General features: G+C 40.0%; 6 protein-coding genes and 2 long non-coding RNA genes across 10 annotated transcripts in view; 3 read left to right on the top strand and 5 right to left on the bottom strand.

Moving 5' to 3' along the window:
- Positions 1-41,018, bottom strand: part of tab2 (TGF-beta activated kinase 1 (MAP3K7) binding protein 2) — a 51,530-nt gene extending 10,512 nt beyond the window's left edge. Inside the window, exons 1-3 of one of the 2 annotated variants that reach the window (XM_059356247.1) lie at positions 40,721-41,018; positions 5,579-5,766; positions 2,811-4,488 (exon numbers count right to left, since the gene is read on the bottom strand). In XM_059356247.1, the coding sequence (XP_059212230.1) occupies positions 2,811-4,488; positions 5,579-5,680 (1,780 nt within the window). In that variant the 5' untranslated portion in view covers positions 5,681-5,766; positions 40,721-41,018. Of the gene's footprint in view, positions 1-2,810; positions 4,489-5,578; positions 5,770-40,720 lie in introns of both variants that reach the window. The other variant, XM_059356246.1, reaches the window with a different exon arrangement.
- Positions 41,019-57,787: 16,769 nt separating this feature from the next.
- Positions 57,788-127,730, bottom strand: cdk19 (cyclin dependent kinase 19). The gene is made up of 13 exons (XM_059356489.1): positions 127,567-127,730; positions 121,851-121,926; positions 92,549-92,659; positions 91,066-91,206; positions 82,018-82,075; positions 80,592-80,723; positions 79,517-79,660; positions 78,181-78,250; positions 77,997-78,069; positions 76,096-76,193; positions 75,873-75,951; positions 71,916-72,158; positions 57,788-60,108 (listed from the first exon to the last, which is right to left on the bottom strand). Exons 1-13 carry the CDS (start codon positions 127,692-127,694, stop codon positions 59,983-59,985), a joined length of 1,479 nt encoding a protein of 492 aa, XP_059212472.1. The 5' UTR covers positions 127,695-127,730; the 3' UTR covers positions 57,788-59,982.
- A 2,576-nt stretch (positions 127,731-130,306) lies between these two features.
- amd1 (adenosylmethionine decarboxylase 1) lies at positions 130,307-153,061 on the top strand. 2 transcript variants are annotated; one of them, XM_059356490.1, is made up of 9 exons: positions 130,307-130,637; positions 141,431-141,517; positions 143,171-143,297; positions 144,881-144,983; positions 146,460-146,502; positions 147,504-147,648; positions 147,740-147,832; positions 148,915-149,070; positions 150,183-153,061. In XM_059356490.1, the coding sequence occupies exons 1-9, from the start codon at positions 130,525-130,527 to the stop codon at positions 150,324-150,326; spliced, it is 1,011 nt and encodes a 336-aa protein (XP_059212473.1). In that variant the 5' UTR covers positions 130,307-130,524; the 3' UTR covers positions 150,327-153,061. The 2 variants fall into 2 exon arrangements, with proteins under 2 accessions (XP_059212473.1, XP_059212474.1); XM_059356491.1 differs by lacking the exon at positions 146,460-146,502 and having other exon boundaries at positions 130,308-130,637; positions 144,881-144,896; positions 147,575-147,648.
- A 3,347-nt stretch (positions 153,062-156,408) lies between these two features.
- On the top strand, positions 156,409-163,804 carry rpf2 (ribosome production factor 2 homolog). The gene is made up of 10 exons (XM_059356493.1): positions 156,409-156,523; positions 157,897-158,029; positions 159,025-159,062; positions 159,261-159,300; positions 159,390-159,471; positions 160,739-160,815; positions 161,340-161,439; positions 161,553-161,655; positions 162,628-162,772; positions 163,449-163,804. The coding sequence occupies exons 1-10, from the start codon at positions 156,501-156,503 to the stop codon at positions 163,644-163,646; spliced, it is 939 nt and encodes a 312-aa protein (XP_059212476.1). The 5' UTR covers positions 156,409-156,500; the 3' UTR covers positions 163,647-163,804.
- Positions 163,805-167,880: 4,076 nt separating this feature from the next.
- On the top strand, positions 167,881-226,140 carry slc16a10 (solute carrier family 16 member 10). The gene is made up of 6 exons (XM_059356488.1): positions 167,881-168,340; positions 198,580-198,724; positions 205,590-206,019; positions 215,098-215,241; positions 218,240-218,468; positions 221,939-226,140. Exons 1-6 carry the CDS (start codon positions 167,983-167,985, stop codon positions 222,166-222,168), a joined length of 1,536 nt encoding a protein of 511 aa, XP_059212471.1. The 5' UTR covers positions 167,881-167,982; the 3' UTR covers positions 222,169-226,140.
- A 16,623-nt stretch (positions 226,141-242,763) lies between these two features.
- Positions 242,764-244,744, bottom strand: LOC131991171 (uncharacterized). The gene is made up of 4 exons (XR_009396106.1): positions 244,438-244,744; positions 244,116-244,198; positions 243,350-243,420; positions 242,764-242,850 (listed from the first exon to the last, which is right to left on the bottom strand). It is a non-coding gene; the product is annotated as an uncharacterized LOC131991171 (long non-coding RNA).
- Positions 244,745-271,617: 26,873 nt separating this feature from the next.
- LOC131991167 (trace amine-associated receptor 13c-like) lies at positions 271,618-272,933 on the bottom strand. The gene is made up of 2 exons (XM_059356492.1): positions 272,761-272,933; positions 271,618-272,434 (listed from the first exon to the last, which is right to left on the bottom strand). The coding sequence occupies exons 1-2, from the start codon at positions 272,931-272,933 to the stop codon at positions 271,618-271,620; spliced, it is 990 nt and encodes a 329-aa protein (XP_059212475.1).
- Positions 272,934-284,789: 11,856 nt separating this feature from the next.
- Positions 284,790-286,233, bottom strand: LOC131991170 (uncharacterized). Its single transcript, XR_009396105.1, has 3 exons — positions 286,137-286,233; positions 285,371-285,441; positions 284,790-284,877 (listed from the first exon to the last, which is right to left on the bottom strand). It is a non-coding gene; the product is annotated as an uncharacterized LOC131991170 (long non-coding RNA).
- Between the last annotated feature and the right edge of the window lie 2,125 nt (positions 286,234-288,358).

Genomic DNA, 288,358 nt, shown 5'->3' on the forward strand with positions numbered 1-288,358 from the left:
CTAGTCACCATGCAGCAGCCAGCTGTGAAGCCCCTCTTGGTGCTAGTCACCATGCAGCAGCCAGCTGTGAAGCCCCTCTTGGTGCTAGTCACCATGCAGCAGCCAGCTGTGAAGCCCCTCTCAGTGCTAGTCACCATGCAGCAGCCAGCTGTGAAGCCCCTCATGGTGCTAGTCACCATGCAGCAGCCAGCTGTGAAGCCCCTCTTGGTGCTAGTCACCATGCAGCAGCCAGCTGTGAAGCCCCTCTTGGTGCTAGTCACCATGCAGCAGCCAGCTGTGAAGCCCCTCTTGGTGCTAGTCACCATGCAGCAGCCAGCTGTGAAGCCCCTCTCAGTGCTAGTCACCATGCAGCAGCCAGCTGTGAAGCCCCTCTTGGTGCTAGTCACCATGCAGCAGCCAGCTGTGAAGCCCCTCTCAGTGCTAGTCACCATGCAGCAGCCAGCTGTGAAGCCCCTCATGGTGCTAGTCACCATGCAGCAGCCAGCTGTGAAGCCCCTCATGGTGCTAGTCACCATGCAGCAGCCAGCTGTGAAGCCCCTCTCAGTGCTAGTCACCATGCAGCAGCCAGCTGTGAAGCCCCTCTTGGTGCTAGTCACCATGCAGCAGCCAGCTGTGAAGCCCCTCTCAGTGCTAGTCACCATGCAGCAGCCAGCTGTGAAGCCCCTCTGGTGCTAGTCACCATGCAGCAGCCAGCTGTGAAGCCCCTCTTGGTGCTAGTCACCATGCAGCAGCCAGCTGTGAAGCCCCTCTTGGTGCTAGTCACCATGCAGCAGCCAGCTGTGAAGCCCCTCTCAGTGCTAGTCACCATGCAGCAGCCAGCTGTGAAGCCCCTCTTGGTGCTAGTCACCATGCAGCAGCCAGCTGTGAAGCCCCTCTTGGTGCTAGTCACCATGCAGCAGCCAGCTGTGAAGCCCCTCTGGTGCTAGTCACCATGCAGCAGCCAGCTGTGAAGCCCCTCTCAGTGCTAGTCACCATGCAGCAGCCAGCTGTGAAGCCCCTCATGGTGCTAGTCACCATGCAGCAGCCAGCTGGGAAGCCCCTCTGGTGCTAGTCACCATGCAGCAGCCAGCTGTGAAGCCCCTCTTGGTGCTAGTCACCATGCAGCAGCCAGCTGTGAAGCCCCTCTCAGTGCTAGTCACCATGCAGCAGCCAGCTGTGAAGCCCCTCTGGTGCTAGTCACCATGCAGCAGCCAGCTGTGAAGCCCCTCTTGGTGCTAGTCACCATGCAGCAGCCAGCTGTGAAGCCCCTCTCAGTGCTAGTCACCATGCAGCAGCCAGCTGTGAAGCCCCTCTTGGTGCTAGTCACCATGCAGCAGCCAGTGACTCACACGTTATACAGTCAAAAGCCCAAAAAAGGAAACAGCGCAGCGCTCTGACACATTTGACTCACACTACAGAATCCAGCAGATCAGATCAGGGTCGTCAGAGCAAACAGCGTTTAGTGAGGAAGACTCTCGAGTCATCACAATGAGAGTCACCTTTATCTAGTGTAGAGTCTAGAGTCTTTTATCTACTCATGGAGACGACAGAGTCGTGTTTCTACACCGACTAACATTAATGACAGCAAGGATACACACTCTGGCTCAGAAACAGATTACAGTCAATGTTATGGAAAGAGACGTTTTAAATCACAGTATACTTTACAGTAAAATGACTTTCTTGGCAGGAAGCGATGGAAAAAGCATTTAGACTCAGTGCTGTTAGCAAGAAACCTGCAGAGTAGATCCCTCATAGTTCAGATGGTCTAAAAACTCTTTCTGCCTCGTCACTGAGCACTAAACAACCAATAAACTGAAGCAAACAGCTCAACAAGACATCAGAGTTCACAATGGAAACCACTTCTGGACGTTTCTGTCTGTTTGTTCCCAGTTGATGTGAGACAACAGCTTTAAAAAACGGGTCAACAATGCTTTGCAATGATAACTACAATAAATATTGTATAAAGAGTTTTAAAGGGTTTGTAATGAGTTTATTTATAAGAAACTATTGATTATGAACTAATAGAAACTTAAACCTCTCCGGGATATTTTTTTAAGTATATTCCTCTGTCAAATTTCTTATCTATATTTCAAAAGACTCTTCTCTATTCTACTATAGGAAGAACATATTGCTGGAGTGGATGGACTGTAAACCCCGACAATAATTATATTATTATTATTATAGCTGGATGGCATAAAGTTATTTTGATATGTTACCCATGGAATATTTAACATATCGGTCCAGATGTGACTGAAGCTTTCTATAGAATCTGGTCCATTCCTGACTGATACTGGTACCAGACTAACTGCTGGACCATCAGTGAGATAATAAGATGCTTCTGTGTAATAATATATAATAATAATAATAATATATTGTCTCTAGTGGGACTCCCCCACTTCTCTCCATGTATCATATATGATCTCTCTTTTTTAATGTATGCATGTTATGGCCTCCTCCCTGTGGTTCTTGTTGTTATGGTTGTTTTTGTCTAAGAAAGCTCTGTTTGTTCGTTTTTGGGGCTGTCTGTGCTGCTTTGAGTAATGTATTATTATTATTATTATATTATTATTAATGTGGCTATTCATAATGACATGCTGTATATATAATAATAGAATAATAATAATAATATTAGACTGTATATATGCGAAGGAGCAGAAACTGTACAGCTTTATTTTTTTTTAATACATGACATAACCTTCCATCCATGTTTCTCCAGCCGATTGCTTTATATTTGTATTTATTTTTCTGTTGTTGTTTTTGTTATATGAAAAGCTCAATAAAGATGAAACATAGTTTCTTATAGTAAATAGTATTCTTAGAGCTTTGCTCACCTTGAGTGTACGCTGCGTCGTCGGAGCCCATGCTGAGCCTGCGCGGCTCGCTGGGCCTCTCGCGTAGCGGGGACAGCGGGTCCGAGAGGTGGAGCGGGTCCGGCTCCACGAAGTGGTGCTCCGACGGGAGGCTGAGGAGGTTGTTGGGCTCAAACGTAGGGGACACGACTCCAGGGGACACAGCTGGAGGCTTGTTGGGGGACACGGTGATTTTAAAAGTGTACTTGGTGTTGGGCTGAGTCACCACCACGCGGGGGGAGGAAGTCGTGCCTCCTCCTCCTAAGGAGGCGCGGGACTTAGGAGGGTGGTGGTGGATGTAGGCGGGGCCCATGCTCACCTGGCCCCCCATGTTCCTGGCCCCCGAGGGCCCCTGCAGGGGAGGGTTGGCTGAGATGTAGACTGTGGGAGGGTTCCTGCCACCACTGTCGTCACCGGAGGCGTTGGCAGAAATGTAAAACTTGGGTTGGGAGCGGGAGCCGGCCGGCACCACCGCCTCCTCGCAGGAGGTGCTAGCAGCAGAAGGCGGGCTGGGGGAGATGTAAACAGTGGGCTGGCTGCGGCTCAGACCGGGGCCTCCGATGGAGAGAGGGGTGGTGGGAACAGTAGCCACCCCGGTGGAAGAGGAGGAGGAGGAAGGGCAGGAGGAGGAGGTGGAGGAGGAGCGCGGCCCGCTGCTCGTACGCAGGAGGGCGGTCGTGGTTGTGGAGTTGCTCCTCTGAGGAGATTCAAGTTTGATCTCGATCTGATTCTTCCGGGGGCCCGTGGAGATGTTCTGGATGTTGTACTGGCTGATGGTAGACAGGGAGGTGGGCATGACGGAGGAGGTGGAGGAGGAGGAGCAGGAGGAGACGCCAGAGGAGGAGGCCTGGCTCCCAGTGGGGAGGATGGAGGGCGCCTGGGGGTTGGTGGGGGAGCTGATGGGCATGTAGACGTGGGAGGTCTGGTGGCCCTGGGCCTGGTGCTGTGAGGTATGTGAGGAGGCGTGCTGAGGGCCGGACCAGGAGCCGGACAGGGAGGAGGGGTGGGAGATCTGGTAGATCTGCTGCTGGGGCTGGGAGGTGGGGCTGTACTGGGCCCGGCCCCCCTGCTGCTGGTTCTGCCGGCTGGTACCAGACTGGCTGACGTAGGGCCGGATGTAGATGGAGTTGCCCTGGGGGCTGCCGAGGCCCGACTGGGGCCCGCCGTGGATGTGCAGGGACGTGGGCGTGTTGCGCCCCGTCTGGATGTTGGGCGCCAGCGTCACGGTGATGGGGTTGAAGCGCGGCGCCGGCTGGCCCATGCTGGACCCTTTGACCCCCAGCGGGTACAGGCCCAGGTGCTGGGGGGGCTGCGGTTTGCGTGTGGGCTCCATCACACCGAACACATTGATGCTGGAGGGCCCCTGCACCGGGGCCGACTGGGGCTCCTGCTGGAAGAAGTCAGGGTTGGGGGCCTGGCTGGTCTGGAGGGGCCCGTCGCTCAGGCTGTGGGCCAGAGTCCGGCTGCCGTTCATTCTCAGGCCGTCCCGAACCGGGGACACATGCACATTGTGAGACTGCAGGCCCAGGTTCAGCTGGGTCATGTGATTGTGGAGCCTGAAGCTGTCGTCAGTAAAGCTGAGGTTTCCTTCTTCACTGTACAGGTAACCCGGACTCACCTGGGACAGGTATTCACAGCAGGCGTCGAGATTATTGTTGTTCTGAGGAGAAGAGAGACAGGAGATAAACTTACTCTTCAATATCAATCAATTAAGTCACATGACAAACCTGAACATGTTAATGTTGCGATTAAAGATTGTGACCATGATAATAATATTCTATTAACTATGTGATGGTTTCTAAACACGCTCCTAATTATTTATCAACTAAAAAAGGTGTGTCTAAAAACAAGATAAAAACACTAAATCTAGTTAAAACTAGCAAACCCACTCTAGAAACTAATTAAAACTAACTGAATTTGAAAAGAAAAAATCACAACGAAATTAAAACTAAAACTAATGAAAAATCAAAAACCATTATAACCTTGTTAAGTCTCCTCTTTACAGACAGACCTATTTTATGCTAACATCATGCAGTTTGAAGCAAAAAACAAACAAACCCACATTTGTTCTCATGCATTAAACAACTAAATGTGTTATTTGCGCCTATTGTATTTAAATATTTCTACATAATTGGATCAAATAACCCAATCTTATTTATGTGTGATCATATTTGTCCCCATAATATCCTTAATAGTCATTGTATTGAGACCTCTAGGATAATCAGCATCGTGTAACTTTACAGCCACAAAGTTCAGACCTCCAGCATTCAGAGGATGATGCTTGGTGTGTCTAAAAAAACAAGATAAAAACAGTAAATCTGAGGGAAATGATCTTGCTGCATGGACAGATAATTTACCTTGACAAGATTTATTAAATTAAAATCTAATAAAGTTAAATCTCGAAATAAGCATGTTGAACTAACTAAAGTATTTTTTTTTATCTTGGTAAGAACCAAATAATCATCAGGTCACTCTGCTCGGGCCAGTTCATCACTGCTGGCAGCTTTAATTTATCTGGTTTTAAGAGTTAATTTCTTATTATAAGTGTTCAACATGCTTATTTCTAGATTTAATAATCTTAATTTAAGACATCTTGTCAAGGTAAATTATCTGTCCATGCAGCAAGATCATTTCCCTCAGATTTACTGTTTGATCTGGTTTTTAGACAATCCTTTTTTGCAGTGTGGCTATTATTGATGCATATCATTCAGACACACGATGGCAGAAACCAGATGTTTGTGGTGTCCCACCTGCAGAACACACTGGGAGACAACACCTTCTGGGACTTCAGGGAACTTCTGGCGCAGGTCATGCAAAACCTGAGTGTCAATCTGGTGGCTTCCCTGGGCCATTCGTATGTTGCCGGGTCAGGACTGCTGGTTCTGTTCAGCGCTCTGCGGCGTCAGTCTCGGCAGCTCACCGCCTTCATCTTAAACATCTTCTACAGTCAGACAGAAGAAAAGAGAAAACAGCTGATGAGAACGTGCTTTCAACAGAAACAACACAAACAGAATCCGTCTTTCTCTCATCACACTCAGAAGGGAGTCTGCATAGAGTCCTATGAGCTGGAGAAGGATGGGTTCTGTCGTTATTCAATAAAACAGTCAGCGTGTCCAAGTAGAAAGAGCCAACGCGGTCTATGCAAGTCAACTCATCAAGACATTCATCAGACGTTTGAGGTTGTCGTTTCATTATGCAGCCTGGGAGCTTCCAGATATAAACTTCACAGCTCGTCAATGAGAATAGATGGCATTCATTTCAGGAGGCAGCAGAGGAAACCACCTCCGAGTGAAAAAAACTGATCTTAACATCAACATTCACTTATTAAAAGAAGGGAGGCGGACAGTAGACCGGTCTGGAGGAAAATCTTTTCATAAAGATCTGTTGAGCTCAAAGTAAAGCAGCTCTGCAGAACAGTTGATTCCTGAGAATCTCTGCTTTATTTCTGATACGCTGCACAAAAACAAGCTGCAGGGCTATAAACCGTCTCACACGTTTCTCCTAAATGGCAAACTGCAAACTTCCTGCACACACTGAGCAACTCACTAATAGATCTGGAGTTCAAGTCAGTACACAATGAGGCGATCTGTGTTTTCCTCAGTGCTCTGGATCCACAGAGCCAGGACAGATTACTGCTTTATGTTGCTGCAGCTTCTGAACAAACACTGCTGCTGCACATATAATAGTTAGAATAGTTGTTGGATGTTTCATTAGTTTTAATTTTGTTGTGAATTTTTGTTTTCAGATTCAGTTAGTTTTAATGAGTTTTTAGAGTGAGTCTGCTAATTTTTGTTTAGTTTTTATTTTCTGAAAATGCTTAGTTTAGTTTTCATTAGTTTCACTGTTTGCTATGTTTTGGGTGTGAGATTCAAAGATGTCATAATAAATTTGTAGTGTTTCATCCCAGTCTCAGTAAACATATTAACATGTGTTCCTGCATGTTCACTAACCAGCAGATATTTAGTTGGAGCTAAAGAAATATATTTCATATCAACCAGAAAGCATTATGAAGTGTTTCCCTACATGTATTCTGCAGCCGCTGCAAAAAAATGTGATTTGTAATCTGATGGTTGAATTGAAGACTTTCACAGTGAAAGCACAACATCCAAAGTTTACAGAGTTTTGTGCCGGCGACACTTTTACCATAATAACTGATAATAACTGAGCGGTTTACACTATCGGGAAAATGTTTTCTGAAAACTGAGAAGTTGCTCTTTACAGCCAACATGGTTCATTACGGTAATTTCTCCCTGAAGCCCACAAAGCAGGAATACATTTTAAAAAGTTGACAAAGACGAAAACTAAGGACATTTTCACTATAATTTTAGTTTTTTTAATTTCAACCACACAATACAGTTTCAGTTAATTATGAATTTTTAAAAAACAATATTTTTATTTTTTATTTCAGTAAACGAAAATGTTTTTTCAATTCTAGTTTTCGTAATTTCGTTAATTTTCGTTAACTAAATAATAACCTTGCTGCACACTAGGAAAAGACTTAAATTAGGCCAGAAATGGAAACATTCAAAGCGACTTTAATTATATTAATTATACCAAACTGCTCGATTGAACTATACAAATTCCACAGTAGTTCAACAGAATAAGAAAGCAGAAAAACAATGAGAAAACATTTCCCTTTTCTAGTTCTACAAAAATTCCTGTTATGTGTTTTTTCAAAGCAAGAAGGAGAATTAGACGACATTAGTTTTAGAGGTGTACCTAATAAACTGGCAGAGGGAATGTATGTTTGGTGTAATGGTAGCTGGTGAGAAGAACGAGAGGCTGGTAGGTGTTCAGCCAGTTTCCTCTCCACATTCTACACACAAGCTGTACTTACACCTGGGACGTTGCCAAGGCAACCGCACGGTTTTACTACCAGCCACTGTGCAGCTTCACTGCAGCAGCCAAGCCTTGCTCAACACACAAAGGTTTTAAAACAGCTAGTTCATGGGTTTAATCTGGCATAGCCACATTACCCTGTTCCCATAAAGGACTAGAGATTCAGACAGAAGGTGACACTGAACAGGACGTCATGAGAACTTGAAGTGTACGTGCATGACAGCCATGTTTTGTGTTCTCCCACACTTTTCTTCTAACCGCACGCTTTCGAAACATCTTCCTGTGGGAGGATCAGATCTGCCATTCAAAACATTGTGACACATGAAGCACACCCTGTTCTGGTGAGGAGTGATCAATGCAGAGTGATACAGAGTCGAGAAGCAACAGAGAAGCATTGACAACCATTAAACACATCAGAGAAAGTGAACTTTGAAGACTGACACAACCCAAAACATTATTTACACTTTACACTTATTTAATGATGAGGAAAAGTCAAGAGAGTTCTTCAGATCTCACTCTCCTCATTCCTCTCATTTCTGAGCAGCTGTGCTTCACTCTTATCTCAGCTATGAGGATGTGTAATGCCATAACTGAAAAGTTGTAAATTGGTTTTGTAAACGTCTGTATATATAAGATAACAGAGGGCCATTTGGCTACCGTCAACCGTAGGAGCCTATCAGAGAGATGGAGGCTTCTGATTGGACGGAGCTTAACCCTTTGATGCACAACCTTATATCTTTGCAATAAATTAATTTCATCATTCAGGATTCCAGGTTTTCCTCAAATATCTTGCTTTGATCATCATACATCCTAATTTTTAGTTTTCATTTCTTACTTTTTGATTAAAAACCCTTTTTTGATCACTACGCTCCTAATGCACAAGGTGATTTCTGACCCATGTTGGTCATTAGAAGGTGTTTATATGTTGTCACCAATTCAAAACCTGACAAAAAAGACACAAATATTAACGATCCTATTTTGTTAAATTGGTGTTTTTCCAATGGAAATTATTATTTGGTGGCTCTAATAAGTCTCAAATGTTAAAATATATGATTTTGTAATGTAATCTGGTGGTTCTAACAACTCTTTTAAAGTTAAACCTTCAAAATAAGACAAACATAGTTACACATATACTCACATTGTTCATTTAGTGGATCACTTTTTGTATCACTACTCTTCTAATGCACAAGGTTAACTTACTGTTAGTGTGTGTTACCAAAGTTGTCAGCTAGTTTTTGTATCATAAGAAATCTGTAACACAGTGGAAGCTACTCTCATCTAGAAAAAGCAATGTTTTCATTATTTTTTTCAAAATGTTATCAATCGCCTGATGGGGCAAGTGAGTTGCTAAACTCACTAGAGCAATGTGGCCTTTTACTTGCCCCAGGCAACACTGTTGCTCTGAAACAGAGAAGCATTTTACACTCTTTTTTCTTTGTTATCAAAGCCCAGGAGAAAGAGAGAGCTCATCAACATCTGGGTCTGGGCCAGTCACTGTCTCAATACAAGGATATCATAGTGTTGCAATTGTGCCACCACACTGTGTCAAGACCAGAACACAGCATGAGAGCCAGAGAACAGTTTTCATATCTCAGGTTACATGTTTAGAGCCTCCAGGAAAGCTCTTTCTCCTCCGGCAGATTAAATACAGAAAGTGATTTCACTTCAAACGCCGCTTCTAAAACTAATACATGATCAGTTTACGTCTACCTGTTTAAATTACAGGCAGAGAGGAGACATGGCTGCTCAGGCTGAGAACAACAGGCAGCATTCAGGATCATTCAGCAGAATGAGCAGCTCCACCATTGTGGGAAAGGAAATTCACAACTTGGCGGCTGACCCAGATACAGGTCAACAGTGTGGTTAGATTGTTTCCTGGCTTCAAAAACAAAAAGGTCCACACCTCTTCACTGTACGCAACTACAGGCCTGCAGCCGGCCATGTGTGGGGGGGCAGATCAGTCCTTGGTGTCCCTGGAGGAGCTGGTGGAGCTGGTGGAACAGCCTGAGGCCAGCATTAGTCCTTGGTGTCCCTGGAGGAGCTGGAGGAGCTGGTGGAACAGCCTGAGGTGGAACAGCCTGAGGTGGAACAGCCTGAGGTGGAACAGCCTGAGGCAGCGTTGGTGGAACAGCCTGAGGCAGCGTTGGTGGAACAGCCTGAGGCAGCGTTGGTGGAACAGCCTGAGGCAGCGTTGGTCCTTGGTGTCCCTGGAGGAGCTGGTGGAGCTGGTGGAACAGCCTGAGGTGGAACAGCCTGAGGTAGCACTGGTGGAACAGCCTGAGGTGGAACAGCCTGAGGTGGAACAGCCTGAGGCAGCGTTGGTGGAACAGCCTGAGGTGGAACAGCCTGAGGTGGAACAGCCTGAGGCAGCGCTGGTGGAACAGCCTGAGGTGGAACAGCCTGAGGCAGCGCTGGTGGAACAGCCTGAGGTGGAACAGCCTGAGGTGGAACAGCCTGAGGCAGCGCTGGTGGAACAGCCTGAGGCAGCGCTGGTGGAACAGCCTGAGGCAGCGCTGGTGGAACAGCCTGAGGTGGAACAGCCTGAGGCAGCGCTGGTGGAACAGCCTGAGGTGGAACAGCCTGAGGCAGCGCTGGTGGAACAGCCTGAGGTGGAACAGCCTGAGGCAGCGCTGGTGGAACAGCCTGAGGTGGAACAGCCTGAGGTGGAACAGCCTGAGGCAGCGTTGGTGGAACAGCCTGAGGCAGCGTTGGTGGAACAGCCTGAGGCAGCGCTGGTGGAACAGCCTGAGGCAGCGTTGGTGGAACAGCCTGAGGCAGCGCTGGCTGCCAGCACAGATAGACACAAAGCTTCTATTGCTGGAGTTATTCAGCGAGCCAGAGCATTGACCCACAGGCCCACTCTCTGCTGCTAGTAGCAGACCTGCCATGCTGCATCAATGGGCTCATTCACTCTTCAAGAGCGAACGCACCTAACAAACGTCCAAATCAATTAAAGCCTAAATAAAATGTATAAATAATCCAGGAGCCATTGGCAGAAATATCAGCGCAGCACCTGGCTAGTGGCCACTGAGATAGCCCACAACGCTAGCTGCTGTAAACAAAGAGGCTACACATTACTGAGGACAAATCACACAACTAAATGTCATGCATTCTCCTTTCAGCCTGCAAAGACTAGACCAGGGATGGCAACTGGAGGCCCGGGGGCCGCATACGGCCCGCAACTTCACTTGAAGTGGCCCTCAGTACAACTACATGCATTTGAGCATGAAATCTTAAAAATACAGTGTAAAAATGCACAAAATTACTTCTTGCAATTAATGTTGGTCTGCTGTTCTTGCACTGGAAATAAATAAATCAGAGTCAGTGGTTATTTTTTATTTGCTTCAAACCTTTTGTATTCCTATTTATACTGTTAAACATGCATTTGAGCATGGAAAATTATAAGTTACTGCACTGTAAACATATTTAAAATGTCAGTTTCATCATATCTGGTTCAGTGCTGCTCCTATATGTGGCCCTGTGGCCCCCTGCAGCATTTAAGCTGCCCATCTCTGGACTAGATGCTCTGATTGGGATTGTGAGGGATAGTAGTGATCTCTTCAAACCAAATCTTCCAACGAATTTGCAGAAATGGTCATAATATGATGAAGGCTGAATACAGTGGAAACAGTGAGATTCCCATCTGACCTTCAATCAGAAACATCCTCTGCAGCTTTAAGGAGCAGCAGCGCTGCATGGAATGTCTAACTGTCTTGGTCCAGCAGAATTTAAACAAATAAAGGGACTAATTGGCAGTGGATGATGTTGAGGGGTGCTGGCAGGCGGCCCAGTCTCCCAGAGAAGCAACAGACAGACTCACTGGTGAGAGTTTAGTGCACACACACATTCAAAATAATGCTGCTGAACAACATACAGACCATACAAACTGCTTCAAGTACTCAAAGGACTAATATCCAGTTACTGGCATGACTCTCACACAAAGATAATATCCTGAGTCAGTTACACAACTGAAGAAAGACTGGCAGAAATAGATAATCAGTCAATTCCAAATGTCAAACATGTATTTATCACATGTATCCTAGAATGCATGAACAATGCAAAATCAATCTAAGCCACAGTGCAAAAAAGGTGTTTAGTCTAAAAACCAGATCAAACAGTAAATCTGAGGGAAATGATCTTTAACATGGACAGATAATTTACCATGACAAGATTTCTTAGATTAAGATTATTAAATCTAGAAATAAGCATGTTGAACACTTAAAATAAGGAATTAACTCTTAAAACAAGATAAATGATCTAACACTTCTAAATCTAAAGTATTTTTTTTATCTCGGTAAGAACCAAATAATCATCAGGTCACTCTGCTCGGGCCAGTTCATCACTGCTGGCAGCTTTACTTTATCTGGTTTTAAGAGTTAATTCCTTATTTTAAGTGTTCAACATGCTTATTTCTAGATTTAATAATCTTAATTTAATAAATCTTGTCAAGGTAAATTATCTGTCCATGCTGCAAGATCATTTCCCTCAGATTTACTGTTTGATCTGGTTTTTAGACTAAACACCTTTTTTTGCAGTGCAACTACATGTTGACTGTTGAGATTTGTTGGACTATATAATGTTGAAAGATTAGTTGCTGGGCTAATAATAATGTAATGTAATTAATAATAATAATTAATAATGTAGATGCTATCAGCTGTGCAGTCCCACAGAGGGGCTGCTACTCTACCTCCTACCATGCTTTCCTGCAAAACTACTCTATACACTCCTTGTTCTTAAAGAATGCAACTTGATTCATACATTTTTTTTACATTTCATTTTGATTTAAAGACCACAGAACCACAGGCATACCTGCCTCCCACAGAGCAGAGGAACACACAGGCTCGCATGGAAACTTTACAGAGGAGACTAGTCTTAACAGGAGAGCTTTTCAAGTCATCACAATAGCTATGAGCCACTGAATCAAAGTGATTTCACACCATATTAATGTCCAACTAAAATAAACTAAAGATAAAATGCAGTTGTGTCATCAATGGAAACTTGAAACAGTTGTGCATCTTAAAACATCCTATAACTTCATCTGGAAAGGTCAGGCCAAGCCGAGTGTAAATTACCAGTTTATGTGCTCACAATGAAAATATCACAGAGAAAAATATTATATTTTCTTTAAACAATTCAAATGTATTACAATAATGACAATGCTAGCAGGCAACCCATTTACTGTCAGTATGCTAGGCTTCACATGAGCCCAACAAATGAAGCCAGAACAGAAACAAACCACACTTTATGTGCAGAACCCAAATTACACTCAACTGTGCCATGAGGCCATGAAGCCATGAAGCCATGAAGCCATGAGGCCATGAAGCCATGAGGCCATGAGGCCATGAGGCCATGAGGCCATGAAGCCATGAAGCCATGAGGCCATGAGGCCATGAAGCCATGAGGCCATGAGGCCATGAGGCCATGAAACCATGAGGCCATGAAGACATGAGGCCATGAAGCCATGAGGCCATGAAGCCATGAGGCCATGAGGCCATGAGGCCATGAAGCCATGAGGCCATGAGGCCATGAGGCCATGAAACCATGAGGCCATGAAACCATGAGGCCATGAGGCCATGAAGACATGAGGCCATGAGGCCATGAAGCCATGAAGCCATGAGGCCATGAGGCCATGAGGCCATGAAACCATGAGGCCATGAGGCCATGAAGCCATGAAGCCATGAGGCCATGAAGCCATGAGGCCATGAGGCCATGAGGCCATGAAGCCATGAAGCCATGAAGCCATGAGGCCATGAGGCCATGAAGCCATGAGGCCATGAAGCCATGAAGCCATGAAGACATGAGGCCATGAAGCCATGAAGCCATGAAGCCATGAAGCCATGAGGCCATGAGGCCATGAGGCCATGAAGCCATGAGGCCATGAAGCCATGAGGCCATGAAGCCATGAAGACATGAGGCCATGAGGCCATGAGGCCATGAAGCCATGAGGCCATGAGGCCATGAGGCCATGAAACCATGAGGCCATGAAACCATGAGGCCATGAGGCCATGAAGACATGAGGCCATGAGGCCATGAAGCCATGAAGCCATGAGGCCATGAGGCCATGAGGCCATGAAACCATGAGGCCATGAAACCATGAGGCCATGAGGCCATGAGGCCATGAGGCCATGAGGCCATGAAGCCATGAAGCCATGAAGCCATGAGGCCATGAGGCCATGAGGCCATGAAGCCATGAAGCCATGAGGCCATGAGGCCATGAAGCCATGAAGCCATGAGGCCATGAAGCCATGAGGCCATGAGGCCATGAAACCATGAGGCCATGAAACCATGAAGACATGAAGACATGAAGCCACGAAGCCATGAAACCATGAGGCCACGAAACCATGAGGCCATGAAACCATGAGGCCATGAGGCCATGAAACCATGAAGACATGAAGCCACGAAGCCATGAAACCATGAAACCATGAGGCCATGAAACCATGAGGCCATGAGGCCATGAAGCCATGAAGCCATGAGGCCATGAGGCCATGAAGCCATGAAGCCATGAGGCCATGAGGCCATGAAGCCATGAGGCCATGAAACCATGAAACCATGAGGCCATGAAACCATGAAGACATGAAGACATGAAGCCACGAAGCCATGAAACCATGAGGCCATGAAGCCATGAGGCCATGAAACCATGAGGCCATGAGGCCATGAAGCCATGAGGCCATGAAACCATGAAACCATGAGGCCATGAAACCATGAAACCATGAGGCCATGAAACCATGAAACCATGAGGCCATGAAACCATGAAGACATGAAGCCATGAGGCCATGAAGCCATGAAGACATGAAGCCATGAAGACATGAAGACATGAAGCCATGAAGACATGAAGACATGAAGCCATGAAGACATGAAGCCATGAAGCCATGAGGCCATGAGGCCATGAAGCCATGAAGCCATGAAGCCATGAGGCCATGAAGCCATGAAGACATGAAGCCATGAGGCCATGAGGCCATGAGGCCATGAAGCCATGAGGCCATGAAGCCATGAAGACATGAAGCCATGAAGCCATGAGGCCATGAAGACATGAAGACATGAAGCCACGAAGCCATGAAACCATGAGGCCATGAAGCCATGAGGCCATGAAACCATGAGGCCATGAGGCCATGAAACCATGAAACCATGAGGCCATGAAACCATGAAACCATGAGGCCATGAAACCATGAAGACATGAAGCCATGAGGCCATGAAGACATGAAGCCATGAAGACATGAAGACATGAAGCCATGAAGACATGAAGACATGAAGCCATGAAGACATGAAGCCATGAAGCCATGAAGCCATGAAGCCATGAAGCCATGAAGCCATGAGGCCATGAGGCCATGAAGCCATGAGGCCATGAAGCCATGAAGACATGAAGCCATGAAGCCATGAGGCCATGAAGCCATGAAGCCATGAAGCCATGAAGCCATGAAGACATGAAGCCATGAAGCCATGAGGCCATGAAGCCATGAAGCCATGAAGCCATGAAGCCATGAGGCCATGAAGCCATGAAGACATGAAGCCATGAAGCCATGAGGCCATGAAGCCATGAAGCCATGAAGCCATGAGGCCATGAAGCCATGAGGCCATGAGGCCATGAAGACATGAAGCCATGAAGCCATGAGGCCATGAAGCCATGAAGCCATGAAGACATGAAGCCATGAAGCCATGAAGCCATGAAGCCATGAGGCCATGAAGCCATGAAGCCATGAAGCCATGAAGCCATGAGGCCATGAAGCCATGAAGCCATGAGGCCTCACAGAGCACAGAGCTGGATCAGACTGAGAGAAGCCGGCTCGGCTTTTAGTTGCCCGCTGCTGAAAACAGGGGTTTGTGTGCAAGTGTGTGTGTGTGTGTGTGTGTGTGTGTGTGTGTGAGGGGTGGTGGGGAGTGTGTGTGTGTGTGTGTGTGTGTGTGTGGGGTGGTGGGGAGTGTGTGTGTGTGTGTGTGTGTGTGTGGGGTGGTGGGGAGTGTGTGTGTGTGTGTGTGTGTGTGTGTGTGTGTGTGTGTGTGTGTGGGGTGGTGGGGAGTGTGTGTGTGTGTGTGTGTGTGTGTGTGTGTGTGTGTGTGAGGGGTGGTGGGGAGTGTGTGTGTGTGTGTGTGTGTGTGTGGGGTGGTGGGGAGTGTGTGTGTGTGTGTGTGTGTGTGTGTGTGTGTGTGTGTGTGTGTGTGTGAGGGGTGGTGGGGAGTGTGTGTGCAGGAAATCAAAAATTCTTCAGCACCGCAGCCTGCAGCTGGTGGTTTATTGGAAGCAGGCGAGGGCACCAGCTCCCCAGGTCCACCAACAACCCCAAGGCATTCTGGGAAACAGGAGGTCTGAGACATGGAGGAGTCTCTCTGAGCTCTGTGCTCTATGGTTACTCTATGGACTCCAGTCTAACGGTTTGTTTCCTCTAAACGCTGCTAGTCTGAGTGTAAAAAGTAGGAAGGAGAGTATTTTACAGCAGTAGGTAGGTGAAGCTGCTTTTCTGTGTGTGTGTGTGTGTGTGTGTGTGTGTGTGTGTGTGTGTGTGTGTGTGGACTCAGACACTAGTTGACTCCGCCCTCTTTCCTACGTCTTCCTCCTCCTCCTCCTCCTCCTCCTCCTCTTCAACAGGAGGCTGAGCTCATCCAGCAGCTTCTACAGTATAAATGTGTGTTTTCCCTGGTGGAGCCTTTCACCTGCAGTAACCTCCTCCATGTTTCTCATTCATCAACACAACAGGCTGATTAAAAGGAAAACTGATCATCTGAATATGTGGCCTCTCCCCCTACGGTCTGCTGTTTCTGTGGACTCTTTTAAAAATCACCTTAAGACCAGATATCTTCTAAGACTACCACCATGCATTGTAGATATTATTTTATAATTTGTATGTTTTCATTGTGTTTAAATTGTGTTTTAACTGTGTTTTAATTGTCTTAAGTTCCCCGATCTTTTTTCTTTCTTTTTATCTTCTGTAAAGAACTTTGTGATTTTATCTGTGAAAAGTGCTCTATAAATAAACTTTACTTACTTACAATGCTGCTGGCATTAAAGAGCCCAGGGTTACAAACACGATTTCACCTTCAGTCTCACTCTGTCACACAATAAGGTGACAGCAGCAGAGATGGTATTATGGTCAGAGTTTTTCTGGTTAAACTGAAGGAAGCAGTGTTGTAATTTAGTTTCTCCATTGAACTCAACAGAGGCAATCTGTGGCCATCTCTTAAACCATAAACAAAACTTCCTTCGTCTAGTTTTACTTAACAAAATGAAATAGTCCGAAAGGTCCCAAAGGTTTTTAAGCCAAAAATGATTAAGAATGATCTTACTAACTATTTTGAATGATTTTAACCAATGATGCATTTTTGCACTACTTTATTTATGATGTGGCATATTTCTTAAAACTTATTTATCCAGAGTAAGTCAACTAACCGTGTCCAAAGCTTTATCTGTGGCAACATCTGTCTATAGAATCAAACAATTTTTAAATGTTGCACGATGCATCCCTTCTACTTTATGTGGCATTTGACCTGCTATCTCCCCCTAAAAACCCCTGTCCCCTATACTGCTGATGCAGTTTAATGAATAGACTGAAAGAATTACTCTGGTATAACATAATACTGTAAAAAGGCCCAAACCTAATTCACTCCCTTTATTGTGGCAAACCTAATTTGTCATTTACTGCAATTAGAATTCATACTTCAAGTTGAATGGAAAACGCCAACAAGCAACATCTTAATTTCAATAACTACACCTTCAACAGGTCAAATACAGAAACGCATACTACAACACAGTGTTATTGAGTTAACACTAAATAAGTTAGTTAGTTGTTATTAGCTGTTATTTAGTTAACAGATCGCTCAGCGTTCAGGTCACAACATGAGCCACACGGACACAGTAAAGACAAAAGAACATTGCTCCATGGTTGATCACAGGAAGCTTGTTTTCTACCAGAGTGGTGCCAGCGAAGCCACAAAGCTGAGTGACACAGCAAACCGTCAGCAGATGCTCCGTTAAAAAGATCAGGAAGTAAATCTGTTCATGCCACATGCCACAATTATACATGGCATTATAATTCTGGATTTTTATTTCCTTAACAAGGTTTCATGAATCAGAAATTTTTATGCAACTCATGTTAGAGAATGTACGCTATAAAAATCACCAAGAGGATTTATTTATATTTTTTTTATTTCTTTAAAGACGGACTGGCTTGCAGAGGATGAGGCAGTGACCCAGCACCAAACATGCACAAAGCACCTCGACTGTTTGTCAAAATGAATCAACTATCTGCATGAAAAAGCACGACTTTAATCACATCCTACTGGTGACGTGATAGGAAATGACGTGGGCCAGTAGATTAGCGATATATCGCTTGTGAATGATTTGTACAACAAAAAAAAGATTATTCCTAAGAGTTGTTTATTTGGTAATGGACCTGCACTAACATGGCTCACACATCTACCACACTACAGCCTGCACTCATTCACCCGTTCACACATTCATACTGGGGCAGAGACCCTAACCAGTTTAAGCTGGGAAAGCATTACCACATTTCTACCATTAAAACCGGGGCGCTGTTGTGTTATTCTACCATTGAAGCCGGAAAAGCGGATACGTCGTTTTGTAGTATTTGTAATTTTTTCCACCTATGTTCGGTCTCTTGGCCAATGAAATGCATCAGAATACATGCGGGAGTGTCGCAATGCATCATGGGACTTTTCCAGAACTTTGAAATCATGGCGGAAGACGACTATAGCGGAGGGAGATCAGATATAACATATATAATACTTTTGGAATTTCATTTCTATCTGCTACAGAGGCTGAAAAAACTATTATTTAGTAGGCGTTGAGACTTCTGTTGACCACTGAAGCTGCCATGGTCGGGGATCGAACCACCAACCTTCCGATCTGTGGGTGACCGCTCTACCAACTGAGCCAAAGCCGCCCCTGAATGATTCTGTGAACGAATCTTTTGTATGAATCTTTTGAATGAACCGATTGTAGTGATTTAGTACACTGAAAAGAAAACGTTCCCACCTCTGCAGTAGGTGTTTTCAAGTGTTGCACCATATACATTTTACCAAGAGAAAAAAAAGAAGAAAAAAATCAGAATCCCATTTTTTTTCACAGTCTTCTAATAGGTATGAATGTAGCCAAAGGTGCAGCTGTTTAGTGAGATGTTTCTGAGCCCTCCTCCCTGCTTTACTCTCCTCAGGCATTATATGTCAGGACCACAGCCTGAGCTTAAAATAGAAACCTCAGTAACATGAAAAGCCTTATCCTAAACCACTAATCTTTTGTATGGTTTCTTCCAAGAAAATTTAATTTAAAAAAAGAGGGTGCGACCAATCTACAAAGCAAAAATTAGTAAGTGAAAAGAAAGACCAAGCATGTAAAAATGGCGGTCTCAGCAGGCACGACTCAGTGTTTTTCCTTACGCTGAGGAACATTAATGAGCTGACAAGCCCCAACACAGACTCTCATTGAGCAGGTGGAGTATAATCTATAAGTTAAACCTACATGATAGAGGGAAACTTTCCAGCCATAAAACATTCAGCAAAGCAGGAGCATTCACACCATGTGACCGTGTACATTACTTTCACACCTTATTGGGATAGCGTGCTTGGAAGGAGGCAACCACTTTACAAATTGTTGGCATTCATTGCAAGCAGTGCAGTATTCTTCCAAATACTGCCACAGGCCAAGAGGAGGGTGGAGATTTACCCAACCAATCCAAGCAGAGACAATGGGAGAAAAAAACACTAATGCAAACCTTTAAAATGGGTATAAAGCAGTTGGATGCATGTCTGAGCGCTTTTATATCTCAAAGGCAGCACAATGCAGCAGTAGGGCTCTGACCACACACTGCACAGTTATTGGCATTGTGCTCCATATATTGTTATTTATTATCCAATAATTTCAATTTGTTTGGAGAAAACTCTTCTTCCAAAACAAAACGCTGCAACATGCTGGATGCAAGATGTAGGATGCAGATGAGAGATTTTATTGGTGAGCACCAGGAAGAACCAGACAGATAAGCGTGTTTCCACTAGGGGGGAAAGTGTATAAATACTGTATAACAACAGGAGTACCTTTTTTTTTTTTTTTAAATCAAAGCTCCATAAAGTTCACATTTAAATAAGAAAATATCTTAAACAAAAGCCGCAGCTTGCCTGGGGGAAGGATCACAGTATCATATGCGATATGGTCTAATTCCATATCACATATAAAAATGTATCGATATATCTTTTATATCGATATATCGCCCAGCCTTACTGACACTGAGGTTTCTGGTAGACATTTCATTATGTATCATGCTGTACCGCAGGTTTTTTTAAAAACTGAATATGTTAATGATGAGATGTTAAGGATTCCAGAGGTATGGCATTAAAACATGTTACATCATCATAATTTCAAATTAAGAACGTCAGTGAAAGAAAATGGGCTTGTATCCAATTCTTGTTTGTTCCCAGCCCTGACTCAAGTTTTCAAGTGAGAAAAAGTGACCAGACATAAAGTGTTGTTAAGTTGAGTTTGTGGTAGGTGTGTTTGTTGACTCTGCCAGAGGTTTGGGCAGGTAGCCATCAATCTCTAAGGACTAGTGCTCTTTATGTGTTTGTGTTTAAGTTCCCACTCACCAGCTGTCCAGTAGTCATTATAAAGCCACAGAGGACGCCCAGAGAATACAGGAGGCACTTTAAGTTTTAGTCAGATACAAATGATCATTCGGTCAATGCAGGTTTGAAGGTCTGCCAAACAGGATTCAGAAACTTCTAAATCAAAATTACTTGAAACAGCCCACTCGTATGCAGGACTACAATTACAACTCTACAATGTCATTTAGCAGAAGCCTTTATCCAAAGCGACGTACGTTTGAAAGTGATTACAACACAAGCAAAGATGAAGTCAAGTAACAACACTAGAGTAAGAACCATGGGTTCAGTTAGAGTCCTGCTTTTAGGTTTGTTGAATATTATTTAGTTATCATTGTCATCTGTGTAGAAGCAACATTTGTGTTCAACTTCTACAAAGTCAACTTGCATTTCTAGTATTTTCAGTGGGGTGTGAAACAGGATAATAAAACAGCTTGTGTGATTTGTGTATAAAGGCGCAGCAGGCAGCTAGTGAAGGTTCTCTGTGGCTCATTGATGCTCCACTGTGGAGACGCTCCTGAATCAATCCACAACAACGAGTCATACCGTGACTCATGGACATGTGGCAGAGTGAACCTGCTGCTACTAAAAACAACTAAATACCAGCTGAGTTGTTAAGTGGAGGAGAGTGTTGAACAAGGAGCCCTGAACTACATTTACCAGGAACAAAACATTCAAAGCATGTTAAAGTTTACTAAAGTGAGAGCATGGACTCAACCACTGCTCATCTTATTAGATCACAGACACACCAATGAACTGAAGGAAAGCTAAGTTAAAGAAACTGATCTGATACCAGTTAGAGCTGCAGAGGGTAGAGAAAAAGGTTCAGAAACAGATCTGATAGAAACTCCTGGCGGAAAATCTAAGGCTGTTTGGCTTTACTGGCCAGCTGCGTGGCAGCAGATTCCTCCACTCCATGATTCACAATTACTGATTATTCAGTGTCAGAGCAGCAGCTCCAGCCTCTCACAGCATTCATGCACTGGGCTGTTTCAGAATCCATTGGGTTCTTTAGCTTCAAACCAATACAAACCAGGATCTGTAAAACTGGAGAAGATGTGAAGTTATCTTATTCAGTCGACTCTGTTGTGGTTATAATTCTGTCATATATCAATTCATCATATGCGCCTGTCAGGTTTAGGGGAAAAACATGCAGCGCATGACTGTTAAATATATCAAAAATATAATTTATGTCAACTCAAAATCACGAGTAACTTGTTGAGAACAGTGTGGAGGCTGAGTAATACCTGGTGTAGTAACACAAGCATCCATTTATGCTGCTTGTTCTTGAGATAACAACGCTGCATACAAAAAGTCATAAATACCAGACATAACTTCCATGTCAATCCCATTCCAGCCCCACCTTCAAGAGGAAGTCTCACACACACACACACACACACACACACACACACACACACACACACACACACACACACACACACACACACACACACACACACACACACACACACACACACACACACACACACACACACACACACACACACACACACACACACACACACACACACACACACACACACACACACACACACACACACCTCTCTTTGTGGTGCAACAATGTAGACATGCAAACAGAGCATGCCCTCTAAGATCACACCCAATATTTCCTGCAAACCGAAAGAGAGTTTCAGAGCATTCATAGTTTTTTTTTCCCCGCCTGCGTTCGTCTGAAAAAGACTGACTAACTTTTGTCCCAGAATAGATTACTGCAAACCTCGGGGTTTCACCATGATGCATTCACTGGATTCTTTGTACAACAATAGGTTACTTGCTATTAGGGCTGGGCGATATGGACCAAAAGTCATATTCCAATATATTTAGGCTGAATATCGATATACGATATATATCCCGATATTTTTATCCCAAAGTGAGAGCAAATGTTCAGTCGAATCCAAATATGACTCGTCGCAAGTAATTTTAATGAAACTGTTTATTTAAGTGAATATAAATACTGTATAACAACAGGAGTATCTTTTTAAAATCAAAAAGCACATTAAAAAAAAATCTTAAATAAAAAACGCAGCTGGCCTGAAGCAAGGTTCACAGTGCAAAAATATATGCGACATGGTCTAAATCCATGTCACATTTAAAAATATATCGATATATGGTTGCTAACGTTATCTTGAACTATGGGTTGGATAAAACAAGACATTTGATAATATATAACATTGTTTTCCAATGTTATGTAAATGATTGATAGACAGCTAATTGATTAATCTAGAAAATATTCAGATGATTAATAAAACTATAACAATAATGCTTGGATGCAACCCTAATATCGTCAGCAGCTGACCATAAACAAAGCAGCATGGCTAATTATGCACAGCGTCTCCGCTGATCATAAACATAGCAATCATAAACACTACCGGTGCTGAGTGAACACCTCCTGTAGCAGCAGCACATACACACTGTACTGCTACACAGCTAACTGTTAGCGTCCAGTCTGCTAATTGCTAATAGTCTAAGGGGTCAACATCCCCTCCGGCTCCAGCTGCAGCTGGGAGAGACTGCTGCAGGAGGACTGTGTCTTCTTAAGGAGCCTCCAGCCCCGACGGCTCATTTCCTCTGAACATTTAAAGCTTTCTACATTCATTTTTCATTAGTCCAAGTGCCTTGCTCAGAGGCAGCTCCACTTTAGCTACTAAGAGAGGCGACAGCATTTCACAGACTCAGCCAGCCGGGGATTCAAACTGCTGACCTTCCGGCCTGCTGGAGCTGGAGCTTGGGTGGCAGTACTGTCTCTCAACACTTGCTGCGAGGCAATTGAACACAATGAGACTGTTGCACTCAGGCACTTAGCGATGACATGCCAAGTATGCACCAGCCAAATCTTCGCCCTTTATTGCCTTACGAAATGCACTTACTGTATGTCATCATGCTCTTTGAAACACACAGACAGCGGGACATTAACAGCACTTCTGTCTTTGGTCAGTTCATTCCATCAGTTCACTCCACCGCTCTTGGTGTTATCAGGTCCTAACACATAGGAAAACAGGCCTCTGAAGCCTTTTAAAGCCTTCACACCTCCTACAGGTCCTGCTTACAGATGCTGTTTCAGCAATAAAATCTAATTAAACATATCTACAGCTAATAACCCATAACAGACTTTTCTTATCAACTTAAAGGAATTATTGAAAACATCATGCTTTCACATTTCTCCAGAGGATATAAAAATCCTTATATATTTAACCATGTTCCAGTGCCTCCTAACTAGATCAGGCTCAGTCAAAGTTAGGCCCTGTAAACAGCACAGTTCCACATATTTTAAAATGTTAAGCTAAGAATGTGCATTGGTGGTGGAGAAGTCATTATGGATGCATCCCTGCTTTGGTGTATTACTAGGCGTCCGTGTGCTTGGCCGAGGAGAAAACCCTCCGCCGGAAATGCTTCCCGCAGCTGTTAGGAGTATCATTCTCCACCTTGAGGCCAACCAAAAGACAAATAGCAGCCAGGTCACGTGACTCCTCTGCTGCTGAGATGCCATTCAGTATTCCAGCCCTCCCAAAGCATTCAGGTCATACTTCCCTCAGTGAGAAGGCCCTTTTCACCTACATCAGGGAAATTGACCTGGAACCCGTTTAAAGTTAAGATCCCTGGGCCTAAAACCTTTATTTGTGCCCGTCTGATCTTGATACAGTTGATACACAACGTCAGCAGCTGAAAGCAGCATGGCTAATTATGCAAAGGGTCTCCGCTGATCATAGTGACAGCTAACTGTGTTCAGAGTGTCTGGTGCATGTTGTAAACAAACAGAGATCGCTAAGCTAACACCTCCTGCAGCAGCAGCACATACACACTGTACTGCTACAGAGCTAACTGTAGCTAACTGCCGCTAACAGCTGGCTCGTTAAGAAGAGTAAGAAGGAGTCGCTGGATTTGTCTCCAGTCGATTTCGTGAAAAATAGTCGCTAAGTTGGGAACACTGTTTCGCCGGCTTTTACAAATGGCGTGTGTTGTCGTTTTGTAGAGTACTACGTCACATCCCGCTTAGCGATCTAGTAACCAGGCTGTTTTCAGGGGAGAATAAAGACCCTGCTCTTCCACAGGGACTAATAAAGTCCAGACAAAAGTCCGCTCCAGACTGCTCGTCATCAAATTAGGGGCACTTCGGCGAGTGAGACTCGCCTTATTCCGGGCATTGCGCGGTAGTGAAAACAGCCCTATAGTGTGCTAGGTATTAAAATGATCATTTTAAATGAAAGTGTAAAGTTTCTGTTTTGTACTTTTAACCTAAATTGAAGCTAGGCTAAATATGTTCTGAGTCAGACCTCTATGCTGAAGACAGCCAGAGGACTTGGTAGAAGATGGTAAACTTACATGTTGCCACAGTGAGAAGAATACTAGCAGCCCCCAAATAGTCTAATAATAATAATAATCTAATCCTCTATTGTTAACAAATCATATTTATAGAAGCACAGAGGTAGTCTATTCCTCTATCAGGGATTAATGACGTCAGGTTTCCTCCTTAGTAATATGTCTGATAATTGTGTCAAAATGCCAAAAGGTGTAGTAATCATACACCACTTTGCAGCCATCATAGGGAATAAGCAGAGCCGCCACCAACACTGCATTTCTCTTTACATCCTTGGATTAATGTGTGCATGGCTCCCTTTCCCCACACAGCCATAGTTAGTTGGCCCATGTGGGGGAACCAGTGTTTACAGTCAGTGATCAGCTGAGGATGGGAGGGAAACACAGCCAGCGCTGGTTCCTATAGACGGGCACCAACAGGTGTGACGGGCACCAACAGGTGTGACGGGCACCAACAGGTGTGCCTTGGGGGACGCCAGCGCCGGCCGGGCCTGATACGCTGCACAGACCAGAACCCAAGGCAGCACATTCCTCTAAGGAATACCACAGCAGACCGGCGTTGTTGTGACATCTCTAATCAGGAACCAGGGCAGGCCAGGGGGTTGGGAGGCCAAAGTTTGCCATGGAAGGGAGAGAGGAAGAGTATGGGGGTCTGGGAAGAGGATAGGGGAGCAGAGAGGACTTAGCTACCCAAGGATATCTCTCACTTCCCTCTCCGAACTGGAGAAGTTTCCATGGATCAGTAAGTGAGAACAAGCTAACTATCACAAACATTTCAAATAAAGGAAGACTTTTGTGATGCCACTTTTAACACACAATCTTCCTTTTGTACTGGATTTGGCTGCTTCTTGAAACTTGTCTCTGCATTAAAAAAATGTGATGTGTCTGCACATTGCGGATGCGAGGGTGAAGTCTCCACAAGCTTTATTTGTGTGTATGTTTGCAGTGCTGTTGTGCAATCTCCAGTGGAGGGGGAAAATTCCTTTCAAAGTGTTATGGGAAGTAAAGTTTGTTTTCTTCCCCCTGCAGCTCAGGTGGTTATATCTGAGATGTGAAAGGTTGAAAGCATCGGCAAATATAGGGTCTAATTTAATAGACCACTACTGCTGCAAGAATTTCAGAGACCCACACAGGCAGTTGCCATTGGCAAAGCTACACTGAACCACAACAAACAAAGGCTTTTCAGCTGGGTGGACTCCGTTGTCCACCACGCCCTGACAATATGTTTTCAGAGTGAGACAGCAAGGGAGCAAGGGAGTACGAGAGCCTGAGGCCCACGCTGTTACTGATAGGACACTAGATCAAAGCCCCTTCCCATCGAAAACCTGAGAGAGATGAAAGACCATCAGCGGACTGTGGGAGAAATGATGAAGGACAGAACAGTCCCTGTATGGCATTTACAAACTGAACAGAAAAAGACAAGCTTTTTGTACCGCATCTGCAAGGAAAAGTTGGAGGGAGTCTAAGGGGCAACGGGGCCAAAACCTGCCCACAGGATAAGCAGAAGTGATAAGACAACAGACTGAAAACATGCAGCCAGGACTGGGAGGTCAGCTCACAATCTCAGCAGGCTCAGACTGACTAACGGCACATCACAACCACAGGTTATTCAAATCAACACAGCTCCTCACATGATCTCATGAGGAAGCAGATGTAAACAAACAGAGACTGACACAGTGCAACAACTTGCTGCTTTGAAGTGAGAAAAACTAAACAAGTCTGGATGAGAAACTGTTGTTAACACAGGTTGTTTATTCTTCAGAGAGATCTAAGGTGAGAGTTTAGCTGTTTAATACCTTATCTTTAATATCTGTCAACAGTAGCATGCTAGCTACTAACGTTAGCTTCAAGCTTTTGCATTGCATTTGGTGGCATTGCATGTTTACATCATCCAGATTTTAAATACTAAAACATGGATAATTGTTGGGTCTGAGAACAGTTTGGGGTCAAAGATAGGCTCTGGAAATCGGCCTCATTACTCGATAATTTGGGTCGAACGTTGGTTCTGACCAAGTCTCAAGACCAGATTTCTCCCTCGACAATCAGAAGAGGCCTGAATCTCTGTAGTCTGATCCAGCTTAAGTCACACTGCATCCAGTCCATGAATGCATGAAAAAACTATTCTAAGAAACCCACGCACAATGATCTACTGAAGATTTATTTAGATTCCTAATCAGATCAAGGTGGCTGCTGTATCTTTTACCATGCTTTTAGTAAACCTATTTCTACACAGCTGCAAAATTTGATTATGCTGCTTCACAGGAATCCCTTTAACGGAACGTTCCTGCCACTATAGAAGCTTCAATTTTAGCAGGATGGCATGTTTCAGACTGGGACACCAGCAACGATATGCAGGCTCAGGGTGACACGTCAGGTCTGGAAACTAGAGATGTTTTGATACCATTTTTCCCTTCCTGATGCCGATTCCGATACTTGTGCTGTGGGTATCGGCCGATACCGAGTACTGATCCGATACCAGTGTGTTATAGAAATAATATCATCCTACACCTGCATGACTGTGATATGATTATCATTGTGGTAAGGCCTGGCTCGGGTTAAACCCTTTGTAAAACATGAGTAAATACAGCAGATTCAAGCCATTTATTTTTCATATTTATTTTTCAATAAAACAGTATACCAAACAGTAGTGCAACAGCAACTTAAATAAATAAATCTGCGGGTCCGGGGGCATACTCCCCCTGTTCTAATGAACTATTCCATCTTAATCATTGCATATTTTAGAGAATTATCGTAAAGGAGAATAAGGGTTCTTCTATGTTTGATTTAAGGCATCTTATTTGAGAGTCTTCTTGTAAATTCTGTGGTGGACTCTGCTAACACATCCTTGTGCTCTTATTTTGAAAGCTACATGCGTTTGCTTTTATTTTGAAGGCGGGTCTAACACGTTCTTACCGTAATGCCGCATGGTGTGTTTAATTTACACTCAAAGTCAGAAGTTGAAAGTCGGAACTCGGAGCTCGGAACAACGTTGAAAATTCTGACATTCATGTAGACCTTGAACGCACCATCAGCAGCCGGACTGTTCATGTGCGCTGCAATGTAAATAGTCTAACTAACGGAACATTAATCCTGTTTTACCGACAATGTTTGTTGCTTAAAGTGGGGGGCACGGATCGGGACCACTATGAATCTGGGGGACATTTCCCCCGTCCCTCCTGCCATCTGCCTCATGCTGGTGGGAGATTCCAGTATGAAATATTATATATATGCTAGTGCTACTTAGCTTAGCTACTTAGCTTAGCTCCAAGCTAGCGTCAACCTGCTCTGACACATGTGTGTCTGTGTTATGTAATAAATTCCTCCTCATCCCTCTGAAACATCAGCTGCAGGTTGCAGCACAGCACCACTGTTTAAAAGAACTGTGCCAGAGTTTAACGGAGCGAACCAGTAAATAGATTACTGATTTAATAAATTACGTGGTATCAGATCGTTGCCTGGACTAAAGTCCTCGCTGATACCGATGTCAGCATTTTTGGCAGTATCAGATCAATTTCCGATTCTGGTATCGGAATCGGAACAACTCTACTGGAAACATGCCGGTCCAGATCAATGCAGTGTATTTATTTAATTGCAGTGAAAAGACAGAAAGAGACATAATAAAGAATAAAGGGAGACAGAATAAGTTTGCAACAGGAGACCACACCAAACCAAGACCCTCATAATGACAGGTTCTTCACTCAGGTTATACTAGCTTTCCAATTCTTCAAAATACATGTCACGGAAAGGAGGCTCTATATGTTCATGCATGTTAGAGAAGAAATGGGTCAACCAGTAGCATGAGTGTCTCATCACTAGGGATCCTGTTTTACACAACACAACTCATGATTAATACTGCTCAAAGGGAAGATTGTATCTTTCAAAGAAACTTGCAAACAATCGAGTGAGTTGCATTTACCCCCTGCAGACCATATAAATGAAGCAGTGGAAGCCAAATGTGAAAATGCAAAGTGGGGTGTTTCTCCGAGCGATGCACGAGTAGAGGAAGTGTTTGTGTCACACACACATATCCTGCTGCAGAGCTACAGTCTGCACAGCTCTGAGGAGCACTGAGGGCAAAGATAACTGCTGAACCATCTTCCTGTGCACTGTCACTCAGAGGTTATGTTCAGAAAGCAGCCCGTGTTGGCGGTGCAGTGACACATAACACTAGAAAGTAGATTTTGAGGATGTAAAAGAAAGCCAACAAGCAAGAGGATACTTGTAATTATTCTTGTTCAGCTCTTGTTCAAAGTTGCTTTGTCTTGTCAAAATGAATGCTAAGAGCTGTTGTTTCTGGCACCTTGTTTTGTGTGAAAGTTAAGTATAAGTCTGACAACAGGAAGTAAACACATTTTCGCCTGCATGTTAATATGATGCTGTTGTAACAGCACATTTGCTTGTCACTCAGAATAAAGGGCATGTAATCCTACTGGACTGCTGCTTCTATTGACCAATAAATCATAAAAACAAAAATGAACGCTTCAAGCACAACACTGATCCCACTAACAATGGCCAAGTGTCTGAAGAGCTGCACTGCTGTCTTTCCAAACATGCCTGTTTAACACACAGCGGTTCTGGTTCCAATTAGTTTAAATGCTACATCTGAAGGAAGCCGGCAGAGGAGCTCTACTATATTCCTTTAATTGATGGTTGCACTACTATCCTATTTCATAGCCAAGTTTCTGCAGAGGAAACTTGAAAAACACTTCATTAGCATGGAGTGCTGCTCTTTAATTATTCCACCACGTTTGAGCCTGATTTACAAGTGCCATTACATGAGATGTCTATTTTGAGTTGATTTATATAGCTGAACAAATCACTCGTCTGTACACTTTGGTAATATTATGGTTAATGTGCTCTTGTCTACAAACTTAAGCTGATTAAAAATGGCATTAGCTATTTCAGTCAGTAACTCTTCATTTCTACACACCACTGACATGGGAATGTTTCTGCATTTGTTGATCTTGTTTTTCTTGTATTCATCACCGAAACAAACAACAAGCTTCTGTCACATTTTTATGATTAATTTCAAACATCCTACTCCAATTAACAAGTAAAGAGAGGGGGTTTCTTACTGCTATCACACTTCACCAGTTTATCGTTGTATTATTCCGTTGCAGATGCATTACACCGTAATTAAGTGATGACAGGGTTGGAAATAAAAAAATGTGTCCACCTGCCACTGTGGACCAGCCAGTCAACCAGCAACTTTCTCATATTAACCAAAAGCTGTAACTGCATGTGAAAAAAATCAAATAAATCACCATTATTAGGGATGTCCCGATCAATCACGTGATCGGAAATCGTGGCTGATCACGTGGTTTCAGACTGGATCGGAATCGGACATTATGTCAGCGATCAGATATATGTATATTCAGCATGATATTATATTATTATATTATATATATATATATATTATATTATATTTTACTGCAGGCTGCAGGTCAATAAGCCAAGCAGAAGTTCACACACTCCAACCTTGGTGGCGCTAATGCACCTTAAAGTTGGTGCCGCCGCCATTACAAGAAGAAGAAGAAGAAAAAAACCAACAACACGGCGCGCGAGTATGTCCGCAGTCTGGAAGTATTTTAAAGTGAATGAAAATAACACTGCGACTGCAAACTGTAAGGTATGTAAACTGGGAATTTCAAGAGGAATCAAGGAAAAGGATGCACTGATTGTTCAAGCTACCTCAAAGAATTGCTCAAAGAATGTTTGTTAAATGATAAAATAAAAAAGGCACATCCTGGATCTGTTTCTTCGCTCTTCTTCGTTTTTTTAATGTATTATACAAGTATCGGATGGCGACTTGGTATCGGCAGATACTCAAAATCAAATGACTCGGACACATAATAACGCATTGGTTTATGTTTAACCCTTAATAGGACATTCATTGAAATACTTGCAAATTCCAAATTTCAACCCTAGAGAATATTGGAGGATATTACATACAGCCAGAATGTGTAAAAAAAATATACGAAAATAATATTTTGAGAAAAAAGTTTACGAGATCAAAGTGGCAAATCTACGAGAAAAAAATGCGCAGATTTATGAGATTTAAAGTGGTCAATCTGGGAGAAAAAAGTTGCTTTTTTTCCACTTTTTTCTTGTAAATCTGCAACTTTTTTCGCGCAGATTTCCCACTTTAAATCTCTTAAATCTGCAACTTTTTTTCTTGTAGATTTGCCACTTTAATCTAGTTAATTTGCCACTTTTTTTGTCTAAATATTACCCGAAGTTACCAAATATAGTTCTTTGCCTGATAATGATAATTATTTTAAGAATGTTCCACTCTGTACCACTGAAACCTATTCTGTCGTTCAGGTTGGCGATGAGGAGTCAAATCTTTTTAGCTGTCCAAAAAGTTAGCTACCAGCACCCGGAAGATTGAGTTATGAAATCCTGCCACCCATGTGTCCTTGTTACAGTATCGTATTTTCTCTTAGCTGGTGAATTAAGAAAATTGACCTGACACTGGAGGAAAACACCCACATTTGCTCTCCCATGTCTGAGTCCCTCATTCCTGTGAGGATTTCTAAAAGGCCTGAGCTTGTTTTTAACCCGCTGTCTACGTATGCTATTCCAAATTCGAGTGCTAAATGGTTTGGTAATCAAGTGAATCAGATCCCGTTCAGAAACCCTTCTAATTTAATTAAGATTAAAACCATAACTAATCAGTGCTGCGATTCACAGCAGGTATCTTCTAAATCTGTCCTTAAGTCTCAGGTAGATTTTAGGAGTTGTATTCATATGAATGTGCGCAGTCTGATTTCTAAAATGGATTACATTAACATCTGGGCTTTACAAACAAAGGCAGATATTTTTGTACTTTCTGAAACTTGGCTAACTGATCAGGTGGGTGATAATGATATTGCTCTTGATGGTATAATGTTTTCAGAACAGACAGATGCAGAAGAGGTGGTGGTGGGGCCATTTTTGTTAAGAAGAGTTTTTCTGTAGCTGTTGTTGACTCTGTGGCCATCCAAAAATGCTTTTAATACTTGGCCTTAATATATATATATAAGTGTCTCCTTAAGTAACAGCGCTAACGGTGGAAATATCACCACCGTTCGTCCCTCGTCTGCACCATCAACTGCCATTTCTGATTTGGCTCATCTGATCTCATCTTACTTTTCCTCCGAGGTCGTATTAATGGGTGACCTAAACCTTGATTGGTTTAGTAATGCACCTGATGGTCTAAAAGATCTGTGCACTGGTTTAAATCTCTCTCAACTGATATCTGCTCCTACAAGACCAGACCCATCAAATCTCGGGAAATCTTCATTTTTACTGGATCTTATATTAAAAAATAGGCCACACAATTTTAAATCCCCTGGGGTTCTCAAGCTTGATTTCAGTGACCATTGTCCAATTGCTTGTATCAGAGATGATAAACAAGTAAAATTCAGAGCCTCATTTAATTGTTAAGAGGAATTTTAAAAAGTTTGTGGACAAGGATTTTTTAAATTGATATTTCTTCTCTTGATACATCTTCCATAACTGACATTTCTGATCGTACCCTAGCTTTTTTTCTTTAATAATTTTATTATAGCTTTTATATTATATAGCGGATAGACATGCCCCTTTTAAGAAATTGAGAATAAGGAACAGATGCAACCCCTGGTTCTCCCAACTGCTTGGAACAACTCCCTGAATAAATAAAGGTGAAATGAAATGAAATGGAAAAATGTACAGGTGTGCACCTGTACATTTTGAACCTAGAGTGCCGATAGTGAACTTGACAAGCTGACTTTTCCTACATATATTTTTTAAAACAACAACAAATAGACTCACCCAGTAGTTGGAGGCCTGTGCAGCTTTCTGTCAGTTTCAGGAAACTGGAGCAGTGTTTTAGAGGAACAGAAACATCAGAAATGAAACCTCAAGGCCAGGTCAGGGGTAAAGCATGGCAACATGCACAATCTCAGTATACTCTTCTTCTATTTACTGATGCTTATAACGAGGAAGACAAAAAGAGGGTAAGCTTTAATAGAACCTGACTGCAGAGTGTGAGGCATGATGACAGCAAAGTGGAACTGAATCCCATCGCTGCAGTAACTACCAGTCGACAGAGACTCTGCCTGAAGCAGCTTCACAAAGTCACATTTTACCAGAAGTTCTAAGTCTAAAGCAAAATGTGAGTTGATACAATAAGAGCCCAAGAAAGACATAAGCAACTCATAATGAAACTGTAGGCAGCTCTTCTCCTCATTTTCTGGATCCCCCAAATGAAGAGTGGTTTAAGAAAGATCAGTTTTTGCTAACTGGTGTGATAGGAACAACTCTACTCTCTTTAATAACCTATGACCTTTATGATTCAACACCTAACTTCTAATCAGACATTACCTCATCTTCTTCATACATCTCCATTAACTTATCTGTATTACCTAATATGTGTGTTACTTCACCTATGCTGTTAGGCAGTTTGGCAAATAAAACGTTGCTCGTCATCACGTCTGCTAAATAAATGTCTAACTTATGGACGGGTATAAAGTGTTTCCCTTAGTTTTACAGTCTTAGATGGAAAAAAATGTACATTTTAACTTAGATGCATCAATCTTGTGCACTTTGAGAGCTAAACACAAACAGCAAACACCTCACACAACATTTTCACAGTCGGGAGATACCGTGACTTCTTTTTGCCCCCTGGAGAATTTTTTTTTTTCAATAAAAAGCCCAAATTTGGTGCCTCTGATACATTCTAATGCCACTATTCCATCATGTACACTGATCTTAATCATTGCAGATTTTAATGAAATATTGTAAAGGAGAATATGGGTTATTTTTTAACCTTATTTTGACAGTCTTCTTGTAAATTCTGTGGCGGAATCTGTTAACAAAGTGTGCTCTTATTCTGAAAGCTGCAGGTGTTTAGCGACAGGAAATAATTCAGGTTCACAGTTAAGCTTTTGGTGATTAAAGCAACATTAATTGTAAGCTAATGTTATCTCGCGGCTACCAGAACTTTATATTGTGAAAAGTGTAAATATACTTCAAGTAGCTTGAAATGTGACTTTAGCGTGGCAAATTATATATATATATTATTAGACTATAGCTGGCCGCCACATTCAGGTAATTAATGGGAAACTGCATCGGGGCGAACTCCACCGCGTGCAAGATATAGACCTGTTCTATAGGAAAGGTAACCTCAAATGACTTCTGTTATGATTTGGCGCTCTATAGAAAATACAATTAACTTGATCGTCATTTTGTTGATGTCGGCCATCATGTTGCATCTACAATCAGCTTTAATTCCTGGACAAATGATGTGCAGTGGTCAAAAGTATTTATTGGCTCCAGCTCCAATCAGCAGTGTTAAAAACACCCAAGTGGACACTATTTATTCTGATGCGATGCTCTGCATGGAAAACATTTTTTTATATTTTTATATTACCAGGTTCATACCCGCCACCAGCCAAACTTTGTTATAATACCCCTATTTGGTAATCAGTTCCTCCACTGAGAGTATTTTACATTTGATAAAAAAATATTTGGCCCTTCTGTTATTCAATAAGTCAGCAGTTAAAAAATGCAAGAGAACTATTGGCATTTTAATAAAGAAGTCAGGCAAAAATTGGCTTTTTCCATCATTCTGTGACCATGATCTGATTTAATGCTGCATTAGTATGCAAACGTGAAAGTTGGTTAGCTGTCTGACAAGTTGGAGACAGATTGTGTTACCTGCAGCTTTTCATCTAACAGCTCTAACTGTTCATTACTGCTGCAACATTTCAAACTGATCTGCTGTCAGAAAAAGCTGAGAATCACCGTTAAACAATCCTGGTCTGTGTCAATCTCACTGGCAAACACACTGCATTTCCAGTGACTGCTCCACAGTAACAGTCAACCCATGTTTTGCCAGTTAAATGCTTTTAATGTTAGGCTGCATTCTTTCTGTGACTGCAGGGCCACAGAACGAACAGACATCAATAATAACAATGCTGTGCAGCATCCCAATGTTGATTTATAATTCAAGTGTCAACATTAAAAGCTTCAGGTATTTGGTGGAAAACTACGAAGACTATATCTACTGAGCGGAAATGATACAAATGCACATAAATAGGGTAAATAAAATATTTCATGGGGGAGGGGGGACCATGCTCTCAGTTCTTTTTATGAATTTGTCATATTTTAACAAAGCAGAGCTCTGATTAATTTAAATCACATCAACAAAACAGCTTGGATGTGTTGACTGGCGGTGTTGCAGGATGTTGAACATTAATATTTTATATCTTGCGTTCGTTTATTTAACTTGGTTCACAGCATACGTCATGATTTAGGAGTATCATCTGTGTAACAGGAAATATTAAATCTATTAAAGTGAGCAATATGCATCAGAATTTACAAAAGTATAAATACAGCGCTGATGCATTTGTGACAAAAAAGAAAGGCATACTTGTCTACTGGCATTAAGAAAAGGGTCTATTGCCTATTTTCCTGTGTTTTAAAAAAAAAAATACCTGCATATACATGCTTATTATGGTAGAAACAGGCTATAAGTAATCGAGGAAGTCAAGCATGCAACAACTAAAGAGGCAGATATTACTGATCTAAAACCTTCACTAACAGAAGAGCCATTGTCGGCCAAAATAAGAGAAAAACAGTCAGAATGGAGCCGCACAGCTTCTTTTGAACCTTAGAATGAACATGAAACAGCCTGAAGTCTAAATAAGCCTATCAACATTAATGTAGGCCATAATGAGCATTAATATGATCATGTCAGAATGCAGAGTGCAAATCAGAGGTTGGAAACCGAAGAAATATCTCAGGAGATATGGAACCGAAAGCTAATCTAGCAAGGGAAACTCAGAACCAGACATGAAGTTGGCAAAATGTAGAGGTTACGGCACTTTTATAAGCTATGAAGCACATTGTAGTTGACTAAAATGTTTTTAAAACATTTTTACTGCCGTATATCATCTACACATTTTTACAATTGAAGAATACAAATTACTTTGGACCTACACCAATGATAAATTAAATTGAAAATGTAAAGAAATAAACCACAGGGAGCCACTTCAGATGGCTTGATGGGCCACATGTGGCCCTGGAGCCGCAGGTTGCCCACCCCTGATCTAGAACAAGCCAGAGCTTCCAGCTCAGAGATGTTTTATTGGACTTTCCAGAAACATAACTCCACATGAATGCCTATGCAATGTCTTGTGGATGTGTAAACAACAGGCAGTTATTGTCAAGGCTGCAGGTTTATTAAGGTTCGTTAAGGAGTTCATCAACAAATCAACAAATGGAGCTTTGTCATGTCAAAATAAAGCCTAATCATGCACAAACAGATAACCAAACCTCAAAAGCTATCGTGCACATGCTATCATAATTGTGGATAATTTAATGCTACTAAAGAGACAAACACTGCAGAATCAGAGCGGAGCAGCAGCTAGAGGTGCAGTGACTGTGCAGTGGACTGTGCAGTGTCAGCCTGGTGCAGTTTAACCCTTGAACTGGAGAGGACCAGGACCAGCAGCAGCATGTGGAATGGAGGACTCCATTTAAAGTGGAGAATCAGGAGAGCTGGCCAGGGGGAGGGGGCTTCTCTTCCTGACAGCAGCTCTGAGTGGGGGAGGGTCAGAAACTCTTCCTGAGTCTGCAGCAGTGGGCATAATGTGATGGATCCTTCCTTCCACCGACCTGATTCCCATTTGACATTATAAGTCTTATCCTGACGGTTTTACTCACACTGTGTAAATGTGGACAGTCACTGAGTGGAAGAACATCAAGTATCAAGTTAAATCTGAACTCATTCAGAGTCAGAACCTGTTTTGACACACAGAGAAAGCAGATGTAAGCTAATATGTGTCCCGGGTTGAGCTGACTCTGCACTGCTGATCAGAACAACAAGCATTTGTCCTCCATCCAAACACTCATATGTAGTAATTATCCTTTCCCTTGTGAGAGGGGGAGAGCTCTGCACCCCCACCCTTCGCTCTGACTGCTGATACGTTTTGCAAAACTGCAAATGTTAAATGAGGAAACAGGTTTAGCAGGAGAGAAGACTTAAGTGTTGGCACAGAGCTCGCGACAACATGCCACAACCTCTGCTTGTTGTAAAAGTTCTTCAACACAAGTGTTAGTCGAGCTTGTTTATTATACGAAGCAAACACATGAAGTGGAGCCATTCTTTACCTCCGTCAACCAGCAGCAAGGCAATTTAGGTAAAACTCTGAGTTTAGATCTATTATCTGAGCCCTCACTTACTCCTGTTGATTTAGCCTTTTAGCATATGGTAAAAAAGACAGAAAACAAAGAAATTAGCAGCTTGCTGTTCTGTACAAGTGCACCAGAATCCTGATGAAGCACTTAACAAACATTACTGCAGAGTCTGAATCCTCAGAGTGGCAGAGAGCAAAAAGCCTCCTAGCAACATATTTGTCCTGCTACAGGCACACATGGTTTCAGTTAGGGGTCTGCACCTATAAACACTTGGCCATGGCAGCTTATTGGTCAGGAAGTGCAATGTTGACTGCAAGTCAAGACAGGCACAAGCTGCTAATGAATGATATATATATATATATATATATATATACACCGTTACAGTTTAGATTGGAGGTGTTTAGAAGTCAACAGAGAAGTTTTTCTAAGCTTTTTACAGTTGTGAATGGGTGATTCAGTCTAAGTTCTGTCTATGAAGATTATAAGGACATACTTTATTACACTATTTTACTTTTATGTTAATGAACAATATAGCCATAATGAGGCACAATTCATTGTATTGTGCTAAAATAATATTTTCTAGATTTTTAAACATATTTTTGATTGACAAATGCATTACTGTAATGCATCCAGATAAAAATGTCATGGTTTCCCCCACACATATATACAATAAATATTTAATAACAGAATATAATCAAACATAGTGATTTTTAACAATGTATAAAGAACAAAATCTGAATGAAACTTGATGAGAAAAATGGTGAAATGTTACGGTAATGATAGAATCGTTTGCATTAAAATATGTGTATATTTTAATAAAATACATGTTGGTGATACCAGCTACTCTTGTGCATATTTGCTTGCCAAAGGAAAAAAAAACTTTCGTTGTTTTTTTTCATTTAAAAATGTGTTACGGTAATGAATGTTGTTGCTCACAGTGTCTCTAAAAATGTCAGAAAATACCTTAACATTTTTAAAATACATTATAAATTGATATTAAACAGTGACTTTTGATTGTATATGTTATAAAGAAAATATGTATTCAAGGCTCTTGAATGTTTGCCATGAGCTGCACCATGTTGATGAGAATCAGCTGAATATCCTCAGACAGGCAGAGAAACCAGTCAACTTAATAATAATAATAATAATAATAATAATAATTAATAATAATACTTCTGCTGAGGATGAAGAGTTCAATAAGAAGTCTGGACTATAAACAACAGTCAGGTGGCTTGTTCTCTGAATGTGTGATTTCTATGTGATTTCATGTTACAAAGCTGAATTAGGATTCACAGTTCACATTTCTTAGCTGCCAGAATAAAACCAGAAATTGGAGAAACAGCTGTGAAAGCTGACTTTCCAGCCACAAGAACAGTTTGCATCATTTGACTGGTGGCTGGTGTTAATATGACCAGTATTATAATAATATATGATAATATAAGACCAGTATTATAATAATACATGATAATATAAGACCAGTCTCACTCTCAGGTCTCACTGAGCCAGGCTGACCACCACAACAACCAAACGCCACCGTGGTCTGAAGGAGGTTATAAGAGGTTATAACCACACACTGCAATTAGAAGAGAACAAAATAAACTGGCTGTCAAAGGCTCAGACCAACAACACCCCCCCTCTTAGAGGTTTCCATCACAATAAAGTAGGAAAGTTATCAAACAGGTGAAGTGACTCACCTGATCCTTTAAACAGTCTGAAGTCTCTATTAGCTTTAGTTTAACTTTAACTGCTCCATGTGTAAATAATATAATTATAATATAATTCACTGACACCACGGACAGAGTTGTTTTTGCACTTTTTCAAAAGGCCGTTTTTGTCGGATTACAAATGTGATTTTATACATCCATACTCATGATAATTGGTAAACTTATTTTTTTCCTCTATAACCGTATTATCAAAATTGATGATTGTGCAAACTGTCACACTGTTCACGTCATGAATCAATATATTTCTGTCAGGTGATGGATAGTAGAGATAGATAGACAGATAGACAGATAGATAGATAGATAGATAGATAGTAGAGATGCAGAAGGAGATACAGGAGGAGAGGCTGGAGGAGGTAGAGCAGGAGGAGCAGGAGGAGCTGGAGGAGGAGAGCCTGGAGGCTCACAGGTTGAAAGAATAAACAGTCATGAGATGAAACATTGTGACATGAGCTGGAAAATAACTCAAAAAAAGGTGTAAAATTGTTGGTTCAGAGTAGGGCTGCACAATTAATACAATTTTAATCGTGATCACCGTTTTTGGCCGCCACGATTAAATTAACCTGAACGAACCAGCGTTCAGCAGGACGTGAAACATTACTGGACGCCAACAACAACACGCGCCATTTGTAAAAGCTGGCAAAGCAGTGTTCCCAACTTAGCGCCTTTGTTGCTAAATTTAGCGACTTTTCAGACCCCCTTAGCAACTATTTTTCAAAAAAAGTGACTGGAGACAAATCCAGCGACTTTTCCTGCTGTTATTGGAGACTTTTGGAGACTCGTTCTGACTCTTCTTAACGAGGCTTCATAAGAAGAGTAAGAACACAGTCCTCCTGCAGCAGTCTCTCCCAGCTGCAGAGCCAGAGGGGATGTGAACCCCTTAGCGTCCAGTCTGCAAATTGCTAACAGGCTAACAGTTAGCTCTGTAGCAGTACAGTGTGTATGTGCTGCTGCTGCAGGAGGATCCCTGTTTGTTTACAACAAGCACCAGACACTAAAAACTGTTCCTATTATTTGTTTAAAAGTGGTGCAATAAAAATAGAGATGTTTTCCCCAACATGATAAATAATAATATAATAAATATAACCGTGCAGCTAGTACAGAGTTCACTAACAAGGTGAAACACAGAACTGGAGGATAGTTTTGCTACATGCTTTACAAAAGTCCAAACCAAAAAAGCAACAGTAAACTGAAATGTACCAATAGAAAAGTAGAAGAACTAGTAGAAAACACAGTTATAGTTTTATTAAAGACCCCTCTGATCATAATGCTAGTTACTCATCAGATAGTTTCCCTGTCCACAACAACAGTCCAGAGTTAGAGGAAAGGGATTCAGAACTCTCGGGTGTTCCTGCTGCATCTAGAGACTACTGGAGATAAACCAACCCGTGGAGCAGTTTCACTGGAGCTACAATTCTCTGATTTAACGTTTCCATCCACGACGTTTCACAGCAGAGCTCAATGGAAAAAGTAGCCTAACATGGGCTACAAAACATGGAGCGGCAGCCAGACACAAAGACACAAATATCTGTTTACTCATGTTCATGTGTCTGTTTACTCATCTTCATATCTCTGTTTATATCTCTGTTTATGTCCATAAGTCCTCAGCGGGCTGAGGGAAACTTATCGACTGTTTTAAACTTCTCACACTGATTTATTTGCCAACTCGGCCGAGACGCAGCAGCTTCCCAGCAGCTAGCTGCTCGGCTAGCTGCTCGGCTAGCTCCTCGGCTAGCTCCTCGGCTAGCTGCTCGGCTAGCTCCTGGGCTAGCTGCTCGGCTAGCTCCTCGGCTAGCTGCTCGGCTAGCTCCTCGGCTAGCTGCTCGGCTAGCTCCTCGGCTAGCTGCTGGGCTAGCTCCTCGGCTAGCTGCTCGGCTAGCTCCTCGGCTAGCTGCTCGGCTAGCTCCTCGGCTAGCTGCTCGGCTAGCTGCTCGGCTAGCTCCTCGGCTAGCTGCTCGGCTAGCTCCTCGGCTAGCTGCTGGGCTAGCTGCTCGGCTAGCTGCTCGGCTAGCTCCTCGGCTAGCTCCTCGGCTAGCTGCTAGCTGCTACTGGACACAGAAAACTTTTTCCACTTCTCAGAACTTTTTCTCTCCAACAGAATGCAGCGGGGCATCCAGCGCGGACCGCTGGAGCCTCTGTAGAGCTTCCCCCTCCATAATAAAAGAGATTAAAGTGAACCTGGAGCTTGCTGCTAGCTGCTCCAGCTGCCGGACCGAGCCGAGCCGAGCTTACCTTCCGACCCGCCGCCGCCGCTCCCCGGGCCGCCTTCAACACCCGACACCGCCGCCGGAGCTCCAGAGGGCCGAGAGCTGGAGCAGAGAAGCCGAGAGGGTCCGGCAGGGAGACGCGGAGCCAGACACCGAGGCCCCGGGCCGTGAGGAGGATCCGCGCTAGGGGAGGACACCGAGCCGCTCTGAGACTCGGATCTGTTTGACAGCTCCTCTTTTCTGCCCCCCCTCCCCGCTTCAGCCCTGCGCTTTTCTCTTTTTCTCACTTCCAGCACATACGAATCAAAATACTGTCACACAATATGGCGGCTGCATCAGCGAGCTGCTATCGCGAGAGAACACTTGTTTTTCTTTTTTCTCTTTCCTAAAGTTGTTCTGAGGGAGGAGAGAAGAGAGGAGCCCAGCAGGACACTAACAACACTAACACTTTATTATAAAGGATATGATAATAAGATAATAATAATAATAAGATAATAATAATAACTAGAAAAATTCCTCTGGGGAAATTCTGAAAGGGCCACGGGGGGCTACTGCCGGTGTGTGTACACTATGATGAGATTCTTCAGAGATTTCAAACAATTAATACTAGTAATGTTATGATACTATTCCTCTTCAAGTATTTATTTATACAGCAACCTATGACCTTTAACCTCAAAATGTGTGTGTGTGAAACATTTGTATCTGGAGGAGTGTGTGTGTGTGTGTGTGTGTGTGTGTGTGTGTGTGTGTGTGTGTGTGTGTGTGTGTGTGTGTGCGTGTATCTGTAACTGTAATCACATCAAAGCATCAAAGCGTTGGGGTCGACCAATCAGAGCAGAGCAATCAACAGAATTAACAGCTGTGGAATCTTCTGGCAGAGTGAAAGCAGCCAGAGGTGGGCAGAGTGAAATTTCTGGCCTCGAACAGAAAGCATTTTTGGCAAAACCATAATACCTATCATTGATCCGACTTCACTTTGAGCGTCCTGAGTTCTTCCTGAACCTCTACATATGTTGTTTTTTTAAGAAAAATGAAAAAATAGCTTTGTTAGAGCGATCTAAAAAAACAGTTAAATCTCACTTTTTCCGAAATCTTCCTGCGTTTTTAATATGGGACCCAATGAGGCTGTTGGTGGTTTTGGTGGCGCATCTTTGCGTCGTACGCCCAAACTATAACTCTGACAGCTTTACCAGAGGATTTTGAGTGAGAAGACAAATTTTCCTACGTTTCTATGTATAAATTATTTCTGTAGAGTGGAATTTGCGGCCTGGAGCGCAGTTTTCACATTTATTTTTTGACAGTTTTACCTCTCCCTCTACACTCTGAGCGATGACATCACACACTGTGACACGAACATTCCGTGCAATACACACCCATTATAATCTCAGAATTTCTCCAAAAATGATCATGGTCATTGAACAGGGATTGATAAAAAACTATATGACCTATCGAAACGCAAAGTAATACACCAATACACAAGACTTGTGTCTACTGTTTAAAGTTTAAATGGAGTCTCTAGGTGAAATTATGCCGGAGAAGTAGACGTCTGAAAATCTTCAATTAATGTTCTTTTTTGCTCATTTTCTTTCAGCCGTCCCATTCATTTCAATGCAAAATTTTGGGCAGTTTTTCGCGACTTACGTCGTGAAAAATTCATATTCCGTTGAGAAAAGTAATAGCACACCGATCCCGATCAAACCGCACGTTTTGATATATAATTTGTCCTGCAACTCGAAGAGTTGCAGGACTAGTAGCGGGACGAAATTGCGTCCGGAAGAGGAAGAAGAAGAAATCCACAGTATAACAGTAGTGCAGCACTGGTCCCTACAGATATTGCTGTAGGGACCAGTGCTGGGGAGATTGCCCCGAGGCCCTAATAATAAGACACTTCCAATGTTAGTGATGTTTGGATGGTGGAGGTTAAAGGTCAGAGGTCAGCTGTACTGCAGTAACTCCACAAAGGGTAAAACTAAGAAAACTGCTTTAAAGTTTTTCTAACATTTTTTAAGTGGCCAGCCAAATTATTTACATCTAGATTAGTTTCAACTTGTTTTTGATCCTATTTTTTTGTTTTCATTTCTTACTTTTTGAATTAAAAAACATTTTTGTATCACTACACTTCTGATGCACAAGGTCATTTTGACCCGTGTGTGTAAACTTGATGTAATAATACAAAAAACAAATTTTCTTCATAAAGTATGAAAGGAAAAATGGATATAATGATCTGTTGTAATAAAAAAAAGACAGCCAGCATGAAATAACATGGGAAATGAATGCAGGTCATTTTTGACCCATGTTGAGCATTAGAAGGTGTTTATATGTTGAGAATCAAAGGGTTAACACTCTTTAACACTAACACTAACTAACAGAATGTGAAAGGTTTGGTCCAACAAGACTACAGACTTACTTTAACAAAGTGTGCAGGAGTGCATATTGTTGTTTGTTTTTAAACTTTTTTTGAACAAAATTTTATCAAACCAGTCTAACATTGCAAACCAGACTTGAAGCTGTAGTTCTTTCTAGAAGGCCCAATGAACACTAATCACCTTGTAATGTCTAATGTTCCCTTGTTAAAGGATTGTAAACACACTTTGCCGACCTGTTCGGCAGAGGACGGGCTGTCCAGTGTCACTAGTGTCTACAACTCTAAGTGGTAGTTTTTAAGTATTCTCAGTTTATATTTTAGTCATAGACTGGTTCTATGGGGATATTAATGGCTATCTGCCGGTCTTTCAGTCTGTCCACCAGTTTGGTCCACATACTTCAACAACTATTGGATGATTTACCATGAAATTCTGTACAGACATTCATGTCTCCCAGAGGATGAATTTGAATTTTGGTGCGTTATTGCAGAAGAACAGCTTTTGGATGGCTCTTCTATTATTGTGTTGCTGTGACAAAAGTTCCAATTTGTTGAACTTTGACCTGAGGTGCGTTGACCATTGTGAGTGCAGCCACACTGTAAAAAATGTTTGTAGAAATTACAGTAAAACACTGTCAAATTACATCAGAAATAGGGTGTAAAATTAAAAATTGTATATCACCGTAGTAGACACTTAGCCTGGCTAACACCAGACTAATCACAAATGAGATTAGTCTGGAAACCAGCCGTTCGTTTCTCCGTAGAGGAGGTGTGGTTTACGATCCTCCAGAGCCGTTTATTGGGCGCTTAGAATGTCTATCAAAGCGTCTGTAGGTAGCTCTTAGCCAATCAGATCAGTTATACCAGATGACGTATGTAAAGCGACAGAAATTGATGTTTACATAGCCAGACTAGCTCATCTCTACTTTGAGACTAAAATGCTCAATTCTGCTTCTGCAATGTTTTTCTGAGGCATGTTCTGGCTCTGGCTGCTCCGTAGTTTCAGCTCACAGTCTACCAGATTATTTATTTTTACACCTTATCCCCCCTCATGACATTCAGCCACACATCCATGATGTTATGGCCAACAGACGAGCTGCTGGGGGTCTCTGGGGGCTCCGCCTCCCCCGGCTCGGAGCCAGATCACCGTGGTTACAGCAGCTAGCGGTAGCGGGGCTAGTTGGTAGATTAGGCTTTGGCCGAATCCTGTCGGAAGCATTAAGGCTAAAACATCCTTTTTGGTGGTGAAACACGAGTGTAAAGTCAAACGTTCTTCTTTTAAAATCAACTTTCGCTCTTAACTATTTAAAACACCATCTACAGATAAAGAGAGTTTCGCGTCTGCTGCAGCCATGTTGGATCCGTAAGAAAACTACAAAACTACAAGCTTCCATCTGCCGAGTAGTACGCGTCATCGTCTTGCCGTCTCTCTGTGATTGGATCCTAAAACAGGCTAAGAAACGTCCGTAGTTGCCAGACTATCTGCAGGTTCAAAATGAAATTGAGCGTGCCAGGCAGTCTGGGTATACCAGGCTAGTAGACACTTTTAATTACTATAAATCAAAGGACAGCACAAAACTTTTACTTTTTTCTGTCATAAACTGGATAAAACACACAGTTTTGCAGTAAAAATATAAAATTTTCACGTTTCGTAAATGAGAAATATCATAATGTGTGAATGAATGACACAATTACCCTAAAAATAACGGGAATTTTCAGTCTAAATTACAGTTTTTGCTTATATTTACATTTAAATTTAGAATAGAAAACCCACTCACTGTATTTTTTACGGTGAAGTTCTGGAAACCACAGCTGCTGGTATTTTACCGTAAATTAAACAGATTATTTTTTACAGTGCAATCATTGTCAACCACAGTTTGTACAAAAACATTGATGAAAAGTCTGTATAATAACAAATTGTCCTCATATGGAGACCAGATAAAAAACATATTTTCTTAGTAAAATATCATGGGGTTGACATTTGTGGGTTTTAGTGATAGATCACAGCAATACTCGATGAATGCCATGAAATTTGGGAAACATTGTGGTTAATAACTTCCTCAGGGAGTTCTGGGATCTGGATTGATTGAGGGTTTTTAGTGTCACATGATCAAAATGTTGCTTCAAAGGATTTTTCTGCCCACCAAGAAATCATCAAGTCCTCCAGGAAGAACCCTGCTGTTTCCTCACCACCACTATTCATTTAGATTCTTTTTCATTCTGTGTGGACATCGTAAACAGGGTCTCAGTCATTATTCCCCTCTTAAGAAAACTTCTGTCCACTGGCCGTTTGGAGCGGTTATAGACGGGAGAAACAGAGAGCAGGAAGTTATTCTATTCTCAAACTTACAAGAGTGACATATGAAAACACTTACACACTGACCGATGAGTGATCAGGTTCAATGTTTTTTTATATTATATAATTTTTTTTTAAAAGTATATCCTTTCCAATGTTATTATAGTTAACGAAAACTAACGAAATAATGAAAACTAGAATTGAAAAAACATTTCCGTTAACTGAAATAAAAGTAAAAACAAGAGTTTTTTGTTTCACTGAAGTCCTCAGGGAGTTCTGGGATCTGGATTGATTGAGGGTTTTTAGTGTCACATGATCAAAATGTTGCTTCAAAGGATTTTTCTGCCCACCAAGAAATCATCAAGTCCTCCAGGAAGAACCCTGCTGTTTCCTCCTCCACTATTCATTTAGATTCTTTTTCATTCTGTGTGGACATCGTAAACAGGTGTCCCATTTAATTTCTCTTTTTCTTTGAGAAAACAGACCCTTGTGGGAACTCTCATGTCAAAGGACATTTGTTCTTCAGTGAACTGGGTGAAAACATCTTGTGTGTCGGTGTAATGCAGTGACTCACACAAAGCGTGGCCCCTGCTATCTAGCAGACCGTGACCCTTGACCTTGACTCTGGGTTTGAAATCCCCTTCAGTGTGAGCAGCAAACTGACAGCACAGTGCAGCCTCTTATCCTCTGAGACCAGAACGCTCACAGAGGATTCATTTCTTTACACAATGCCTTTGAAAGGATGATTGTGATGTGCTAGTAGTGTGTGTGATGTGCTAGTAGTGTGTGTGTGTGTGTGTGTGTGTGTGTGTGTGTTATGTTTTCAACAAAAACATAACAAAGAAAAACAAAGCAATGGAGTCAAAATGATCAAGAATTTCCAGTAACTAATCCTCGTGAATGTGGTTCTATTTTATCTCTTCTCTAGTATCGGCCTCATTTCACAAGCTGCCAAACAAGTGGAAGCCCACCCCCCCACCCACACACACACACACACACACACACACACACTCCCTGTACATGCTGTACATACACACACATTACAGGAATGGCAGTGTCCGAAGCAGCTTGTGCACTAACAGCAGCAGCAGAGTGAAATCTGACATAAAAAGCTGGCCACACTCCTCCGACCGGCTCTCTGGAGCAGCGAGGCCGGCCACCCACATTCTTGGCATGGAAAGAGGCCTGTTTCTCACGGTCTGAGGACAGCTTGTCATGGGTCAGCAGTTTAGATTTAGCTCTGCAGTGGGTCTCAGTCATTATTCCCCTCTTAAGCAAACTTCTGTCCACTGGCCGTTTGGAGAGGGTTATAGATAGAGAAACAGAGAGCAGGAAGTTATTCTATTCTCAAACTTACAAGAGTGACATATGAAAACACTTACACACTGACCGACGAGTGATCAGGTTCAATGCTCTTTTTTTTATTATATAATTAAAAAAATATATTTCCTTTCCAGTGTTATTATAGTGAACGAAAACTGACGAAATAAAGAAAACTACAATTGAAAAAACATTTTTGTTTGCTGAAATAAAAATAAAAACAAGAGTTTAAAAAAAAAAAAAAGATAACTAACTAAAACTGTATTTTGTTGTTACAAAAATTATAGTGAAAATGTCCTTCGTTTTCGTCTTTGTCAACTTTTTTCATCCGTAAACCTTTTTGGTTGATATGAAATCTATTTCATCTATCTGGTTTTATGACTTAATAAACTTATTGGGGCTGAGATGGATCAGACAAAGGAAATAAAGAAACATTTATTGTGACACTTTTGAATCACGCACCCAACAAACACTAAAACTAATAAAAACTAAACTAAAACTAAGCATTTAAAAAAAATTAATTTGAAAACAAAAAAATCACAACGAAATTAAAACTAAAACTAATGAAAAATCCAAAACTATTATAACCTTGTTCCTTTCATGTAACTTACAAAGAGTTTGGATATTTTTGATACACTTAAGATATTTTCATATTATGTATGTATTTGATTTATAAACATGTTTGACCAGACAAAGATCCAAAATGGATCAAATTGGCTTTTGTTTTGTTGGTGACATATGTTTGACCTGCATGTTGCTTCAGGCAGTGAAAGAGGCTAATATCAAGAGTTTTTTCATTGTTAATTGGAAGTTTTGTGACATTCATGTGTGTCTTCAATGCATTCAGCTCGTGACCTAACAGGATTTAATAATTTTGTGTCATCAGTATTATAATGATAACAAACGTTCTGTGATTTTTCTTCTATAATCTATGAACAGCAATGGACCGAGTGCTGAGCCCTGAGGGACTCCACATATAATGTACACATAGAGAACAAACATCATATAAAAAGATGTTCCATTAGATATAATGCAAACCAGATGACCTCAAGCCATTTGGTAGGATGTCATCATCCAATGTTTCAAACACTGCACTCAAGAAATATATTTTTAATGATGTAATAAAAGCATTGTATGGGTTAAGATAATCGCAAGGCTATATTTCATCGATCCTGAAAAAAAGTAGTGAGTTAGCTACAGAAAGGACGGCAGCATGGCATCATGAAAACCTGAAAGATAAAAAAAATGTTTATGTAATACAAAAAGATATTAAATCTATCTTTCCGGCGGCATCTTTAGACAAAAAATCTACTGTATACAAGGAAGACTGCTGAAACAGTGTCGAAGAAGAAATGAGTCATTAGGACGTAACACATAATGGTACAAACACAGTCTGGGCCTGTTTTCAGCAGAGTGGTCGGTTTATTACCAAGAGGCAATTGAAATGTCAAAGTCTAGAGTCTAGGCATCACGCTGTGGCAGGAGGCTGCTGAGAGTAGAGTAGAGTAGAGTGAGTAGTCTGGTGGCTGAGCTCCAGACACCCATCTCCTACCCTTAAGGTCAAACTGACACTTTCCCACTACAGTAACTGCAGCAGATAGAAAGAGCTGCAGCTGAGCCATCTGCTGCAGCAAAGCAAAAATGGCTGCCATTAGTCTCATTACATTAGAGTGTGTCTGAAAGTTCAAAATTAAGGTAATTTTCAATGGACAGTGAAATATTCTATCTGGGAAACATCCTCACCATCATTTTGGAAAAATATGAACTTTTACAAAAGTACTTTGAACCATAAGCTCAGTAGGTTTCTACTAGCGGGCAAGAGCAGGAAAACAGCCTGGTCACTGATTGGATAGATCGCTAAGCAGGATGTGACGTAGTACACGCGCCATTAAAAGCCGGCGAAGCAGTGTTCCCAACTTAGCGCCTTTGTTGCTAAATTTAGCGACTATTCAGACCCCCTTAGCGACTGTTTTTCAAGAAAGCGACTGGAGACAAATCCAGCGACTCCTTCTTACTCTTCTTAATGAGCCGCTAACAAGCAGTTAGCTACAGTTAGCTCTGTAGCAGTACAGTGTGTATGTGCTAACAGGCTAACAGTTAGCTCTGTAGCAGTACAGTGTGTATGTGCTAACAGGCTAACAGTTAGCTCTGTAGCAGTACAGTGTGTATGAGCTAACAGGCTAACAGTTAGCTCTGTAGCAGTACAGTGTGTATGTGCTAACAGGCTAACAGTTAGCTCTGTAGCAGTACAGTGTGTATGTGCTAACAGGCTAACAGTTAGCTCTGTAGCAGTACAGTGTGTATGTGCTAACAGGCTAACAGTTAGCTCTGTAGCAGTACAGTGTGTATGTGCTAACAGGCTAACAGTTAGCTCTGTAGCAGTAAAGTGTGTATGTGCTAACAGGCTAACAGTTAGCTCTGTAGCAGTACAGTGTGTATGTGCTAACAGGCTAACAGTTAGCTCTGTAGCAGTACAGTGTGTATGTGCTAACAGGCTAACAGTTAGCTCTGTAGCAGTACAGTGTGTATGTGCTAACAGGCTAACAGTTAGCTCTGTAGCAGTACAGTGTGTATGAGCTAACAGGCTAACAGTTAGCTCTGTAGCAGTACAGTGTGTATGTGCTAACAGGCTAACAGTTAGCTCTGTAGCAGTACAGTGTGTATGTGCTAACAGGCTAACAGTTAGCTCTGTAGCAGTACAGTGTGTATGTGCTAACAGGCTAACAGTTAGCTCTGTAGCAGTACAGTGTGTATGTGCTGCTGCTGCAGGAGGTGTTCACTTAGTGATCTCTGTTTGTTTACAACAAGCACCAGACACTCTGTGCACAGTTAGTGATGCTGTTAATTTACAATCACTATGTTAATGATCAGAGGAGACTCTGTGCATAATTAGCCATGCTGCTTTGTTTATGATCAGCTGCTGACATTGTGCACAGTTAGTGACGGCGAATAGTAAACAATAAATAGTCATGAAACTTGTTAAAGTCATTTAAGATTTCCAGAGGAATGACGCTCTGACTCACTTTCATCTTCAGTTGATCTTTATGTGAACTACAAATTTGCAAAGATTAGCATGCTAACACGCCAAACTAATATCGTGAACATGGTAAACAAAGTAACTATTTGTTAATGTAGACTACATCAGGACCTGAGTCTGCCACTGGGAAAAAATAAAGAAGCTATATTCTGAGATGCAGCACAGTGCTGTGTGTCTTAAAGCTGTAATAAACATTGTGTTTTGGTTAGGTTGCTCTTTCAATGTTGAAAATTGTAGTGTAGTGTATTGAGAGTATAAGGATTTAGAACATTATGATGTGAGTATTTGAAGTCCATTCTCATGCTTAATTGGGTTTTTATAAGTTGTTGCAATGTTTGATGCCATTTGTTACACAGATTTGCTAAGGTTGAGAATAGCTGCACTAGAGCATCAAATGTGGATTAATCCACCACAGAAAATAGTCCCAATAAATGTACTATTTCTTCCTGTTTGAGTAAAGAATTGCTGAAATCAACAGAGACTAGTTGTTGTTGGTAATCAACGAGCTCTTTTAAATTAAAGTATTTATTACCTATTTTTAAAAGCTTTCCAGACATATAATATAATATTGTTTATGGTCCATTATCACATCAGTGGCCTGACTCTTCAGATGGAATGATGATGTGTCATGTCATATTATATATGTGTCATGTCCTGTTTACGTCATGTTTCTGTTATGCTGCCATGTAATGTCATGTTACCTTCTGTTAGCTGCATGTACCTGCATGTAGCTTTGCTACTAAATAGTGTTGTGGATAAAAGCAACCAAACTAAATCATGCCAGCAATTAAAATTAAAGAAAGTATTTCTTTCCAGCACTTATTGAAAGGTGGGGATGTGTTGGGAGCCATTTATCTCCTCCAGTGCTGGTCTGACAGGCTCTGAAGTGCAGAGAAACCTGGTTTCTGTCTGCTGAACATGCACCAACCACGGCTGCCTGTCCGGGTTAATGTGTTCGGAGCTTTTCCTCAGTAGCCGACCTGAGCAGTAGCACCTGGAGACAGAGGAGGAAATGGGATCATCTGCGTTAATACATTCTGCTGAAGTCTCTCCAACTCATAAATTTCCTTCAAGTGGTTGCAGTAACTGCAGGCTGAGCTGCTGCCAGAATCTCCAGGTCTCAGCCTGCCTGGCCTGGTTTCACCTGTCAGACCTGCAGCACAGAGAGAGCTCAAGGTGGCGCTTACTGACGCAACTTGTGGAATGTCTTCATGGTGAATATCCAATCCACTTTATTTATATAGCACAATTTTAGCAAACACAAGGTTTCCAAAGTGCTGCACAAACAATAAATACATAACACAATACAAAGAGATGTAGTAAACAATAGATCAGTAAGATGCAATAAGATAAAATAAATTCAAAATGGGATAAAAATAAATAAAATAAAATGTAAAATGTACTGCCCGCACAAAATAAAATATGCATGAATACAATAAAAACAAAAAATCATAAAATCATAAAATCAACACTCTACGTGGTGTTAAAAGCCAACGAGAAGAGGCGGTTTTAAGAAGAGATTTAAGATGAGACAGTGAGGAGGATGTCTGATGTGCAGCGGTGATTCATTCCACAGTTTTGTAGCTGCGATGGCAAAAGCTGGTTCCCCTCTGAGCTTCAGCCGAGCTCTGGTACTCTCAGGAGAAGCTGTTGGATTGGATTGGATTGGTGAATGTAAGTGTTCAAATCATCCAAACACATTCATTCCAATGTAATGTGTGTGTGTGTGTGTGTGTGTGTTTTAAGGCTTACAGCTAACTAAGCTAACAGCTAACTAAGTACATTTACTCAAGTTCTGTTCTGCCCCACAAAGTCTAACTGCAGTAACTACATTTTTGGTTGAAATTGAGTTGTAACTAAAAATGAACTCCATAATGTCTGTTTTATCTTGTGACAAAGTTTTAGATTTCAATTTTGCTTTATTTCAGATAAATAATAACATAAAAATTGCAGTATTTGCCCAAAATTGCCCTGAATTGGATCGATTCTGGTCATCTTTCTTTGATTTATTCCCTAAACTATTTTAAAAATGTGTTACTCTCTGCCTCCTTATTGACATTTTTAGTGTAACCTCAGAAAACATATCTCTGACTTCCTGTCAGCCCAAGGTTATGGCTTTCTCCTCCTTATTTGAACTGGAAGAATAAATCCTGCTCCACAGCTCATCTCACTATTATGTGCAATCTTAAACAAGAAAGAATCAGGTTTACTGTCACCGCTGCTCTAAGACATGGGATGACTTTATTCACTGCAAAAACTGAAATCTAAGTCAGATGAAATATCTCAGATCAAGGTGATATCTGCTTATTAAAGTCTGATCAGATAGTTCTTCTTAGTCAGCAGTTTTTATGTTCCACTGTTTGACTTGTTTGAAGTGTTTTGGTCCTTAATGATCTAAATCAGATATTACAGCTTGTTACTGAGATTTTATCCCCTAAACTGAGTAAATACATGCTGGAAACTACAATATCAACAGTTACAAAGCTGTTTCATCAACACTTACAAGTATAAAACTGTTATTTCAAAGTAATAATTTTTGATTTCAAGCATAAAAGAAAGAATAACTTCAATTCAAAGGGCCACTGATCGGGGCAGGAGGTTACTGGAGAACGCTCCATCACCTTTTCACACCAGGCTCCAAAAATGTACCTGAAACTTAAAAAAAACTAGGAAGTGTCTTTAGTTTATAATTTTGAATAACAGTATTCAGACAGCGGAGGACTCTTGGGTGACATCAAGTGGTGATCAAGGTTATAATAGTTTGGGATTTTTCATTAGGTTTAGTTTTAATTTCGTTGTGATTTTTTGTTTTTTAAATTCAGTTCGTTTTAGTTAGTTTTTAGAGTGAGTTTGCTACTTTTAATCAGTTTTTATTTTTTGGAAAATGCTTAGTTTTTATTAGTTTTAGTGTCAGTTTTAGTTTTTTTTTTTTTGTAATGGGGTATTTGTTGGGTGCCAGATTCATTAAGGTCACAATAAATGTTTCCTTTATTTCCTTTGTCTGATCCATCTCAGCCCCAATAAGTTTATTAAGTCATAAAACCAGATAGATGAAATAGATTTCATATCAACCAAAAAGGTTTACGTATGAAAAAAGTTGACAAAGATGAAAACGAAGGCGTTTTCACTCTAATTTTAGTTAGTTTTGTAACCACACAATACAGTTTCAGTTAGTTAGTGTATAAGTTTTTTCAATTGTAGTTTTGGTTATATCGTATAGTTTTTAACTATAATAACCTTAGTGGTGATCAAACTGACTGCAACTATTGCACACATGAAAGTAACTGAGACAAAAGAGATTTTTATTATAATACAGAATATAAAATAAATATACATGACTTTTCTCATTTAACAGTCATTTGTACAGTGAAATTTGGACAAGTTTGCTAAAAGCAGCTAAATAAATGTTTTCTTTTCTGATTTTCCTGCGCTGAGCTATTGCTGCCTTATCTATAAATGCTATGAAAAGACAATACATTTAGGCCATATGTATATTTCAAACCTGAAACCATAATACAAAGAGCATTTAGAGTGGACAGACGCCCCGACCTGCAAAGCGTTCTGCTGATGCAGCTCACTGTGGAGATCCATTAAAAGAGCTTTTCTGTCAGATCACATCATTACATTTCTTCTTATTAAAGATGCTCTGCTGGGACAGAGGATTACTGTCACCAGCTCTACAAGGCTTGATATACGAGTGGCACGACGGGGACCGAAGGCATCGCAGAAACTCTTATTTGCAGATGGAGTGTCTGGCTGTCTGTCTGTACAAACTGTTGAGAGAGGGCCACAAGAAGTGCTTATGTTCTCCACTGGAAAAAGACAGGCACATGCAATACTATCAAAAAGGAGGAAATGTACGGGCTGAAATATGTGCCACCAGAAACTGAATTTGAATTATTTATATTTAAATTTGAATTGCTTAACTTGAATAATTGCATTAAAAACTGAATTTGAATCACATCATTTGAATTTGTATTGTTCAATTTGAATCACTGCATTGAAAAACTGAATCTGAATTGTAATTTGAAATTTATTTTTTTAGTTTGGAACTGAACATTCAGTTTTCACAATTCAAAGTCAGTTTGCAAAATTCAAATTCAATTTTCTGCGACGAACATCCGGGTAGTTGAGGCAGAGCAATCAAGCCAGAAAACTGATGTGCTGATTGGCCGAAGAGGCGCTATGGCAACCGGGTGGCAACAAATGTTACAAAAAAAAGGGAAGTGCTGGTTGGCTGAAGAGGCGCTCTGTGTAACTACCCAGATGTTTGTCGCAGAAAATTTAAATTGAATTTTGCGAACTGAATCTGAATTGTAAAAACTGAATGTCCAGTTCAAAATTGATAAATTCAATTTCAAATTACAATTCAGATTTAGTTTTTCAATGCAATGATTCAAATTGAAAAATACAAATTCAAATGATGTGATTCAAATTCAGCTTTTTAATGCAATTATTCAAGTTAAGCAATTCAAATTAAAATATAAATAATTCAAATTCAGTTTCTGGTGGCACATATTCCAGCCCATAGACACGTATGAGAAGAGCGTCCTAGAGGTGCACTAGATTCATATCGGCGTTATTAATGTGTGTCTGTCCATATGTACACACAGAGGAGCATCATGAGCTGTCATAGCACTGCCACAACTTTAGTGTCTAAAGCAAGACATTCAAAAACATTAAATACTTTTATTTACCACTAAATATCTGAGCAACAACAGTGCAGTAAAAGACAATTATTGAATCAATATCTCCATGAGAAACTCTTAAAATGTGATTTTATGTACAGCATTTCAAAGCATACTTATAACTGCACTCTAGTAACGTGTGAGGAAGAGAAATCCTCCGTTAGGATTGTTTGCAGTCTTTAGAGGTGGGGCACAATGAACCGAAGTAAAATATAGATATTTAGCTGCTCGCTTCCACGTTGTGTAATAACAATGTGCTACACAGTAATGAGGAAAACGACCCAAAGAGCTGACAGAGGAGGCATGAAAGTACAAGACAGAATAAAAATAACAAATCCTGAACAAATTCCCATGGCATCTTTAGAAGATGAACGACTTAAAAAAAGGCACCATCCACCGAAATAAAAACGTGGATCATTATCATTCCTGTAAGAAACAGTGACACTGTGGAATATCTGCAACACGAGAGGCTGGTGAAACCAGCACAACCTTCATTCTACTGTACATTGAGGTGGCATTAACACATTCAGTTATAGACATGATTTCACATGAGCATATAGAGAGGAAATAACTCTAACATAATCAGAAATATGGTCTAGTGATGCCTGCTTGTCTGACAGAGGTCCCTTTCTATAGCTACTATAGTTAAGGCAGAGGAAAGTTGAAAAAAATGTGTATTATTCATAGATGCATGTAAATAATAAATATGATTGTATACTATCCATATATATGCATTTCTTTACAATAGTCTATTTAGAGTACATTTTAAAATGCTGTGAAGGACAGAAGAGAGTGCTGTGTTGGACGACTGTATATTACACAAGGAATGAACACAAATCACTCATCTAAATATCATAAAACCTGTCAACTGCAAAACCTACACTGCAAAAAATGTGTCTAAAAACAAGATAAAAACAGTAAATCTGAGGGAAATGATCTTGCTGCATGGACAGATAATTTACCTTGACAAGATTTATTTAATTAAGATTATTAAATCTAGAAATAGATGTTTAATGCTTAAAATAAGGAATTCTTAAAACAAGATGAATTAAAGCTGCCAGCAGCGATGAACTGGCCGAGCCAGAAAAAAATCTAAATCCCAAGTTCAACAATTACAATGAAAATAACCAATAACAAGAGTAGAAAAAACAATAATAATAATAAAAGGCATTTCAATTCTTTTTGCCGAGCAGAGTTTCTTACCAAGATAAAAAACCTTTAGATTTAGAAGTGTTAGATAAATTATCTTGTTTTAAGAGTTAATTTCTTATTTTAAGTGTTCAACATGCTTATTTCTAGATTTAACAATCTTAATTTAAGAAATCTTGTCAAGGTAAATTATCTGTCCATGCAGCAAGATCATTTCCCTCAGATTTACTGTTTTATCTGGTTTTTAGACTAAACACCTTTTTTTGCAGTGCAAGCAACCTAAGTGAAAGCTTTAGTCTGGGATTTTTTTTGCATAGGAGTTGTCTGACAGTAATTTGTCTCCCGCTGTGTAATACTTGTGACACCTCGCTTGGTGCAGAGAGAAAGTTTCCTCGCTGCTGCTCAGTTTGACTGGAAACACACTAAAGAAGGAGAAACCTGTGATGCTGCTGGTTTGGATCCACCACAGCAGCAACACATAATGTGGCATTTCAATACCTGAAGTTTGTCTTTAAAGCTGCACTTATAATTATTTTTATTGACTCATTGATCATATGCCTATGTGTAATGTTAAAGGGGTCACTTGCAGTGATAAACCACAGCAAACTGTCACCTGACTCTGCGGTTTCTGAGCGTTTTATCCTCTTTTAGCTGCTTCTTTTGGTTTTCACATCTGCTCTCATCCAGCTGCACACTGTAAAAAACAAACTGTTGTTTTACGGTAAAAAAACGGCAGAACTTTACCGTAATACATACAGTGCAACTTTTTCTAATATTACGGTAAAATGATATTTGAACTGTTGATTTCACGTTTAAGATTGCCATTTTACTCCATATTTTACCGTAAAAAATAAAATAAAAATTCCATCAAAGGAAACGCTGTTCTGCCATATAACTGACAAGAAAATACTGTATAAATGCTGCATAAATTAAAGATTTTACCATTAAATATTACAGTATATTTCAGTTAGAGATATTGTGTTTAGTACATTTAACAGGGAGAAAAAGTATTTTTACAAAAAATAAATTCAAAAATGATGGCTTGTATATATTTTACAGTATATTGCCAGTGTATTCTACAGTGGAGTAATGTATTTTAAAAAAATAATAAAAATCTAAAAAATACTGTTTTGGCTGATATAAACATTTACAGTGTTTCATTGTTACTGAAACTGAATTAACTCATTTATCATTTTACGTCTTTTACTGTCATGGTTTAGCAGTTTTTCACCGTAAAATCTACAGACATTTTTTACAGTGCAGGAAGCTCTTTTCAGACAGACAAAGTTACAATCAGCTAATGTATGAACTGAAGGATCTCACAGCTGAAGAGCAAGATATTTATGTTGAGGAATTGGAGACCAAAGCAGAGCTAAAAGGAGAGTGAATATTGGACAGAAACACCATTGAAAAAATGTTTGTTGCTTTAAAAGCTTGAAATTTTGCCAAACTGACAAAACTTGGATAGAAATGAAGCCAAAGTGGAACGTGGACTCAGAAACACAGCAGGGAAGAGATTTAGAGCTGAATCTGAGGCAACACACACTTCTTAGTATCAATACATACAAAATAATGCAGCAGGCTACTTTCAGCATCAGGGAAATATAACTACAATTGTGGACATAACAATAATATCAGTTTTACACCATCTCTTGCATGTTGTGGTGACAGATATAAGGATAGAGGTGCAGTTCTCTTTTCAGCCACAAGGTGTCAGTGCTTCCTCTCCAAACCCTCCCCTCCCCACTCAGGATTGGAGCTAACGCCCTTCGGTTACAGTTACTCATTGGTACGTTCTCTAATACAACCTGCAGAACGGCTGGTCATGTGACCCAGCAGGACCAGTGAGGACGGAGCAAGTTGTAGGGAAACAGAGAGGAAAGAGGGTAAACAAGCCTCACTTTAACCTTGAAGGTTTGTTTCATTGGAGCGTTGTTTGTGTTATTTTCAGCACTTAAGTAAGAATACAACAATACAAAAATGCTCTAAAGTATTCAAATAATAGTCCTGAAAAATGAAAATGAATGTGTTAGAAATATAGGTAACGCTTTACAATAACCATCATTTATAAATGGTAAACAGATAGTTTATTAATGTTTATTAATCATTTATAAACCGTATATAGGCCATTTAGAATGGTAAATACATAATTTATTAATGTTTAACTAACTAAATCATTTATAAATGGCAAATAGATGGTATATTAATGTAAGTTTATAGTTACTTTACCATTAACAAACAATTAAATTATAATTAATAGTTTATTAATAGTCATTATAACATTTTTAACACCATATTAAGTATGTTAATGATTTTGAAATAATTCATAAACCTTTAAGAAATTGGTTGAAAACATTTAACGATTAAATATGTATAGCACTTTGTAAATGGTTAATAATTGGTTTGTAAACCATCTATAAACATTATTTAGTTGGTTATTGTAAAGTGTTACTGAAATATAATATATAATACAATATATTGCTGTTTTGAGATGCAGCTAATTTCACCTACTTTATATACTGTCGACGGTTCAATATTAAACAGTACAAAAGCACTCTTAACATCTTAAAAATACAATTCTGGCTCCTAAAAGCCGAGATTTCCTAAAAAACACGTAAAACAAACTGTTAGTGCAGTATTCAAATGAACCAGTCTGACAACATATAAAGTGGGTCCCTGCATTAGAAATCTATCAAATAAAACTTTAGTAAATGAAGCCTGAATTATTATTTTTTGTTTGGTTGTTTGTTGTTTTTTTTATTATATTAGTCAGGTCTCAATTCTAGCTTGATGAGGAGTTTTTGCAGGCATAAATGCATCATGTTTTCTATTTAAAAAAATCTAGAGTAGAAGTATTAAGTAGCATAGCATAGAGATACTGGGAACAGGCAAACAGCTGGCATCTATGCTAGGATAAGCTAACCATCTTAAGCATACAAACATTATAAGAAGTGTATTTCCAGAAATGTCAAGCTATTCCTTTAAGTGCAGCACTTCTGATTATCTTTGAGGGTTTTATCTTAGATTGATTAGGATTCATACAGGGAGGTGATTGTACTGTATGCCAGATAGTAAATAATACTATTTGCACATTTACTTCAGTACTTTGTTTCTGTTGCTCCTGCCTCCTTGGCATGTATCACAGAACGCACCTACTGTCTTTGAATGCACCGCAGGCTGCACCTACTGTCTTTGAATGCACCGCAGAACGCACCTACTGTCTTTGAATGCACCGCAGGCTGCAGGTGGGACAGGACGGGGACCAAACACACATTTGTTCCAGCGCTTTGCAGATCAGCTCAGCGGTCAGTGCAGTTCTAGTACGTAAAAGGATAAACACCATGCATAAAAAACATACTGTACACACACACACACACACACTCACACACACACACACTCACACACAGGGCAAAAATCATAACATTAAAACTTTAAAAAAACAATCTGACATCAGGCAGTAACAGTCTCAGAAGCATGGGGGCGTACTGTTAGCTGCCCTGTACGGTTTTGCGCACGTTCATGTTCAGAAACCTTAAAAGTCTTGAGAGAACATAATAATAAGTCGGCTGTCAGAGTAAAGTGTCCACCGGCAGCTCCTGGACAGGAAAACAGTCTGGAGCTGCCGGCCACAAACGAGAGGCGTCCAACCGCGTTAAAGTCGCCATCGTGGTTGGAGGAAACAAAGCTCAGCTGTCAAATGTTTCTTATCTAGTGGAGCGAATCAGAAGACACACAACAAAGACTACTGCTTTTCTTAGTTTCCAAATCCAAATCTAGATAAAGAGAGGTCTAAATATAGAAATCCTATCATAAGAAGATTAAGTTAAATTGCGCATTTAATATTTCCCTGCAACTGCATCAGCTAAAGTGCTGATTTTTTTCTCTGTGTAGAAACATGTTTTTCTGAAAAGGACAGTTAGCTCAAACTTTTCTTCTGATTATCGAGGTGATGTGACACTAGAGATGACAGTAAAGGGCTCCTGTGTTTCCTCTCGTCCCATCACTTCCATATGCAACGATATTTACAATGACATCAACTATCAAGGTAAACTTGAAAACTCTAGCAAATAAGTGAGAAAACAAATGCAATAGAAAAAGGTGCTATATCATGTACATATATAAACAGCTGCGGTTCTTCCTGGTGAGGAACATTGTGTTTCTAAGTGCCATGGTTCGGAGTCTGTGTCACGCCTTCACATCTTTCTTACATTATTCTCAGTTGACCTGCCGACGAGGCCCGACTTCCGTTACATTGTTTTGGTTCCTATGTTTGCCTTCATGTTTCAGTGCCAGTGAAGGCTGTCAGGAGAGGTCAAAGGTGAGGGAGGGTCATAAAGAGGGTGGTGGGGTTGGAATGACGTAGGGGAGTCCCACCAGGAGCTGCTGAGGCTGATGAGGAGCTGCTCCTCTGCTGGTTCAGGAGTGACGGGGGGCCTCAGTAGCGGTGGGTCTGGTGGGAGTACTGGGAGCTCTGCTGGGACGATGACGAGTATCCCATGGTGCTCTGGGGCTGAGTGGAACCTTGGACGTTGCTTTGGTAACCAAGGCGGGAGCTGGAGTGCTGACAGGGAAACAGACAGAGATCAGTGATCAATGCAAACTGACTGTGTGTGTACTAAAACTAACTTAAATTATAGTGAAAATGTCCTTCGTTTTCATCTTTGTCAACTTTATTCATCTATAAACCTTTTTGGTTGATATGAAATCTATGAAATAGACCAAAATCTGGTTTTATGACTTAATAAACTTATTGGGGCTGAGATGGATAAGCCAAAGGAAATAAAGGAAACATTTATTGTGACCTTTTTTTAATCTGGCATCCAACAAATGTTGTGTCTTTTTTTGGTCATTTTGTGTCTTTTTTAGTCCTTTAGTCCAACATAAAATGTAATTTTGACTCTTTTTTAACTTTCAAAACACTATCATGCTCAATAAAGAATTTTAAATGTTGCAAATGTGAACAAAGGTTGCAGATATAACATATAAGAGGGTTCCATCCAGTTCTATCATTTGATACTAAATCTATTTGAGCTTGTCTCCAGTTTTACTTGGTATATCATCATCAAACTGAAACTGGCCTCATGGAGTTTACAGCCAGAACTTTAGAGGTAAATGTACAGTAGGGCTCCACGCTGCTTTGTTTTCTAGTCTGGATGTGATGAAGAAGTCATGCTTTGGAGCTTTTGGAGACTCGAGAGGGTTAAAGGATAACGCTAGTTAAGAGAGAGAAGGTGACAAGTGTGAAGCTCTGCATCCAAACTGCAGTTGAGTCACAAGACGGCGAGAAGCTGCTGGGACCTTAGCTGAACTCATTACATGTCTACAGCCCTCAGCCCAGGTCACATGTGCGACACTGCGTCTGCTTAGGGGAATAATTGGAGAGTGGTGCATGGTGGGATAGCCTGTGGAACAATGTGAGCGCTGAGGGGGGAAGTAGGGAGCTGACAGACAGCTAGCCACCGTCCTGGTATGTCAGCCCACTCCACACCTTTATTTATACATGTGCTGAGCTCTGCCAACTGCCAGCTGTCCCACATGCAGCCTCAGCCACTCATATATAGATACATTTAAAAATATATACTATATACTATATTGTATATATATACACGGTTGCCCATAAAGTTGGAATCAAGGTTATAACAGTTTTGGATTTTTCATTAGTTTTAGTTTTAATTTCCTTGTGATTTTTTGTTTTCAAATTCAGTTAGTTTTAATTAGTTTTTAGAGTGAGATTGCTAGTTTCAATTAGCTTTTTTGGGGGCGGGGATAAATGCTTAGTTTTAGTTTAGTTTTTATTAGTTTTAGTTTTTTTGTAATGGGGTATTTTTTTGGGTGCCAGATTCAATAAGGTCACAATAAATGTTTCCTTTATTTCCTTTGTCTGATCCATCTCAGCCCCAATAAGTTTATTAAGTCATAAAACCAGATAGATGCAATAGATTTCATATCAACCAAAAAGGTTTACGTATGAAAAAAGTTGACAAAGATGAGAAAAAAAAGGACATTTTCACTATAATTTTAGTTAGTTTTGAAACCACAAAATATAGTTTCAGTTAGTTATCGTTTTTTTAAACACTCTTGTTTTTATTTTTATTTCAGTTAACGAAAATGTTTTTTCAATTCTAGTTTTTGTTATTTTGTTATTTTTTGTTAACTATAATAACTTGGTTGGAATAAAATATTTTTTACCTCTTTTGATGAAATGATTGTGATTGTGACAATGTGATTTATTCTTGACTTCTCAAATCTTTATTAATCAATCTCATCAATAAATATCAAGGGGTGTGTTCCTTGATAACAAGCTGTGCTTCGAACCACATGTTGAGGTTACCTCCAAAAAAGTCCAGCACAGACTGTTCTTTTTTAGGAAAATGAGGACCTTCCATGTCTCCTCTGAGATGATGACTCTCTTTTACAGAAGTTTTATTGAATCTGTTTTAACCTTTTGTATTGTTGCATGGTTTGGAAACCTGAACTTGTCCAACAAGAATGGCCTTGGTAGGCTGGTCAACACTGCTGGAAGGATTTTAGGAAGTGGGCAGGAATGCGTTATGTCTCTGTATAACAGACAGGTCCTGAGGAAGGCTAATGCCATTATGGATTGTCCTGATCACCCTCTTCGGAATGAATTTCAGCTCTTGCCCTCAGGCTGTTGCTTAGGGCCCCTAGGTGGAGGACTAAAAGACTCCAGGTCTCATTTATACCAACTGCCATTTATTTAACTAATAGAAAGTAGCCCTCATATTGCTCATCTTCACAAGTCTGCTTCTTGCACATCTGCACATTGCACTTTTGGCCTATACCAGGTATTAACTCTCTATTGAGGGGTATTAGCTCTGTAATGAACATGTGTCAGTGATTTTATATATGCATATGGCGTTTCTTTGACTGTGTTTTATTAGACTTTTATTGGGTCTTATCGTGTGTCCCTTGTCTTGTATCGTGTGTACCTTGTCTTGTATCGTGTGTCCCTTGTCTTGTATCGTGTGTACCTTGTCTTGTATCGTGTGTCCCTTGTCTTGTATCGTTGTGTACCTTGTCTTGTATCGTGTGTACCTTGTCTTGTATCGTTGTGTCCCTTGTCTTGTATCGTTGTGTACCTTGTCTTGTATCGTGTGTACCTTGTCTTGTATCGTTGTGTCCCTTGTCTTGTATCGTGTGTACCTTGTCTTGTATCGTTGTGTACCTTGTCTTGTATCATTGTGTACCTTGTCTTGTATCGTTGTGTCCCTTGTCTTGTATCGTGTGTACCTTGTCTTGTATCATTGTGTACCTTGTCTTGTATCGTTGTGTCCCTTGTCTTGTATCCTGTGTACCTTGTCTTGTATCATTGTGTACCTTGTCTTGTATCGTGTGTACCTTGTCTTGTATCGTGTGTACCTTGTCTTGTATCCTGTGTACCTTGTCTTGTATTCTGTGTACCTTGTCTTGTATCGTTGTGTCCCTTGTCTTGTATCCTGTGTACCTTGTCTTGTATCCTGTGTACCTTGTCTTGTATCATTGTGTACCTTGTCTTGTATCGTGTGTACCTTGTCTTGTATCGTGTGTCCCTTGTCTTGTATCGTGTGTCCCTTGTCTTGTATCCTGTGTACCTTGTCTTGTATCGTTGTGTACCTTGTCTTGTATTGTTGTGTACCTTGTCTTGTATCCTGTGTACCTTGTCTTGTTTCGTTGTGTCCCTTGTCTTGTATCGTTGTGTACCTTGTCTTGTATCGTTGTGTACCTTGTCTTGTATCATTGTGTCCCTTGTCTTGTATCGTGTCCCTTGTCTTGTATCGTTGTGTACCTTGTCTTGTATCGTTGTGTCCCTTGTCTTGTATCGTGTGTACCTTGTCTTGTATCCTGTGTACCTTGTCTTGTATCCTGTGTACCTTGTCTTGTATCGTTGTGTCCCTTGTCTTGTATCGTGTGTCCCTTGTTTTGTATCGTTGTGTACCTTGTTTTGTATCGTTGTGTACCTTGTCTTGTATCTTTGTGTACCTTGTCTTGTATCGTTGTGTCCCTTGTCTTGTATCGTGTGTCCCTTGTCTTGTATCTTTGTGTCCCTTGTCTTGTATCTTTGTGTCCCTTGTCTTGTATCGTTGTGTCCCTTGTCTTGTATCGTGTGTCCCTTGTCTTGTATCCTGTGTACCTTGTCTTGTATCCTGTGTACCTTGTCTTGTATCGTGTGTCCCTTGTTTTGTATCGTTGTGTACCTTGTCTTGTATCCTGTGTACCTTGTCTTGTATCGTTGTGTACCTTGTCTTGTATCGTGTGTACCTTGTCTTGTATCGTGTGTCCCTTGTTTTGTATCGTTGTGTACCTTGTCTTGTATCCTGTGTACCTTGTCTTGTATCGTTGTGTACCTTGTCTTGTATCGTGTGTACCTTGTCTTGTATCGTTGTGTACCTTGTCTTGTATCGTTGTGTACCTTGTCTTGTATCGTGTGTCCCTTGTCTTGTATCGTTGTGTACCTTGTCTTGTATCCTGTGTACCTTGTCTTGTATCGTTGTGTACTTTGTCTTGTATCGTTGTGTACCTTGTCTTGTATCGTGTGTCCCTTGTCTTGTATCGTTGTGTACCTTGTCTTGTATCGTGTGTCCCTTGTCTTGTATCGTTGTGTACCTTGTCTTGTATCGTTGTGTACCTTGTCTTGTATCCTGTGTACCTTGTCTTGTATCGTTGTGTACCTTGTCTTGTATCGTGTGTACCTTGTCTTGTGTGTCCTGCTGCAAAACTAATCTCCCTTCAAGGGACTAATAAAGTGATTCTGATTCTCTTCCAAACATATCACAATGAAAATGAAACCACAATTAGCAGAGGATTGTGTCTGAAAACAACATTTTTCTAATGTTATGGGAAACCGTGTATACATATAAGTATCTGTGATACATAGGTGTGATAGTGACACTCATACAGAGGTCCTAACGGTCACCTCTATCACATTGTGCTCTGTGCTGTACACTCATTGACACATGCTCTCTGTGTCTCTGCCTTTCCTTCATCACACTCTGTCCATCAGCCACAAGTGTCCCTCTCCCTGCTCCTGAGATTAGAGCTGACGGTACAACAGACTCCAGAGGAGGAAACAGAAGCTCACAGGCACCATACTGACCTGCTATCAGCTCTGTCAGCAGGACAAGCTGGAATGTACGGTCCTTATCTGTGAGCCACCAGGCTGTTATTGTGCGCTGTATGTACAGTATGTGTGTGTGTTTATGTCTTGGAGCCAGAGTTTTGTTTTTTTCATCAACTCACAATGTATACTGCATCACTGCAAAGAAGGTGTGTAAAAACCAGATAAAACAGTAAATCTGAGGGAAATGATATTGCTGCATGGACAGATAATTTCACACTTTAAATCTCCTAGAATCTAAGATTAAACCCATTTAACAATTCGAACCCATGTGTCCTGTATTGCATTTAACTTGTTCTGACCATATTTCCTGTCACATTTTTGATGTTATGGGGATGCAAACAAAAAGGCAAATGGTTATTTGTTTTTATTTATTATTGATTTGTTACTTAAAAACAAATCTGAAAAATAATTTATTGTTAAACAGCACTATTAATGTCACAATTTTGATAAATGTTGTGGAGATGCAAAGAAAAAGGCAAATTTGTGTTTCTGTAAGCAGAAAATGTCTAGTTTATTTATTTTAAAATAAGAAATATTATGAACATAAATGCCATTAAGGCCCAATGTAACATTTATGTCACATCACAGAATTTTGACATTTATTGGTAGTATTTATTTTTTTAAACATCATAAATGTGTTCTATGTGGTCCACTTGGTCTGTGGTATATCCCCCATAATTTTCCTGGGTCTGGGTTCTTATGAAGCCAAGATAAAAACAGTAAATCTGAGGGAAATGATCTTGCTGCATGGACAGATAATTTACCTTGACAAGATTTCTTAAATTAAGATTATTAAATCTAGAAATAAGCATGTTGAACGCTTAAAATAAGAAATGAACTCTGGGAAAGTGAATTGAATAGATGCACATCACTTTGGATAAGAGCGTGTGCTAAATGAAATTACAAAGTGGTGATATTGTACTTTAATACGTTGACCTATTGGTGCCCATGGTGCTGCACTGTGTGACAGTGTGTCCCTGCCTCAGGTTAAGTCATGTAGTCACTTATTAGACTGTAAAACAGCTGAGAGGAGAACTTTATTTTATCAATGTCACAACTGTCATTGGTAAACATTACTTCTATAAAAGTTAATTCAAGTGAAAAGAACACTGTTTCCCACAGTAGATAACATTAAAAATAGTGGTGTCAACAATAATCGATTATGTTTATTTCCTGTCCTCCAGTGGAAAGTTGTGGGGGACAGGGTGGGAATTTCACACTCTGGCCTTGATGCCCTGTGAAAAAATGTTCAATTTACGGCCAAGGTGGCCTTTGCGCCCCTGTCAAAGTTCCAGTAAACACAACGCTAACCCGACCCACTCCCCGTGCATCAACACATGGCTCATTGAATATTCAAATGAGCCATGTGTTGATGCAGCACAGGTAAGCTAGCAGGACAAGCTGTTTTGATATGTTGTGACTGAAGTATGTGGTAGTTTTTGACAGAACTTAACATTTACGTTTTTATAGAACGTACTATTGATAGTAATTGGTGATGGTAATTACCATTGTATTTGCCTATTTAAAGTCGACTCGTTAACGTTACATTTTTGCATCATGAAAACTAGCGATAGCTAGCTAGCTGGGAGAGCGCTCAAGATGTTATGTCACGCAAAGTTTGTTAATTCTGTTGAGCACTTTCATGTCAAGTTAAATCACTCATGTCTAGTCTTGTCGTTCACTTCCTGTTTTATTTTGTACTCACCTGTTCCCATCTTGTTTCAGGCACTTCACTTCCTCCCTTTGTGTGAGTTTTCCCTCCACTGTGATCGTCTCCTCGTTACCTGATTCATCTCACCTGGGCTCCCCTCCCTCATGTATAAATAGACCCTGTCTCCCTTTGTCTCGTGTCAGTTCGTCGTGTCTACTATGCATGTTCCACGTCCAGGAAAACCAGGTTTTGGGTCTCGTTTCTGTTTTCCGTATTAGTGAGCCTTTTGTAGTAACCTCCTGTGTGAGCGCTTTATGTTGTATTTTTGCAGCCTCCTTGAGAGCGTTTTTTGTTCTGCCTTTCATTCAAGTAAAGACTTTTTGTTATACTTCCTGCTTCTGAGTTTTTGCTTTTGAGCCTTCCGTTGAAGTCAAAGTCCCTGATAGAACGAACTGACCAAAGATGGACTCAGCAGACTCTGAAGCTGTGAAGGCAGCCCTGCGAGCCCAGGGTGCTCGTCTGCATGAGCACGAGGGACACCTGTCCACCATACAACAAGGTCTCCGGGATCTCACTGAGCAACAGGGGGGTTTCCAGTCCTCGGTCACCAACCAAGTGACCCTCCTGACAACGCAGCTGAATCTTCTCATCAACCACCTCAAGGCTGATCCCTCGGAGCCCCCACCTGCCACGACACACACACCTGCTGCTGGAAACGCTGCTGCTTTGGACCAGGCCCAGTCTCCACCTTCTGGACTTCGGCTGGCCGCCCCAGATAAGTTTTCTGGAGACTCAGGAAACTGTAGGCCATTTTTGGTGCTATGTGACTTACATTTTAAACACAACCCGGCTGCCTTTGTTTCTGATCAGGCTAAAATTGCTTTTATTATGTCCCATTTGACGGGTAGAGCAGCAGCTTGGGCCACTGCTGAATGGTCCAGAGACTCAACCGTTTGCCAAACACTCCCCATGTTCACCAATACTATGAGCCGGGTTTTTGATCACTCCTCCCCAGCAAGGGAGGCGTCCAGGGTGCTTATGCAGATCAAACAGCACAATCGCCGAGTCACAGACTACGCCATCGAGTTCCGGACTTTGGCAGCAGACAGTGGGTGGAACACACCTGCGTTAATCGACGCTTTCATGAACGGACTTACAGACTCTATCAAAGACCAGTTGGCACCCCTAGAGCTTCCCACCGATCTGGACACAATAATCTCCATGGCCTCTCGCATAGACCACCGTCTTCAAGAGAGACGCAGAGAAAGACTGCGCACGTCTGCCCCGGTTCCCAGGACAGCCTGGACATCAAAGCCCCAGCCGCAACCTTCTCCAGAGAGACCAGCGCTCGCTACCGTTCCCGAGGAGCCCATGCAGTTGGGCAGGGCCAAGGTCACACCCGAGGAGCGACAGCGTCGTAAACAGGAGGGCTGCTGTTTCTACTGTGGCCATCCAGGTCATCAGTCGTCATCCTGCCCGGCAAAAGGACAGGCTCGCCAGTGAGGAGGAGGGCGCTGGCGAGCCGACCCTCTGTCCTCAACTTCCCTTCTCGTACCCTGACTGAGGTCCAGGTAATTATTCGTGACCAGACTGTTACTCTGGGGGGGTTGGTTGACTCGGGGGCAGATGCAGATCTCCTGGACTGGGGGATGGTTCAAAAACTTGACATTAAGACTGAGATCCTGCCTAAACCCATTACTGCCAGGGCGCTAGATGGAAAAATCTTATTCAACGTCACCCATGCCACAGAACCCATCACACTTACATTTGACGATAAACACACGGAGAGCATAAGATTCCATTTATTCAACTCTGCACAGCACCCACTCGTATTAGGCTTCCCATGGCTGACCAGACATAACCCACATATAGACTGGAGATCTGGCAGGATCAAGGAGTGGGGATTAGATTGCCGCGAAGTGTGTTTCAAAAAGACCAGTACTGGTAAGAGAGACCAGATCCACACGACCGACGCCAGTCTCGCTATCAATCATATCCAGACCAAGACCGAACTAGTGGAGCATGACAGGGACTCTGACTTCCCAGACTTGACCAATGTTCCGCCATGTTACCTTGACCTCAAGGAGGCGTTCAACAAGACTAAGGCCTCATCACTTCCCCCACATAGACCCTATGACTGTGCCATAAACTTGATCCCTGGGGCTCCCATTCCCAGAGGCAGACTGTACTCTCTCTCAGGTCCTGAGAGAGAGGCCATGACTGACTACATTAACTCCTCGTTGAAGGCTGGATTGATTCGGCCTTCCTCCTCACCGGCTGGGGCTGGATTCTTCTTTGTAGGGAAGAAAGATGGGTCTCTCAGGCCCTGTATCGATTATGCCCCATTGAACGACATCACAGTTAAAAACAGGTACCCCCTCCCACTCATCTCCTCTGCTTTTGAACTCCTACAGGATACCAAGATTTTCACTAAGCTAGATCTCCGTAATGCTTACCATTTGGTTCGAATTAGGGAGGGGGATGAATGGAAGACTGGTTTTAACACACCTCATGGACATTATGAGTATCTGGTGATGCCTTTTGGTTTAACTAATGCGCCTGCAGTTTTCCAAGCTTTTGTCAATGATGTGCTCAGAGACTATTTAAACAGGTTTGTGTTTGTATACCTGGATGACATTTTAATTTTCTCTCCTGATGAGAAGACTCATGTCCAGCATGTCCGACAGGTCCTCCAGAAGCTTCTGGAGAACAACTTGTTTGTGAAAGCTGAGAAGTGCGAATTTCACGTAAATACTACCTCATTCCTAGGGTTCATTGTCTCAGCCAACCAGATCCAGATGGACCCTAGCAAGGTCAGTGCCGTTGTCAATTGGCCCACACCAACCAGCCGCAAAAAACTGCAACAGTTCCTAGGGTTCGCTAATTTTTACCGGAGGTTTGTGAGAGGTTTCAGTAACATAGCAGCCCCTATGCATGCTCTCACCTCTTCCAATGTTCCATTTGTGTGGAATCCTCAGGCTGAGCGAGCTTTTCAGCTGCTGAAGGAGAAGTTCACCACGGCTCCCATACTCACGGTTCCTGATCCTCAGCGGCAGTTTGTGGTGGAGGTGGATGCTTCAAATGTCGGCCTTGGAGCCATCCTGTCGCAGAAGTCGGCCAAGGACAACAAACTCCACCCTTGTGCCTTCTTCTCACGTAAGTTGACTCCAGCGGAGAAGAATTATGATATAGGCAACAAAGAACTTCTAGCAGTCAAAGTGGCATTAGAAGAGTGGAGGCACTGGCTGGAGGGAGCTGAGCAGCCCTTTTTGGTATGGACAGACCATAAAAATCTTGAATACCTAAGGAATGCCAAGAGACTGAACTCTCGCCAGGCCAGGTGGTCCCTCTTTTTCAATCGGTTTAACTTCTTGCTTTCCTACAGACCGGGTTCTCAGAATTCCAAGCCTGATGCCCTGTCCCGTCTGTATGACCCTGAGCCTGCTGCCAAGGAACCTGAACTTATCCTACCACTTAACCATGTGGTAGGAGGGGTTACCTGGCAAATAGAATCTGAGGTGAAGCGCGCTAATGAGGTGAGCCCAGCACCCAGTGGTTGCCCACGAAACCGTTTGTTTGTCCCTGTGTCCCTACGTCCACAGGTAATCCACTGGGCTCACACGTCGGTGCTCACCTGTCATCCAGGGGTAAGGAGAACAGTGTTCTTCATTAAGCAGAGGTTTTGGTGGCCGGCCATGGAAAAGGCAGTCAAGGAGTACGTGGGGGCTTGTCCGGTCTGTGCACAAAACAAGTCTTCCTCCAGGGCCCCGATGGGACTGCTCCAGCCCCTCCCTGTCCCGCAACGCCCCTGGTCAGATATCTCCATGGACTTTGTCACCGGTCTCCCCTACTCTGAAGGTAACACCACTGTGCTGACGGTGGTGGACAGATTTTCTAAAATGGCTCACTTCATTGCTCTACCCAAGCTCCCCTCGGCCAAAGAAACAGCAGACATCATGATGAACCATGTTTTCAGGCTCCATGGGTTCCCCAGAGACATCGTCTCAGATCGCGGACCGCAGTTTATTTCCAAGTTTTGGAAGGAGTTCTGCCATCTCCTAGGAGCCTCTGTCAGTCTCACTTCTGGTTATCATCCTCAGTCTAATGGCCAGACTGAGAGGCTTAATCAGGAGCTGGAGACCTGTCTCCGCTGCTTAGTCTCCCAGAATCAGGCCTCCTGGAGTAAGCACCTCACGTGGGTAGAATATGCCCACAACACTCTTCCTACCTCTGCTACAGGCCTCTCACCTTTTCAATGTGCATATGGATATCAGCCCCCATTATTTCCAGAGTCGGAGAGCGAAATCACGGTCCCCTCTGCCCATGCCTTGGTCCGCCGCTGCCACCGCATCTGGGCTGCAGCTCGCAAGGCCCTGCTGCGAAGCGCCACGAGGATGAAGAAGGTTGCGGATCGGCAGCGACGCCCTGCTCCCTGCTACAGGCCAGGTCAGAAAGTCTGGCTGGCCACCAAGGACTTACCTCTCCGTGTCATGTCACGTAAGTTAGCGCCCAAGTTTATTGGTCCATTTTCAGTATCCAACTTGGTTAATCCTGTGTCTGTGAGATTAAAACTCCCTAGATCTCTGAAAGTACATCCCACATTCCATGTGAGCAAGGTCAAACCACTCACCGAGAGCACCTTGGTTCCCGCCTCCAAGCCCCCACCACCCCCCCGGATTGTGGATGGTGGCCCATCATACACAGTCAAAAAGCTTTTGGCTGTCCGTAAGAGAGGACGAGGGAGACAGTTCCTGGTGGATTGGGAGGGTTATGGCCCGGAGGAGAGGTCTTGGATCCCATCCAGTTTCGTGCTGGATCGGACCTTAATTGATGACTTTTACAGACACCAGCCTAAGGTGCCTGGGACGTCAGGAGCCGTCCATAGAAGGGGGGGTACTGTTATGTCACGCAAAGTTTGTTAATTCTGTTGAGCACTTTCATGTCAAGTTAAATCACTCATGTCTAGTCTTGTCGTTCACTTCCTGTTTTATTTTGTACTCACCTGTTCCCATCTTGTTTCAGGCACTTCACTTCCTCCCTTTGTGTGAGTTTTCCCTCCACTGTGATCGTCTCCTCGTTACCTGATTCATCTCACCTGGGCTCCCCTCCCTCATGTATAAATAGACCCTGTCTCCCTTTGTCTCGTGTCAGTTCGTCGTGTCTACTATGCATGTTCCACGTCCAGGAAAACCAGGTTTTGGGTCTCGTTTCTGTTTTCCGTATTAGTGAGCCTTTTGTAGTAACCTCCTGTGTGAGCGCTTTATGTTGTATTTTTGCAGCCTCCTTGAGAGCGTTTTTTGTTCTGCCTTTCATTCAAGTAAAGACTTTTTGTTATACTTCCTGCTTCTGAGTTTTTGCTTTTGAGTCTTCCGTTGAAGTCAAAGTCCCTGATACAAGATAATGTATCTTGTTTTAAGAGTTAATTTCTTATTTTAAGCGTTCAACATGCTTATTTCTATATTTAATAATCTTAATTTAAGAAATCTTGTCAAGGTAAATTATCTATCCATGCAGCAAGATCATTTCCCTCAGATTTACTGTTTGATCTGGTTTTTAGACTAAACACCTTTTCTGCAGTGTGGAGGATAAATCCACTAACCTGGTACTCTGACTGTAGCACCCCAGTGCCTGAGGAGGCCCCAGAGGGCCCAATCCGAGGTTTCTTGTTGGGGGGCCCCTGGTCCTGGCCGTGCTGTAGACCCCCTCCAGCGGTGGCCCCTGTGGCCCCAGCAGTGCCGTTGGTCTGGGCCAGGTTCTGCTGGGCCGGGGCCTGCTGGGCCGCCTGCTGCTGGTTCTGGTTCTGAGTCTGACCTGCTGTCTGCTGGTGCTGCTGGGTCTGGTTCTGCACACAGAAACACAAAGCAACAACAAACAATTAGCAAGGTTATTATAGTTAACGAAAACTAACGAAATAACGAAAACTAGAATCGAAAAAACATTTTTGTTGACTGAAATAAAAATAAAAACCAGATAACTTACTGAAACTGTATTGTGTGGTTACAAAACTAACTAAAACTAAAATTATAGTGAAAATGTCCTTCGTTTTCGTCTTTGTCAACTTTTTTCATCCGTAAACCTTTTTGGTTGATATGAAATCTATTTCATCTATCTGGTTTTATGACTTAATAAACTTATTGGGGCTGAGATGGATCAGACAAAGGAAATAAAGGAAACATTTATTGTGACCTTATTGAATCTGGACCCAACAAATACCCCATTACAAAACAACTACAACTAATAAAAACTAAACTAAAACTAAACATTTTCAAAAAATAAAAACGAATTAAAACTAGCAAACTCACTCTAAAAGTGAATTAAGAATTTGAAAAGAAAAAATCACAACGAAATCAAAACTAATGAAAAATCTAAAACTATTATAACGTATAAGCTACCCACAAGTCTCCTCTTTACAGACAGACCTATTTTATGCTAACATCATGCAGTTTGAAGCAAAAAACAAACAAACCCACATTTGTTCTCATGCAGTAAACAACTAAATGTGTTTTTTGCGCCTATTGTATTTGAATATTTCTACATAATTGGTTCAAATAATCCAATCTTATTTATGTGTGATCATATTTGTCCTGAATTTGAAAACAAAAATTTACAACAAAATTAAAACTAAAACAGATGAAAAAACCATAACTATTATAACCATGAAAATTAGCAAAAAAAGATGAGGAGTCTGTCTGTATCAGTGTTCTAGCTTCTGTTTGTTCTCTGAGATCACTCAAATACAGTCGAACTTGATCAAACAGTATTATTTTAAAGAAAAGAGCCAGTAATATTAGACAACAATAACCATGTCTTCCATGGTCGTCTGTGTTTTCGTGACATTCATATACCATCTATTACACAAATGTTTCCATGTCCTAAAAAGAGACCCACTGAGGGGTCACGTTGCACAATTTGTTGCCCTGGGATGTTTTTTGGGAAACAGCCCTTGAGGCTTTCCATGTGACTGAACCATGAGGACAACAGACTCCATCTGGCTATGACTGAATCTATTTCATGTGCCTCAAATAGTAAACTTTCTACCACCATTCTCACTTATTGACGCTCCAAAATAAGATGACAGTAAAAGTTCCCATTTAGTAATAGGACGTTTAAACATTTCTGTTTAGAATTCAGCAGCAAGTCATGTGTTTAATTATATTCAAATGTTGGGGTTAACACACTTTGTTCTGGTAGAGCGACTTTTTTATATAATTAAACTGAAAGTCACCAGATACATCTGAGGCTACGTTAAATGATTCATGAGAGAGAAAAAAACATACTTCTGCAGTTATTCACATGACAATGTTCCATCTGAAACATGGCCAGGGCCCATTGTCTCAGCAAGGTGTTGTATTCTATAAGCTTATGATGTGTTTTTTTTTTTAAAAACAGTAAAATATTAACATGAAAGTAACTAAACTTCTTAAATAAATATAAATGTAGTGGAGTAGATGTGGGTCATAGGTAAAGATGATGATATAACACCATACTATTGATGTTATTTTTTAAAAGTAATCATTAGTGCTGCAACTAACAACTACTTTTGTATTCCATTAGTGGGACAATTATTTTTTAATTAATAAACTCCAACTCAGGAATCAGGCCACTGAATGTTGAGACGCTTTTTAATGTTATCTACTGAGGGAAACTTTGTTCTTTTCACTTGAATTAACTTTATAGAAGTAATGTTTACCAATGACAGTTGTGACATTGATAAAATAAAGTTCTCCTCTCAGCTGTTTTACAGTCTAATAAGTGACTACATGACTTAACCTGAGGCAGGGACACACTGTAACACAGTGTGCACCATGGGGCCAATAGGTCAAGGTATTAAAGTACAATATCACCACTTTTAATTTCATTTAGCACACGCTCTTATCCAAAGTGATGTGCATCTATTCAATTCACTTTCCCAGAGTTCATTTCTTATTTTAAGCGTTCAACATGCTTATTTCTATATTTAATAATCATAATTCAAGAAATCCTGTCAAGGTAAATTATCTGTCCATGCAGCAAGATCATTTCCCTCAGATTTACTGTTTTTATCTTGTTTTTAGACACTCCTTCTTTGTTCCTGTGACTCATGATGTGACTCATCAGCCAGACACCAACACAGAAACATCAGCGTTGACCTGATAAAACAGGATTTGGGTTCAACTTTAAGTAGTTTCCGTTCTCTGTTAAAGAGAAATGAACAGGAAACAACCAGACACTTCAACCAACCAAACCTGCTCAGCTGAAACTAAAGACAGTAAATACTCAGTTTACTGGGGAATGTGGAAATGTCCCAGCCACTAGACATTCTGCTACCAGTGTCATCAAAGTCCTTTAGCTGCTCTACTCCAATCAGCTGACCTTCCTCTTTCATTATTATTATATCAATATTATTATTATGATTATTATTGTGTCAGGACAGTGGTTTAATCTCAGAATGTGACTGTTGATGTGGATCATAAAAGACAGAGATGTCCATTATCTTCAAACTGTTAACTGAAAGCTCATGTGTTCTTTTAATATGATGGAGCTTCATACCAAAAAATAGACTGACAATATTAGAGATAACATACAATAAATACATGCACTCAGGAAAGAGAGCTCATATTTCACCTATTTAAAGGTCTCTGCATTGGCTGTCTGTGCGTTTCAGAATCGATTTTAAGATTCTTTTACTGGTTTATAAATCTCTTAATGGTCTTATTCCAGCCTATTTATCTGATTTACTTTTTATCAAGTTTACATTATTGTTGTTCAAAAAACTATCTGTAAATAAATTACTTGGTTAAGAAAATGTTCAACACTTCATGGACTTCAACTTGTAAACACAAACTAAGTAAATTGTACATTTCTATGAAGTTTGTCTTACTGCTTACTCTGGAAACATTTTGCCATTTTGTTTTTATTTTTATCGTCTTTCATTTTTAAGTGTGACTATATTGAAAGCACCTTCATAAGCCTTTAATGACACCTAGGGCTGGGCGATATGGACCAAAAGTCACATCCCGATACAGGAGATATATCCCGATATTTTTATCGCAAAGTGAGAGCAAATGTTCAAGTCAAACTCAAATATCACATGTCACAAGTAGTTTTATTGAAACCGTTTATTTAAGTGAACATAAATACTGCAAAACAACAGGAGTACCTTTTTTCAAATCAAAGCTCCATAAAGTGCTATTTTAAATTAAAAAAAATATCTAAAAACAGCCTATGAAATAAAATAGGCCAATCTTTTTCTGAAATAAATATATTTATATGAGAAAAGAATAACAAACATTACAAAAGAACTATATGATAACGATAACGATATGGTCTAATTCCATATCACACTTAAAATATATATCGATATATCTTTTATATCGATATATCGCCCAGCCCTATTGACACCATTTTTCCTTTTTCGTAAATGTTTACTGCCTATTTTTTGCAGCCATGAGGGTGATGATGTCAGAGCAGTGTGTGTTATCCCAAAGTAATGAGATGAGAGTGGAGAATGGTGGAGGGGCCAGCTGACTGAATGATTTTCATGTCGTGGCTTGTTTCCAACAGAGCTGGTGATTACCTTTTCTGTTTTCTCCTCTGGCTCGTCTTCATTTAGGAACTCTCGTTTTGGGTAGGGGATCTGACACCCAGCAAACACACTAGAGGAGATCACAGAGATGTTTCTGCATTAACAAGATGTTCCACTCTGATTCCAGCACACCCACCAAAACACAGGATCAACAGCAGGAAGCTAGGTTAAACAAGTTAAACAGTAAATCACTGTTTATCTTTGGTTTCCTCACTCAGTGGTTGGTAGCGGCTCCTCCAGGAAGTACGGGTCCTGCAGGGCCTGCTCCGACGTGATTCTCTTGGTGGGGTCCATGGTGAGGAGCTTCTGCAGCTGGAGGCAGAGAATAATAACAGTGATAATGTTTTGAGGATCTGCATTGTTGTGGGTCAACTCTAGTTCACTGGGACTGAATAGAACAAAGCCTGGCAGCTGAAGGTGCTCCAGCCTTCAGTGAGCTGGAGGTGAGTGAGCAGTGTGGGGCTCCGGGTCAGTCAGGACGTTTCCAAGAAACTAATTATTGCCTTAATCTGACTATAACTGGACAACTGAAGTGCATGTAAACGTGTTAATCAGACTAATGTCGGAGTTCTCTAACTCCGATCTAACCCCCCCCCCCACGCTGGCGTATGACCCCGGAACAAAAACATCCATGACAGCTGCTCGCATTAGCTGCTCACACATTAGCTGCTTGCACATTAGCCGCTTGCACATTAGCGTGTCGCATTAGCCGCTCTTGCATTAGCCAGTCTCGCATTAGCCGGTCGCATTAACCGGTTGCACATTAGCGGCTCGCATTAGCCGGTTGCACATTAGCCGGTCGCACATTAGCGTCTCACATTACCTGGTTGCACATTAGCCGGTCACGTCAGCTGGTCACATTAGCTGGTCGCACATTAGCCGGTCGCATTAGCCGGTTGCACATTAGCCGGTCACATTAGCCGGTTGCACATTAGCCAGTCGCATTAGCCGGTCGCATTAGCCGGTCGCACATTAGCCGGTCACATTAGCGGGTTGCACATTAGCCGGTCGCCCATTAGCGGGTTGCACATTAGTGGGTTGCACATTAGCCGGTCGCACATTAGCCGGTCTCATTAGCTGGTTGCACTTTAGCCGATCATATTAGCTGGTCGCTGGTCAGTAGCGACAGCACAAAGTGTCGAACTGAGGTAAACTGGAAAGGGCGCCGTATTAACCTGCTGAAACGACGCACATCGCCACCCAGTGGTGAGGAGGAGGACACGTTCCCGTCAGTTATTACATTTTCTCAGTTGCATGTAAACTGGGACAAGGACAGAAGTCCTATCAGATTTATCAGATTCCGATCAGATCTAGATTTTTAAGCATAGCTCAAGTAAACTGTGCATGTAAACGTACTGATTGTTATATATTGGGTAATCAGATTTAGAGCAGCCCAACATGACAACAGGTCTAATGCAACAGCCAGTCACACCAAGACATTAGTCACAGATGACTCATTTGAGGAGGCTTTCACTCATTTTCTCATACTTTTCTTGGGTGGGAGCAGTCCAAACCTGTTGTTCCAGTCATGTAACTGGCCGTTGATCGCAGAGGACATAATACTCCTATGACCTATGACCTTAGAATCGCAATGCCTAAAGGGTTTTGACTTAGCAACTAAAATAAAATGATGGGGAAATGTATATCTATATCAATGAATATCAATTTACTGAGAGGTTTACAATTTATGACTTTATGAATTTATGGCGGCTGTGGCTCAGTTGGTAGAGTTGGTTGGCCCCCAACCGAAGGGTTGGTGGTTTGATCCCCGACCATGGCAGCCTACATGTCCAAGTATCCTTGAGCAAGATACTGAACCCCAAACTGCTCCTGATGCTGCGTTCATCGGTGTGTGAATGAATTCCCAATGGTGGCAAGTGGCAGCGTTTAGGGTAGCCTCTGCCACCAGGATGAATGTGTGTGTGAAAGGGTGAATGAGTCAGTCTGTAGTGTAAAGAGCAAAGCGACTAGAAAAGCGATATAAGTGCAGGTTCATTTACCATTTACCATTACCATATTGTATATATATATATATATATACATATATATGTATATATATATTGTATATATATATACATATATAGATGTGTGAGGTGATGTTGTGTCTGTACCTACCAACAGGAAAACTTTGCTGTCTGGTTTGACCTTATGCTTCTCCATGTATTTGATTAAGCTGCTGTTTGCATACCTGTTAGATAAGAACACAAAACACAACAATACAACTAGAAAGCAGTTTGACTGTATGTCATTGTTTGTTTACTGGTCTGTTTGTAGTCACATGATCCCAGCATCCACTCACGTTGTCCTCCTGAAGTCTTTCTGCAGCGTTGGGTACTCGGGCATCTTCCTGATGTCTTCCCAGTCCTTATCTGTTAACAAACAACAGCACAGGATATCAAAAAGACTCAAGTGTTGTTGTTTTTTTCATTTTTAATTTTCTACTAAGTGTAGATGACTTCAGTTTCTCTATGTATCCATCTTCAATGTGTGACAGTGAGTTTAGACACTGAGCTTAAGGTGTCTGAATCTAAAGGGACCTTCACACTGTGAGGACCTGCTCACTCAGCTCTAGTGCTCATTCTACATTACATACTAACAGTATAATCACTTATGCTATGAAAACATAGCCTTAGCTTGCTAACATATAGCTAACTTTAGCTTGTTAACAGCGAACTTGTCCTCTCTGGTCGACATAGAGTGCTAAAATACTAATTTGAAGTGCTTAAATTTAATGTTTTTAACTAGATACAGGCACTTTGTTTGTTACTTTGTTGCTTTTCAGCTCTTGGTTGTATATTGTAGTACTGATAATATAATATAATATATAATATAATATAATATAATATAATATAATAATATCCCCTCCAGGGGGCTTGGTTTTCAGAATTGCGCTCTGTCTCTACTAGGGTTGTCACGATACTAAGATTTTCAACTCGATACCGATACTCAGGAAAATATTCGATACTCGATACCATTTTCGATACCACAGGGATAAAAACAAAGACCCCAAAATTTAACAGAAATATTTTTAACAACAAGAAAAATGCAACATGTAAAAATGAACAGAACCACAGGTTAAATATTTATAATAAAAAACAGTTGTGCAAAAAGAAACTGCAACTATGATAACAAGCTTCAGGTCTGAGGTAGTGCAAAAAATAAATAAATACAATAAACAATAACAATTAGAACAATATTTTGTATGCTGTGCACAATATTAGGCAAGCTTGATAAGTCGACTTTTCTCTGCTTCATTCTGGGACTTCAAGAGAGAAAATAAGACTTTTCATCCATAGTTTTGAAATTGAGTATCTTATCCGGATACAACGTTGTAGTATCGATACTTTTGACAACCCTCGTCTCTATTGCTTTATACTTATACTATACTTATACTATATAAAGGTGGAGCAATGTTGTTGTATGAGTAGGCACATATTATCAACATGTTGTTGGACCTCTAGGATATAAACAGAACATTGTTTCCACAGGACACCTTTGAGTAAACAATTTTGGCTGTTTGTCTATTAGACAAAAAAAACAGATGTTGACATTTGTCAGCAGACTCACGCAGGCTGTGACTGTGTGTGTGTCTGTGTGTAGTTTAGTTGTGTGTATTGTGTGTATTGTGTGCAGACCTGCAGGGAAACCCATGACACTGAATATCCTGTCCAGCTGGTCGTGATGGAACGGGTTACTGGTCTTGATGTCTTCCTGGCGACAGTGAAAGATGGGCTCGGACGTTAGCAGCTCCGCAAAGATGCAGCCGATGGCCCAGATATCTGGTACACACACACACACACACACACACACACACACACACACACACACAAACGTAAGTTTCATTGGGAAATAGGGTTTTAGACTTTCTGTCAGAGTACACTCTAAAAAGAAAAGAAGTGTGTGCTTTTATTGTGCCATATCGTATCGTTCACAAAAATATCGGTATATTTTTTTGATGGTTAAAAAAATGCATATCATGATATTGGCAACGTTCCTACTTCTTGATGTCGTGGTTAAAGTTGTTTTAATCACAAAAAGCTACTTACTCCCTGTTGCTAAACACATGCAGCTTTCAAAATAAGAGCACAGTGTGTTAACAGAATGCACCACAGAACTTACAAGAAGACTGTCAAAATAAGATGCCTTAAATAAAACATACAAGAACCTTTATTCTCCTTTACAAAATGTCATTAAAATATGCCCCTGGAACCCCTAAATGGTTATTATTATTATTTGCTTATACTCAAGAGTCAGGAGTAAATGTTTTTGTATTTGGCAACTGTTGAGATTTGCACTTCACACTACATTTTAGATTTTTAATTATTTATACAGACTAAAAAAAATCATATTTTCTATATCTTTTTAAGTATTTCCTAATATCATCAAGAATATCGTTATCGCAAAAACAGCCTGAAATATCGTGATATTCTTTTAGGGCCATATCGCCCAGCCCTAGCTCACACATGTCTCACATGTCTCATTTTCAGGTATGACAATTATAGACATGTGGACACACCTGTTCCTTAAGAATGAAGATCATAGATAAGTTCACTCAGACCTGCCAGAGAGGAAGATGTGTTCCTATTCACACTAACAGACCCTGGGGCTACATCACCGACACATTCCTGCTTCAGTCAGCAAACAATCAGGTCTGAGTTAGTGTCTTAGTGCACCTGAGAGTCTTCATTGTCCTTGTGACCCCACACTCACCTATAGCTTTGGTGTAGTGCCGGGCCCCCAGCAGCAGCTCGGGGGCCCGGTACCAGAACGTCACCACCACAGGGTCCAGGTCCGCCAGCGGCTTCAGGGGAGAGTTGAAAAGTCTTGCAAAACCCATGTCAGCTACAGGAGACAGGTGGAGAGAGGACAGCAGCACACAAAGACTCTTAGATAGTCTGGCAGGAACGGAGCCAAGGGGCCCCGCTGAAGGGCCCCAGGCTCCTCATGGCCCAGAGTAGAGGTTGATAGTGAGCCCTTTCACAAACACAAACCTGAAACTGAAACACCTCCAACTGTTCATCTGTATGTGGAACTAACTTTAATCAACAGTGTGATCAAGTTAGAGAGAACATCTTTGCGTAAATTGTAGAGTCACATATATATAATATCATATTTATGGACTTTTTACAGTTGAGTGTCACCTTCAAGTCATGTTGAAGAGCTGTTCTGACTTGATGACAAATCCTTACCTTATATCTGTCATATTCTTTTATATGGATCCTTTAATTTCACTGAAATTATATAATCTAATATATTTAATGTCTGTCTGTCCTTTTCGCAGCTCACACACGTCTCACATGTCTCCATTCAGGTATTACAGACACGTGGACACACCTGTTTCTGAAGATCAGAGATCACAAGTTCACTCACACATGCCAGAGAGGAATGTGTGTTCCTGTTCACACTGAGAGACCCTGGACACATACAGCACCTACACACGTGTGTGTGTGTGTGTGTGTGTGTGTGTGTGTGTGTGTGTGGTAAGTGACGGCAGAAGCTGAAGTTGCACTGACACAATAACTCATATAGTCATATAAAGTCATATCATTTTCTATGAATCCTTTAATTTAACTGAAATTATATTAATGTAATATATTCAATTATATATGCACTATAACCAGGTGATATTACATCATCAGATATAATATATATCTATATATATCTATATATATATATATATATATAACCCTATAGGAGACATCAGGCTACGCAGTTATATGTTGTCTCATATGTATGTATGTGTGTGTGTGTGTGTGTGTGTGAGTGTGTGTGAGTGTGTGTGTGTGTGTGTGTGTGTGTGTATTGGCTCTAGTAGCTCAGTAGCTCAGCAGCTCTGACTGTAGTAGCTCTAGTAGCTCTAGTAGCAGCTATAACTGTGACTGTGACTGTGTGTTCAGGTCTATAAATAGCCTCAGCAGCAGCAGCAGCGTTGCAGCGTTGCAGCGTTCCCCTTCAACAGTCCCTGACCAGCTGCTTATGTAACACACTGATCTGTCAACCTCTCTGCCACAAGGTTAAACTGCAGCTATAGCACACTTAAACAAGTCAACTGCCTGATTGATCCACTGCCATGCTGATACGTATATATTTAAACATATGATACACGTATCGAGCAGATTAAAGAATCAGCCCTCACCGATTTTAACCCTTCCTCGTTCAGGACCCTCCCCCATCACCAGGATGTTGGCTGGTTTCTGCAGGACACAAACAGAGAGAAATATTAAAAACAACTCATTCACTTCCATTTATCTGTGTTATCTTGTGCTTTAATAGTCACACAGGTCAATACTTCCAGTCACTCTCTTTCCCAACGAATGTTGAGCATGTACATGTTGAGTGGCCTGCCCTCACTGCCCTGTCTGTTATTGAGCCACAACACCACATGTGCATGTCACTCAGCCATTTTGTGAAAGTGCACTTAAAAGTCTAGCAGCATCCGGTGTCAAGACCACACAGGAAGTGGGTCAGGTGCATCTGGGTCTGGGGAGGAATCTGCTGCAACATGCTAGTAGCAGTAAGATAAAGATAAGACTTTACAGGGTCAAAAGAAAATGTGTCTTGGACAAATACAGTATCTGCTATGAATACAATTCAAATTACATACAGTACATGCACACACACACACACACACACACACACACACAGTAGCTACAGTACAGACAACAACAACAACACAAAATACAAACAAAGTTCTCATGGTCCTTCGTGGTGGAAGGTTTGCTGCTGCTGTAAACTTTTATTGCCTCTTTTGGCATCAGATCGTCAACACATAATTTTATGTAATCTGAGGTAACTTCTGTCACATTGTTGGGCTCCAGAGACGTTATCCCAGTTCTCCCAGTCTACCAACCAGTCAGAGGCAGTTAGACTCAGTAGTATGTAAAAGGCTTTGATGAAGCACAAACAGTGCATGTAGTTTCATATGTTCTCTTTTTTAAACAATTCAGTAAGTGTTCACACATCACACATGAAGCAACATTAGCATGGTTTCTATTCACTTCACTCATGCAAATCAAGTATTTGCATTTGTTTTAACTCCAGTTTGCTTTCCACCAACAAATGCTCCACTATGTTCCTCAGCTGGTCACTAACAGTGTCTGTCTGCGGTTAGCAGCTACAGTTGTAGCACATATATCAGGACTTTAAGTTTTGTGCACAGCGTCTCTGCTAATCATGAACAAACCAGCATCGTTAATTGTGCACAGCATCACCACTGATCATAAACAAACCAGCATGGCTAATTGTGCATAGCATCACCACTGATCATAAACAAACCAGCATGGCTAATTGTGCATAGCATCACCGCTGATCATAAACAAACTGGCATGTTAACTGTACACAAAGTGTCTGCTGCTGATTGTGAATTAACGGCATCGCTAACTGCACAGAATGTCCGGCAGAGTGTCCGGCAGAGTGTCCGGCAGAGTGTCCGGTGTTTGTTGTAAACAGAGATCGCTGAGTGAACACCTCCTGCAGCAGCAGCACATACACACTGTACTGCTCGGAGCTAACTGTTAGCCTATTAGCACTGTGCTACAGTGCACCTTGTTCACACTTTTGTTTACATTACACAAATATTTGGTCTCAATAATAAAAATGGATTGTTTTTTACTGGTAAGGAAATGAGAAGTTTGAAGCAATAGTAAATACGCAAAAGAGAAAATAAGACAGGTCTCTTAAAATGAACAACAAACTGGTTTCTTTTCTGGTTGTTGCCTAAATGATACTGTCAAAACTAAAGCCAACAACTGATTGGTTTAGAAGTTGACCCAGCAATAGGATGTTCATTCATTTTCTTTTAATAAGAAAGATTTAGATTTCATTTGTCTGATTTGAAAGTATATTCTTACATAACAAATGAGTAATATTTGCTGGCTTGTTGTGTCTTTTGTTGCTGTACTTGCTTGATGTTTGATAGTTGATGACTAGTTTTTGAACATAAGTTATGGCATCATAACAAGAAACATGTGCAGTTGTTAATGTTTATGACAGCGCTGTGGAAGTAAACAGCACTCTGAAACTGGAGGAGCACTAAATTGCAAAACAAATACCAGTTCTCCTTCTGTTTGAGGGAGCTAGTTGAGTCTCAACATTTGGACTGATGTGTTTTAACTCACTGCTATTCACAGCAACAGCATGCATTAATCACATCAATTATGCTTCCTCCAGATAATTATGGGTTAGAAGTACTGTGCTGTTATTAACTGACTGGATATCAAACAAACAGAAATGTCACCAGCCATGTTTTCTCCTGCAGCAGGATGCTGTAACAGTCTGTTGACTCTCTCTGGGTATCTGTGTGAATGTGAACCCTCTGGCTCGGCGGACTTAGATCTGCCTGGCAAACACGTCTTGTTGCTATAGAAACAGTGGTAATAATGAGGTCTATTATTCACGCCCACAACACGACATGCCGCGATTGGCAAACACAAAGACACACGTCTCTTAAAAGGCCAGAGGAGTTCGGGCTCCCCGGCTCCTCTTTCAAATTCTAAACAGACCTCACTGAATTAAAATGCGCTGCCTGAACATATTCATATTAGCTGTTTTAAAAACAGTAATTAGCTTTTGAATGTTCTGCACAAGACCTGAATGAGTCCGTGCACCATGTAAAATGAGCATGCAACATCACAGCTGGTAAAAGGAGATACTGTTTTGAATGGAAAGAAATAATAAAAAGAAATGGAGCTAGACAAGTGAAAGTGCAGTTTAACACAGTAGAGGACAGTGACAGTGAAAAAACAGAAAGTATTTAAGATATAAATTAGTGTTATTTTGAAATATGCACCAAATTGTGTTTCACAGCACAAAATTGACACTTCCTTTTGAATTCATCCAGTGAAATCAATCAGTTACAGTTGGTTAGGTTCATAAATGGATCAAGAGCCGAGGGAAAATAAACAGTCTCTATCCCACTGAGGAATGGGAAACTCAACCCTTAGGGACATGGCCGCCTTTTACGAAACCATCTCCATCTTTGTCTGGAAAACTGGGCCAGTTCTGGAGCCAGAGGCGCACTTATACAACTGTTTGTGCAAGTTGATAAACAAGCTGTACTACAACCAAACGGTCACAGCCAACAGGGCCATTAATAACCACTAGTACACTTCAAGTGTCACCATCAACCTCCACCTCCAGGGCTGTTTCCACTAGCGGGCAATACCCGGAATGAGGCGGGTCTCACTCGCCAAAACACCCCTAATTTGAATACGAGCAGTCCAGAGACGGCTTTTGTTGGAACTTTTTTAGTCCCTGTAGAAGAGCAGGGTCTTTATTCTCCCCTGAAAACAGCCTGGTTACTGATTGGATAGATCGCTAAGCAGGATGTGACGTAGAACTCTACACGACAACAACACGCGCCATTTATAAAAGCCGGCAAAGCAGTGTTCCCAACTTAGCGACTTTGTTGCTAAATTTAGCGACTTTTCAGGCCCCCTTAGAGACTATTTTTCAAGAAAGCGACTGGAGACAAATCCAGCGACTCCTTGTTACTCTTACTTCTAGCTACAGTTAGCTACTGTTAGCTCTGTAGCAGTACAGTGTGTATGTGCTAACAGGCTAACAGTTAGCTCTGTAGCAGTACAGTGTGTATGTGCTAACAGGCTAACAGTTAGGTCTGTAGCAGTACAGTGTGTATATGCTAACAGGCTAACAGTTAGCTCTGTAGCAGTACAGTGTGTATGTGCTAACAGGCTAACAGTTAGCTCTGTAGCAGTACAGTGTGTATGTGCTAACAGGCTAACAGTTAGCTCTGTAGCAGTACAGTGTGTATGTGCTAACAGGCTAACAGTTAGCTCTGTAGCAGTACAGTGTGTATGTGCTAACAGGCTAACAGTTAGCTCTGTAGCAGTACAGTGTGTATGTGCTGCTGCTGCAGGAGGTGTTCACTTAGCGATCTCTGTTTGTTTACAACAAGCACCGGACACTCTCAGAAGCTCAGAACTGTGTCAAGTTTTCCTAGTCACCAATCTGCAATAAATTAAAGCTAGTTACTTACACAGATTTTATTTGACCACTTTTGACCAGTCAAGAATTAATAAAAAATATCAAAAAATCATCCAGAATCCCACATTATGATACCAAGACGTGAAGGTACAGCATATAAAAATCCATGCTGTGATTTGGTTTCAAAAACTTCAGATTTCTGGTGAGAAACCTCCTTATTGTCCATATAGCTAAGAACACTATCCTCTGACTGCTCTGGGTCTGTAGCTTGTTGTTGTAAAGTTTCACCGGGCTCATTTTATATTGTCAGCTCAAGTTAGAGAAAAACTACCGGCATGGTGTTATCATAAAGTGGACATGTCTGTGGAGAGGAGACTTGTGATCTCTTGAGGTCAGAGGTCAAGGGAACACTCTGAAAAGGACTTACCAGTTTATCGTCGCTAAAATAAAATAAACTACGTTTTTGGGGTCAAAGGTCAAATAAATCATCATGATTTTTTTAGCAGAAATATTACATCATCAATACATGTAGAAATAAGTGTCATATGACTAACCTACCTATAATCCATTTGACTGGACAGTTAAACAACTTTAAAGCAGTTTTTCTCAGTGTTTCTACACTTTGTGTAGATACTGCAGTTAGTCCTTGTAGGGCAGTACAGTACATATTATATATAGATTATATAGATCAGTCTGGATTTACTACAACAACTGATCACCTTCAGTAATGCCCCCCCCCCCCCCCCCCCCCCCCCCCCCCCGCGGCAGAGATCATTGGTACAGTCCTGAGATGCTTTCTGCTCCGGCTGCAGAGTGCTCAGTCAGCATCTTGACTCAGCTGGCCTGCAGGGCGGAGGGCCTGGAGGAGCTACAGGCTGTTACATAAGCCTGGTGGGAGAGCAGGGGAGGGGGAGGTGTGGGGGTGGGGAGTGGTGGGTGGGACAGGGAGGAAGGAGTGGAGGAGTGGCAGGAGGTGGGGGAGGGGAGCTCTGCAGTGGTGCAATGGAAAGCACATGGTTGTTACCTGCAGAGACGCAATACACACCAGCACAAACACTCGTTATGTAAGAGCAGAAGTGAAAGCATGCAGGATGAGCCTATAGGACCCCCCCCCCCACACACACACACACACTCTCCCCCCCCCCCCACAGATCTGCCTCTAAGATGAGCCTATAGGAGCCCCCCCCCCCCCCCCACACACACACACAAACACACACACACACCCCCCCCCCACAGATCTGCCTCTAAGCTCCTCACATGCATTAACAACACGACTCATGATCAGACGTGCAGCTTTCATATAAACGATGAAAACATTAAAAGGCCTTCGGGGCATTTTCCATTAAGCAGCAACGTGCTCACTGGGAACAGCTTTTCCATTTGTTATCACTCACACCCACAGAGAGAGAGCTGCTAGAGCCAAGCACCTGCACACAGATGATAATAATCTGAGCAACAACAAGAAAGGAGCATTTAGGAGCTCTGAGCTCACAATGGCAGGAAGCTCTGGCAGTGAGACAGCAAAATAACAGCACTTACTGCAATACATCAGCTCAGTCACATACAGCTAGACAATGGAGATCTCATCCGGCTGCTATGAAAATAGTTATAAAGAGCCGGAAGAGTTGGAGCTCAGATAAGAGCTTATTGTGATGTTGTGAAGGAGAAGGGCTTCCCCTGACTCAGCATTCAAACATGGCCGACATTATATCTGGGTGATTCTCATCAACATGGTACAGCTCAATTTATAATCTATTTAAACATTTTTAAGGTATTTTCAGGCATTTTTAGAGACACTGTGAGTAAAGTGCATTACCGTAACACATTTTTAAATAAAAAAAACAACAAAAGTTTTTGCTTAAAGGTAGCTGGTGTCACCAAAATGTATTTTATTAAAATATACACATTTTAATTAGAACAATTCTATCATTACCGTAACATTGAACCATTTTTTCTCATCAATTTTCATTCAGATTTCGTTTTTTATACATTGTTAAAAACCATTATGTTTGATTATATTCTGTTAACTTAGACTGCCTTCATGAGAATCACACATCTACACATATAATAATAATAATAATAATAATGATAATAATAATAATAATAATAATAGAAGAGTTCTGAACACATTTACAAAGAGTCTTCAAAAAAAGTTTGCCCTTTAAGTTCTGTTGAATGTTTCTCACAGCAGATGTCTGAACATAGAAACAGAAATAATATAAAAAACTGACTGAACTGGCTGAATTTCATTTAGCTGCATCAGTGCAGTGTAGAATGCTTTCTGATTTAATTAAAAACATTAAACAGATAATCCATATGAAACATGGTAACACATGGTAAAGCCTATTTTTGTAGGATCCTATTTAAATTAAATACCTGAAATACTTAAAAGTAGTAGTCTAATTAATAATAAATTTCATGCTAAATGAACATACTTTAGTTTTAGGTTTTATTTAATTTTTAGTGAAATTATAGATGATATATCTATATATATATCTATATATGTCCAAGGATTAATTCCTGATGGTAGACAGTAGTGTGAATGGGTGAATGAACACTGTCTGTAGTTTAAAGTAGTTTAAGTGGTTGTAAAGACTAGAAAAGAGCCGTCCATTTAACTTAAGGTGAACCATGCATGTCACATTGGTCTCTCATGTTGGTGCTGGTATTAGGCTCCGTTTCCATGGTGACGGTCTGAACAGAAGACCTAAAGTGGCGTCTCGTCTTCACTTTTTATTCCTGGTTTAGACGAGCGTTTTCAGGAGGAAATCTGCTGATACGGTGATCTAAAGTGTGTGAATGTGATTGTATGCAGCCAGGCGGCATCACTTAAAGCCATAAGAGCATCTTTGGGCATGCAGAAGTTTTCACGCCACACATTTTCATCAGCTACTCCTTCCACAAAGTTCTCCTCCATCACTAGATCTCCCAGGTCTCGTTCACAGCCGTCTGGCTCCTCCCACCAATCGCTGCATCCAGAATGTGATGGAGGTAATTCCAGATCCTTCTCTGTTCACTAATACTATCTGTACATATCCTGGACATTTGGTGGAAAGACTCCTGTAAGTTTATTAGAGCTGCCAGAGCAGCTTGAAGGTCCCACCATGGAAATAATCCCACGTTTCTTTATTTCCTGTCCTGGAGCATGTATGTGACGTAAACACATACGTGACGTGAGCAGATCAGATCAGAGTTTTGTGTCTTGTCAGTGTAGACGACACGCTACGGAGGAGAGGATCTAACTTTTACACTTTGGAGGGTGGTTTCAGATTTTTGCGTCTTTAAGCCCCCAAAACGCCGTCACCGTCTAAACGAAAGGCACTTCACATAAAATATTTTGACGTTTTGACCCGCAAGCGTCTTAATGTAAACAGGGCCTCAGACTGGTTCAGCCTAAAGGTCACATCCACTTTTTTGGATGTGACCAGATTCTGAGCTAAAACCAGTAAGTGAACTGAAATGAAATGAGCGTGGAGGCCGGAATAAACCAGGAAGTAATTTGGGGAAAACAAAGCGTCTGACCCTACTGGACTTAATATATATCTAATCATAGTCATAATCATCTAAACATCGTCACTCCAGCTCAACTGCTTGTTGGCACAGATGCTCAGCGACCTTGCTGGAATGAGAAAAAGTTTAGAGTTGACTGATTGATGAATTGATAGAGGCAAATAGAGTCTAAAGCCTGCAGAGACCAGAGTGATCCTGCAGCTTTACATAATGTGATGTCCAGCCACCACATGACCATGAGGATTGCCAGGGATTAGAGAGGAAAACCTTATTTAAAGAAGACAGAACCCTGCTGATGGATCGATGCCTGAACTGTTACTTCAGAAGTCAACTCATCCACTTAGACGTGTATTCGAAGAAATTGCCCAACACTTGATCCACAAACATTCAGTCAGACTCTCCAATGTCTCATGAGCACGATCTGCAAACAGCCTCCCTCTGGTTCACATCAAAGCACAGACGGTAGATAAAGTAAAATTATTGGGCATAATAATTGATAATCAGTTGTCATGGGCAGAACACATTGATCCCATAGTGAGGAAGATCTCAATGGTGAGGAAATGTCTTTCTTATGTCCCTACAAATATTGTGGGACAGGTGGCTAAATCGTTATTATTATTATTATTATTATTATTATTGTGCACCTGTATGTTTCTCCACATCTAAAGGTCAACTAAGGAAAGAACAGAGCTGCCAGGTTGGTTTCACATTGTTCCATAAGAACAAACACTATCAGTATGCACCGTCAACTTTCCTGGTTAATGGTAAAGTACAGGTTGGCTGCAATACAACACCATTTTTTAGAAACACTGTCTATTCTTTTCAACCTGTTTTCTTATATAACCAAATTGTTATACTCTCTATAGCTCTCACATATGTTAACCTCATTTTCCCCCAAAAAATAAAAGCTCAACAACACATTTTCAGTGGAAATAAACAAACTAAACAACAGAGAAAAACATGCCCCGTTATTATTGATGTTATTGATTAACCCTAGCCAACCAAGACTGTGGTGATTGGCACCAAAGATGCAGTTTTCCTGTGAACACCTTCCACCTTAACAGAGATGTTCAGATGCACAATAAGAAGTGTTGTGGCTCCGTTCTGACGCTCAGCTGCACAGAATGTACCGAAGCACTGTGGGAACACCAAGGTGGAGAGAGTCTCACAGGAAGCAGCAGTGTGTTGTAGCAGGTTAAAGGCCAGATAAGACATCATTCAGAGTTCAGGGCGTTCTGCTCTAATCAAACTCATATAATAATACAGAACTCAGACACAACACAGCTCTGACTAGTGTATAGAGAGACAGAATAACCTTCAGACAGCCAGCGCCACGGTACATAGTTATTATAGACAGAATAACCTGCACCAGATTTCTCCACTGTTAACATTTTTAATTATGATTCTGTGGTTGTCTAATGTGTGACTATAAAATTTACGCCAATCTAGAAACTTTTATCTTTCAAAAGTTAAAATGTTACACCATTGAATTTAACTACTTCCACAGAGCACAATCATTTTTTTTAGGTTTCCTTTTTGTTGGACTGGTTGTTTTATTTCTAATTGTTTGTCCATTGCCTGGACGATGTTGATGACGCCTCGTGGCTGCTAGGAGAAACCTGGTAGAAACCTTTAGCTCTGCTGGGGAACAGAGTCTCTGTGACGTTAATGCTGGAGCTGCTGCTCTGTAAAGGGAAAGTGGAGCAGTGAAGCTAATATAGCAGCTCACCAGATCCCTGTGGAGCACCCAGTTGGCATGGAGGTAATGGATCCCATCCAGAATCTGATACAAGAGAGACTTCACCATCCCGCGGGGCAGCTGCATGGGCTTCTTGTTGGCCTTGGAGGCTCGGTGGAACTTGATGATGTGCTGTTAGCAGAGAAAGGTTCACATCAACGTTCACAAGAAAACACATTCTCTGTCTGGTGGTGACACGGTGTCTGGTATATTACAACTATAATACAGTGATTCATGCGTATTGTCATTTTATTGTGAAACTGAGGGCCACTCAGAGCCTAGACTCTTTCAAGACAGGCCTGAAAACGTTTTTATTCAGAAAGGCCTACAAATGATAAACTTGAAACCGACTTTTTAACCTACCTCTATTGAGTTGTTTTTAAAATGATTTTACTTGTTAAGCACTTTGAGATCTGCTGATAAAAAGTGCAATAGAAATAAAATGTATTATTATTATTATTATTATTAAACCTTACAGGCTCATGGTGGCAGAGAAAAGGTTTCCTGACTTTACCAGGGAGGGAAACCAGACGAATGGATGTCATCTAAACATTTTTAAAGAAAAGCCTGCCTGAGTCCTGGCTGGAGCGTTTGGTTGATTTAAACACATTCAGTATAGACAAATTGTTTGAAAAACACATGAATAAAAACAAAGAACATGAACACAAAGTCAAGGTTAGGTACAGTAGATACTGGGAGCCGAATTCACAAAAGGGTTGGGCAAAACATGCAAATAAGGCAACTGAGTAACTCTGAAAGCATCTACAGGGTGAATTAACTGAATTAACCAAACTGCATCTTGGTGCTCTGTTCTATTTGCACATATTTCATTTAGGTATTATTGATACATTTGGTGCAAAGTTGGCCCCTTTCTATGTAAATAAGCCACATTCAACTCACAAACAGCAGCACTAATAGCTAGGGCTGGGCAATATATCAATATATCAATATATAAGAAGCCTGTAAGAAGCCTTGCAATAAAGTATTAAAAATATATATATATTTATACTAACTTACATTACCTTATGTTTAGATATGAAACGTGAGGTGTGAACTTATGAAATATTCACTCATTTGCACATATTTCCAGGACATAAATCTGAACATTGGATAAAGCAAATTTCAAAGTTTTTTACTGAAGGAAACTGGGATATCCCCTTTTATCATTTCATCAATCTTAATACAGCAGAAAACATGAAATTTTGGACAACAGTATTCTTTTTTTAAAATACTTTATTGCAAGGCTTCTTACGTTCACAAACATAATCAGTCATTTCGTTTTCTTTACAATATTGTACCTTGCATTTTTTTTTAATTTTTTTCAAGGTATATAATAAAGTATTAAAAAGGAAAGCTTTAGTGAGCACGGGCCATCATGCTGCCAGTTCTAGTGGCAGGAACCATGAGGCAGTCAGAGTATTTAGTAAATCTCAGGTTACATCATGTGATGCTGCATGTTGTAACAGAGACTCACCCAGAGGTCGTGTTCGGCGTAATCAAAGAGCAGCCAGACCTTCCTGTCGCTGTGGGACAGGAACACTTTCTGCAGGGCGATCACATTCGGGTGTTTCAGTTCTCGTAACAGCTGAAAGACAGAAATGTTTGAAGAATCTTTGTCAACAACAGAAAACATTCTTGGAATTTGTCCTCATGTGATATTGATGTAATAATAACCAGAATGTTGGAAAAAAAGATGAAAAAGATGGGACAAAGAACACATTCCTTCTGTGGCGGCCCCAAATGAGCAGCTAAAATGAAGATTAAGATGATATAAGGACACTTTTAACCACTTTAACAACATGTCCACTGTTCCCCAACACCAATGTTTGCAGATGATTCAGTCCACTTCCTTGGAAATGATCCAAAAGTGACAAAGAATAATTAGAAGTGTGATGAAATATGTGTCATTTGGAAGTGTTAGGAATCATTTACAGCCGTATACATATTACACATATAAGAGAGTGAAACATTAATATAAAAAAACTGACAAATGTCTCCTTTAATATGATAGTGACTCTTTGTCTGATTTTTTTTCATCATATATCATGAAAAACTATTCAAAACATTCATGAACAATGGAATAGCTGTAATATTATGGGATGGACATTTTTAAATAAATGTTGTGTCCCAAGAGGATGAATACTACAGTTTAGGAACTACAGTTCCCATGATGCTTTGTGGATTTAAACAAGAAGCAAAATGTTACCACTGAATCTAAGGCCCTGTTTAGATCAGGCGGCAACCTCCAGGTCTGAGCTGGGAGGCAAACCAGGAAGTGCCTTAAGCTTTAAGTATGAATTGTTCAGTAGTATTATATATATATATATATATATATATATATATATCATTGCATTATGTCAATGAACACCATCTGTGGGTGAAACACTACACAATATAAAAACTATCCCAGTCACAGAAATTTAGCAATTCGATGTCTCAATTTAAAAAGAGTTGAATCCATTGAAGCGTATGGAAACATTTAATGTTGTCTTGATTCTCAGAGAGCCTCTGGCTGCAGCAGCTGAAGGCCTGAGGAGGTTAGCAGACAGCTGCATGATGCTAATGGAGGCTAACGCTGCATCATCACACAGTCTCTTTCTCTGTTTGAACTGGTTCATTGGTTTCACCCACTCCCACTCCCACCATGCCATGTGCTGACCCACCACAGACTATCCATAATCAATCCTGGCCTTTAGACAGGCTCCATGTCTGCAGGCTGTTCCAGTCAGGAGGCAACACAAATAAAAAACAGAATGCCAACAGAATGAATTATTCCCTGAAACAGACTGTTGTGGTTCTTACAGTACCATGAACCATCCATGAGTCCAATAACCTCACTGCAGAAAAGGTCTAAAACCAGATCAAACAGTAAATCTGAGGGAAATGATCTTGCTGCATGGACAGATAATTTACCTTGACAAGATTTATTAAATTAAGATTATTAAATCTAGAAATAAGCATGTTATACACCTAAAATAAGAAATTAACTCTTAAAACCAGATAAATTATCAGACACTAAATCTAAAGTATTTTTTAACTTGGTAAGAAACAAATAATCATCAGGTCACTCTGCTCGGGCCAGTTCAGCTTTAATTTATCTTGTTTTAAGAGTTAATTTCTTATTTTAAGTGTAATCATTTCCCTCAGATTTACTGTTTTTATCTGGTTTTTAGACTAAACACCTTTTTTGCAGTGCTAATTTCTTAATGATAGAGTAAGTCAGATTGAAAACTGAATGTAAGACTCATGACCATAAGCTTCCATATGTGGTTTTGATTCTTGCTCAGTTACAAAGAGGAACTAAAGCTGTAAAAACCTTTTGGTCTTGAAACCAAGCATGTCCCATAAAGCAAGTTTACCAGATAATCCAGGCTTATTTGGATCAATCAGACTCATTTCAGTTGATTGAGTCCCATAAAGCAAATGTTACTTGTGGCCATAGAAACTGATCTGGACCTTTGCCGCTTTTTGCAACCAAGTCAACTGAAAATGAGGCAGATTAGCTAAACTAAGCCTGGTTTATTTGGTAAACGAGCTTTATGGAACAGTAACTTACAGGGAACATTAACATGGAGAGCTGCTGTCCTGCTATTCTGACCTCATTTATCATGCAAGGAGCTCTGAGGCCACGTATTAACATACCGAGTGTGATCCGATCACAAGTGGACCAGGAACACGTGCCAACAAAACCACGGCTCTATTTACCATGTTTACCTATTATTATTATTATTATTACTATTTCAAATAGAGCAGGATGTCAGATCACATTTTTAGGGGTCACTCCAGATATGGAGCATATGGAGACGCCAGTATATATAAACCAGTATAGGACATAATGAGAGATGTCCACTTGTGATTGGATCACCAGGACATACTGTCTGTAGATGGTAAATGGACCTGCACCACTCAAAGCTCTCTACACCACAGAAGAAGAAGATTACTTTATTAATCCCACTATGGGGAAATTCAACCTCTGCATCTAACCCTTTATCCTTTTTACACACCAGTGAACGCACCATGCAGGAGCAGCAGCAGCACGTTACGGGGAGCTGTGGGGGGTTAGTGCCTTGCTCAAGGGCACTTCAGTCCAGGATTCAAACCGGTGACGCTCCAGTTACAAGCCTGATCCCTAACCTCGAGGCCACGGACTGATTCATTCACGCAGCATAAACGCAGCATCAGGAGACATCTGGGGTTCAGTATCTTGCTCAAGGACACTTCAACAGTCAGGGATCGAACCACCAACCCTCCGGTATATTTGTTATATATTTATTTATATATATAAATAAACATATATATTTATTTATTTTATGAACTTAAAGCTAAGGACCATTGGCTCACAGAGCTTCAGAGAGCTGACATCACCAACAGTGTGATAATAATAATAATAATAATAATAATAATAATAATAATAATATCAATAATAACATCCACAACACAACCTCTACATGTGGTCTGAGCAATCAGATCTCAACTAGTCAAGTCAAGAATAATTTATTTATATAGCACATTTCATACAGCAGGCCTAAACTCAATGTGCTTAAAGTACAGAAATATACAATATACATACACTAAACATTGCATTAACATTATATATAAAACAGATACAATAAACCATAAAATAATGTGACATTCATAAAGACATAAAAACATATAATACAGCATCAAAAAATGAGGGTAGAGTAGGTAAGAGGTAGTGGTATTATCATTATTAAAAGAAACAACAATAGTAGTGCTTTTAAAAGACAAAATGAAAAGTTGACCTGATGATGGATCACCAAAGTCATTACACAGTAATAAATGATTCTGTCGTCATTTCATTTTACTTAATATATCTGATAAAATGTATTAAATATAAATGCGTCCTTGATTTTGAGGCAGTTGTTTAAGTAACTTTAATATAAAAATGTTTGAGATAGAATCTACTTATTTTGATCACACTAAATATAATCTTTATGTGTCTGTAATTCTAAATCAAGAGAATTTTGAATGAATCCAACACAATAGAATTACTCTGTTTTTAATTGACAGGCACTTCCTGTTAAGTTATTAACTCAGCTTGTAACAAAGCTAGATTTCATTAATAATATTGCGTGCAATCTGTTGCCTTAATTTTATTGAGTAGCTATTGTTTATCTTTTTTTTTACAGTGTAGGAAATAGTTCTTGAACTATTTCACTCAGTTTACTTGTTTCTTCCCTTTCTTCTGTCATTTTAACAGAGAAAAAAATTAGAACAATTATAATAAACACATTATGAATGAGGCTCATTGTTCTAACTGGGCTGAACGCTGGTGGAGGTGGTTGGGTTTACTGGTCTGATCCAAAACCACGAGGGATTCAAAACAAAGGCTTTCAACACATGCTAACGTGTTAACAAACGTGTAACACATGCTCACACAATTAAGATAAAGATAAAAAATAAACAATCTAAGAAAAGACATTTAACAATATACAAATATACAATAATAATAATAATAGTAATAAAATACTATATAAGTGGAAATGCAAGTGCAAATTTAAGTGGAGAAATAAAAGAAATAAAGCTGAACTGGCCCGAACAGAGTGACCTGCAAATTATTTGTTTCTTACCAAGATTAAAAAAAACAACATCTTTAGATTTAGAAGTGTTTGATAATTTATCTTGTTTTAAGAGTTAATTTCTTATTTTAAGTGTTCAACATGCTTATTTCTAGATTTAATAATCTTAATTTAATAAATCTTGTCAAGGTAAATTATCTGTCCATGCAGCAGATCATTTCCCTCAGATTTACTGTTTGATCTGGTTTTTAGACTAAACACCTTTTCTGCAGTGCATCACTTTATGTCCTCATAAGACAGGAGGGCCCGTTAGAGCATAATGCAGCATTGTATGCAGGCGGTGTGATTTGGCCCCTGGATGGGAAATGAGGTTTGTGTTTCATCACAACCTTAATCCTCAGATATAATGGGGCATTGTGATAATGAGCCCTGGGCTTAGCCCCGAACACTCCCCGCTCTGTGGCCACTTTAACCCTGAGACAGACCCGGAGCCCAAACTGCTCACACACAGAGCCAGCGTTTCCTATTCAACTAGGGCTGGGCGATATATCCACGTATAAAATATGTATCCATGTATTTTTAAATGTGATATGGAATTAGACCATATTACATACACTACCGGTCAAAAGTTTTAGAACACCCCAATTTTTCCAGTTTTTTATTGAAATTCAAGCAGTTCAAGTCAAATGAACAGCTTGAAAGGGTCCAAAGGTAAGTGGTGAACTGCCAGAGGTAAATAAAAAAAGGTAAGCTTAACCAAAACTGGAAAATAATGTACATTTCAGAATTATACAAGTAGGCCTTTTTCAGGGAACAAGAAATGGGTTAACAACTTAACTCTATGGAGTCTAGGGCTATTTTGTCCATTTTTGAATTCTTTTCATGTCTTTGTAAGTCATTTTGTGTCTTTTTTTTAGTCACTTTGTGTCTTTTTTTTTAGTCATTTTGTGTCTTTTTCTGTCATTTTGTGTCTTTTTTTGTCATTTTGTGTCTTTTTTTAGTCATTTTGTGTCTTTTTTTGGTAATTTTGTGTCTTTTTTTTAGTCATTTTGTGTCTTTTTTTTTTAGTCATTTTGTGTCTTTTGGTGTCTTTTTTTTTGGTCATTTTGTGTCTTTTTTTAGTCCTTTAGTCCAACATAAAATGTGATTTTGAATCTTTTTTTTACTTTCAAAACACTATCATGCTCAATAAAGAATTTTAAATGTTGCAAATGTGCATTAATTTCAGAGTACACTGAGACATTAAACTGCATCATTTTCAATTAAATTCTGGAAAAGTTGGTGTGTTCTAAAACTTTTGACCAGCAGTGTATATCAATATAGTTGAAAAAAAAATGTCTTCCTTTATATATAAATGCTGCCTTTACTAGAGTTTGTCATATTTAGTTCTTCTGTAATGTTCGTTATTCTTTTCTCATATAAATATAAATATTTCTGACCATATGATGCTCTAATATGTTTCAACAGTCTATAATTGACCCATTTTAAGCATTTTTGAAAAAAATAGACATACTATAGTATGAGGTTTTATTTCGAGGGAGTCATTTTTGGACATCCCATAATGTGGTTATTTGTTGCTAGTTTTTGACAAATAGTTCTTGACCCGTGAGTCCTGGGATTCGAACCAGCAACCCTGTGGTAACAAGTTGATTTCCTAATCTCTAGGCCACAGACCACCCATATATATTTGTATTTATTTATGTTCACTTAAATAAACGGTTTCAATAAAACTACTTGTGACATGTCATATTTGACTCTCATATCTTTGCTCTCACTTTGTGCAAAAAATATCGGGATATTTATCGGATATCGATATTCAGCCTAAATATATCAGGATATGAACCCATCTCCTGTAGTAGCAGTAGTAGTATATTAGCAGTAGCAGTATATTTCTAAATAGAATTCACTGCAATTTAACGTTTAGACCAAGCAATTGAATAATACTGTAAAAAAAAAAATCTCTAATGTTCTATGATAATAATTTACAGATCCACTTCAACATCCCTTTTATGGTTAATATTTGTAATAAAAGTGATATAACTTCTATGGCATTTGCACCTAATGTTGAAAGAATGAAAAACTCTGTAAAATAATACAGCCAATTCAGATTATTTACATAAATGATCAGCTGACTTACATTTTAATAAAGGTAGAACATCATAGAACTTCTACAATATGAAGAGTGTGAGTCACTGTCAACTACTGAGGAAGTAAAATGCCCAAACAGTCCTTTGAATGTGAGGTGTCCTACCTTTTACACTTCTATACCCTCATCATGTGAAACAACAACACAAAATATACATTTGAAAGATGTTAGTATAGCTGTCCTTGGCTAAAAAATGTTTTTGACTCAGCAAAGCTGGTCAAAATCTGTAAAAATGAGTTCTCTTCAAAGAATTTTGCAAAAGCATTGCCTAAAAAAAATGTGTAACAGTTTCCCAGAACCCAAAGCAACAACTTCAAACATGGTTTAGTCCAACCAACAGTCCAAACCAACAAACTATTCAGTTTACATCTCACAGGAGACAGAAAGAAACAGGAAGTCCTCTCATTGGTGAAACAAAAACCACAGAATACTTTACAGTCTTTTTTCTTAAAAGAAAGTTAATGAAACAACAATCATTTATCAAAATAGCTGCAGATTTGTTGGTTGTTGTTGAACAACTAGTATCATCAATCAACTATTTGTTGTCACCATGAACACACACTGTCCTTCATCTGGACTCAGACAGAACATCATCATCCTCAGTCAGAACACACTGAGAATATAAAACATAAAGAGCACGTCTGTGGTTTCCACCACACGACAGACGACTTCCTGCACTAGTTGACTCATCGACGAGCTGTAACACTGGTAGAAGAGACAGGAGAAGAAGAAGTAGGGCATTAAGAGTGTCTGATGATAATAATCAACCATTATCTCATAGCATTAATAATTCAATAATATATAACAACAACCAAATCAAACTACAAAGTCTTTTTTTTACAGATATAAGCTGTTCAATTCAATTCAAACAACTTTATTTATCCCAAATAGGGCGATTCAGTTTGCAGTCTCCAGTCAGACAAAGCAAAAACAAAACAACAAACAAAACAAACAAACAAAACAAAAGCAGGACAGCACATAAACCAACAATTCCCTCTGTCAGTGTGAGGGTAGCAGCAATATCCAGTCCCCAATGGACCAAACAATCTCAGGACAAAATGAGGGGAAGAGTAATAAATAAATAAATACATTTCCACCTTATGGCTGGATTAAATAAATAAATAAATGACTAGCTCAGATAGACTGTTACTGGTCCATGCAGCAGCTATAATGATATTAAAAAGGTGTTATCAGAAAAGAAAGGAGGTCATATGAAGCCCCTGCTGCCAGTGTCACAGTCTAAACGTCGATATAGTCGTCTTCCAACATGATTTAAAGTTCTGGAAAAGTCCCATGATGCATTGCGACACTCCCGCATGTATTCTGATGCATTTTATTGGCCAAGAGACCGAAAATAGGTGGAAAAAACTACAAATACTACAAAACGACGTATCTGCTTTCCCGACTTTAATCCTAGAATAACTCGGTTTTTACGGTAGAAATGCGGTGATGCTTTCCCGCCTTTAATGGGTTAAAGTAAAGACCAACAAAAGGAGAAGAGGCCTCCGTTGGCCCTGGATAACTACAGCATGTCTTGTGTTTACATGCAGCCTAATGGTCAGACTGAGAAAGGACAAACATGCTTATTGTTGCCGTATGAGCAGCAAAACCACAATTGTTCTGCTCAGCGTGGCATGTCAACGCATGTGGCAGAAGAGTAAACAAGTGTTTGACAGTATAAACAATAGCAGCACAAACAGCATGACAGTCATTATTTTAATAGTGACACACCGCTTGACTGCTTCGGGACACTTGATGGTCTCTAAACAGCAACGAGCTGATCATTTCCTGTAGACGCATTACTGTATATGAAGCATATTCTTGTCTCAGCTGTAAATAAAGACATTTATACAAGGACATTATTCTTTTTGAATGTTTGCAAGCTGCTGGTATAATAACATAAAACAATAAAACCAAGTCCTGGGAAAATGCCACTTGGAGCCATAATCACACGTCTGTAATCCAGCCTGAGCCACAGAGAGCCGGCTGTCCTGTGGGAAAATGTTCCATGTGCATGTGACTCACTGTTATGTGCTATTAGTTATTCTCCAACATGTGCAGGGCGGAGGGCCGGCTGCTGGATGCAGCATCATATCAACTGTGTTCTGACATAAAAGGAGATTAATCCAAATCAGTATATATCCTATAAACAAAACAATACTGATCAATGTGCTTGAAATGGTGGTTAAATGAGAAAAACACTGTAAAACTTTTCAGAGTAAATGTACAGCAGCTTCACCTGCAAAGTTCTGTATTTTAGAAAAACATTTGCAGTATATAACTGTATTCTTACAACACTTTTCAGTTTTGTTGTTTTGTTATTTACAGTGCACTGTAAAACTTTTCATTGTAATTTTACAGTAAATCCCTGTAAAAATGGCATTGTCTTTGTTGTTGACACTGTGTAGCATCAATACAGTACAATACTGTTCATATTCCCTGTAAATGTAAATACAACATGCAAATCTAAATCTATTAAAGAGGCAAGAGCACAACCATGGCAGCAATAAAAGAACAGGCTGTTTGTCCGCCTTCGGAGTAAAATAGGTCATGTTGTTGTAAAGGCCTCAGAGAGAAAGCTCTCACTGGACGGACTCCAACAGCTCACAGCGAAGCCAGACTCTGCTTGGTCCGGGCTGCCAGTCCACCTTAAAGAGGCGACTCAAGACCCAAATGTGTTTTCAGGTCACTGACCAGCACATCACACTTGGAAGCAATTTTTCTGGAATTCAAACTGTGCTGGGATTTTTTTTTTTAAATAAGCAGACATCTATCAAAGATGGTTTCAGTCTGGTGTTAGAGTTGACTGAATCTAAACAGACATCTCACTTAGAAGCAGAGGCCACATTTTAAGCCTGCCAACCTCCTCCTAGCTTATATTGTGTTTAACATGCTTTCTAGTATGCTACCCAGAAGGTTTTTGTCTGGTTTCTTTTCCTAGAACTGGGGTCGGCAACCTTTACTAACAAAAAAGCCATTGTTGGCCAAATAAAGAGAAAAAAATTCCGAATGGAGCCACAAACCTTATTTTAAACCTTACAAGAAAGATAAAAAAGCCTAAAATTGAGTCTAAATTAGCCTACCAACATTACTAATAGGTCATATAGAGCATTTATTAATATGATTTTTGTCAGAATTTAGTGAAGACCCAATTGCAAATGAGGCTGGACACCAAGGAAATAACTCAGGAGATTTGAATCGAAAGATATCCTAGCTAGGGAAACACAAAAATAGACTTGAAGTTGGCAACATTTAGAGGTTATGCTAGACTTTCGTAAGCTATGATCAACAGCTGACACAAGTGTTTCCAAAAAAATGTTAATACCGTGTAAAAGCTTCACATTTTTACAATGAAGACTACAGATTGCTTTAGGCCTACACCAATGATAAATGAAAATTAAAATGTAAAGAAATTAACATTTCATCTGGTATAGTTTTTTTGTCACAGCCACATGGAGCGACTGCAGACGGCCTCATGTGGCTCCGGAGCTGCAGGTTGACCACCCCTGACCTAGAACAAACGTTTTACAAGATTACTATCAGAAAACCAAATGTCAGGATATTGTACTCTGATAATGGAATGTATCACAGTTGTTACTAACAAATATAAACTTACATGTAACAGACAGATGAACAGACATATAAATGCCACTTTAGATACAATCTAAAAATTTCAGAATATTCATTCCTATGCAGACGACACCCAACTCTATCTTAACACAGTTCCATCCCTTCAGCTTCCCCAGTCACTACTCAATATATCTGAGACCTGGATGACATCAGACCTCCTAAAACTCAACAGCAATAAGACAGAGCTCTTGTTGTGGCTCCTCCATCTCCCCATCCTCATTAGGCCCGCAAACATTCTGTACTCCAGCCTTTCCTTCCAATCCCACATCAAATCTGTCACCAAAACCGCTTTCTCCCATCTCAAGAAGATTTTCAGACTCCATCCCTCACTCCCTGACCCACATTCATCATCTCCCACCTGGACTACTGCAATGGAGTCTTGTCAGGAGAACCCAGGGTTCTCAGCACATGCATCGAGTACAAACTCCTCCTTCTGACCTACAAATCCAGAGCCGAGCCCCACTCTACCTCACTGATCTCCAAAACTACACACCTCCACCCTCTGGCACTCTCTCAATCAGCTGTTCTTGGGAAGAAGTTAAGGTTGGAAAATCTTGTGGATGGGAGGTTGCTAGTTGGAGTCCAGTATGCTCATGTTGATCATTTAAAGATTGCAGTTTTTCTTAATCTTTAAATGATTTATTGCCTCAAAATAATTCACATCAGATTTTCAGATACATGCGAGTTAGTATTTGCTGGTTAACATCAATTTAGGGAGCATAATTGTGTATGACGATAACTTGATATATACATCCATCGTAATAAGAATCAATTGAAAGATGATAAATTATCATACTGAATTATAATAAAGTAGCCTGACAATTCATAAACTAAAATGTGACTACATCTCATACTCATTGAAATGAAAACCAGGTGCAAAAAGGAACACTGGTCCGAAGGAGATTTTAGGTGAGATCTGCCGCTGAACCCTGTGCAGTTTACATCCGAGGATTCATTAACGCATCACACTGGCAGAAGGATTTGGAAGTTCTGCAGGAAACAAAAGCCAGCGCAGCTCCTGAGGACTGATTAATGGCCTCTCTCATGTGGCTAGTGAGCAGCGGGTCGATAAACCCACTGCAGGCTGCAGGGCTCTGGCTGCACTGCAGCTCTGTCTCCAGGGGAACATGCACCTTATCCCTCCAGTATACTCAAAGTGAAGCATAGCAGCAGCAGCAGCAGCAGCCATTTGCTGTTATTTACAGACAAATAGTGCTGACTGGGCTGTCTGTGATGGGCCGCATGCTTCAGCTTCACGGGCAATTGAGGTCCAGTGCAGAATCCATCAAATGAATACAATGATGCATCAGATCAAAAGCAGATTGTCTGCAGCTACATTTATTTCACTGCAACAACAGTTGATATGTATCAGTTGCATAAGTACGCTTTGTATGGATAACCAGATTTGTTTTGTTGGATAAATTTCCAGCAAAGAACGGCTGAAAACAAAGAATGCTTCCATTTAACTGAAAGCGACACATTAGGGCTGTTTCCACTAGCGGGCAATTTCCAGAATGAGGCGGGTCTCACTCGCCAAAACGCCCCTAATCTGAATACGAGCAGTCCAGAGCCGGCTTTTGTCTGGACTTTTTTAGTCCCTGTAGAAGAGCAGGGTCTTTATTCTCCCCTGAAAACAGCCTGGTTACTGATTGGATAGATCGCTAAGCAGGATGTGACGTAGTACTCTACACGACAACAACACACGCCATTTGTAAAAGCCGGCGAAACAGTGTTCCCAACTTAGTGACTTTGCAACTTAGTGACTATTTTTCAAGAAAGCGACTAAAGACAAAACCAGCGACTCCTTCTTTTACTCCTCTTAACGAGCCGCTAACGAGCCGGAGGCCGGCTTGTTAAGAAGAGCAGTTAGCAGTTAGCTACAGTTAGCTCTGTAGCAGTACAGTGTGTATGTGCTAACAGGCTAACAGTTAGCTCTGTAGCAGTACAGTGTGTATGTGCTAACAGGCTAACAGTTAGCTCTGTAGCAGTACAGTGTCTATGTGCTGCTGCTGCAGGAGGTGTTCACTTAGCGATCTCTGTTTGTTTACAACAAGCACCAGACACTCTGTGTACAGTTAGTGATGCTGTTAATTCAGCATCACTATGTTTATGATCAGCGGAGACTCTGTGCATAATTAGCCATGCTGCTTTCAGCTGCTGACGTTGTGCACAGTTAGCGACGGTGAAAACCAAACGTCACCTCCAGAGTCTCTAAATCCCTCTGGAGGCTAACTGGTAGTGGAGACACGCAGAGTGAGAGGACTTTAGAGGGGGCGTGGCCTGAGACTTTAGAGAGGGCGTGGCCTGAGACTTTAGAGAGGGCGTGGCCTGAGACTTTAGAGAGTGCGTGGCCTGAGAGGGCGTGGCCTGAGACTTTAGAGAGGGCGTGGCCTGAGACTTTAGAGACGGCGTGGCCTGAGACTTTAGAGAGGGCGTGGCCTGAGACTTTCCAGGTGGCCACTCTTCCCCCCTACTGGAAACACGGCACTCATCTGATCCCTAGAAACCAAGCTCCAACCTGCACCCTCTACAAATACAAATACAATATGCTGCTGTTTGTACAGTGATGTGCACAGCAGGGAAGAATGGCTGACGCAGGCCAGGAGACGCAGGCTGCCTGATGGACTCAGAGGCGGAGAAGAAGAAGCCTTATCTCAGAGCAGACTGTTTCTACCTTAAATATGAAAGGACCATTTAGCCAGTTTATAAGTGTGTGATCTTCTTGCAGCATATTATTATAAGTGAGGAAGGGATTGCACACTTATCTTCTCATGGAAAAACACAAAGTCACGATTCACACTCTATCTGCCCACATGTGCTGCTATGGCAGGGAGGGAGAAAAAGGAATATTTACGAGGTCAGGACGTTTAGCTAAACAAAAGCCATTGTGCCCGACTGGGAAAACAAGACTCGTTTCATGGGAATAATAAAATTCATGAACAATGTTTCAATTCAGGAAGGTCAAACTTAATGGAGTGAACAGATGTGAAACAGGAGCAGCAATAAAAATTACACAGCTGGAGGATTCTGATGAAAAGTGAATGAAAGACATGAATTAAGACAACAGTTTGATATTTATGTCTTTCAACAGAATCATAATGCGTCCAGTGATTCTACAATTCTACAATGTCATTTAGCAGATGCTTTTATCCAAAGCAACGTACAAAATGAGAGCTAATACAACACAAACAAGGATGAAATCAAGAAACAGAGCAAGTATATGTGCCGTTGCCCCTTCTGACCTGAACAAAGGAGTTCAGATCAGAAGGGGCTGTGCCTGTTGCTATTTTGTAGGCAAGAGACAAGGCTTTGAATTTGATGCTGCTGTGACCAGGAGCCAGAGAGAGAGATGAAGAGTGACATGAGCTCTCCTGGCTGGTTGAAGACCAGACGGATCATCTGCAGAAGCTTGGTGGTGCAGCAGGAAGACCTGCCAGTAGAGAGTTACAGTAGTCTAAACGAGATAACACAAGGGCCTGAACCAGGAGTTGTGTCGATTGCTCGGTCAGGTAGGGTCAGATCTTCCTGATGTTGTACAGGGCAAATAGACAAGATCGGGCAATTGACGACACATGAACCTTGAAGGTCAGTTGGTCATCAGTCATGACACCCAAGTTTTGTGCAGAGCTTGTGGGCACAAGTTGCATGGATCCAAGCTGGAGATTGATAGGCTGATATCAGATTGGACGGGGTGGATGACGAGGAGCTCCATCGTTGAGAGGTTCAGCTGAAGGTGGTGTTCTGTCATCATGTGGAGATGTCCACAACACAAGCAGAGATGCGGGCTGAGACTGTGGGGTCGTTTGGTGGGAAGGAAAAGAACAGCTGGGTATCATCGGCATAACAACGGCATGAGAAGCCATGATTGTGCCAAGTGAGGTGGTGTAAATTGAGAATGGAAGGGGGTCTAGCACTGATCCTTGAGGCACCCCAGTGGAAAAGTTTTGTAGTTTGGACACTTCTCCCTTCCAAGAAACTTTAAAAGATCTCCCTGCTAGGTAGGATTCGAACCATCGGAGGGCAGAACCTGAAATACCAAGTTCTGAGAGTGAAGAGAGGAGGATCTGGTGGTTAACCGTGTTGAAAGCTGCAGAGAGGTCAAGCAACTAAAGAGCTGATGATTGACCAGCTACAGTCAGACACAGCGATTCTGGTCCAGACAGGATCAGCCTCAGTCTCAGTAGAGGGACCCTGCTGGAAGCAGACTGATCTGGATCGTACTGGTTGTTCTCGGAAAGGAACCCGGAGACTTGGTTCAAGACTGTGAATGATTCAAATAGTTTTCTGCATCATTGTTACTGTTGATGATAATACTTAACTCAGACTGACTGCTGATAAAAAGATGTTTGAAACAAAACCCCAAGGTTAGGCGAACTGATTTGGAAGAGAAAACAAAGGCAAACAGTTCAATTATTGAGAGTGTAGGGAGATTCCAGAGGCTGCTGACACCTGCCCACTCAAGGCTACTGATAATGAATCCCTTTCTTGGCCAGTGCTTTACTCTGGAGGCCCAACCAGGGGCTATAACACACACAAAATGTATGTTTCTATCTGAATCTATTAGATTTAAGTATATCATATGACTGTTTTAGCACTCTAGGTCTACCATAAAGTACAAGTTAACCCTTTGATGCACAACATGGTCTAAAGTGACCCGACAGAGTTTTTATGTTCTATATCTTTGCAATAATTCATTTTCATAACTCAGTATTCCAGGTTTTCCTCAATTATTTTGTTTCTGATCATCATACATCCTAATTTTATGTTTTCCTTTATTAATTCTTTAAGAAAATCCCTTTTTGTGTCACTACTCTTCTAATGCACACCATGGGTCAAAAATGACCCATATCCATTTTCAATGTTATTTCATGAGTGTTTCTATTATACATCTTTCAAATAAATATATTTTATCATTTTTATTATTCCATGTATTTATTAAATATCTTGGTTTTTCTCCTTTCCTACTTTTTGAACAAGCCCAGCTGTTGTACTTGTACTTCAAGTTTACACACATGGGTCAAAAATGACCCGCATGCATTTATAACAGAATTTGGCGGGAAAATGTCTTTGTTTACAAGTACAAACATATTCACAGCTGGAACACATAAGTCTTGTTTGTTTTTTTTCAATTGTTCTAACGTTACCCTTCCAAAATATTTTATAAGTAAACAGTTGAAGATGTGGAAATGAATGTGGGTCATTTTTGACCCATGTTGCGCATTAGAAGGCGTGTCAATATGTTGTGCATCAAAGGGTTAACTGATAGCAAGGTGATATTAGCTATGTGTTAGCATGCTAAGGCTCACTGCATTATCCACATTCTACTACAACACAAGTTACATAGTGTCAAATGCATCAGCTTGTAAAAACGTAGTTATGGGCTCTAGGTCATATCACCACACAGCAGCTCTCAGACCTTTTTATGTTGTTTGCTAAAAGTCAGAGTTGAACAAATCAGGTACCAGGACCTCATGATACCGTGGTTACATGGTGTAGTTAGCCAAGCTAATCTTCTGGCATGTTTAGCTAGTACTGTGATTTCTTATATACCTCTGTGAAAAAGTTTTATTTATATAGGCCAGAATCACCTCAAAGGGAGTTTCTTGTACGTGGTTTGACCCTCTGACCTTTGACCCTAAAATGGTTAAAGAATAACTCCCAAAAAAACCTTAACTGGAAAGAAAACAAAGAAACCTCAGGATGAAAAAACAGGACGGATCACACTCCAAGGACATCTAATAGAGCAAGGGTCAACTGATATTTATATGTAAATGTTAACAGCCTCCACCAGGATGCATGAAAGAAATAACACATGGGGGTAGCTCATTTTAACACAAGTTTCAAATCTTCACACAATTGAATTGTTGGATGTTTATCAGTCTAATTAGATGGATGGTATTTAAGGTTAGCGAGCTAGCTATTTACAGCAGAGGAGCTATTGATCACATGACGTCTGAGGAGGAACGAACTACAAGCAGTCAGAGTCTCAGTTACCTGATCACACCTCACAGGAGTCAGTCAGCCAAACAACCACACACACACACACACACACACACACACACATGTGCAAGGACAGCGATTACTGCCCTAGAAAGTCTAACTGCAGTAACTACGCAGAGGGTAAAATTGAGGAAAAACTGCTTTAAAGTTTTTTAATGTTTTTAACTGGCCATATAGATAGCCAGATGGCTAGATAGGTCAGTGATATGACACTTATTTCTACATGTATTGATGATGTCATTTATAAGCTCAAAAATCATGACGATTTATTTCACCTTTGACCCCAAAAATATAGTTATTGCCCTCTGGTTTTGCTGTAAAATGTTCTAATAGTAATGATAAACAGAGTGCAGTAACTACAATGTTGTTGTCTTTAACTAACATTATAGTTACTCCTCTCTGTTTATCATTATTATTAGAACATTTTACAGCAAAACCAGAGTGCAGTGAATAATGTTTTTGAGGGCAAAGGTCAAATAAATCATCATGATTTTTGAGCATAAAAATGACATCATCAATACATGTAGAAATAATAATAATGTCATATCACTTATCTACCTGTAACCAGCCAGTTAAACATGTTAAAATACTTTAAAGCAGTTTTTTTCAGTTTTACTATTTGCGTAGTTACTGCAGTTAGACTTTTTAGGGCAGTTTATGTAAATGACATATTATAATATAATAATAATATAATAATAATAATAATATACATATTATAATACCAGTGCCTGTTCTCTTTATAGAGCTTCAAACCAAATATCCCTGTCACTGTCAAAGCATCTGTCTTCTCACACACACAGCCTCTAACTAAACCTTCAGCCAACAACCTGCAGCTCATTTTACATCCCAAAACAAACAACTTCCTGTTCTCCACCCTACCTGGCCTCCCTCCACCCTTCGGCCTCGCCCTGATGAACTCCACCTCCACAGGCCAGCGAGCAGAGGATCAGCTGATCTAAACACAGAGCTGCTCTGTCTCAGAGGTTAACAGGCTGTGAAGCCTCACTGGACCATGTTATGCAACCTGCTGCCATGTTGAGCTGTCAGGGAGAAAACAGCCAGACGAGGAGGGGAAATAAAAAATGACCTCTGACCTCCATGTGAAGGAGGAAAAGTGTCCTCAAGTGTTGCAAGTTTGATTATTACCGTATTTCCTCAAATAGTAGGCGGGGCTTCTGTTAATAAAGAATCAGTTTGGTATCCGGCTACTAATACGGGCAGGCTATTATTGGAAGGAGGCTTTTATTAAAAAAAGAACATCAGAGCAGCTCTGACCAGCACTTTTTAGAGTGTTTTACACGGCGCATTGTAGCCAGTTACCTGGATGTCGGCCATATTGGAAGTACTGGGATGTAAACAAACAATGAACAGCTGAATGTTCATTTTAACAGGATTTAAAATGTCTAAACTAGTAAAAAGCCCAGAAGAATGTGTGTAAACGGCTGGACTTTACAGAGAATGACTAGGACAGCAGGAGAAACAACCAGATTTACCTACAGGACTAATATATATATTATATTATATATTATATTATATATATATATATATATAACTCGTGGGGACAAACTTCTAAATACAGAAATCTGTTACCGTCACATGATGTTTCCTGAACGGTGTTCTCCGTAGATCACCTCCTGGTTAGAGTTAGGATTTCAGTTTAAGGTGAGGCCTTGTAGAGAGAACTGTTTGGGGTTCAGGTAAACTTGGGCTCATGTTAACAACTTAAAGGAGGACTGGTTGGGGTCAGGGGTCAGGGGTCAGGTTCAGGTAAACTTGGGCTCATGTTAACCCTCTGGAGTCTCCAAAAGCGCCAAAGCTTCTTCATTACATCCAGACGGAACAACAAAGCAGACTAAAAAAGACACAAAATGAGAAGACAGAATAACCAAAAGAAATCCCACAAAAGACACAAAATAACTGAAAAAGACACAACAACAGACACAAAATGACCAAAAAAACAAAAAAAAGACACATAAAAGACACCAATGAACAAAAAAGACACAACAACAGACATAAAATGAACAAAAAAGACACAAAATGACTCACAAAGACACAAAAAGACATGAAAAGCATTGGATGGAAGACTCCATAGAGTTAACAACTTAAAGGAGGACTGGTTGGGGTCAGGGGTCAGGTTAAGGTAAGACACCCGGCTGATAAAAGAGGCCGGCTTTTATTTACTAAAACTTGTTTTTCCACCCGGTTACTAAATGAGGCGGGTCATTAATAGGCCCGGCTTTAAATTGAGGAAATACGGTATTAGTTTATTTATTTCTGTCCTTCAGCTCAACCTGTCTTGTTTACTCCTACTTCACATATTGATCTCCTATTTTTTATTTTTGGGACATGAAGTTATGCCTGTTTTTTGATCTTCATCTGAGCTCAACACCCAAAATAGAAATAAACAATCCACACTACGCTGCACACAGGAGGGATCTGAATGCGTGATCACAAAAAAGTACCAAATTTGGGATTATTGAATGAAAGCTGGTAGAAAGAGAAGCTTGTTCCTGAGACAACACTTTCAAACAGCTCTCATGTGATCATTTTCTAGTTTTTCCATCTTATTTGATGCTGCTCTCACTCAACCTGCCTCATTTGAAAAGCTTGACTAGATAACAAACTGTCTGATTAAATCGATCAGAACAACAGACCGTGTCTCTGAAGTTCCCCTGCAGTCATTGCGGTGTCTTTTTCCATTCCTTTAAGGGGCATATCAACACGGACTAATCATAAAAGACCCTGGCCCTTTTATGCTGCAAAACCAAAAACACATTGCTGCCAAACCAGCTCTCCACCCTTCCCTCAGCTCCACATGCCAGCAGCTGAACGGCTCAGTGTGCTAAATGAAGCGAGGTTGTGGTTGGAGGCACAAAGACTCCTTTGTTCCGCCGGGCAAGTCTTGAAGATTTTTAAAAAGCAAAACCAATTTATTCTGGTTGTAATGTTCAGGAGACAAGCAAGGTGAAATAATGCATTCCTCAGCTCCATGGAGGTGAATAATAATAATAATAATAATAATAATAATGATAATAATAATAATAAAGGGAGCTGCTGACAGCATGGAGCTGTTTATGACTGCTATCCAGTGGTGGAATGTAACTAAGTACATTTACTCAAGTACTGTACTTAAGTACAATTTTGAGGTACTTGTACTTTACTTGAGTATTTTTATTTTATGTAACTTTATACTTATACTCCACTACATTTTGAGGTAAATATTGTACTTTTTACTCCACTACATTTAGCTGACAGCTTTAGTTACTTTACAGGTTGAGATATAACATAAAATATAAGATCAATTTAAAGTGATTAGACATATTTTTAATTAAACCTCATAACAGTATTTTAAGTAGATACAATGAGTCCTGTCTTTACCAAATTAAAACACTGGTTACATAAAAGGCACATTACAAATAATGTAATAATATATTTAGAATATATAAAACAATCTGAGTGGGTCCATTCTGCAGAACGAGTACTTTTACTTTTGATACTTTAAGTACATTTTGATGCTGATACTTTTGTACTTTTACTTCAGTAAGTTTTGAATGCAGGACTTTTACTGTAGTGGAGTAATTTCACAGTGTGTATTAGTACTTTTACTTAAGTAAAGGATCTGAATACTTCTCCCAACACTGCTGCTATCATTCTGAAACCACAAACAGTGAAGCTGAAACACAAACCTCTGGATGATAAACTTACTAAATGCTGCTAAATAGGGTTGTCAAAAGTATCAATACTCCAAAAAAGTATCGATACTAAAACGTTGTATCTGGATACAATACTCATTTTGAAAAGTATCGATACCTCGCCAAGGAATGAACACTTAAGTTAAGTTGTTATTTTTTATTAGTCTTGCCTAATATTGTGCACAGCATACAACCTCAAAATATTGTTCTAATTGTTATTGTTATTGTTATTGTATTTATTTATTTTTTTGCACTACCTCAGACCTGAAGCTTGTTATCATAGCTGCAGTTTATTATGCACAACTGTTTTTTATTATAAATATTTAACCTGTGGTTCTGTTCATTTTTACATGTTGCATTTTTCTTGTAAATGAAAATATTTCTGTAAAATTTTGGGCTCTTTGTTTTTATCCTTGTGGTATCGAAAATGGTATCGAGTATCAAATATTTTCCCGAGTATCGGTATCGAGTTGAACATTTTAGTATGATGACAACCCTACTGCTAAACAGTAGCCTTTTTAAAAAACAGATTAAAAACCTTCTTTTTTCAACAGCATTCGGGTGAACTGTGTGTGTGTGTGTGTGTGTGTGTGGTGAATATGACATAGCTTGTCTATCTGCACTCTTCAATTAATTCATAATTGATGTTTTTAATTGTTTGTTTTTCTTTTCTTTTGTTTTGCTTTTTAACTGTAATTATGTTTATCCATTGTGAAGCACATTGAGTCGCCTTGTGCATGAAATGCGCTCTATAAATAAAGTTGAATTGAATTGAATAAACTTGTGCTGCTACGATGAGGTATAAGGCGTATTCTGACATCTTAAAAATACAAGAACAAGACGTGACATGGAAATAAATAGAAAAGGCTCAAGAAAGTGACTCCAGGCTCCAGGATGGACATCTCATTTACTATTTACTTTTTGGGTCCACACTGCAAAAAAGTGTGCCTATTAGCAATTAGCCAATAGCAACATTAGCTGTTTAACTATTAGCAATTAGCCAATAGCAACATTAGCTGTCTGTTAAGTTATCATTGAGCTAGCAGCTAATAATAAAATGGGAGCTAGGTAGCAAACATTATCAGTCCTGCCCGTCTGTAAGCAGCGACCAATGCTGCCTGAAACACTTTAGCACCACACACACACACACACACACACACACACACACACACACACACACACAAAGAGTGTCAGTGCACTTGATAAACAGAAGTGAATCCCACTCCTCTGTTTGAGCCATCTGGGCCAACAAGACAATTTTCTCACAGCAGATTTCTCCCATCCATCCATTTTTTATAATAACCCTGTGGGTTAGTAGACGTTAGTCTGTTGTGATTATCTGTTAGCTTTCACTGTGAAGCAGCCATGTTTGTGTCTGCTGGCCTTCAGAGAGCCTGTCATGGTCTGATCTGATTATTCTGCTGCGAACGCCTCAACAAAACACATCTCATCTCATCTTCTGTTTCCTGCCGAGCAGATATCAGAAGCAGCCAGCGTTCCCAGCATCAGGCTTCAGAAAGGGACGATTGTTTCTTCAAAGCTTAAGAGACAAGGCAGAGAAAGTCTGCTGTAAGAAACAGGACAGTGAGTCAGAGCTCTGAAATGCTCCCAGCCCATTTTAAGGTGAATCAGTGACAATATCTCTGCTGACTCAATGTAAACAACAATAAATGTGACTCATCATCTGTCAGGTGATGACCAAGCAGGGCTGTGTAACACTGTAATGAAATAAAGATTATAATCTGCAGCTCCTGCTGCCAGATCTAATGGATGTCTGAGTAATAACTAACATTTGTCTTTGTCTATAAACTGTAGACTTAAAAACCTGCCTGGTGGCTTCTATGTTGCTCTACAGATCATTATTATTATTGTTGTTGAGCCAATAATGTGGCATTAAAAAAACAATTTACTAGAAAACAAAACAAAGGCTTCATATTTCCAGGATGTCCTGGATTACCAGGATATTTAGCTGCAAATTGTTTTCCATACTAGAAATGAATGAAGGACTGCAGGTTGAGACCCATAGTGCTTTTTGCACTACGTTATCATTGATATTATTATTTGTATTGTTCTAATGTTCACTGGTGTGTAAAGGATTAAATGCAGAGGTTGAACTTCCCTGTTGTGGGACTAATAATGAAATAACTTAATATTAATCTTACAGCTCGGTATAAAGTAAACACACTGTGGAAGTCATTATGCTCTGTGAGAGAAAGCTAAAAATTCTGACACATGTGATGTTTGTTCCAGATGTTGTTGCTGTGGTTGTTATCTACTGTGATAAAACGATCAATCTCTGCCCTACTTCTGTCATCCCACTGTTATGGAGCTGGAACTGTGTAGTCAGGAGCCGCATTATGCACCACAACAAGGTGTCTAAAAACCAGATCAAACAGTAAATCTGAGGGAAATGATCTTGCTGCATGGACAGATAATTTACCTTGACAAGATTTATTAAATTAAGATTATTAAATCTAGAAATAAGCATGTTGAACACTTAAATACCAGATAAATTAAAGCTGCCAGCAGTGATGAACTGGCCCGAGCAGAGTGACCTGATGATTATTTGGTTCTTACCAAGATAAAAAAACTTTAGATTTAGAAGTGTTAGATCATTTATCTTTTTTTTAAGAGATCGTTTCTTTTTTTCTAAGTGTTCAACATGCTTATTTCTAGATTTAATAATCTTAATTTAATAAATCTTGTCAAGGTAAATTATCTGTCCATGCAGCAAGATCATTTCCCTCAGATTTACTGTTTTTATCTTGTTTTTTAACAACACTTTTTGCAGTGTGGGATTGAATAAAAGAAAACAATACTATCTTTACTATGTGTTTCTGTGTTATCAGCCAGATGCAGAAAAATGCAGAAAAATTAAAAGAAAAGATTGCAAAAAAGTTTTTATACTTGGTGAGGAAAAAGTTGATCGATAAAGGCAAAATGCCAGAAATTCAGTGTAGTGGGGCATTTTGTGATAAAAGCACCAAATTTGGCAAATGTGTTGCCTGGTTGCCATGGCAGCAATTTTTTAAATAGGCTCACTTTGCACCATATTACGTCAAATCCCCGATATGACATCCTGGCATGCTTTTTACCAATTTGATATTCCTTAGATATTTTTTCATAAGATAGTTTCATAAGACAGATATGATGTGAAAATGAGCCAAAGGGTTCCAGTTATTACAATAACATGCAGAGGCAATCTCCCCATTTTGTTGCATTTTCTTTAATATTTTATTGTTTTACATTGCCAAAAAACACATTTTCACTTGAACTTGTACACTGCAAAAAAGCCAACTTGTATTTTTTGGCCTAAAACAGTGATTTAAGTTGGTAAAACTTGGAAATATAAATGATTGACATTTAGGGCAATAATGTAAGTTAGCACAACAAAGGAAGCCAGTTGTCTGCTCTAAAACAAGTTGGTGAGTTGTTGTTACTTATATCTTTAAGTTGGGGTTCACAACAAGGGACAATAGTTCTGATAACTCTTATTTCTTTGTTGGGAAATTTGGTCATTAGCGAAAGCTAGCGGCTAACAGATGCTAGCGGCTAACTGATGCTAGCGGCTAACAGATGCTAGCGGCTAACTGATGCTAGCGGCTAACGGATGCTAGCGGCTAACAAATGCTAGCGGGTAACGGATGCTAGCGGCGCTGCTTGTTACAGCTACAAGAGTAGCCATTAGCGTATCAATGCTAATTCAAAATTGTGGTCACAACATTAGCTGACATAGAGTTGAGCAAAAACAAAACTTAAAATATTTAGTTTAATTGTCCAACTTAAAATTTTATCGAAGTTTGTTGCCTTGAAATTTTGAGTTCACCAACTTTTCTTTTTTAGCAGTGTATGTTATTAATATTTGTGGTGTTGTAAACATGTGAACAGCAGCTTGGAGGCCCAATATCCAGTCTTTTTCTTAATATATTAAGCTATATATGTACCAAATTTGGTGCTTTTATCACAAAATGAACAATAGGCTAGCCATGCCGCCCCACTAGCAGTAAAAGAAGACTGAAACGACTGAAAGATATATAAAAAAAATTACAGCAAACCACCCTTTAATGTTATTAATTACACCTGAGCACAAGTCAAGTCAATATGTCTGATCTAGAAAAGATCTATTCTATCTGTTATTAAGATCTGTTAATGTTGAGTTAGCAATAAAACCGACCAGAGAAAGCTTTCTTACTCTCCATGTTTAGAGCGGTGATCGCTGTTTATGATGTCATCTTTTATCACTTTACTCTCAGAGTGTTGAGGCAGCACTATAAATATAATGAATATAAATAATATATATATATAAATGAATGCAAGTACTTTTCTTTTGGTTAATCCTGTCTCTCTCTTCCCTCTAGGCTTTTCACACACACACACACACACACACACACACACACACACTCACACGCACACTCACACACACACACACACCAACAGTACGTGTATATGTGCATTGCACTAGAAAAAAAACATTTTTTGAAAATAAATATACAAATATTTGAAAAAATAGTTTAGAAGCACCTGCTTTCTGATTCCTCACATTATCTGGAGATATTTTTTTAGCTTCAACGTCACAAAAAGGCTCATGAAACCAGTCGAATGCTCACAGAGTCAGTGTTGCATAATGTTGATATGGTTAAAAAAATGGGAACAGGGTTTGTGTCCCACGGGAAAATGGTTTGTTCATCATGTTCTTTACATAAATTACATTACTGAGGTAACTTCTGTGGCTCATGTCAGCCTCGTAACGACTACATTTCCAGCATTAACTTATTAATTTATGTACTTTACTTTCTTTTATAACGTCTAACCAGGAGGTCAGTGGTTTTGTAGCCTAAATTCATGGAAACTGCAGCCTTTTACAACTGCAAACCATACATGAATATATAATGACGTGTGTCCTGGCTGCAGGGAGCAACAAAACGCTCACATGGGTCATTCTGACAAACGCTCATATGTGTCGTTATGGTGGTATTGTCAAACGGTCTATTTTGTTGTTTAGGTTGGAGATCTTGATGAGAGAAAGAGAACAATTAGCATTACTTCATCTGTTTTGCTACTTTTTCTCAAGAAAGAATGAGAAAAACCTTTTAAAAGACTGAAAGTGGAGCTGTCCACTGGTCCATGCTGCTGTGTGAGACCAGTAGGACTAACATTAACCCTTCAGTAGCTGTAGTGTCTCTGACCTTTGACCCTTTTTACTGGTTGGCTGCTGATTCAGGAATTTGTCTTTGCATACTTCAGTCCATGCACTTCAAGTTGAATATACTTTCATTGCTGCCAATCATTTCATTTTTCTGGTTGAAGAGGTTGAATCATTTCCAAAGCCTGCCGTTGTGAAATGTGTTTTTCAGACAATCATTGGTTGACTCTGGGGACTTCACTGAGCCTGAAGAGAAACAGGCTTCAACATGTTTAACCACTGGTTTACTTTGAACTGCGCCACCGCCCAGAACATGCACACACACACTACTGCTGAAGGACGGCTTGAGCAAGAAAACGGTGGCTTACTGCTGGCAGAAAGAGGAACTGTGAATATGTGACAGATTGTTGAATGTGAGAGTGAAATGCTAATGTGCAGCTAGAGGCTAAACTGCAGCGTGTGTGCTCAGAACGACTGAATGTTTGCACAGTGTCGCTGACAGTGTTTGCACCATATGGCCCATAGCCGGCTGCAGGTGAACATGTTCTACTGGAAACCAGAGACTCTTATTACATAACAGCCTGTCAGAGGCCACATTCTTCCTCTGCTGCAGTCAGTGAGACGACTGAGATACTATCCACCCCAACTCAAACCACCAGAAACACTTCTACATGACACATAATGTATAAAAAATACAATACTCACAGTAATGATATACAGTACAGGCCAAAAGTTTGGACACACACCATCTCATTCAATGCGTTTTTCTTTATTTTCATGACTATTTACATTGTAGATTCTCACTGAAGGCATCAAAACTATGAATGAACACATATGGAATTATGTACTTAACAAAAAAAGTGTGAAATAACTGAAAACATGTCTTGTATTTTAGATTCCTCAAAGTAACCACCCTTTGCTTACTAGGATATAAGACATGTTTTCAGTTATTTCACACTTTTTTGTTAAGTACATAATTCCACATGTGTTCATTCATAGTTTTGATGAATTTACAATGTCAATAGTCATGAAAATAAAGGAAACACATTGAATGAGAAGGTGTGTCCAAACTTTTGGCCTGTACTGTATATATTAGAGGTGTGAATCCTTAGAGGCACCACGATATGATTTTATCCTGATACTTGAATCACGATACAATATTATTGCGATTTTAAGCATTGTGCAATTTGATGAGTATCGTGATACAATATATTAGGATTTAACTGTTTATGTGCATTTTGTGTCCACAAAATTAAATTCAATCAAGAATTGTTTTGTTAAATAAGAGACAATTCTCAGTCTATTCATCTCACTTCAGTCTTTTTATTTCTCCACAATGAGAGTCAAACCCAACAAATAATCAGTCCAGTGCAGCATTTTATCAAAACTTTAAGCTTCACTGCTCTCAATTTTTTGGACGAAAAAAAAAAAAAAAAGCCGAACTTTGCTGCTTTTTTTCAACAACTTTCCGACACGACACACATGATGCATATAGCTTCCTGAGATCTTCTAGTTTCATATGATACCAGGATCTCCAGGATATTCTTAAAAAACTGGCAAAAATACTGACAGCCCACCAGAACACTAAATATCGATACCTGGTGGCCATGAATCGATATAATATTGCCACGTAAAATATTGCAATACTATGCTGTATCGACAGCTTCTAATATATATTGTGATATATCATATTTTGTGGTAATTCAATACAAAACAGTCTATACGGCATAAGCCCCTTTTAGACTGCAGTTTAAAGCTGCAAGACGTTAGTCTGTCATTTAAGATAGTATTCCGGCATTCCAAGAGCAGAAGAGGCATCATGTCATGTAACACAGTAGCATGTATGTGAGTCAGTCCATACCACCCAACCTGCAGAAATATGTGTTGATTAACCACCGAACCCGACCTGGACTGAAAGGCGAGGAGGGAGGGACACAGTTCTAGGAAGGAGGACTATTGGCAATGTTGTTAATAACTTACTCTGAAGGCTGTTTTGTCACTTCGGGGGTCAACCTGCCAGCTGTCACACAGCTCAGGATTCTGTTCAGGTACTTTAAACCTGCTTAACACACAGACACGAGGGCTGTTTCCACTAGCAGGTAATAGCCGGACAGTCCTCAGAATGAGGTGGGTCTCACTTTCCGAAACGCCCCTAATCTGAATGCGAGCAGTCCGGAGCCGGCTTTTGTCTGGACTTCTTTAGTCCCTGTAGAAGAGCAGGGTCTTTATTCTCCCCTGAAAACAGCCTGGTTACTGATTGGATAGATCGCTAAGCAGGATGTGACGTAGTACTCTACACCACAACAACACGCGACATTTGTAAAAGCCGGTGAAGCAGTGTTGCCAACTTAGCCACTTTGTTGCTGAATTTAGTGACTTTTCAGACTTAGCGAGTCTGGGTCCCTTAGTGACTATTTTTCAAGAAAGCGATTGGAGACAAATCCAGCGACTCCTTCTTACTCTTCTTAACGAGCCGCTAACGAGCCGGAGGCCGGCTTGTTAAGAAGAGCCGTTAGCGGCAGTTAGCTATGTTAGCTATGTTAGCCATGCTGCTTTCAGCTGCTGACGTTGTGCACAGTTAGCGACGGTGAAAACCAAACGTCACCTCCAGAGTCTCTAAATCCCTCTGGGGGCTAACTGGTAGTGGAGACACGCAGAGTGAGAGGACTTTAGAGAGGGCGTGGCCTGAGACTTTAGAGAGGGCGTGGCCTGAGACTTTAGAGAGGGCGTGGCCTGGTCTGGCTCTAGAAAAAAACACTCCTCATTACTGCAGAACTTGCCTAAAAATCATCATGTTTTTAAGTTTTCTTTAGTATTGAAGTAATCAATAGTTGTCAGTACATCCATGAATATGGATAAACAAATAGAGGCTAAAAATGACTAGATATTAAATATTGACTAGACCATAAATATGCCATGTCGAGTTTTGTAAACCAACAAAGTTCTGTTTCCATTCATAAGTTAAAACACGTCGTTTATATCCTTAAAGCCTGGGAAATGTGCTCTTTATGTATTTAACTCATGCTGATTCAGCCTTAATGTGCTGCATTGATCTGATCAAAGTGACATCAGACCCAGTCAGACTGCTGTCATGACTTTTTTTATCAAAGTGACCCGGCTGCTTAGTCAGACATGAGATCAACATCTCAGTGTTCAGACGGTTTCACCTTTCATCTGACATCAGAGTGCAGAAATAACACTGATTTCATTTCATGGCTTCTTTTTACATTTTAGTAGAGTAATGTTTTATTGACCTGATCAGTTGCTTCCAGTTATTTGGTTTTGTTGAACACTTTTTAAAAAATAAAAACTTTTTTTTCTCTAACCTGTGTCCTTGTGCTTAGTCCATTTGGTCCACCACACTGTCTCTTTGCTTATTTACCTGCTTAATGCTTCATTCAATTACAACGTCTGGATCTACAGTCAGCAGAGCTGAGAGCTTTTAAGATTTATTCATACAGTACTGGCAATTAAACAAATGCAAACAATTAAGAAATAGCAGGTTAATCAGGCAATTAAAGGATATTAATGCAAGCACACCAGTGAGAGTAATCTTTTCCTAGCCTGGATTTTCTTCTCACTACTAAAACGAACATCTTTAAAAGGATTTAAATAGGAGTGGAGAGTGAATTCTCAGTGGATATCTATCTTTACCAACTGAGCTGTAAAGGAATACACTGAGTGATAATTTACCACTCGGCCTATCTGTACGTTTACATGACACTGGAAAAAAATTAATTATTGCCTTAATCTGACTATAACTGGACAACTGAAGTGCATGTAAACGTGTTAATCAGACTGATGTCGGAGTTCCCCGACTTACACATTAGCCGGTCACATTAGTCAGTCACGTTAGCCGGTCACGTCAGTCGGTCACATTAGCCGGTCACATTAGTCAGTCACGTTAGCCGGTCACGTTAGCCGGTCACGTTAGCCGGTCACGTTACTCAGTCACGTTAGCAGGTCACATTAGCCGGTCACATTACTCAGTCACGTTAGCCGGTCACGTTAGCCGGTCACATTAGTCGGTCACATTAGTCGGTCACGTTTGCCGGTCACGTCAGTCGGTCACGTCAGCCGGTCACGTTAGCCGGTCACGTTAGTCGGTCATGTTAGCCGGTCACGTTAGTCGGTCACAGTAGTCGGTCACGTCAGTCGGTCACGTTAGCCGGTCACGTTAGCCGGTCACGTTAGTCGGTCACAGTAGTCGGTCACGTTAGTCGGTCACGTCAGCCGGTCACGTTAGTCGGTCACGTTAGCCGGTCACGTTAGCCCGTACACATTAGCCGGTCACGTTAGCAGGTCACATTAGCCGGTCACGTTAGCCGGTCACATTAGCCGGTCACATTAGCCGGTCACCTTAGTCGGTCACGTTAGCCGGTCACGTTAGCCGGTCACGTTAGCCGGTCACGTTAGCCGGTCGCTGGTCAGTAGTGACGGTACAAAGTGCCGAACTGAGGTCAACCGGAAACGGCGCCATATTAGCCCGTTGAAACGACGCATATCGCCACCCAGTGGTGAGGAGGAGGACACGTTCCCGACAGTTATTAGATTTTCTCAGTTGCATGTAAACTGGGACAAGGACAGAAGTCCCAAGCACAATAATAAAAAGAGTTGATACTTACAGCGATCTCCCTACAGGCAGACATCGATATTCCAGTGCCTTCTATTTGTTTCAGTGCGTACTCCTTCTCATCTTTCCTGCAGAGATGAAAAGAGAACATGGGAGCAATATTACTAAATTGCCCAGATTGTCTCATCAGCAACCTTTACACCATCAACCTGAAGCAGCCTGCTGCTGATCACTGCCTGTATCACTTCATCCTCGATGCTCAGGATTCAGACTACACAGCGGCTTAGCTGCAGCTTTTGGCTAGGATTTATTTTTTTCTTTCTGGCATTGCAGGTTTGCCCTTGTGAATTACATTTGTGCATAAAATGTAGTTAATAGGTGAAAAGTGAGAAGGCAGGGTGGAGCACGTTCAGCAGGCAAATATTGATTATGTGAGATAAGCAGTATGAAATACAACCTGCTGAGAGGAGAAACGATGGGCCAAAGAAAACTATTCCTTTTTAAAATAGTGCTGATTAAAATGTAAACACAATCTGTGTAGTGCTGGGTGATATATCCCTAGAAAAAATATATCGATGTATTAGACCATATCGCATATATCAATATAGTTCGATTTTTTTCTTTCTTTATATATAAATGCTGCGGTTACTAGGGTTTGTCATATTTAGTTATTTTGTAATGTTCGTTATTCTTTTCTCATATAAATATCTTCATTTCAGAATAAGATTGGCCTATTTTATTTCATAGGCTATTTTATGTAAGATTTTTTTTTTATTTAAATGTGCACTTTATGGATCTTAATTTTTTTTTTTTTAAAAAGGAACTTCTGTTGTTATACAGTATTTAAAACTACTTGTGACATGTCATATTTGACTGAACATTTGCTCTCACTATAAAAATATCAGGATATATATCATACACTACCGGTCAAAAGTTTTAGAACACCCCGATTTTTCCAGTTTTTTATTGAAATTCAAGCAGTTCAAGTCAAATGAACAGCTTGAAAGGGTCCAAAGGTAAGTGGTGAACTGCCAGAGGTAAATAAAAAAAGGTAAGCTTAACCAAAACTGGAAAATAATGTACATTTCAGAATTATACAAGTAGGCCTTTTTCAGGGAACAAGAAATGGGTTAACAACTTAACTCTATGGAGTCTTGGGCTATTTTGTCCATTTTTGAATTCTTTTCATGTCTTTGGAAGTCATTTTGTGTCTTTTTTTGGTCATTTTGTGGTTTTTTTTGGTCATTTTGTGTCCTTTTTTTGTCATTTTGTGTCTTTTTTTAGTCCTTTAGTCCAACATAAAATGTGATTGTGAATCTTTTTTTTACTTTCAAAACACTATCATGCTCAATAAAGAATTTTAAATGTTGCAAATGTGCATTCATTTCAGAGTACACTGAGACATTAAACTGCATCATTTTCAATTAATTCTGGAAAAGTTGGTGTGTTCTAAAACTTTTGACTAGTAGTGTATATCGTATATCGATATTCAGCCTAAATTAATTTTAGGATATGTCTTTTGCTCCATATCGCCCAGCCCTAAATCTGAGGACAACATCCAATAACAGCTTCATTCAGCGAGCAGCGAGCTCAGACCAGACCGGTCCCTGTGGTGCTCACATCAAACCCACTCCAGACTAATTTGCTCTGGAGATGGTCCTGGATTAACTGGAGCTCTCAGCCTCACGTCTCTAATACTAATTGAGCTGCACAGATGCTGCACACAGCTCATAGCATTTAATCTTTTGGTCTGCAATCACAATTTCCTTGTATGAATTTCTGTCAGATTCACATAATAAAATGTTTACTCTGCTGTGCAAAAGCAAAGAAGAAAAAGTACATAAACTAGCTCCTTCACATACAGTATTTCTATTTCCATACACTGTAAAAAGTGTTTGTATTGTATGTGTTTCTGATCTTTTACAGTCATGGTTTAGCAGTTTTTCACAGTAAAATCTACAGACATTTTTTACAGTGAAGTTGTACTTGTAATTAATCTGCCAATAGATTTTTCCACTAATTACTCAATTATTTGGTCTTTAAACTTTCAAAAAAATACCCATCATAATGACCTAAAGCCCAAGGAGTCAGATTGACTGTTTCGTCAAATTCAAAAGATGTTTTTGTTTTCAAATAACAGAAACAGATTTCTGGCTGGAGCCAGAGATTGTTTGGCATTGTTACTTGAAAAAAAATGCTTAAACACTTAATTGATTGTCATCATAGTTGCTTTTAATTTTCTCTTCACTGATTAATCAACTAATCAACTTGTTGTTCCAGCTCTTGATCAAAGAAAACAGACAACAGACAGGAGCTAACTGCTGAAGTAATCTTGTACAAAGACAGATAGAAAACAAAATAACTGTTTCCTGTCATCATCATGTGATCAGATCAGATTACTGGCCTAGGGCTGGGCGACATGGACCAGAAGTCACATCCCCATATCATTTGATGATCATTTGTCTTTTTTTGATCATTTTGTGTCTTTTTTTGATCATTTTGTGGTCATTTTGTCTTTTCTGGTCATTTTGTTTCTTTGTTGGGTGATCTGAACTGTGCGTGTGAGATTGTGTTCAGTGAGTGGGGGTCGTGGACAACATGCATGTTAAATTGGGGGTCGCGACTCAAAAAGGTTGAGAACTACTGGTCTAAACGGCCAATCAGATCCTTCTCTCTCAGTGACCCTCTGATGCTGATTCAACATAATGGAGCAGCTGCAGAAAAGATCTCACACACACCACACACAGCCTGTCACAGCTGCCTGGTGACTGTCAGCATGGCTGCTCAGGCCACTGCATGCCACCAGTACCACCAGTGGGCTGGCCACCAGTGGGCTGGCCACCAGTGGGCTGCCCAGTATGCTGCTAACGCCACCACAGCCTCTGAGATGACGTCTCTGTGGTTTCTTTCCCTGCGCTGCCAGCAGCAGAACCCTGTTATATGCTTAACACAACACCAGAGAAGCAGCGCTGCAGAAGTCTGAACGTTTACTTTGGACTCTGGACAGACAATCACTGTTGTTATAGCACAGCCATAGTAGACGTAACACTGACATTTAAAGAGCGGAACTAAGAGTGCAACTAAACATGATGATAGTATCAAAGAAATAAAATGTTTTATTGCCATTGTCGATCTGTTGATGACTATATTATATTGATATTATTGATGATATTATAGTTAACGAAAACTAACGAAATAACGAAAACTAGAATTGAAAAAACATTTTCGTTAACTGAAATAAAAATAAAAACTAGAGTTTTTAAAAAAACGATAACTAACTGAAACTGTATTGTGTGGTTACAAAACTAACTAAAACTAACTGAAATTATAGTGAAAATCCTTAGTTTTAGTTTTTGTCAACTTTTTTCATTCATAATTCAGTGTTTCTATTTGAACATGCAACACATGGTGAATATGTTTACTGAGACTGGGATGTTTACACTAGAACCAAAATACAAAACACCCAGAACTGTAAGAGTTAATAACCTTATTGGGGCTGAGATGGATAAAATGGCAAAATGTATTATGAACTCTTTGAATCTGACACCCAACATATAGCCCATTACAAAAAAATAAAACTAACACTAAAACTAATAAAAACTAAATTAAAACTAAGCATTTTCAAATATAAAAAATAAAACTAGAAAACTCACTCTAAAAACTAACTGAAAAAAAATAAAATTCACAACGAAATTAAAACTAAAACTAATGAAAAATCCAAAACTATTATAACCTTGGCCAGGAGTCAGCAGTCACCTCCACCGTTAAGATCAGGGACTCTCCTTTGAAGATCAATATGTTCACATTTTGGCAGAAGACAGATGGTTTGAGAGGGAAGTTAAGGAAGCCAACCCTCACCAGAGGAGGAGGCTTAAGACACAACACAGAAACCTGGACTCACCCAGTGACTCCAACAACCCGACCACAGCGGGATGATACCGCCTCAATGGCTTCAATGACCCCTAGACTTTAACTTTACCATGACCTGGGCCACTGAGAACCTTCACAGGGAACTTTTTGCGATATCGCTCTAATGTTATAACAAAACTGTATTATTACAATTTTATGACACCAGTGACATTAATTGTGTGTGAATTAATAACATGCTGCCTGTAATAAGGTCTGTTTAGGTATCAAAACCAGTCCAGACTGTGGGATGTGTGCATGGCTACTACACACTTTACTGTTTTTGACCAGCAGCCCCTAAAAATCATTAGACATATTGAACATTATGGAAGAAATCAATGAAAGCTGTCCTGTCCTCCTGGTAGGTCACGGTGAAACATCATGTTTTTCACTATTAAACATACTTCGCCAATAAAATGAAACTCAACTGTCGAGCATTATATGGGGAGCATGTTATGTGTTCTATGTTCCCCGGGTTCTATGTTCTATGTTCTGCTCTCCGTATGAGACTGGGGAACACAGGAACCTTTTTCCCGCTTTTCCTAAAAAGGGTGTTCCCCGGTCTGTTACTTTTTCCACCATTACTGCACAATTCCATGGCAGATAGCCCTAATCCTAATAATAATAATAATAATAATAATAATAACCCTAACTCTAACCCCAAGGCCAACAAAATAACTGCAAAGTAACCAGAAAGTAGCTGCTGTGATAATGTAAGTTTAGTTTAGTGCTGCTGGAGCTCAGGTGGACCATGAGACGGGAGGCCTGCTGGCTGCTGAGAGTCTACCTGAAGATTGATAGACTGCAATGGATTGATAGGACCCTTTTTCAGAAAAAGGGTCCTATGCTCACCAGTATGCATTGCTACAGGGGAACATGGGACCCTTTTTGAGAAAAACGGGGAACATATGACCTCGGAAACATAGGTCCCGGGGAACACAGGTCCCGTGGAACATGGGACCCTTTTTTAGAAAAACGGGGAACATATGACCTCGAAAACATAGGTCCCGTGGAACATAGGTCCCGGGGAACATAGGTCCCGGGGAACACAGGTCCCAGGGAACATACTGTAGGTCCCGTGGAACATAGGTCCTGGGGAACATACTGTAGGTCCCGTGGAACACAGGTCCCAGGGAACATACTGTAGGTCCCGTGGAACATAGGTCCCGGGGAACATACTGTAGGTCCCGTGGAACATAGGTCCCGGGGAACATACTGTAGGTCCCGGGGAACACAGGTCCCGGGGAACATAGGTCCCGGGGAACATACTGTAGGTCCCGGGGAACATAGGGATGACCCTCATTATATGCAACCAGGTATATGTTAACTGTACTGTAGCAACAAACTAGTGCCACTGATGGCTCAGTAGAATAGAAATGTGAAATATTCCTGCTGCTAGTGTATGCACCAGCTTGACAGCAGCAGTGAAATCAAATATAAGAGCAGACTGATGACGTTTAAGCGGGAGTCTAACAAAGTTTGGCGGTCCTCAGGATCAGCTGGGGGAGTAGCCTGGCCACCAAAACACGCTGCATGACGACACGAGAGCATGTAAACAGATAGAAGACAAGCAGCGTCCAGCTGTCTGCAGCTGCTAAAGACCGACCTTAATAAACAAGATGCACCGCTGCTTTATGTTGTTTAGGGGGGAGGGGGGCAGGAGGGGGGACGGGGGGGGGGGGGGGGGGGTGAGTGAGTGTGTGAGTGCGTTACATGAAAACAAAAACACAGAGAGAGACCCTGGTTATCGGGTTATCGCTTCATATCTACCGCCCCGTTAACACGCAGCACGGAGTGTGTGTGTGTAAATGCACCGTGCATCAGTTTGCTGCTGATAAAAACACCGTTCTCGGTTCTCTTACCCGTCTTTGCGCTTAGCTTTATAAACGTGCCCGTAGGTGCCTCGACCCACTTTGCAACCTTCATATTCGAACAGATCTTCTACTCTCTCTCTCTCCGCCGCCAGCTTTGTTTTGAAGTCGTAATCCATTTTAACCCATAAATACGTCTTAATTTACAATAAAATAAAATATTAATTATTACATGCATTAATTAAATAATCTGGTCGTTTTATTCCCCCACCATTTCCTTGTTTGGGATTTTGGTCTGCTCCGCTTAATGTTCACTGGCTCGTTGACGTTTCTAATTGGCGCGCTAGGCTCGCTGGGAAATGTAGTTCTTCTGCGCAGGCGCCGCGGTTCGCCAGCTCGTGAGCAGAGAAACAGGAAACTACAACCCGCGTTTCTCTCTGCGGTTTGTTGCTCTGTGCGTACTCATGAACGCTCATCACCAGCGGGTAGTGGACAAACAGGCTCATAATACATAAAGTACACACTTTATAGTTTTATACACATTAAGACATTCACAACAGGAATACCAATCATTTTTAATGTATTATTATGTAATTATTATTATTATTAGATAGATAGATAGATAGATAGATAGATAGATAGATAGATAGATAGATAGATAGATAGATAGATAGATAATAATAATAATAATAATGAAATAATATATAATAATAATAATAATAAGAAGAAGGACAGTATAATAATAATAGTATTATATAGTAGTATATCACAGTATATAGTAATAATAGTAATGGCAGCAAAAGCATATGCATATAATAATAATAGTAGTAGTAGTAGTAGTAGTAATAATAATAATAGCAATGTGTCGTGTATTTAGCCTGTTGGGTGTGCATACATACATAACATAATATATAATATGTTTATCATTATTATTATTGTTGTTGTTGTTGTTGTTGTTGTTATTATCATAATCATCACCGTCGTCATCATGCATTTCCGAAGCAGGATCTTTATTTTTTTTTCATTTGGTTGCTAAATATTTATTTTTTAAATATACAATACTTGGCAATGTGCAATAATTTGTCCTTCAATGTGCAATATATTTATTTTATATTATATTTATGAACACTGCATAGCATCATATCTGCTTCTGGCTGTACACCTCACCTCCCTTTCCTGCCTGTGTTTACTTTATATCATATATATTTTTCTTTACATTTACTTGCCTATGTATGTTTATGTTTATATTGTATATTTTTATATTTTATATGTATTTATTTATTGTCGCACTGCTTTTTGGAGTCAGCTTTCAAATCTCATTGTACATGCATATAGTGACAACAAAGGCATTCTATTCTATTCTAAATTAGTTGCAATGTCACTATATAATGCTAATAAAATGCACATCACACTAATTCTGCAATCAGCTCAATTGATTTATAACAGATTTATCACAGGCCAACATGTAGCAATGTTATTTTCAATTAATAACTCACAGTCAACATTGTATATTTGTTTATGTCAGCATGGAGTACAAAGAATAAATAAATGCATTACGATCATGCAAGGGTACATAGCAGTAACTTAATATTTTAAATATATAATTCATATGTACACAAGCACAACACAATGTCAGAGAAACACTTAGTTTACATAGCCATTAGCCTGATATAGCATATTGGAGATCTAAAATGTAGTCATGTGACTAATTGGTAAATAGTCCCATGTTTTCAAATCGGGACTTCATCACTTACTGTCATATATTACTGTCGTATATATACTGTCATATATATATATATATTACATTTCACTAAATATTTCTTGAATTATGTTACAGTATGTGTACATTTGTTATTATCAATTATTTTGATACATTCAAGGTAGTTTCAAAAACAGGAAAGAAAGGTCGACCTTTGGAAAATTTGGCTTTATGTGTGTGGAATTTCTCCATTACAATAATCAAATTAATTAAGTGTTGAATTTTCCTATCTTTATTGCTATAATATAAAAGTATATCTATGGCTTTCAAATTAATTTGTAGGTTGGAATGTGAGGTGATGACATGAAAATGATTCAACAAAAAGATGTCTGATTGTTTCCACTTCAGCATTACAAAATACACAATTAACATCAATACTGACACATTTTCACAGACATTTGTTAGTGGTATAAATAAATAATAATAATAATAAATGTTATGTGGGTCAATGACGTGATCTAATCCATTGTCAGTTGGTGTAACCAGTATTTTTTTTTTTGCATAAAAATCTGATATCTATATACAGGAAAACAAAAGTGAACGAAAATGAGAGAAAAAATACAGTCCATGCTATGTAACAAATGTAACATAATCTGTCAAAACTTTAGAAAACAATGGTTGTTTTAGGAATATGTTCTGCTCAATATTGACGAAATGTGTAAATGTAGAAATACTCAGAAATATGTTATTTTAAATGAAGTAATTATATGTATCAGTCCACTTAAATACATTGTAGGTGGAAAAAGTTTAATATTCTTTTTTTTTTAATTGTTAAATAATTATTTATATTATAATAATCATATTTGACACCTTGCCAACCCTTATTTGTCAGTGAAACATGTATAATCTTATATTGAAGTGTGAAATGTTTGCTGCGTGGAGGCTGTTAGAAACATCACGTCACGTGAGGAAACCCCTGATTCTTCAATGATTGATCGAGCCGCCAACCAATCAGATCTCACCAGGCAGACCCGAGCACCTGATTGGTTCGACGCGGATGACGTAGGTGCGTCTCGCTATAAATACGGCGCGCCGTCTCCGCTCGGTGCTCTACACAGTATGGCCGGCGATATTAGCTAGCACTCGCTAACGGTATTCTCTGCTAAAGGGAAGACGGTAACTCAAGAAAATCAACACCAGGATTGCTTAAAGGACTGTACCTCAATAAATTATACCTGATCGAAGAAGGATTAATCGAGTTGTACGCGCTACAACAGGAGCTTAGTGTTTTTTGTTGGGTGTGTTGTCTCATGATGGAGGATAACGGTGCACATTTCTTCGAGGGGACAGAGAAGCTGCTGGAGGTGTGGTTCTCCCGGCAGGACGAGACCAAAGGGACCGGGGACCTCCGGACCATCCCCAGGTTGGTGTCCCTCTCTGCCCCGGGGTGGTGTTAGCATGTGGAGAGCATGTCTGGAGCACATGCTGGCTCAGCCCGGCTCTTAGTGTGAGACTGGAGCTAACAGGTAGAAACAACCTGATTAAACCTCGTTCAGAGAGGTGATCTAATCTGTGTTATCAGGAGTTTATCTGTAGTTTACTGGGAGAAGATGAGCACATTGTGACCCCAGAGCACACCACCACCAGCAGCTACACTCTCTGGGAAAATGGCCACCTCCCCCTCCACCTCCTCCACCTCCACCTCCTCCACCTCCCCCTCCACCGAGCTGAGTCATTCATTCTACACCGAGAATTAACATTTACATTCATTTATCTTTTAGCCTTTTAGCTGAGGCTTTTATCCAAAGAGACTTACAGGGAGAATAAAGCTCAGGGTTTAGTGCAGTAAGAGTTATTAGTGCAGCAATAAGTGCTAGAGACAATAATTCTTTAAGGAGGAGAGTAATAGATTAATGACAGTTAACATTAGCATGTTAACATTAGCTGTTAACATTAGCATGTTAACATTAGCTGTTAACATTAGCATGCTCTCACCTGTTGGATTAATGTTAATGTAACGTTTTAAAGCGTCTGACAGCAAGTTAGTCGCCGTTTCTAGTAATGTTAGCTCTAGTAATGTTAGCTCTAGTAATGTTAGCTATAGTAATGTTAGCTAGCTCGGCTAGCTAGAAACACACTAATATCTATCCGCCTCCTGCTCTGTTCCTCCTCGTGCTGCGGTGTATTCAGAGTGAGAGTCTGACTGTATCAGTGTATCAGTGTATTAGTGTATCAGTGTATTAGTGTATAGTGTATATAGTGTGTGAGCTGACTCTCTCTCCAGCATGAGGCGGGATGGAGCCTTTCCCCTACCAGCCACGCGGTTTATTGCCCCGCATTGCTCGCTTCATCATATTACATCAAAGTGTTAAAATGTCCTACGCTGCTTGTTTTGCTTAGCTTAGCCTAGCTTAGCCTAGCTTAGCCTAGCAGGGGTTGATAAAACAGCTTTGTGTGTGTGTTTGGTGTTGTAGTGAGCAGGTTATTTGTTCTGCGTCACCAGCAGCAGCAGGGTGGGGGAGATGGTGGTGGAGATGTCAACCATGTGGTTGCTCCGCGTCACCGCGTGTTGCCTTAGTTGCAGCAACTCTGGCCTCCAACAGGACCCTCCTACAGTCACACAGCACTACAGCCTCAGGGATCTGTTAGTGGAGGCTCTGAGACCAGGTCTGAGACCAGGTCTGAGTGCATCCAGTTAAATGGTGCATCCCTGAATCCAGAGCCAGTGAGTCACCAGGAAGGCCTTGGGTTCTGATCTCATGACTGGCTGGAAGGTGAAGCTTTTATGTTTAGGTTCAGTTCCCTCATGGCAGCCCCGAGACCTCTTTTTTTTTTCTTCTTTTTTTCCTAAACTTTATTGAGAAGTTCCAGTTCCAGTCAGAACATTCATCTTGGGTAGAACAAAACAAAGTCGGGCATCACAAAGTGAGAAAATAAATAAATATGAGACAAAGTGAATGAAGTGCATAAGTCAGTACAGGTGTAAATTAAACAGAATAATAAAATAATTAAAAAGGAGGGGGGGTAAAAGGAATATCATATTAAATTTCACTAAATATTTCTTGAATTATGTTAACAGTATGTATACATTTGTTATTAGAAATTCTTTTGATACATTCAAGGTAGTTGTTGAATTTCAAAAACAGGAAAGAGGTCGACCTTTGGAAAATTTGGCTTTGTGTGTGGAATTTCGCTATTCCAATAATCAAATTAAGTATTGCATTTTCCTATCTTTATTGCTATAATATAAAAGTATATCTATGGCTTTCACATTAATTTGTAGGTTGGAATATGAGGTGATGTGAACTTCAATTTTTTTCCCAAAAAATCTGGGAAAATGACACTCAACAACAAGGTGCCCGATTGTTTCCTCTTCAGCATTATCTTTTATCGCTTGAAGTATGCCTAGGTTGTTCTTTTTATTTAATTATTTAATTGTGTTGTTATTGTCTCTGTAATGCTGCTGCTACACTGTAATTTCCCAGCTTGGGATAAATAAAGTACATCTATCTATCTATCTATTACAAAATACAGAATTAAGGCAGCAGACCTGCTGCAGGTTCCTCTGAATGCTCCGTAGTAGTTGTTGGTCACGTTTCCAGCCATGGAGGCGCTCTCCTCCCAGCTCTCTGATTGGTTACAGGGTCCCTGCTGTGATTTGCTGCATTCAAAGACCAGAGTATGTCTGGTCTCCATGATTCACAGAAAATAATCTGAATGGCTAAAAAGGTTGACGACAAGCTGAATGTGTCACTGTGCCTCAGAACCTGAGCAGCATGTGCCAACATGACAGACTCAGTCATGAGACTAGAATCCCGGAGGCCTGCCAGGTCGCCGTTTGTTGCTTAATAAAATGGCCACGGAGGAATCTTGGCCAGGCTGGTGTTGATGGTGTGAGAGGAGAGCAAATGGTAGTGTGTCACCATCATTTATGACTTCAGCTGGTTAGAGATCCTGCTGGCTCTCCTGCTTTAAAACCTGGTCTGAAGTCTAAATGGAGGCTGCCTAAGAAGGTGAAACACTGGAATTTTTTAAAGTGATGTTTACATTTCAGTTTGAACGTGCTTGGAAGTGAAGTTATGTAGCATGACAAGTCTACTACAACCCCCACACCTTCTGTTGTGGTGTTTTTTGTTTTAAAGTGTTTGTTTTTATGTGCAATAATGTGTATGTTGTGTATAAATGTGTAATTGACCACAGCTATAAGGAGCTGGGAAGCCTGGAAATGCTTGAATCTGACTTGGTAACAGGTGTAGGAACCATGTGTTGAGGTTTTCTCCTCTTGAAGCTGCTGGACTTTACCAGTTATTGCAGCACAGTGTTGCAGTGAACGGTCTGTGGCAAAGTTCAAGGCTCAATCTGAGTGACTCTTGTGGTCATTAACCAGATCACAGAGGTCTGTTTAAGGAAAGTGTGTGTCCAGGCCAGTGAATGGGGCCTGGCTGGCATTAGTTTGCAGCCAGAGGGCAGATTAGCGGCTCAGAGGGACGCTGTCAGTGGATCAGTCTCGCTGGACGCCAGCCAATGTCCAAATAAGTCCACAAGGGCATCTGATTCACAAAGTGAGCTCGCTCACATTACCTCCTGTCCTTCCTCGGGCTCTGCAGCAGATTAGGCTGCTTCTAGGTATTGTCCAGCAGCTACTCTGAAGGCCAGGAAATGTTATCTCATCTCCTTCACTATCTCAGGACTCTAAGCTGAATATTAGTAACGGCATCTTGACTTTGACTTCTGCTCTGCAGTTTTCTGATTGATTTTTTTCTTTAAATTTCTCAACAAATGTAGCCAAACTTCCACGAATCGGCCTTCGTGGTGAGCAGTTAGTGTCTGCTGGGTGTGCATGAACACTATCTGCTAGAGTTAACGTGTCTTTCCTGGAGGCGGCTCTGTCTTTGAGTTAAATGTGATCCTGCTGAGTGGCCAGGAATAGCCCGCGGTGTACATTTCACACTGAAACGGGAGATGACCCCGGTCTCCGGTAACGCCGGCCCGTTGGTATGAAGCACGTAGCTTCAGCTCTGTCGTCATCCAGAGAGACAAGAAAAGAATAAATGATAGAATATAAAGCAGATAAAGCAGGGTTCCCCAGCCTGAGTGGAAGTGGTCAAAGGTATTCATACATGTTTAAAATGTTAGTCGCCATTAATTATACATTCCACAGTATCAAAAGTACTGAATATATTAAGAAAGCAGATTTACAATAGTGGTACTATTTTATTCATCCATCCCACCGAGTAAAATTATAGACAACATAAAATATACAATAAATGTACAATCAAGACACCATAAAGTAAACTTGTTGATCAAATCACATTTACACTCGTTTATTAAAAGGTGTAGACAGTCTGGAAGTGATTTGCTTGATTTAATAAAGCACTTAATCATAAAATGTCATAACATGACATTTTATAAATTGGTGGGATCATGGTAACCATTCGTATTAATAATATCTTTAATAATAATGGCTGATACGCAGAGGTAGACACCTAGATGAGGTAATCAGACATCAGACATATTTCTCAATAGGGCTGGGCGATATGGACCAAAAGTCATATCCCGATATATTTAGGCTGAATATGGATATATGATATATATTCTGATATTTTATAATAGACGAGCTGTCTGCTGTAGTACAGGTTGACCTGTTTATTGTGTTTTGGGTCTGAAAAATTCAACTAAAAGATTCATTGCGTCATTGCATAATTTTAATCTTATGGTTAACAGTTAATGACCTGTCTTAACATTTTAATATGTCAATGTGTTGTCTCAATGTTAATTGATCATCAATCACAACCCAAAGGAACTGTAGGATTCAAAAATCTACTTTTTGAAACGGGTTGCCTTTAGTTTCTAGTCTGCTGCCACTGAAATCACCAGCAGACAGACTGGGAGTGAGTTGAGCGTCAGAATAACAATATAAAGTTCATCTTTATGGGATAAATTATTGTTGTTGTTATCAATCGCGAGTTTATCGTCTTTATTTCCGATGATTGCCGTAGACAAGTTTACAAACATCACTGTAAACAAGAAGCGTATCCGTATGAATTACTTCCTGTTGCTAAACACACATAGCTTTCAAAATAAGAGCATATTGAAGTGTTAACAGAATCCGACAAAGAATTTACAAATCATAAAAATATGACGCTTAAAATAAAACATGCCTCATTTTCCTTTACAATAATTCCCTACATGTTTACAGTCGGGTAGACAAACTCAATTATTATAGTATTATAGTATAGTATTAGAGTATTTTAAGATCGGTGATGATGTAATAGTGATGATGTAATAGTGCTATTAGAATGTGCAAGAGGCCAACAAAATTGGGCTTTTGTGACCCAAAAACTTCTGGGATACCTCTAGCTGACTAGCTGCCTGGCTACTCCATGTCTGAGTGGGAAGCCATGATTATTGGACTGCAATGCATCACAGGACAGAAAAATAAATATTCCCAGTGATTAGAGTGATAACAAGCGTTATAGAGGCTGTTTTGCACAGATATGAATACAGGTGTGCCTTGAGATTTCGGCTTGAGCTTTGGTCTGCCTTGGGCACAAAATGGTTGAAAAACACTAAATTAGACTTTACTAATTACTAATCATCTTTGTCGTCAGGCATAACAGTTTTAATAACCAAAGTAGTCACTGAAAGCATCGATGCTGCTCATTGTAGCATCAGAGCTGTTTAGAATATAAAATGGAAATTCTGATTTATAACTCCTTTTTTTCTTCACCGTTTTCATAATCGAGGTCAGTTTATTATTGGACAACATATACGTCTGGAAGGCCCGGCTTAGCCTGCCGCCCCCGCGACCCGGCCCGGCCCCGGATAAGCAGAGGAGAATGGATATATGTCACCTGCCACTGGCTCTAGGTTAGACCCCCTTTTGCCTCAATAGATGCCTAATTTTTTTCATGGCATAGATTCAACAAGATGCTGGAAACATTCCCCAGAGATTTTGGTCCTTATTGACACGATCGCATCACGTGTTGCTGCAGATTTGTCGGCTGCAACCTGGTGCAACCTCCCCTCCAACAGTGAACTCATGGTCATGTTCAAGAAACCACTTTGAGATGATTTAAGCTTTTTGACATGGTGCATTCTCCTGCTGGAAGTAGCCATCAGAAGATGGTTATAAACTGTTTATAACTGGTTATAAAGGGATGGACATGGTCAGCAGCAATACTCAGGGAGGCTGTGGCTTTTAAACAAAGCTCAATTGTTACCAAGCGGCCAAAAGTGCCGAGAAAATATCCATCACAGCATCAGCAGCAGCCTGAGCCACTGATACCAGGCAGGATGGATTAGGGCTGTGCCATATCGTATCGTTCACAATAATATCGGTAAATTTTTTTTTATGGTAAAAAAAATGCATATCATGATATTGGCAACATTCCTACTTGTTGATGTTGTGGTTAAAGTTGACAATTAAAGTTTGTTTTAATCACAAAAAGCTACTTACTCTCTGTCGCTAAACACATGCAGCTTTCAAAATAAGAGCACGGTGTGTTAACAGAATCCACCAAAGAACTTACAAGAAGACTGTCAAAATAAGATGCCTTAAATAAAACATACAAGAACCTTTATTCTCCTTTTACAAAATGTCATTAAAATATGCCCCCGGAACCCCTAAATGGTTATTTTTATTATTTTCTCATACTCAAGAGTCAGGAGAAAATGTTTTTGTATTTGGCAACTGTTGAGATTTGCACTTCACACTACATTTTAGATTTTTATTTGTTTATACAGATTAAAAAAAAACATATTTTCTATATCTTATTAAGTATTTCGTAATATCGTGAAGAATAATCGTTATCACAAAAATAGCCTGAAATATGGTGATATTATTTTAGGGCCATATCGCCCAGCCCTAGGATGGATCCATACTGGCAGGCTGTTGAAGCCGAGAGATGCTGATCATTAAAATGATCTGGAGATCAGCAGTTTCTGCCCGTCTGGCACGTTCAAAAGCACTTTATCACTTTTCTTCCCCGTTCTGATGCTGCTTTGACCTTCACCATGTCTACATTAATGCATTGCATGTAGTTGTTGCCATGTGATTGGCTGATTAGATATTTGCGTTAACGAGCAGTAAAAGGTGTACCTAATGTAGTGGTCGCTGAGAACGTTTTAATGATTTAAAACAGTCTTTGATTTGTAAAGGCGCTTTTGAAATGTGTGGTTAAAGACTCCTTCAAACATTTTTTTCTTTATTTTACTGATTCAGAGAACATTAAGAACTTTTATAGTGATTATAAAATGTGCTTCAGTATTGTTGTTTTCCAAATGTAATGGTTTATGTTCAGTCAGATATAGAAAGCTTCCCCCGTTTCACCTTGTTAAAGCTGTTCTCAACTAAGACATTTTCATTCTCAGGAAGGTCATTGCACTCAATCTTCATCATCTGTCGTTTTCTGAAAGAAAAACGGTGATTTAGGAAAAAGCTTCGCCTTACTTTCCAATAAATCCAACATTCTGACAGTGCGTGCGTCCCATCATGACTTGTTAAAAAAATGTCAAGATGTAGATTCTTAGTTTTTCACGGGATGCTGTGTTGCTTCATGCAAATCTAGAAATGATCACTTGTATTGATCCAGGTCTTGATCCTGTATAGACCACTATGGGTTGCTCTGCTGGATCATGTGAATGTTTAAATACTATTATATTCCTTGTACATCTTGTTGCTTGAACTTCCTTTTCCTTTTTGATAGGGCTGTGCCATATCGTGTCGTTCATGATAATATCGTTATATTTTTTTTATGGTTTAAAAATGCATATCATGATATTGGCAACGTTCCTACTTCTTGATGTCGTGGTTAAAGTTGTTTTAATCACAAAAAGCTACTTACTCCCTGTCGCTAAACACATGCAGCTTTCAAAATAAGAGCACGGTGTGTTAAGAGAATCCACCACAGAACTTACAAGAAGACTGTCAAAATAAGATGCCTTAAATACAACATACAAGAACCTTTATTCTCCTTTACAAAATTTCATTAAAATATGCCCCCGAAACCCCTAAATGGTTATTTTTATTATTTTCTCATACTCAAGAGTCAAGGTTTTTGTATTTGGCAACTGTTGAGATTTGCACTTCACACTACATTTTAGATTTTTATTTATTTATACAGACTAAAAAAACATTTTCTATATCTTTTTAAGTATTTCGTAATATCGTGAAGAATATCGTTATCGCAAAAATAGCCTGAAATATCGTGATATTCTTTTAGGGCCGTATCGCCCAGCCCTACTTTTTGAGTATATGGCCATTTGTAGTAACTTTCAGCATTTTTTTTCTGTCCGGTGCTGATTTACATGCATATATACACCCCTAGCTAGGGCTGGGCGATATGGACCAAAAGTACAACTACATTGTGCGTTTGATTTGCAAATTTAACAACCTTTTTTTCACTTTTTGTTCTCCTCACGTGAGAGAATGTGACGGGCTGAAATTAGCTGTGTCTTCAGGTGAATGTTCTAGTTATGTGGCAAGTTGTCAAGAGTCATTAAGGCCAAATAACAAACAATCCTAAAATGATTGTAATCATGTCGATATTTTACAAACTTAATGATAATGAGCTTTGTAAAAGGTAACACCTTAAATAAAACTACTCATCCTTTGTGACATATATTCAATTGAAAACTATAGAAAGACAGAAGATTTAATGCATTCTGTTTCTATTTGTTTTACGCAGCATTGCTACTTTTTTTAGAATTGAGGTCTGAACAGTGAGTGTTGATAGTTTGCAGATACTTTTTATAGTGACATGCCAAGCTGTCCATCACAGCATGTCGTTAGCCTCATAGCATATTTGCCTAAGTCATATTAGTTTTCGGGAAACAAGAAAATACACAATTTTTAGTAAGCCCATTGGTATTCTTAATTGATATTGTAACAGTAAATTCAAATAGAAGTGTGAACAAGTTTGCATAAAAAATTAAACACATCGATTTCATAACAGATAAAAGTGACTTAAAAGTGACAGAATATGCCCATTTTTCTATTACATGTATATCTACTTATAATGTAGTTTGGTTTGTATGTAGCCGTAGAAATGCCTAAATCACAGAGATGACTAAGGCAGAAAGTGATTTTGGACTCTAACAAGTGTTCTGATAGAGGCAGTAAGGCAGAAAGATGCAGCAGGTTGGAGAGTAAAGTTAGGCAGATATCACAATTTGGCCAAAAAATGACTTAGTCAATTATGCTATATTTTTTCTACTTCTCTTTATTACTGTGTCTAGCTGTCTGTCTATGTATATCTCTCTATATCTATATCTAGCTCTCTATCTTTATGTATAAATGAAAAGTTGTGTAATGTAACTAGTAGCAGTCCATGAGTTAGTAATTCCCAGCTGCTCTCTGGCTGCAGCTCGCTGGCTGTTGGAGGAGCGGGTGGTGCTGACGGTGTAGTTAGTCAGTGGAAGGCGGTCTGCTCATGTTGCAGCTGTTCATCTGAGGGTCACTAACATACTGGTGCTGGTCACTTCTCCACTGGGAGCTGCTGGTCTGTCTGCTGGTCTTCCTGCCAGGAATGATGCACTGAAGCCAATATCTAAACAACCCAAACCCAAAGCTGTGTCTGTTTCATATCCAATCTAAGAGTGCTAATTGTTGCTTTTCATTTCTTTTTCTTTTTAGGTCCCATTAGTCTAGACGGATTTCAGAATAAAGGCCTCCTATAAGAAGTGAGGAGCATTTATGGGTACAAGTCAGGAACCGGCCTACCTTACATATCTCAAGGGTGCTGAGTCCAAAAAAAATGGTTCCCAAGCCAAATTTTGAGTTTTAGACCTTCTAATTTGTATCAAATGGCCACCAAATTGCCTATCTTGCTCAGTCATTGGACCATTTCCCCTTAGTTTTTTTGTATGTAGACAATCAAAGATGAGGAAATTAAGTTTCTGGATCTATAGTCTAGGGTCAGAGCAAGAATATAGTGGAGGCTCAGTGTCTTTATTATGTATATATATATATGCAAAATACCAACTGGAACATTTAAAAGTGATATTGATTGAATATTTATGTCGGCCTTAAAAAAATGACACAAATAATGCTTAATTTCACCTTGAAAGTTGGTATTTTGCATATATATATATATACACACACACATACACACAATTTGGCAGCCATTTTTATATGCAAATGAGAAGGTCAAAAACTCAAAATTTTGCTTGGGAACCATTCTTTTTGATTCAGCACCCTTGAAATAAATAAGTCGGCCGGTTCCTGACTTGTACCCATAAATGCTTTTACATTTGGATAATTCCGTCTAGACTACATCATGACTTGTTAAAAAAGAAAAAAGTTGTAGTTTATTCGTCTTTTCACAGGATGTTTGTTACTTTATGCAAATCTAGAAATGACCACTTGTATTGATCCAGGTCTTGATCCTGTACTAGACCACTATGGGTTGCTCTGCTGGATCACGTGAAGTTTTAAATACTATTATATTATATTATATTCCTTGTACATCTCGTTGCTTCAACTTCCTTTCCCCTTTTTGAGTATCTGGCCATTTGTAGAACCTTTCAGCATTTTTCCTGTCTGGTGCAAATTTACATGCATATACACTACTGGTCAAAAGTTTTAGAACACACCAACTTTTCCAGAATTGAATTGAAAATGATGCAGTTTAATGTCTCAGTGTACTCTGAAATTAATGCACATTTGCAACATTTAAAATTCTTTATTGAGCATGATAGTGTTTTGAAACTTAAAAAAAGATTCAAAATCACATTTTATGTTGGACTAAAGGACTAAAAAAAAGACACAAAATGACCAAAAAAGACACCAAAAGACACAAAATGACTAAAAAAAGAAACAAAATGACCAAAAAAAGACACAAAATGACTTACAAAGACATGAAAAGAATTCAAAAATGGACAAAATAGCCCAAGACTCCATAGAGTTAAGTTGTTAACCCATTTCTTGTTCCCTGAAAAAGGCCTACTTGTATAATTCTGAAATGTACATTTTTTTCCAGTTTTGGTTAAGCTTACCTTTTTTTATTTACCTCTGGCAGTTCACCACTTACCTTTGGACCCTTTCAAGCTGTTCATTTGACTTGAACTGCTTGAATTTCAATAAAAAACTGGAAAAATTGGGCTGTTCTAAAACTTTTAGTAGTGTATATATCCCAGCCCAAATCCAGAGATGTGTCTGTTTCATATCCATCTCAGAGTGCTAATTGTTGCTTTTCATTTCTTTTTCTTTTTTAGGTTTGAGTGGGACAAACTTTTGGAGAATGTGCATTGTTTGATCATAAGTGTGACAAAGTCTGACAGGCAGGAAGCTTATATACTCAGGTGAGTGCTCCTCTTCCTCTTTCTTCCTCCTGATTAGCAGGATTAGACAGCGGTCACCTGTAAGCTGCTCGCCATAAACAGCAAAGTCTCTTTCTCAGGTGATGAGACACACCTGGGCACATACTAGGGCTGTCACAGTTTCAATTCGATTGAACTTTAAGTTTCAATTAATGAAATCAGGATTGAAGAAATCTGACATTTGTCCCCAGGGCGTTATTATTATGGTACTCAAAAATATGGCAGTTATATTATTTATATTATATCCCACTTGATACCATGTCGTCTACATTTTCAAATTCTTATTTAAAAAGACGATTGACAGTTGCACAAAGCAATGATCTGTGAGCTTTATAAACAACACTCGGTAGTCTAACAGTGCTTAGAAATAATACTCACTATGGACAAGTGGATCAAATGGTGGATCTGGAGAACTGTGACACCCCGAGCATGACTCTTACATTAATACAGTGAAGCAATGCATCATGCAAACAAGTTCAATATTTAAACACGATGTAAAGACACTGCCCTACAAAGTCTAACTGCAGTAACTACATATTATAACTAGAAATGAACTCCTTGATGTCTGTTTTATCTTGTTACAAAGTTTTAGATTTCAATTTTTGCTTTATTTCATAGAAATAATTATATAAAAACCACAAAGTCCAACTCAAAACCAAGCAGTAATTACACTTACCACAGTCTGCTTTGGATATATATACTAATTTAAACATACGTTTTATTTAATTTGAAAGGGAAATTATTATCTAGATAGCGATGAAGTTAAAAAAAAAATAGATAAAATTATATTAAGACTAAATATAACATTTCTTTATAATAAGTCTGAAATATGCACGTCTTTGAATAGAGTTGTTAAATACTTCAGAATCAATAGGAAAATGTTTATTCACTGAAAACAAAATATAAAAGCTGAAAGAAGACAACAACATTGTTGTTACTACTGTTTATCATTACTAATAGAACATTTTACAGCAAAACAAGAGTGCAGTCACGATATTTTTGGGGTCAAAGGTCAAATAAATCATGATTTTTTTAGCATAAAATGACATCAGTACATGTAGAAATAAGCTTCACATCACTGAGCCACCTGTAACCCATTTGGCCAGTTAAAACACGTTTAAAAACTTTAAAACAGTTTTTCTCAGTTTTACCTTTTGCGTGTTACTGCAGTTAGACTCTGTAGGGCAGTTTGGTTCAATATGATATATAATATATAATATATCCAATATGAGACTGAGAAATGAGTCATGAGTAAGATGCATTCATTTCTACTGCACTTATTTTGCAGAATAAATCAAGTGTGTCAGTCTGCAGTAGATATGTTGTTGTGCTGCTCTGTGATTAAAGCCTCTGTGTGAAACAAATTTGCAAGGAATTTTGTTTTAGCCCGTCTTGCTAACATATCTGCTGCCTGTTAAGCTGTTTATTTCTGAAGGAGTTCCACAAGTGCATTAATGGTTAATGTGTGCTGTAAGTGGGCTTTAACTGATCCTGGAAACCAAATGTAGCTGCACAGAAAGAAACCATCAACTGAAAAAATGTTTCCTGTTATTATGTACACTCATTGGACCAATAGAAGCAGAACAACCGTTAATAATCAGATGTTTTAATGCTGTTGTGCTTCTTCCTCCACAGTGAGAGTAGCATGTTTGTCTCCAAGAGACGTTTCATTTTGAAGACATGCGGAACCACCCTCTTACTGCAAGCACTGGTGCCTCTGCTGGAACTTGCCAGGGAGTACTGCGGTTTTGATGCCATCGAGGTAGGACACTACATTTATTAAAAACTGACTCATTCAGGGGCTGAAATTAGGGCTGGGCCATATATCTGTATGTTTTTACTAGGGCCGGGACTTTAACGCGTTAATTAAGATTCATTAATGACACAAAAATGAACGCGTTAAAAAAATTTACTCATTTTAATGGCACTTATTTTTGCACGGCGGAACGTTTCTCCCTGGATGAGTTTCAGGAGGAGCGCTTATACTGGAGCACCAACTAGCGTTGATGAGTTGAGACAACAACAAACCACAGTGAACATGAAGGAAGAAGCTGATGAGACCTTTGGTTGGCCCCGTGGATGATGGGACATTTAGTTACTAAAAACCAACGCATGGAAATGACTAAACAAAGACACAAAATGACTAAACAAAGACACAAAATGACTAGAAAAAGACACAAAATGACTAGAAAAAGACACAAAATGACCAAAAAAAGACACAAAATGACCAAAAAAAGACACAAAATGACTAAAAAAGAAAAAATGACCAAAAAAGACACAAAATAACCAAAAAAGACAACAGACACTGATCGATAAGAGCATGGTTGTGTTGCTAGGCAACAAGGAATTCACATATCACCATAGCAGCACATCCAGCCTCAAGTAGCACCTCAATGCTAAACATATAGCAGCTAGCGGCTAGCGTGCTAGCTAGCGTGGATTGTGTTTTACTTCAAAAACCAAAGTATTCTAGTTTACAGAAGGTCTACCTACCTATAGGCTACCTGGATTTATGAAATGTACTATATTTATAAATATGCTATTGCTGCACTTAATGGAGAAAATGTCACTGGTCTGTTGGACTTGAACAAAAATAAACAATATTTTTGTTGCTTCAGCTTATGTATTCAGTCATTATTCAATGGTATACTAAAAATACATGTGAAAAAAATTACTTCTCACTGTTCTCAGGTCAAATATTTATATGCGATTTAAAATGTGATTCATTTTGATTAATTCATTACAAAGCCTCTAATTAATTAGATTATTTTTTTTAATTGAGTCCCGTCCCTAATTTTTAAATGTGATATGGAATTAGACCATATCGCATATATCAATATAGTTCAATTTTTTTCTTTCTTTCTATATAAACGCTGCCCTTACTAGGGTTTGTCATATTTAGTTCTTTTGTAATGTTCATTATTCTTTTCTCATGTACACTTGCAAGAAAAAAAGTATGTGAACCCTTTGAAATTACCTTATGCGACTTATATATATTATATATATATATATATATATATATATATATGTCGCAAGTATAGACAAACCCAACGTGTTTAACCAAATACCACATAAACAAGTACAATATTTAATGTCTTTATTGAACACATCCATTAAACATATCTTATTTCATAGGCACGGTTTCAATAAAACTACTTGTTACATATATACATACATATTTGTCTTTGACTGAACATTTGCTCTCACTTTGCCATAAAAATATCCGGATATATATCTTATATCAGTATTCAGCCTAAATGTATGTGCATATGTTGCCCAGCCCTACCTGAAACACTGTTCCCTGCTGTTATTTCTCTCTCATGGCTCTTTGCTTCTTCTTTGCAGAATTTCTTCTACTCCCGCAAGAATTTTATGAAGCCAACCCATCAAGAGTTCCCTCATCGAAACTTCCAGGAGGAAGTGGACTTTCTCAGCCAGATTTTCCCAAGTATGTAGCGTCACAGGATCTTATGTAGCATCACAGGATCTTATGTAGCGTCACAGGATCTTATGCAGCATCACAGGATCTTATGCAGCATCACAGGATCTTATGTAGCATCACAGGATCTTATGCAGCATCACAGGATCTTATGCAGCATCACAGGATCTTATGCAGCATCACAGGATCTTATGTAGCGTTACAGGATCTTATGCAGCATCACAGGATCTTATGCAGCATCACAGGATCTTATGTAGCATCACAGGATCTTATGTAGCATCACAGGATCTTATGTAGCGTTACAGGATCTTATGTAGCGTTACAGGATCTTATGTAGCGTTACAGGATCTAATGTAGCATCACAGGATCTAATGTAGCATCACAGGATCTTATGTAGCATCACAGGATCTTATGTAGCGTCACAGGATCTAATGAAGCTGCTTCTCTGTCCTACAAAGACTAACTGCAGTAGCTACATTCTTGGTCGAAATTGAGTTATAAATATAAAATGAACTCCTTGATGTCTGTTTTATCTTTTGACAAAGTTTTAGATTTCAATTTTGCTTTATTTCAGAAAAAAATATTAACCTAAAAATTGCAGTAACAACAAAATCCAACTCAAAACCAAAGCAGTAATTGCACTTACCACAGTCTGCTTTGGATATATATATATATATATATATATATATATATATATATATATATATATATATATATATATATATATATATATATATATATATATATATATATATATATATATACACATACATATACATATATATATATATACACACACACAAACTGAAGCCTAAAACCAAAGCAGGCGGTCTGCTTTGACTGTGATACAGTGTAGCCTTATATTTCTTCATTGTGTTGAAAAGTGAAGCCAAGAATAATTTAAATTATTATATTATAATTATTAAGTTTATTTGATAGTGAAATTATTATCTAGATGGTCATTAAGTAAAGTGAGATAAAATCATTAAGATCAAAATATTACATTACTTTATAATGAGCCTAAAATACACAAATATTTAGTTTTGTTTAGTTAACCAAGCTGAAAGAAGACAACAACATTGTAGTGACTGAACTCTGTTTCTGCATTACTATTAGAACATTTTACAGCAAAACCAGAGTGCAGTAACTACATTTTTGGGGTCAAAGGTCAAATAAATCGTCATGATATTTGAGCATAAAAATGACATCAATGTAGAAATAAGTGTCACATCACTTGCCCATCTATAAAAAACAAACAAACTTTAAATCAGTTTTTCTCAGTTTGACCCTTTGCATAGTTACTGCAGTTAGACTCTGTAGGGCAGAATAGTTTAAATAAATACCATTCCTCTAACATATTGACCCTCTACTGTAAATAGAATGCTGAAGATTTTGCTGTAGAAATCTAATAGATGAACCAAGCAATTCCATATTTGAGTGTGTGTCCTGTAAACAGTAAGCATAAAGCTTTCTTTGTTTCTCCAGATGGTGCAGCCTACTGTATGGGACGTTTGAACTCTGACTGCTGGTGAGAATCACACACTTTCTGCTCCATGTATCGTTGTTAACATCAGTGTGAAGGAGAGATTAGAACTGCATTGAGCTGATTATATCCTTTAAAGATAGGAAATATTTAATAACACTATAAAAAGAAAAGGCAGCCAAAGCTGATTGCCTTCTGTGTTGTTCCAGTATTTCAGCCATTAGTCCGGCGGCTTGGGACCAGATTTAATTATAAAGGGGACACGTCGGACAAAAGAACCACATTTTTTCCACATGCTCTCTATCACCATAGGTTTCAATTTTTGGTAGGAGCCACTTCATCAAGATTGCGGATCGGAGATGGCAGCCATATAAAGTCTATGAGAACCAGTATATCTTCTAAGCCACTTAGTCAATCTTGGTGTCAAAATCTACATTTTCTGTTGGGGAAAAAAGTATATACAAGATCTGACATGAGATGAAAGCGTTCCCTTGATTTTTTTGAGCAGTGTACATGGCAGCTAATCCTCACTCTCCAGTGAACATAGATTCCAAACATTTTCAACTCAGGATTCCCTGCTGCAACACTTGAAGACCTACCAGTCTGGGTAAAAAATTAACATATTTATTTGATCAAATAATAATCTGGTGATATTCTAAATAGTTTTACATGATTCCTTGACCCAGAAAATGTAGATTTTGACACAAAGATTGACCTTCTGAGTGGCTTGGAAGATGTATTGGTTCTCATAGACTTCATATGGGTGCCATCTCCAATCCACAATCTTGATGAAGTGGCTCCTACCAAAAATTGGAACCTATGGTGATAGAGAGCATGTGGAAAAAATTTGGTTCTTTTGTCCGGCGTGTCCCCTTTATTTAGCTAAGCCGCCTGACTAATGCAGGATATTGCTACATTAGGCTGTATCTAGTCCAGAGCTATTCCTGCTGGTGTGAAAGCTCTTAAGAAGCTCCTTTGCTGCATTGTCATTGCTAATCTAAATGATGTGTCCTATATGAATCAATAACCTGTGACTGTCTGATCAGGTACCTGTTTACTCTGGACCTACCTGAGTACTGGGAGAACAAGCATGCAGATCAGACGCTGGAAGTTCTGATGAGTGACCTCGATCCAGCCATTATGGACCAGTTCTATATGAAAGATGGTGTTTCTGCAAGTGATGTCACTCGTGTAAGTAGATTCTGGCATCACATGTTTCCAGTGTTGCACTGATTGACGGTTAATTTGATTTTTGCCTGTTTTTGTGCATTTCTTGTTGCAGATGAGTGGAATACGTGACCTGATACCAGGTTCTGTGATCGATGCCACAATGTTCAACCCGTGTGGATACTCAATGAATGGAATGAAGACTGACGTGAGTGTTTGTTTGTTTGTTTGTCTGATGTCTAGCATCTACATTTCAGCAATAGCCGAGTTTCCACTAGGGGGAAAGTCTCAGGCCACGCCCTCTCTAAAGTCTGCTCACTGCAGCTGACCATAAACAAAGCAGCATGGCTAATTATGCATCATAAACAAAGTGATCGTAAATTAACAGCATCACTAACTGTGCACAGAGTGTCTGGTGCTTGTTGTAAACAAACAGAGATCACTAAGTGAACACCTCCTGCAGCAGCAGCACATACACACTGTACTGCTACAGAGCTAACTGTTAGCCTGTTAGCACATACACACTGTACTGCTACAGAGCTAACTGTTAGCCTGTTAGCACATACACACTGTACTGCTACAGAGCTAACTGTTAGCCTGTTAGCACATACACACTGTACTGCTACAGAGCTAACTGTTAGCCTGTTAGCACATACACACTGTACTGCTACAGAGCTAACTGTTAGCCTGTTAGCACATACACACTGCACTGCTACAGAGCTAACTGTTAGCCTGTTAGCACATACACACTGTACTGCTACAGAGCTAACTGTTAGCCTGTTAGCACATACACACTGTACTGCTACAGAGCTAACTGTTAGCCTGTTAGCACATACACACTGTACTGCTACAGAGCTAACTGTAGCTAACTGCTAACGGCTCTTCTTAACAAGCCGGCCTCCGGCTCGTTAGCGGCTCGTTAAGAAGAGTAAGAAGGAGTCGCTGGATTTGTCTCCAGTCGCTTTCTTTAAAATAGTCGCTAAGGGGGTCTGAAAAGTCGCTGAATTCAGCAACAAAGTGGCTAACTTTTACAAATGGCGTGTGTTGTTGTGGTGTAGAGTACTACGTCACATCCTGCTTAGCGATCTATCCAATCAGTAACCAGGCTGTTTTCAGGGGAGAATAAAGACCCTGCTCTTCTACAGGGACTAAAAAAGTCCAGATAAAAGCCGGCTCTGGACTGCTCGTATTCAGATTCGGGGCGTTTCGGCGAGTGAGACCCGCCTCATTCTGGTATTGCTAGTCGCTAGTGGAAACAGCCCTGATGTGACTCTGTTGTCGTCTCTGCAGGGAACCTACTGGACCATCCACATCACCCCGGAGCCCGAGTTCTCCTACGTCAGCTTCGAAACCAACCTTTCCCAGACGTCTTACGATGATCTGATCAGTAAGGTGGTGGAGGTGTTCAAGCCAGGAAAATTTGTGACTACGCTTTTTGTAAATCAGGTATGTTTTAAAATACAAGCTTTCATTCATAGCCCTGTTTGACCACAGCAAACCTAGTTTCAGAGCTGGGCTGGTGCTGGTTTGAAGCTGGTTCAACTTGCAAAACTACTCTGAACCTGTTGGCTGGAGAGCCACGCCATGACGTCACTACGTCACTGTATCCACTTCACAAGCATGATTATAACCATGTCAGACTACATCGCCTCTTTACAGAAGTTGCTCCTGGCTTTGAGAGCCTACATTAGCATCCAAACACGACATTATAACACATTAGTTCTGCTGGTCTGATCGCTACGGACGGTGATTACCTTCTTAAAAACACTGAACCTAAGATGTTCATGTTAGACTTTGTAAACTAATGCTAGCCTGTACCAACGAAAAATAACGAAAACTAGAATTGAAAAAACATTTCTTTAACTGAAATAAAAACGAGAGTTTTTAAAAAACGATAACTAACTTAAACTGTATTTAGTAGTTACTAACTAAAATTATAGTGAAAATGTCCTTCGTTTTCGTCTTTGTCAACTTTTTTCATCCGTAAACCTTTTTGGTTGATTTGAAATCTATTTCATCTATCTGGTTTTATGACTTGATAAACTTATTGGGGCTGAGATGGATAATAAAAGGAAATAAAGGAAACATTTATTGTGACTATTTTTAATCTGGCACCCAACAAATACCCCATTACAAAACAACTAACATGAATAAAAACTAAGCATTTTCCCAAAAAATTAAAACTAATTAAAACTAGCAAACTCACTCTAAAAACTAAATAAGACTAACTGAATTTTAAAACAACAAAATTAAAACTAAACAAATGAAAAGCCCAGAACTATTCTAACCCTGGCCTGCACCAATCAAATGAATGATGCATGTTTCATTTGGCCTTATTGGCCACATTAATCCCGCCCCCCTGACCCGCCAGTCTAGAACCAGTTCTCCTGGCCCAGATCCAGTTCTTTGGCTGTGAAATGCAAAGAACTCTCTTTTGAAAATGGGTATCTGCTCCAAACCAGTGGAACCGCCATGGTGGAAAAGGAATCGGAGGAATCTCAATGAAAGTCGTCTCTGAGTTAATGGTCTTTTTTTGTCCCTTGTCTTTGTCCCTGCAGAGCTCCAAATGTCGCAGCGTCTTCTCTCCTCCCCAGAAGCTGGAGGGCTACAAGCGCCTCGACCGCCAGTTGGCTCAATTCAACGACTACAACTTTGTCTTTACAAGCTACGCTAAGAGTCGCCAGCAGAACCAGGAGAGTTGAGGGTTGAGGATGAAGAAGAGGCGTAAAAAGAAAGGCAGCGGCTCGGGGCTCCGCCCACCAGTAGAGAGCTCCTCCTCCTCCCCCCTCCTCATCCTCCGCCCCCCCTCCTGCTGCCCCCGCGGTGCGGCCGCGGCGGCGAGCCCTACTTTAACCTCCAGTTTGAGTTGTTTGCATTGTTGTACCTGTGACTTAGATCTCTTGCATGAAAGCTCTTTTCTCTGTTTCGATATTCTAGCTCACTCTTGCTGTGATCTTGAAGTGCATGTAGAGGAATTAAACCGGCTCAGTTTGAGGCGCTCCACCTGTAACCATGGCAACGGGCCCTTCCTGCAGGTCTCCCCCCTCATCCCCCACAGACAAGGCTTCCGCCCACACTAGGCCAGAGCCCTGACATGCTCACACCAGTCTGCCTCTTCACTGGGACTCCACCAGTCCACTTCAAATTAAACACCTACCCAGTTAGCTGTCCAATTAGGAAATTGGTATTTCTGAATCACTACCAATGTTTGAGTGCACTTTAATACTGTTTACTCACGGTACGAAGAGAAGGCCAACCTCGTCTAAAGTCTGATTGAATGTATAAGTCCCGGTAAGCTTTTGGCCGTTCTAGTCGTCGTCTCATTGTCAGGACATATTTGATTTCCTTTGAACATGAATGCCATACTTGCTGTTTAATGTTGCACTATTGGATCAAAGGTCTGCAGCTGATTGGTTGGTCAGGGTGACCTGCACTAAAAACAAAAGACTTCCTGCTTTGCTGGGCCATGAAGCTGATCCCACCAGCATTCCTCCACTCCTGCTCCTCCACTCGGACAATCATGTGGTTGTGTGTTTCCCTAAAGAGAGACGGGCTTTTAAAGTTTACGCCTGGAAAATGGATCTGTATGAATCATTTAAGACATCGAACATACGCACTTTCTTTCCGCCAGGCTTTTTTTTTTTTTTTTTGTGTACAGCATGCTGTATGTATAGAAGCCTCTGGGTCTAGTTAGTAGAATCAGCACTCGAGTTCTCACATTCACACGAAGAGGTTCAAAGGAAACCTGAATGTAGCACGGCCGTCTCAATGCTCACCTCTAGAGAAAAGCCTGGACCGCTTAGAGCTGAATGTACCACACACACACACACACACACAACCACACACACAGACACACAATGCCCTCTGCCGCCCAGCCATTGTGCAGCTATTGTCCGGCGGCGGCAGGTCTCCACCAGAGTCAGACCGTCAGCTGGCCCCAGAACCGTGACGGCCCGTCGGCCCTCCTGGCCGCGCCGCTCTGAATGGGAAATAATGAATCAGACACTTTTTGCTTAGTTGCCCAGCAAAGCATTTTTCTTTTTCCCACATAATATCCATCCTCTCTCTGTCTCTTTCCGCCCCATACAGAAATCTGTCGGCTCACAATAGAGGCGAACCGGTCTGAGCATGCCAGGGTGATCCCGGATCATTCCACATGTCACCGCTGCATAAACTGCCATTTATTAAATTTATTGTGCCCAGACATTTTTTGCAGTGAATTGGTCTAAAATGTGACTCCCCTAGCAGTTTTTTTCTTTTTGTTTGGCTCCCTTTGTTCATGGAGGGGAGAATCCTGTGACACTATGGTGCATGTGGCTGCTAGTGGCGTGTTGTAGCGTAGCGTCTCTTCCTCCTCGTCATCGCTCCGTCAGCTTCACCTTCCTCTTCCTCACAGCTCAGCATGGCCCCATGTGTTCCAGCTGGGCGGGGCTCTTCCCTCAGGGCTCCAGTTAACTTGTATTCATCTGATTTCAAGTTGAGGAGAAAGTGCTGAAAGCAGGTTCGGGTTCTTGATTCCTTTTTGAGAACAGTTGTTTCAGTTCTGTGGTGTTCACGACGCTTCTCCTGCCAGAGATGCAGTTTGAATGTCAAACAGGAAGTTAACCTGCTTTCAGCATCAGGAGCAGTTTCAGCCTGTTCTCTGGATCATGTGCAATGATTGCATCAGCAGCTATAGCATCGTTAGCATCGTTAGCATGTGAGCCGGTCGGACCGGTAGAGCAGGAGGAGCAGTAAGAAGAAGCAGTGAAGTTGACTCTTGGAATAGTTTCCCTCTAGTTCGTCTGTCAGGCTTTTTGGAGTGGTTTCATTCAGGACCAGTCTCTGCTCTTCATCTTCATCACTCTCTGCTCTTCATCTTCATCACTCTCTGCTCTTCATCACTCTCTGCTCTTCATCACTGTTCCAGCTCCTTTATAAAGTTTTAAACGGTTCAAACATACTAAAGTAGTTTAATGCTAACTGTTCTTGGATTCAGTACATTTTAGCCTCGTTGGTGTGGATCATTATGCTATTTTATTTTTTTTATACAGTGAACTCAAAATGCATTTTTGCAGTTGAATGGAAGTAGAATTTTATACAAAAGTATTTTGTATTTTTGCTGCGGACCAATCTTCTTTTCTCTTCCCCTTCTTGTCCAGATGTTTGTTTTTTGTTGTGAAACCAGTTTGTTCTGAAGTTACTGGATGACCTTTTCAAAGATGATGATGATGATGAAATAATGTTTTTAGTTTCCGCTCTCCCTTCCTGTGAGTTTCTCCAGAGGAAGGGACAGTGGAGCGTCCCGGGTCTGAGAGGGAAAAGCTGCAGGAGGTTCTGAAGGAGAAACTTTGCTGTTCTAATTCTTTCTTTTGCTGTTCTTTGGATGGTCAAGATGTGCTAAATATATCTGTGCTACGAGCTTGATGCTTCAATAAAAAGATACTTATCTGTTCAACTGCTGCTGTCTTTATTTCAAGAACAAAGAGGAAGAGCAGACATGACGCACAAGAATCACACAATAAAGACACAAACTCTCAGTCCTGACCTTTAGCCACCAATCCATTAGTGATGTCATCGTAAAATAACCAGATAAGCTTCCTCCAGCTGACTGAATATCACACTCACAAGGAAAATATGAAAACATGTAAATTTAAAATAGTAATAATTTTCATTGTATAAAGAAAATTCACATTTTAAAAATGTTCTAGAAACATAAATGTCACACTGAAAGCTCCTATGATTGAACTTTAACTGGCTTTCTCAGCTTGTCTACATATCAGATATAAATAAAGTTATTACTGTAAATAAAACATGTATTTTCAATAAATAGATGGACTCCAGAGGGTTAAAAGTACCATGTACAGTCTGTAAAACCCTTTGAGGCAAATCTGTGATTTGTGATTTTGGGCTATATAAATAAAATTGACTTGACTTCTAAATCCTGAAAACAAAGTAAAGCTGTATGTTGACATGTTGAGATGAGTGTTGGTGTAGATTGACAGGAGACCTCAGTGGGACGCTGCTTTAAACTCAGTCCTGTAATTAAAACAGAAGTTATTTTAAACACTGGTTCTTTACAGCTGCCATGTGTGACTACAGCTGTTAGGAAGATCTGTTATCAGAAAATATGTGAAAGAAAAAATCAGTCAGGTTGTCAGTTTTAAACAGAGGAAAGTGTCTGTAACACGCTGATTCGGCCTGTCTGGGTCTTTTCATTGACTATAAACTGAAGGAGACCTAAAGTGTTTAATGTGAGACATTTTGAAATAAACACAGACAAAATACACAACCATAAAAAAAAATGTGACTTTTTGCAATCTTTTAACAGACGGCTGCATTTCAAACTGGAGGTGGGATTTGAAACCCAGTTGCATTATGGGAGATGTAGGATCCAAACTACAGACTGAAGGTCAGACTGTCTGTAGTAAGAATTCCCTTTAACCCTTTGGAGTCTTGGGCTGTTTTGTCCACTTTTTAAATACTACAGCGTAACATGCATATTTAACATATTTAACATCGCTATCATATTTTAATTTTTTTGCACAATCTCATTTATGTAATCTGATAATTATTTTTTCACTTTGACATTTTGAACCTTAAAGAAACCAAAAAACAACAAACATTAAAATCTGATTTAAAAAAAAGATGTTTGCCAGAACTTTACCGTAATAAATATGGTGCAACTTTTTATAATATTACGGTAAAATGATATTAGCACTGTTGATTTCAAGTTTAAGATTGCCTTTTTTCTCCATATTAGGGGTCAGCTATCTTTACTAACAAAAGAGCCATTTTCGGCCAAAAAAAGAGAAAAACAGTTGGAATGGAGCCGCAAACCTTAAATAAAACAGTCTAAGTCTAAATTAGCCTACTAACATTAATAATAGGCCAATTTATAATTGATTTATTAATATGATTCTGTCCGAACTGAATTTAAAACTACACTTGAAGTTGGCAAAAATTTAGAGGATAAGGTGCCGTAGGCTCTCATAAGCTATGATGCACATTTTAGTTGACTAAAATGAAAAATAATAATAATACTAATACGAAAGCAATGATAAAATAAAATTAAAATGTGAAGAAATTGTATTTTTTGGTCACAGTCACATGGAGCCACTGCAGACGGGCTGAAGAGCCACATGTGGCCCCGGAGCCTCAGGTTGACCACCCCTACCTTATATATATATATATATATATATATATATATATATATATATATATATATATATTAGGACCAGTGGTGTATGCAGAAAGTTAAGGCAACCAAAGGGATTATATATTATTATTATTATATTATTATTATATTATATTATATTTATATATTAACAGCAGTTAGAGCTGCCAGGTTCCTTATTACAACACTCTCCCTAAGTGTCCTCTCCTAATGATAACATGATCAATATTTTACATTATGGTTGTATATATATATATATATATATATATATATAAGGTAGATATATATATATATATATATATATATATATATATATATATATAGGACATGGACATGCTGCCACCCGGTGGACAGTGAGAGTACTGAGCGTTCAGAGCAGCTACAAGCTGCTTCAAGTCAAGTTTGATGTAAAAAAAAAATAAAAAAAATACAAAGAAGACGAAAGGAATGTGTTAAACAGCACTTGTTTGGCTAATATAACTGCAACAGTCCAAATTTCAACCCTAGAGAATATTGGAGGATATTACATACAGCCAGAATGTAAAAAAAAAACATACGAAAATAATATTTTGAGAAAAAAGTTTACGAGATTAAAGTGGCAAATCTACGAGAAAAAATGCGTAGATTTATCAGATTTAAAGTGGTGAATCTGGGAGAAAAAATGTTGCTTTTTCCCCACTTTTTTCTTGTAAATCTGTGACTTTTTTCGCACAGATTTCCCACTTTAAATCTCTTAAATCTGCAACGTTTTTTCTTGTAGATTTGCCACTTTAATCTACTAAATTTGCAACTTTTTTCTCTAAATATTACCTGAAGTTACTAAATATAGTTCTTTGCCTGATAAAGGGTTAAACAGCACTTGTTTGGCTAACTGCAACAGTCCAAATGTTTTTTGCAAATTACAATGCAGAAACAATGAAAAAAAAAAGCACAATTCAAATATTTCCTTACGACAAATCCTGCTGCTATCTGCTATCTCCATCACTACTGGCTTCATGTGCACACAAAGGCTTTCCTTTATTCACAGGAGTTTTTGAAAATAAACAGTATTTTTGTGAACAAATCTGGCTTTTGTATTAACTGACCACAACAAAAGAAGTGAAGACAAAAATAATTATCTGCCCATTTGAACTATGAACAACATTATAGGAAGCTGAGTGTGTGGTTGTAGCCAAAAAGACACAAAATGACACAAAAAGACACAAAATGAAAAAAAAAATACACAAAATGACCAAAATTGTTACACTAAACACACAAGACACAAATAAAATAGAGTCTCACTAGAATAAAAAGCAGAGTTGATGACAGGATCAATCACAAGATCACATTTATGTTGGTTTTTCTTTGTTTCTTTTTGGTTCTAAATGTTGATCCGGTAAGTCAGAATAAAATATCAGTTATTATTATCAGGTCATATAGGTGAAAAAATATACCAACATGGTATTCAAACATTTTATATATCTGCCTTTTATACAGGCAGGATGAAAAGGATTAAAAATGGACCTAATGGCCAATAGACAGTGTGTCGTGTGGAGTTTGGCCGCTAGGTGGCAGTAACTGAACTGTAGCAGGAGAGAACCAGATTTCCACCAACGAAGAAGAAAAGCTCCAGTGTTGTCTTCCGCCGCTACAGTCACGTGGAGCAGCAGGAGCAGCAGGAGCAGCAGGAGCAGCAGGAGGACTCGTGTCTGAGAGGAAGAAAGAAGAAGAAAGAGCAGAAATGACCCAGTTAGACGGAGTAGTGTAAGTTTAACAACCAGCTGCTGGGAACTGACTGTTTTATATATTATACCTTCTGTATCTGTCTGCTGCTTCACTTCCCTTCAGACTAACGCTGTTTAAACGCTAGCGTTAGCCTAGCATGGCGCTAGCCGGCTAACATGTTCATGTACCGGTGGAGACACAAGTCCGCTCACATCTCCATCAAAAGTTAAAAGTTAAATTATCAACTTAAATGTCTCCTTCTAATAATAATAATAATAATAATAATTATTATTATTATTCTCTACATTCAAACCACATGATGTGAAGAAGCTCCTGTTGAGCTGTCAGTAACAGAGTTTAACCAGGGAGACAGTTAGACTGAGGACAGCATGCTGTGATAGAGATACTCAGAGATGGGAGTCATTTAAACAGTGTTGGGAGAAGTATTCAGATCTCTTACTTCAGTAAAAGTACTAATACACACTGTGAAATGACTCCACTACAAGTAAAAGTCCTGCATTCAAAACTTACTGAAGTAAAAGTACAAAAGTATCAGCATCAAAATGTACTTAAAGTATCAAAAGTAAAAGTAATTTAGTAAAGACAGGACTCATTGTATCTACTTAAAATACTGTTATGAGGTTTAATTAAAAATATGTCTAATCACTTTAAATTGATCTTATATTTTATGTTATATCTCAACCTGTAAAGTAACTAAAGCTGTCAACTAAATGTAGTGGAGTATAAGTATAAAGTTACATAAAATAAAAATACTCAAGTAAAGTACAAATACCTCAAAATTGTACTAAAGTACAGTACTTGAGTAAATGTACTTAGTTACATTCCACCACTGCTTATAGATTATACTTTAAGTTAGGGTTGTCATCATACTAAAATGTTCAACTCGATACCGATACTCAGGAAAATATTGGATACTCGATACCATTTTCGATACCACCAGGATAAAAACAAAGAGCCCAAAATTTAACAGAAATATTTTTATTAACAAGAAAAATGCAACATGTAAAAATTAACAGAACCACAGGTTAAATATTTAGAATAAAAACAGTTGTGCAAAAAGAAACTGCAACTATGATAACAAGCTTACACACAGAGACAATAACAACACAATTAAATAAAAAGAACAACCTAGGCATACTTCAAGCAATAAAATATTAAAATACAATAAAATACAATAAAATGTAATGTAAAAATAAAGTGTCTAAAGAAGGAGTAGAATAGAATTCCAGTGCAGAATAAATATGAATATACAGTATAAAAATGTTGGTGCTATGAAACAAATAAAGTGCAATGAACAGTGTGCATAAAGAACACATAAAGTGCATTTAACAGGGTTGTTATGGGTTAAATGATTATTATTATGGATCATTGAAGAGTGTTTCTGTCGTCAGGAAACCCAAGACGAAGCGCTCCAAGCGTTTCCTGGAGAGCCGAGCCCCGAAGCTGGTGGAGGACGTGAAGAACGCCATGATCATGAGAGGAGGGAACACGAGCCAGACGGTCAGCCAGGCGCTCAGGGACATCGTGAGTCGACAAACAATAACTACATTACACTGAAAACTAACTTAATCAGAATGTCTCTGATGCACCATGCATCAGAAGGTGGTGTCCATGCAGGATTGATAGATCCAAAAGTTTATATTATCCATAGAGAGCAAACAAAAGAACAAAGAAACAAAAAAGCTCCTGCTGTAATAAACCATCGGCCCAAACTCCATAAAACACAAAATATAATATGTAAACTAAATATGTTAAACAAGAATGATGATTAAACTAAACAACTAACTAGTAAAACAAAATATGATCAAAATAAACAAACGTCTACAGCAGCTGTTCTCAACCTGGGGGTCGGGACCCCAATTGGGGTAGCGTGATTATTTCTCGGGATCGCCAACTCATTCTGGAAGTCAGCTTGTGTTAATGTGTTTTAGTCTTTTTGGTTATTTAATGTCTTTTTTTGGTCATTTAGTGTCTTTTTGTGGTCATTTTGAGTCTTTTTTTTGAGCATTGTGTCTTTTTTTGATTATTTTGTTTCCTTTTTGGTCAATTTGTGTCTTTTTCTGGGTGATCTGAACTGTGCGTGTGTTAAATTTGGGGTCGCGACTCAAAAAGGTTGAGAACTACTGGTCTAGAATAATCAAACAATACTCATAATAATAAACTAAACAGACAACTAAATACTAACAAGAAGTAAACAGCTCCAACAGTCAGTACCGTGAGGCTGAACTCAGCACGGTTACTATAGTAACCAACACTAACCAAATAAGGTTACTATAGTAACCAACACTAACCAATAAGGTTACTATAGTAACCAAAACTAACCAAATAAGGTGAGCTGATAGTTTTCTGGGAGTCTTTTCAAACTTCTGCTCTATAGTTAGCATCATTAAAAGCTACGTCCAGGAAACCCTGGTTATTAACAAATGGTATCAACCATATTGTGATTGATTTTACATAATAACAACATAATAACTGCTGACTTACTGACAAAATTCATACCAGAACTCTTTTGTGTGCAGTATTCCCTGAAGAAGCCCAGTGCAGTGCTGTACAAGAAGTAAGTCCAGTTTCTATTCAGTAAATCATCTACCAGATAAATGATTTCATATAAATATATATCTCCATATATATTTATATGAAATGAAATATGTTTTGTAGGGCTTGGCGATATGTTGATATTAAAGATATATGGATATATTTTTAAATGTGATATGGAGTTGCCCCCCCCTGGGCTAACGCTGTGTTTGCTCCTCAGAAAGAACATCACACGGCCGTTTGAAGACTCCACATCACTGGTAACAGAAACCTCAAATATAAAAAAATAAATCATTACAAATAAATGTGTGAACATGTTTAACAAGCAATCATGTGATCTCTCCACCAGGAATTCTTCTCTAAGAAGACAGACTGCTCTTTGTTCCTGTTCGGCTCCCACAACAAGAAACGACCCCACAACCTCATCTTTGGTAAAATATATCTCTCACTCTCTATATCTATATCTATATATATATATATATATATATATATATATATATATATATATATAGAGATAGATATAGATATAGATATATATGTTACTCACTCAGTTTATCAGAATGTCAGAGGCCAGTTATGATGCCGTCATTTCATATAAAACACTGAAGTCTTTTACAAATCACTTGCATGCTCTTTAATTGTTGTGATGACGTTTCTTTCACCCAGTTTGACATGTTTCTGCTGGTTAAACTGTCACGTTGCCCAGTTTCAGCCTCCTGTCACCATTACCTTATATATATATTATATATTATATTTAACACCACTCTGTTGACTTTGTCAATTAAAAAGTTGATGTAAAATACCATTTAAGATGGAAGGCAAATCTCCACACTGCAAAAAAGGTGTTTAGTCTAAAAACAAGATAAAAACAGTAAATCTGAGGGAAATGATCTTGCTGCATGGACAGATAATTTACCTTGACAAGATTTATTAAATTAAGATTATTAAATCTAGAAATAACCATGTTGAACACTTAAAATAATGTAACTCTTAAAACCAGATAAATTATCTAACACTACTAAATCTGAAGTTCTGCTTGTGCCAGTTCATCACTGCTGGCAGCTTTAATTAATTTTGTTTTAAGAGTTAATTTCATCATTGTGTCTGTTTTTAGTGGTCATTTTTACATCTATTTTTGGTCAGTTTGTGTCTTTTTTTGGTCATTTCATGTCTTTTTTGTTCATTTTGAGTCTTTTTAATGGTCATTTTATGTCTTTTTTGGTAATTTTGTGTCTTTTTTTTGGTCAATTTGTGTCTTTTTTTTGTCAATTTGTGTCATTTTAGTGGTCATTTTTACATATATTTTTGGTAATTTTGTGTCTTTTTCGATCATTTTGTGTATTGTGTGTAAAATAAGAAATTAACTCTTAAAACAAGATAAATGATCTAACACTTCTAAATCTAAAGTTGTTTTCTTTTTGTTAAGAACCAAATAATCATCAGGTCACTCTGCTCGGGCCAGTTCATCACTGCTGGCAGCTTTAATTTATCTGGTTTTAAGAGTTAATTTATTATTTTAAGCATCCAACATGCTTATTTCTAGATTTAATAATCTTAATTTAATAAATCTTGTCAAGGTAAATTATCTGTCCATGCAGCGAGATCATTTCCCTCAGATTTACTGTTTTTATCTGGTTTTTAGACCTGTTTTGCAGTGCAGATGTACGTTCCTGACTCTGTGTCTGTGTTTGTGTGCAGGTCGTCTGTTTGACTTCCACGTTCTGGATATGATCGAACTTGGAATTGAGAAGTTTGTGTCTCTGAGTGACATCAAGGTAAAGCTGGCAGCAGTTCAGCATAAATGGAAAACAACAAGAATTATATATATATATATATATATAGTTGTTTTGTAATGGGGTATTTGTTGGGTCCAGATTCAATAAGGTCACAATAAATGTTTCCTTTATTTCCTTTGTCTGATCCATCTCAGCCCCAATAAGTTTATTAAGTCATAAAACCAGATAGATGAAATAGATTTCATATCAACCAAAAAGGTTTACGGATAAAAAAAAGTTGACAAAGACGAAAACGAAGGACATTTTCACTATAATTTTAGTTAGTTTGAGTTAGATTTGTAACCACACAATACAGTTTCAGTTAGTTATCATTTAGAAAAACCCTCTAGTTTTTTCTAGTATTTTTATTTCAGTGAACGAAAATGTTTTTTCAGTTCTAGTTTTGGTCATGTTGTTAGTTGTCATTAACTATAATAACCTTGGTAATACCACTATATATAATAACCTTGGTTATTTATTGTTTAGAGTCCTATAAACCATGTTGTTGTGTTTGTGTTTTCCAGAGCAGTAAATGTCCTGAAGGAACCAAACCTCTGCTGGTGTTTGCTGGAGAAGCTTTTGACACAGACAACGACCACAAACGGTTGAAGAGTCTGCTCATCGGTAGTTATATTATTATTATTATTATTATTATTATTATTATTATTATTATTATCTCATCAGTGTGTCTGGATCTCATTTTATTTAGTTCTGTTACTAATATTAATCTTTGTCAGACTTCTTCCGAGGCCCCACAGTGTCGGCGGTGCGTCTGGCTGGTTGTGAACACGTTCTGCACTTCACAGCCCTGGAGGGGAAAATATACCTGCGCAGCTACAGGTAACTTAGTTATATATATATATATATATATATATATATTTGTATGTACAGTTGAAACCAGAAGTTTACATCCACTATATAAAAAGACACATATGCTTTTTTTCTCACTGTCTGACATGAAATCAGAGAATCACTTTTCCTGTTTTAGGTCCGTTAGGATTAACAAAATTATTTCTATTTGCTAAATGCCAGAATAATGAGAGAAGGATTTTTCAAAAACATTTTTTAACATTATTATGCCTTGAAACAATTTGGGAAAGCCCAGATGATGCTGTCATGTCTTTGGAAGCTTCTGATTGGTTGATTGACAACATTAGAGTTAATTAGAGACACACCTGTGGATGTATTTTAAGGCTCACCTGAAACACACTGCTTCTTTGTGTGACATCATGGGAAAGTCAAAAGAAATCAACCAAGATATCAGGAAGAGGATTGTGGACTTGCACAAGTCTGGTTCATCCTTGGGTGATATTTCCAGATGCCTGAAGGTTCCACATTCATCTGTTCTAATAATTATAATATAATAATAATAATACAAGTATAAACACCATGGGAATGTCCAGCCATCATAGCGCTCAGGAAGGAGACGGGCTCTGTGCCCCAGAGATGAACGAGCTTTGGTCCAAAATGTGCAAATCAACCCAAGAACAAAAGCTAAAGACCTTGTGAAGATGCTGGCTGAAGCTGGTAAGAAAGACCTTGTGAAGATGCTGGCTGAAGCTGGTAAGAGTGTGTCATTATCCAGAGAAACGAGTCCTGAGACATGGACTGAAAGGAAACTCTGCCAGGAAGAAGACATTACTCCAAAAGAAACAGAAAACAGACAGATTACAGTTTCATCAGACCACAGGACATGTCTCCAAACATTAAGGTCTTTGTCCCTGTGTGCATTTGCAAACTGTAATCTGTCTTTTAGCATCTATAAACATGACGTAGCTGGTTATTGTAAAGTGTCTCCATGTGTGACTGCAGGTGTCTCCTGAAGAAGTCTGGCTGCAGGACGCCCCGCATCGAGCTGGAGGAGATGGGTCCGTCTCTGGACCTGCTGCTGAGGAGAACTCACCTGGCTTCAGAAGACCTGTACAGGCTGGCCCACAGACAGCCCAGAGCCCTCAAGGTACACATCTACCTTTATCTATTGTTTTATCTGGATCCACAGCTATTCTTCCTGGGCTCCCACATATAATATACAGCAGGAGTTCTCAACCTTTTTGAGTCTCCTAATGACAGAGATGCCACTTCCCATTTTATTAACAATGTTATTGATATGTGTTTTCCATGTTAGTTTGTTGTCATTCTTTGATGGGAGGGGGATGGATTTAAATGTAGAGTGGTGAGAACACAGTAATGAAGCTGTACGGCTCAGGACAAACCAAACAGAACCAACAGTTGGATGGTGAAACATGTCCAGTTTGTCCTGAAGATGGCGCCAGAGACCTGCAGTTTAACCTCTGCACATTTAACTTTAACCAGAATAATATCTATTATCTATTATCTATTATCTGAGCTTCAAGGTGACCCCAGACCCACAAAGCTTTATTGATTTATTTTAATACTCCTAGAAGATATCATAAAGTTTATGAATCTCTGAATATCTGAATCTGGGGGAATGTTTTTCTGGATAAAAATATGCATAAGAAAGCCAGAATAACTTAAACTAATGAAAAATTGAAACTATTATAACTTTGGTTGAAGGAATCAGAAAAATGTCCCACGTAAAAAAAAAAAGTAATATAAGTTAATTTGTTAAACAGACATGTATCTTTGTTTGTTTCTTTGTATCTCTGTTCCAGGCGAAGAAGAAGAAGAATATTTCCCATGATGCCTTTGGCACCAAGTTCGGCCGCGTCCACATGCAGAAGCAGGATCTGACCAAGCTGCAGACACGCAAGATGAAGGGCCTGAGGAAGAGGAGGGGGGAGGTGCTGGCTGCAGACCAGGAGGAGGCGCAGGGACCCAAAGAGCCCAAAGAGCCTAAAGTAGAGAGCTGAGGAGCAGAGCACCTCCTGCACCTATCCCTCACCTGTCCCTCACCTGTCCCTCACCTGCACCTGTCCCTCACCTGTCCCTGTCCCTTTCATCACCTGTCCCTGTCCCTCACCTGTCCCTGTCCCTCACCTGTCCCTGTCCCTCACCTGTCCCTCACCTGTCCCTGTCCCTCACCTGTCCCTGTCCCTCACCTGCACCTGTCCCTCACCTGTCCCTGTCCCTTTCATCACCTGTCCCTCACCTGTCCCTGTCCCTCACCTGTCCCTGTCCCTCACCTGTCCCTCACCTGTCCCTGTCCCTCACCTGTCCCTGTCCCTCACCTGTCCCTGTCCCTCACCTGTCCCTGTCCCTCACCTGCACCTGTCCCTCACCTGTCCCTGTCCCTCACGTCTCTTTATAACACCACCATGAGCTCATCAGGTCATATTATTTACTGCTGACGCAGAGAGGAGATCATTTATTATTCTCTCCTTGTGACTTCCACATCGTTCTTTGTCCAGAACATCATGAGTGTGTCTGATTCTCTGGTTAAACCACATGAGCATCAGAAACACAATCTTGTTATCAACTATCAGCCGGAAATAATCTGAATTTTGTTTTATAAGTTGGAGAGTGTAGAAATTGAATATGAAGAAGAAAATAAAACTGTCTCTCTGTATCTTTGTCCTGTATGACTGGTGGTTTTGCTTGTGTTCACATCATAAAGACAGACTGTTTTTGCCTTATTAATTCTTCACAAACTGTTTTATAGCTGCAGCTAGAGAACAGTAACTGGCATCCAGTCAAACCAGTCTCTAGAACAGATGAGTAATGGTCCATGCTCCTAGGATTAAAAATCACATTTACACATGAACTAGTCCCTTTGGCTGCACATGGAGTAGATCATGTTGCAGATAAATATGATTTTGAAAATGTATTTATGCTGACTTGATCTTTTTTTTTTGCGATCAACTTGTTATTGACCCCTTTTCAGTAACATACATGTGAAATAACAGCAAGCATGAGCCTTCATGACACTCAGATGGTGAACAAGAACATAAACAACAGAACTTAACTCTCTCTGCTGCAGGACGGAGAGATACCAAAGATCCTTCTCTATTATTTTTATTATTATTATCATTAGGGCCTCGGGGCAATCGCACCGAGCACTGGTCCCATCCAGCAATATCTGCAGGGACCAGTGCTGCACTACTGTTATACTGTGGATTTCTTCTTCTTCCTCTTCCGGACGCAATTTCGTCCCGCTACAAATTATATATCAAAACGTGCGGTTTGATCAGGATCGGTGTGCTATTACTTTTCTCTACGGAATATGAATTTCCACAGTAAACTGCCCAAAATTTTGCATTGAAGTGAATGGGACGGCCGAAAGAAAATGAGCAAAAAAGAACATTAATTGAAGATTTTTAAAGGTCTACTTCTCCGGCATAATTTCACCTAGAGACTCCATTTAAACTTTAAACAGTAGACACAAGTCTTGTGTATCGGTGTATTAATCCACGTTTCGATAGGTCATATAGTTTTTTATCAATCCCTGTTCAATGACCATGATCATTTTTGGAGTAATTCTGAGATTATAATGGGTGTGTATTGCACGGAATGTTCGTGTCACAGTGTGTGACATCATCACCAGAGTGTAGAGGGAGAGAAAAAACTGTCAAAATATAAATTTGAAAACTGCGCTCCAGGCCGCAAATTCCACTCTACAGAAATAATTTATACATAGAAACGTAGGAAAATTAGTCTTCTCCCTCACAATCCTCTGGTAAAGCTGTCAGAGTTATAGTTTGGGCGTAGGACGCACAGATGATCCACCAACACCACCAACAGCCTCATTGGCTCCCATATTAAAAACGCAGGGAGATATTTGAAAAAGGGAGATGGAACATTTTTTTCTAGATCGCTCTAACAAAGCTATTTTTTCATCTTTCTTAAAAAAAACACATATGTAGACGTTCAGGAAGAACTCAGGACGCTCAAAGTGAAGTCGGATCAATGATAGGTATTATGGTTTTGCCAAAAATGCTTTCTGTTCGAGGCCAGAAATTTCACTCTGTCCACCTCTGGCTGCTGTCACTCTGCCAGAAGATTCCACAGCTGTTAATTCCGTTGATTGCTCTGCTCTGATTGGTCGACCCCAACGCTTTGATGCTTTGATGTGATTACAGTTACAGACACACACACACACACACACACACACACACACATATGCGCACACATTTTGAGGTTAAAGGTCATAGGTTGCTGTATAAATAAATATTTGAAGAGGAATGCTTGTTATAGTGTGCTCCTTGTATATTATATAGTATCATAACATTACTAGTATTAATTGTTATAAATCTCTGAAGAATCTCATCATAGTGTACACACACCGGCAGTAGCCCCCGTGGCCCTTTCAAAATTTCCCCAGGGGAAATTTTCTAGTTATTATTATTCTCTCCTGCAGACATCAGGCTGCTTCATTCTATCAGAGATTCTACCAGACTAACTGAAATTCCCCTCGGGATGAATAAAGTAATTTTGATTGATTGATTTTGATTATTTTAATTGTAAGTCACATTACATTGGTTTGCTGTTTGAGCACACCATGGTTATACTGGTTCTATATTGAGTTAACTGGCAGCTCTTCAGTCAACACTGGAACAACTTGCACTCTTTGTTCTGTTTCCTAGTTGGGAAAAAGTGTTCATGTTCCTTTCAGTATTATTATTTTCCCTATAAAACAGCTTATGACAGTTAATGACAGTTTTTTTGTTTGTTTTATGACTCACATCTTGCTTATTTTTTCTGTAATTTTCTGCTTGCTGCATATATTCTGCTGCATGCTGCCGTCTGCCCTGCACTCAGCTATTTTTAGCAGCTGGAGAGGGAAGTGAGATCTCTTACTGCAGGGAGACATATGGCTGTATGTAGTCAGTATCTAAGTTGTTAATACTGCAGTCATGGAAATGATTGGAATTAGGTAATATTTCGTCTGTATTTACTTTAAAAAAATCTTTAACAATGAGAGAAATACAGGCATTCAGGATATAAACAAGACATATAAAGAAAAATGTCAGTTACAGTATCTGTAGAATAAAAAATATTTATAAAAATAAAATAACATAATAAGGCAAATAGGGTATAGGGTGCTTACTTTTATACTATTCTGTGGTTTCTGAAAATAAGCTTTTAAAGTGTAGCAGAGTGTGTTCACATTTCTTATTTGACATAAACTCTAAAGTCTCAATATAACATTTCAATTCTACTGTAAAAACACTAAAGTTAGGGAGGGATTTGGATGTGAAACTGACCCATCAGAAGCATCAGATCTGTTATAAAGCAAACTGTTTTCATTAGATTCACATTTTGAGATAATATCTTTAGGTTAAAAAAATGATGGGCTGTCCAGTCTTATCGAGTATGAAGTTTTCCATAACCCTCCAAAATATAGATGACATATAATATATAATCTGACATATAATATTATATAATATATAATATGACATATAATATAATATATATTATGACAGATAATATAATATAATATATAATATGACATATAATATAATATAATATAATATATAATATGACATATAATATTATATAATATAATATATAACATGACATATAATATATAATCTGACATATAATATATAATCTGACATATAATATATAATATGACATATAATATAATATATATTATGACAGATAATATAATATAATATATATTATGACATATAATATAATATATAATATGACATATAATATAATATATAATATTATATAATATAATATATAATATGACATATAATATAATATATATTATGACAGATAATATAATATATAATATGACAATGGGCAAACATAAAATAAATGTATATAAATGTATAAAAGTTGTCTCTGGCTTGTGCGCATTTCGCTTACATCAGCAAACCTGTAAATGAATTTATTACATGGGTAAATATGATGCAGAATGTTAAAAATGAGCCTTCTGATCTCATTTAGAGACAGAATGATCTGCTCTGTATTTACAACAGTTGGTCGTCACGGCTGAATGACGCGGACCAATCAGCGGCAGGATTCCCCGGAGCCCCGCCCCCCACCGCTGTCTATTTATAACCCTGCTCCCGCAGCTTTCTGACAGCTACAGTAGCCAGATGCTGCACCACCAGCTCCACCAGCTCCACCTCCACTGCTGCTGCTGCTCCATGGAGGAGACTTCTCTCTGAGCTGCTCACAGACTCAACCTGAATATAGAACATCTGACCTTTTATCTTCTCAGCCAGTCAGCCATCTCCAGTTATTAAAAACAGCGCTAAACTCTGCTGCTAAATATTAATAAATATCCATAAAAGCATGACAGAAGGCAGCAACATGCCAGATGTGGAGGCTCCGGGTCAGGAGGAGGAGCAGCCGGCGGCCGGAGCCGCAGAGGAGAAGCGGTCCGAGGAGGAGAAGAAGGAGAACGGGGACAGCAAAGTGACGGTCCCGGAGCAGGCGGCTCCGGCTCCGGGACCGGGACCGGGACAGGGACCGGGGGAGGAGGAGGCGGAGTTCGAGCACCCGGAGGGCGGCTGGGGCTGGGTGGTCATGCTGGCCGCCATGTGGTGCAACGGGTCCGTGTTCGGGATCCAGAACGCCTTCGGGATCCTCTTCCTGTCCCTGCTGCGGGAGTTCGGCTCCGAGCACGACGACGACCTCCGCTTCAAGACCGGTGAGTGACGTAGGCACGGAGCTCCTCTCCGGTCCCCATGGCGACCATACAGGGTCTCAATTAACGGTCAATGTGACGTCATTAGTATAAGTTATGTATCAGAATGTGTGCAAAACAAGACAAGTCAACGTTATAGTAAAGGGAGAGGGGCATGGTGCCTTGCTCATGGACACATAACGTTAAAGGGAGTTGAACCCATGACCTTTGATCCGTCCTGTGTGTAAAATCAGTTCAGTTACCTTGTTTGCTGCCTTGTTTCCAACCATAGACTGTATATGAGAATAATCTAATGTTAACATAATGTTAGCTAACATCAGCTGCATAACTTCTGTGGTTTCCTGGTATATATTAAGTCAAGTAAGATATATAATAATAATAATAATATAATATATAAGATAGGGTCATGGTGCCTTGCTCATGGACACATAACGTAAAAGGGAGTTGAACCCATGACCTTTGATCCGTCCTGTGTGTAAAATCAGTTCAGTTACCTTGTTTCCAACCATAGACTGTATATGAGAATAATCTAATGTTAACATAATGTTAGCTAACATCAGCTGGCATCACTTCTGTGGTTTCCTGGTAAAATTCAGATGAAGCAGCTGTCGGGAGTTGCCTTGCTCATGGTGCCTTGCTCATGGTGCCTTGCTCATGGTGCCCTGCTCATGGTGCCTTGCTCATGGTGCCCTGCTCATGGTGCCTTGCTCATGGTGCCTTGCTCATGGTGCCTTGCTCATGGTGCCCTGCTCATGGTGCCTTGCTCATGGTGCCCTGCTCATGGTGCCTTGCTCATGGTGCCCTGCTCATGGTGCCTTGCTCATGGTGCCTTGCTCCTGGTGCCTTGCTCATGGTGCCTTGCTCATGGTGCCTTGCTCATGGTGCCTTGCTCATGGACACATAACGTTAAAGGGAGTTGAACCCATGACCTTTGACCCGTCCTGTGTGTAAAATCAGTTCAGTTACCTTGTCTGATGCCTTGTTTCCAACCATAGACTGTGAAACCCAATGCTGCTTGTTTGTTATTATAATTCATTTTTCCTTTTCAATACAACAAAGATTTGTGCAAAAAGTCATTTTAACTTAAAATACTGAGTCAAATTGCAAGATTAATTTGAGTTAACTCCATTGTCTTCGTTGTCTTGACATAAAATTCTTTCGCAGTATGAATCAAATATTTTAGTTGAAACAACAAGTTGGTTTTACAGTGCATAGACTGTATAAAAGAATAATTCTAACATATTGTGAAAGATGAATGGATGTTAATCAGCTAGCATAACTTCTGTGGTTTCCTGCTGAGAGGGAAGTTCACATGAAGCAGCTGTTGGAAGTTGTAGACAGAAACGTGCTGCTACCAGTGGCGGTTAGACCAGGGTTATACTGGTTATATTGGTTCTATATCGAGTTAACTGGGAGCTCTTCAGTCAACACTGTAACAACTTCACTCTTTGTTCTGTTTCCTAGTTGGGAACAAGTGTACATGTTCCTTTCAATGTTATTTTCCCTATAAAACAGCTTATGTTGCTTATGAAGCAGCTGTTGGAGTTGTAGAAAGAAATGTGGCAGTTAGACCAGTGTTACTGGGGGCTAAGCAGGGGCCAGTGTTACTGTGGGGGCTAAGCAGGGGCCAGTGTTCCTGTGGGGGCTAAGCAGGGGCCAGTGTTACTGTGGGGGCTAAGCAGGGGCCAGTGTTACTGTGGGGGCTAAGCAGGGGCCAGTGTTACTGTGGGGGCTAAGCAGGGGCCAGTGTTACTGTGGGGGCTAAGCAGGGGCCAGTGTTTAATCAGGGGGGCACATTAAAAAACGGCAAAGATGATATTTAAGCATTCAGAACCTTTATTTTAGCTCATTTAAGTATATTTGGAAGATACAAATACATTGAAACAATGAGACTCACCAACAATAACAATTATTTCTGTACAACAATGACATTTTCTCATTTTTGTGCACAATTACTTTTTTTTTATATTTTGGAAGTGCAGGACAGTAATAATGATATTATTTTATATATACACAAGCTTTTATTGAACAATTAAACTATGAAACAATGTATTATTACATTCTGGGTTCCTTTAGTCTACAATGAGGTATTGTTTGAACAAAAAATAGGTCAGAATTGTTCTGTCGTTCATCGTTTTTCATCACTTTATTATTAATTTGACACAGGGGCCACAGCAGGGGCCAAGGGCTTCTTCATAGGAGCAGTGGCCCCTGGAGGCCCCTGGAGGCCCCTGAATATAGTGTCTCAATTAGCAGTAAATGGCTTTAAAGGCAGTCTGTAACGTCATTATTTTTTATTAAGGTATGTAGAAGAGGTTGTAGAATGTGTGCAAAACAAGATAAGTCAAGTAAGATATATAATAATAATAATAATATAATATAAGATAGGGTCATGGTGCCTTGCTCATGGACACATAACACATTTTGGACACATAACACATAACACATTTTGTATTCATGCATATTTTATTTTGTGCGGGCAGTACATTTTACATTTTATTTTATTTATTTTTATCCCATTTTTAATTTATTTTATCTTATTGCATCTTACTGATCTATTGTTTACTGCATCTCTTTGTATTGTGTTATGTATTTATTGTTTGTGCAGCACTTTGGAAACCTTGTGTTTGCTAAAATTGTGCTATATAAATAAAGGGGATTGGATAACGTTAAAGGGAGTTGAGCCAGTGACCTTTGGTCCACCTCTCCACTATGGCTTGCTGTCTGTCTGTCCTGTGTGTAAAATCAGTTCAGTTACCTTGTTTGCTGCCTTGTTTCCAACCATAGACTGTATATGAGAATAATCTAATGTTAGCTAACATCAGCTAGCATAACTTCTGTGGTTTCCTGGTAAAATTCAGATGAAGCAGCTGTCGGGAGTTGTATCAAGAAATATTTCAACTATTTTGATAATTGAATAATTTGTTTGAGCAGTTTTTTAAAGACAATAAGTCCCAATTCTCTGATTTCAGTTTCTTCAATGTGAATATTTCTGTTTATCTGTCCCTTTATGACAATAGACTGAATATCTCTTTGGTTTGTGGACAAAACAAGAGATTAGAGGACTTGTGGTTTGGAAACACTGGTTGATATTTTTCACCATTTTATTGAACAAACAACTAATCGATGAATTGTTGAAATAATCGACAGATTAATCGATAATGAAAATAATCGTTAGTTGCAGCACTAAAGGCAGTCTGTAACGTTATTATTTTTTATTAAGTTATGTATAAGAATGTGTGCAAAACAAGATAAGTCAACATTAAAGTAAAGGGATAGGGTCATAAAATCAGTTCAGTTACCTTGTCTGATGCCTTGTTTTCAACCTCAGACTGTATAAAAGAATATTTCTAACATATTATGAAAGATAAATGGACGTTAAGGTTCTGTTAGCTAACATCAGCTAGCATAACTTCTGTGGTTTCCTGGTGAGAGGGAGGATTCAGATGAAGCAGCTGTGGGAAGTAGTTTAAAGAAACGTTGTGGTGGTTCCACTAATGTGCTGCTGATTCTTCTTCTGTGGTGGAGATGATGTAAAGGTTCTTAACAGCAGAAAGTGCTATTCTGTCCTTCTATTCCAATGGTTTTTTGGCTGATAGCTGGGTTTACTGGACTTTTAACAGTGTATATAAATGTTTAACCCATAAGAACCCAGAACTATTTATCCTTAAAGGGAAATTATGGGGATATACCACAGACCAAAGGACGACATTTACCCCTAAATGTCAAAGATCTGTGACGTGGATAGAATTTATGTTTATTCATTCATTCATTATCCTTAACAGCACTCAGTGGGGGGGCTGACATTTACATTATATTTAGTCATTTAGTCATTTAGCACTTAGACACTTTTATCCAAAGAGACTTACCGGAAGAGTAAAAACAAACAATCAAGGTATAGTGCAATAATAATTAGTGCATCAATAAGTGCTAGTGAGGATTCTTTGAAGAGTAGAATTATCGACACATAGAGACAGACAATCACTCTCATTTAAGGTAATTTAGAGTCACTAATTAAACCTGCCATCTGCACACAGAAGAGCCACAGGCGGGAATCAAACCAGCGACCCTCTTGCTGCTGACAGAAACACAAACTTGCCTTTTCTTTGCATCTCCACACATCAAAATTGTGACAGAATATGATTATTTTTTTTATTTTATTTATTTATTATTTAATTGTTTATATTTGGTCAAATATACTTTAAATTGAACAGCAGAGCATATATATTAATTTAAAATAATTTAAACAGTGAAAATAATTGATCGGCCTATTACCTTTTTTGTTATTGTGACAAATAAATAACAAATACACATATATATGTTTAAAAGCACTCAAGTACTTTCTCTGTTCTGGAGAACTGAAGACTTGGCCCAGCTGAAAATTTTATTTATTTTGGTGTGCATGTTTCTCTTTGTTATGCTGAAGGTAGTCGTACTGATGGCAACTAAAGGCCAAGAACTGGTTACCAACTTCTAAAAATAGTTCCACTGGAAACCTGGCAACACTTCCAGTGGAGCGCTGCATTATTATTATTATTAGGTATCACCAAGAACTAATCTAATCGACACTAATCATAGAAATGACATCGCATTAACTCAACATTAACTGAAATGAATCCATTACCACCGCCACTTTCTGAAAACGTCAGAATACATGTCACAAGCTGTGAACTCTGAGCATTTTTTATTTTATTTTTTACACTTGACCAGGTTTTCAATACAACACGATGGCTCAACTCATAAACCCGCTAAACACAATCCCATTTAAAGGAACCACACTGCAAAGAAAGCCAACTTGTATTTTTTGGCCTAAAACAGTGATTTAAGTTGGTAAAACTTGGAAATATAAATTATTGACATTCAGGGCAATAATGTAAGTTAGCACAACAAAGGAAGCCAGTTGTCTGCTCAAAAACAAGTTGGTGAGTTGTTGTTACTTATATCTTTAAGTTGGGGTTCACAACAAGGGACAATAGTTCTGATAACTCTTATTTCTTTGTTGGGAAATGAGGTCATTAGCGAAAGCTAGCGGCTAACTGATGCTAGCGGCTAACTGACGCTAGCGGCTAACTGATGCTAGTGGCTAACTGACGCTAGCAGCTAACTGACAATAGCAGCTAACTGATGCTAGCGGCTAACTGATGCTAGCGGCGCTGCTTGTTACAGCTACAAGAGTAGCCATTAGCGTATCAATGCTAACTCAAAATTGTGGTCACAACATTAGCTGACATTTCATAGCGGCGTTACAATCGTGCCAATTCAGCACATTGCAGAAGTTAGCAGAAGTAAGGATTAAAAGTTATTACAATGTTAAATTATAAGTTAGTACAACTTACAGTTGAGTTGAAAAAAATCTGAATTCAGAGTTGAGCAAACTCAAAAACAAAACTTAAAATATTTAGTTTAATTGTCCAACTTGAAATTTTATCGAAGTTTGTTGCCTTGAAATTTTGAGTTCACCCAACTTTTCTTTTTTTGCAGTGTAGTAGATTCAAGGAGAAGAAAAATAAAACAAAAAATACTCTTCCTTCTTTATGTGTGTGTGTGTGTGTGTGTGTGTGTGTGTGTGTGTGTGTGTGTGTGTTGTGATTAGAACCAACTGTACGAACCCTTTTGGTTTCTTGAAACTGGACTTTGTGTGCAGATTAAACAGAGTCAGTGTGGGAGGTGAGGGACAGATTCTGCTGTTCCTCTGAGATCAGACCAACATCTGCATGTCCTTCAGTCTGTCTGCTGTCCTGCTCGTCTGCAGGCGACGGCACAAATCCCTGACATGAACCAGATGTCCCACTACGACCAGCGTCAGTGAAGGGAACTCTAGTTCCCGTTAGAAGGATCCTTCTCCTTTAACATGACCCTCGTATATCACTCACTGCCCCCGTTTTCTCTTGAATCTCGAAGAAAATTCCACAGTGGATCTTGCAATTCCTGTGGCTCAGAACTGGATTTTTTCTAGACAAAGTAACTGCTGAAACCCCCAGAACCCCACACACACACACGCACACACACACACACACACACACACACACACACATACATTCTGCTTAATGAACAGATACTTTAGTTAACAGTCATCAAGCTGAAGAAAATACATAAATCCACTTTAACACAAGTATTTAGTTGGTCTGACTAATGCATCTATGTCATCATTGCTGCTGTTAAAACTGACATTGAAATACTTTCTGCACTCCAACATAATGTGGTCACTACACTGCAAAAAAAAGGAAATGTTGGGTGAACTCAAAATTTCAAGGCAACAAACTTCGATAAAATTTAAAGTTGGACAATTAAACAAAATATTTTAAGTTTTGTTTTTGAGTTTGCTCAACTCTGAATTTAGCTAATGTTGTGACCACAATTTTGAGTTAGCATTGATATGCTAATGGCTACTCTTGTAGCTGTAACAAGCAGCGCCGCTAGCATCAGTTAGCCGATAGCATCAGTTAGCCACTAGCTTTCGCTAATGACCGAATTTCACAACAAAGAAATAAGAGTTAGCAGAACTATTGTCCCTTGTATAGAATATTGTTATCGCAAAAGTATTATAAAAAAAAAATGGTGCTAATCTTTTAGGCCCTAGTCACCACAGAGTCCACTCTGTCTCCAGGATGATGAAGTGAGGGGGAGGGGCAACAGTTTCACTTCCACCCAGAGTTTCACTTCTTTTTCTGTTTTCTCAGGGCTGATAGAGCTCATGATGATCATCAGTTAATGCTGATGGGATTTGTTTGACCTCGTTTGTCTGTTTTAATCCCGTTAACCTAGAATGATCATCAGACAGCAACAATAAGAAGAAAAACAAAGAGTAAAGCTTTGTGTGTTTGTTGGTGTTTGCAATAATCAGGTCAATGTCCATAGATGAGTCGTGGTTTGACAATAAAACAGAACACACTGAGACTTTTGGTGTTATTTCAAATTCAGCTTGTTATGTAAATCACTGAGGACTCCAAACCACTGAGCCACAAGATGGTCAAGATCAAATCTTAATTTGACCTGAATCATTGATCTTACTGGTCACTTTGCTGTATCCTCTTGGTTCTGGTTCTGATCTCCATGAGGCGTTCAGGGTCTGATGGAGCTCTGTATGCTAAACATCACACACACTAAACCAACTTATCTGCTTCAGAGCTGCTTCCTATTTCATTTGTTGTGTTCGGAGTTTTTAAATGACAGCCCTGTTCAAGCTAAATTCCCAAAATGTTTGCAGATTTTGTCAATATACAGTACAGGCCAAAAGTTTGGACACGCCTTCTCATTCAATGTGTTTCCTTTATTTTCATGACTATTTACATTGTAGATTCATCAAAACTATTAATGAACACATGTGGAATTATGTACTTAACAAAAAAGTGTGAAATAACTGAAAACATGTCTTATATTCTAGTAAGCAAAGGGTGGTTACTTTGAGGAATCTAAAATACAAGACATGTTTTCAGTTATTTCACACTTTTTTTGTTAAGAACATAATTCCATATGTGTTCATTCATAGTTTTGATGAATCTACAATGTAAATAGTCATGAAAATAAAGGAAACGCATTGAATGAGAAGGTGTGTCCAAACGTTTGGCCTGTACTGTATAATTGATAACTGTGGGGAAAAAAAAGAGAGAATTTATTTAATATTTTATCTAATGAATCACATTGCTTATGTAATATATGCTTATTCTGAATGTGTGGCCAGCAACACATTTCAAAGAAGTTGGGACACAAAAGACTGAAGAGAAAGTTGTGGAAGCTCATAAATCAGCTGTTGGAACATTCCTCATGTATTCAGGTTAACTGGTGACATGTGTGGTTACTAGACTGACCTGTCTCATATATGAAACACGTATTATGACAATGGAGCAGCTGAAGGCGAATATCAAGCAAGAATGGGAATAATTTTACTTTCTCCTCAACAATAAGTGTCAGTCTCAGTTCCTAAATGCTGACTGAGTGAAGAAAAGCTAAAACAACACAGTGGTAGAAGTGAAGATGCCCCTTTTCCAAATGTTTGGTAACGTTTTGTTGCCATCAAATTCAGAATGAGTTTATCTAAAGACAATACATTTAATCACTTTGAACTTTAACTATTGTCTGTGTACAGTTTTCAATTGAATATATGTCAGAAATGATAGCAAATAATCACGTTTTATTGAGGTTTTAGACAGTGGCCCAACTTTTTTTGGAATTGTTGTTGCCAGTGTTCAGTTTCAGTGTAGGAAGTCATTCATACGTAGTGAGGTGAGGCATTGGTTCATTTGTGAAAAACTGGATGAAATATGCTCTGATATCTTCTGAGTAAGGTGGCATTTTCTTTCCTTTTTCTGTCTTTGTTCTTTTGTCTAATTTGCCTGTCAAATGTTAATGGAGAGTTGGTTTGTGGTCTCACATTTGCTGCCTTTATATAGGTTTATTAGGGTTAATTAATTATTATTAGGGTTTATTAGGGCATTTACTTATGCTGATTGTAAATTGCCTGCACTGTAAAAAACCTTTGTAGAAATTACAGTAAAACACTGTCAAATTGCATCAGAAATATGTTGTCAAATGAAACATTGTACATCACCGTAGTGAATACTTTTAATTACTGTAAATCAAAGAATATCATAAAACTTTAAATTCAACTGCCATAGACTGCAGAAAACACACAGTTTTAGTGTAAAAATATAAAATTTTAATGTAAAATTAATGGAGAAATACCATGATGACACAATTATCCTAAAAGTAATGGGATTATTCAGTAGAAATTACAGTTTTTGCTGATATTTACATTTACATACGCTCACTGTATTTTTTACGGTGAAGTTCTGGCTACCAAAGCTGCCGGTATTTTACCGTGAATTAAACAGATTTTTTTTACAGTGTGGCATGGCCGTCCAATTTTAGATCAAACGTGAATCACAACTCCACTGATCCCCTTTAAGTGTAAAAAGTTTATCAAAAGAGTTGGACTTTTAATCAGAACTAAGTGGTCCTAGCCCCAGTGCTATGCTAAGTGCTATGCTAAGTGCTATGCTAAGTGTTTTTCCATCCGTCTGTATTCTCTTTTCACCAGATGCATAGTTTGCTTTGCTCTGCCTCCTCTCCTGCTGCAGCAGCGTGGTTGTAATGTGGTTTCTCACCTTCTCAGAAAGTGTTTGAAGCTAACTTGTAACTGTTACGTGAATACAAAACTGAAAGCTTTCCTTTCCTGTGTGCTCTCACTTAATCCTGAGAGAGCTGCGTCATCTCCAGCTGTCATCCAGCTGTCACCCCTCATCCAGACTGTCAGAGCTTCACTTAGTCACAAACGGTCTTATTGAGTCTAGAGCTGCACAATCTATCCTCTCAACATTCACACTGCAGCAGTTGTCACATTGCAGGACGTGCAGAGTCAGGAAAATCAACTCAAACGTGTCATGCTACAACTTTTTTTGCTGCTTGATATACAGTAGTGTTCCAATGCTGGTCTGGTTGGTGTTCTGAGAATCTGCTGCACCTACTGGTACCTTGTTTACCATGTAGCAATAAAAAAATATACTAAAAACCTGATTAATCTGGTCAGTCACATTGGACTGCTGTTATTTTGAACGTACATGGAGAAATGGTTCTCATCTTCCATTAGTCATCCAGTGTTTCCTGTTACCTTCAATCTAGGTCGGCTCGCCATATATTAGTCTTCCACTCCTCAATGGAGAGGGTCCCAGGAGTCTGCCCAGGGGATCTCCCTTGGTGGGCCAGGGACCTCTGCTCCCTGGGGGAGGATTTGCTCTTAAATTACACCATATTGATGCATTTCTCTTTAAAATGTGCAAAACTTTCTTCTGAGGGAGCAGCAGTTCCCTGGACCCCCTCAGAGGGAAGATCCCTCTGCAGTACCCATTAAGGCCTAAAGCGCCTGGAAAAACTGCCTGTAAAACCTCTGGGCGATTTTCAAATGACCCCCTAAAACCTGAAGTTTTTCTGGAAATTCAACACCTACTAAATAATAGATTTTTCAGCCTCTGTAGCAGATAAAAATGAAATTCAAAAAGTATTTGAGAGCTTATACCCGTGGCTTTCATACGAAGTTGAGTTTATTTGTCCAAACCTTCAATAAAGTTTTTTAAAAAATCAACAAACTCAGCAAATGTTACATTTGACTGAATAAAAAATCCTATGCATAATACTAATACATGCCCATTAGCAAGATGCTAACATGATATGACCACTGGAAGAACATTACATAGTTCTCATTAGCCTACTGTAATAAATAATAAAATAATTATCATAATAATAATAATAAATAATAATAATACATTTTATATATTGCACTTTTCAGGGTACTCAACGACTTATTATTAATATTAATATATTATTAATAATATTATTATTATCTCCAGATGGCCACAAATCTGCCTGTTCTTCGGTGAAAATATGTCGTCTAAAAACATATTCCTCATCCATAAATGCCGGTTGATTGGTTCCGAGGGTTCAAAGTCGGATCAGCAATAAAATCATAAATTAATATAATAGAGAACAATGCCAATATTCCGGTTCCAGATTTAAAAAAAATCTGCAGCCAATTCGCTACCCGCTTACAGAGAAGATGTAATATTTAGATTTAAAAATGCAAAGGTTCAAAATGTGTCTGTGCTTCTTCTCTGATGACAATAACATCAGAATAACATAACATATAAATAGTGCATTTCCTGCTGTTTCCTGGTCCTCCTCCTCATTCAGCTGCATGTTGCTTCCCAGAGCTGTTTGTTCCCAGAGAACATGAAGTGCTGCTTGAACCGAGACCAGCAGCTCTACGGCAGCTCTTCCTGTCGTGAGAGGAGCTGACAGGGATTAATCAGCTTGGTGGATGGTTTGAAGTCGGACTAGAGGAAGTAGAGGAGGTGGGAGGAGGTGGCAGGAGGTGGTGGGAGGGCCCAGCGCCCTGACAGGCAGGATGAGAGTCAGAAAGACTTGATAAACATAATTATTCATTCTAAGTGGATCCATTTCCTTCCCACATGGGTATTTTTACCTCCATGTGATCAGGAAGAAAACAGCTGAAAACAGAATAATGTTCTCTGTAAAGACTATTATATTATATATAATATATATATATATATATATATATATATATATGGGACAACACAGAAATATAATTACCTTACCTTATATCTCAGTGTTTTTATTTGAAGAAATGAACATTGATCACAGATATTCAACATACATCATTTTTCTTATATTATGAAAATAAACTGGTGAGTGAGAAGCACACCTCAAATGTTATACGGAAAAAGTTACAGGCATGAAAATATATATACTGTAATACAAAATGAATAAAGATAAACTAAAAAAAATGAAATAAAAATAAAAAGCAAATAAAAATAAATCAATAAGAGAAAAAGTGGACATCAAAACAGTACAAATAGGCTGTTTGCCTTCTTTTAATTTTTAATCTTGTGGGTAAATCTCAGTGTTGATCATGCCTCATAATCACGTTCACATTGTTGAAATTTAGCTACAATGAGCTACTGCAATATAAACTTCTGTTGTTTACGATAATGACAGAATAATAAGTGGTTATACGGCCTTATGACAACATTGCATCATGTATTCTGTTAAAAATCTTTGTAGAAATAACAGTAAAACACTGTCAAATACATCAGAAATAGGGCGTAAAACAAAAAGTTGTATATCACCATATTAGACACTTTTAATTAATCAAAATCAAATCAAAGAATAGCATAAAACTTTTACTTTTTTCTGCCATAAAGTGGAAGAAACACACAGTTTTGCTGTAAAAATATAACATTTTCATGCAAAATTTATGGAGAAATACCCTGATGTGTGAATGAATGACACAATTACCCTAAAAATAACAGGAATACTCAGTCTAAATTACAGTTTTCATTGATATTTACATTTAAATTTAGAATAGAAAATCCACTCACTGTAATTTTTACGGTGAAGTTCTGGCAACCACAGCTGCTGGTATTTTACCGTAAATTAAACAGATTATTTTTTACAGTGTATTCTGTGTTTCTGGAGGAGATTTGTCAACAAAATAAACTTACAGCAGCTTTATTTTTCATGAGAATGTCTCTGATTCAAACTGCTGTGTGGAGTTAAAGACACGATTACCAGCCACGCTCTAATGGAAAGTCCTGTTGAGGTGCATGATGGGAAATGTTTAGAAAGAGGGACTAGCCACAGTTTCCTCTTGAGGACATGACCTCACTTATCTGCTCACTCAGTTTATCTTGAGACAGCAGTTTCCCTTCCGTCCTCAGCCCGTCCCCTGTCCCCATAGGGGTCTATGGGGGAAATGTAGCAGCTTCATCACGGCCAGCTCTACTTTACTTTTACTCTTCCACACATTCTGCACGTTTCTAATTACAAAGTACATGTTTAGGGCCTGAATAGATATCAGGAGGTTGTTTATCTCAGACCTGTCATGGATCGGCCCCCTGAAGATATGACACAACTCTGGCTTTAAATAGTTACATATTAAACAGCAAGTGGCTGTAATGTTCAACAGAGTTGACCTAATAATAATAATAATAAAGAAGCGTGTAAGAGTTTTAATAAAAACCAGATCAAACAGTAAATCTGAGGGAAATGATCTTGCTGCATGGACAGATAATTTACCTTGACAAGATTTATTAAATTAAGATTATTAAATCTAGAAATAATTCTAAAAATATGAAATTAACTCTTAAAACAAGGTAAATTATCTAACACTTCTAATAGTTTGTTTTTTTTAGATCTTGTAAACATCGTCAGGTCACTCTGCTCGGGCCAGTTCATCACTGCTGGCAGCTTTAATTTATCTGGTTTTAAGAGTTAATTTCATCATTGTGTCTTTTTAGTGGTAATCTATTTTTGGTCAGTTTGTGTCTTTTTTGGTCATTTCATGTCTTCTTTGTTCATTTTGAGTCTTTTTAATGGTCATTTTATGTCTTTTTTGGTAATTTTGTGTCTTTTTTTTGGTCAATTTGTGTCTTTTTTTTGTCAATTTGTGTCATTTTAGTGGTCATTTTTACATATATTTTTTAGTAATTTTGTGTCTTTTTCGATCATTTTGTGTATTGTGTGTAAAATAAGTAATTAACTATTAAAACAAGATAAATGATCTAACACTTCCATATATAAAGTTTATTTTATCTTGGTTAGAACCAAATAATCATCAGGTCACTCTGCTCGGGCCAGTTCATCACTGCTGGCAGCTTTACTTTATCTGGTTTTAAGAGTTAATTTATTATTTTAAGCGTTCAACATGCTTATTTCTAGATTTAATAATCTTAATTTAAGAAATCTTGTCAAGGTAAATTATCTGTCCATGCAGCAAGATCATTTCCCTCAGATTTACTGTTTTTATCTGTTTTTTTTGCAGTACATAAATACAAACAGGCCTCATGTGTGTTTAGTTGAGTTGAATAATGTGATTTAAAGGTGCAGTGATGTCCTGTATTAGTTCTTTCTGAGACTCTGCATTGACTGCAGCAGCCAGTTATTGCAGCTCTGGACATTCCTCTCCCTTCATGTGTGTCTTGCTGTGTTTGTGGCAGTTCCTCTGTGTTGAGACCAGCAGCAGAATAGCAGCGCATGTTGCAACACGCTGCTGCTTCTCATAGAAACTCACGTGCTGTCAGCATGTGGTCAGAGAGTTCCTCCACATGGAAACACTCTCTCTTCCTCTAGTAAACGCCGATTCTGTTCACGTTGTGAAATCTAACAGTGCATTGAATGAATGAACCACCAAACATTATTCAATTATGAAATGGATCATTGTGGAGTTGGTCTACTCTGTAAAAAAGGTTTGTAGAAATAACAGTAAATCTCTGTCAAATACATCAGAAATAGGGCATAAAATGAAAAATTGTTTTTTTAATTACCGTAAATCAAAGAATAGCACAAAACTTTTACTTTTTTCTGTCATAAAGTGGAAGAAACACACAGTTTTGCTGTAAAATATAACATTTTCATGCAAAATTTATGGAGAAATACCCTGATGTGTGAATGAATGACACAATTACCCTAAAAATAACAGGAATATTCAGTCTAAATTACAGTTTTTGCTGATATTTACATTTAAATTTAGAATAGAAAATCCACTCACTGTAATTTTTACGGTGAAGTTCTGGCAACCACAGCTGCCGGTATTTTACCGTAAATTAAACAGATTATTTTTGCAGTGTGTTTCAACCAGATCAGGATGGCTCGTGTGCGTCCTTGTTCAGCTTACTTGTCAGGGAAAATTAATTTGAAAATGACCCGAGATTACTTTCTGATCTGATGTGCAAGATGGCAGAGGACGTATGAAGGATATTTTGGCTGAGTTTATGTCCAGTTGGAGGAAGCAGAGACTAGGGCTGGGCGATATATCCATATAAAAAATATATTGATATATATATATATCATTATCGTTTTATTTGTTTATTTAAATGTGCACTTTATGGCACTTTGATTTAAAAAAAAAAAAAAAGGTACTCCTGTTATACATTATTTATGTAAGCTGTTCATTTGACTTGAACTGCTTGAATTTCAATAAAAAATGGAAAAATTGTGGTGTTCTAAAACTTTTGACTGGTAGTGTACATTTATGGTGTTTCATTGTTACTGAAACTGAATTAACCCATTTATCATTTTACGTCTTTTACTGTCATGGTTTAGCAGTTTTTCACTGTAAAATCTACAGACATTTTTTACAGTGTAGCACCAGCTGCAGTGTGTATCATTGCTTGATAGACTCACACAGAAAGCTACATTTATTGTTTTCATAACTCATCTTAATTAGTGCCTGTATTTTGTGGGGTTTAATCTTTGTTCTGACAAGGCAGTCCATGAGTTCTTTACAGCCCCACTGAGTTCACTTTTATTTAATGAACTAACTCTAAGCTGGTCGAAGGGTTCTTTAGGATTAACCATAAGGTGAATCTGTGCTGTAAGGAACATTTCTGTCTCAGCAGGATCTCTACACAGTTAGTCACACTTTCATCAGAACTTCTCTAGAAGTGATCACATATTGGTACACTGCAAAAAAGATGTGTCTAAACACAAGATTAAAACAGTAAATCTGAGGGAAATGATCTTGCTGCATGGACAGATAATTTCACTTGACAAGATTTCTTAAATTAAGATTGTTAAATATAGAAATAAGCATGTTGGACGCTTAAAATAAGAAATGAACTCTTAGAACAAGATAAATGATCTAACACTTCTAAATCTAAAGTTTTTTTTATATGGTAAGAAACAAATAATCATCAGGTCACTCTGCTCGGGTCAGTTCATCGCTGCTGGCAGCTTTAATTATCTTGTTTTAAGAGTTAATTTCTTATTATAAGCGTTCAACATGCTTATTTCTAGATTTAACAATCTTAATTTAATAAATCTTGTCAAGGTAAATTATCTGTCCATGCAGCAAGATCATTTCCCTCAGATTTACTTTTTTTAATCTTGTGTTTAGACACATCTTTTTTGCAGTGCACCAATATGTGATCACTTATAGAGGAGTTCTGATGAGCCACTTCAGTGGAAAGTGTGACTAACTCTGTTCCCTCAGTTTTTATCTGGTTTTTAGACACTGGTTTTTGCAGTGTACAACATCTGGCCCTGTTCTATCAACGCTAAGAAAATCACTAAGCTTCTTCCAGTGAAATATTTTTTACAGTTTGCTAAGACAAAATGTTGGTTGTATTCTTTGTTCTTGTGGCATGAAGACAGGAGACCCAGTGAGACATTGGTAAATATCCCATAGTGTGTTTTAAACCAGTATCACATGACGGATGGACGTCAGCTGTTGTCTTTCCCAGTGCCAAAGACAATGTGCGCAAAACTGGGAAATTGTAAATGGTAATCAACCAATCAGAGAGCGTAATGCTGGACCTCCCAGCCCATAGACTGGTCTGAACTGTCAGGTCAGTGGCCCCAGCTCTGGTTCCCTGCCTGTGGGAATGCCAGATGGGGGTTATTCCTGGGCCTCGTGCCATAAAAGCCACTAATGTCGTCTAATGTTGGAGCAGCCAAAGACCTCTGGACCCAACACAAGGGTCAAAGTCCTTCATTTGGCTGTTTTGATGAATCTTAAGTAACCTGAAGTCATGAGGTTGACTGACGTTCAGTTCAATATCAGGACATCTTAGCATACTTTGGCACAATGTTATTTAAACTTGGTGTGAAATGAAAATATAGAGGTGAAAGAGACAGGTGAAGCTGGTGTTTTGTGTCTGGATGTGAAAACAGTCATTGTTTTAGTATATGACCAGTTGTGAAGGCCTGTGATGGTGGTGGTGTGATGGTAGTATTTTCTTGGCAAACTTTGGGCCCCTAAGTATCAAAGCCACAGCCTACCTGAGTATTGTAACGTTTCCAGCACTGGGCGGCTGTGGCTCAGTTGGTAGAGTTGGTTGGCCCCCAACCGAAGGGTTGGTGGTTCGATCCCTGACCATGGCAGCCTACATGTTGAAGCATCCTTGAGCAAGATACTGAACCCCAAATGGCTCCTGATGCTGCGTTCATCGGTGTGTGAATGAATTCCCAATGGTGGCAGGTGGCACCGTTTAGGGTAACCTGCCACCAGGATGAATGTGTGTGTGAAAGGGTGAATGAGTCAGTCTGTAGTGTAAAGAGCTTTGAGTGGTCGCAAAGACACTAGAAAAGCGATATATAAGTGCAGGTCCATCTACCACTTACCACTCACCATTTACCACTTACTGTTGAATCTATGACACGAAGAATTAGGCAATTCTGGAGGTGAAAGGGGTAACTAGCAAAGTGTACCTAATAAAGTGACAGGTGAGTGTCTATACATCAACTGATTGCATTTAAAAACATGCATCAAAGCAGTTTACTGAATGGCAACTAGAGAATAAGGAATACTAACATGTAATATGTTGAATACAACACCATTAGCATCTTGTCATATATACATATATATATATATATATATATAATAGCAGACCCATGTTATTATTACGTTATGTACACGGTCATTGGATTAAAACGTAGCATGCCTGGTTCTGCACATGGTAAAGACAGCAGCTCCAACAGCTGGCCTGCGTGGGCAACTTAAAAAAACACACACATCAGGATCGAATGGCTCCTAAAAACCTTGAAAAGTTTTGAGCATACACAAGTTAATGTTTGACAGGCCGTTTGACCTCAGTGTAAGCTTGGGCTGGAGTTTAGGTGAAGGTTGTCCAGAGATAAAGCTGCAGCAGGTAAACATGTTGGAAACACAGCAGCACTTCAGAGGCAGCGCATGGACCCTAAACAGGACATACATCATCAGGCCATCACACGCTGCCAATGATGTCATGCACCTTGTGGTCAGTCAGACCGCCAGGGAGGAGTTTAAGGTGTAGTAGGGCTGGGCGATATGGACCAAAAGTCATATCCTGATATATTTAGGCTGAGTATCGATATACGATATGCAGTACAGGCCAAAAGTTTGGACACGCCTTCTCATTCAATGCGTTTCCTTTATTTTCATGACTATTTACATTGTAGATTCATCAAAACTATGAATGAACACATGTGGAATTATGTGCTTAACAAAAAAGTGTGAAATAACTGAAAACATGTCTTATATTCTAGTAAGCAAAGGGTGGTTACTTTGAGGAATCATAAGACATGTTTTCAGTTATTTCACACTTTTTTTGTTAAGTACATAATTCCACATGTGTTCATTCATAGTTTTGATGAATCTACAATGTAAATAGTCATGAAAATAAAGAAAAACACATTGAATGAGATGGGTGTGTCCAAACTTTTGGCCTGTACTGTAGATCTTGAATATTGTGTAACAACTATATGTAATAACTATATGTAAGGCGTATCCAAACTGGGCCTGGAGCCATTTCTAAACTGTGCAGCTAAAAGTGGGTGGATTAAAAGATCCCCCAATCACCAGCCAGCCCTGGGACACCACCCCAGATCCTTCCCTCCAACTTGGACCACAACTCCCATTTAACATGTTTCATATGGAGCTGTTGGATCCAGTCCTTCCCAACATACAGTTGATGTTTCTCTGTTTCTGTGCAGCCATAAATCACTCTGTGGCTTGGTGCTGTATCATCAGCCAGAAGGTTTCACTTCCTCTGCTGTGAGGCCAGAAAACACACAGAGGACACGAGTTGGAAGTTGGGATGCAAGCACACAAAAAATGTCATTCCTCACTGCTCCTCCCCCTCCAGAGCCTCCAGGATAAATGTCTTCCAGCTGCTGGGAGCAGTATATGGAGTAATGGTTCTATATGTTCCACTCAGGTCCAGATGTGGAGAGAGCAGCACCGTGAGGCCCTGAGTCCTCACAGTCACTGAGTCCTCACAGTCACTGAGTCCTCACAGTCACTGAGTCCTCACAGTCACTGAGTCCTCACAGTCACTGAGTCCTCACAGTCACTGAGCTCTAACAGCTGAAAGTCAGACATTAGCAGGACTGCTGGGTTTAGTTTATAACTTTAACCCTATAAAGCCAAGTGTATCATATTAGATACAGTTATTTTTGAGACCTCTACATCATGAAAAACCTGATGTATACATGTGTTGAAGATAAACAAACTGAGCAACAAATTGCACAAAAATACCAGATGTAGCAAAAATGATATGCAGGTTCCACGAGTGGATCAGTCATTGCTGCATTAAAAAACTTCATATCAGCAGATGTATGATGTTGTGTTATATGGAAAAAATATGTATTTTGCATGTTTGAGGAAAAAGGAAAAGTCAAAGTCTTAATAGGTTAAAAATGTTAGGGTTTATATGTTTTTGTTAGTTCGAGAAAAACAAACTGTGAGCAACAAATTGCACAAAAAGACCTGATGTATCAAATATGATACAAATTAGAATTCATATATGCAATTTATTTATTTCTTAAAATTAGTCAGCAGGTTAATAAGCACTCAGTTTTTACAAAAATTGAATTTTCTGGCAATTATTTCATGGTTCAGGCTTTATAGGGTTAAGTCTAGAGTCTGAGAGCAGAATTCCCTCAGGTGTTGCCTGCTGAGAAACAGTCAGACTATACTTCAGGAATCTTGGTTTTATAATATCTATTCAGGCTAAAACAGGTTTTTCTTCATCGACTTATTTCAGGTTAAATTAATGCACTCGTAGACACCCAAATCTTATCAGAGCTGACAGACGTGGAGGGACTGAAAGTGGATCTGAGCCAGTAACGATTAAACCAGCCTGCACTGTAAAAAGCTCCGTTTGAACCTGAACCAGCCTTAAAGGGGAACGACAGTAATATTACTTTAATATTTACGTCAGGAGGAGTAGTACTCTGGGTTTTATCGTGTCTGGGTGGGGCGTTTTTGTGCTAAAAAATCATTTTCCATAACAAAAAACAGATCAACATGGAAGCTGGAAGTTGTCAGATATATTTTAATAAGTTTGTTTTTATATGTACCTGTTTTGTTTTTTACACTGAACTTTTTAACATTCTGTCAACTTTGTACATTACCATGAAAAACAGATACCATTTAAATAATTCATGCACTTCCTGTTATTGAACGTGTAAGGTTTAGGTTATTGAGAACACTAATTCAGTTGTAAAAAGAAAAACAGCTTTGGCTGTAGAAATGTAATTGTTATATCAAAATAAGAGAGATAATACCAATCCAGTGGCGTTTCTAAAAGCTTTTCAGATCAGTGTCAGTCGGCACCATACAAGTTCAACAGTAAAAAACAAGTGGATGTTCCATTGAATTCCTGTCTAAATAAGGAAAACCATTCCACTTATTCCACTTAAAACTTTTTTGTTCAGGGAGGCATTTTCAGGTTGTCCCTAGATGTTTTTATTTTGTCTCTGCATAATGTACTTTATTACCCGTGTCTTTTATCTACTGCTGATTTTAATGAGTTTTTCTCTTTCTTGTTTCTGGTTTCTGTAGCACTTTGAGATTTCTGTATGAAAAGTGCTTTACAAATAAAATTTATTATTATTATTATTATTATTATTATTACTTAACAATCAAAATCTCACATCACGTAGTCGACAAAATCTTGTAGACTTTTTTTTCTTTGAAGACTCAAATCTGGATTAACTCCGTTCAGGTGGACTTTTATTTTGCAGTGTACCTCCTCCTGTTGCACTAATCCAGTCCCAATAGGATTAATTATGAATAGTAATTGGTTCTGGTTCTAGGATCTGTGGTAAATGAATAACTGGGGCTTTCCTAATTAAGGCTGGATCAGTGTGACACCAACACATGGCTTCATTTACAGTGAGGAGGTCCTGTCAGATAAAAACACGAGGTCCTGTCAGATAAAAACACATTCTCCAACGTTAATATCTCTGTCACTTCACTCACTAGTAGGAAGAGAGAAAGTCATGATATTACAATTTAGTTCAACCTTAACTTAACTTAACTTAACTTAACTTAACTTAACTTAAGGGCTTTCTGGCTTTTACAAAGGTGTCTCTTCAGTCCCATTTGAGTCCAGACCAAGGTTCTAATAGTTTTGGAATTTTTATTCGTCTTAGTTTTAATTTTGTTGTGAATTTTTGTTTTCAAATTCAGTTAGTTTTAGAGTGAGTTTGCTAGATTTAGTTTAGTTTTTATTTTTTTCAAAATGCTTAGTTTTAGTTTAGTTTTTATTGGTTTAAGTGTTAGTTTTAGTGTTTTTGTAATGGGCTATGTGTTGGGTGCCAGATTCAAAGAGGTCATAATACATTTTGCCTTTAATTATTAATTATTGAAGTTTATTTTGGTAGGATAAGCCCCTTGAGTTGTTTACGAGGGGGTCCGACGCACAAAACATCAAGACAGAACACAACTCGGCACAATACAATGAAAGGAAAGAAGACAATAGAATACAAGACAATAAAATAAAAAACAGACAAGACAGACATATACAAAATTCACTTAGACGAAATTGCAACCAGAGTTTGAACAAATATTAGATGAAATATGGTGACAGAGTTAATGAAAGCATGAGCAAGAAGTTTCAATATAAACAAAAATATAGGACTTGATTAAAACAGATCAGTGATTGATCTAGTACCCTCAGGTCAATGGTTCCACTCCTTTAGTTCCTTTGGTTTATCCATCTTAGTGCCAATAAGGTTATTATTTGGAGTGTAACATCCCAGTCTCAGTGAACATATTAACATGTGTTCCTGCATGTTCACTAATAATCCTCTTTCTAATAGAAACACTGGATGATGTACGAAAAAAGTTGACAAAGACGAAAACTAAGGACATTTTCACTATAATTTTACTTAGTTTTAGTTAGTTTTGTAACCACACAATACAGTTTCAGCTAGTTATGGTTTTTTTAAAAACTCTTTGTGTGTTTTCAATTCTAGTTTTTGTTATTTTGTTAATTTTCGTTTGCTATAATAACCTTGGTCCAGATTGTACATTTCTAAAATCAGTCCTGTTTTTGGTAATTGATGCTCATGGCTGTTCTTCTGTAGCTGCAGCAGGAGGGATCCTAGTTATGAGCCAACATGTTGAGCCTAACAGCTGGTAAACCCATTAACCCTGCTGCTGCTCTGCTTCTTCTGTTTTTTAGAAGGAGAGCGGGCTTTCCTTTTCTTTCTAATGAGGCAGCAGCAGCTAACAAAGCTCCGTCAGGATGTAGTCAGAAACACAAGGCTCTTCACATTCTACACCTTTACTTTGCTTCCCTTCTTCTCTCTCTCTCTGTCTCTGTCTTCACAAGATAAAAATATGCTCTGCCGCCCAGAGTGGGTTCAGTCCGTCCACTTGCTGACCCCAGGTCAGTGGGTCTAACGCTCTGATTGTAATGTGAGCTGGCTGGTGCTGCAGCCCAGCGAGCCGCTCCATCCACCTCCACTCCGTCTGAGAGCTCCAGTCAGAATTAGATCCTGCAGGTACGAAGTGTTTCCATCCAGTAAAGACACTTCACACACTGCAGCTAAGCAAAGCTCTGGAGCTGCTGCAGCACGCTGAGACCACAGGGACACACATGCATTTACAGTAATTCCATCAGTGGTCGGAGATTAGTTTATGGGATTTATTGTGTTATGTTTAGTTTTTGTTTTTGTTGGAGCCACTTGGAGAGTCGACGCACCAATTTTATACAGTAATATTACTTTAATATTTCAGTCAGGAGGAGTAGTACTCTGTGTTTTATCGTGTCCTGTCTGACTCTGGGTGGGGTTTTTGTGCTAAAAAATAATTTTCCATAACAAAAAAAAGATGAACATGAAAGCTGGAAGTTGTCAGATATATTTTAATAAGTTACAATAGGGTGTTTGTTTTTATATGTACCTGTTTTGTTTTTTACACTGAACTTTTTAACATTCTGTCAACTTTGTACATTACCATGAAAAACAGATACCATTTAAATAATTGATGCACTTCCTGTTATTGAACGTGTAAGGTTTAGGTTATTGAGAACACTAATTCAGTTGTAAAAAGAAAAACAGCTTTGGCTGTAGAAATGTAATTGTTATATAAAAATAAGAGAGATAATGCCAATCCAGTGGCATTTCTAAAAGCTTTTCAGATCAGATACAAGTTCAACAGTATAACAACAAGTGGGTGTTCCATTGAATTCCTGTCTAAATAAGGAAAACCATTCCACTTAACAATCGAGATTAGTTTATGGGATTTATTGTGTGATGTTAATTTTTTGTTTTTGTTGGAGCCACTTGGAGACACACAGAGCAACTGTCCTGTTCAATGCAGAGAGCTGGTTGTATGTGTTTGTGGGTGATCTGAAATAAACTGGATAATTAACATTTACAGTAATCGCCACAGTGACACCATATACAGACACAACTAGCCTCTGCTACACTACTAGCGCTATTAGAACATCTTATTCATGTGCTTACATTTTGCCCATTTTGTAGGATTTCCATTTATTTAATTCTACAGTGAGTAACAGCAAAAAGCTTTAGACTAAAATATGTGTTTTGGAGCATGTAGGCTGGTCTATAGCTAACAGCTGGCTGGCAAACTTTACTAACAAAAGAGCCATGAAAAAGAGAAAAATGTTGGAATGGAGCTGCAAACCTTATTTTAATAGCCTAACAGCATTACTAAAAGGTCATAATGAGCATTTATTAAAATGATTTTGTCATAATGCAGTGTGGACTCGAGAAATTCCATATTAATGCCATATATAAGCTATACATTTTGGGTGTGAAGTGAAGAATATAATTAGCAAATTACAAATTTGGGCGCACCCCAATGATAAATGAACATTAAAATGTAAAGAGGTAACTGTTTCATTTCATATCATTTTTCTGTCAGAGTCACATGTGGCTCCTACCTCGGGTCTATACCAATAATAGAATATATGAATAACCTCACATTTATTAATTTGGTAACGTTTGGTCAACTCAACACTGGTTTGGAAAATATCGTGGTTAATTACTTGGAAAGCACTAGCGTAATATTACCCCAATTCAAAAAAAGTTCTGCGCTATCTAACGCAAATAACATCGATTATTTGCTAATGTTTTAAAGACTATATATAATGTTCAAATTGTTAAAAATCAACAAAAAAAAGAATAAACTCTGAATTCTTAATTTGATGCAATTAATCTTTATTTACATTTTACACAGGAATCTTTCTAATCTAATTAATATACAGTGTAAAGCAGTTTAAACCGATATTCACATAGCAAAGACTTTATTGTGGTAAATCAAGCAGAGGGAAATGTTAATGTGGTGATCCAGAGGGACATCTGGTCCTGCTGTGGTTCGTTGGCCCTGAGAGCAGTTGATTTATTAACACCTTTTCCTCCTCTGGTAGTGTTTATTCCAGGGGAACAGCAGAGTCTTAAGTGGTCCCTGTGTTTAATGAAGCCTGTCCGGATTTTAATCTGAGCATCTTTTGTCAACAGATTCTGAGAATGTACTAGAGGAACAAGCTGTTTATTTGACCAGGCAGCCAAATGGCTCGTCACACCGCTGTGATATGAGCCAAGAATGCCTCTCCATAAGTTGCTTCCATTAACTTTGGTTAATAGATAACTCTTCAACCAGCTGCACAGTTAAAGATCAGGCTTCCAGCACAAGAGCATTGCTACAGCTAACATTAGCATGCACACCTAGACTTTACAGGCTTTACATGAGGACGCTTGCAGGAAAAAAACGACAAAATATTTTATGGGAAGTGCCTTTCGTTTAGACCAGTGATCCACGGGGGGTCGCGGAGCCCTCTTGATTTTAAGGGATGTAATAAATGTAATGTGTTAAATATAGATGAGTCAGCATTTAATTCATTAGTGGGACAAAAACAACTAAATAAGGGCTACATTAAACGTTTATTCATTTATTTAAATAGAAAAATCACTATAGAAAAGTTTATAAATAAAGGCTATATCGCGAGAATAAGGACATGTGTAACATCCCTCCTGCAGTATACACAGGTAACCTCACCTAGTGGTAACCTCACCTAGCGGTAACCTCACATAGCGGTTACCTCACCTAGCGCTAACCTCACCTAGCGGTAACCTCACCTAGTGGTAACCTCACCTAGCGCTAACCTCACCTAGCGGTAACCTCACCTAGCGGTAACCTCACATAGCGGTTACCTCACCTAGCGCTAACCTCACATAGCGGTTACCTCACCTAGCGCTAACCTCACCTAGCGGTAACCTCACCTAACGGTAACCTCACCTAGTGGTAACCTCACCTAGCGCTAACCTCACCTAGCGGTAACCTCACCTAGCGGTAACCTCACATAGCGGTTACCTCACCTAGCGCTAACCTCACCTAGCGGTAACCTCACCTAGCGGTAACCTCACCTAACGGTAACCTCACCTAGTGGTAACCTCACCTAGCGCTAACCTCACCTAGCGGTAACCTCACCTAGCGGTAACCTCACCTAGCGGTAGCCTCACCTAGCGGTAACCTCACCTAGCGGTAACCTCACCTAGCGGTAGCCTCACCTAGTGGTAACCTCACCTAGAGGTAACCTCACCTAGCGGTAACCTCACCTAGCGGTAGCCTCACCTAGCGGTAACCTCACCTAGCGCTAACCTCACCTAGCGGTAACCTCACCTAGCAGTAACCTCACCTAGCGGTAACCTCACCTAGCGGTAACCTCACCAAGCGGTAACCTCACCTAGCGGTAACCTCACCTAGAGGTAACCTCACCTAGCGGTAACCTCACCTAGCGGTAACCTCACCTAGAGGTAACCTCACCTAGCGGTAGCCTCACCTAGCGGTAACCTCACCTAGCGGTAACCTCACCTAACGGTAACCTCACCTAGTGGTAACCTCACCTAACGGTAACCTCACCTAGTGGTAACCTCACCTAGTGGTAGCCTCACCTAGTGGTAGCCTCACCTAACGGTAACCTCACCTAGTGGTAACCTCACCTAGAGGTAACCTCACCTAGTGGTAGCCTCACCTAGCGGTAACCTCACCTAACGGTAACCTCACCTAGTGGTAACCTCACCTAACGGTAACCTCACCTAGTGGTAACCTCACCTAGTGGTAGCCTCACCTAACGGTAACCTCACCTAGCGGTAACCTCACCTAGCGGTAACCTCACCTAGAGGTAACCTCACCTAGCGGTAACCTCACCTAGTGGTAACCTCACCTAGCGGTAACCTCACCTAGTGGTAACCTCACCTAGAGGTAACCTCACCTAGCGGTAACCTCACCTAGCGGTAACCTCACCTAACAACAGAAACACAGAGCTGCATACCCAATCACATTCACACACTTTAGATCACCGTGCAGCAGATTTCCTCCTGAAAACGCTCGTCTAAACGAGGAATAAAAAGTGAAGACGCGACGCCACTTTTGCGTCTTCTGTTCAGACCGTCACCATGGAAACGTTGCCTTATTTAAGTTCTGCAGTTCAAAATCTCTCCCAAGTGTCGCCTCATTGGCTTTGAATCTTTTCTGTCTGCTTCACAGGACAGAGTTTTCAGTAGTTTCGTGGCTGTAGGTTCAGTCATGGAGGGGTGAGCGGGTTCAGAGCGAGAGGGGTTTCCAGCTAAGAGTCTTTAACGAAGCAGACAGACGACTTAGGGAACTCTGCCTGGTCTGACGGTGTCCAAGCGGCCCGCGGCTCATGGTGGATGTCACTGGGACAGAGAGAATCCTAATATTACATTTTTCAATCTGGAATTCTTCTTAGTCTCAAGCGTAAATGCTTTTAAATCGAGAGAGCCAGCAGATGAAACCACAGCAGCAATTTCCTGTTGTCCTTGAGCAATTCTTTGCCCTTCTTGTTCACTGCCATTTATTACATGATGTAGCTTAAATATATCCCCACAAATATGAGACCAGGCAGAGTGGACCCCATTGAATTTGGGGCATTTTTTTTTTTTTGCTTTCAGTGTCTGGAATAGATCCTCAGAAGCTTTGACTGTGTGTTGACTCAGACAGGCAGACCAGAGCAAGACAATAACTAAATATAGACCACACGCCAATGTTTTTATATGACGAAATATAAATATGTAACGGATGTTTCTACTCTGTGTTCAGCAAACAACTGTTGATCCTATCAGGTTTGGTTCAACTCTGTAGAAGACTGAGAGAAAGCAAGTTTGGCTTTGTTTTAACAAGAAAAAATAGGGTAACACTTTACAATAACCATCATTTATAGTTTGTTAATGTTTAATCATCATTTATAAACCGTATATAGGCCATTTAGAATGGTAAATACATAATTTATTACTGCTTAACTAACTAAATAATTTATAAATGGCAAATAGATGGTATATTTATGTAAGTTTATAATTAATTGACCATTGACAAACAATTAAATTATAACTAATAGTTTATTTATAGTTTTCGTTTCACTCATAACATTTGTAACACCATATTTAGTATGTTAATGATTTTGAAATGATTCATAAACCTTTAAGAAATTGGTTGAAACCATTTAAAGATGAAATATGTATAGCACTTTGTAAATGGTTAATAATCGGTTTATAAACCATCTATAAACATTTATTAGATGGTTATTGTAAAGTGTTACCAAAAATAGTATCTCACCACTCAAATAATGTATGCAATGAATGGGAGAAAAGCATTGTAGGAAACAGGGATGGAAGGGCTAAATACAAAGATGTCTGACTGTGGTCCTGACAATGTAGATTCATAAATATTGCTGAGTTTTACTCGCTTTGGTTTGACTTAGATCTATAGACATTTTAGCTGGAGACTGGGAAATCCTCAAAAGTGAAACATTGGTGGTGAACTTCCATTATTGAAGTCGTGGTCACGGGAGACTTGAAATAGCGGTCTAATTTTAACACAGTCTTCCTAATTTGTCTGGAATAGCCACAAACATAATCAGGTTAGTCCTGTTTAGTGAGACCTCTCATCTCATCTCATGACTGGCTGATTTAGTTAAACACTACAAATCAAATATAATTTGTTTTCCAGAAAATCGATCTTCTCATTAGATGTTGTTACTTTTTAAGTTGTAGAGAGTTGTGAGCATATTTTCATGATTAAAAGGATAATATAATCAATTGTAATGACTTTGGCCATGATAATCGTAACACCCTATTAGGGCTGGGCGATATCAATATAAAAAATATATCAATATATTGTTAAATGTTATATGGAATTAGACCATATATTGATACAGCTAAAAAATAATAATTTCTTTATATATAAATGCTGCTCTTACTAGGGTTTCTCATATTTAGTTCTTTTGTAATGTTTGTTATTCTTTTCTCATATAAATATATTTCATCTGCTAACACTAGCACTAGCTAGCTAGCTTGGTTAGCAAGGGACATTCTTTCTTTTAAATGAACAACCGACTCCTCAGTGTCTTTTAGTCCAGCAGAACACTGAACAAAAGGGTCAAAAGATCACGTCAGAAGAAAGAATATTACAAATAATGGAATATTTTTGAGTTAATTGAAAAGCTGACACTACAATGCAATGGTTGCTTAAAAGAGTAACATAAAGTTGAAGTAGTAGGAAAAGTGCTGAATCATGTTTAAGAAGAACTTGGGATAAAACACAATAGTAGTTTGTGGAGACGAAGGTCCCAAAAACAGCTTAATGCATCTACATCATGTAATAAATATATTTATATGAGAAAAGAATAAAGAACATTACAAAATAACTAAATATGAGAAACCCTAATAAGGGCAGCATTTATATAGAAAGAAATTATTATTTTTTAGCTGTATCAATATATTGAATATGGTCTAACTACACAATAGTAGTTTGTGGAGACGAAGGTCCCAAAAACAGCTTAATGCATCTACATCATGTAATAAATACATGTAATAAATATATTTATATGAGAAAAGAATAAAGAACATTACAAAAGAACTAAATATGAGAAACCCTAATAAGGGCAGCATTTATATAGAAAGAAATTATTATTTTTTTAGCTGTATCAATATATGTGATATGGTCTAATTCCATACAACATTTAACAATATATTGATATATTTTTTGCTGAGCAATGAACCAATCAGAAACAGAACAATGGGAAAACATGTCTACACATCTAAAAGACACATCTAAAAGTGCTGAATCATGCACTCTCATTCTCACCAGTTATGAGAATGCATACTTAGGTAATAAATCAAGTCAGAAGTAGGCTCTTGACTTGACAGATGATGTTATTCTGTGCTTATGTACCGTTTCATCTTATTGAGAGTCTGTCTGTCAGTCTGACAGCGTGGGCTCAGACGAGGATTCAGCAGCAGTGAAAACAGTTATTATCCTGAAACTTGACACACTAGTTTCCCATTTCTCACATAAAAAAACCACAACAAAAACACTCAGACCCCAGCTGCTTTTATATTTTCCCACACGTTTCCTCTGACTTCGCTTCAAAATTGAGAAAAACAACTTCTGTGTCACATGTGCTTTTTTTCAGGCCTACCTATGCTGCTACAGTATCTAGTATAGGATGTGTGATTTCACTGGAAACCTAAAAGTGCCCCAGGGACTCACTTCTACCAAAACATGTCACTCACTCCCAGTTACCCTCTTCATGCCTGCTGCTTCTCCTTAGTGAAAATAAAAGCCAGAAACCATATTTCTAAAAGCTTGCTATGTATGAAACATTTCTTCAGCAACATCTTCTGTTCCTCCTAGCATATGTCAGCACATAAATGCTGCTTATTTGACTTAAAGTAAATAAAAAGATCTTGTGACAGGATCTTAGATATAAAAACTGTCTCAGTCTGCTTACACTCCTATATTTCTACTGCTCTACTTTTCTGATAAATCCCACAATGATTAAGCCCTCTGCTGCTGTTACTATCACAGAATTGCCTATCTGCATTGCTGTAAATGTGTGTTATACATCTGAAGTCTGCTGCAGCATGTGACAGTGGAATTTAACCTTAGATCACAGAAGACTGCTGACCAAGCAATGAGCAAACACTGCGGATGTTTCCTGTGGCCACCCTGATGCTTTTAGCTGCTGACATTTCTTAAAAGGCACATCTGACTTGCAATCGAAAAAAAGTACCAGTTTGGTTGGCATGAACAATAAATAAGCAGTTTTGCTCTGGAAATATAAGAGTGAAACATAAAGGGAAAGAGTCGGACTCACTCTAAAGCTGAATGACATTTTTCTGCCAAAGTAAATATCTAGTCTTACAGTTTGGTCTGCAGCTAAACAGCTAAAGCTATTTTTATGCAAACCTGAAGCTAAAGTTTGGGTTTATAACAATACTAAAGGGTTAGCATAGCCCTTTAACATGCATTCATACTGAAGGGAAACTTACAGGAAACAGGTTTAAAATATAATGATGCAGCAGAGATATTCTGAATTTGAGTCCCTTGTTTAGATCAAGTTCCAAGAACACACTCCTTCATTTCCCATAATGCTATCATTAGCATCTTTTGTTAGCCCTCCCGCTTGGTAAACACCAAGTCTTCAAACTCAACAGATAGTTTGTAAAACAATCACTGAGATGAAGTGTTTCCCTGATCACTCCTTCCTGTACAATCACTGTTTATGCTGTTAGTCTCCTTATCTTTTACATATTTCCAGAAAGAATGAATGCAGTTACAAACATTATACAGTATGATAAATTAACACAACTAAAACTAATGAAAAATCCAAAACTATTATAACCTTGCAAGGGAATTCACTATTACAATGAGGGTCCTCACAAAGACAGAAGTACAAGAATGTGTGTGTGTGGGGGGGGGGGGGGGGGGGGGGTGTTTGCATGGATACAAGATCAACAGTGTGTGTTTTTGCTTCCTGTTCAGTCAGCGTCTGTAACATTAATATGTAAGAACTTCCTCCTAGAGACGGTCTTGATTCTTGTTTGTGTCTTTAACAGGAAGTTAAATGATAATCAGGCTGATTACAGCTTGTTGTGTGAGATCTTCTGTTCATTCTGTGTCTCTGTGTCTGCAGCCTGGGTGGGCTCTCTCTCCATGGGCATGATCTTCTTCTGCTCGCCCATCGTCAGCGTCTTCACCGACATCTTCGGCTGCAGAGTGACGGCGGTGGCCGGCGCCGCTGTCGGCCTGGTCGGCCTGCTGGCCAGCTCCTTCGTCACGTAAGGAACAAAATAAGATGTTATACTCAAATGGCATCATACACATGACACATCACACCATTGGGGAGTTTAACCCTCAATGGTACACATTTTCCTAAGAGTTTCATGAGTTTCTTCGATAAAGACACAGAGCTCCTCCAGCCTATTGTCTCCCTGGTACTGAATGGTTATAGATTATGTCTCTTATTTTTTATTATAGATTATGATGTCTCTTACTAAAACCTAAGCTAGTCTAGCCCCTTTAAACACAGCTTACTGTGTCATGGCCAATAATAGGTTAAACGCAAAAGCTTCGTAATTAAACATTTTTATATTGACAAGTTCTTAAGATTTGCCCACCAAGTTTAGAATTGATTTGGTTAAAACTCTGGGAGAAGATGTTTGGAGCATGGAAATGGCAAAACATGACCGAAAACTGCACAGGAAATTCAAAATAACTGGCTCCCTGTTGCATGGCCCCAGGAGTCTGATGGGATCCACTGGCCTTGATACCTGATCCAGCTATCTGAGTCAGTATCAGTCCAATATCTGCTGCAGCAGGATCAGAGCACCCTACATATACAGCATGATCACCTCTGAGATTGGCACAGAAAACTGTAAGCAAACATGTGCTTATGTTAAATTCCAGCAGATACAGAAAAACATGATTCATTATGAGTCTTTGTGTTTGTGTCCACTTGATGAATGTCAGTCCAATATGTTCTCTCTTTAACTGTTTGTTTACCAGCTGCTGAGAGAAATCTCTCTTTTTTTTCTTCATTGTTTTTATTGTAGTTTTTGTTTCCATTCAACAAAACAAACACAAAACATGACAGCTCTTACATAAGAGATGAACATATGGCATTATACACAACATCAGTCCTTTTAATAGAGTGGAGGAAAGGCCCGGTCCGATATAGTCCAAAACTGGGCGCCACACTCTGTAGAACTGATCTACACTGTGATGTTTGACGTTGGTAAGATATTCTAAAGGGATCAGATCAAAAATGATTTTGCACCAAACACAGACAGAAGAAACCTTCATTGACCCACCGCAAAAGGATATTTCTCCTAGCTGCAAACATTAGAATATTATACAGTCTTTTGTTGACTGCTGCTTTCCAATAGTCACTTGGAAGACCTAGAATCAGGGACCATTTCTATATTAACTAGCGTTAATTAACTAGCTTTAACGCGTTAATTAAGATTAATTCTTGAACGCGTTAAAAAAATGGACACATTTTAATGGCACTTATTTTTGCACGGCGGAACGTTTCTCCCTGGATGAGTTTCAGGAGGAGCGATTATACTGGAGCACCAACTAGCGTTGATGAGTTGAGACAACAACAAACCACAGTGAACATGAAGGAAGAAGCTGATGAGACCTTTGGTTGGCCCCGTGGATGATGGGACATTTAGTTACTAAAAACCAACGGATGGAAGCGTCCATAAGAGCATGGTTGTGTTGCTAGGCAACAAGGAATTCACATATCACCATAGCAGCACATCCAGCCTCAAGCATCACCTCAATGCTAAACATATAGCAGCTAGCGGCTAGCGTGCTAGCTAGCGTGGATTGTGTTTTACTTCAAAAACCAAAGTATTCTAGTTTACAGAAGGTCTACCTACCTATAGGCTACCTGGATTTATGAAATGTTCTATATTTATAAATATGCTATTGATACACTTAATGGCAAACATTGCACTGGTCTATTGGACTTGAACAAAAATAAACAATATTTTTGTTGCTTAAGCTTATGTATTCAGTCATTATTCAATGGTATACTAAAAATCCATGTGAAAAAAATTACTTCTCACTGTTCTCAGGTCAAATATTTATATGTGATTAAAATGCGATTAAAATGCGATTAAATGCGATTAAAATGCGATTAATTAATTACAAAGCCTCTAATTAATTAGATTTTTTATTTTAATCGAGTCCCGGCCCTAATATTAATATGAAAAATTCTCTCCATTTCACTTATAATTTCAGCCCAATATACCAGAAACAATGAGTTAAAGTTCCCACTTCAGTTTTACCCTTGAGACTCAGAGGGATATATGTTCTCTGTGTAAAATCATAAGTTGTGTTGCAGATTGATCTCTTTTGATGCTTAACGCTCCGCTACGTTCACCAGCTAATCTCCAACCAGGTCTGTCTGTTAATTGCTGCTGAGCAGGTAGTGAACATACTCCTGTTAGCTGTTATCAAGACTCTGTGTGTCAGAGCCTCTCTGCTCTTAGCACTCTGCTGTTAATAATTTCCTGGAATTGCATGCACACACGTGAGGAAATATTCACACGAACACAGAAATATGTTCTACAAAAAGAGCAGCCAGAGTTCAACCCTCTCTGTATCAAATTAGTAATAAATCAGTTGAATTACTGCTTATCAAGTGGCTGTCAGAGCATTTCACACACACACACACACACACACACACACACACACACACACACATTCTTGTACTTCTATCTTTGTGAGGACCCTCATTGGAACAGTGAATTTCCTAGCAAGGTTATAATAGGTTTGAATTTTTCATTAGTTTTAGTTTTAATTTAGTTGTGAATTTTTGTTTTCAAATTCCATTAGTAGTAATTCGTTTTTAGAGTGAGTTTGCTAGTTTTAGTTGAGTATTTATTTTTTGAAATGCTTTAGTTTTAGTTTAGTTTTTATTAGTTGTAGTGTTTTGTAATGGGGTATTTGTTGGGTGGGAGATTAAAAGAGGTCACAGTAAATTTTGCCTTTATTTCCTTTGTCTGATCCATCTTCATTATGTATGAAAAAAGTTGACAAAGACGAAAACGAAGGACATTTTCACTATAATTTTAGTTAGTTTTGTAACCACACAATACAGTTTCAGTTAATGATCATCATCATGTGACCTTTAACCCTTAAAACAAAGTCTGAAATCTCAAAAAAGCCTTTAAAGAAGTGAGGACCAGCCGAAATGTCCTCACTCTGTTGGTTAAAAACGTGTCCTGGTCCTCACTATGTAGGAAATACAAGAACACACACACACACACACATTTCACAGGGCAGGCCGTGTTCTGCAGCAGACAGTGCAAGGTGCAACATTTTTTGGTCATGTGATTTCCCTGCTGAGATTTATTTACCCCAAACACCAAACAGGACTTTGGACCATCTTGGAACCAACACCCTGTATTTATCTGGACCTATTAGATCCTTTTACCTTGTTGAATGTGATCTTTGATGTATTTCATTGAAAGGCTTAATGGACAAAATGTTTTAACATTGTATTCATTCACGAAATCTCATCATGATCAAGATCTGTTTTTCAACTAATCACATATTTAACTGTAATTGATATGATAACAAGACAATGCATACACAGACACACTGATAAAACATTCACTAATACCATTAAAATGTCAGTAGAATCCTATTTAAATTTGTTTTAAAGTGATTTATTCTACATGAGTTTCCTGGGACAATCTGATAGCTTTATTTATAAAGCTGTATAAGATAAGATTAATATTAGAACATCAATCTCAGTCAAAAGCAGAATGTAACCTGGATGAGATCTGAGGTAGAGCAGATATAATAAAAGCTGGTATTGTAGAAAAATAAAATTGACCATTGAATGTTCATTTTTTAAAACATATTTTATTTGCATATAGAGTAAATAGCTGGGGGCCTAATACTGATCACTCAACAGGCATTACATTACATGTCATTTGGCTTAGGGCTGGGCGATTTATCCATATAAAAGATATATCGATATATATATATTTTTTCTTTATATATATTTTTTATTGGAAATTAGCATTCATAAGAATCAGTACAAGACATAACTTATTCCACGGCTGTTTTCCACATTTTTGTTTTTTAAAGGGTACATTAGAACAAAGAACCACAAAAGAAAATAAATACAAAACAAAACAAAAAACATAGTATTATAATAATTTATAATAATATATAGGGAGGCAAAAAAGCAGAGAAACAGAAACATTAACAATTATGCTAATAATACCAATATATAAATAAACACAGGATGCCAAGTATGCTCATTAAAAAAATAAAAAATAAACAAAGATTTTAAAAAATACCTTAATAAAATAATATCGATATATTTTTTAATGTGATATGGAATTAGACCATATCGCATGTATATCTATATAGTTCAATTTTTTTCTTTCTTTGTATATAAAAGCTGCCCTTATTGGGGTTTGTCATATTTAGTTATTTTGTAATGTTCATTATTCTTTTCTCATATAAATATAATTATTTCAGAAAAAGATTGGCCAATTTTATTTCATAGGCTATTTTTATATAAGATATTTTTTTATTTGAATGTGCACTTTATGGAGCTTTGACTTTTAAAAATAAGGTACTCCTGTTGGTATACAGTATTTATGTTCACTTAAATAAACAGTTTCAATAAATGTCGATTTGAATTATTTTTTTTATTAATGTTTTACACAGTGTCCCAACTTCTTTGGAATTGTGCCAGTGTGTGATTTGAAGCAGCTGCTTTCAATCAGTCTGAGCAGTGAAGCAAACCTGGAAGAGCCTTAAGCCTGCAAAAATCCAACAGGGTTCACCAAGTCCGGTCCTATCTATCTCACTACAACATGAGACGACTTCTCACTTGATTTATTAACTCAGAAAAAAATGCTTGTGGTAACAATTGATCTCAATCGCTAGTTTGAAGTCTTCTTCAAGACAATATGATGTTGAATGAATTGTTTAAATCATTTTCCAAGGCTCTGTGTAGATCTAAAGAGCCGTGAACTTGTTTGTCGTGTTGTCATCTCAGAAATTTGACCGTTTTTAGTTCATGAAAGTTTATTTGAACATTTTGGTCAATTAAACAAGTCTTGTTTAGTGTCCGGCTGTACTAAAAGACACTCCAAGGAGTCAGCTGTAACATACAGTTTATCTTTAGTGAACCCAGAAGTCCACTGCTCGCTCCTCCACAGTCCAAATATGGCCTCTCCTGGTTTCAAAAATCAAAGATGGAGACAGCCTTAACACTGATCTTGATGGTTCTAACCACAAACCAATGGGTGACCTCACTGTGACTACGTCCATCATTTATATAGTTTATGAAGCAGAGTCATCAAAACTCTTAGAAAGCGGCTAGTTTAACAAAATCAAATAATCCTCAGAAAAAGTCAAACACTATGCTTACACATTCACACAGAAGAACAGCCTGCCAAGAAAGCCATGAGCCTCTGCTGATGGCAACTGGACAGTAGACAGTACATTTTCCTGCTGGTTAATGATTTATACTGCCTTTGAATGTGCAAATAAGAAAAAAGAAAAGAAAAACCATCACAGAACATTTACTTGCTTTTCCCTGGAGCAGAAACACTGCAGAGTGAGTCATACACAGACAGACTCTCTTTAAACTTTAGACATCTTTTCCTATAGCCAATTTGAGCAGTAATGCAAATCAGTAACACACTATTTGTTGGGAAATACATTCATTTCATAAGTGCACTGCAAAAAAAGAGGTCTAAAACAAGATAAAAACAGTAAATCTGAGGGAAATGATCTTGCTGCATGGACAGATAATTTACCTTGACAAGATTTATTGAATTAAGATTATTAAATCTAGAAATAAGCATGTTGAACGCTTAAAATAAGAAATTAACTCTTAAAACAAGATCAATTATCTAACACTTCTAAATCTAAAGTTTTTTTTTTATCTTGGTAAGAAACAAATAATTTGCAGTGCACTCTGTTCAGGCCGGTTCATCGCTGCTTGCAGCTTTGAATTCCTAAATCCTGTAAGAAATCTTGTAAAGTGAATTTATCTGTCCATGCAGCAAGATAATTTCCCTTTTTTTTTTTTTTTTTTCTCCGGCAAGTGCTAGGGAATAGCATCCCCTAGTAATCCCACAGTGCTTTTAAAATTATCCCATCTTCTTTTATTTATTTTTTATTTATTTAATTTTTAATTTTTTTGTTGTTGTTTGTTTCTTTTACATTTGTCAATTCTGTATTTTATTGCACTTTTTGCACTTTTATGTGAAACACTTTGGTGCAGCTCAGCCGTCTATAAACGCGCTATATAAATAAATTTGACTTTGACTCACACTGCAAAAAAGCCAACTTGTATTTTTTGGCCTAAAACAGTGATTTAAATTGGTAAAACTTGGAAATATAAATGATTGACATTTAGGGCAATAATGTAAGTTAGCACAACAAAGGAAGCCAGTTGTCTGCTCAAAAACAAGTTGGTGAGTTGTTGTTACTTATATCTTTAAGTTGGGGTTCACAACAAGGGACAATAGTTCTGATAACTCTTATTTCTTTGTTGGGAAATGCGGTCATTAGCGAAAGCTAGCGGCTAACTGATGCTAGCGGCTAACTGATTCTAGCGTTTAACTGATGCTAGCGGCTAACTCATGCTAGCGGCTAATTCATGCTAGCGGCTAACTCATGCTAGCGGCTAACTGATGCTAGCGTTTAACTCATGCTAGCGGCTAACTGATTCTAGCGTTTAACTGATGCTAGCGGCTAACTGATGCTAGCGGCTAACTCATGCTAGCGGCTAATTCATGCTAGCGGCTAACTCATGCTAGCGGCTAACTGATGCTAGCGGCGCTGCTTGTTACAGCTACAAGAGTAGCCATTAGCGTATCAATGCTAACTCAAAATTGTGGTCACAACATTAGCTGACATTTCATAGCGGCGTTACAATCGTGCCAGAGAAATTCAGAGTTGAGCAAACTCAAAAACAAAACTTAAAATATTTAGTTTAATTGTCCAACTTAAAATTTTATCGAAGTTTGTTGCCTTGAAATTTTGAGTTCACCCAACTTTTCTTTTTTTGCAGTGCAGATTTAGTGTTTTTATCTTGTTTTTAGACCCTTTTCTGCAGTGCAGTTGATGTGACCTGTTGTTTTTCCCCCCCAGGTCCCTGGGCCCCATGTACTTCACCTATGGCATAGTGTTTGCCTGTGGCTGCTCCTTTGCCTACCAGCCCAGCCTGGTCATCCTGGGCCACTACTTTAAGAAGCGCCTTGGTCTGGTGAACGGCATCGTGACGGCCGGCAGCAGCGTCTTCACCATCACCTTGCCCTTCGTGCTGTCGGGCCTGCTGGAGAAGGTGGGCCTCCAGAACACCATGCGGGTCCTCTGCATCCTGATGTTCATCCTGATGCTGGCGGGCTTCACCTACAGGCCGCTGCTGCCAGTTAAAGCCACCAACACACGCACAGGCAGCCGCTTCCCGCCACTCAGCCAGATCTTCAACATTAACATCTGGAAGTCTCTGGGATATCGCATCTGGGCCTTCGGTATCCCTGCAGCCCTCTACGGCTACTTTGTGCCTTATGTTCACCTGGTAGGTTTCTGTTTTCTACGTCCTTCCTGTATTTATCTCTTGTTTTTGCAAACCTGGAAGTGCCTTAAGCCTGCAAAAACCCAACAGGGTTCACCAAGTCCGGTCCTATCTATCTCACTACAAAATGAGACGACTTCTCACTTGATTTATTAACTCAGAAAAAAATGCTTGTGGCAATAATCGCTAGTTTGAAGTCTTCTTCAAGACAATATGATGTTGAATGAGTTGTTTAAATCATTTTCCAAGGCTCTGTGTAGATCTAAAGAGCCGTGAATTTATTTGTCGTGTTGTCATCTCAGAAATTTGACGGTTTTTAGTTCATGAAAGTTTATTTGAACATTTTGGTCATTTAAACATGTCTTGTTTAGTGTCCGGCTGTACTAAAAGACACTCCAAAGAGTCAGCTGTACCCAACTTGGTCTCACAGGAATCCGTGAAATAGCCACGGATTCGCTTAACTCAAAATCCGTGGAATAGCCACGGAATCACTCAAATTTCTGTGAAACTGACACAGATTTGGCTACAATGCAAGTTAATGACAGTCATATCCCGTGGCTATTCCAACATACAAACTGATTATGTACATTCACTGATTTAATATTTAGAAAATAAAACATATATTTCTCGCTAGAAATGTGATCAAAATCCATTTTTATGCAGAAACTAAGTCAAAAATATTGATTTTTTTTCACTAAAAATGAGAGAACTGTCCGCCATGTTTTTTGTTCTGACCGCCGGGACCTTGAAAGTCACGTGACTTGGAACAAACCAATAGGAACAAATATCCATGGAATAGCCACGGGATATGACTGTCATTAACTTGCATTGTAGCCAAATCTGTGTCAGTTTCACAGTTTATCTTTAGTGAACCCATAAGTCCACTGCTCGCTCCTCCACAGTCCAAATATGGCCTCTCCTGGTTTCAAAAATCAAAGATGGAGACAGCCTTAACACTGATCTTGATGCTTCTAACCACAAACCAATGGGTGACCTCACTGTGACTACGTCCATCATTTATATAGTTTATGAAGCAGAGTCATCAAAACTCTTAGAAAGCGGCTAGTTTAACAAAATCAAATAATAATAATGATCCTCACTTTGTGCCTTATGTTCACCTGGTAGCTTTCTGTATTTATGTGTTGTTTTTGCTGCTGGGTATCATCACCCCACTCTCTGGGTCAAAGGTCACACTGATGACCAATAACAGCACATAAACGCCAACAGAGGGCTTCCATGGTGTGATTTCCCAGCATCCTAATCCCATGTTTGGGACGAGGGAGGAATAAGGTCAACGAGGGAGCTTCAACAACACAGATATCAAAACACATTCCAGCAACATGAGATTTATTAATGTGAAAGGTCAGAGGAAGGGAAGTGTAAACCAGCCAGAGGCCTCCAGGCAGGCAGCCATGCTACGCTACGGAGAGTACCTGAAGTAAACATGAACAGTGAGCATGTAGTATGGTCTCAGTCCGTTAGAACAGTAGTTCTCAACCTTTTTGAGTCGTAACCCCCAATTTAACATGCAAATTGACCACAAAATGACAAAAAATGACCACAAAAAGACACAAATTGACCAAAAAAGACACAAAATGACCAAAAAAAAGACACAAAATGGCCCAAAAAAGAAACAAAATGACCAAAAAAGACACAAAATGACCAAAAAAGGAAACAAAGTGACCAAAAAAGACACAAAATGACAAAAAAAAGACACAAAATGACAAAAAAAGACACCAAATGACAGAAAAAGACACAAAATGACAAAAAAACAAAACACAAAATGACAAAAAAGACACAAAATGGCCCAAAACAGAAACTAAATGACCAAAAAAAGACACAAAATGACCAAAAAAGACACAAAATGACAAAAAAGACACAAAATGACAAAAAAGACACAAAATGACCAAAAAAGACACACTTTGACCAAAAAAGACTAAAACACATTAACACATGAACACTTTAACACAGTGGAGACAGAGCTGACTTCCAAAATGATTTGGCGACCCCCAGAAATCATCTCGCGACCCCAATTGGGGTCCCGACCCCAAGGTTGAGAATAGCTGCGTTAGAACAACCTATTATGCAGGAACAATACAGCAGCAGACCCATGTTCTTATTTTTATAAGCCATGTATGTATTCATTTGTCTAATTAAACCTAAAGAATACCTCACAAATATTATTTCTGTGATCTTTTAGTAAGACAATTAGGCCGGTGTTTTGCAGAATATCTCAATAACTGCAAAAATGTCAAGATACCTAGGCAAGTGATTTTGTATTTGGGTGAACCTACCCTTTAAAAGTTTTCATTTTGAAAATGTCAACATAATATTCAATGGTCCGTAGACACTCACAGCAGCATGAGTCCACATCAGATCCTTCAGCTGTGTGGTCCTGATCAAAGGAACCAAAAAAGAGGAAGATTCAATCTGCAGCTCTCATTTCAGTCAGACCCCGTTCTGTAAACAGACGTCACTTTCCCTGAATCTCCCTTTATTTCGGCTATGAGATGGAAAAACGATATTGGAGAAAACATCTTGTCGTGAGGCTGGAGAGCAGCGCGGGGAGGTGGTAGATCAGGGGGAGATGTTTATTTGGCCAAGATGACTCTGTTATTGGAGGGAGATCAGCCGGTCTCGGGCAAATGTTTTCCCGACACTTCTCCTGTTTCTGCTACTCAGACTGGGACACCACAGGGGCAGCAGCGCCTCCCCGGCCTTATAGCCCCAGCACCCGGCCTTATAGCCCCAGCACCCGGCCTTATAGCCCCAGCACCCGGCCTTATAGCCCCAGCACCCGGCCTTATAGCCCCGGCACCCGGCCTTATAGCCCCAGCACCCGGCCTTATAGCCCAGCACCCGGCCTTATAGCCCCAGCACCCGGCCTTATAGCCCCAGCACCCGGCCTTATAGCCCCAGCACCTGGCCTTATAGCCCAGCACCCGGCCTTACAGCCCCAGCACCCGGCCTTATAGCCCAGCACCCGGCCTTATAGCCCCAGCACCCGGCCTTATAGCCCAGCACCCGGCCTTATAGCTCCAGCACCCGGCCTTATAGCCCCAGCACCCGGCCTTATAGCCCAGCACCCGGCCTTATAGCCCCAGCAGCCGGCCTTATAGCCCCAGCACCCGGCCTTATAGCCCAGCACCCGGCCTTATAGCCCCAGCACCCGGCCTTATATCCCCAGCACCCGGCCTTATAGCCCCGGCACCCGGCCTTATATCCCCAGCACCCGGCCTTATAGCCCCGGCACCCGGTCTTATAGCCCCAGCACCCGGCCTTATAGCCCCAGCACCCGGCCTTATAGCCCCAGCACCCGGCCTTATAGCCCAGCACCCGGCCTTATAGCCCCAGCAGCCGGCCTTATAGCCCCAGCACCCGGCCTTATAGCCCAGCACCCGGCCTTATAGCCCCAGCACCCGGCCTTATATCCCCAGCACCCGGCCTTATAGCCCCGGCACCCGGCCTTATATCCCCAGCACCCGGCCTTATAGCCCCGGCACCCGGTCTTATAGCCCCGGCACCCGGCCTTATAGCCCCAGCACCCGGCCTTATAGCCCCAGCACCCGGCCTTATAGCCCCAGCACCAGGCCTTATAGCCCCGGCACCCGGCCTTATAGCCCCAGCACCCGGCCTTATAGCCCCAGCACCCGGCCTTATAGCCCCGGCACCCGGTCTTATAGCCCCGGCACCCGGCCTTATAGCCCCAGCACCCGGCCTTATAGCCCCAGCAGCTGGCCTTATAGCCCCGGCACCCGGTCTTATAGCCCCGGCACCCGGCCTTATAGCCCCGGCACCTGGCCTTATAGCCCCAGCACCCGGCCTTATAGCCCCGGCACCCGGCCTTATAGCCCCGGCACCCGGCCTTATAGCCCCGGCACCCGGCCTTATAGCCCCGGCACCCGGCCTTATAGCCCCGGCACCCGGCCTTGGTCTGTGGTATATCCTCCATAATGTTCCTTTAAGGATAACTGTGTCTGGGTTGTTCTGGGTTAAAGCCGACCCCTATCCTGTAACCCTGCAGGGGAAGAAGGAAGAGAAATCGTGGCTCAAACAACATATTGTTCAGCTTTTCAAGAAGAGAGTTTTATCAGGCCCTGAAAACCTTCTTAGCATAAAGTGCTGCATGCAGCAACCTTCCATGTTTGTTTTTCCTCCTTCCTAATCAAGCTGTGCATATCTGAAGACTGTCAGGTGTAAAGTCCAATGCACACACTTTTCCAAGTATTGCTGATTTGAAAAAAAGACGTTGGCCTTCAGGTACGACCGTGTTTGCTCTGTGCGTGGGCTGATAAAGGTGTGGTAGTGTTTCTCTGCTTACTGTGCAAAAAGAACATGTGAAAGTCTGAATGTATCAACCAGCTGCACTGCAAAAAAGGTGTCTGAAAACAAGATAAAACAGTAAATCTGAGGGAAATGAACTTGCTGCATGGACAGATAATTTACCTTGACAAGATTTCTTAAATTAAGATTATTAAAGTTATTTATAAGTTTTCTTCTTTCTTATTCTTATTCTTATTTTAATGCTTATTTCTAAATTTAATAATCTTAATTTAATAAATCTTGTCAAGGTAAATTATCTGTCCATGCAGCAAGATCATTTCCCTCAGATTTACTGTTTCTATCTTGTTTTTAGTCACATCTTTTTTGCAGTGTGCATAATGCATGTCCTTTCTTTCTTGAATCATGACGGATTCACATCTTTAGAAAGCTGCCTCTGTTTAAAATCTGCTTGTTTGAGTGTGTTTAATGAGGAGCACCTGCAGGGCTGTGGTGTGTGGATGTTTAATGACCATTAAACAGCAGAGAGCGGTGGGTTGGTGCACCGCAGGGCTCTGACTGGGAAAACTCACCCCAAAACACACTGTAAAAGCAGCTTTAAAGAGTGTATTAGTGATGTGCCGTTTTCTAATTTAGTCTTATTTGTGTTTAACTGAATGAGCATGTCATGTAAATTCCACTATTTTTGTCAAAGCAGAAGAAGCACAAGTGTTTCTCGACTCCATTTGGTCAAATCTAAAGGAAATCCCATTGTTAATGTTATCAATAACGCCTGTGCTGTGAGAAGGCACATTGTGGAGTTTGGTTTTTTTATTGGTTTTTTAATGGGATTTGTTGACAAATCCCATTAAAAAACCAAAACCATCACAGAATAAAGCATTCAAACTGTTTTTGTAATGGGTATTTGTTGGGTGGGAGATTAAAAGAGGTCACAGTAAATTTTGCCTTTATTTCCTTTGACTGATCCATCTTCATTATGTATGAAAAAAAGACAAAAACGAAGGACATTTTCACTGTAATTTTAGTTTTGTAACCACACAATACAGTTTCAGTTAATTATCATTATCATGTAACCTTTAACCCTTAAAACAAAGTCTGAAATCTCAAAAAAGCCTTTAAAGAAGTGAGGACCGGCCGAAATGTCCTCACTTTGCAAAAATGCCCTCACTCTGTTGGTTAAAAACGTGTTCTGGTCCTCACAATGTAGGAAGAACAAGAACACACACACACACACACACACACACACACACACACACACACACACCAAAAGCAAACAGTCATCCTGATGCAGCCCCATCAAGCAACAGAGCTCAATCAGTTTAATTAGAATGACCCGGTGTTTCTGTTGACAGTTATATGGGATGACAGTAGTGTTTGTTGGATGAATTAATTTAAATGCCAAAGATAAACAGTGACCTGCTGCAGGCTGTAAGATCACTAGAGCCATGTAACCTGCTGGAGGAGCCAGGTCCCCCTCAGGTTCTCTGGCTTTATATCTATAATGAGTCAACAGCAGACACGGCACTATGCTGCAACCTCGCAGGAAGCCTCGAATACATAACAGACATTATTGATGCAGCGTGTGAATGAGTCAGAGAGTTCAATAGGGAAAGTCTTCCTTTCTCTGCGTCATGCATCCAGCTGGGTTCACTATGATAGAGGACCAGGTTTATAGATCGCTTCCTTCTGTCTGTCCAGTAATCAGCGTCTGTCTCATCGATACAGTAGGACTGACCAGATGATTCTCATCCGGGGTTACGTGCCTTTTTGTTTGTATGTGTGTGTTTTCCTTGCCACTTACCCACTTGACTAGCACCAGACAATATCACAAACTAGAAAATTTCCTCTGGGGAAATTCTGAAAGGGCCACGGGGGCTACTGCCGGTGTGTGTACACTATGATGAGATTCTTCAGAGATTTCAAACTATGCCCTTTAACCTCAAAATGTGTGTGTGTGTGTGTTTGAAGCATGTGTATGCATGTGTATGCATGTGTGAGGAGTGTGCGTGCTTACGTGCATGTGTGTGTATCTGTAACTGTAATCACATCAAAGATCAAAACAATCAACAGAATTAACTGGCACCTGTTCTGGCACAGTGACAGCAGAGGCAGAGAGGCTGGAATTTCTGGCCTCGAACAGAAAGCATTTTTGGCAAAACCATAATACCTATCATTGATCCGACTTCACTTTGAGCGTCCTGAGTTCTTCCTGAACGTCTACATATGGTTTTTTTTTCAGAAAAATGAAAAAATAGCTTTGTTAGAGCGATCTAAAAAAACTGTTCCATCCCCCTTTTTCCGAAATCTTCCTGCGTTTTTAATATGGGAGCCAATGAGGCTGTTGGTGGTGTTGGTGGATCATCTGTGCGTCCTACGCCCAAACTATAACTCTGACAGCTTTACCAGAGGATTGTGAGGGAGAAGACTAATTTTCCTACGTTTCTATGTATAAATTATTTCTGTAGAGTGGAATTTGCGGTCTGGAGCGCAGTTTTAAAATGTATTTTTTGACAGTTTTACCTCTCCCTCTACACTCTGGCGATGATGTCACACACTGTGACACGAACATTCCGTGCAATACACACCCATTATAATCTCAGAATTTCTCCAAAAATGATCATGGTCATTGAACAGGGATTGATAAAAAACTATATGACCTATCGAAACGTGGATTAATACACCGATACACAAGACTTGTGTCTACTGTTTAAAGTTTAAATGGAGTCTCTAGGTGAAATTATGCCGGAGAAGTAGACGTTTAAAAATCTCCAATTATTGTTCTTTTTCGCTCATTTTTGTCGGCCGTCCCATTTATTTCAATGCAAAATTTTGGGCAGTTTTTCGTGACTTACGTCGTGAAAAATTCGTATTCTGTCAAGAAAAGTAATAGCAAACCAATCCCGATCAAACCGCACGTTTTGATATATAATTTGTCCTGCAACTCTTCAAGTTGTAGGACTAGTAGCGGGACGAAATTGCGTCCGGAAGAGGAAGAAGAAGAAATCCACAGTATAACAGTAGTGCACACACACACAGACACACAGTGAGCCTTGAGTTGTTCTACCTGCAGCAGTGCTTTTGGGATGTGGGAACCCCCTAACTCCCAGCAGCAGGACTCACAAACACAAAGCGGGCTGTTGTGGCTAATTGACAAAGACATTAAGTCATCTGGAGGTTTCTAGAAGGATGTTTGACCTGCAGGACGGATGGACGGCTGCTTTCTGCCTGGAGGTAGAAGCAGCTGAAGGGGATCTGCTGCTTTGTTGTTCACATACAGTAGCTCATTTGGAAAAAGAGCATCTGGGCTGATTTCCTAACAACGTTGAGTGGAATCAAACATTCACTGGCAGCAAAAATGAAACAAAAAGAGGAATGTTAAGAGTTTGATAAGTGTGCTGACGTGGTAGCTACAACAAATTGTGCCTGAAAATGTGCACTTCAAAATCTCACATGCACATGCAACTTGTTCTTTCTGCCAAAAGGATGCAAAAAAAAAGAGCATCCCATTCAAATAAAGCATCATGTCCTCAGCATGAACAGTCTGTATACAATGAGAAACACAGCTGTGGGGGAAATACTTGATAAACTTTTGTGGATGACATCATTAACCCAGCTGATAAAAAAGCAACACAGCTTTTGATACAGTTAATCAAAATGCTGTTAAAGTGGCTTTTCATTGTTTGATGATTCTGCTAATAGTTGGCTCAAATCATATTGTTGAATTTTAGACTGTTGTGTCCAGCTGACTGATGAAGGTGTCCCTCAGAGATCAGTATCAGGCCCCTGCTATTTAGTTTTTACATAAATATTATTTACTTTTAACTTTCCTTTATAATATATCTTGTAAATCATCTGCAAGTTACAGACCTGTGTTAAAGCTCCTGTGATTTGTGACATTTAGCTTTATCAATTAAATTGAATGAACCTGTATTCATTTAACCCTACACTGTAAAAAAAAAACAAAAAAAACTGTTGTTTTTATGTTAAATAACCGACAGCTGTGGTTGCCAGAACTTTACCGTAATAAATACGGTGCAACTTTTTCTAATATTACGGTAAAATGATTGACAAGAAAATACTTTATAAATGCAGCATGAATTAAAGATTTTACCATTAAATATTACAGTATATTGTGTTTAGTACATGTAACAGTTAGAAAAAGTATTTTTTACAAAATATAAATGCAAAAATGATGGCTTGTATATATATTACAGTATATTTTTGCTACAAACACGGTGCCAGTGTATTTTACAGTGGACTAATGTATTTAAAATGTTAAAAAATTACTGTTTTGGCTGATATATGCATTTACGGTGTTTCATTGTTACTGAAACTGAATTAACCCATTTATCATTTTACGTCTTTTACTGTCATGGTTTAGCAGTTTTTCACTGTAAAATCTACAGACATTTTTTACAGTGTAACTCTATTTCACAAAGGATTAATGTTGCCACTCAAAGCTTGTTTCTCCCTTCAAAACAGAAAAAACACTCCAGCAGATTGTGAAACTGTCTGGTCCTCCTGCTACTGCGAGACTAAACTAAACCACTCGATGCAATTTACTAAACCAGACAGCTGTCAGACTCATCTCTGTTATAGTTATAGTTATATAAACAGTCAGCTCTGACAGATGTGAGGTTTCTCTCGTGAACTTTCAGTGAGACTCCTTAAACAAATACAGCTGACGTAATCTCAACTCCTGCTTTCCTCTTCTGCATTTTTAACATTCTTTCTCTGAGAGTTTCTCTGGATTAAAGCCACCAGGCAGCTGTGTTCATCTGTTTCCTTACTCGTCCCCAGATGAAACACGTGGAGGAGCGTTTCGGAAAAGACGCCAATAAAGAAGTTCTGCTGATGTGCATCGGCATCACGTCCGGCGTGGGACGCCTCATCTTCGGCAGAGTGGCCGACTACGTTAACGGGGTCAACAAGGTCTACCTGCAGGTGGGTTTAAAAAAAAAAATTAAACATATATTTTTTTCACATTTTGTTCATTTACAAATGGTGAACAACATACACTGTTAAAAATCTTTGTAGAAATAACAGTAAAACACTGTCAAATACATCAGAAATAGGGCGTAAAATAAAAAATTGTATATCACCATATTAGACATTTTAATTAATCAAAATCAAATCAAAGAATAGCACAAAACTTTTACTTTTTTCTGCCATAAAGTGGAAGAAACACACAGTTTTGCTGTAAAAATATAACATTTTCATGCAAAATTTATGGAGAAATACCATGATGTGTGAATGAATGACACAATTACCCTAAAAATAACAGGAATGCTGATATTTACATTTAAATTTACAGTAGAAAACTCACTGTAATTTTTACGGTGAAGTTCTGGCAACCACAGCTGCCGGTATTTTACCGTAAATTAAACAGATTTTTTTTACAGTGTAGAACAAGAAGGCACATACAAGAAAACAAGGTAACACTTTACAACAACCATCATTTATAAATGGTAAACAGATAGTTTATTAATGTTTTATCATCATTTATAAACCGTATATAGGCCATTTAGAATGGTAAATACATAATGTATTAATCTTTAAATAACTAAATAATTTATGAATGGCAAATAGATGGTATATTAATGTAAGTTTATAATTACTTTACCATTAACAAACCAATAAATTATAATTAATAGTTTATTAATAGTTTTAATTGCACTTATTATAACATTTTAACACCATATTAAGTATGTTAATGATTTTGAAATGATTCATATACCTTTAAGAAATTGGTTGAAAACATTTAAAGATTAAATATGTATAGCACTTTGTAAATGGTTAATAATTTGTTTATAAATCATCTATAAACATAATTTAGTTGGTTATTGTAAAGTGTTACCGAAAACAACAATAATGATGATGAAAATAAAATTAATAGATAAATAACTGGAAGGAAAAAGGAAAAGAAAAAAAGGAATTATAACCACAAAACAAAATCATGATAAAGAAAGCTGAATAAATGAAAAACAAGTAAATAAATAAATACATGCATACATCTACACACACACACACACACACACACACACACACACACACACACACACACACACAGATACATATACATGTCTGTAAAGCTCTAAATGTGAATACTAAATCAAGATAAAATGAAAAGATAAATAAATCTTCAGTTCAGCTCATCGTTCCAGCCTCTACTTCAGTATCATTTTTCTCAAGGAAATTACAGAAAACCTTCCAGATTTTCCAAAACTTGTCCAGCTTGTTTTTGGTGGTGTAGCTTATCTTTTATAAAGCTTTTCTAAAGTAGAAAGACTTCCCTGTTAACCATTGCGATGGAGAACAAGGTTTATCCCTTTTCCATGAGCAGGCTATCTTTTAGCTTCCAGAAAACAAATATTGAGTCAGGATTTTTCATTTTTGAAAGGTCACAAAGTTGTCCGGGTAAATATTCAGTAATCATAAATACAGACTTAGATATGATGTGGTTTTATACCTTACTAGCTCATGAACATTCTTTTGAAGCCTATGAAAGCTATTTTTTATTATACATTAAATTTAAATGTTTGTCTGCTACAGCATAAAAAGCTCAGTGGTAATATTTTTCACTGTAAAAAGTGATGACTAAATGGGATTTCAGTTGGACTTTGACTCCAGTATTTATATGAAAAAGCTCTGAGTCAACATTTAGATCAGGGGTCTCAAACTCAAATTACCTGGGGGCTGCTGGAGGCAGTATCAAAATGACCAAAAAAAGACACAAAATTACAAAAAAAAAGACAAAAAATGACCAAAAAAAGACACAAAATGACTGAAAAAACACTAAATTACTTAAAAAAGACACAAAATGACCCAAAAAATACACCAAATTACAAAAAAAGTCACAAAATTACTAAGAAAAGACACAAAATTACCAAAAAAGACACAAATTACAAAAAAAGACACAAAATTATTTTAAAAAGACAAAATTACCATTATTGTTATTATTATTGTTATATTGTAAACGTCGTCATAGCAACAAGTGAAACAAAGCTTCAGCTTGTGCAATAAAGGGACCTGCCACACACAACACGGTAAAGTGCATTCATATAAAACTTTCATATCAAGGTGAGGGCCACAAAATATCGTCACGAGGGCCACAATTGGCCCGCGGGCCACGAGTTTGAGACCCATGATTTAGATGATAATGTGAAGCTCATGTGATAATAAAACGCTTCCCTGAAAAACTTTAAACTTGAAAGAAAACTGATAGTCAGGCGGCTTGGGACCAGATTTGAGAAGAAAGGGGACACGCCGGACAAAAGCACCACATTTTTTCCACATGCTCTCTATCACCATAGGTTTCAATTTTTGGTAGGAGCCACTTCATCAAGATTCCGGAACGGATATGGCACCCATATAAAGTCTATGAGAACCAGTATATCTTCCAAGCCACTTAAAATATCAATCTTGGTGTCAAAAAATACATTTTCTGGGTCAAGGAATCATTTAAAGCCCTTGATTGCGCACATCTTTGTAGTTGCAAATGTAATAGATAATTAAAGTTAAGCTTCATCAATTAAATGTATGCACGTTATCCATTTTTCAGAATACATGCACTGTATATGACCTATATTCATATATTTTCGACTGCTTAGGAAGTGAGTTGGAAATTACATAAATACATGTCCAAAATGATCACATCTATTTGATCAAATAATCATCTAGGGATATTCTCAAGAGCTTTAAATGACAAAAATTGAAACCTATGGTCATAGAGAGCATGTGGAAAAAATGTGGTGCTTTTGTCCGGCGTGTCCCCTTTTTTTCGCTAAGCCGCCTGAACCCTGACATGGAATTGCATTGCATAAAAATGATGAAAGCATGAGATGAAACAGGCTGAAGTTGAAGCAGAGTTCTCATGTGAATGTGGTCCCCATTAAATGACATGTAATGTAATGTAATGTAATGTCCCTCTGCTGTCCTCCAGGTGGCGTCCTTCCTGGTCATCGGCCTCATGTCCATGATGATCCCTCTGTGCCACATCTTTGGCGGGCTGATCGCCGTCTGCCTGCTGATGGGGCTGTTTGATGGCTGCTTCATCTGCATCATGGCGCCCATCGCTTTTGAGCTGGTTGGGTCCAAAGACGTGTCCCAGGCCATCGGCTTCCTGCTGGGCCTGATGTCCGTGCCCATGACTGTGGGACCTCCCATTGCAGGTCATTTTTTATTTATTTAACCTTTATTTAACCAGGAAATATCCCATTGAGATTAAGAACCTCTGTTTCAAGGGAGCCCTGGTCTAAAAACAAGATAAATCTGAGGGAAATGATCTTGCTGCATGGACAGATAATTTCAATTGACAGGATTTCTTAAATTAAGATTATTAAATCTAGAAATAAGCATGTTCAACACTTAATAATAAGAAATTAACTCTTAAACCAGATAAAGTAAAGCTGCCAGCAGTGATGAACTGGCCCGAGCAGAGTGACCTGATGATTATTTGGTTCTTACCAAGATAAAAAAAACAAAACTTTAGATTTAGAAGTGTTAGATCATTTATCTTGTTTTAAGAGTTATTTTCTTATTTTAAGCATTCAACATGCTTATTTCTAGACTTAATAATCTTTATCTAAGAAATCTAGAAATCTAGAAATTATCTGTCCATGCAGCAAGATCATTTCCCTCAGATTTACTGTTTTATCTTGTTTTTAGACTAAACACCTTTTTGCAGTGCAGTTATTTTTTACAGCAAGTCTCACAAATGAAATAACCAATTTTATCATTTCTGAAATTGTTCAACTCAAGTGGCCTTTTGACGTCTGCCCTGTAATCCTGTCATCAGACTAAATGCATTCCTGCAGCATCCCGGTGAAGCTCTCAGTCACTGAGCAGAGACAAAGAAGGAGGTCATCCTGACATATTCGCTGCTCTTTTGCACCACCATGTGTTTATGTTGGCACCTTGTAATGCCTCAATTTTTAGGGTGCAAATTACAAGCACATACTGTCCTCTGACAGCTGAGTCCATGCACAGTTGTTTCCATGTTCCATAAGAAATGCAGTTCTGCAGGAAGTGACTTAGCCTGCACTGTGTTGATAACAATCAGTATGTGTTAATGTGAAACAGCTCATGTGAGCTTCATGTGCAGAGTGCTTGAACCGTCTAAAAGACAAAGAATTCATTTTCCTCAGAAAGAGAAACAGAGATACACAATGTGTGACTTTCCCCTCATAGAGGAAGGAAACTTGACTCTGTTAACATGCAAAAGAGAAGACAGAGTCTTAATGTTAATGTTAACTTGTTTACTGTCCAATCCAAATCCTCTGGGTCACCTTCACTCTCAGTTCTTTGCCATGAACATTTCTAAAGTTCTAGAGTTAATTTGTGTCTTACTCCAGTGAAATCCTATATCTCACTCCCCATCTGCATTATAGAGTATCCATGTTAAATAAAGGTGGTATTTCCAGCTCTCTGTACAGGTTACTGCATGTTAAAACTGTGTATGAGAGGCAAGATTGAGCATGATTGTACTCAAGACGCCACAGGAACGAGTTCTTAAACCAGGAAGTCAGTTAGCATTTTAGCACCCTAGGGTCTAACCTCTCAAAGTCAATGAGGATTTTAAAAGGGTTTCCGGTTAGATGCCTGAAATAAGGTCTGTGGTTAACACAAGCTCAAGAGATGTTGTACGATATATGTTAGCAAAAACTTGTGAATTTTTTTCATGTCCTTAAAAAGGTGGTTGCTAGCAAGTGGCTAAATGAGACCACAGACATTAAACGTCCTCACGATGGACACGGACGGGAACTCTCTTACTAGTCCGCCTCACAGCCTCTAGTCGTGTTTTTTCAGTGCTCCTGTAAACTTTTGTAGATAGTAAATTATGTTAATAAACTATTATTAGGCTACGGGTTCGCTAGCTTGTCAAAACGTCTGGTTAGCTTGTCGTAGAGCGTCTGAAGCTAACAGCTGTGATGTTCAAGTCATCAGACCCTAGATCAGTGGATCTCAACCTTTTTTCACTGATGTTCCACCTGTGAAATATTTTTTCAACCAAGTACCCCCTAATATAAACACGGCAAAGCATTTTTGGTTGGAAAAAAAAAGCCTTAAAAACAGAGCGCTGTGCCATCAGTGTCTGATTTATTAAACTTTGGAACTGATAAACACATACAAAATTCAAACATTTGAAAATAAAAAACTATTTCAAACATTTTACATGTTAATAATCCATGACTAAATGGATGTAAATGTAGTGATTCAAACTAATGTAGTAAAAACAGTGAGCATAGAACCATTTAAAACTATAACTGCTACGCTTCAACCACGACTCCATCTTTGAGTTTTCAGGTGATTGACAGGTGATGCCAGGTGATTGACAGGTGATGCCAGGTGATTGACAGGTGATGCCAGGTGATTGACAGGTTGGGTCGAACCATCCTGCTATGGGGGGACTCTGGGTTTTTAGGGGGATTAAATTGAATAGCCTGCTGAATATAAAATTAATTTTATGAACTTATACTTATATTTTCCTAAAATATTTATTAAATAATTATTTTTAAAGGATTTTTGAATGGATGCTACTTTTTAAATGTATATTTTAAAATCACATGCCTTCACGTACCTCCAGGGGGACGCGTACCCCCATTTGAGAACCACTGACCTATAGCATAAAGTTAGCTTTTTACTTTTGTTGACTCCATTAACGCTTGAGATATCATAAAAGTGGTGTTCATTGGTGAAGATTATCCTCCTGAACAAAACCTGTAAGCATCAAAAACATGTGTTCACCACAGAGCTTATTTTCTGCAATGTTCCAGATCCAAACAAAAATCCCATAGGATCATTCTCAGTAGAGCCCATGGAGATCCTGCTCTCTATAAACCCCAAAGTAGACCGCTAGCCCTGTTTATTATGGTCCGTCCCAGTGTTGTGTCTGTGGGTCATGTGTCACCCTGCAGCTGTTTCTACTGTGTTGCACCATGAGGAGGTTTAAATCAACTCTGACTGGTTGGAACCATAACATCTCTCTGCAGTGGACTGAATACTGGAACCAGTCAGAGCTCCTCCACAAACTCCAGCTGGTGCAGAACGCTGCTGCCCGAATTTTAACAGGAACCAAAAAATACCACCACATAACTCCAGTTTTAGCAGCTTTGCACTGGCTACCCATTTTATTCAGAATTGATTTTAAAATTATTTTACTCACGTTTAAAGCTCTAAATGGCCTATTTATATCTCTGATCTTCTGGTCCCCTATGTCCCAATGCGTACATTAAGATCTTTAATGGGGCTCTACTGGTGGTCCCAGTAGGGGGACCGGGCATTTGCTGTTAGGGCCCCGAGTCTCTGGAACTCTCTACCCCTTGAGGTCAGACAGGCTACATCACTAGCCTCTTTTAAATCCCTACTGAAAACTTTCTTTTATCGCAAAGCCTTTTTAACTACCTAATCTCTTGGTTGTTGTTTTCTCCAACAGCTCCTGCCACTTTCTATATTTTGACATTTGTGATTCCAACTTGTCTGCATTGCACTTTACTTTGCTTTGTTGTTTTATTGTAATTTTTTTCTGTCTTCCACTATGTTTTTATTTCTTGCCTGTAAAGCACTTTGTAACTTTGTTAAGAAAAGTGCTATAGAAATAAAGTTTATTAATATAATTATTATAATTATTATCTCCCACCAGGCTTCCTGAGGGACCGGCTGGGCAGCTATGACGTGGCCTTCTACCTGGCAGGTATCCCTCCTATCTTCGGAGGAGCCGTGCTGTGTCTGATCCCCTGGGTGGAGGCCCGGCGCAGGAGGAAGGAGAAGGAGGAGGCGCTGAACAAGGAGCAGGACGTCACCCAGAAGATGATCGAGCACGAGAAAGCTCTGGAAGACGCTCAGAGCAGAACGGGAGAGTCTGTCCTCTGAGAGACGGAGACTGAGACTCTGAGAGACAGACTGTAATGAGGCCTTCAGCAGGACAACATGCCAAAGTGATGAAACATATCAGAGAGAGTCAGAGGTTGAAGTTAACATGAATGTGATCCGTACCAACTATGCATTAGATGGTTTGACTGAACTAATCTAAACAGGAAAACTTGAGCTTTAAAATTAAGAAACTGCACATTTCATATTTGTCACAAGGGAAGAAGACATGCTGTGCTTATTAAAAGCTGCTGATTCACATTTAGCCAGTGTCTCCACCAAAACAGGTAGCAGAAACACCTTTACAATCACTTTCATCTCCACCGTGTGTTTTTCAGATGTAGACATATGGCAGGAAATGAACACTTATTGTATTATACAGAACAGGAACCCAGTTGTGGGAAAATAACTTGAATTGATTTCAGTCAATGTGTTTGCTTTGCAAACTGGTCTGCTAAAGATTTCTCCTTAACCATCTCGATAGATAGTCTCCAGTGTCCCGTCACAAAGGATCGACAGCGTCTTAAACCCAAAAGTGTATAAACTGGAGGTAATGTGTTTATAATATTTCAAAGGGACATAAGAGTCATTATTAGTGTTCTCTGGGATCATTAAGGTGCTCAGATACTTGAAGGGAAGCAGCTTTAAGTACAATGATTCAGGCTGGATCCAGGAAATCTCCTCTTTTACACAGCAGACTGTACTCAGGCTGGACTACTAACAAGCCACGGCCCTCAGGGGCCCTCAGGGGCCCTCAGGGGCCCCAAGGCTCCACCTTCACCATGTCACTAATAGCTTGTGGTAATTTTATTTGATAGTTCTGGTAAACCACTACAGTAAAAACTGAAATGACATCTGCATTATTACAATTAATGCTGATGTCCCTCTGGGGGCCTCAGGGGCCCGAAGTCAAATCTTCATTAAAGGCTTAAATTTTTTTCAGTTTATACTAAGCTACCACAATTAAATGATTAATTATTAACTTATACAAACACAATACACAGAGTGTGGAGGAATGGGGCCCTTGGTCCCCATAAAGCAGGGGTCGGCAACCTTTATTAACAAAAGAAGAAGAAAAAGAGAAAACATGTCGTAATGCAGCCACAGACCTTATTTTCAGCCTTACAATGAAGATCAAACAGCATCACTAATAGTCATAATGAGCTTTTGTTAATATGATTTTGTCAGAATGCAGCAACTCAAAACTAAACTTGAAGTTGGCAATATTTATAGTTTAAAGCTTTGGGCCATAGACTTTCATAAGCATTTTAGTTGACTAAAATGTTAAAACATTTTAATAATTTCATATATAAGTGACACATTTTTACAACTGAAGAAAACAAATTGCTTTGGGCCCACACCAAACACGATAAATTAACATTCAAATGTAAAGAAATAACTGTTTCATTTCTTATAATTTTGCTGTCAGACGGCCTGAAGGGCCACATGTGGCCCCGGAGCCTCAGGTTGCCCACCCCTGCTATAGAGCATTAAATAAAGTCATTTAACTTTATTTAAGTTATATAAGTGTGCCTGAGGAACCTGGTCAGGATTGTAAAGGAATAATAAACTTACTAGCTTCATGCCAGTTGGATGAGACACTTTAGATAAATATCATCTTAACACCACTACAAATGGCTCGGCACATTAATTCATATTTTTTGTATAATCTGTACAAAAACTCAACAAGCTGTGGTGTTATTGGGGCTCATGTGTCAGATTATTTGCTGGAGGGTCCTGGACTCTTGTGAACATATTATTATTATTATTATTCCTGTAACAATAAGTCTTAGTCAGCACAAGTACACCAGCTTTCAGTTATGAACCTGAATAGTGACTCATAAGGAACATATTGACATTGTATTGTGTATATGTCTATTAATTGACTGTAGTATTGACATTAAGCAGTATTTCCTTTAAAACAACCAGTGGCAATACTTGTTTTTTCTCTGTAATTTGGTCCAATACTTCCACTGTGTGATGTTTGATCTCGTTTATTAGTAGAAATATCTCAAACGCTTCCTGGTGAAGAAAAGAAAAGGAAGTTTGAACAGGTCCAGGTCATAAAACAAGGACAGATAGGACCCAAACAACAGAAAATACAGGTGCATATAGTCATAAAGCCTTTCATGCATTGACCTACAGTGTATTATCATTGAACGTCTCCACTATCTGGACTGGAGTGAGGCCATGAGTTGACTCATCTCTGACTACGTGACCATTAGTGAAGTCAAGTTAATTATTAACTCTGTGCCCAGTTCATGAACCTTTAATAGAAAGCTGTTTGTTTTATGTTTTTCATATTGTATTTATTTTTTAGTTTTTGTGCAGAATGTCATGCTGTGATTGACGGGCATTTGCCTAAAGCCTTGATTTCATTTACTGAAGACCAAAATGTAGTGAAGTGAAAGTGACTTAGAGTGTTAATCCTGTTGTCATATGTCAGGTAGAGTCAGTGAATCATCTGAACGTCAGTCCGTCTCTGCTGACTGATGATTGCTTTATGAAAACACTGAATGTCTGTGTGTCCGTCATTTCCCCTCCAGACCTACGACCAACCTGCTCTCACAGGAATCCGTGAAATAGCCACGGAATCGATCAAATTTCCGTGAAACTGACACGGATTTCACTACAATGCTAGTTAATGCCAGTCATATCCCGTGGCTATTCCATGGATATTTGTTCCTATTGGTTTGTTCCAAGTCACGTGACTTTCAAGGTCCCGGCGGTCAGAACAAAAAACATGGCGGACAGTTCTCTCATTTTTAGTGAAAAATCAATATTTTGACTTAGTTTCTGCATAAAAATGGATTTTGATCACATTTCTAGCGAGAAATATGTTTTATTTTCTAAATATTCACTCTGTGAATGTACATAATCACTTTGTGGTGAAGATCTCGCCAGAAAAATATGACTATGAATATTTAGAAAATAAAACATATATTTCTCGCTAGAAATGTGATCAAAATCCATTTTTATGCAGAAACTAAGTCAAAATATTGATTTTTTTCACTAAAAATGAGAGAACTGTCCGCCATGTTTTTTGTTCTGACCGCCGGGACCTTGAAAGTCACGTGACTTGGAACAAACCAATAGGAACAAATATCCATGGAATAGCCACGGGATATGACTGGCGTTAACTTGCATTGTAGCCAAATCCGTGTCAGTTTCACGGAAATTTGATCGATTCCGTGGCTATTTCACGGATTTTGAGTTAAGCGATTCCGTGGCTATTTCACGGATTCCTGTGAGAGCAGGTTGCCTACGACACTCTCTACCTCAGATGGTGTGAATGTTAAAGCTCTCCTCCGTCAGAGAGACCAACAGAGAAACACAAATAAACGACAGCGTGTTAGAAGATGATCTAGCTTTCCAAAGCTTTTTAATGAAGCGCTTGCTGCTCAGAACCACAAATGCCTTTTTTAAAGTATGATAAACTTCAACTGCGTTTACATCTTCCCCTCCCTGAATACATATTTTTAAGATAATACAAATCAAATCTGTTGCCTTTCAATTCAAACCTTTTCTTCTTTTTTTTAATGACATGCATGACTGTTTATAGTAAAGTTCATTTTACGATTGTTTTTCTTTTTTGCATAGTTCATACCTTATTGTTATAGCATTTTATTGTGAATTTTCTGTTATTTTGCCACTTGCATCTAATCACAACACATGCTTTATTCAGAATGTCTGTATATGCATATGAAGTTTGTTTTTGCAGATAAAGATTTACAACTGTAAAGCTTTGCTGCAAGAAGCGCATCTTTGCTTCTTTTCCCCTCATTTTGTCTTAATTCCTCTCCATGTATTGTTTTGTTTTATGCTTATCTCTCTACTCCTAAAATATGACTTTTCCTATCTTTCCTATCTTTTTCAAGATGTGTGCTGAAATACAGTGTATGCAATGTAATTTTATGTAAACACAATCAGATTTAAGCATTTACAAGACAGTAAAAAAAAGATGTTTACATATTTTGTGACCTAGTCCTAATTTATCTTTATATCTCTGTGTTGCACACACTTTTATTTGTACACATGCAAAGAAAATAGTTTCATCAACTTTTGACTGTCAGCTAAGCTACAAACAGCCAAACATTATATTATATATATAATGTTATATATATATAATATAATATATATATTACCACAGTAGTGTTGTCAGCTACTGCAATAAACTGGAGTCAAGGTTCAATGATTCATTCTACAACACAGAGTTGCACAACAAAATGAAAGTTGTAATCATTTTATGCTTCACAGGAAAACGTAAGATGTTTAATGGTAGAGTTCAGAGGAACTTCTTTTTTTATGATTATAATTTGTTTATTGTTATTTTCAAAATAATGTACAGCACATTGTTGATGTACTCAATGACAACCAGTGCAAACAACATGAATATGAAATGTATGACAGCAAAAAGAAAAACCCTCAAAAACCCTCCCCACATCAAACAAAACAAAACAAAACAAAACAAAACAAAAACCAGAGAAACAGCAAACACACACACACACACACACACACACACACACACACACACCTAACCCTAACATATCCAGTAGAGGTGCAAATATTCACACTGCAGAGCTGAAGTGAAGTTAATCAGTAGACATAATATATATATATATATATATATATATATATATATATAATATTATATACATTATTAGGTTAGATCATTTAAGTTACAGGTAGCACTATTTTATCTTTTATATATTTTATGACTGATAAAGGGATTCCAAAACACAAAAACCTTTTAACAGAGCCCCTTAACGAATGTTTTATCTTTTCTACTTTAAGGAAATATGAAACATTTTCAATCCAGTGTGAATAAACATTTTCAAATTGATTTTGTTATTAGTGTATTTATGTGTTTAACAACTCTATTCAAAGATCTGTGTATTTTAGACTTAATATTTTAAAGTAATGTTATATTTTAGTCTTAATACCATTTTATCTTGCTTTTTTACTTGATCACTATCTAGATAATAATTTCCCTATTAAATAAACTTATAATTTCCATTATTCTTGTTTCCACTATTCAACACAGTGAGGAAATACGTCACTGTCACTAATTTTGTTTGATGTTTAAATGCGTATATATATATATGTGTGTGTGTATATATATATATATTTATATATAAACAAATCAGACCGCGGTAAATGAACTTACTGCTGTCTGCTTTTGGTTTTGAGTTGGATTTCGTAGTTACTGTAAAATTTTATATGATTATTTCTCTGAAATAAAGCAAAATTGGAATCTAAAACTTTGTCACAAGATAAAACAGACATCAAGGAGTTCATTTTTAGTTATAACTCAATTTCGACTAAAAATGTAGATACTGCAGTTAGACTCTGTAGGACAGAGAAGACCATCATTGAACACACACACATTCTTGTACTTCTATCTTTGTGAGGACCCTCATTGGAATAGTGGATTCCCTAGCAAGGTTATAATAGATTTGAATTTTTCATTAGTTTTAGTTTTAATTGGGTTGTGAATTTTTGTTTTCAAATTCAGTTAGCTTTTGATACGTTTTTAGAATGTGTTTGCTAGTTTTAGTTTAGTATTTTTTTTTAAAAATGCTTTAGTTTTAGTTTAGTTTTTATTAGTTTTTTGTAATGGGGTATTTATTGGGTGGGAGATTAAAAGAGGTCAAAATAAATTTTGCCTTTATTTCCTTTGCCTTATCCATCTTCATTATGTATGAAAAAAGGTGAAAAGACGAAAATGAAGGATATTTTCACTATCATTTTAGTTAGTTTTGTAACCACAAAACACAGTTTCAGTTAATTATCATTCTCATGTAACCTTTAACCTTTAAAACAAAGTCTGAAATCTAAAAAAAGCTCAAAAGAAGTGACGACCGGCCGAAATGTCCTCACTCTGTTGGTTAAAAATGTGTTGTGGTCCTCACTATGTAGGAAGTACAAGAACACACACACACACACACACACACACACACACACACACACAATAAATAGGAATTAAATCCAGAGTGTATGGTTATGCCACTTTATACCACTGGATGGCGCCGTTTCCTCTCAGTACTCCCTGCTGGCTACTTCCGGGTCTATTTTAGACGCGTCAGCTGAATCAGAGAGGAGAAAACAGACAGAGGTCTTACTCGGTTCTAAATTCAGGGAACTACAAACGTCACCACCATCTAAATCGGCTGTCAGCCAGTGTGATATATACACTTCTGGTCAAAAGTTTTAGAACACACCAACTTTTCCAGAATTTAATTGAAAATGATGCAGTTTAATGTCTCAGTGTACTCTGAAATTAATGCACATTTGCAACATTTAAAATTCTTTATTGAGCATGATAGTGTTTTGAAAGTAAAAAAAAAGATTCAAAATCACATTTTATGTTGGACTTAAGGACTAAAAAAAGACACAAAATGACCAAAAAAAGACACAAAATTACCAAAAAAAAGACACAAAATGACCAAAAAAAGACACAAAATGACAAAAAAAGACACCAAAAGACACAAAATGACTAAAAAAAAGGCACAAAATGACCAAAAAAAGACACAAAATGACTTACAAAGACATGAAAATAATTCAAAAATGGACAAAATAGCCCAAGACTCCATAGAGTTAAGTTGTTAACCCATTTCTTGTTCCCTGAAAAAGGCCTACTTGTATAATTCTGAAATGTACATTATTTTTCAGTTTTGGTTAAGCTTACCTTTTTTTATTTACCTCTGGCAGTTCACCACTTACCTTTGGACCCTTTCAAGCTGTTCATTTGACTTGAACTGCTTGAATTTCAATAAAAAACTGGAAAAATTGGGGTGTTCTAAAACTTTTGACCAGTAGTGTATATTTCAGTAGTTTGGTTCCAAATATTATTTAAGTAATGATCCTTAATTTACAGTATAGTACAAATTTCAGCAAATGCGATCATCACCAAATGCAACACTGATTCCAAAAACGTTGTGTAAAATGTTATAATAACAGAATATGATGATTTGCTTATATATTTAAATGGTAAATGGTCTGCACTTATATAGCGAATTTGTCAGCCATGGTCTGGGATCGAACCACCGACCTGATTAGTGGGCGACCTTTTTGGAATTTGGTTTGTAAATGTAATTTAACGTAATATATGAACATGTGGTGCAGATGTTATTTTTAGGAATCTTTTGAAATGAAAGCCTTAATTTTGACTTGAAGAAGAACGTCATGAAGCCTTCTCTATGAGAGGCATAAAATCAGCTTAAAGTTACCGTATAATAATCCAGCACACTTGGGGATAAAAAGTTTCTGCAGGATAGCTGGATATTGTAGACTATTACTGTCTGGCAGACTGACTTGCATTCAATGTAATGAGATTTTATTGGAAGTGGAGCCTGGCAGAAATGGAGAGAAAGATTTAGAAGAGCATCACTGGATGAAATGAGCTCAAATACTGTTGTGCTGATGCTGCAAGAAGAGGTGGATGGTGAGTGTTGATCACTTTGCTTTCTCGTTTTGTAATGTGGTTTCTATGTTTGTGTGTCCAGGGGGTTTATGTTTTTCAGTAAGGAGATCGAGCAGTTTGCCATCCCGTTCATAGGCTCTGACCCCTCGGTAGTCAAGAGAACCCAGAGATTCCTTTACGAGGAGGAACAGCAGTCACCAGTAAGAGTGACTTATTTAACTTAAGTAAAATACATTTGCATTTAGAAATGAATTATTGTGGATTAAAAAAAAGGTGTAAGACACATCTTTATTGGTCAGTCTTGGTAGAGACATGTCTTACATCTTTACCCACAAAATACAGCTCACAAAACATTTGGATTATTGGACAAACATTTGGATTTGCGAACAAAACGTTTTGGTTTTCTCACAACTTTGACTTGACTTTTCACTTAAACAATATAAATAATAAATAAAAGTCAATAATTCTGTGTTTGTTTTTATATTTGCTATAAAACATTATAAATCACCTATTTATTTTACTTGCAATAAAACATTTTTGGAACCACTGAGATGATGATGAACAGGTTGAGGACTGCAGTGAGGGCAGAGATGGAGTACAGTACAATGTCAATTAACAATGTTTCAGCCCAATTAGACAGTGGCTTCCAGCAGGAGATATTGGGGAGTTCTGGGAAACAGAGCACCCAATCGTCCCCAACCTTCATCTTCAGAGATCTGCAGATAGCTGCAGCTCTGGCAGCTTTCTGAACAAAACTAAGTCATCTAACTGATTTACCTCTCTCACATTCTCATCATCCCCCCTCCCTTTCCCATTTGTTCACTTTATCTTTAATTTAGTAAGAAAAAAGTAATTTACAGGGAAACAAGGCCTTCACACTGCGTTTACATGCACAATTTAATCGAGCTATGCTTAAAATTAGATTTTGGCATCTAATCAGATTTCTGTCCTTGTCCCAGTTTACATGCAATTTAGAAAATTAAATGACTGATGGAACATGTCCTCCTCCTCAACACTAGGTGGCGATATGAGTCTTTTCAGCGGGTTAATACAGCCTCCTTTCCGGTTGCCCTAGTACGTCATAATAAACAAGTGGAGAAAGGCGGGAAACCGGCATTTTTGAACAACGGAGCTGGGTCCCGTTAGCTGCCGGCAGCATGAGCCTGCTAGCCGCTAACCACCAGAGTCTACTAGCCACTAACTAATTACTGGAGCCTGCTAACCACCTGTAGCAGGAGCCAGCTAGCCGCTATCTATTGCTGGCTGCCAGAAGGTGGGACTCAAATGAAGCCGTTAGTTGTGCTCCTGGTGTCTTGTTGGTGTTTTCTTCTTGTCGGTGGATCCAGGGACAGCAACAATGAAGTTTTTGTTTGCACTGATTCTTGCATTTTTATTTCTTTCTTGTGGCCCAGTATTGTCCAGCCGTGGATGCACATGTAACGGTGCGTTCAGACCGGACGCGTAGCGAATATTTCGCGCGACAAGATTACATACAAAGTCAATGCAAACACGCGAATAGACGCGAATTTTTGCCGGCGGCGCGAATCGCGGGTTTCGCGCGACACGAATGCCGCGATTGACGCGAATGTCGCGGCGCGAATGAAACAACGCGAATTCGCGTGAGTTCAATAAATTCAACTTTGGCGAAATATTCGCGTGACGCTGTGTCGGGACAGCCTATCAGCGTTGAGATTCTAGACGACAGTGTCCGAGATACATACATGAGAGAGAGGAGAAAAGAGGCAGGAAGGAGGAGTGGGTCGGCAGGAGGGAAAAAGGTGGAAGTACTCTTGCGGTCCTCTCTCCGTGCTGAGTGCACCTCCGGATGATGTCACTCACCCAGAAACGACGGCGTGTTTTCCGACGTATCTCGGACTTCCAGAGCAGGTACAGGGACACTATGCTTGTCATGGTTGATGACAGAATGAAATGGAGGCAATTATTTGGCGCTAAATAGTCTCTTGGGCGAAAATTCGCGTCGCGTTACTCGCGCGAGTGACGCAAATTAAATTAAATTCTCGCGCGTATCAACTCGCGCGAGTAACGCGACGCGAAAATTCGCTACGCGTCCGGTCTGAACACACGGTAACAGAGTTATTGGGTGATTCCAATACCAACAAGTTTTATTGAAATTCTGTATTTTGATTGGTCAGTGGGCATCTCTTCTGTAAATATATACCCTTGTACGTGACTGAGCTGTGTCAGTGCATGAGGAGCGTGCCGGTGGTAGGTTGGATCACAACCAGTGATACGCATATTTTGATTGTTTATTGTAATTATATTTCATTTTCAGTCAGTTCAGGCAGTCCGTTGCCTATAGGTTAGGAATCGGGCTTGTAACTGGTGAGTCGCCGGTTCGAATCCCGGTACTGACAGGTCAAGGACTGAAGTGCCCTTGAGCAAGGCACCTAACCCCCCTGCACAGCTCCCCGGGCGCAGTAATGTTCTGCCCACTGCTCCTTGCATGGTGTGTTCACTTGTGTGTTAAAAGGATGGGTTAAATGCTGAGGTTGAATTTCCCCATTGTGGGATTAATAAAGTAATCTTCTTCTTCTTCTTTTCACATAACGTTGATGTGATAATACAGATATGGTCCCGTGTGATGTAGCAACGCTATTTACACTGTCAGAAATGCTTATTCAATCCAAGTCATTGAGGGGGTCCATCCATCCATTCTCGTCCGCTTATCCGGGGCCGGGTCACGGGGGCAGCAGGCTAAGCAGGGCATTCTAGGCGCCCCTCTCCCCAGCCACAACGTCCAGCTCCTCCTGGGGGACCCCGAGGCGTTCCCAGGCCAGGAGAGAGATATAATCCCTCCACCGTGTTCTGGCTCTTCCCCGGGGCCTCCTACCAGTTAGACGTGCCCGGAGGCATCTCTAACGGGAGGCGCCCGTGAGGCATCCTTACCAGCCCAAACCACCTCAGCTGACTCCTTTCGACGCGAAGGAGCAGCGGCTCTACTCCGAGCTCCCTCCGGATGTCTGAGCTCCTCCCCCTATCTCTAAGGCTGAGCCCAGCCACCCTACGGAGGAAGCTCATTTCAGCCGCTTGTATCCGCGATCTCGTTCTTTCGGTCACTACCCAAAGCTCATGACCATAGGTTAGGGTTGGAACGTAGATGGACCGGTAAATCGAGAGCTTTGCCTTCAGGCTCAGCTCCTTCTTCACCACAACGGTCCGGTACAACGCCCGCATCACTGCTGACGCTGCACCAAACCACCTGTCCATCTCACGCTCCATTCTACCCTCACTCATTAACAAGACCCCGAGATACTTGAACTCCTTCACTTGAGGCAGTATCTCTCTCCCCACCCAGAGGGGGCAGTCCACCGTTTTCCGGCAGGGAACCATGGCCTCAGACTTGGAGGTGCTGACTCTCATCCCAACCGCTTCGCACTCGGCTGCAAACCGCCCCAGTGAGTGCTGGAGGTCCCGGCTTGATGAAGCCAAAAGAACCACATCATCTGCAAATAGCAGAGATGCCATTCTAAGGTCCCCAAACCGGATCCCTTCCTCCCCCCGGCTGTGCCTTGAGATCCACGAACAGAATCGGAGACTAGGGGCAACCCTGACGGAGGCCAACACCCACCAGGAACGTGTTTGACGTTGTGCCGAGTATGCGGACACAGCTCTCACTTTGGTTATATAGAGACCGGATAGCTCGTAGCAACGAGCCCGGTACCTCATGCTCCCGCAGTATCCCCCACAAGCCCCCCCCCGAGGGACACGGTCATAAGCCTTCTCCAAATCCACAAAACACATGTAGACTGGATGGGCAAACTCCCATGACCCCTCCAGGAGCCTCGAAAGGGTAAAGAGCTGGTCCGTTGTTCCACGGCCGGGATGAAAGCTGCATTGTTACTCCTGAATCTGCGCTTCGACAATCGGCCGGAGTCTCCTTTCCAGCACCCTGGAGTAGACTTTCCCGGGGAGGCTGAGAAGTGTAATTCCATGGTAATGGGAACCACCACCCCGGTCTGCCACTCCACTGGCACTGTGACAGACCTCCACGCGACACTGAAGAGGCATGTCATTGAGGGGGTGTTTTGTTTTATTTGGTTTTTGACTTGCTCCCCTTAGAACACACACACACACAGACACACACATATAAATATATATATATCGTGCCATATTATGGCAGGCTTCAATGGTTTTGGAAGGAGAAGAGTCCAAGTTGCACAGCGGAGTGGGGTCGATGTTGCAGGGGATACAAACAGCTCAGGTGGGGCAGGCTCTTCTCTGGTGAACTTAGTAGTGAATTCTGACATTAAAGAGCTGGTGTGATTTGAGGATGATGACTCAGACACATGCACACATCATGAATAGGAGACACTTCTTATGACATACTTACGGAAAATGGGGACTCCAGTAACTGAGCAAGCTGAGGAAGTGATGAGCAGGCTAAGTGGGAAGGCAGGGAAGTAGTGAGAGTGGGGATGCGTAGTGCCCCTTCACTTGATCTTTCTAATGGCCCAGCCCCTGTTTTTGATACACCCAAGCAGCATTTCAGTGAATGCTCTTTCAAGTATTGGTTAACACGAAACAGGGCGATGGAGATGGCAGAAGACTGTAAAGAGACAGAACAAGACAATTGATAATCCATCCTGTGAGCTCACTGCCATGTTCAATAGACATTGTCCGACCCTGAAGCGTCGCTCATATTCGAGTGTAAAGCTTCACAGCTTTGGACAGCTGCTGATATTCATGAAAAGCTGGTTGAACATAAGAGGGATCACAGGTACTCACCTCATTCAAAGACAGCCACGGCCATCACTTCACTACGTCAAGAGGTCAGTGCAACTGTCCATCCCACAGTGCCTGCTGGTGTGCTTAACAATGAGGCAGGTCTAGCGTTGCAGAGATATGTACAGCTGTCAACATCCTGTCTGTTTATACAGTTTTACCTCTTGGACATGTTCTTGACCAGTTTGTGAAGACATTGGATTCAAACAGATGTATTTTAAGAGTTTATCTTAACATAATAATAACAGGTCAAAAGAATAATGCTTTTGTGACCAAATCACAGAAAAACATAGGAAAAGATAACAAGAGACCACATATGGAGATTTCCTTAATTAAGAAACACCGAAACCCAAGGTACTATTGAGCAACCACAGTGAAACATCATGTGGTAGTAAAAAACATAAAACAGATGTAAAATATGTAGTTTAATGAGACAAAGTAATCTAACTTATGTGGTGGACATAATGAGCAGAGCTTATAATAAAGTGTAGAAACTAATCTCTCATACTGCTACATGTGTTTTTCTCATAGAACCAAACCAGGTATAAATTGACTTCTGCATACCATTACGCCCCTACTATTTACACATCTGATGAATTTAGCTCCTATTTTCTATTGTCTCCAAGACTTCCAAAAGTAAATATCTGGCTCTTTAGCTGCTTAATTCTTGACTACATTTATCAGCTCATCTCGAATTGTGTCTGTATGGTGGGTATGGTGTGGTGGGATGTTAAAGAGTCCTGAGAAGATGCTTATGAGAGCTGTGAGAGTGAACTAAAACATTAAAGTTGTGGGCCCTACAGCCAAAACAGTGAGAAGAAACTTTCTGAAGGAAACTGCAGAATAGGTTAATAATTCTCTGGTGATTTGTGGCTGGCAGCGAGCCCTCTCACATTTCACATGGTAGTTGAGTTCATTGTTATCCAAAACACACCATTTTCATTAAATATTGAACTCTGAACAAACAATCACTTAAAGTAATGACAGACACAATATCAAATAGAAAAAAAGAACATGACAGCATAGTAATAATTGTATCAGGTGTTAATGTGTGATGGCTGCATCATGTGTTTCTGCTGAAGCTTGTTTTTCTTAACACCTTTAATGGCAGAAATACCTCAGAGGTCAAAATGTCGTCATGTGACTAATCCTTGCAGGTGTGAACAAAGTTTTTGTCTCGAGGGGTTCAGTACACCGCCATTAGGAGCAACTAATGGGCTGAAAAACATTGTTCACAGAAAGGCAAATTAAATCTAATGGGACCTAATTTTGTGTCTGTGTGTGTGTGTGTTCAAATGTGTTTGTTATTGGTCTGCCAATGGCAAGAATAAATTAAGTAAATGGCCATTCATCCCAATAAACACTGATCTATTGGGAGAAGAGTTTCTACACTTTACTTTTAGCTCTGCTCATTATGTCCACAACAGAAGTTACATTACTTTGTCTCATTAAACCCTTTCATATTTTTTTTATGTGTTCTTGTGTCATCTTTCCCTATGTATTTCTGTGATTTGGTCACAAAAGCATTATTCTTTGACCTGTTATCCAGCAGCAGCTTGTGTCTTTATATGTAAAGTAGTGTTCAATATAATAGCAGTCCAATGTGACTAACCAGATTAATCCAGGTTTTTAGTATATTTTTTATTGCTACATGTCAAACAAGGTACCAGTAGGTGCAGTAGATTCTCAGAAAACCATCAAGACCCAGCATTGGTGATATGCAGCTCTTAAGGCTGTGCAATTGGGCAATTAGTTGAAAGGGGTGTGTTCAAAAATATAGCAGTGTCTGCCCGTTGACTTTACAAACTCAAAAATATTTTGTTTTTTGTTTTGTTTTTTTTTGTTTCTAGGATTTAGCAATCCTGTGAATCACTAAACTAATGTTTAGTTTTTTTCAGTTTTTCTAACTGTTTCACATCTGTGTGGATGGATCAACCAACCTGTGGCTCCTTTCAGCTGTTATTCCACTCCAAGATTTTTTTTTACAACATTCATCAATTCAGTTACATTTCTTGGTTCTGCTTCAGAAACAGCATTTTTGATGTCACCCCACACGTTCTCAACTGGATTAAGGTCCACTCCATAACATCAATGTTGTTGGTTTGAACCATCTGGTTGCTGGTTTACTAGTGTGTTTGGGCTCATTGTCTTGGTGAAACACCCATTTCAAGGGCATGTCCTCTTCAGCAGAAGGCAACATGACCCCTTCAAGTATTCTGACATATCCATGATCCCTGGTATGAGATAGTAGGAGAAACATGCCCATATCATGATGCTTCACTGTCTTCACTGTGTTCTGTGGTTGAATTCAGAGTTTGGTTTGAGTTTCGTCTCACAAATACAAACTGTATCTTGCTCAAAGATACTTCGACATGTAGGCTGCGACGGTCAGGGATCGAACCACCAACCCTTCGGTTGGGGGCCAACTGACTCTACCAACTGAGCCACAACCGCCCTGTAGTAGCCATGGAGCTTGCCAAACGCTGCCGTGGAGTTAGGGGGGATGTAAACAGCGGCCAAAAACACATCAGTAAATTCCCTCGGTAGATAGTAGGGTCGGCATTGCAGCAGTAAAAGCTCCACATCAGATGAACAGTGTTTATGGACAGTCTCTATATGATATACAGTATAATAAGGTCGCTTCTGGCTCTGAAGACCAAGCTGGTAATGGAAACAATGCCAACATTAGGCTTAGAAACCATGGTCCACAATCCAATCAGGGATGTTGTGGTAGCTAACTATCTTTGATAACACTTAACCAGGATTTTTTTTCTCTAACCTTAGAGAAGAACTATTATAGCATAAAAATAACTAGACTGGGGCGTCCCGGTGGTGGTGGAGCGTGTATCATAGAGGCATTGTTCTCGTGAGTGGGCGTCCCGGGTTCGAAACCGACTCGGAACCCTTTCCTGCATGTCTTCCCCTCTGTCTCCCCCTTTCACTCTCTCTCTCACTATCAATAAAGCCTTGAAAATTGCCCCCAAAAATTCATGAGGTCAGTTACCTTGACCTGTGACCACCAAAATGTAAACGGTTCAATTTAAGTCTTGACATTTTTGTAAATGTAATAATTTATTTGAATTCCCTCAAGTTATTCCTAAAATATCACATTTTCAATTATGGGCCTGATGTGAGGTCACAGTGACCTTTGACCAACAAAATCTAAACAGTTCATCCTTGAGTCCAAGTTGTTGTTTGGGCTATAGATGAACACATCCAACATGCTCATGCACATTATTAATAATTATATTATTCTATTTATTTAGTATTTTCAATCTCATAGCATAAGGCTGCATTCAGACATAGGTGTATGCAGGTGAGTGACCGTCACCTGCCAAGCTGAAATCAAGGCAGTGCAGGGTGTGACACACGGATATCAGTGTGCTGGTTTGAAGTCCAAGTGGGTTCAACCACACACACACACACACACACACACACACACACACACAGGTCACTTTATGTGATTACAGTGACAGATGCACGCACACACACACACGCACACACACACACACAGGTCACAGGGTATTTTATGCCAGCACACTATACTTAAACGCCTAAAACGCGTCGCCTGTGCCAGCATAAAGTCTGATTAATAGGCGTGCTTACAGACACACGTATTGCGAGTACACCAGATAACGTGGGTGAAGGGTGAAAAGTGCCACGAGCGAACGTAGCGGACGCCTGTGTGTGTGTGTAACGCGTGTACGCCTATAACAGTTCAGCTGTTACACAGCTGAGTCTCAGCTTCATACGGGATTGTTTATAAGAAAGCAGAACTTATAGATGAACTCCAAGCCCCAACAGAGCTGTCAGGATATTTCTATAATTTTCAGGCCCGTTTTTATTTTCTTGATGATATTTAATGATAGCAAGGGTGAAAGGGATAATTAAAATAATTTCAGCTACTTAAAAATAGTAATAGTAAAGTGCGACGCTCACAGCCAGTTCCCAGTTCGCTCTTGGATATACAGTTCATTACGCATCAGCTGTAATGTACAAATTGAATATTAAGTAGCCATGCGGACCTGTCCAATGAATAAGGATGCTTCTTGAGTAATTTTATGCGCTTGGACATGCAGTTCATTAAGCATCAGCCGAGGCGTGTACTTAAATTGCATTTAGGTAGACTGAAACAGCCTAAACTGTGTAATAGGTCTCTCTTGGTAAAACATGGATTGCTTTAATTGTGAAGCGAAGCGCCTGTTAAACTCAAAATTCGCCATCATAGTTTGATAAAAACATATTTTGTTACAAAAAATATAAACAAGTATGTAAGAAAGGAAATAAATGTATAATTGCATTTGTAACTCGGCCCTTGTGACCACCCTGGAACTCTTCGTTGACGGGTGGTCGTTATATTTGCGGCTCGCACCACGTCGTGCTTTATTTCTCACAACGGCTGGCGGCTCAACCTTAAACAGTACAAGTAAACACTGGCGTGAGACAACAGAAAGATTAAAGGCCGGTTTTGTGTCCTTAATGGTTTCCACTAACTTGTTGCCGTAGGCTATGCGCATGTTCTGTTACGCATGAGCTGTCCGTGGTACTGAAACAACAATCCCCGTTAATGTGAGGATTCTGTCTGATGTTGTGCTGTTCCTTAACACCTTATCTACTGTTTGGGTTCATCTGTAGTCAGCACTTTGTGCAATAAAATGATTTATTGTGCCATGCGATAGAGCCGATACGCATGTTTTGTCTTTACTGTTGTATTGTGTACAGCCTTTATAAAGCTCTGTTGGGAGAGCTTGTGTTATATAGGCAGCGTTTTATTATTTCTGCCTTCGCCACTGACACATAGTCTCAGGTTCATACGGGATTGTTTATAAGAAAGCATAATTTATAGATAAAGAGAAAGACTATCTCGTACGTACCAGATAAACTTAACGTCTTTCCGGCCAAAACCTAATGCTTAATTAGCCTGTTTTGGGAGTGAAAGTCAGAAAAATGCAACTTAAACAAAATGCTTTGCCTTATTAGCTAACTACAAATGTCTGTAAAACATAATGGGACTGTGCATAAGTGCCGAATTGGGTTAAACAGTGTAGATAAGGTCTGATGGAATCAAATTGTGAAGAGACTGCTGTCCACATGGCTACTGAATATTCATTAGATAGGTCCGCATGGCTACTTAATATTCAGTGATGACAGCGATTATGGCTTCTGCAGGCAGGTAAACCTACCTAATTACAGCTGGTGCGTAATGAACTGTATGTCCGCTCGCAAAGCTGGGAACTGCCTGTGAGCGTCACACTTTACTATTACTATTTTTAAGTAGCTGAAATTATTTTAATTATCCCTTTCACCCTTGCTATCATTAAATATCAATTCGATATCATTCAAACCTAGAGAGAGAGAGAGAGAGAGATTTTGTTAACAAGAAAATAAAAACGGGCCTGAAAATAATAGAAATATCCTGACAGCTCTGTGGGGGCTTGGAGTTCATCTATAAGTTCTGCTTTCTTATAAACAATCCCATGTGAAGCTGAGACTCTGTGTAACAGCTGAACTGTTATAGGCGTACACGCGTTACACACACACACAGGCGTCTGCTACGTTCGCTCGTGGCACGAATGACTCATCGCTACATGATTTCCACACACACTACACAGCGTGTGTCTGTACGCTCATGTAGAATTGTACTTAACAGTCATGCGGGTCTTCATGTCACGTATTTGAGGCGTTGTTCACCCGTCACGCAGCCGTCACGTAGGCATATGCGCAACAACGCGTGTACAGCGTCTGCGTGACGCCTGCCTGTCCATTGAAAGTGACTGGAATTTACATGTGCACGTTAGACGTTTGATGTCATCACATAGGCGCTGTACATGCGTTTTAGTATAGTGTGCTGGCATGATGATTATGATGACAAATTTTGAGTTTAACAGCCGCTTCGCTTCACAATTAAAGCAGTTCATGTATTACCAAGAGAGACTGATGACAGTTTACGCTATTTCAAGTGTTCACGTGCACACGTTTAGGCGTCTGTAGCGTTGGCTTTAGGACAATAACACACACGCGTTAACGCCTGTAACGCGTGTACGCCTCTAACAGTATATCAGGACTGGACAATTACTCAGGCGCCAAACTGAGGAAGAGGCTGTGCGCATTTACGCACAAGGTCCACTGGATCATCAGGACCTGACAGTTATTCATTATCTATGTTCTGCAGCATATCTACACAGATGAGCTGTTACACATAGTCTCAGCTTCATAAGGGATTGTTGATAGGAAAGCAGAAGTTATAGATGAACTCCAAGCCCCAACAGAGCTGTCAGGATATTTTTATTTTCAGGCCCGTTTAGTTTTTTCTTGACAACGAAATAACTCTCTCTCTCTCTAGGTTTGAATGATATTGAATTGATATTTAATGATAGCAAGGGTGAAAGGGATAATTTAAATAAATGATCAGCTACTTAAAAATAGTAAAGTGCGACGCTCACAGCCAGTTCCCAGCTTCGCACACGGAAATACAGTTCATTATGCACCAGCTGTAATGTACAAACAATGCCCAGGTGTGCACTTAACTTGCTATTAGGTAGGTTTACGCTGCCTGCAGACCCCATAATCGCTGTCACCGCTGAATATTAAGTAGCCATGCAGACCTGTCCAATGTATATTAAGTAGCCATGTGGACAACGCAGTCTCTTCACAACATGATTCCATCAGACCTTATATCTACACTGTTTAACCCAATTCGGCACCTATGCACAGTCCCATTATGTTTTACAGACATTTGTAGTTGACTTATAAGGTAAAACCTTTTGTTTATGCTGCATTTTGCTGACTTTCACTTCCCTTTGTATCGTGCGTCAGGCACTTCCCTCAAAACAGCCTAATTAAGCCTCAGGTTTTGGCCGGAAAAACGTTAAGTTTATCTGGTGAGTACGAGATAGTCTCTCTCGTCATCTATAAGTTATGCTTTCTTATTAACAATACCATATGAAGCTGAGACTTGCAGAACATAGAAAATGAATAATTGTCAGGTCCTGATGATCCAGTGGACCTCGGGCGTGAATGCGCACAGCCTCCTCCTCAGTTTGGCACCTGAGCAATGGTCCAGTCCTGATATACTGTTATAGGCGTTAAAGCGTGTGTGTTATTGTCCTAAACGCTTCAGACGCCTTAATGTGAACACGTGTAGACTTGAAACAGTCTAAACTATTTAATCGGTCTCTCATGGTAAAACATGGACTAATACATGGACACACACACACACACACACACATTTTGAGGTTGAAAGGGCATAGGTTGCTGTATAAATAAATACTTGAAAAGGAATGCTTGTTGTAGGTGTGCTCCTTGTATACAATATAGTATCATAACATTACTAGCATTAATTGTTTGAAATCTCTGAAGAATCTCATCATAGTGTACACACACCAGCAGTAGCCCCCGTGGCCCTTTCAGAATTTCCCCAGAGGACATTTTCTAGCTAAATATTGCTACATTGCCCTCTTGAGGTTGACCTGCATCCTGCTAATCTGCTCAGAGTAGAGTTCCCTAAAAGGAGGATAATATTACAATGTACTGATTCCTGTTGAACTGCTTGGCATGTGTAGTTACATACATGTCTATATATTCCTATAGGTGCATGGCTATCTGAGTGAACCCACCATTCGCAGGAACAAGAGTCCACTGCTGTATTGGAAAAGCTACATGTCTCTCTTCCCTGCCCTAGCCAGTAGTACCTCTCGGCTCCGTGTACAGCTGTGGACATTGAACGTCTGCACCACATGTTGTCGATGAGAAGAGAAATAGAACCTTATGTGAAAAGGCAGAAATGCTTCTCTTTGATAAAAAAAAAACTGTCACTAATGAAGTAGGCCTAGACTTTTGTGTCAGACGGAAACATCATTTCAATGTTAAATAATGTTACATATAACAGTGTTATAAATACTGTTAAGTTATAGTCAGAACATGTTCCTGATATTTTTTGTTTTAACTATTTTGGATGGAACATGAAATGGACTTTTGGATTGTTTCCACTTTACATCGATGGGTTGTTTCTGGTCACCTGGTGCAAACACTGTTTCAGTGCTTGGGACATTTACTTTAGAAAACATCAGGATGTGTATGTTCAGACCACACTATCTGTTATAAATATGCTTAAGTTTTGATATATGAGGAAATAGTCAGGAGTCAGGACATGGTTTGATATTTTCTGTTGACCCAAGAGTTGAAATTTACTTGAACTTAAACATGTTATGCATTTTAATGGACATTACTGATTGTTTGCAATTAACATTGGCACATTTAATTTGTCATAAAGCCATGCCAGGATATTCAGATTTATGATCCTAAATATATTATCATTAACTAACAACAATGTAAATATTTGTTATCGTATCGGTCAAAATGCTTTTATGGGTGCATCTTAATATAAACATATAAAATGACAGAAACCATCTTTTGGCAAAAATATTTGTATTTTGAGTATTTCGTGTGGCCCAGACAGGCAGACCTGTGAAACACTCAAAAAAACATTTACAGATCCCACACAGGAAGAAGGTCACAGTCTGTAAAGGTTAAATAAAACAGCATCAGAAGTGGATATCTACTGACTGAGAAGCAGTTGAATTCAATACAAACAGCTACATTCACTGTCACAAACACCCCAAAGATGTGACTGTTATCACACAGACCTGCAGATATACAACACATCCAGCATCTACATCTGTCTCTGAGAGAGTTCAGAGCCATTTCCTCACACATTATGTTCATGGGAGAGAGAACAGTCAACAAGGAGTCAACAGTTCAAAAAAGTTATCTCTTGACTTCATGCCCTTCTACAGATTAAGATCTATTCTGATAAATGTTTATAATGTTTAAACTGGGTCAAATGTCAGCTATTTTACAAATTAGAATAAATCATAAAATGTGAGATCCAAAACTTTGTGATTAATTCATTTATGTTCACCAACCTTTTGTCACACCTGTGGGATTAAAGAGACCTTGGATTGGAGATATTTCATCACATTGTTTAGTTTTCAGTTCTTAACAACCTTTTTTTCTCACCAATTTCATTATGTCCTCCTTCCACAGCTTCTCTACAGTATGTTGGCCTCACAGGAGCCAGGCTGCAGTATCTGAAGAGAAACAATGAGTTTAACTGTTTTTCTGAACCAGGGGTAAAACAAGGCATAAATCACAGGGTTTAGACAAGAGTTAAAATAGTACAGATACTGAATAAAGTTTCCATTTGAAAGACTAAGGGATTCATACCCTATTAAAGCTGAAAAGTAACTTGGCGTGAAACACATCAGAAACACAACAACCAAAACACCAAGAGTCCTGGCTGCTTTCAGCTCAGATTTCTTTGCTGTTTTAGTCACTGAAATCTGCTTTGTGACAGCTGTAATATGAGAGCGCATGGCACGAGCTTGAGACACAGCCACAACAAATACTCTTGCATATAAAACTATGATGACAGTTACAGGAACAAAAAAGTCTAAAACAAGATCGAGGACAGTGCCAATGTTATCAGTTAAACTGACACAATCTCCATAGCAGGGTAGGTCATATAATTGTTGGACATAATGGAGAAGAAAGAAGTAAGTATTGTTGGCAATAGAACAGGACCATAACAACCAAACACAGAATTTAACTCTATTCACAGTGATTCTGGTGGTGTAATGCAGAGGGTCACAAATAGCCACATAGCGGTCAACTGATATGAGCACCATGTTTACAACTGAGGCAAAGAGAATGATGTCGGACACAAACCTAAAGAGTGAACACCCAAAGTAACCAAACAACCAGCAATGTGTTATTCTTAGTGCACCTGCTGGCATCAGCAGGAGGCCCACAAGTAAATCTGAGACAGCCAGAGAGAGGAGGAGGATGTTGGTCGGTGTGTGGAGCTGCCTGGAGGAAAAGAGAAAAACATCATTCTACAAAACAGTCCTCATAACAAAATGAAACAACTATGAAAACATTTAAAGTTTTCAATTTGGATGCTTTCTGTTCAGCAACATATATAGTGAATATATCTAAGTGTAGACGATTTAAATTACAATACAGAGGTCACAGTGGATGTTTCATTAACGTGCAGTCAGGAAAACAGAAGTTAAGACTAGAGTTAGAGGAGCAACATTATTCAATACCTGTTCAAAGACAATTCTTCTTAATATACAGCAGTCCTTCACATGTTGAAAGTTAAAAACCTGTTAAGAGAAACTAGAAAGTTAATCTTTACCTGAAGTGGGACACTGAGATGATGATGAACAGGTTGAGGACTGCAGTGAGGGCAGAGATGGAGTACAGTACAATGTCAATGAACAATGTTTCAGCCCAATTAGACGGTGGCTTCCAGCAGGAGATATTGGGGAGTTCTGGGAAACAGAGCACCCAATCGTCCCCAACCTTCATCTTCAGAGATCTGCAGAGATCTGCAGCTCTGGCAGCTTTCTGAACAAAACTAAGTCATCTAACTGATTTACCTCTCTCACATTCTCATCATTCCCCCCTCCCTTTCCCATTTGTTCACTTCATCTTTAATTTAGTAAGAAAAAAGTAATTTACAGGGAAACAAGGCCTTCACACTGCGTGTTGCTACATCAGGGATGTTATGGTAGCTAACTATCTTTGATAACACTTAACCAGGATTTTTTTTCTCTAACCTTAGAGAAGAACTATTATAGCATAAAAATAACTAGACTGGGGCGTCCCGGTGGTGGTGGAGCGTGTATCATAGAGGCATTGTTCTCGTGAGCGGGCGTCCCGGGTTCGAAACCGACTCGGAGCCCTTTCCTGCATGTCTTCCCCTCTGTCTCCCCCTTTCACTCTCTCTCTCACTATCAATAAAGCCTTGAAAATTGCCCCAAAAAATCTTTAAAAAATTACTAGATTGTGACCTTCTGAATTCATGGTTCAATTTAAGTCTTGACATTTTTGTAAATGTAATAATTTATTTGAATTCCCTCAAGTTATTCCTAAAATATCACATTTTCAATTATGGGCCTGATGTGAGGTCACAGTGACCTTTGACCAACAAAATCTAAACAGTTCATCCTTGAGTCCAAGTTGTTGTTTGGGCTATAGATGAAAAAGTTCCTTCCAGGCGTCCCTGAGGTTTCACAGTCAGGACAAACGGATGGACCAATAGATGGACACACAGACAGAGAGACATGGAACAAGATTAAGGAAACACCTTGACTCAGGAGTCTCACCAAGGACTTACTGAACTTGCATATTTGCATAAACCTTGAGCTTCAAGGCCACATGTGACCATCAGACACAAATTGTCAACACAACACTGACATAGTATTATCACTTTTGGTAAGTCCATGGCCTAGAGGGTGGAGTATCTGGCTTGTAACCAGAGGGGTAGACGGTTCCTGGATGATCCACTGTAGTGAAAGGAAACACATCCAACATGCTCATGCACATTATTAATAATTATATTATTCTATTTATTTAGTATTTTCAATCTCATAGCATAAGGCTGCAGTCAGACATAGGTGTATGCAGGTGAGTGACCGTCACCTGCCAAGCTGAAATCAAGGCAGTGCAGGGTGTGACACACGGATATCAGTGTGCTGGTTTGAAGTCCAAGTGGGGTCAACCACACACACACACACACACACACACACACACACACAGGTCACTTTATGTGATTACAGTTACTGATGCACGCACACACACACACACACACACACACACACACACAGGTCACAGGGTGTTTTATGCCAGCACACTATACTTAAACGCCTAAGACGCGTCGCCTGTGCCAGCATAAAGTCTGATTAATAGGCGTGCTAACAGACACGCGTATTGCGAGTACACCAGATAACATGGGTGACGGGTGAAAAGTGCCACGAGCGAACGTAGCGGACGCCTGTGTGTGTGTGTAACGCGTGTACGCCTATAACAGTTCAGCTGTTACACAGAGTCTCAGCTTCATACGGGATTGTTTATAAGAAAGCAGAACTTATAGATGAACTCCAAGCCCCAACAGAGCTGTCAGGATATTTCTATAATTTGCAGGCCTGTTTTTATTTTCTTGATGATATTTAATGATAGCAAGGGTGAAAGGCATAATTAAAATAATTTCAGCTACTTAAAAATAGTAATAGTAAAGTGCGACGCTCACAGCCAGTTCCCAGTTCGCTCTTGGACATACAGTTCATTACGCATCAGCTGTAATGTACAAATTGAATATTAAGTAGCCATGCGGACCTGTCCAATGAATAAGGATGCTTCTTGAGTAATTTTATGAGCTTGGACATGCAGTTCATTAAGCATCAGCCGAGGCGTGTACTTAAATTGCATTTAGGTAGACTGAAACAGCCTAAACTGTGTAATAGGTCTCTCTTGGTAAAACATGGATTGCTTTAATTGTGAAGCGAAGCACCTGTTAAACTCAAAATTCGCCATCATAGTTTGATAAAAACATATTTTGTTACAAAAAATATAAACAAGTATGTAAGAAAGGAAATAAATGTATAATTGCATTTGTAACTCGGCCCTTGTGACCACCCTGGAACTCTTCGTTGACGGGTGGTCGTTATATTTGCGGCTCGCACCACGTCGTGCTTTATTTCTCACAACGGCTGGCGGCTCAACCTTAAACAGTACAAGTAAACACTGGCGTGAGACAACAGAAAGATTAAAGGCCGGTGTTGTGTCCTTAATGGTTTCCACACTAACTTGTTGCCGTAGGCTATGCGCATGTTCTGTTACGCATGAGCTGTCTGTGGTACTGAAACAACAATCGCCGTTAATGTGAGGATTCTGTCTGATGTTGTGCTGTTCCTTAACACCTTATCTACTGTTTGGGTTCATCTGTAGTCGGCACTTTGTGCAATAAAATGATTTATTGTGCCATGCGATCGAGCCGATACGCATGTTTTGTCTTTACTGTTGTATTGTGTACAGCCTTTATAAAGCTCTGTTGGGAGAGCTTGTGTTATATAGGCAGCGTTTTATTATTTCTGCCTTCGCCACTGACACATAGTCTCAGGTTCATACGGGATTGTTTATAAGAAAGCATAATTTATAGATAAAGAGAAAGACTATCTCGTACGTACCAGATAAACTTAACGTCTTTCCGGCCAAAACCTAATGCTTAATTAGCCTGTTTTGGGAGTGAAAGTCAGAAAAATGCAGCTTAAACAAAATGCTTTGCCTTATTAGCTAACTACAAATGTCTGTAAAACATAATGGGACTGTGCATAAGTGCCGAATTGGGTTAAACAGTGTAGATAAGGTCTGATGGAATCATATTTTGAAGAGACTGCTGTCCACATGGCTACTGAATATTCATTAGATAGGTCCGCATGGCTACTGAATATTCATTAGATAGGTCCGCATGGCTACTTAATATTCAGTGATGACAGCGATTATGGCGTCTGCAGGCAGGTAAACCTACCTAATTACAGCTGGTGCGTAATGAACTGTATGTCCGCTCGCAAAGCTGGGAACTGCCTGTGAGCATCACACTTTACTATTACTATTTTTAAGTAGCTGAAATTATTTTAATTATCCCTTTCACCCTTGCTATCATTAAATATCAATTCGATATCATTCAAACCTAGAGAGAGAGAGAGAGAGAGAGAGAGAGAGAGAGATTTTGTTAACAAGAAAATAAAAACGGGCCTGAAAATAATAGAAATATCCTGATAGCTCTGTGGGGGCTTGGAGTTCATCTATAAGTTCTGCTTTCTTATAAACAATCCCATGTGAAGCTGAGACTCTGTGTAACAGCTGAACTGTTATAGGCGTACACGCGTTACACACACACACAGGCGTCTGCTACGTTCGCTCGTGGCACGAATGACTCATCGCTACATGATTTCCACACACACTACACAGCGTGTGTCTGTACACTCATGTAGAATTGTACTTAACGGACTTACGGTTCCGGCCATGCCCGAGTCAGACGCATAAACAAGACACTCTGCCCGACTTAAGTTTAAAATAGCCTGTGAACTATTTATATCCCACGTACAACCTTAATGTGACCACGAAAATGAGTTCGAGCCAAAAACAGACTAAAATGGACACCAGAGCCGGAAAAAATGATGACCCGAAGACGAAACAAAAACAGTTAACACTTGATGCTAACTTAGCCAACAGTGAGTCCGGAGCTGAACAGTTAATGCTGAAAGAGCTCCGGAAATTCAGACAAGAGTCCGGAGAAGCACAATGACAAATTCAAGACTCCCAAACACGGATGGAGACGTCAATGGCTAAAATTAAACAACAAATAGACACACTTGAGGAGAGGCTGACCACTGCGGAGGCCAGAGTGAGTGACACCGAGGACCGGAGCCTGCGGCAAGAAAGAGCGCTAGCGTACCTGCTAAGTAAGGATGCAAAGCTAACCGCTAGGCAGGACGACCTGGAAAACAGGCTCCGCAGGAACAACATCCGAGTGTACGGGATACCGGAGGACGCAGAGGGTAAAGAGATGATTCCGTTCATAACTAATCTCTTTAAGACAACTCTGAATTTGCAGGAAGATATGAACATTTGCTTGGAGAGGGCTCACAGGGCCATAGCGCCGAAGCCGAAGCCGAAAGCACCGCTTTTGTGGTAGACGTGGACGAACGGGACCTCCTGGAGAGAGAGCTATTACAGGACGGATGGCTGACCCAGGGCAGACAGGGGAAAAAGGGGCTGATCCTGACTCCCAAAGAAATCAAGGCCATCATGAGCGGTGCAGATCATCACAGAAACAACTGAGACTCAAATCCGCATAAACCAGGAATGGGAACGTACGTGACATAAGTGGGATATATTAGAGAGATAGCTACTACACAGATGGACACCAAAAGGCTTGACAAAATCAAAATCAAGAGCTCGGGCGAGAAGATCTGCAGGGGTCTTCCTTTCTTTTTTTTTCTTTTCTTTTCTCCTTTTTCCCCCTTCTTTATTTTTTACTTTATTACAGACTGATTTGGGCACTCAATGCAGCAGAGTTTGGACAATGCGAGGACTGCTGCTTACACACTTTGTGTACCCCTCCCAGGGAGCCTGGTCTCCCTTTCCGGACTAGGTTTGTATCAGGGGTGGGTTATACATGGACTGTTAACCATATGTTTCTTTAAGGAGGGTAACCCACGGTCTCATTGGAAGTTCTACCACGTTACCGGTTGGTTTCGGAGTTTCATACGTTCTTTGTTCTACGGCAAGGTGACTTTCTGTTTTTTTTTCCCCCACATAGTAGAAAATGACGACTCTGAAATGTATTAGTTATAATGTAAACGGACTAAATCACCCGATAAAGAGGAAAAAGATACTGACTCAATTAAAAAGGTTGAATTGTTCGATAGGGCTACTGCAAGAAACCCATTTAAATGAGGAAGAACATGCTAAGTTAAAAGGAGGTTGGGTGGGACAGGCATTTAGTGCATCATATGAAAATCATAAGAAAAGGGGAGTAACGATTCTTTGCCATAAATCCCTATGTTTGGTCCCAGAGAAGGTCCTCCAAGACAAAAGGGGCCGCTGGGTCATAGTTGTAGGTTCCATTGGAGAACTTGTAGTAACAATTATGAATATCTATGCACCTAATGAGGATGACCCAGGATTATTTAAGGAGGTGGCTCAACTACTGGCAGGGAATTCAAAAGGAATGATAGTATTAGGGGGTGACTTTAATTGCGTGATAAACAAATGCATTGATAAATTTCCATTTGAACAAAAATATCAAGTATCCAAATCTAAAGCAGTGTGTAATATGCTGAACGAACTTGGATTAGTAGACATTTGGCGTATAAAAAACCCCAAGGTTAGAGACTACACTCACTTCTCGAGAGTCCATAAGAGTCACTCAAGAATAGATTACTTCTGTATCTCGAAACAAGAAGCCCATAGAGTGGATGAATCCTCTAATTTAAAAAAGGAACGTGAAAAACACCAAAGATTATTAGAAGAAAAAATTAAGAAATTAGAGACTGAACACAAAAAAACTAATAAGGACACTACTTTCATAGAACTGAGTAAAGTTAGACAGCAACTGAATGATTTATTAACACACAAAGCAGAGGGGGTCTTACGCTTTACTAATCAAAAATATTATGAACAAGGGAACAAAGCAAGTAGGCTGCTCACTTTCCAACTAAGAAAAGCACAAGCAAGCCGAACAATACAAAAGGTTACATGCCCAATTTAAAAAAATTTGGTTTCTCATCCCAAAGCAATAGCCAATGCCTTTTCTAGGTATTATGAACAACTTTATGATTCAACGACTTCTCCCAATAAAAAAGTAAAAATTGAACAATTTCTCAAACAAATCAATCTTACTAAATTGAATCAAAATTAATCTAAAGCTATAGTTGAAACCATCACTGAAGAGGAAATAAAAAACACAATTAAAAAGCTTAAAAACAACAAATCACCGGGCCCGTACGGGTTTCCAGGGGAGTTCTATAAATGTTTTCAAGCAGAGTTAGTGCCCCTTCTGCAGAGAGTATATAACTATGCGCTGAATGCCAGAGACCCACCTAGAACTTGGGGAGAGGCAATCATTTCGGTTATACACAAGGAAGGAAAAGATCCCACACATTGTGCCTCATATAGACCAATAAGCTTGTTATGTAATGATGTTAAGATATTAACTGCTATAATAGCGAGAAGACTTCAGAAGACCATCAATAAGTTGATTCACCCAGACCAGACGGGCTTTATACCTGGTAGACTGGGAATAAACAATATTAGACGTACACTTAATATAATTTCAACTGCCCAATCACAGTCTCACCCATCGATGCTTCTCGGCCTTGATGCCGAGAAAGCATTTGATTGGGTGGACTGGCTATTCCTAGAACATGTCCTAAGTAAAATGGGATTTGATGAAACATTTATTCACTGGTTTGAAGTTCTATATAAAAACCCTACTTCCAGAGTTCGTGTTAACGGTCATATCTCAGACAGTTTCCCTTTGAAAAGAGGAACACGTCAAGGTTGCTGCTTATCTCCAATTTTGTTTGCCATAAGTATCGAACCTTTAGCAGAACTAATCAGAAACAACCCATCGATTCTTGGTATATCAGACAAGACAAGCGAACACAAATTATCATTATATGCGGATGATGTCATTTTGTACATTAGGGATCCCAGCACGTCTATACCTGAACTTTTAAATCTTTTGAACGAGTTCGGTGTGGCCTCAGGTTACAAAGTTAATGAATCGAAATCTGAAGCCATGATGCTGAATGGATGTTGGCCATCAGAATTATCTGATAAGGTTAAGTTTATCTGGTCACCCCAGGGATTTCGATATTTGGGAATAACTATTTCCTCGGATGCCTCTAAACTGTACAATTTGAATTATGGGAAATTAGTTGAACAGATACGAAGAGACCTGGATAGATGGGAATTATTGCCACTGTCCTTCTTTGGTAGGATTGAGACAGTTAGATCAAACATTCTACCCAGACTGCTATATTTGTTTCTGTCCCTCCCTATTTGGATTTCAGCAACAAAATTTAAAAAGTTACAAAAAATGATTTCTTCTTTTATTCGGCAAAAAAAGAAACCCAGAATTAATTTTACACACTTGACTAGTAGTAAAGCATGCGGTGGCCTAAATGTACCAAATTTAAAACTATATTACTGGGCTGCACAATTACACGGGGCAGTAGAATGGTTAAAACAAAATGAGGAAACAACATGGCTATCCTTAGAGCAAAACTCATGTCCTGGAGTTTCACTACAATTACTACCGTTTTGCTCAAATGAGATATGGACAAAAAATAAAATTACAAATATCTGGATGAAGTGTACACGCAAGGTTTTAAATTCTGTAAGAAAAAAAATGAATGCACCACAGTCTATATCTAGGGCAATGAAAATCTCAGAGATAATAGATTTTAAACCTAGCTATTTTGACTCAAGATTTAAAGAATGGGAAAATATGGGCCTTATTCTAATTGATGATTTATTTGATGGTGAAACCCTTAAGTCATTTAATCATTTACAGGAAAAATTTGGTTTGGTGTCCACAGATTTCTATAGGTTTTTGCAGTTGAGAAGCTATTTGACTTCACATAAAGAATGGCAATCTCTTATATTACAACCTTCCGACTTAGAACATTTCTTCATTGAGATTATAAAGAAAAAGGACGGTAAAAAAATTGTTTCGCGTTTATATAAATTACTACAGATGTTTGTAACGGGGGGCTCTCTTGGAGTAAAGGAAAAGTGGGAACTAGAAATGAATGTTGTGATTGAAGACCAAACCTGGGAACAAGTGTGTGAGAATGGACACCAATTGACTAACAGCCCCACATGGAAAGAATTCATATGGAAAGTGAATCTTCGTTTTTTCAAAACTCCATTTATCATTTCCAAATTTGACAAAACAAAGACAAATCGTTGCTGGAGACAATGTGGACAAGTTGGAGATCACACACATATTTTCTGGGATTGTCCTAAACTGAAAATGTTCTGGGAGGGGATACGGGTGGAACTTTCCAACATTTTAAAAATGAATATAAAGAGTGACCCGCTGATCTTTGTTCTTGGAGTTCTTCCCTACGATTTTTTATGTAAAGAAAGAATGTATTTACTTAGAATTCTCATAATGGTGGCGAAAAAGATGATAACTATGTCTTGGTGTAAACCATCACCCCCGACTGTTGAGCAATGGAAAGAACGACTTATCAAGGTGTACACAATGGAAAAAATAACGGCAATGCTCAACCTAGACATGGTCTTATTTAAAAAGAGATGGAACCCACTAATCACTTACTTTGGACCAACATTACAGGGCACCTAGGCGATTAAGTGCTATAGAGGCTCCTACAGGCCCAGATCCTCTAAAGTAAAAGGGTGTGTTTTTGTTCTTGTTATGACCTCATTTCATCTCATATGTAACTGTCACCACGATATCTCTACTTAATTTTGCTTATGAATAAGTATCCATATGTTGACTGTGTATCTAACCATCTACTCAATTTTTAGATTTTTGACACTGTCATACGAATATGCAATCACCCTTGCCGATAGGTTCTCTGTTCTTGTTATTTATTTATTTATTATTTATTTTTTGTCTTTATTTTTTTCTCTGTTTTTCATCTCTTTTACCTGGATATGGATCAAAAGAACTTAAAGGCTTTATTTTATTTTTTGTGTGAGGAAAATTCTATGAATGTGTTTGAATATGTAAAGCCTGGAACATTAATAAACACGTTGTTCAAAAAAAAAAAAAAAAAAGAATTGTACTTAACAGTCATGCGGGTCTTCATGTCACGTATTTGAGGCATTGTTCACCCGTCACGCAGCCGTCATGTAGGCGTATGCGCAACAACGCGTGTACAGCGTCTGCGTGACGCCTGCCTGTCCATTAAAAGTGACTGGATTTACACGTGCACGTTAGACGTTTGATGTCATCACATAGGCGCTGTACATGCGTTTTAGTATAGTGTGCTGGCATAAAATACCCCTCATACAGATACACGCACACACACACACACACACACATACACAGGTCACTTTATGTGATTACAGTTAGAGACATACACACACATACACAAACACACACACACAGGTCACTTTATGTGATTACAATTACAGATACACACACACACACACACACACACACGTCACTTCATATGATTACAATTATAGATAAACGCACACACAAACACACGCACACACAAACACACACACACACACACACATACACACACACAGGTCACTTTATGTGATTACAGTTACAGATACACACACGCGCGCGTGCAAGCGCTCACACTCCTCCGGATATATGAGGGGTATTTTATGGCAGCAAACTACATTAAAACATGTGATGACATCAAACCTCTAACGTGTGCGTGTAAATTCGAGTCACTTTCAATGGACAGACGAGCATCACGTAGGCATCGCGCAAACGCTGCACACGCGTTGTTGTGCATACGCCTACGTGACGGCTGCGTGACTGGTGAACTACGCCTCAAATACGTGACAGGAAGACCACGCGTGACTGTTAAGTACAATTCTAAATGAGTGTACAGGCACACGCTGTGTAGTGTTTGTGGAAATCAAATAGCAAGGGGTCATTTGTGCCATGCCACATGCGAACGTAGCGGACGCCTGTGCACACGCTTGTCTGAATGTACAAATAATTATTTACTTTATGATGACAAATTTTGAGTTTAACAGCCGCTTCGCTTAACAATTAAAGCAGTTCATGTATTACCAAGAGAGACTGATGAGACAGTTTACGCTATTTCAAGTGTTCACGTGCACACGTTTAGGCGTCTGTAGCGTTGGCTTTAGGACAATAACACACACGCGTTAACGCCTGTAACGCGTGTACGCCTCTAACAGTATATCAGGACTGGACAATTGCTCAGGCGCCAAACTGAGGAAGAGGCTGTGCGCATTTATGCACAAGGTCCACTGGATCATCAGGACCTGACAGTTATTCATTATCTATGTTCTGCAGCATATCTACACAGATCAGCTGTTACACAGTCTCAGCTTCATAAGGGATTGTTGATAGGAAAGCAGAAGTTATAGATGAACTCCAAGCCCCAACAGAGCTATCAGGATATTTTTATTTTCAGGCCCGTTTTTATTTTCTTGACAACTAAATAACTCTCTCTCTTTCTCTCTCTCTAGGTTTGAATGATATTGAAATGATATTTAATGATAGCAAGGGTGAAAGGGATAATTTAAATAAATGATCAGCTACTTAAAAATAGTAAAGTGCGACGCTCACAGCCAGTTCCCAGCTTCGCACGCGGAAATACAGTTCATTACGCACCAGCTGTAATGTACAAACAATGCCCAGGTGTGCACTTAACTTGCTATTAGGTAGGTTTACGCTGCCTGCAGACCCCATAATCGCCGTCACCGCTGAATAATAAGTAGCCATGCAGACCTGTCCAATGTATATTAAGTAGCCATGTGGACAACGCAGTCTCTTCACAATATGATTCCATCAGACCTTATATCTACACTGTTTAACCCAATTCGGCACCTATGCACAGTCCCATTATGTTTTACAGACATTTGTAGTTGACTTATAAGGTAAAACCTTTTGTTTATGCTGCATTTTGCTGACTTTCACTTCCCTTTGTATCGTGCGTCAGGCACTTCCCTCAAAACAGCCTAATTAAGCCTCAGGTTTTGGCCGGAAAAACGTTAAGTTTATCTGGTGAGTACGAGATAGTCTCTCTCGTCATCTATAAGTTATGCTTTCTTATTAACAATACCATATGAAGCTGAGACTTGCAGAACATAGAAAATGAATAATTGTCAGGTCCTGATGATCCAGTGGACCTCGGGCGTGAATGCGCACAGCCTCCTCCTCAGTTTGGCGCCTGAGCAATGGTCCAGTCCTGATATACTGTTATAGGCGTTAAAGCGTGTGTGTTATTGTCCTAAACGCTTCAGACGCCTTAACGTGAACACGTGTAGACTTGAAACAGTCTAAACTATTTCATCGGTCTCTCATGGTAAAACATGGACTAATACATGGACACACACACACACACACACACACACATTTTGAGGTTGAAAGGGCATAGGTTGCTGTATAAATAAATACTTGAAAAGGAATGCTTGTTGTAGGTGTGCTCCTTGTATACAATATAGTATCATAACATTACTAGCATTAATTGTTTGAAATCTCTGAAGAATCTCATCATAGTGTACACACACCGGCAGTAGCCCCCGTGGCCCTTTCAGAATTTCCCCAGAGGACATTTTCTAGCTAAATATTGCTACATTGCCCTCTTGAGGTTGACCTGCATCCTGCTAATCTGCTCAGAGTAGAGTTCCCTAAAAGGAGGATAATATTACAACGTACTGATTCCTGTTGAACTGCTTGGCATGTGTAGTCACATACATGTCTATATATTCCTATAGGTGCATGGCTATCTGAGTGAACCCACCATTCCCGGGAACGAGAGTCCACTGCTGTATTGGAAAAGCTACATGTCTCTCTTCCCTGCCCTAGCCAGTAGTACCTCTCGGCTCCGTGTACAGCTGTGGACATTGAACGTCTGCACCACATGTTGTCGATGAGAAGAGAAATAGAACCTTATGTGAAAAAGCAGAAATGCTTCTCTTTGATAAAAAAAAACCTGTCACTAATGAAGTAGGCCTACACTTTTGTGTCAGACGGAAACATCATTTCAATATTAAATAATGTTACATATAACAGTGTTATAAATACTGTTAAGTTATAGTCAGAACATGTTCCTGATATTTTTTGTTTTAACTATTTTGGATGGAACGTGAAATGGACTTTTGGATTGTTTTCACTTTACATCGATGGGTTGTTTCTGGTCACCTGGTGCAAACACTGTTTCAGTGCTTGGGACATTTACTTTAGAAAACATCAGGATGTGTATGTTCAGACCACTATATCTGTTATAAATATGCTTAAGTTTTGATATATGAGGAAATAGTCAGGAGTCAGGACATGGTTTGATATTTTCTGTTGACCCAAGAGTTGAAATTTACTTGAACTTAAACATGTTATGCATTTTAATGGACATTACTGATTGTTTGCAATTAACATTGGCACATTTAATTTGTCATAAAGCCATGCCAGGATATTCAGATTTATGATCCTAAATATATTATCATTAACTAACAACAATGTTAATATTTGTTATCATATCGGTCAAAATGCTTTTATGGGTGCATCTTAATATAAACATATAAAATGACAGAAACCATCTTTTGGCAAAAATATTTGTACTTTGAGTATTTCGTGTGGCCCAGACAGGCAGACCTGTGAAACACTCAAAAAAACATTTACAGATCCCACACAGGAAGAAGGTCACAGTCTGTAAAGGTTAAATAAAACAGCATCAGAAGTGGATATCTACTGACTGAGAAGCAGTTGAATTCAATACAAACAGCTACATTCACTGTCACAAACACCCCAAAGATGTGACTGTTATCACACAGACCTGCAGATATACAACACATCCAGCATCTACATCTGTCTCTGAGAGAGTTCAGAGCCATTTCCTCACACATTATGTGCATGGGAGAGAGAACAGTCAATAAGGAGTCAACAGTTCAAAAAAGTTATCTCGTGACTTCATGCCCTTCTACAGATTAAGATATATTCTGATAAATGTTTTTAATGTTTGAATTGGGTCAAATGTCAGCTATTTTACAAATTAGAATAAATCACAAAATGTGAGATCCAAAACTTTGTGATTAATTCATTTATGTTCACCAACCTTTTGTCACACCTGTGGGATTAAAGAGACCTTGGATTGGAGATATTTCATCACATTGTTTAGTTTTCAGTTCTTAACAACCTTTTTTCTCACCAATTTCATTCTGTCCTCCTTCCACAGCTTCTCTACAGTATGTTGGCCTCACAGGAGCCAGGCTGCAGTATCTGAAGAGTAACAATGAGTTTAACTGTTTTTCTGAACCAGGGGTAAAACAAGGCATAAATCACAGGGTTTAGACAAGAGTTAAAATAGTACAGATACTGAACAAAGTTTCCATTTGAATGACTAAGGGATCCATACCCTACTAAAGATGAAAAGTAACTTGGCGTGAAACACATCAGAAACACAACAACCAAAACACCAAGAGTCCTGGCTGCTTTCAGCTCAGATTTCTTTGCTCTTTTAGTCTCTGAAATCTGCTTTGTGACAGCTGTAATGTGAGAGCGCATGACACGAGCTTGAGACACAGCCACAACAAATACTCCTGTATATAAAACTATGATGGTAATAACAGGAACAAAAAAGTTTAAAATAAGATCGAGGAAAGCGCCAATGTTATCCCTTAAAATGATACAATCTCCATGGCAGGGTAGGTAATATAATTGTTGGTCATAATGGACAAAAAAGAAGTAAGTATTGTAGGCAATAGAACAGGACCATAACAACCAAACACAGAATTTAACTCTATTCACAGTGATTCTGGTGGTGTAATGCAGAGGGTCACAAATAGCCACATAGCGGTCAACTGATATGAGCACCATGTTTACAACTGAGGCAGAGAGAATGGTGTCGGACACAAACCTAAAGAGTGAACACCCAAAGTAACCAAACAACCAGCAATGTGTGATTTTTAGTGCATCTGCTGGCATCAACAGGAGGCCCACAAGTAAATCTGAGACAGCCAGAGAGAGGAGGACGATGTTGGTGGGTGTGTGGAGCTGCCTGGAGGAAAAGAGAAAAACATCATTCTACAAAACAGTCCTCATAACAAAATGAAACAACTATTAAAAAATGTAAAGTTTTCAATTTGGATGCTTTCTGTTCAGTAACATATAGTGAATATATCTAAGTGTAGACGATTTAAATTACAATACAGAGGTCACAGTGGATGTTTCATTAACGTGCAGTCAGGAAGACAGAATATAAGACTAGAGTTAGAGGAGCAACATTATTCAATACCTGTTCAAAGACAATTCTTCTTAATATACAACAGTCCTTCACACTTTGAAAGTTCAAAACCTGTTAAGAGAAACTAGAAAGTTAATCTTTACCTGAAGTGGGACACTGAGATGATGATGAGCAGGTTGAGGACTGCAGTGAGGGCAGAGATGGAGTACAGTACAATGTCAATGAACAATGTTTCAGCCCAATTAGACGGTGGCTTCCAGCAGGAGATATTGGGGAGTTCTGGGAAACAGAGCACCCAATCGTCCCCAACCTCCATCTTCAGAGATCTGCAGAGATCTGCAGCTCTGGCAGCTTTCTGAACAAAACTAAGTCATCTAAGTGATTTACCTCTCTCACATTCCCACCATCCCCCCCTCCCTTTCCCATCTGTTCACTTCATCTTTAATTTAGTAAGAAAAAAGTAATTTACAGGGAAACAAGGCCTTCACACTGCGTTTACATGCACAGTTTAATCGAGCTATGCTTAAAATTCGATTTTGGCGTCTAATCGGATTTCTGTCCTTGTCCCAGTTTACATGGAACTTAGAAAATCAAATAACTGACAGAACATGTCCTCCTCCTCAACACTAGGTGGCGATATGAGTCTTTTCAGCGGGTTAATACAGCCTCCTTTCCGGTTGCCCTAGTACGTCATAATAAACAAGTGGAGAAAGGCGGGAAACCGGCATTTTTGAACAACGGAGCCGGGTCCCGTTAGCCGCCGGCAGCATGAGCCTGCTAGCCGCTAACCACCAGAGTCTACTAGCCACTAACTAATTACTGGAGCCTGCTAACCACCTGTAGCAGGAGCCCGCTAGCCGCTATCTATTGCTGGCTGCCAGAAGGTGGGACTCAAACGAAGCCGTTAGTTGTGCTCCTGGCGTCTTGTTTGTGTTTTCTTCTTGTCGGTGGATCCAGGGACAGCAACAATGAAGTTTTTGATTGCACTGATTCTTGCATTTTTATTTGTTTCTTGTGGCCCAGTATTGTGATATTGTGGTTATACATATGCTCCCGTGTGATGTAGCGACGCTATTTACACTGTTAGAAATGCTCAGGTGGGGCAGGCTCTTCTCTGGTCAACTTAGTAGTGAATTCTGACATTAAAGAGCTGGTGTGCTTTAAGGATGGTGACTCACACACATGAGAATATAATTATGTCCACAACAGAAGTTACATTACTTTGTCTCATTAAACCCTTTTATAATTTTTTTTATGTGTTCTTGTGTCATCTTTCCCTATGTATTTCAGTGATTTGGTCACAAAAGCATTATTCTTTGACCTGTTATCCAGCAGCAGCTTGTGTCTTTATATGTACAGTAGTGTTCAATATAATAGCAGTCCAATGTGACTAACCAGATTAATCCAGGTTTTTAGTATATTTTTTATTGCTACATGTCAAACAAGGTACCAGTAGTTGTGCAGGCTGTGCTGCAACTTCCTGCATATGTACTGCCCCGGGCCCATGCAGATCTGTCGGCTGTGGCAGTCCCACTTGTTGTCTCTCTGCAGGTCCTTGAACTGGTATCCATTGGGGCCTAAGAGGAAGCATTAGAGGAAACCCACTCACCATTGTTGTGTCCTGTGGGTGTTCTACTTCTGGGGGGGGGGGGGGGGGGGTTTCTACTGGGGGGTACAAGCAAGGTCTGAGGTTATTACGACGAATAGTTCTCTCTGCTCCCTCATGTCCTAGGGGTTTACCTTGTTGCACCATGGCTACAACCTGCATCAGTGTGGGGTCTTCCTGCTGGCGGCCTGTTCATTCCTGAGGTCCATGTGTTTCATCCTCCTCGGCTCCCACCGCCATTGTGCAGGGTTATGTCTCTTGGGGCCTCCGTGACAGGGCATCTGCATTGGCGTTTTCCTTTCCTGGACGATATTTTACAACAAAGTCATAGTTAGCCAGCTGTGCCACCCACCTTTGCTCAGCAGCCCCCAGATTTGCAGTATTCAAATGGACTAAGGGGTTGTTATCCGTACAGGCATCTGTGCCCCCCATAGGTAGTCCTTGAATTTTTCTGTAATAGTCCACTTCAGTGCAAGAAGTTCCAATTTAAATGAGCTGTAATTTTTATCATTCCGCTCATTTGGGCTAAGAGCTCGGCTGGCATATGCTATAACTCTCTCCTTTTCCCCCTGCATCTGAGAGAGTACTGCACCTAGTCCCTCGAAGCTGGCATCAGTGTACAATCTAAATGGCAATTTATAATCTGCATATGCAAGAATAGGAGCACTCACCATCATTTTCTTCAAGCACTGAAAGGCTTCTTGACAGCTGGGTGTCCATTCAACTGGCTGGTTCTTGGAACCCAGCTGTTTGGTACCATGTGTGAGTGCATGCAGAGGAGCAGCAATCTTGGCAAAAGAGGGGATGAACCTTCTATAATAACCCACAAACCCAAGAAAAGACCGCGCCTGCTTTACAGTGGGGGGTGGCCAGTCTTGCACTGCCTTGACCCTGTCTGGATTTGGAGCCACTCCCTGCTGGCTGACCCGATGGCCCAAGTAAGTCACCTCCTTCTGGAACAGGGTGCATTTCTTAGGCTGCAATTTCAGTCCATGTTCGTAGAGCTTCTGAAACACTCTGTCCAAGTGGGTTAAGTGCATATCAAATGACTTTGAATACACAATAACATCATCAAGATAAATCAGCAGGGAGTCATTTACCTGAGACCCGAGACAGCGTTGCATCAGCCTCTGGAAGGTTGCAGGGGCATTGCAGAGCCCAAATGGCATTCTTTCAAACTCATATAAACCTAAGGGGGTGGTGAATGCAGTCTTTTCCTGGTCTACAGGGTCCATCTTCACTTGCCAGTATCCACTGGCCAGGTCCAGGGTTGAATACCACTCTGCTTGATTTAAAGTGGTGAGGGCCTCCTCAATCCGAGGAAGTGGGTAGGCATCCTTATGGGTGAGGGCATTGAGGCGACGGTAGTCAACACAGAATCTCCAGGCTCCCGATTTCTTTTTCACCAAGACATCTGGAGCTGCCCATGGACTGCTGCTCTCTCGAATAACCCCCTTTTCTAGCATGGTCTGTAGCAGGGACCGCAGTTCTTGATAGAGGCTAGGGGGCACAGTTCGATACCTCTCTCGGGAGGGGGGTGCATTGCCAGTAGGGATTTGGTGTAGGACAGCACTTGTTTCCCCGAAATCCTCTTCATCCTGTGCAAACACACAGTTCCATTTGGCCAACAGCTGGTTTACTCGGTCCTGTTGTTGCTGGGGGAGGTAGGGGCAAGAGGGAAGGCCTCCTGCAGTGCTATCCTCCGCCAGTTCCTGCACTGCTTTCACCGCCACTTCGATTTCCCCATCTGTCTGCTCCTGCAACACAAGCTCATCACTATGATGTGACTGGTTGGTCTTCTGTGGGGCCCACTGCTAACGCCCTTTGGCAGCAGGCAAACACTCTGTCCCATTCCCGGTGTAAGCGTGCAGGAACAGCCGACCTGAAAACTTGTAATCCAGGGTGCCGCCCACCGTTAACAGTCTCCCATACTGGCTCAATAACATTCATTCCCAGTAACCCATGTTCGGGCCCCATGCAGTCATCAGACACAATCAAAACTCCTCGCTGTGGGACTTCAACGCCCCCAACTTTAAAATGCAGCATTACATAGCCAACATAAGGAATGCGTAGACCATTGGCTGCTTTTAACTTTAGCAAAGAAAATGTCTGCCTTTCCCTTTGATTGATGGTTTTGAAAATGTCTTTTAAAAAATGTCTCACTAAAAAGGGTTACCTGGGATCCTGTATCCAGGAGGCAAGGGATAGTCTCTCCTCCAGCTGTGACCTCCACAGTTGGACATTCTCCGACAAAAGAGGGCTTGGATGGCATCTCATTCTTTTGTTCTCCGTCCACTCGCCCTACAGTGGCCGGACCTGGGAGTTTAAAGGCAGCTGGGTCTGCTGACGCTGAAGGCAGTCCCGGCGGAGGTGCCCTGGTTGTCCACAATGCAAGCAAATAGGGCGCCCTTGTTCATCCCAACGAGGGCGTGCCATTGGGCGTCGAGGGCATGTCTGTTCATAGACTCTTCCTGGTTGAACAGAAGCTTGTTTACTGCTCCTCAGTTCCTCCTTGAAACTATTTCCCAGCTCTGTGACCAGCTTTACCAGTTCTGCTCTGGTCTGGTCTTTCCACTGAGTGAAGGCATCAGCCTGGAGCACTGTGGTGACTTGGTTGGACTGGCGCTGACAGTCATCACCCCAAAGTTCCCTCTCCAACTCCTTAGCTTCCTGAAACAGCTCAGAGCAAGTCATGTTAGGGTTTCGGCGTACTTGCCTTTGTAGTTCTTTTTTCAGCGGCCCAGCTTGTAGACTGACAATCAGTTGGTCCCTCAGAGTAGTATCCTGGCGGGCTGTCCCATCTGGTTCTGCTGCCCTCCATCGCTGAAAAGCTTCCCGGATACGAAGGCTAAAATCACTCAGCAATTCCCCGCTGCCTTGCCTTATATTAAAAAAATTCACAGGAAGGTCAGCAGCAGATGAGCTCCTCCCATACAGTCTGTTCAAGAAGTCAAATATTTTATCTGCTGTGTTTCTATTGTGTTCATCAAGCAGCTGGATTTCCGCTTGATAAAATCTTTTGGCTGTGTTTGCATCATGGCACATAAAATCCACCACTTTCTGGAAGGTTTTATGGCCCAACTGCCGCTTGGCATAAGTGGCAACAGAGGAGCGCAGCATGTTGAAAGTTGGGGCTGTCCCCAAGCCCATCCCCTCCCAGGCCTCCTTGAAATATTCAGACAGCTTCAGCAGGACGCCTCCACTGGTTGTGTGAAAGAAGGTAGAAGCCTCTTTGCCTCCTTCAATTCTGTTTCGAAGCAGGTTGTAACGCTGCAACCAGGAATACTTGCTTGGCTTGAGGGGTACAGCTGCTTCACCAAAGTACCTTTGAGTCTTGTGTTGTCCAACACGGATGATGCGGGCACCCTGCTGAGTCTTTTCTGCAGCCTTGACGTCCTTTGTGGTCATGTTGATCACAACACCCTTTTGATGGCGTGTTGTTGCAATAATATAGCCACCCAGCAGTCCAAAAAACTCTTTCCGACATGCTCGGTCCTCTGGATGCTTCTCAAGGTCAACCAGTACTGCAGTGATCTTCTTCGGAGCCTCATCTATAAACCATGCATGTTTCTGTGCCTTGACCAGTCTCTCAGATTTACTTCGCCTCACACTGAGCTGGTGCCCGACCACATCCCGGCCAATATCTCTTATCCGGGCCCTCAGCTCTACCAAGATGGCATTGATTTTTTTTTGAGTCTGACAGATGGTGGTGCCATGTTTGAAATATATTTCATAAAGGCCACAGCATCCATCAAATAGCATCTCTGGGTTGTTGGTTTGAAGCCTTTTTCTTGAAGGACTGCAACAAAATGTCGATGAGAAAACTTGCTCAGAAGACTCAACTCTGTTTTGTTGACCACCTTTTCTGTGCTTCTCAGGTGCTGGACTATATCAGCATACAGTTTCCCACAAATGAGACACTTGTGCTTGCACCTCTCATACTTCTTGCTGGAAGATTCCTGTTGCTCTGGTCCTGCTGTCTGAGGCTCATCATCAGGTTCCTGATTGCTGGTTGCTGCAACACCTTTGTCCATGATTCCTCCTCAACTTGTCTCTCTCACTCTTCTCCAGATGCTCCTCTTTTATCTTTCTTCACTTTCCCTCTCTTCAAAGGTATCGTCCAGGTTTTTTCTGCTGCTCCACTTGATCCTTCTTCCTCTCAGTAGCTGCGGGCCGCCATTTTGAATTCCCCTTACCGGCATTTCTGTGATTAGCTGAACAGAGGGCGTGCTGGAGTCCGGGGCGTTCCCGGAATTATGACAGCATCGCTACACTATGCCTCAAATACGTGACATGAAGACCACGCGTGACTGTTAAGTACAATTCTAAATGAGTGTACAGGCACACGCTGTGTAGTGTTTGTGGAAATCAAATAGCGAGGGTTCATTTGTGCCGTGCCACATGCGAACGTAGCGGACGCCTGTGCACACGCTTGTCTGAATGTACAAATAATTATTTACTTTATGATGACAAATTTTGAGTTTAACAAATGTTTAACAGCCGCTTCGCTTCACAATTAAAGCAGTTCATGTATTACCAAGAGAGACTGATGAGACAGTTTACGCTATTTCAAGTGTTCACGTGCACACGTTTAGGCGTCTGAAGCGTTGGCTTTAGGACAATAACACACACGGGTTATCGCCTGTAACGCGTGTACGCCTCTAACAGTATATCAGGACTGGACAATTGCTCAGGCGCCTAACTGAGGAAGAGGCTGTGCGCATTTACGCACAAGGTCCACTGGATCATCAGGACCTGACAGTTATTCATTATCTATGTTCTGCAGCATATCTACACAGATCAGCTGTTACACATAGTCTCAGCTTCATAAGGGATTGTTGATAGGAAAGCAGAAGTTATAGATGAACTCCAAGCCCCAACAGAGCTATCAGGATATTTTTATTTTCAGGCCCGTTTTTATTTTCTTGACAACTAAATAACTCTCTCTCTTTCTCTCTCTCTAGGTTTGAATGATATTGAAATGATATTTAATGATAGCAAGGGTGAAAGGGATAATTTAAATGAATCAGCTACTTAAAAATGGCATATGAAAACAGTTCATTACGCACCAGCTGTAATGTACAAACAATGCCCAGGTGTGCACTTAACTTGCTATTAGGTAGGTTTACGCTGCCTGCAGACCCCATAATTCCCGTCACCGCTGAATAATAAGTAGCCATGCAGACCTGTCCAATGTATATTAAGTAGCCATGTGGACAACGCAGTCTCTTCACAATATGATTCCATCAGACCTTATATCTACACTGTTTAACCCAATTCGGCACCTATGCACAGTCCCATTATGTTTTACAGACATTTGTAGTTGACTTATAAGGTAAAACCTCTTGTTTATGCTGCATTTTGCTGACTTTCACTTCCCTTTGTATCGTGCGTCAGGCACTTCCCTCAAAACAGCCTAATTAAGCCTCAGGTTTTGGCCGGAAAAACTTTACGTTTATCTGGTAATTACGAGATAGTCTCTCTCTTCATCTATAAGTTATGCTTTCTTATTAACAATACCATATGAAGCTGAGACTTTGTGTAACAGCTGATCTGAGTAGATATGCTGCAGAACATAGATAATTAATAACTGTCAGGTCCTGATGATCCAGTGGACCTCGGGCGTGAATGCGCACAGCCTCCTCCTCAGTTTGGTGCCTGAGCAATGGTCCAGTCCTGATATACTGTTATAGGCGTTAAAGCGTGTGTGTTATTGTCCTAAAGCCAACGCTTCAGACGCCTTAACGTGTGCACGTGTAGACTTGAAACAGTCTAAACTATTTCAGCGGTCTCTCATGGTAAAACATGGACTAATACATGGACACACACACACACACTTTGAGGTTGAAAGGGCATAGGTTGCTGTATAAATAAATACTTGAAAAGGAATGCTTGTTGTAGGTGTGCTCCTTGTATACAATGCACCCTGCTAATCTGCTCAGAGTAGAGTTCCCCAAAAGGAGGATAATATTACAATGTACTGATTCCTGTTGAACTGCTTGGCATGTGTAGTTACATACATGTCAACCTATGTTTTTTTTTCTAGTGTCGCCCCTTCCGGGTCGGAGCAACGCCGGCGTCTAGTCTGTTGACTGCCGCTTCTGTCCGTGTTCATGTTTCTGTTGTCCGGTTGTTTTCGTGCCTCTCCAGTCCTCCCTACATCTCTGCAGCTCCGCTCGCACTCATCCGTTTCATTCATCTGTTTCACTCAACTGTTTCCTCATCTACGGACTATTAGGTACGTTAGCCAGCTAGCTAACAGCTGGCTGAACCCCACCACCGCTCGACCCATCTGCCTCTCTGCTTTCAGTGTGTGACCGCTCGCCCTGGACTCGGGTGAGTACGTCTGTGTGTTTGTGTTGGTGATTGTGCCAACCCGGACCGACCCGCTGCGTCCCTCACTGACGACCCAGCTGTTTGGCTATTCGGCCGGTGTTTTTGGGGGGGAGTCTCCACTCCCTGCCAGCTCGTCGGCCGTGGCCTAGCTGTGTGACGTCATGGCACAGTGGGGCTTGCCGGCCGCCACTCACTTCAGCAACGTCTACACCCGGTCCACCGCTCCTTCCACACTTCTCACTGCCTCCCAACTTTTAGCTAATCAGCTACTTGCTATCACTACTACTCTCGGTTGCTGCCACTTCTCATCTCCTCCTTGGATTATCACTTCTGCTACCCCAGGCTCCTTCTCCACCTACTTCCTGTCCACTCATCTACTCTGCTGCTGACCTCCACCGTCTCAACAACAACCACCGTCTCCCTGCTGTTGCTGCCACCACTGCCAGCAAAGCTGGGATCCTTCGCTGTCGCCGTTACATCCACCGTGGCTCTGGTTCCTCTACCGCTCTGGTCTGCTTCTCACCCCCCCATCACCCCCACCTCCCGTACTGTCAACCTCAACAACCTTTGTTTCCCCCCCTGCTCCCCCATCCATCTCCCTCGCACTGCTGAACTGTCGCTCCCTCTCCAATAAATCACCTGTTATTTCTGAACTACTACTGGACAACAACATTGGCTTGCTTTTCCTCTGTGAAACATGCCAACAGCCCCTGGAATTCTACGCTCTCAATCAAGCCACTCCCTCCAACTACAGTTACATCGCCAAGCCCCGCCTCTCCAGGCGAGGGGGAGGTGTTGCCGTTCTTCATAAACAATCACTACACATCACTGAACTGAACCTCAACCTCCCACCTATCTTATCCTTTGAATATCTTGCCTTCTCCCTCCCCAACTCCATTACCTCTGTTCTCATTTACCGCCCCCCTAAACCACACCCCCTTTTTCTCTCGGAACTCTCGGAACTCCTCACCATTGTATCCGCTCTTTCCCCCCGCCTCCTACTCACCGGTGACTTCAACATCCACATCGACCAGCCCAATGCTCCACTGACATCTGACTTCTGGCCTCTCTCTTCTGGACTGTTTTCATCTCACCCAACACATCAACTTCCCCACTCACTCCAAAGGCCACACCCTGGACATTGTCTGCTCCTCCTTCCCACTCATAATCAACCCCCATCCTCTCCCCTTCCCACTCTCTGATCATCTCTGTATCCTCTTCTCCGCCCCTCTACCCTCACCCCATAACCCCCAAAAGCGCTCCATCTCCTACCGCAACATCAAGGCAGTAAACCCACTCACGTTCTCCCAGCTCATATCCTCTGCCCTTCCCCTTGATTCTGCACCCTCTTCCCCTGACGACTACGCCATCATGCTCAACACCATCCTCTCTGACTCCCTTGACTCCTTAGCCCCCTGGAAAACTTCCTCTGTCTCATTCACATACTCTGCCCCCTGGTACACCCCTGAACTCCGCACCATGAAACAAACCGGCCGCCAACTTGAACGTCTCTTCAAACGAACCCACCTCACTGTCCACGCCGAAGCTCTCAAACTACACACTTCCTCCTATTGTGACGCTCTTCATGCTGTCAAATCCGCCCACTACTCATCCCTCATCAACAGCACCAACCGGAACCCCCGCATCCTGTTCTCCACTGTCAACAAACTGCTCCAGCCACCGGCCATCAATCCACCCTCCTCCCCGGACCTCTGTAACTCTTTCCTCCTTGCCTTCAACAACAAAATCTCCGAAATCAGCAGCTCTCTGACTGCCACCGTTAGTAACTCCCCCTCCACCACCTCTCCTCCCCTACCACTCCCGCCCCCCTCCCTGACCTCCCCCCCTTCCCTCCTCTCACTGCTCTCTCCCCTGTCGACTCCCCCTACATCCTGGACATCATAACCACATCCAAGACAACCACCTGCTCCCTTGACCCCCTCCCAACGACCCTAACCAAGACCTGCCTCCCTGTCCTCCTCCCTCACCTCACCTCACCACCCTCTTCAACCAGTCCTTGTCCCTTGGTCATTTTCCCACTGTCTACAAACTCGCCTCCATCCCCCCTATCCTCAAAAAGCCCACCCTGGACCCAGCCAACCTCTCTAACTACCGCCCTATCTCCAACCTCCCGTTCCTCTCCAAAACCCTGGAACGCATCGTCGCCGCTCAACTACACACCCACCTCACCCAGTCCAACAATCTCTACGAACCCCTCCAGTCTGGATTCCACCCACTTCACAGCACCGAAACCACCCTTGTCAAAGTCATCAACGATCTCCTCACCTCTGCAGACTCCTTTGCCCTCAACATCCTGATACTTCTAGATCTCAGCGCAGCCTTTGACACTGTCAACCACTCCATCCTCCTTCAAAGGCTGCGCCATCTCGGTGTTGAGGGCACCGCACACGACTGGCTCACCTCCCACCTCACCAACAGGCAACAGTTCGTCTCCCTCTCCGGCCACACTTCCTCTCTCTCTCCAGTCACGCAGGGGGTCCCTCAAGGCTCAGTCCTCGGACCCCTCCTCTTCATCTGCTACCTTTTCCCCCTTGGTCACATCATCCGCAAACTCAACCTGGACTTCCACTGTTACGCCGACGACACCCAGATCTACATCAGCACCAAACCCACCCAAAACCCTCCCATCACCCACATCGAAACCTGCATCTCGACAATAAAATCTTGGCTGACACACAACTTTCTCAAACTCAACAGTGACAAAACTGAGCTCCTCCTCATAGGCACCAAATCCACCCTCAAAAATACCGGACCCATCTCACTCACCATCGACACCTCCACCATCACTCCCTCCACCCTGGCACGCAATCTCGGTGTTATCCTGGACCCCACCCTCTCCTTTGATCCTCATGTCCGCTCCACCGTCAAGACCTCCTACTTTCACCTCCGCCGCATCGCCAAAATCAGACACTGCCTCTCTCCCCCTGCTGCCGAATCCCTCATCCACGCCTTCATCTCCTCCCGCCTCGACTACTGTAACTCCCTCCTCACTGGCATCACTTCACGTTCCCTCCACAAACTCCAACTGGTCCAAAACTCTGCTGCCCGCCTCCTTACCCACACCCGGTCCCGCCAACACATCACTCCTGTTTTCCACTCTCTCCACTGGCTCCCCATCAAACAGCGCATCAACTTCAAGATTCTCCTCCTCACCTTCAAAGCCCTCCACCATCTGGCTCCCCCTTACCTGTCTGACCTCCTCATCCCCCACCGCCCCACCCGTGCCCTCCGATCCTCCTCCACTCTCTCACTGACAGTACCACCATCTAAACTCAAATCCTTTGGCGACAGAGCCTTCTCCCGAACTGCACCCCGACTCTGGAACTCTCTCCCCCAAACTGTCCGCGACTCACCTTCACTCTCCACATTCGAGTCTCGTTTGAAAACCTACCTCTTCTCCCAAGCTTTTGACCTCCCCTACCCATAACCAGTTTCTTGTCTTGCTCCCCACCACCCTGCTCGTTTTTTGTTGTTGTCCCCCCCCCCCCCGTATGTATACTTGTAAGCGTCTTTGGGTTATTGAAAAGCGCTATATAAATTCAATGAATTATTATTATTATTATTATGTCTATATATTCCTATAGGTGCACGGCTATCTGAGTGAACCCACCATTCCCGGGAACGAGAGTCCACTGCTGTATTGGAAAAGCTACATGTCTCTCTTCCCTGCCCTAGCCAGTAGTACCTCTCGGCTCCGTGTACAGCTGTGGACATTGAACGTCTGCAGCACATGTTGTCGATGAGAAGAGAAATAGAATCTTATGTGGAAAAGCAGAAATGCTTCTCTTGGTCAAAAAAACCTGTCACTAATGAAGTAGACCTAGACTTTTGTGTCAGACGGAAACATCATTTCAATATTACATAATGTTACATATAACAGTGTTATAAATACTGTTAAGTTATAGTCAGAACATGTTCCTGATATTTTTTGTTTTAACTATTTTGGATGGAACGTGAAATGGACTTTTGGATTGTTTTCACTTTACACCGAGTGTTGTTTCTGGTCACCTGGTGCAAACACTGTTTCAGTGCTTGGGACATTTACTTTAGAAAACATCAGGATGTGTATGTTCAGACCACACTATCTGTTATAAATATGCTTAAGTTTTGATATATGAGGAAATAGTCAGGAGTCAGGACATGGTTTGATATTTTCTGTTGACCCAAGAGTTGAAATTTACTTGAACTTAAACATGTTTTGCATTTTAATGGACATTACTGATTGTTTGCAATTAACATTGGCACATTTAATTTGTCATAAAGCCATGCCAGGATATTCAGATTTATGGTCCTAAATATATTATCATTAACTTACAACAATGTTAATATTGGTTATCGTATCGCCAAAATGCTTTTATGGGTGCATCTTAATATAAACATGTAAAATGACAGAAACCATCTTTTGGCAAAAATATTTGTATTTTGAGTATTTCGTCTGGCCCAGACAGGCAGACCTGTGAAACACTCAAAAAAACATTTACAGGTCCCACACAGGAAGAAGGTCACAGTCTGTAAAGGTTAAATAAAACAGCATCAGAAGTGGATATCAAATGACTGAGAAGCAGTTGTATTCAATACAAACTGCTACATTCACTGTCACAAACACCCCAAAGATGTGACTGTTATCACACAGACCTGCAGATATACAACACATCCAGCATCTACATCTGTCTCTGAGAGAGTTCAGAGCCATTTCCTCACACATTATGTTCATGGGAGAGAGAACAGTCAACAAGGAGTCAACAGTTCAAAAAAGTTATCTCTTGACTTCATGCCCTTCTACAGATTAAGATATATTCTGATAAATGTTTTTAATGTTTAAACTGGGTCAAATGTCAGCTATTTTACAAATTAGAATAAATCATAAAATGTGAGATCCAAAACTTTGTGATTAATTCATTTATGTTCACCAACCTTTTGTCACACCTGTGGGATTAAAGAGACCTTGGATTGGAGATATTTCATCACATTGTTTAGTTTTCAGTTCTTAACAACCTTTTTTCTCACCAATTTCATTATGTCCTCCTTCCACAGCTTCTCTACAGTATGTTGGCCTCACAGGAGCCAGGCTGCAGTATCTGAAGAGTAACAATGAGTTTAACTGTTTTTCTGAACCAGGGGTAAAACAAGGCATAAACCACAGGGTTTAGACAAGAGTTAAAATAGTACAGATACTGAACAAAGTATGCTTTTGAATAACTAAGGTATTCATACCCTACTAAAGATGAAAAGTAACTTGGCGTGAAACACATCAGAAACACAACAACCAAAACACCAAGAGTCCTGGCTGCTTTCAGCTCAGATTTCTTTGCTGTTTTAGTCACTGAAATCTGCTTTGTGACAGCTGTAATGTGAGAGCGCATGGCACGAGCTTGAGACACAGCCACAACAAATACTCCTGTATATAAAACTATGATGACAGTAACAGGAACAAAAAAGTTTAAAACAAGATCGAGGACAGCGCCCATGTTATCACTTAAAATGATACAATCTCCATGGCAGGGTAGGTAATATAATTGTTGGTCATAATGGAGAAAAAAGAAGTAAGTATTGTAGGCAATAGAACAGGACCATAACAACCAAACACAGAATTGAACTCTTTTCACAGTGATTCTGGTGGTGTAATGCAGAGGGTCACAAATAGCCACATAGCGGTCAACTGATATGAGCACCATGTTTACAACTGAGGCAGAGAGAATGGTCTCGGACACAAACCTATAGAGTGAACACACAAAGTAACCAAACAACCAGCAATGTGTTTTTTTTAGTGCATCTGCTGGCATCAACAGGAGGCCCACAAGGAAATCTGAGACAGCCAGAGAGAGGAGGACGATGTTGGTGGGTGTGTGGAGCTGCCTGGAGGAAAAGAGAAAAGCATCATTCTACAAAACAGTCCTGATAACAAAATGAAACAACTATTAAAAAATATAAAGTTTTCAATTTGGATGCTTTCTGTTCAGCAACATATATAGTGATCATATCTAAGACGATTTAAATTACAATACAGAGGTCACAGTGGATGTTTCATTAACGTGCAGTCAGGAAGACAGAAGTTAAGACTAGAGTTAGAGGAGCAACATTATTCAATACCTGTTCAAAGACAATTCTTCTTAATATACAACAGTCCTTCACATGTTGAAAGTTAAAAACCTGTTAAGAGAAACTAGAAAGTTAATCTTTACCTGAAGTGGGACACTGAGATGATGATGAGTAGGTTGAGGACTGCAGTGAGGGCAGAGATGGAGTACAGTACAATGTTAATGAACAATGTTTCAGCCCAATTAGACGGTGGCTTCCAGCAGGAGATATTGGGGAGTTCTGGGAAACAGAGCACCCAATCGTCCCCAACCTTCATCTTCAGAGATCTGCAGCTCTGGCAGCTTTCTGAACAAAACTAAGTCATCTAACTGATTTACCTCTCTCACATTCTCATCATTCCCCCCTCCCTTTCCCATCTGTTCACTTCATCTTTAATTTAGTAAGAAAAAAGTAATTTACAGGGAAACAAGGCCTTCACACTGCGTTTACATGCACAGTTTAATCGAGCTATGCTTAAAATTCGATTTTGGCATCTAATCGGATTTCTGTCCTTGTCCCAGTTTACATGGAACTTAGAAAATCAAATAACTGACGGAACATGTCCTCCTCTTCAACACTAGGTGGCGATATGAGTCTTTTCAGCGGGTTAATACAGCCTCCTTTCCGGTTGTGGAGTGTGGAGTGGAGGAAGGCGGGAAACCGGCATTTTTGAACAACGGAGCTGGGCCCCGTTAGCCGCCGGCAGCATGAGCCTGCTAGCCGCTAACCACCGGAGTCTCCTAGCCACTAACTAATTACTGGAGCCTGCTAACCACCTGTAGCAGGAGCCCGCTAGCCGCTATCTATTGCTGGCTGCCAGAAGGTGGGACTCAAATGAAGCCGTTAGTCGTGCTCCTGGTGTCTTGTTGGTGTTTTCTTCTTGTCGGTGGATCCAGGGACAGCAACAATGAAGTTTTGTTTGCACTGATTCTTGCATTTTTATTTCTTTCTTGTGGCCCAGTATTGTCCAGCCGTGGATGCACATGTAACAGAGTTATTGGGTGATTCCAATTCCAACAAGTTTTATTGAAGTTCTGTATTTTGATTGGTCAGTGGGCATCTCTTCTGTAAATATATACCCTTGTACGTGACTGAGCCGTGTCAGTGCATGAGGAGCGTGCCGGTGGTAGGTTGGATCACAACCAGTGATACGCATATTTTGATTGTTTATTGTAATTATATTTCATTTTCAGTCAGTTCAGGCAGTCCGTTGCCTAGAGGTTAGGAATCGGGCTTGTAACTGGTGAGTCGCCGGTTCGAATCCCGGTACTGACAGGTCAAGGACTGAAGTGCCCTTGAGCAAGGCACCTAACCCCCCTGCACAGCTCCCCGGGCGCAGTAATGTTCTGCCCACTGCTCCTTGCATGGTGTGTTCACTTGTGTGTTAAAAGGATGGGTTAAATCCTGAGGTTGAATTTCCCCATTGTGGGATTAATAAAGTAATCTTCTTCTTCTTCTTTTCACATAACGTTGATGTGATAATACAGATATGGTCCTGTGTGATGTAGCGACGCTATTTACACTGTCAGAAATGCTTATTCAATCCAAGTCATTGAGGGGGTCCATCCATCCATTCTCGTCCGCTTATCCGGGGCCGGGTCACGGGGGCAGCAGGCTAAGCAGGGCATTCTAGGCGCCCCTCTCCCCAGCCACAACGTCCAGCTCCTCCTGGGGGACCCCGAGGCGTTCCCAGGCCAGGAGAGAGATATAATCCCTCCACCGTGTTCTGGGTCTTCCCCGGGGCCTCCTACCAGTTAGACGTGCCCGGAGGCATCTCTAACGGGAGGCGCCCGTGAGGCATCCTTACCAGCCCAAACCACCTCAGCTGACTCCTTTCGACGCGAAGGAGCAGCGGCTCTACTCCGAGCTCCCTCCGGATGTCTGAGCTCCTCACCCTATCTCTAAGGCTGAGCCCAGCCACCCTACGGAGGAAGCTCATTTCAGCCGCTTGTATCGGCGATCTCGTTCTTTCGGTCACTACCCAAAGCTCATGACCATAGGTGAGGGTTGGAACGTAGATGGAGCGGTAAATCGAGAGCTTTGCCTTCAGGCTCAGCTCCTTCTTCACCACGACGGTCCGGTACAACGCCCGCATCACTGCTGACGCTGCACCAAACCGCCTGTCCATCTCACGCTCCATTCTACCCTCACTCATTAACAAGACCCCGAGATACTTGAACTCCTTCACTTGAGGCAGTACCTCTCTCCCCACCCAGAGGGGGCAGTCCACCGTTTTCCGGCAGGGAACCATGGCCTCAGACTTGGAGGTGCTGACTCTCATCCCAACCGCTTCGCACTCGGCTGCAAACCGCCCCAGTGAGTGCTGGAGGTCCCGGCTTGATGAAGCCAAAAGAACCACATCATCTGCAAAAAGCAGAGATGCAATTCTAAGGTCACCAAACCGGATCCCTTCCTCCCCCCGGCTGTGCCTTGAGATCCACGAACAGAATCGGAGACTAGGGGCAACCCTGACGGAGGCCAACACCCACCAGGAACGTGTTTGACGTTGTGCCGAGTATGCGGACACAGCTCTCACTTTGGTTATATAGAGACCGGATAGCTCGTAGCAACGAGCCCGGTACCTCATGCTCCCGCAGTACCCCCCACAAGCCCCCCCCGAGGGACACGGTCATAAGCCTTCTCCAAATCCACAAAACACATGTAGACTGGATGGGCAAACTCCCATGACCCCTCCAGAAGCCTCGAAAGGGTAAAGAGCTGGTCCGTTGTTCCACGGCCAGGATGAAAGCTGCATTGTTACTCCTGAATCTGCGCTTCGACAATCGGCCGGAGTCTCCTTTCCAGCACCCTGGAGTAGACTTTCCCGGGGAGGCTGAGAAGTGTAATTCCATGGTAATGGGAACCACCACCCCGGTCTGCCACTCCACTGGCACTGTGCCAGACCTCCACGCGACACTGAAGAGGCATGTCATTGAGGGGGTGTTTTGTTTTATTTGGTTTTTGACTTGCTCCCCTTAGAACACACACACACACACACACACACACACACACAGACACACACATATAAATATATATATATCGTGCCATATTATGGCAGGCTTCAATGGTTTTGGAAGGAGAAGAGTCCAAGTTGCACAGCGGAGTGGGGTCGATGTTGCAGGGGATACAAACAGCTCAGGTGGGGCAGGCTCTTCTCTGGTGAACTTAGTAGTGAATTCTGACATTAAAGAGCTGGTGTGATTTGAGGATGATGACTCAGACACATGCACACATCATGAATAGGAGACACTTCTTATGACATACTTACGGAAAATGGGGACTCCAGTAACTGAGCAAGCTGAGGAAGTGATGAGCAGGCTAAGTGGGAAGGCAGGGAAGTAGTGAGAGTGGGGATGCGTAGTGCCCCTTCACTTGATCTTTCTAATGGCCCAGCCCCTGTTTTTGATACACCCAAGCAGCATTTCAGTGAATGCTCTTTCAAGTATTGGTTAACACGAAACAGGGCGATGGAGATGGCAGAAGACTGTAAAGAGACAGAACAAGACAATTGATAATCCATCCTGTGAGCTCACTGCCATGTTCAATAGACATTGTCCGACCCTGAAGCGTCGCTCATATTCGAGTGTAAAGCTTCACAGCTTTGGACAGCTGCTGATATTCATGAAAAGCTGGTTGAACATAAGAGGGATCACAGGTACTCACCTCATTCAAAGACAGCCACGGCCATCACTTCACTACGTCAAGAGGTCAGTGCAACTGTCCATCCCACAGTGCCTGCTGGTGTGCTTAACAATGAGGCAGGTCTAGCTTTGCAGAGATATGTACAGCTGTCAACATCCTGTCTGTTTATACAGTTTTACCTCTTGGACATGTTCTTGACCAGTTTGTGAAGACATTGGATTCAAACAGATGTATTTTAAGAGTTTATCTTAACATAATAATAACAGGTCAAAAGAATAATGCTTTTGTGACCAAATCACAGAAAAACATAGGAAAAGATAACAAGAGACCACATATGGAGATTTCCTTAATTAAGAAACACCGAAACCCAAGGTACTATTGAGCAACCACAGTGAAACATCATGTGGTAGTAAAAAACATAAAACAGATGTAAAATATGTAGTTTAATGAGACAAAGTAATCTAACTTATGTGGTGGACATAATGAGCAGAGCTTATAATAAAGTGTAGAAACTCATCTCTCATACTGCTACATGTGTTTTTCTCATAGAACCAAACCAGGTATAAATTGACTTCTGCATACCATTACGCCCCTACTATTTACACATCTGATGAATTTAGCTCCTATTTTCTATTGTCTCCAAGACTTCCAAAAGTAAATATCTGGCTCTTTAGCTGCTTAATTCTTGACTACATTTATCAGCTCATCTCGAATTGTGTCTGTATGGTGGGTATGGTGTGGTGGGATGTTAAAGAGTCCTGAGAAGATGCTTATGAGAGCTGTGAGAGTGAACTAAAACATTAAAGTTGTGGGCCCTACAGCCAAAACAGTGAGAAGAAACTTTCTGAAGGAAGCTGCAGAATAGGTTAATAATTCTCTGGTGATTTGTGGCTGGCAGCGAGCCCTCTCACATTTCACATGGTAGTTGAGTTCATTGTTATCCAAAACACACCATTTTCATTAAATATTGAACTCTGAACAAACAATCACTTAAAGTAATGACAGACACAATATCAAAAAGAAAAAAAGAACATGACAGCATAGTAATAATTGTATCAGGTGTTAATGTGTGATGGCTGCATCATGTGTTTCTGCTGAAGCTTGTTTTTCTTAACACCTTTAATGGCAGAAATACCTCAGAGGTCAAAATGTCGTCATGTGACTAATCCTTGCAGGTGTGAACAAAGTTTTTGTCTCGAGGGGTTCAGTACACCGCCATTAGGAGCAACTAATGGGCTGAAAAACATTGTTCACAGAAAGGCAAATTAAATCTAATGGGACCTAATTTTGTGTGTGTGTGTGTGTTCAAATGTGTTTGTTATTGGTCTGCCAATGGCAAGAATAAATTAAGTAAATGGCCATTCATCCCAATAAACACTGATCTATTGGGAGAAGAGTTTCTACACTTTACTTTTAGCTCTGCTCATTATGTCCACAACAGAAGTTACATTACTTTGTCTCATTAAACCCTTTCATATTTTTTTATGTGTTCTTGTGTCATCTTTCCCTATGTATTTCTGTGATTTGGTCACAAAAGCATTATTCTTTGACCTGTTATCCAGCAGCAGCTTGTGTCTTTATATGTAAAGTAGTGTTCAATATAATAGCAGTCCAATGTGACTAACCAGATTAATCCAGGTTTTTAGTATATTTTTTATTGCTACATGTCAAACAAGGTACCAGTAGGTGCAGTAGATTCTCAGAAAACCATCAAGACCCAGCATTGGTGATATGCAGCTCTTAAGGCTGTGCAATTGGGCAATTAGTTGAAAGGGGTGTGTTCAAAAATATAGCAGTGTCTGCCCGTTGACTTTACAAACTTTGGGTTAGGGTTACAAATTTTGTTTTTTGTTTTGTTTTTTTTCGTTTCTAGGATTTAGCAATCCTGTGAATCACTAAACTAATGTTTAGTTTTTTTCAGTTTTTCTGTTTCACATCTGTGTGGATGGATCAACCAACCTGTGGCTCCTTTCAGCTGTTATTCCACTCCAAGATTTTTTTTTACAACATTCATCAATTCAGTTACATTTCTTGGTTCTGCTTCAGAAACAGCATTTTTGATGTCACCCCACACGTTCTCAACTGGATTAAGGTCCACTCCATAACATCAATGTTGTTGGTTTGAACCATCTGGTTGCTGGTTTACTAGTGTGTTTGGGCTCATTGTCTTGGTGAAACACCCATTTCAAGGGCATGTCCTCTTCAGCAGAAGGCAACATGACCCCTTCAAGTATTCTGACATATCAAACTGATCCATGATCCCTGGTATGAGATAGTAGGAGAAACATGCCCATATCATGATGCTTCACTGTCTTCACTGTGTTCTGTGGTTGAATTCAGAGTTTGGGGCTCGTCTCACAAATACATCTATCTTGCTCAAGGATACTTCGACATGTAGGCTGCGACGGTCAGGGATCGAACCACCAACCCTTCGGTTGGGGGCCAACTGACTCTACCAACTGAGCCACAACCGCCCTGTAGTAGCCATGGAGCTTGCCAAACGCTGCCGTGGAGTTAGGGGGGATGTAAACAGCGGCCAAAATCACATCAGTAAATTCCCTCGGTAGATAGTAGGGTCGGCATTGCAGCAGTAAAAGCTCCACATCAGATGAACAGTGTTTATGGACAGTCTCTATATGATATACAGTATAATAAGGTCGCTTCTGGCTCTGAAGACCAAGCTGGTAATGGAAACAATGCCAACATTAGGCTTAGAAACCATGGTCCACAATCCAATCAGGGATGTTGTGGTAGCTAACTATCTTTGATAACACTAAACCAGGATTTTTTTTCTCTAACCTTAGAGAAGAACTATTATAGCATAAAAATAACTAGACTGGGGCGTCCCGGTGGTGGTGGAGCGTGTATCATAGAGGCATTGTTCTCGTGAGTGGGCGTCCCGGGTTCGAAACCGACTCGGAACCCTTTCCTGTATGTCTTCCCCTCTGTCTCCCCCTTTCACTCTCTCTCTCACTATCAATAAAGCCTTGAAAATTGCCCCCAAAAAATCTTAAAAATTACTAGATTGTGACCTTCTGAATTCATGAGGTCAGTTACCTTGACCTGTGACCACCAAAATGTAAACGGTTCAATTTAAGTCTTGACATTTTTGTAAATGTAATAATTTATTTGAATTCCCTCAAGTTATTCCTAAAATATCACATTTTCAATTATGGGCCTGATGTGAGGTCACAGTGACCTTTGACCAACAAAATCTAAACAGTTCATCCTTGAGTCCAAGTTGTTGTTTGGGCTATAGATGAACACATCCAACATGCTCATGCACATTATTAATAATTATATTATTCTATTTATTTAGTATTTTCAATCTCATAGCATAAGGCTGCATTCAGACATAGGTGTATGCAGGTGAGTGACCGTTACCTGCCAAGCTGAAATCAAGGCAGTGCAGGGTGTGACACACGGATATCAGTGTGCTGGTTTGAAGTCCAAGTGGGGTCAACCACACACACACACACACACACACACACACACACACACAGGTCACTTTATGTGATTACAGTTACAGATGCACGCACACACACACACGCACACACACACACACAGGTCACAGGGTATTTTATGCCAGCACACTATACTTAAACGCCTAAAACGCGTCGCCTGTGCCAGCATAAAGTCTGATTAATAGGCGTGCTTACAGACACGCGTATTGCGAGTACACCAGATAACGTGGGTGAAGGGTGAAAAGTGCCACGAGCGAACGTAGCGGACGCCTGTGTGTGTGTGTAACGCGTGTACGCCTATAACAGTTCAGCTGTTACACAGCTGAGTCTCAGCTTCATACGGGATTGTTTATAAGAAAGCAGAACTTATAGATGAACTCCAAGCCCCAACAGAGCTGTCAGGATATTTCTATAATTTTCAGGCCCGTTTTTATTTTCTTGATGATATTTAATGATAGCAAGGGTGAAAGGGATAAGTAAAATAATTTCAGCTACTTAAAAATAGTAATAGTAAAGTGCGACGCTCACAGCCAGTTCCCAGTTCACTCTTGGACATACAGTTCATTACGCATCAGCTGTAATGTACAAATTGAATATTAAGTAGCCATGCGGACCTGTCCAATGAATAAGGATGCTTCTTGAGTAATTTTATGCGCTTGGACATGCAGTTCATTAAGCATCAGCCGAGGCGTGTACTTAAATTGCATTTAGGTAGACTGAAACAGCCTAAACTGTGTAATAGGTCTCTCTTGGTAAAACATGGATTGCTTTAATTGTGAAGCGAAGCGCCTGTTAAACTCAAAATTCGCCATCATAGTTTGATAAAAACATATTTTGTTACAAAAAATATAAACAAGTATGTAAGAAAGGAAATAAATGTATACTTGCATTTGTAACTCGGCCCTTGTGACCACCCTGGAACTCTTTGTTGACGGGTGGTCGTTATATTTGCGGCTCACACCACGTCGTGCTTTATTTCTCACAACGGCCGGCGGCTCAACCTTAAACAGTACAAGTAAACACTGGCGTGAGACAACAGAAAGATTAAAGGCCGGTTTTGTGTCCTTAATGGTTTCCACTAACTTGTTGCCGTAGGCTATGCGCATGTTCTATTACGCATGAGCTGTCCGTGGTACTGAAACAACAATCGCCGTTAATGTGAGGATTCTGTCTGATGTTGTGCTGTTCCTTAACACCTTATCTACTGTTTGGGTTCATCTGTAGTCAGCACTTTGTGCAATAAAATGATTTATTGTGCCATGCGATAGAGCCGATACGCATGTTTTGTCTTTACTGTTGTATTGTGTACAGCCTTTATAAAGCTCTGTTGGGAGAGCTTGTGTTATATAGGCAGCGTTTTATTATTTCTGCCTTCGCCACTGACTCATAGTCTCAGGTTCATACGGGATTGTTTATAAGAAAGCATAATTTATAGATAAAGAGAAAGACTATCTCGTACGTACCAGATAAACTTAACGTCTTTCCGGCCAAAACCTAATGCTTAATTAGCCTGTTTTGGGAGTGAAAGTCAGAAAAATGCAACTTAAACAAAATGCTTTGCCTTATTAGCTAACTACAAATGTCTGTAAAACATAATGGGACTGTGCATAAGTGCCGAATTGGGTTAAACAGTGTAGGTAAGGTCTGATGGAATCAAATTGTGAAGAGACTGCTGTCCACATGGCTACTGAATATTCATTAGATAGGTCCGCATGGCTACTTAATATTCAGTGATGACAGCGATTATGGCGTCTGCAGGCAGGTAAACCTACCTAATTACAGCTGGTGCGTAATGAACTGTATGTCCGCTCGCAAAGCTGGGAACTGCCTGTGAGCGTCACACTTTACTATTACTATTTTTAAGTAGCTGAAATTATTTTAATTATCCCTTTCACCCTTGCTATCATTAAATATCAATTCGATATCATTCAAACCTAGAGAGAGAGAGAGAGAGAGAGATTTTGTTAACAAGAAAATAAAAACGGGCCTGAAAATAATAGAAATATCCTGACAGCTCTGTGGGGGCTTGGAGTTCATCTATAAGTTCTGCTTTCTTATAAACAATCCCATGTGAAGCTGAGACTCTGTGTAACAGCTGAACTGTTATAGGCGTACACGCGTTACACACACACACAGGCGTCTGCTACGTTCGCTCGTGGCACGAATGACTCATCGCTACATGATTTCCACACACACTACACAGCGTGTGTCTGTACGCTCATGTAGAATTGTACTTAACAGTCATGCGGGTCTTCATGTCACGTATTTGAGGCGTTGTTCACCCGTCACGCAGCCGTCACGTAGGCATATGCGCAACAACGTGTGTACAGCGTCTGCGTGACGCCTGCCTGTCCATTGAAAGTGACTGGAATTTACATGTGCACGTTAGACGTTTGATGTCATCACATAGGCGCTGTACATGCGTTTTAGTATAGTGTGCTGGCATGATGATTATGATGACAAATTTTGAGTTTAACAGCCGCTTCGCTTCACAATTAAAGCAGTTCATGTATTACCAAGAGAGACTGATGACAGTTTACGCTATTTCAAGTGTTCACGTGCACACGTTTAGGCGTCTGTAGCGTTGGCTTTAGGACAATAACACACACGCGTTAACGCCTGTAACGCGTGTACGCCTCTAACAGTATATCAGGACTGGACAATTACTCAGGCGCCAAACTGAGGAAGAGGCTGTGCGCATTTACGCACAAGGTCCACTGGATCATCAGGACCTGACAGTTATTCATTATCTATGTTCTGCAGCATATCTACACAGATGAGCTGTTACACATAGTCTCAGCTTCATAAGGGATTGTTGATAGGAAAGCAGAAGTTATAGATGAACTCCAAGCCCCAACAGAGCTGTCAGGATATTTTTATTTTCAGGCCCGTTTAGTTTTTTCTTGACAACGAAATAACTCTCTCTCTCTCTAGGTTTGAATGATATTGAATTGATATTTAATGATAGCAAGGGTGAAAGGGATAATTTAAATAAATGATCAGCTACTTAAAAATAGTAAAGTGCGACGCTCACAGCCAGTTCCCAGCTTCGCACACGGAAATACAGTTCATTATGCACCAGCTGTAATGTACAAACAATGCCCAGGTGTGCACTTAACTTGCTATTAGGTAGGTTTACGCTGCCTGCAGACCCCATAATCGCTGTCACCGCTGAATATTAAGTAGCCATGCAGACCTGTCCAATGTATATTAAGTAGCCATGTGGACAACGCAGTCTCTTCACAACATGATTCCATCAGACCTTATATCTACACTGTTTAACCCAATTCGGCACCTATGCACAGTCCCATTATGTTTTACAGACATTTGTAGTTGACTTATAAGGTAAAACCTTTTGTTTATGCTGCATTTTGCTGACTTTCACTTCCCTTTGTATCGTGCGTCAGGCACTTCCCTCAAAACAGCCTAATTAAGCCTCAGGTTTTGGCCGGAAAAACGTTAAGTTTATCTGGTGAGTACGAGATAGTCTCTCTCGTCATCTATAAGTTATGCTTTCTTATTAACAATACCATATGAAGCTGAGACTTGCAGAACATAGAAAATGAATAATTGTCAGGTCCTGATGATCCAGTGGACCTCGGGCGTGAATGCGCACAGCCTCCTCCTCAGTTTGGCACCTGAGCAATGGTCCAGTCCTGATATACTGTTATAGGCGTTAAAGCGTGTGTGTTATTGTCCTAAACGCTTCAGACGCCTTAATGTGAACACGTGTAGACTTGAAACAGTCTAAACTATTTCATCGGTCTCTCATGGTAAAACATGGACTAATACATGGACACACACACACACACATACACATTTTGAGGTTGAAAGGGCATAGGTTGCTGTATAAATAAATACTTGAAAAGGAATGCTTGTTGTAGGTGTGCTCCTTGTATACAATATAGTATCATAACATTACTAGCATTAATTGTTTGAAATCTCTGAAGAATCTCATCATAGTGTACACACACCAGCAGTAGCCCCCGTGGCCCTTTCAGAATTTCCCCAGAGGACATTTTCTAGCTAAATATTGCTACATTGCCCTCTTGAGGTTGACCTGCATCCTGCTAATCTGCTCAGAGTAGAGTTCCCTAAAAGGAGGATAATATTACAATGTACTGATTCCTGTTGAACTGCTTGGCATGTGTAGTTACATACATGTCTATATATTCCTATAGGTGCATGGCTATCTGAGTGAACCCACCATTCCCAGGAACGAGAGTCCACTGCTGTATTGGAAAAGCTACATGTCTCTCTTCCCTGCCCTAGCCAGTAGTACCTCTCGGCTCCGTGTACAGCTGTGGACATTGAACGTCTGCACCACATGTTGTCGATGAGAAGAGAAATAGAACCTTATGTGAAAAAGCAGAAATGCTTCTCTTTGATAAAAAAAAACCTGTCACTAATGAAGTAGGGATAGACTTTTGTGTCAGACGGAAACATCATTTCAATGTTAAATAATGTTACATATAACAGTGTTATAAATACTGTTAAGTTATAGTCAGAACATGTTCCTGATATTTTTTGTTTTAACTATTTTGGATGGAACGTGAAATGGACTTTTGGATTGTTTCCACTTTACATCGAGTGTTGTTTCTGGTCACCTGGTGCAAACACTGTTTCAGTGCTTGGGACATTTACTTTAGAAAACATCAGGATGTGTATGTTCAGACCACACTATCTGTTATAAATATGCTTAAGTTTTGATATATGAAGAAATAGTCAGGAGTCAGGACATGGTTTGATATTTTCTGTTGACCCAAGAGTTGAAATTTACTTGAACTTAAACATGTTATGCATTTTAATGGACATTACTGATTGTTTGCAATTAACATTGGCACATTTAATTTGTCATAAAGCCATGCCAGGATATTCAGATTTATGATCCTAAATATATTATCATTAACTTACAACAATGTTAATATTGGTTATCGTATCGCCAAAATGCTTTTATGGGTGCATCTTAATATAAACATATAAAATGACAGAAACCATCTTTTGGCAAAAATATTTGTAATTTGTACTTTGAGTATTTCATGTGGCCCAGACAGGCAGACCTGTGAAACACTCAAAAAAACATTTACAGGTCCCACACAGGAAGAAGGTCACAGTCTGTAAAGGTTAAATAAAACAGCATCAGAAGTGGATATCAAATGACTGAGAAGCAGTTGAATTCAATACAAACTGCTACATTCACTGTCACAAACACCCCAAAGATGTGACTGTTATCACACAGACCTGCAGATATACAACACATCCAGCATCTACATCTGTCTCTGAGAGAGTTCAGAGCCATTTCCTCACACATTATGTTCATGGGAGAGAGAACAGTCAACAAGGAGTCAACAGTTCAAAAAAGTTATCTCTTGACTTCATGCCCTTCTACAGATTAAGATATATTCTGATAAATGTTTTTAATGTTTGAACTGGGTCAAATGTCAGGTATTTTACAAATTAGAATACATCCTAAAATGTGAGATCCAAAACTTTGTGATTAATTCATTTATCTTCACCAACCTGTTGTCACACCTGTGGGATTAAAGAGACTTTAGATTGGAGATATTTCATCATGTTAGTTTTCAGGATTTAACAACATTTTTCTCACCAATTTCATTATGTCCTCCTTCCACAGCTTCTCTACAGTATGTTGGCCTCACAGGAGCCAGGCTGCAGTATCTGAAGAGTAATAATGAGTTTAACTGTTTTTCTGAACCAGGGGTAAAACAAGGCATAAATCACAGGGTTTAGACAAGAGTTAAAATAGTACAGATACAGAATAAAGTTTCCATTTGAATGACTAACTGATTCAGTCCCTATTAAAGGTAAAAAGTAACTTGGCGTGAAACACATCAGAAACACAACAACCAAAACACCAAGAGTCCTGGCTGCTTTCAGCTCAGATTTCTTTGCTGTTTTAGTCTCTGAAATCTGCTTTGTGACAGCTGTAATGTGAGAGCGCATGGCACGAGCTTGAGACACAGCCACAACAAATACTCCTGTATATAAAACTATGATGGTAGTAACAGGAACAAAAAAGTTTAAAACAAGATCAAGGACAGCGCCAATGGGATCAATTAAAATTACACAATCTCCATAGCAGGGTTGGTAATAAAATTGTTGGGCATCATGGAGAAGAAAGAAGTAAGTATTGTAGGCAATAGAACAGGACCATAACAACCAAACACAGAATTGAACTCTTTTCACAGTGATTCTGGTGGTGTAATGCAGAGGGTCACAAATAGCCACATAGCGGTCAACTGATATGAGCACCATGTTTACAACTGAGGCAGAGAGAATGATGTCGGACACAAACCTAAAGAGTGAACACCCAAAGTAACCAAACAACCAGCAATGTGTTTTTTTTAGTGCACCTGCTGGCATCAACAGGAGGCCCACAAGTAAATCTGAGACAGCCAGAGAGAGGAGGAGGATGTTGGTGGGTGTGTGGAGCTGCCTGGAGGAAAAGAGAAAAACATCATTCTACAAAACAGTCCTCATAACAAAATGAAACAACTATGAAAAAATTTAAAATTTTGAATTTGGATGCTTTCTGTTCAGCAACATATATAGTGATCATATCTAAGACGATTTAAATTACAATACAGAGGTCACAGTGGATGTTTCATTAACGTGCAGTCAGGAAGACAGAAGTTAAGACTAGAGTTAGAGGAGCAACATAATTCAGTACCTGTTCAAAGACAATTCTTCTTAATATACAGCAGTCCGTCACATTTTTAAGTACAAAACCTGTTAAGAGAAATAAGAAAGTTAATCTTTACCTGAAGTGGGACACTGAGATGATGATGAACAGGTTGAGGACTGCAGTGAGGGCAGAGATGGAGTACAGTACAATGTCAATGAACAATGTTTCAGCCCAATTAGACGGTGGCTTCCAGCAGGAGATATTGGGGAGTTCTGGGAAACAGAGCACCCAATCGTCCCCAACCTTCATCTTCAGAGATCTGCAGATAGCTGCAGCTCTGGCAGCTTTCTGAACAAAACTAAGTCATCTAACTGATTTACCTCTCTCACATTCTCATCATTCCCCCCTCCCTTTCCCATCTGTTCACTTCATCTTTAATTTAGTAAGAAAAAAGTAATTTACAGGGATACAAGGCCTTCACACTGTGTGTTGCTACATCAGGGATGTTATGGTAGCTAACTATCTTTGATAACACTTAACCAGGATTTTTTTTCTCTAACCTTAGAGAAGAACTATTATAGCATAAAAATAACTAGACTGGGGCGTCCCGGTGGTGGTGGAGCGTGTATCATAGAGGTATTGTTCTCGTGAGCGGGCGTCCCGGGTTCGAAACCGACTCGGAGCCCTTTCCTGCATGTCTTCCCCTCTGTCTCCCCCTTTCACTCTCTCTCTCACTATCAATAAAGCCTTGAAAATTGCCCCAAAAAATCTTTAAAAAATTACTAGATTGTGACCTTCTGAATTCATGGTTCAATTTAAGTCTTGACATTTTTGTAAATGTAATAATTTATTTGAATTCCCTCAAGTTATTCCTAAAATATCACATTTTCAATTATGGGCCTGATGTGAGGTCACAGTGACCTTTGACCAACAAAATCTAAACAGTTCATCCTTGAGTCCAAGTTGTTGTTTGGGCTATAGATGAAAAAGTTCCTTCCAGACGTCCCTGAGGTTTCACAGTCAGGTCAAACGGATGGACCAATAGATGGACACACAGACAGAGAGACATGGAACAAGATTAAGGAAACACCTTGACTCAGGAGTCTCACCAAGGACTTACTGAACTTGCATATTTGCATAAACCTTGAGCTTCAAGGCCACATGTGACCATCAGACACAAATTGTCAACACAACACTGACATAGTATTATCACTTTTGGTCAGTCCATGGCCTAGAGGGTGGAGTATCTGGCTTGTAACCAGAGGGGTAGACGGTTCCTGGATGATCCACTGTAGTGAAAGGAAACACATCCAACATGCTCACGCACATTATTAATAATTATATTATTCTATTTATTTAGTATTTTCAATCTCATAGCATAAGGCTGCAGTCAGACATAGGTGTATGCAGGTGAGTGACCGTCACCTGCCAAGCTGAAATCAAGGCAGTGCAGGTTGTGACACACGGATATCAGTGTGCTGGTTTGAAGTCCAAGTGGGGTCAACCACACACACACACACACACACACACACACACACACACACACACACACACAGGTCACTTTATGTGATTACAGCTACAGATGCACGCACACACACACACACACACACACACACACAGGTCACAGGGTATTTTATGCCAGCACACTATACTTAAACGCCTAAGACGCGTCGCCTGTGCCAGCATAAAGTCTGATTAATAGGCGTGCTTACAGACACGCGTATTGCGAGTACACCAGATAACATGGGTGACGGGTGAAAAGTGCCACGAGCGAACGTAGCGGACACCTGTGTGTGTGTGTAACGCGTGTACGCCTATAACAGTTCAGCTGTTACACAGAGTCTCAGCTTCATACGGGATTGTTTATAAGAAAGCAGAACTTATAGATGAACTCCAAGCCCCAACAGAGCTGTCAGGATATTTCTATCATTTTCAGGCCCGTTTTTATTT

Source organism: Centropristis striata, chromosome 18, assembly GCF_030273125.1.
Source record: "Centropristis striata isolate RG_2023a ecotype Rhode Island chromosome 18, C.striata_1.0, whole genome shotgun sequence".
NCBI classification, from domain to species: Eukaryota; Metazoa; Chordata; class Actinopteri; order Perciformes; family Serranidae; genus Centropristis; species Centropristis striata.

Coding starts and splice junctions, on each gene's coding strand:
- slc16a10 (XM_059356488.1), top strand. CDS start 167,983: ATGACAGAAGGCAGCAACATGCCAGATGTGGAGGCTCCGGGTCAGGAG. Junction 215,242..218,239: donor TCAACAAGGTCTACCTGCAG/GTGGGTTTAAAA, acceptor GCTGTCCTCCAG/GTGGCGTCCTTCCTGGTCAT. Junction 218,469..221,938: donor TGTGGGACCTCCCATTGCAG/GTCATTTTTTAT, acceptor ATCTCCCACCAG/GCTTCCTGAGGGACCGGCTG.
- cdk19 (XM_059356489.1), bottom strand. CDS start 127,694: ATGGATTACGACTTCAAAACAAAGCTGGCGGCGGAGAGAGAGAGAGTA. Junction 80,724..82,017: donor ACGAGGAAGGGTTAAAATCG/GTGAGGGCTGAT, acceptor TGTCTCCTGTAG/CTGACATGGGTTTTGCAAGA. Junction 79,661..80,591: donor GCACTACACCAAAGCTATAG/GTGAGTGTGGGG, acceptor TGTGTGTACCAG/ATATCTGGGCCATCGGCTGC.
- LOC131991167 (XM_059356492.1), bottom strand. CDS start 272,933: ATGAAGGTTGGGGACGATTGGGTGCTCTGTTTCCCAGAACTCCCCAAT. Junction 272,435..272,760: donor ATCTCAGTGTCCCACTTCAG/GTAAAGATTAAC, acceptor CTTTTCCTCCAG/GCAGCTCCACACACCCACCA.
- amd1 (XM_059356490.1), top strand. CDS start 130,525: ATGATGGAGGATAACGGTGCACATTTCTTCGAGGGGACAGAGAAGCTG. Junction 141,518..143,170: donor CAGGAAGCTTATATACTCAG/GTGAGTGCTCCT, acceptor CTTCCTCCACAG/TGAGAGTAGCATGTTTGTCT. Junction 144,984..146,459: donor TCTCAGCCAGATTTTCCCAA/GTATGTAGCGTC, acceptor TTGTTTCTCCAG/ATGGTGCAGCCTACTGTATG.
- rpf2 (XM_059356493.1), top strand. CDS start 156,501: ATGACCCAGTTAGACGGAGTAGT. Junction 159,301..159,389: donor TTGAAGACTCCACATCACTG/GTAACAGAAACC, acceptor TCTCTCCACCAG/GAATTCTTCTCTAAGAAGAC. Junction 160,816..161,339: donor TGTCTCTGAGTGACATCAAG/GTAAAGCTGGCA, acceptor TGTGTTTTCCAG/AGCAGTAAATGTCCTGAAGG.